This window comes from Chelonia mydas, chromosome 3, assembly GCF_015237465.2.
Source record: "Chelonia mydas isolate rCheMyd1 chromosome 3, rCheMyd1.pri.v2, whole genome shotgun sequence".
Taxonomy (NCBI): Eukaryota; Metazoa; Chordata; order Testudines; family Cheloniidae; genus Chelonia; species Chelonia mydas.
The window spans coordinates 183,138,467-183,386,422 of record NC_057851.1 but is presented as its reverse complement, the minus strand read 5'-3'; the positions used below and the strand labels follow the sequence as shown (position 1 = coordinate 183,386,422).

The 247,956-nt window shown below is 43.0% G+C and overlaps 4 protein-coding genes across 22 annotated transcripts; 1 reads left to right on the top strand and 3 right to left on the bottom strand.

Moving 5' to 3' along the window:
* Positions 1 to 4,398: 4,398 nt before the first annotated feature.
* Positions 4,399 to 17,630, bottom strand: PEX13 (peroxisomal biogenesis factor 13). 5 transcript variants are annotated; one of them, XM_043543892.1, is made up of 4 exons: positions 17,257 to 17,630; positions 15,863 to 16,554; positions 15,032 to 15,157; positions 4,399 to 11,299 (listed from the first exon to the last, which is right to left on the bottom strand). In XM_043543892.1, the coding sequence occupies exons 1-4, from the start codon at positions 17,628 to 17,630 to the stop codon at positions 10,989 to 10,991; spliced, it is 1,503 nt and encodes a 500-aa protein (XP_043399827.1). In that variant the 3' UTR covers positions 4,399 to 10,988. The 5 variants fall into 5 exon arrangements, with proteins under 5 accessions (XP_043399827.1, XP_043399828.1, XP_037751914.1 ...); XM_043543893.1 differs by having other exon boundaries at positions 4,399 to 11,287; XM_037895986.2 differs by having other exon boundaries at positions 4,399 to 11,287; positions 17,111 to 17,263.
* Positions 17,543 to 94,708, top strand: PUS10 (pseudouridine synthase 10). 7 transcript variants are annotated; one of them, XM_037895981.2, is made up of 18 exons: positions 17,543 to 17,674; positions 26,321 to 26,457; positions 42,205 to 42,471; positions 46,764 to 46,850; positions 59,489 to 59,523; positions 63,476 to 63,587; positions 65,422 to 65,483; positions 67,308 to 67,353; positions 72,329 to 72,393; positions 73,560 to 73,645; positions 79,785 to 79,859; positions 82,063 to 82,119; positions 83,088 to 83,164; positions 83,256 to 83,311; positions 83,454 to 83,571; positions 84,998 to 85,140; positions 87,525 to 87,624; positions 91,465 to 94,708. In XM_037895981.2, exons 2-18 carry the CDS (start codon positions 26,332 to 26,334, stop codon positions 91,501 to 91,503), a joined length of 1,551 nt encoding a protein of 516 aa, XP_037751909.1. In that variant the 5' UTR covers positions 17,543 to 17,674; positions 26,321 to 26,331; the 3' UTR covers positions 91,504 to 94,708. The 7 variants fall into 7 exon arrangements, with proteins under 7 accessions (XP_037751909.1, XP_037751906.1, XP_037751911.1 ...); XM_037895978.2 differs by having other exon boundaries at positions 79,734 to 79,859; XM_037895979.2 differs by having other exon boundaries at positions 17,549 to 17,681; positions 79,734 to 79,859.
* On the bottom strand, positions 92,669 to 138,210 carry REL (REL proto-oncogene, NF-kB subunit). 2 transcript variants are annotated; one of them, XM_027822322.3, is made up of 10 exons: positions 137,794 to 138,210; positions 129,507 to 129,649; positions 125,712 to 125,860; positions 121,158 to 121,249; positions 109,692 to 109,832; positions 103,610 to 103,714; positions 103,065 to 103,277; positions 102,675 to 102,749; positions 102,468 to 102,542; positions 92,669 to 99,940 (listed from the first exon to the last, which is right to left on the bottom strand). In XM_027822322.3, the coding sequence occupies exons 1-10, from the start codon at positions 137,798 to 137,800 to the stop codon at positions 99,108 to 99,110; spliced, it is 1,833 nt and encodes a 610-aa protein (XP_027678123.1). In that variant the 5' UTR covers positions 137,801 to 138,210; the 3' UTR covers positions 92,669 to 99,107. The 2 variants fall into 2 exon arrangements, with proteins under 2 accessions (XP_027678123.1, XP_043399825.1); XM_043543890.1 differs by lacking the exon at positions 137,794 to 138,210 and adding an exon at positions 137,215 to 137,348.
* A 16,026-nt stretch (positions 138,211 to 154,236) lies between these two features.
* Positions 154,237 to 235,592, bottom strand: PAPOLG (poly(A) polymerase gamma). 8 transcript variants are annotated; one of them, XR_006289919.1, is made up of 23 exons: positions 235,484 to 235,588; positions 230,370 to 230,528; positions 230,225 to 230,291; positions 228,000 to 228,081; positions 227,807 to 227,916; positions 223,620 to 223,673; positions 218,112 to 218,223; positions 216,345 to 216,434; positions 199,300 to 199,438; positions 199,053 to 199,125; positions 198,859 to 198,979; positions 198,309 to 198,393; positions 197,101 to 197,154; positions 191,894 to 192,013; positions 191,352 to 191,461; positions 187,723 to 187,844; positions 187,461 to 187,633; positions 186,918 to 187,027; positions 186,530 to 186,837; positions 176,431 to 176,490; positions 174,723 to 174,838; positions 155,419 to 155,710; positions 154,237 to 154,787 (listed from the first exon to the last, which is right to left on the bottom strand). XR_006289919.1 is itself a non-coding variant. In XM_043543884.1 (22 exons), the coding sequence occupies exons 1-21, from the start codon at positions 234,850 to 234,852 to the stop codon at positions 174,740 to 174,742; spliced, it is 2,346 nt and encodes a 781-aa protein (XP_043399819.1). In that variant the 5' UTR covers positions 234,853 to 234,873; the 3' UTR covers positions 173,172 to 174,572; positions 174,723 to 174,739. The 8 variants fall into 8 exon arrangements, 5 of the variants coding, with proteins under 5 accessions (XP_043399819.1, XP_043399820.1, XP_043399822.1 ...); XR_006289920.1 differs by having other exon boundaries at positions 186,611 to 186,837; XR_006289918.1 differs by lacking the exon at positions 235,484 to 235,588 and adding an exon at positions 234,755 to 234,860.
* Positions 235,593 to 247,956: the final 12,364 nt, after the last annotated feature.

Sequence of the window (247,956 nt, the reverse complement as noted above, 5' to 3'; positions counted from 1 at the left end):
AAGCTTTCCTGAGCTACAGCTCACTTCATCAGATGCAGAAATTGGTTAGTCTCTAAGGTGCCACAAGTACTCCTTTTCTTTTTGCAAATACAGACTAACACGGCTGCTACTCTAAAACCTTACAGAACAATGAAGCCTCTGCTAGTTGGCACTGAGCGGATCTTAGGATCACAGCTTCCCTCCATTGTAAGGCACAGAAGGAAGCAAATTAAAATAAAGAGGTGGAAAAATTGCAAAAGCAGCAGACTGAATGAGCAGAACCAACCAACATTGCTTATTTCTTCCTGCCTCCAAGCCCAGCGGGCTCTTCTGCCTAAACTCTCTGGGCTTGTGGTTTCATGAGATTTCAAGGGCAGCACTGGTGGTGAGACGGAATTAGGGAACAGTGACGCTCTGTGGCATGGGTGGGCAAAATACGGCCTGCGGGCTGGATCTGGCCCGTCTAAAATTTCTGTCTGGCCTGCCATGACTAGCATTTCTGTCCGGCCTCCGCTGCCCCCTCGCGATCTCCGAGTCCGGGCCACTAAAAGTCCCGCGGCGCAGCGGGGCGCTCAGGCAAGCTGCCTGCCTACCATGGGCCCATGCCGCTCCCAGAAGCGGCTGCTGCTGGCACGTCTCTGTGCGCCTGGCGAGGGAGGCGGCTCCGCACGCTGCCCCTGTCCCCAGCACCTTCCTCACATCTCCCATTGGCCGGAAACCGGTCAATGGGAGCTACGGGGGCGCTGCTTGCGGGCACGGGCAGTGCACAGAGACCCACCACCTCCCCTCGGGCCCCCCCCCCCCCTCCAAGGGGCGCACAGAGACATGCCAGCAGCAGCCGCTTCCAGGAGCGGCGTGGGGCCATGGTAGGCAGGCAGCTTGCCTGAGCGCCCTGCTGCGCTGCCGGCTGGGAGCTGCCTGTGGTAAGCGTTTCCCAGCCAGAGCCTGCACCTCGCACCCCCTCCTGCACCCAACCCCCTGCCCCCAGGTCAGAACCCTCTCCTGCACCCAAACTCCCTTCCACACCCTGCACCCCCTCCTACACCCTAATCTCCCGCCCCAGCCTAGAGCCCCCTCCTGCACCAAACTCCCTCCCAGAGCCCACCCCTCATCTTGTCCTGCACCCAAATCCCTCACCCCCTCCTGCACCCCAATCCTCTGCCCCAGCCCAGAGCCCCCTCCTGCACCAAACTCCCTCCCAGAGCCCATACCCCTCACCCTCTCCTGCACCCCAACACTCTGCACCAGCCCAGAGCTCCCTCCTGCGCTCAAACTCCCTCCCAGACCCTGCACCCCCTCCATGAATATACAGTAGTAGAAATGTGTGGCCTGTGACAATTTAACAAAATTTGTGGAGTGGCCCCCCTGCGAAAATTATTGCTGACCCCTGCTCTATGGCATGCTACCCTTCAGAGGCAGTAAGTAAATGATACCTTTTGCAACATTGCCTTATGCTCTGTGCTCACAACCTCTTTGGAGGAGAGAAAGGAAACCAGTGGAAACTGTGGCTCCTAAGCAAGTCATGGTACTGGGGAAAGATGGAGGGGCTGGAGGCAGAAGCCCCTACGTCAGGGGTTCTCACAACACATTTTTGGTGGCATCAGAATGCAACCACCAACTCTTGCTGTTGGCCACTCTGACACAATTTTTCCTAAAATACTTAATTAACTTTAGGAAAAACAAGTAAATACACACATATACATGTCCTTAATCACTGTAATTTATTTATGTAGGGTTTTTATTTTTTTGCATACTCAGTAATAAAAACAATGTACAGTTGTCTCTATTCTTTACTGGACCTAGAAAGAATAGAAACACAAATAAGGTACTTTGCATGTTCTTATCTTTGTTGTTGTTCCTTTTGCTTTTTGGGTGCTTTTTTTTAGATTTGCTAGCTAGTGAGTCTGCTGCCGTGAAAAGAGATACTTGTATGTTTAATATCACTTTTAAGGGCCTCCCAGCTAGCTACTAAGTCTGCTGTGAAAAGTGGCATTAACACACAAACAAATATCACTTTTCACAGCAGACTTAGTCCCAGAAAGCCCAGGGACAAATTAAGCCCTGGATGAGGAGATGGGTGGGGAGGCAGCAGGAGCCAGGGACAATGATGGGGGTGAGCCTGGGGCCCAAGCCTGCTGCCAAAGCCCAGGGCCTGAGAAGGCAGCAGGGGCCGGGGGGAGCGTCCGGAGCCCCACGGCAGGAGCCTGCCACCTGCCATCCCAGGGCTGAAGCTTGACCCTCCATGGCCCCCGGGAAGATGGGGAACCTTACTGGCTGCCTGCTCCTCCAGCGTTTGTATATCCAGAGTGGGGCAAGGCCCAACACCTGCTGGTGGCCCCAGGGGAGAGGCCACTGCTTTGCCCTCCCCCCATCATCACCCAGGAGGCTGTAACTGCAAGAAAAGCCCATGGTGGCCACATCTGAGAACCGCTGCAGTAGGTGGTTGGAACAGGAGCTTCTTTTCCTTGCATGTGTTAGCCGATGGCCAAGGATGTTTGGTGAGGTGCCAGCTATGCCCGTTTTATACCATCCGTGACTTTAACCGCTAGGACGCACTGTCCCTTCGCGGCGGGCAGCCCGGGCTAGGCTGACGGATGCCCCAAGGTCCTAAACACCCGTGACTTTAACTGCTAGAGCTCAGAGCTCCTTCGCAGTGGGCAGTCAACACTGACTGACAGGTGCCCCAATGGCAGCACTAAGAGCCTCTCCACACCCGTGACTTTAACTGCTAGAGCTCAGAGCTCCTTTGCAGTGGGCAGTCAGGATTGACTGACAAGCGCCCCAAGAGTTTGCCCCGTGGAGGCGGCACAACTCAACGCTAGGCTCTTAGTACTCTCACCTAATGGCCAGGCTTTATAGCCAAAACGGCTGAGGTTCTTTAATTGTGTTGGCTGCTTTACAGTAAACCAGAGAAACAAGTCAGGCTTATGCACAAATGGTTACCAAAATTTATTAAACTAGATTCTAATCATGTTGTTACAAAATTGCTAGTGCCTACTTATTTAAATGTAGAGATGTTACACACACAAACAAGTTACAAAACTGAAGCCACAATCCCAAAGAAAGAAAACAAAGTATAGAGCTCTATTTCAAAATATGTGTACACTAAAGATAGGAGATCAGATCAGGTGTGGGTGCTTCTTACCCTCCTTGCATCTCTCGATTCCAGCGGTGCCAAGCCAGGATCGGTCACTCAATTCCGCGGAAAGACGAATAAGGGACAAGGCTTAGGGACCCTCTTAGCTGCAGAAGCCTTGGGAGGCTGTCACTTATCTGACCAGCAGATAGATAGTGAAAAGCACTCAAAAATCATGGTGCTGTAGGTCCCATACTTATAGCTCTGTACTCCTTTATTCTCTTTCTCCTTTCTTATGCCAAACTGGGGCTGATCTGTCTGGGCGACGCCAGCTCTCGCAAGAGTAGTTTACACTTGCACGGGACAGAAACAATAAGTTTCGACTACTGGACATTCCTTTTATTAGGGTAAATATTTTCCCACCTAGGATGTTGGGGTGTGTGCATCACGCTATTTAGTAGGGGCTAAGAGCCATGTCTGTCACAGCTTCTCTGTCTGCTGTGAGCCTAATCGTTGTATATGTTCCCAGAGGCACATTGTAGCAGCACACCTGTGCTTCTCACAGCTTCAAAGGCTGTGCTGGAATTTATGTTAAGTGCCCTGTTGTTTTGGCTCCCCTTGTGTTCCCAGCAATGCTGGTCTGGGGGGGGGGGGGGGGCTGGCTGTCTGGCTACATTATGTCCCCAGAAATTCCATGGTTCTGAAGACATGCCATCTGCCTCCTCTGAGCACCAATAAATCCCTCCCTCTCAAGGTTAAGATGAATGGGGAATTCTGTAAGGTGAATTTCAATTTCAATGGGCCCCTTCTCCCATCACAGGAAGATACAATATGATCCAATGATGGGGCCTGATTTTGCAGTCTTTGACAGATGAAATCAATAGGATTTTTGCCTGCCTAAATACTCCATAACCTCACCATTAATTTTCAAGTTTCAGAGTAGCAGCCGTGTTAGTCTGTATTCGCAAAGAGAAGAGTGAGCTGTAGCTCACGAAAGCTTATGCTCAAATAAATTTGTTAATCTCTAAGGTGGCACAAGTACTCCTTTTCTTTTTATTAATTTTCAAATTATTCCCAACTTGTTTAACATTACCCCCTTGAGATTTTTCTCTGAAAATTCCAGGTGTTTTTGTGTGTGAATTGTTTGAGTATAACACATCCGCTGAACTAGAAAAAAACAATCACAAAGTGACACAGACTATTGGAGGATGGGAAGGATTATTTCCCTGCATGTGCAACATCAATGTTATTTACTAAGCTCAAATCAGTTATACATGTGCAAACTTACTGAAGAATCAAAGGTAGTTACACACGATACTGAAGGCCTAATTTGGCCTACAAAACTTTTTAAAATATTTATTTATTATTGATGTGTGAGGAAAAATGAGACAGATTCCAGGCTGAATTTGCTGAGCTATTAGAAAAAAAAAAAACATTTTAAATTATAACGTGAGTACATTTGAAACTGTATCACTGACAGGCAAATAGCAGTTGAGCTGTTCAAATTCCCCCTTTATTCCTCCACCCCACCTCAAAAAAAATTAGTTGTTTTTTTGGTCAAGATATTTTGTCATTTTTACAGAATCACGTTTTAGAGTAGAATTTTTTAAGAGTATTTTAGTTCTGTTCATCACTTTTTCTTTGGAAACAGATTGGTTACATTTTATAGGCTCTTGGGAGAGGGACTCTCTCATTCAGTATTTTTACAGCATATTCAGCATAAGACTCTTGATTCTGTTTTGGACCTTTAGGCTACCAGAATACTACTAGGGATTCTTATGGAACTGTTCCATAGTTAATTTTGAAGCAGGACTTTAGGAGTAGGAAAATTTTTCAAACTTTATTTTATTTATTTAGCCTTACATAAAATACTTTAAAAAATAAATGCCTATTTCATGCTCTATGTACCTTTTTATGAAAAATGCTTCCAAAAAACCCCAAAGGAGGTATTTACTTTACTTTTTGAATATTTTCTGTAAGAGCTTCTAATTTCACACGAGCATATTGAGAAGTCTACATATTTAAAGTGCAGATGGAGTAATGAATGTTTTAGAACTGCAGTGATGCACAACACACATTTGAAATTACAATCTGTCCCTAAGGGTAGCTGGCTATTTTATTATTTTTTCCTTTCTTGCAGAGAACATCAGCAGCAGATGGACGAACTAAGAAATGAGTTAAAGTGAATGTCAGAGAAGGCTTGCATTCTTAAAATAAAATTAGAAAAAGAAAACGTTTTCAAACAGGTGAGAGCACTGAAACTGCATGGATTCCTAGAAATAGGAAATCTATTCATTCATCTAATCTATTAGTCATTGCAGGTTTGTTCCCTACGGTGCATTTCTCTTTTCAATCAACTTTTAGCGTGTCCAGATGAGGGTATCCCACCACTTCGCTTGGGAGACTAGCCTACTTTATTAAAAATGTCTGAATTTTTCTTCTCATTTACCTTATTTTCCTTTTCTTAATTTCATCCTACTGCTGTAAACCTATAGACTATACTAAATTCCTGTCCTTTTCTCACTCCCTTGATCATCATTGAGTGCTGTATTAGGCTGTGAAAAGTGTACACAAGCATACAAAAAACGGAATCAGTATATTAAGGTCCTGATCTTGCATCCTTTGAAGTCAGTGACAAAACTCCCTTTGATTTCTATAGACATAGAATCAAATACATAATGAGATAAATAGCATAATTCCCCATTTTCCTGACAGCAATTCCCGGATTCAGTTAATGCTGACTTTGACAGCAAAATGAGGAAAAGTTGATGATTAACAGTCAGGAAGACTGTAGCTGAATGGTTCTGCTAAACCAATACAGCTTGTTTCATGCACGGGGGTTGGTTTTGCGATACTGATACAAAGGACAGCTTTGATAGTGTAGCTGAGTCCACACTATGATATACTGATATAGGATACTAGTATTCCCATACCGGTAAAGTGCGTCTAGTGAGGCCAAACATATTAAAATAATCTTGCTGGCTCAGAGGCTTTTTTGTTCCATAAGAAGAGTAGTCTTTTGAGCCTATGCAAGGAAAACAGACTAATATTTTTCCATTTTTTATTTTATTCTTTATTCTGCTGGACAAAAAGTAATGCCTTTCAATTTGCAATACTATTCAAAAACCTGAATGAGTCTTCTGAATTTGTATGTACTATTTAGTATTCTAGTAGCACCCTGAAGCCCCCATCAAGACTGGGGTCTCATTGTGCTAGGTACTGTACAAATATATATATGAAGATACAGTTCATGTCACAAAGAGCCTATTATTTTAAGATTAAAATTCAGAGGTAATCTAAATGAAGTACATACAACTAAATGTCCCAAGAGGGATTTCAAGTTCTGTTGCTTAGGTGTACTTTCCCAAAAATAATATGGATGTGTTATCTTTAGTAGCGCTCTGAGAATAGGAAAGTCAGTTGCCTAATGCATAAATCAAGCAGTCCTCACCTACATTTTTTTTCTGATCTCCTACACCTTCCTCCATACACTGAATCCATGACTACTCCCGTAATCTTCACTTCTTTCTACTACCATTTAAGCCCTGAACAGCCTCCTAGTCAATGCTGGCAAAGCACTCTTCCTTCCAAAACCTTAAGATACACACACATAATATTTGTGAAGCTTTCTAGTCATTGAGACCACATCCCACCTTTTTATTACACAGACTTCTACTTTTACATTAAAATTCTCAGGAAAAAACCTCATTTGTTCAGAATAGTTTAGCCACTGTACAGTGCTGAATACATCTGTACTGTATCAGTCCCCTTATAAAATATTTAATCCTTATGCAAACTTCATAAAACCATAACCACAGAGTTATGGAAAAGATCAGTTAAAGTAATTTAAGTATTCCAGTACTCTGACAGTTTGTACATGCAGTTAATGACACTATTGTCATTTAAAAATGTACTGTATGCATTTCACAAGCCACCTTGTCTGACAAACAGTAGGTACAAACTCAGCATATCCATCACTATTCATGCATTCAAAATTCTATACATATTGATAATGGATATGCTAAAAGATCCTTAGCAAGTTTTGTATATCAGAGTCAAGGATGTCTGTAAAATGTGGAAGGTGAATTTTTACATGTCACTTTTACAGTTTAAACTAATTGCTTGTTGTTTGTAGGTAATTTTAACTGAGTTTTCCCCTACAGTTTCACAACACTGAAAGTCAATAAGACTTAGGCTCCTTTGTGCCTGTGTCACTACTGAAAATGGGATTTATGCACTATTGAGAATTTTACCCTGGCTCTTATTAAAGACTAAAATATTAATATTCTTTCCCAAGGAAAACTCCCATCTCTAATGCAGTTTTAAAAAATATATTTAACACTTTCTGTTCTTACATATTTGCACAATTAGTTTACTATGGGAAATAATTAGCTCACAGGATTCCATTTTAAACTCATTCTTGTACTGATGTTAATTTATATCCAACAAAGCCAAAATCTCAATTTTAATACATTTATAGTCTATACAATTTCAGAATTTTTAAAATAAAATATAACTTACTACACCATTTTCTCAACCCTCTTTTCCATTAAAGTGAGTAAACATGATTGAAAGGTCAGAATTCTAAGCATAGTTATAACATTTACAGTGATTTGATAGACTAAGTCAAGCTACTACAAAGTAAGACAGGTTAGTCAATGTCCAATTATTTATAAGCTACCCCTTTTCTACCAGGAGAATACTTTCAAAGAACATGACCAAAAAAACTCAGATGTGAAATTTAACTATGTCTTTATTACAAATTAATGAGATTTAAAAGTTCTAATTAATGTTCAACTGAAAGTGTTTTCCAATCTAGTCTTGATTAGGAAAGTAGATGCCTGATTTAACAGACATTTTAAAAAAAGCTTTATTCTTTTAAGAGACTACTGCTCCAGTTAAAATTCTTTATTGATACAAGAAAGATTGATGCTCCAATAGTAAAATAATTAAACCCATCAGGAACAAAGAATGTGGGCAGAAACTGAACATTTGATGTAAAGTTTTCTAACAATCTTAATGTACATCCTAGTCCTCAGTTTCCTTTCTGTAGCAGAGGGAGTCCCATCCAAATTTTAGTTAATCCCTCATCTGGTGCATTGGCATGTTGAGAAAAGTTTCTCAGAAATGTGTACTGGTTCAAGTGTAGCTCAAAGAGTTTTTCATTCACCCCTTCACTGTGGGCTGTTTTTTCCTTTCCCTCTCCCAGAGCAGCTACATATAATCTTACTGAGCAAGCAGTAGCAAAAATGCTTCACTACAATGTCCCGCAGGAGCCAGGGTCCTATCTCCTATGCTCCTAACCTTGCCATTGTACACAGCAAGAGTCCAGCGGTTATTCTAAAATCCAGGGCTCCAGTATACCAGCCACTTAGACTACTAACCAAACTGAGGTTAGCAATAGCTTGTTGTAACGGTTTTATCTAAATATTAGCAATTCTGTTCACCACAAGTTGCCTAAGTACTAACTCTAGCAAATGCACTAAAAAATATAAACATATTAATGAAGCTTGCAATGGAAACTGATGTTGAAGATCTCTATAGAAACATGAATTAAAACTACCAAAAATCCATTATGCTACTTATTCCTACACACGGAGAATTCATCTGCCACACACATTTTTTTTTCTCAGCTGAAAATACATTCTGCTGAAAAATCCTGCACGTACACCTTTCGCCTACCCGGAGCCACTGTGCGCCAGGACAGAGAGCATCTGCTCCTGGGCGGGAGCAGCCCCAGCTGCGGATACGGAAGAGAAGCAGCTGCATTCCTCACAGTGCCCTCTCCATGGGACCAGCTCAGGAGGCACAGGATATGGGGACCAGACAATGTGGGGCATAAGGGGCTGTTGTGGGGAGTCACAGACTGAATGAGTGAAGCTAGGCGTTAGCCAGTATCTGCATGGGGGAGGCTCCCTAACAATCCCTCCCTGACCAGAAAACCTCCATTCCATACTTTTCCCACCCACACCCAACAACCCTCCGAGTTCACACCCAAGCTCCTTCCCAGCAATTACTTTCCCCTCCCTCAGCTCCTCCATTACCCCGACTCCTCCCAAACCTTTGCACCGCTTCTGAGGGGGGTGGGAAATACATTTCTGTAGGTTAAATGAATTACTGAAAGTTATGTATTCATATGCCTGGTAAGGAATCTATTTGTCAAAAAGTATTTCCTGAATCTTTGCTGTTGTCTGTATTGTTACAAACATATTTGCTGACAGGTCTTTTGAAAGAAATTACCAAAATAATTGAAACCGGCGTGATTGTGTTATTGCAATATTGTGCACAGAATTTTTAATTTTTTGGCACAGAATTCCCCCAGGAACAGCTAGTATAAGTATGCAAGTTTAACTAGCTTGGGTGCTGCTGTGGGTTTTTGTTTTTAAGAAACAGGCTACTTAATTGAAATGATTTATTAATACACAGCTATCAGTATTTTTCCTTTTCTCTAGTACATTAGAATTGTATGATCTGTTCTAACATTGAAGGGTTCAACACAGCATATAAGAGCATTCCAAAAGAACTGAACTACAGCCTGAACTGAAAATGATTCTGTGTTAATCAAATCTAATATTAATGTGAGTGAGTCCCGAAAGAGGAATCTGAAGCTTTACTTAACTTTACTTCCCAGAAAAGTATGACTTTAGTACAGAGCTCACAAAAGTAAATAGATTTGAACACAAAATGTATTTTGTTAATAGTCTTTATGCAATTGTGGTTCTCAATGTACCTCAGATTTTATGGGGAAATGCCAGATTTAACGCCTGAAGTGCAGCAGGAACAATCAAGTTAGCAGTTAACTCATCCATCTCCGTGATGATACAATGAAATGGGCAGCTTTTTTCTTGTTTCCTACTTTGTGGGATTATCAATAGAAAACCCCATCCATTTAATGGCAACACAGATGTTTCCTATCCACTCTGTGATGCAGTGCTGCTGTGTTAAAATCAGGCTGAATTTTCTCACAAAAGTTCAAAAAGAAATTGCACTGAAACACGGGAAGTTTAGATGTAGCTGTTAAAATACATAATTACTAAAATTTGATACGCTATTATACCTGGCTGGAAGTGTGGCTGTGCTAATTTAGCTCACTAGGCCCTAGAGAGATGTTGATAAAAAATGAGCATCCTTAACCGTGCTTGGCTGGAAGATACATAGGGCCTAAAGCATGTGCACTATAAATCAGAATAAAACATGTGGTCCTCCGGCCTCTGATGAGGAAAAGCTCCCAGAATGGTGGTGGGGAAAACGGCTTATACTTTCTTGAAAACAACATTAGAATAAAGGACAAATAAACACTGGTAACAGCATTTATCTGCTTACAACTCCAGTTGAATGTACCTTCCTTCACAGTGCTAATCTTGTTTCTTAAGATAGTCACCTTTTTATAACAAAGGCCTGAAGTCTTTCATTTTTCTTTGCGGTAGCGGAAGCACTAATTTTACCAAAAAGCAGCCAAAAAATGAAGTATTTTAAGGGCTCTTCAATATACAATTTTTGGAGGCCTCTGCTAGAAATGCTTCCGTTTTCCTTCTCAACACCCCCTCTCAAAGGCCTCATATCAAGCCAATTCTTTCTCCAGTAAGGAGGACTGGACACTGCTACCTGTAGAATTCATCAGCACTATTCCTTCAAGTGACCAAAGTGAGCTGCTAGAAATGCAACACATTGGCTTACCCAGTTGCCTCTACAGAACTGCCCCCAGCCTGAGATCTCACAATTGCCAATAGTTTGCTGGGCAGGGCCACAAATGTACAACTTTAAGTGAATCAAGCATGCTATTAAAGTTTGGGTAAATTATTTCGTTATCTGTTCACCCGTTACCAGCAGCGAGATACCTGATACAGTCCTAACAGTGTTCTTCTGCAATTTTCAGAATATCAAAAGGATTATTGATAAGTATAGTTCAATCACTAAATTTTATCCAGGTGCATCACAGATCCTGTTTATCTCCACCTATCACAGTGGAGTCAGAGGTAACGGGAACCTTATTCATTTCAACGAAAACGGATTCAAAGGCAGCTTCTTGCTCCTCTAAAGTATCCGCATCAGTGGCTCCTCTAACAGGTGTTGTGTTGGTAAAAGCCGGCTGCTGCTCTGTAATAATTTCCAGCTCCACTGTTTTCCGACCTCTTCTTTTACCCAATATTTTGATGTAATTAGCTGGCACAAGTCCTGTTGTTTGACCATCACGACTAGCCAAAAGCCAGCCACGTACTTTGGGTTGTTGTTCTGATAAGAAAACTAAGCCATAGTTACAAAGTAATTCAAAACGTGTAACAGTTATACCATTAAAACACTTTCCTAGAGTTTGAGATCCCAGCAGACATCAGACATTATACAGCCATCTAATTCAAAGCTCAGCAGAAACATGGAGAATACTTGAAACCTACAATTAGTGCTATTAAGTCAACAACTAGTCACATGACAAGCCAGATAACTGTTCATGTGGTGTTTAAAGTGCTAATGTTTATATATTAAAATTAGGGCCCTACCAAATTCACTGTCCATTTTGGTCAATTTCACGGTCATATGATTTTAAAAATTGTAAAATGTCGTGATTTCAGCTATTTAAATCTGAAATGTCAGTGTTGTAATTGTAGGGGTCCTGACTCAAAAAGGAGGTGTGTGTGTGTGAGTGGGGTTGCAAGGTTATTGGAGGGAGGATTGCGGTTCCGCTAACCCTTACTTCTGCAATGCTGCTGGCGGCAGCGCTGCCTTCAGAGCTGGGTGGCTGCTGGCCGGGAGCCCAGCTCTGAAGGCAGAGCCACCACCAGTGCAGAAGTAAGGATGGCATGGTATTGCCACCTTTACTTCTGCGCTGCTGCTGGTGGAGTGCTGCCTTCAAGACTGGGTGCCCAGCCAACAGCCACTTCTCTCTGGCTGCCCAGCTCTGAAGGCAGCACAGAAGTAAGGGTGGCAATACTGCAACCCCCCCTAAAATAACCCTGAAGCAACCCCCTGCAACTCCCTTTTGGTTCAAGACCCCCAATTTGAGAAACACTGATCTCCCCCATGAAATCTGTATAATATAGGGTAAAAGCACGCAAAAGACCAAATTTCATTGGGGGGGGGGGGGGGGGGGGGGGGAACAGATTTTACAGTCCATGATGCGTTTTTCATGGCCGAGAATTTGGTAGGGCCCTAATTAAAATATATCCAAAAAAAGTAGGGCTGTCAATAGCAGATAACTCAAGTGATTAAAAAATAAATCACGATTAATCGCAGTTTTAATTGCACTGTTAAACAATAATAGAATGCCAACTGAAAATTTATTAAAATATTTCTGGATGTTTTTCTACTTTTTCAAATATATTGATTTCAATTACAACAGAATACAAATTGCACAGTGCCCACTTTATATTATTTTTTATTACAAATATTTGCACAGTAAAAAAGAAAAAATAGTATTTTTCAATTCACCTCATACAAGCATTGTAGTGCAATCTCTTTATTATGAAAGTTCAACTTACAAATGTAGTTTTTTTTTTGTTGTTGTTGTTGTTACGTAACTGTACTCAAAAACAAAATAATGTAAAACTTCAGAGCTTACAAGTCCACTCAGTCCTACTTCTTTTTTAGCCAACTGTGAAGACAAACAAGATTGTTTACGTAAGGGCAGGTCTTCACTACCTGCCGCATCGGTGGGCAGCGATCGATCTATCGGGGATCAATTTATCACGTCTCGTCTAGATGCGATAAATCGACGGGGGAGCAGTAGCGGTCGACTCAGTGCCATCCTCACGGCCAGGTAAGTCGACCTAAGATACGCCGACTTCAGCTACGCTATTGGTGGAGCTGAAGTTGCATAGATTAGGTCAACCCTCCCCACCCAGTGTAGACCAGGGCTACATTTATGGGAGATAATGTTGCCTGCTTATTTACAATGTCACCTTAATATGAGAACAGGCATTCGCATGGCACCGTAGCAGCCGGCATTGCAAGGTATTTATGTGCCAGATATGCTAAACATTTGTATGCCCCTTCATACTTCGGCCACCATTCCATGGGACATGCTTCCGTGCTGACAATGCTCGTTAAAATAATAATGCGTTAAAGTTGTGACTGAACTCCTTGGGGGAGAATTGTATGTCTCCTGCTCTGTGGTTTTATCTGCATCTGCCATATATTTCATGTGATGGCAGTCTCAGATGATGACCCAGCACATGTTGTTCAATTTAAGAACACTTTCACTGCAAGTTTCACAAAAAGCGAAGAAGGTACCAATGTGAAATTTCTAAAGTTAGTTATAGCACATGAACCAAGGTTTAAGAATCTGAAGTGCTTCCAAAGTCTGAGAGGGATGAGGTGTGTAACATGTCAAAAGTCTTAAATATGCAAAACTCCGATGCAGAAACTACAGAACCTGAACCACCAAAAAAGAAAATGAACCTTCTGTTGCTGGCATCTGACTCAGACTGAAAATGAATGTGCATCAGTCCGCACTGCTTTGGATCATTATAGAGCAATACCAGTCATCAGCATGGAAGCATGTCCTCTGCAATGATGGTCGAAGCATGAAGGCACATACGAATGTTTAGCATATCTGGCACGTAAATATCTTGCAATCCTGGCTACCAATAGTGCCATATGAGTGCCTGTTCTCACTTTCAGGTGACACTGTAAATAAGAAGCAGGCAGCATTATCTCCTGTAAATGTAAATAAACTTGTTTGTCTTAGCGATTGGCTGTATAAGAAGTAGGACTGAATGGACCTGTAGGCTCTAAAGTTTTATATTTGAGTGCAGTTATGAAAAAAAAATTCTACATTTGTAAGTTGCACTTTCACAATGAAGAGATTGAATTACAGTACTTATATGAGGTGACCTGAAAGATACTATTTCTTATGTTTATCTTTTTTACAGTGCAAATATTTATGATAAATAATATAAAGCAAGCACTGTTCATTTGGATTCTGTTGTAATTGAAATCAATATTTGAAAATGTAGAAAACATCCAAAAATATTTAAATATTTTTTCTATTAACAGTGCAATTAAATCTCATGATTAATCATGATTATTTTTTTAAATAGCATGATTAATCACAATTTAAAAAAAATCTCATGATTAATCAAAATTTTTAAAAATCATTTGACAGACATAAAAAAAAAGACAACGGGATTTGTCAATTCTTGTTATAGCAGTCCAATTAGAGGCTAAAAAAGGTACACCCCTTTTCCAAAGGATACAAGATATTTACTGTAGAGGAAAAAAGTTCTTTGAAAGTCTGTTTGAAGATTACACCCTTCACTGTAATTAACTACATGCAATTGATTACACAAAGTATAAATACAAAATGTTCTAAGAAATTACTGTTAGTATACTTCTATGTATATCTTTTTTTGGCCTACACATACTCAAAAGATTGGAATATTTGCATTTATCTACAGGATTCAGTGTGCTGTATGTGACAACTATCCTCTTCTGAATAGCACAGTTTCCTCAGTGATTATTACAGTGGCCACATTCTGCCTTCAGATGCACGTGTGTTGATTTCACTACAATCAAGTGGGAGTCAGGTAGAATGCATACCAGCTTAGAGAAACTGACTTTGTAATAAGACAGAAATGCAAACAATTAACCTGTCTCCGAAGGACACCAAGAGGATTAATGTTTGAAGTTTTCTGAAAATAAAAGTGCTGCACTGAGCTAACTTTTGTCACAGCACTGTTGCATGGCCCATGAGGAAACATGAGGAGTACCGTGGTTGGTGAAGATGCATTGTGTAAGTGATCCTTGGGCATGCGTCAAAATGCGTTACTGTACTGGCCAACATTTTAGGGAAATTAAGCAAAACCCACTCAAAGAGATTGGGCATGTTGCTTCTCTAGAGCATCCACACAATCACTGGCCTGTTGAGTTGGGCCAACTAAAATACATCTCTTGATCTCAAAGGGCTGTCAATAGGACTCCATTCACAAGCATTAAAAAGTCATTGGAAGTTAGAAAGTAAATCCACAATAAATCATATCTTACCTTTGGGTGCTAATTTTAGCATGTCACCAGCACGAAAAGAAATTTCTTCTTCTGAAACAGCAGTGAAGTCATATTCTGCTCTTCCAATTACATGATCATCATCTCCGTTTGCCCAGTTACTAGAGGCTATTTCACAGAAGAGTTAAAAAGCAGCATAATCATCTGGATCTTTAAAGTAATTTATAACAGAAACTGAATTTTTCCACAAGTATGCATATACTAAATATAACGGGTCACAGAAACATTTATGTAACACTTTAAATCTTAAAAGTGTTGCACAAACATTTATTCCAGGGCCATACATATATGGCACTATATAACTACCAACATTTTCAGGTGCTTCAAGTTATGCTTCTGAATCCACATTTCAGCCTCTGCATATAAGTGTCCTGGTTTGCAGAATTTTCTATTCCAAGTCACCAGATTGATGGATCGACTGAATAAAGCAAGCAAGCGCCCCAAGTTTTTCCCCCCAGTTCAATAAAGAACATGTTATTAGTATAGTGCTATACTGTAATACCTAGTTGAATCTTGCTGCTAAAGAAGACTTTGTTTCACATAAGAAACCTGATTCTGCAGCTGTATACATATGAAGCAGCTGCAGAACTCAGCCCTAAAATCTTACCTTCCCTAGAAGTAGAACCTCTTTGATAGAGAACTGAATGGATCAATTAACATAGCATCGAAGAGTAGGCTATTTTAATACCTTAATCCCCATCTCCCTGTTTAATTCAGCATTTTTAGGCTATGATTTACTAATTTCTTTGTGGCAAAAACATGAATAGTTTGTTCTCTAACCTACACTCTCCTCACTTTGCTGATCTCCTTTACCTGTTTCGTCATCACTGTATGTGGAGAGCAGCTTCCAGATGAGGTAGGGACCCCCAAGAATAACAGCAAAGAACAAGAAAATGGGCCAGGATTTTGCTGAGTTAGCTGCCCGGTCCTCTGAGCCAATGCGAGCCACAGTTCCTTCACTTTCAGCCCACAAATCCTCATTCTCAGAGCTCTTCCGCAGACCCAGCAGCCGCTGCAGCCGTTTGTAGAGGTATCTTATAGTTCTGACTAATGCAAAAGCTGAAAACACTTTTGTGAAGTGTATTTTGAGTCGGGAGAAGTGATTGGCTACATCCAACACAGCCCTGAAACTGTTATAAACAGCTGAAAAGGTCGCATCCATCATCATACTGACTGAGGCAAATGCATGCACAATACTTTCAATGGACTGAAATGCACCTCTGCTGCTCTCTTCAGCCTGCTGAACAAATCTGCTGGGAGGTAGATCGTCTGTACGAAACCGGTTATAGCCCATACCACCATATCCATAACTGTAAGGGCTGTAGTTTCCATAAAAGGAGTTTCCATATGTGCCATAGCCTGGAGAAAAGGAACTGCTGTATGCAGGTCTGAAATTGCTCAGGCTACTGTTCCCTGCCTGCTGTGATGGTCGTGGCAAAATAGGTGGAGGTACTCGTGTGGGTTGTCCAGGCCTGGTCAGCAGGCTGGCACCCAAATCAGCAGACCTAAATAAATTCAGAGGTTCAAGATCAGTACCCATCATCATTTTATATTAACATTATCCCCAAATCTTCACGAACTGTGGGGGACAGGGGAGCAAAGTCCATGTGACAGAGTCTCTCTCCTCCTAGGGGCCGGGGGGGGGGGGGGGGGTGTCTCTCTCCCCCTGCATAGGGGGGCGGGGCAGGGTCCGTGGGGGGGGGTCTCTCTCCCCCTGCATAGGGGGGCGGGGCAGGGTCCGTGGGGGGGGGGTCTCTCTCCCCCTGCATAGGGGGGCGGGGCAGGGTCCGTGGGGGGGGGGTCTCTCTCCCCCGGCATAGGGGGGCGGGGCAGGGTCCGTGGGGGGGGGTCTCTCTCCCCCTGCATAGGGGGGCGGGGCAGGGTCCGTGGGGGGGGTCTCTCTCCCCCTGCATAGGGGGGCGGGGCAGGGTCCGTGGGGGGGGGTCTCTCTCCCCCTGCATAGGGGGGCGGGGCAGGGTCCGGGGGGGGTTTCTCTCCCCCCACGTGGGCGGGGCAGGTCTCTGAGGGTGTATCCCCGGGAAGGCGGGGGGGTGCACTCACTGGAAGGCTGGGGCCGCGGTTCCCGCCAGGCGCCGGTTCTCCCAGGGCTTGGGAGGCGGCGGCTGAGACGCCATCTCCCCCGTTCCGGCTCCGCTGCGCCCGCCCGAGCCGCCCCAGCTCAGCCTGCTCCCTCCCTCCCTCCCCACCTGATCGCAGCCTTGCCAGGCCTGACGGGGGGAGCGCCGAGCCGCTCATCCGCCGGCGGGTGCGGCGGCTCCGGGCCAGGCCGGGCGTGCGGATCGACGTCTCTGGCTGCCGTTGCTCCGGCCTCCCCCAGCTCGGCGGCTCGGCTGTCTTCGCGGTCCGGAGACCTTCCCTCCCCCGGAGGAGGGCTGAGGGCCTCCGGCACGATTGTCACCGGCGGGTGGAAACGGACACGCGATGCGGAAGAAGCGGCCGCTGCCTCCGCGGAGCCCGGCTGAGCGATGGCGGCGGGCCCGGAACCTTCCTGCCGGGACTCCTGTTTCCGGGGGGACGGGAATGCGCGCGCACGCTGCGCTCTCGGCGGCACGGAGTTCATGGTTCCCGCGGCTTCAAGAAAGGCTCCCGCTCCTCGTGCCGGAGGTAGGAGGCGCCCCTGGCCCCGGCGTAGGGTCCCCCGCCATGGGGAGAGGGAGGGTCTGTCGCTCCCGTGGCCGGCGCTCAGCCCTGTGCTGCTGAACGGGGAGATCCTGCCTTGCCCTGCGCGGTGCGGGGCCCCGGGGTGCGCTCCCGCTGGCGAGGGGCGCTGCGGGGCGCCCCTTGTGTGCCGCCAGCAGCGCTTCCGGGCGGGGGCCTGCAGCCCTGCCCGTAGGCTTGTCCTTCAGCGCCCGCCCCGGGATGGGCACGGCTTGCACTGCCTTCTGGTTGCGCGTACCGATCTTGTGCAGGGCGGGGTCGGGTTAATTCCCTATCGATACACTTATACGTGTGGTCACCCCCCCCCCCCCCATACCTACATACACATTGGATGTTTAATTGTTAGGGTTTCCCCTTAATGTCTCCTCTTCGCAGGAAAGAACTCCTAGTGTTTCCTCAAACGGGCGTGCAAATGTCCCCATATGCAGTTGAATGGGATGGATGCTGTCATAGATTCATAGACTTTAAGGTCAGAAGGGATACTCCTGGGGGAATTCTGCACCACGTATATGTGCAGCTCTCCTCTCCCCCCGATTATTTTGTTTCCCTGCAAAATAATAGATTTTCATAGGGAAGCAAAGGGAAGCCGCCACAGGGTGCCACTCCCTGGTAGCAGGCCTGAGCAGGCATGTAGGTTTGGGTGGGAACAACCAGGAGAGAGTAAATCACCGCTGGTGGGGGAAAGCGGGACTGGGCGTGCATGTGAGACTCTCTCTCTCTTGCTCACTATCCTGGTGCAGAGGAGCAGGGCCCCAGAGTGTTTCTGGGGCAGGCCCAGCCCTTGCATTCTCCCGTTGGTTCGCCTGCCCTGCAGAGGTGTGAGGCTGACACAAGCAGCTGTGGGGAGCCTGTGGGGGGGGGGGGCGGGGCATCTGTGCTCTCTGAGTTTTGGACCGTAGCTGCTTGCCATGCATGCTCCAGCCCCAGGCATAACTCTTATCTGCAGCATGATGCTGTCAGTTTCCCTTCTCCAGGAGCTAGCGTTTTCTGGCTCTGGCTCCCATGGTCAGGGCCTCTGAGGGTGGGGCAGGTAAGAAAGGGGTCAATCATGGTTGGAGAGGGGAGCACAGGGTCCCCAGTTATGATGAGGGGGAAGAAGCAGAGGGTCCATGGGGGTGGATGGGAAGAAGTAGAGGGTCCCCAGTGGCGGGGGCGGGTGTGTGTGTTGGAGCCTTGCGGGGACCAGTGGGGTGGGGAAGAGGAGTCAGTCTCCAGGGTAAGGGAGCAGTGATGGTATAGTGCTGTACCCTGACAGAAGAGGCAGTGAATGTGTGAGGAGCAGCTGAGGAGAGCAATTCCTGGGGCAAGGATCCTGAAGGAGAGGGAACTGAAGAAGGAAGGGGGGTTAGGAGCAGCTAAGTGGGTCTTGGGGTCCATTTGTCCTCAGAGAAGCAAGGAGCACCCTCTCCTTTTCCTAGGAAGAGACTGGGGACAGATCCCACTAAACTAATGCATTCTCTCAACTGATTCATCTGCTCTCTGCCTTCCTCCCCATTTCTCCTACTTTACAGTAACTTGTACCTTGATCCTGTAGTGAGGATCCATGTGGGCACAGGGGTTTCTTTAACTCTCTACTCCTGGGTGAATCTTTATCGTTGTCTGTATTGTTACGGATATACTTGCTGACAGGTATTTTGAAATAAATTACCAAAGTAATTGAAACTAGCATGATTATATTGTGTTATTTTGACAAATAAAATATGCAGAATTTTTAATTTTTTGGCGCACAATTCCCCCAGGCGTAAAGGGACCATTGTGATAATCTAGTTTGACCCTCCTGCACATTGGAGGCCACAGAACCTCACCCACCCACTCTTGTAATAGACCTGTGACCTCTGGCTGAGTCACTGATGTCCTCAAATCATGATTTAAAGACTTCAAGTTACAGAGATTTGACCATTTATTCTAGCTTAAACCTGTAAGCGACCCAGGCCCCATGCTGCAGAGAAAGGCGAAACCCTCCCAGGATCTCTGCCAATCTGAGCTGAGGGAAAATTCCCTCCTGACCCCAAATATGGCGATTAGTTAGACCCTGAGCATGGCAGCAAGACTTATCAGCCCGACACCTGGGAAAGAATTCTCTGTAGTAACTTAGGGCTTGTCTTCACTACTACACTAAATGGGTATTGCTGCAGTGCATCTGGTGAAGACGCATTATGTTGACAAGATAGCGCTCTCCCATCAACCTTATTACTCCACCTTAACAAAAGGCGGAAGCTGTGTCAGTGGGAGAGTGTCTCCTGCTGTTATAGCATGGTGTAGACCAGGGGCGGGCAAACTTTTTGGCCCGAGAGCCACATCGGATTTTCAAAATTGTATGGAGGGCCGGTTAGGGGAGGCTGTGTCTCCCCAAACAGCCAGGCATGGCCTGGCCCTCACCTCCTAGCCGCCCCCCCACCCCCCAGTTTCTTGCCCCCTGACAGCTCCCCCTGGATTCCTGCCCCATCCAACCCCTCCTGTCCCCTGCCGGCCCCCCGGGACTCCTGCCCCATCCATCATCCCCTGCTCCCCGCCCTCTGACCACCCTGACTCCATCCATACCCCTGACCACAGCCCCCGAACTCCCCTGCCCTGTATCCAACCCCTCCCGCCCCCTTCCTGTGCCGCCCAGAGCACTGGGTCAGGCCGCAGCTCTGCAACTGTGTTGCCCGTCCGCCCAGAGTGGCGGTGCGCTGAGGCAGCGGGGGAGGGGGAACAGCAGGGGAAGGGCCGGAGACTAACCTCCTGGGCCAGGAGCTCGGGGGCCGGGCAGGAGGGTCTCGCGGGCCGTAGTTTGCCCACCTCTGGTGTAGACACTGCTTTAAGCCGATGTAAGTTATGTGGCTCAGGGTGTGGTTTTTTTCACACCCCTTAGGGACATCGCTTACATCGACTTAAGCGGTAGTATAGACAAGCCCTTAGAGCCCTCTTTATCTAGTGTCTCATCTCCAGCCATTGGGGATATTTGCTAATAGCAGTCACAGATGAACCATCTGCCAGTCTAGGCAGTCTCATCTTACCGTCCTCTCCATAAATTTACCAATCTCAGTCTTGAAGCCAGTTAAGTTTTTCGCCCCCACTGCTTCCCCTGGAAGAACTGTTCCCCTGGAAGAACAGGGGGAACTGTTCCAGAACTTCACTCCTCTGATGATTAGAAACCTTCATCTAATTTGAAACCTACACTTGTTGATGGCCAGTTAGTATCCATTTGTTCTAGTGCCAGCATTGGCCCTTAACTTAAATAAATACCAGGGAGGGAGAGGAATTATCCCTCTGATGTGTATATATAGAGAGCAATCGTATCTCCCCTCAGCCTTTGTCTCATTAGGCTAAACAAGCTAAGCTCCTTGAGTCTTCTCTCGTAAGGTAGGTTTTACATTCCTCTGATTGTCCTATTAGCCCTTCTCTGCACTTGTTCCGGTTTGAATTCATGTTTCTTAAACATGGCAGATCAGAACTGCACATAGTATTTCAGATGAGGGCTCACTAGTGCCTGGTAGAATTGTAATAGCACTTCCTTATCTTTAGTGGAAATACGTTGCCTGATGCATCTAGGACTGCGTTAGCCTTTTTCATGGCCACATCGTACTGGAGGCACACAGTCATTCTGTGATTAAGCAATACCCCCAGGTCTGTCTTTCTCTTCTGTCGGTTCCAACTGATACGTCCCCAAGCTTATAGAAAACATTCTTTTGGATAGTCCCTAAATGCATGATCTTACACTTTGCATTTTTTTAATTGCATCCCATTTTTATTGCTCAAGGTCATCTAAATCTTCTTGTATGATATTCCGGTCCTCCTCCATATTGTCAATACCTCCCAACTCTGCGTCATCTGCAAATTTTATTAGCACATTCCCACTTTTTGTCTCTAGTCATTAATGAACATGTTAAATAAGATTGGTCTCAAGACCGATCCCTGAGGAACTCCACTAGTAACTTCCCTCCAGCCTGATAGTTCACCTTTCAGTATCACCCGTTGTTGTTGCCTCTTTAACCAGTTCCTTATTAACTTTCAATTCTCATATTAATCCCCATCTTCTCCAATTTCACTAATAATTTCACAAGTGGAACAGTTTCAAATGCCTTACTGAAATCCAGGTAGATTAGGTCTACTGCACTGCTTTTGTCTAAAAAATCAGTTATCTTCTCAAAGATAGATATAAAGGTTGGACTAGCACGACCTATCTTTTGTAAAGCCGTGTTGTATTTTACCCTGATTACTGTTTACCTTTACTACTTTCTCTTTTAAAATTTGTTCTAAACCTTATGTATAACTGAGGTCAAACTAACGGGCCTGTAGTTTCCTAGATCACTTTTTTTTCTTTCTTAAAAATAGTTACTATATTAGCAGTTCATTAAGCTGTTTGAGTTTGACTTCCACCTTGGATGTGATAATTTCGACTTCCATATCCTCATTTTCATTAACCAGCCTGCCACTACCCCTAAGCTCCTTGTTTTCTTTATAAAAAATTAAGGCAAAGTATTCATTTAAGTCAGTGATATTCAGGTCTCAGTGATTCAGGAGCCAAATTAGGGATCGACATTACCCCGAATTAATTGTTTCATTTGCTATACTACTATTCATATTCAAACAGTATTCTCCCAGCAAATAAGTTAATACTGTAGTGCAAGTTGATAACTTAATTGGTTAATAACATAGTAAAAGCATCTTGATTGGTTAATAGCTTAGATTGGTTAATTAAATCCTACTGCAAAGAGCCACAGGAGACACATTAAAGAGCCACGTGCGAGCTGTGAGCCACAGTCTGAGTATCATTGGTTTAAATGTTGGGCCATGCCTAGATTATCTTTAATCTCCACTCCATCCTCAATATTTAGCAGTCCCACTTCTTCTTTCCTTGTTTTCTTTTTATTTATATGGGTACAGAACCTTTTACTATGGATTTTAATTTCCTTTGCAAGGTCCAACTCTTTTTGACAGTTCTCACTTTTTCCCTATACGATCTGACCTCCAAGAGGTAGCTTTTCTTGCTGATCCATCCCATCTTCCATTCCATGTAGGCTTTCTGCTGTCTCTTAATAATCTGTTTGAGAGTTAGGTCATCCAGTTTGGTCTACAACCCTTCCCTACAAATTTTTTCTCCTTGGTTGGGATGGAGACTTCACATAGATTCTTGAACTTTGACTTACAGTAACTCCAAGCCTCCTCCACCTTCAGATCGTTGAGTTCTTCAGTCCAGTCCACTTCCCTACCTAATTCCCTTAATTTTTTAAAGTTTGCCCTTTTGCAGTTAAGGACCCTAGTTGCAGATCTAGTTTTGTGTATTCCTCAATTTAGTTTAAACTGAACTAGCTCATGATTGTTTGAACTAAAACGGCATCACTTCTTGTTGTTTCGGTGACTATTTGGTGAAGAAGTCTGCCAGCTATTACAGCCAGGATATCTGGGTCCTACCATTAATACTAGCACTTGTCCTTCAGCCTCTATTTCAGCTGTTACAGTAAGCACAATAATCCCAGGGATGGGTGGATTGAGGAAGAACCTTTCAAGTGTGGGCGGATTTCTGTGAGCCTTATGAATTAGTGATTTGGAAAGAGGCCTATTTAGTCATTAAAATTTATTCATGTGCTGCTGTCACAGTCCTGCCCCAAGTCTCTCACACGTGTGTGCGTGTTTGAAAGATATCCTCTCGGTGAATTAAATGTAAATCTACTCTCTGGGAATGGAATTTTGTATGTCTTTCAGTTATTCATTTTTACCATCTTCCTCATCATTTGTTGTTTTTTAAATCCCTCATTTGAAATATTACAGCCTGAGACAGATGTTACCCTGACGAGTTGACTGAAGTTTCATAAAACAGAATTAAGTTAATAAATTAGATACTAAAAACTTTTATATACAAAAAAGACTAGGATCAAACTTAAAATTTGTAATTCTAGTTTTCTTTCAGACTGTATACTCTTTGCAGCAGGTACTGTATTTCCCTATGTGTCTGTACGCAGTGGTAAAAGTGCCACAGAAATGAAAGCAACATCATACCTGTCTGTCCCTGACCCTCATCTGTTAAGCCTCTTCAACCCCTCATTAATTCTATCCCTGGACCTGTTCTGCCCCAAGCTCTGCCAGTCCCCACATCAGTTCTGCGCCACCAGCCTCATCTCTGCTCTTCCTGCAGCTCCTCGTGTTCTTCACCCTGCTCTCCTGGCCTGGGAGAGCTGCAGCAGGGAGGACTCTGCTTCCCATGCCAGGTGTTGCAGGGGGGAAGGAGCAGAGGAGCCCTATCCCATTGCTCACAGGAGTGGAAGAGCAAGCAAAGCCACCCTGAGCCGCTGGGCTCTTTCTTACTGGAAGGTGCAGTGTTCTTTTTGTTTCCTGCAGCAGCTCCTATTGGCTGCTCTGCCCCCAGATGTGCCCCTCAGCGACTGAGCAAGAATTGTAGAAAATTTCTTTGTTGGGTCTGTGACACCTTTTAAACGGGCACATTCCAAACACTGTTTGTACAGCACCTAACACATTGGGGCCCTGACCATTACTGGGATATCCGGATGCCATTGTAATATAAATAGTTACTCAAAGTTGATTGGGAGGCTTAGTACAATGACTTGGGGGAGCTCTAAAACTTAATGCATTTTTAAAGAAGAGTGATGAGAATTTCTTTTTCTTCCTTAGTGCCTCCTTTCTTCCTCAGGGCAGCTGCGGGCGGGTGGAGGCCTACTGTTGGTGATGGGTGGGAAGACTCAGTCTGGTGGTGTATCCCTACCTTATTTTGCTTGCATCCGTTGTGGGTGGAGGCCACACTGGCAGCTCAAAGAGAAGTGGCTGAGCTGGAGGCAGACAGCTTGTCGCTGGAATCTAAAACTTATGCTTCCTTAGTAGCATAAGTGGACTCCTGGGTGCTCCTCTTCTATCAGGAATCTGACACTCCTCCCAAGTCCCTCAAAAACAGGGTTGGAGGGGGCACATACATTATTTTAGGGAAAAAAAATAATTGAGACTTCCAGTTGTAGCCAGTTGGTTTAAGTTTTGAAGGCCAGCTCTGTGACTGGAAGTGCTAGAAAATGTCTTATAGTATTTAAAAAAAAAAAATCTGGGGTGAGCAGTGATACTCAAGGAGTCCTAAAAACTGGGAAGGGGGTGGTAGGTGGCGAAGAACTACTGTTGGCTTTGTAGGCTTTAAAGGATAGAGAAACATATACTTGGCTCTCACTTTATGACCTCTGCCATTGTTGGGATTTGAACATGTGTAGGATTTCTTTTAATATGAATTTGTCCTTTGGGACACATTGTTCAAAGAAGTCTGCTTGTTCCTTGTCTCCACCCACAAGTATGTCAGCTAGTGTAATGCACCATATATATAAGATGCGATAGGACTGGGTAGAAGTTTAGCATGTTCAGTCAGAGGTTAGGGATCTTTTACAGGAGTGGGTGGGTGAGGTTCTGTGGCCTGCAATGTGCAGTAGGTCAGACTCAAACTTTAGCAACCCAAGGACCCCCATTTTGATTTAAAAATTTTCAGGGACCTCCGAACCCCCTGTTCAGCCCCAGGCCCTGCCCCCACTCCACCCCTTCCCCCAAACTCCACCCTGCCCAACCTCTTCCCACCCCCCTCACTCCATCCCCCCTCCCTTCATGCTCGCTCTCCCCTAACCTATTTCACTTTCGCCAGGTTGGGGCAGGGGGTTGGGGTGCAGGAGGGGGTGCAGGCTCTGGGAGGGAGTTTGGGTGTGGGAGTGGGTGTGGGCTCTGGGAGGGAGTGCAGGCTCTGGGAAGGGGGTGTGGGCTCTGGGAGGGAGTTTGGGTGTGAGAGGGGGTGCGGCTTGTGAAAGTGACTGGCACATCTCTCTTGTAGCGGCTCCTAGGCAAGGGGGTCTCTGCAGGTACTGCCCCTGCAGCTCCCATTGGCTGCAGTTCCCAGCCAATGAGAGCTGCGGAGTCAGAGCTAGGGGTGGGGCAGAGCGCGGAGACCTGCTTCGCCAGGGGCCACAGGGACGTGCTGGTGGCTTCCGGGAGCAGTGCAGAGCAAGGGCAGGCAGGGAGCCTGCCTTAGCCCCACTGCAACGCCAGACTAAAATCTACCAGTTTAGCTTCAGTAGCCTCCAGGAGATGAAGGGAGGGAGGAGGAGGAGTTGATCAGCGGGGTCCGCGGACTCCCTGGAATACCCTTGGGGACCACCAGGGGTCTGCGGACCCCAGTTTGAAAAACGTTGAACTAGATGATCACGATGGACTCTTCTGACCTTAATGTCTGTGCGTCTGTGTATTTTCCCCCGAACAGCTATGACTACTGGCCTTCAGCAGCAGAGCTATTTTCTCTTGGGTCAATAATCCTGTGACTACAAATAATGAACAAGTGTAATGTGCAGAAATGGTCACTAGGAATAGGTTGACCTCACCAAGCAAATGATGCTTCTGACCTAAGCCAAAACTTCATTCAAGCATTATGAGAATTATAAACTGGTGCAATGACCCCCAATACTGTTCTGGTGTGTGAATACTTGTACTGTTTGCACCAAACGATGTTTATTCCAGGGAGGGTTGGTTGGGGTATGATGCAGACACCTCTAACTTTGTTTTCTTCTGTGCAGATTAGGTTTAGATGTGAAACATGAAAATCACTTACTAACCCTGTTTTATTTTATTTTTAATTAGGATGATCCAGAATGTTTGCACTGACAGAAAAGAACAGATCCATTGCTCAGCTATTACTGAATACTGGCACTTGCCCGCGATGTGTTTTCAGATTCTGCTGTGTGGGGTTAGAGGCATCTTACAGGCACCCATACAAGGTTTCCTCTTTTATTTTTAATTAAAACATATGAACATGAAAGTGTATTTAAAAAACAACACCAACAAAAAGCTTTCTTTGGGATAGTTCCGATTTATTGAATCAATAGGTAGATCCTTACACAAGACACAAGATACTTACATGCCTGTGAGGAAGAGGCTTAGTGGAATAAATTATGAAAAATTAATACTACTAATCTTCTGATACTATGTAACTTTATTGATAGGCTATTCATCAGAATACTGTTGATATATTGTATAGTCAATTGCTTGACCACACTTTAGTATGTTATGAAATATACGCAAGAGACCAAATAACCAATATGAGTCAAGTTTATTGCTAAAAGTCAATAATAGTATAGTACAGGGAAAAAGGTTCAATACGATACCAGTTTCCAGGAAGTCATCTCATGCAGCCTTGGTAAATTCACTTTACATAAGTATTTCTCCATTACTAATCAAGAAAACCTATTAAATATTCTTTTAGTGATTTAAAGTATTATTTTTTACACTTAAATTGGGTACAAAACATTTCGTTGTAAATCATTCTCTGTATGCATATATGTAAATTCGAGCTTATTGTCAAAGTCAGTAGATGGAAAAGTTCTTAAATGGAAATAGACTTAATGATATAGTGGTGTTCCCCAGGGGTCTGTTCTGGGACCAGTCCTATTCAACAGATTCAGAAATGATCTGGAAAAAGGGGTAAACAGTGAGGTGGCAAAATTTGCAGACGATACAAAATTACTAAAGATAGTTAAGACCCAGGCAGACTGTGAAGAGCTGCAAAAAGATCTCTCAAAACTGGGTGACTGGGCAACAAAATGGCAGATGAAATTTAATGTTGATAAATGCAAAGTAATGCACATTGGAAAGCATAATCCCTACTATACATATAAAATGATGGGGTCTAAATTAGCTGTTACCCCTCAAGAAAGAGATCTTGAAATCATTGTGGATAGTTCTCTGAAAACATCCACTCAATGTGCAGCGGCAATCAAAAAAGCGAACAGAATGCTGGGAATAATTAAGAAAGGGATAGATAATAGGACAGAAGATATCACGTTGCCTCTATATAAATCCCTGGTATGCCCACATCTTGAATACTGTGTGCAGATGTGGTCACCCCATCTCAAAAAAGATATACTGGAATTGGAAAAGGTTCAGAATAGGGCAACAAAAATGATTAGGGGTATGGAACGTATGAGGAGAGATTATTAAGACCGGGACTTTTCAGCTTGGAAAAGAGACAGCTAAGGGGAGATCTGATTGAGGTCTATAAAATCATGACTGGTGTAGAGAAAGTTGATATGAGAAGTAGTAAAGAACATTACCTTAACACAAAAACTAGGGTTCACCAAATGAAATTAATAGTCAGCAGGTTTAAAACAAACAAAAGGAAGTATTTCTTCACACAGTGCACAGTCAACCTGTGGACCTCCTTGCTAGAAGATGTTGTGAAGGCCAAGACCATAAGAGGGTTCAAAAAAGAACTATATAAATTCATGGAGGATAGGTCCATCAATGGCTATTAGCCAGGATGGGCAGGAATGGTGTCCCCAGCCTCTGTTTGCCGGAAGCTGGGAATGAGTGACAGGGGATGGATCACTTGATGATTACCTGTTCATTCCCTCTGGGGCACCTGGCACTGGCACTGTCGGAAAACAGGATACTGGGCTAGATGGACCTTTGGTCTGACCCAGTTGGGCCATTCTTATGACATATTAAATGACACAGCTGTTCCCATACCCACACCACTAAAATGCAGCCACCTCTTGGGTGGAAGGGGACCATTAACTGGCACACATCTTTTCTGTTCACAAAGACTAAAAGGATTTCAGTTTTTTTAAGTCTCACAAATGATCCCCTATATAATAACATGTATGGAACTCAGTTATCAAATTCAGAGGGATGATGGGCCTAGCTGACTTTAGAGGATTTGAATTTGTAGTCCATGGGATTATTGGGATTTCAGTATGATGCTTCAAACTCTAAACCAATGGTCTCCATCTTTTTAGCTTGAGGGCCAAATATTTTATTTCAAAAAGGTCAGTGGGCCATAATCAGTACTTTGGCACAAACAGAGTAGAACAGGCCAGAGGATCTGCCCCACTTAGGTAGCACAGAAAGAGCTTAGGTCTCCTGCTGAAGATACCACAAAGTAGTGCAGGGGCAGAGAATCAGGGAGCTGTAACTAACTGTTAGTTCTCAGCTTCTCATTTCCACCTTCCTTGTGGGCTGCGCTGGGTGGCCGCATGTGGGCAGGGTGCTTATCCTTTGCAACACGCTCTCCTAGGCTCCTGCAGAACCAGTCAAACTCCTATGTTGCTCTTGCAGGGGTTCCTGTACGAAAGCAGGCAATGGAGTAGCTAGAAGTGCTCTCTCCTATTTTCTTGGCAATGCCATAGGTGGCCAGTTTGGGTGCTGCTGAGTACCTGCAGCAGGGAAGGGACAGCAACTGGTCAGAATACCACTGGCTCATATCAGAGCTGCTGCAGGGGAAGCGATAGGAGGCAGCGCCCCTTACACACTCCTTTAATGATCGGGCTGATTGAGGAACTGTAGTTTCTTCTTTGAGAGATGTCCCTGGGGGTGCTCCACTTCAGGTCAAGGTGCCTCTCAGCGCCTTCGATCGGAGATTCTACAGCAGTACCCCTACCGGCTGTGCGCGCGCTGTGCCTGCCTCTCGAGCTGTCAGTGTTCTAATAGCGCGTATACAGTCCGGGCTTCTCAGTTCCTTCTCTACCATCCCCGGCTAGAAACAGAGTTCAGCATTGCTCTTTGAGACCAGCTAGTTAGTTTGTTTCTCAGTTTAGTTAGATAAGTTACATTAGCTGTTACTTTTATTTCTTTAAAAAAAAACAACACCTCCGCAGTTTCGGACATGCCTGGCTCCCCAGGCTTCAAGAGATGCACCTCCTGTAAGGATGCCATCCCCATCTTGGACGGGCATTCACAGTGCGTACGCTGTTTGGGGGAGTCTCTTGTACCCCAAAAATGCGTCTGCTGTAACAAATTGAAAGCGCAGACCCGCAAGGACAGGGAGCTCAGGCTTAAAATGCTGTTCCTGGAAAACTGCCTCAGACCTGCCTCTGACCCTGGCCAGCAAACCTCTGTGACACCCTCCAGAGGCAAAGGAAAAGAAAAAAAACGGACAGCTTCCTCTCCCCTCAGGAGTTGTTCCTTGGGAAAAAAGTTAAAACCGGTTCTCCAGTCTCCGCTGACTCCGGCTCTGCGGTTCAGCACCTTCCACAAGGCAGGCACCTCGGGCACTGACCGTGAGTCGGCTGCCCCACTACACTGTACCAAGGCTCAGGGCTTCCAGTTGCCCACCTCTTTCAGCTCTTCTACAGCCACCTTTGCCAGTACAGTGCTGAGAGCTACTACGGTGCCGAAAGCACAAGTGATGGCTGTAGCACCGTCCTTTGATCATGTGGTGCCACTTTTACAGCCGCCACTCTCAGCGCCGAGCCTTCTGAGGTCTCCTGCCTCCCTTGCAGTGCCTACTTCAGGGGCTCCTGCTCTGTGGAGCCAGCTTGTGCCCCCGGGACACCCTTCGGTGCGCCAGTAGACGGCCTTCACCAGCTACACCGGCTCCGACTCCTGGTCACTCAGCTCCACCGCAGCTTTTACAGCCAGAGGATTTAAGGGTGTCCCATGCCCCTGACTCTCCTCTTCTCAGCACCAGCCTATCACTGAGACCTTTAGCACCCTAACTTCAGTACTCCCCTACCACTTCAAGCCCCTCCAATGAAGTGTGGGAGGATGAGGAAGAGGAATACGATGACCAGATGTTTTCTCTCAATACTCCCCCCAGAGTCAGTTACCTACATCTGGGAGATGCATTTCAGCACGATCTCCATATCCTCAAGGCTATCCACACTGGTATGGCAATCCCTGGATGGGACCACCTATGCTCCCCACCCTGGGGCAATGGCCACCCTGGGGTCCATGGACCTACACCGGACCACACTCAAGTCTTTCGCGGGCTGCCTGGAGGAAAGCTGTCAGACCCTCCCCACTGCCTGCTTACACTGAAACCTAGATAAGACCTAAAGTGGCCGCCACCCCTACAGAGGACACTGCCCCACACACCTCTTCTATAGTGATAACATCACAAGACACCATGATACCGCCACCACCTCCTGCTACTGATGAACTCGCTCACTTTCAAGAATTGTGTCACAGAGTAGCAGAAGAGCTCAGTATTACCCTGGAGGAGGTACCTGAAACACACCATGAGCTTACCGACATCCTGCAAGCTACGACCTCCTCCAAAATAGCCCAACCAATAAATGGGGCCATTATGGAACCTGCTAAAACTATTTGGCAGATCCCAGCTACAATAACACCCACTAGCAAGAGATTAGACCTAAAATATTTTGTTCCATCTAAGGGTTCTGAGTTTCCATTTACGCACCCCTCACCTAATTCTCTTGTGGTTGACAGTTCCAATCAGAAAAACAAATACCCAACACTTCCGCTCCACTCCATCAGACAAAGATAACAAGAGACTGGACTCCTTTGGCCGCAAAGTGTATTCTTCTTCCACTTTGCAATTAAGAGTAGCGAACTATGCGGCGCTGTCGTAAGTATAAAGGGAAGGGTAACCTCCTTTCTGTATACAGTGCTATAAAATCCCTCCTGGCCAGAGGCAACATCCTGTTACCTGTAAAGGGTTAAGAAGCTCAGCTAACCTGGCTGGAACCTGACCCAAAGGACCAATAAGGGAACAAGATACTTTCAAATCTTGGCGGGGAGGAAAGGCTTTTGTTTGTGCTCTTTGTTTACGTGTTTGTTCTCTCTTGGGACTGAGAGAGGCCAGACAGAAATCCATCTTCTCCAACCCAGCCTAATCCAAGTCTCCAATATTGCAACCAGTATAGGTAAGCCAGGCAAGGCGGATTAGTTTGTTTTGTTTTATGTGAATTTTCCCTGTGTTAAGAGGGAGGTTTATTCCTGTTTCCTGTAACTTTAAGGTTTTTCCCAGAGGGGGATCCTCTGTGTTTTGAATCTGAATACCCTGTAAAGTATTTTTCATCCTGATTTTACGGAGGTGATTCTTTTACCTTTTCTTTAATTAAAATTCTTTTAAGAACCTGATTGCTTTTTCATTGTTCTTAAGATCCAAGGGTTTGGGTCTGTGTTCACCTGTTCAAATTGGTGAGGATTATTATCAAGCCTTCCCAAGGAAAGGGGGTGTAGGGCTGGGGGGGATATTTTGGGGAAAGACGTCTCCAAGTAGGCTCTTTCCCTGTTCTTTGTTTAAAACGGTTGGTGGTGGCAGCATATTGTTCAAGGCCAAGGCAAAGTTTGTACCTTGGGGAAATTTTTAACCTAAGCTGGTAAGAATAAGCTTAGGGGGTCTTTCATTCAGGTCCCCACATCTGTACCCTAGAGTTCAGAGTGGGGAAGGAACCCTGACAGGCGCTCTTAGCAAAATATGACCACAAAAATTATGCTAAGGTAATGCAATTTATTGATGATGTCTCGGAGGATAAACGACAACAATTTAAAGCAGTGGTGTCTGAGGGCCAATTGATCCCCCACACAGCTCTTCAAGCTGCCCTCGATGCTGCGGACGCAGCGGCCAGATCCACAGCCACGGCTGTCGTCATGCAGTGGTCCTCATGGCTTGCTTCTTCCTCCTTTCCGAAGGAGATACAGAATACAGTCGAAGATCTCCCTTTCGATGGAGACAAGCTCTTCGCCGCTACAACCAATGGGGTCCTTCACTCCATGAAGGATTCCCGTGCCATGCTCTGATCTTAGGCATCCAAACACCTGCCACAAAGAAGAGACAATATAGATATCAGCCATACCAATGACCATGTTACCATACCTTTGCGCAGCATATTTCAGACAATAAGATACACAACAACAATGACATAGGCCCAGGAACCAATGACGTCGCCCTCCGCAAACAATGGTGACCCACCCTCCTAACCCAAATAAACAAATTTGAAGTCTTGGTTGAGGGTTTAGAAAACCTCGCACCCTCTCCAGCACCAACTCCAACCAACCATTTTTTTGGACACCGTTTGCTTCCATTCCTGGCCAACTGGCAAATCATCACTACGGACAGATAGATCCTGGAAATCATTAGATTGCGTTATGCCATCCCCTTCCTCTCCTTACCTCCCACCCACCTTCCCACCCCGTTGCTCTTCAGGGGCCCTTCTCGTGAACAGGAGGTACAACATCTCATACCTCTTTGTCAGGAGGTACAACATCTCATACATCTCAGAGCAATAGAGGAGATACCCCCTCAACACAGAGGGAAAGTGTTTTGCTCCCACTACTTCTTGACGGAAAACAAAAGCTGCAGTTGGCGTCCTATCCTCGATCTTCTATGTTTAGACAAGTTCATCAAGAAACAGAAATTCCGGATGGTTACTCTCCCAATGATAATTCTGGATTGGTTTTCAACCCTCCACCTCCAAGATGCATATTTCCATGTCTCTAGCCACCCTGCCCATTAATGTTTCCTCAGGTTTGCTGTGGGAGCGCAACACTACCGTACAGCGTCCTCCCTTTTGGCCTTTCCACTGCACCACGTGTCTTCTCCAAGGTGCTAGCAGTTGTAATGGCACATCTCAGGAAAAAAGGAATCCTCATATTTCCTTACCTGGATGATTGTCTCCTCAAGTCTCCCACTCAGATAGAAGCGAACCATGCAACTCTTGCAACCCTTCACTGCTTCCGCACCTTGGGCCTGCAAATAAACAAAAACAAATCTACCGTACAACCTACCCAACAAATCGCCTTCATCGGCCCCCACCTCGATTCCACAACCAGTCTTGCATCTCTCCCTCAGGACAGATTCCACACAGTGAGCATCCTGATTACCCAGATACGTGCCAGACCACAGACTACAGTCCGAGGCTCTCTACAGCTCTTAGGACATATGGCCGCTTGCACATTTATGGTCGCAAATGCTCGCCTGTACATGCGATGCCTTCAGGGTTGGCTAGCCACAGTGTACAAACCAAACAAGCATAGGCTAAACAGGTTACTAACTATGCCCCAGAAAGTCAATGACGCACTCCTCTGGTGGACCTCTCCCATCAACCTCTGCACCGGGATTCCCTTCCGACAAGATCCCCCTTCAATCACCATCACCACAGATGCATCCCTCACAGGATGGGGAACACACATCGGCCACCTCACCACTCAGGGTCTCTGGGCCACTTCAGAAACCAGGCTTCACATAAATTTGCTAGAGGTCCAGGCTGTACACAATGCCTGCCTCCTTTCCTTCCATCATCCAAAATCACGGAATTTGAATAATGACCGACAACATCGCTTGCATGTTTTACGTCAACAGACGGTGGAGCCCGATCACGCTCCTTTTGCACAGAGGCAGTAAAACTTGGGAACCGGTGCCTTCAACACAACATCCATATTTCTGCCTCATACCTGCCGGGTTCGCAGAATACCACCGCAGACAAGCTCAGCCGATCATTCCCCTTACAGCACGAGTGGGAACTCAACGACACCATTCTTTCCAACATTTTCCAGACCTGGGGTTATCCCCAACTGGATCTATTCACCACAGCAACAAACAAAAAATGCCCGACATTCTGCTCCAGAACAGGCCTGGGGAAACAGTCACGATGGAATACCTTTATGCTCCCTTGGACCAAGACTCTCATGTACGTGTTCCCACCAATGCCTCTATTGCACAGAGTAATTCTGAAGATACGAACAGACAGAGCCAACATCATTTTCATAGCCACAGCGTGGCCGAGACAACCGTGGTACCCCTTTCTCCTGCACGTCGGTCAAGCCACCCATTCTCCTTCCACCACTCGGCAACCTCCTATCACAATGCAGGGGACAACTATTTCACCCTGATGTACAAACTCTCCACCTGAGGGCCTGGCTGATCAATGGTTCTTCAATGCGGAATTAACATGTTCGGACCAAGTACGCACTGTCTAGCTACAAGGAAGAACACACAACACGCGCACTACCTTCCTACATAAATGGAAACGGTTCACATCTTGGTGCGCTGGCAAACAGACCTCTCCAGTTTCTGCTTCACTTCCACTGATACTGGATTACCTGTTACACCTTAAAACATTTGACCTCTCTATGAGCTCACTCAAGGTCCACCTCGCGGCAGTCACCGCCTTCCACCATAAGGTTGACAACGTAACCGTCTTTGTCCATCCAGTCACCAAAAGGTTCCTGAAGGGCATGCAGACGTTATACCCGGATGTGAAACTGCCTGCTGCACCTTGGGATTTACACCTAGTGCTCAAAGCCTTGATGGATATACCCTTTGAACTGATGGCTACCTGCTCCCTTGTTCACCTATCCATGAAGACCGCCTTCCTCATAGCAATCACGTCTGCCAGACGAGTAGGAGAAATGGGGGCGCTTATGGTGGACCCTCTGTATACCACGTTCTTCCACAATAAGGTCATACTCCGCATGCATCCAAGGTTCTTACCTAAGATACACTCTTCCTTTCACCTCAGTGAACCTATATACCTTTCAACATTTTTCCCAAAACCTCATGCTAATGCCTTTAAAACGACAATGCACACTCTTGATGTACGCAGAGCATTATCCTTTTACCTGGATAGAACGAAACCATTTAGGAAAACCCCTAGACTTTTTGTCTCTACTACTCCGCACTCACAAGGAAATGCTATCTCTACACAGAGACTTTCCAAATGGATTGTTGACTGCATACGCCTTTGTTACCAACTCAGGCAAATACAACCTCCTACATCAATTAGAACACACTCTACCAAAGCTGTCTCCACCTCCATGGCCTTTCTCCATAATGTCCCACTGTCTGACATATGCAAGGCAGCTACCTGGGCATCAAAACTTACCTTCGCTAATCACTATGCTCTCATTCACACTGTAGCATCTGACACCAGATTAGATAGAGCTGTCTTGTCAACAGCCTTCGTGCCTCCTCCGAAGTCCCAACCATCCTAAGGGATACTGCTTTTCAGTCACCTGAAGTGGAGCACCCACAGGGACATCTCTTTCTCGAAGAGGTTACTCACCCTGTGCAGTAACTGATGTTCTTCGAGATGAGTGTCCCTGTGGGTGCTCCAGTACCCGCCCTCCTCCCCTCTACTTTGGAATTTGTAACACACTCCGTTGTAGAGACGGAACTGAGGAGCCCGGGCTGTGCATGCGCTATTAGAACACTGACCGCTCGAGAGGCAGGCACAGCGTGTGCACAGCCCGTAGGGGTACTGCTGTAGAAATCTCCAATTGAAGGCGCTGGGACGCACCTTGACCTGAAGTGGAACACCCACAGGGACACACATCTCGAAGAACGTCAGTTACTGTACAGGGTGAGTAACCTCCTCTTAAATATCACAGGGCCTGGCTTGGGGACATACTTTCAGTTTGTCATCAAACACACATTCTTCGAATGGCTGCATGCCAGGCCCACAATTTAGAGTCAATTTATGGCCACAAGCTGGACACCACTGCTCTAAACTACCCTCTTTGATGTTATCTGTTTTCTTCTGATTTTCCTCAGTTCTTACTGGCTACTCCATTAGCCTTTTCTCTTATGTCTCTCCATCTGCATCTCTGTTCCTGTTCGTTGGCATCCCTCTGGTTCTGTGTTTGGCCCTGTTCTTTCTTTCTCTATACTGTTTGTCTCAGAAAGGTCATCCCCTTCCCTTGTAGCTTCCATATGCAGGTGATTTCCAAATCTACCTCTCCACCCTCATACACTCCTCCTTCTTCCAGATTTCTCTAACTGTTCCTCTAGGACGGTGGTTCTCAACCAGGTACGTGTACCGCTGGGCATACGCAGAGATCTTCCAGGGGCGTACATCAACTCATCTAAACATTTGCCTAGGTTTGCAACAGGTTACATTAAAAGCACTAGCGAAGTCAGTACAAACTAAAATTTCATACAGACAACAACTTGTTTATATTGCTCTATGTACTATACACTGAAATGTAAGTACAATATTTATGTTTCAGTTGATTTATTTTATAATTATATGGTAAAAATGAGAAAGTAAGCAATTTTTCCGAAATAGTGTGCTATAACACTTTTGTATTTTACGTCTCATTTTGTAAGCAAGTAGTTTTTAAGTGAGGTGTAACTTGGGGCTACACAAGACAAATCAGACTCCTGAAAAAAAAGTACAGTAGTCTGTAGTCTGGAAAGTAGTCTGGAAAGGTTGAGAGCCACTGCTCCAGGATGTCTCACCACTCAAACTCTCCAAAACTGAACTTGCTTATCTTTGCTTCAGATCCGTCTCCCTTCTGTTTCCATTGACAACTCCAGGATCCTTTACTTCAGAGACTCAGAATGTTGGTGTCGTCTTTGAGTTTTCCCTCTCCTCTTCTCCCCGCATCCAGTCGCTCACTGAGTTCCAACACTTCTTCCCTGTCTCTGCTCCTGCAAAATTTGTCCATGCATTAGTCAACTTGATAACTAATCTCTCTCTGTACTACCCACCCTCTCTTCCCACATCCCAATCCAAAATCTAAAGTCATCTTCCACTTCTATTGCTCTGACCCTGTCATCATCACACACTTGAATCCCTTCCTTGGCCACCTTTCTCTTATATCAAATCCAAACTCCTCCTCCCAAGATGGTTTGATTTAAATCAAAGCAATTTAAATCACTGATTTGACTCATGATTTAAATCAGCAAGCAGGAAAACTTGACTTAAATCATCAATTTTAATCATTTTGCATTTGTACTTTTAGTTATTTTCCAAAAGAAAGGTATGATTCTCATTAGTATCCATTAAAATGTGGATTTGCAACTAAATAAAGACTTTACGCTAAATTTGGTGCTTCTCCTTGCTAACTTGGAGGAAACACTATATCTGTACATATTTACTTAAGCAATTATATAGCTGTCAAGCTTCCTTCCCCACTCTGAACTCTAGGGTACAGATGTGGGGACCTGAATGAAAGACCCCCTAAGCTTATTCTTACCAGCTTAGGTTAAAACTTCCCCAAGGTACAAACTTTGCCTTGGCCTTGAACAGTATGCTGCCACAACCAAGCGTTTTAAACAAAGAACAGAGAAAGAGCCCACTTGGAGATGTCTTCCCCAAAATATCTCCTCCAAGCCCTACACCCCCTTTCCTTGGGAAGGCTTGATAATAATCCTCACCAATTTGTACAGGTGAACACAGACCCAAACCCTTGGAACTTAAGAACAATGAAAAAGCAATCAGGTTCTTAAAAGAAGAATTTTAATTAAAGAAAAGGTAAAAGAATCACCTCTGTAAAATCAGGATGGTAAATACCTTACAGGGTAGTCAGATTCAAAACATAGAGAATCCCTCTAGGCAAAACCTTAAGTTACAAAAAGACACAAAACAGGAATATAAATTCCCTCCGGCACAGCTTATTTAACAAGCCATTAAACAAAAGAAAATCTAACGCATTTTCTAGCTAGATTACTTACTAACTTTACAGGAGTTGTAAGGCTTGCATTCCTGATCTGTTCCCGGCAAAAGCATCACACAGACAGCCCAAACCCTTTGTTCCCCCCACTCAGGATTGGAAAGAATCTTGTCCCCTCATTGCCCATTTTGGGTCAGTGGGGTTACCTTAGCTTCTTAACCCTTTACAGGTGAAAAGATTTTGCCTCTGGCTAGGAGGTATTTTATAGCACTGTATACAGAAAGGTGGTTACCCTTTCCTTTATATTTATGACAATAGCTATTCAGATTCTTAATTTTTACATTTTTATTATGTTAGAAAATGGTGAATGATGCATTTCTTATTTACTAGATGATAAATCACAAATAAAAAATTAATGTCAAGCTGTATTTGGATAGAAATTAAGATGAAATTAAAATGTCCCAAACCAACATTTTAATTTTTTTATTAAATAAAACTACCTTAAATGTGCTGTATATATAAGAAAAGTTTTATTAAAAAATTATCATAATATATTTTGCATTTAAAACTAGCTTATTAAACAAAGAAAATATTATCTGTAGTTAGTGAACTGAACTGATTGTTTCTGGTCACCATGTCCTTCAAGATTTTAGAACTAGTAGATCTCATCCTCTCACACCTCATTTTTATTCATAGATTGGAAGAAGAAAACAAGCTTTCCAGCTTTTTCATCTTCTAATTGGCTTCTTAACTTTGAATGAATTAATCATTGAATTGTACTAGTTGAATAAACTGAAATGAAAAAAAAATACTCTCTGCATCCGCATAAGAAGTTATGGCTGTCAAAATCTAGTTTAGCGCTTCAGCAAACTCTGGTTCCAGGTGATCAGCCAGGGGCTTCCATCAGTTCAATGGTTAGACTTTCTTTAAAATTTGACAGCAAACATGTACTACTTAATATTGTTTCTGTATTTAATTTAAATGATTTTAACATATTATAAAAAGTTTAGGCCTTAACTCAGGTTGTCAATTTCAAATTTAATTGTAACTAGGTTTACTTCTAAAAAATAAACTTTTATTTCATTTAAATTTAAAAAATTGATTTAAATAAAATAGGATATTTTTGATTTTAAAAAATCATTGATTTTTATCCACCCTGCCTCCTCCTTGTCTACAAAGTCTTATCTCATTTGCCCACCGCCTACATCTGTGTTAATTTCCTTCTTCTCCTCTAATTGTTCTACCCATCTCTCCTCATAATCATCTTTCCTTACCACTCCCGTGTATTCTCCCACTCCCAGGTTAATTCATGCTTCCCCTCTGCTTGAAATAGTTTTTCACTTCTTGTCTGTCAGTCTTCTCATCTCTCTCTCTCTTTACTTTTTCAAATTCCTCTTTAAAACCCAATTTGTCAAGGAATCCTCTACTCCCCAGTGCTGTCCACACCCTCCATATTTATGCTATTGTCCTGTGTTATGTCTGTCTTAAACACTATTGTGGCTCTCAATACCTAGCTCCTAACATCAGTAGATCTCAAAGTGCTTTACAAAGGAATTCAGTGTCATTATCCCCGTTTTACACATAGGGAAGCTGAGGCAGGGAGCATTGAAGTGATTTGTTCATAGTCACCCAGTAGGCTAGCTGTAGAGCCAGGAGTTAGATCCCACGTCTCCTGAGTTCTGTACAGTGCCCAGTCCTCTGGGCCACATTGACTAGGTGAACTATTGTGCCTGCACACTATCAGTTGCAGGATCAGGTCCTTAGAAAATTAAACTGGTTGGGACAAGGAACATGCCTCAGTCTTTGAAGTCCCATGTAAGTTTATTTCACTGTCTTAAGCGATTAATGATAATAGTTTGAGTTAATGACCTTGCTGAGAGAATGATCCTAAACCTTTAAATTGAAAATGTTATTGTTCCAAGAGAAAGTTGTTTATAGAACTTAAAGCCACCAGTTTGTCTGTCCTAAGGTAGCATTGTGGAGGCAGGACTCTCCGCCCCTTGACAAAAGTCTGAGCTCTGGGGAAGATAAGATGAGTCTGGGTCACATGTGTGTATTTATAAAATTTAACCTATAGGGCTAGCCTGCTTGATTGCCTATATATTTTTTCTTATGGATTTCTTATTTTCTTGTGGGTTTGATTATTTGTTTTATTATAATAGATTTATAGGTTTATATTAAAGTATTTTGGCTGTAACCACAAGAAACCTACAGGCCACATCCTACAGGTTGAGCTTAAGCAAAGTTAGCATACACATGTTTGGGACCTTTCACCTATATAGGTGATGATGAGAGAAAGCATAAGGTCCATATATGGATGCGACCTTTAACATAGATAGGTAAAGGATACGTAGAGGTAGGTTGGCATGGGGGGCTTCCTAAATTCATACCCTCTGTAAATTTAACAGGAACACCACAAGGAAAGAACCAAAATAACCGGGTAGGACAGAAATAACAAATGTGAGAATGATCTGATGTCATTAATATGTATGTATATGTCATCAATATGTACAAACATACCAGCCTGTGGTAGCCTAACATTTTGTGGTTGAGGAAACTAAGTTTGGACATAGAAGGAGGGCCTGAGTGCTTGAGCTCTATAAGAGCGGTGACCCACCATGCCAAGGAAGCTTCTAAGGTTCTAAGCTTCAGGGGTTATAAGCTTCAAGTTTCAAGCCTTCTTTGTTTATTAGTCCATTAGTCTGTTAGTTCTTAACTGTAAGTTTTAGGTCAGTTAGTTAAGTAAAACTCTAAGTTAGCTTCAATAGCTTTTAGCTCTTTAGCTTCTCCTAAGCTTTGCACCTCCCACGCAAGAATTGAGGAACCTGGACCAGAAGTCCCTTGGCATGCCAGAGGCGAGGCTAGTTCTTTGTCTCTTACAACCAGGTTATCAATGAAGAGTGTGAGTATATTAATCAAAAGCGTTATAGTATATAATAGCACATGTATCTCTAGAATAATATTATTGCCTTTGTAACTCTGATTATTTTACTATTTGATTATTATTCCATTTATCTCAATAAAAGTCTTTAAGGCTACATTTATCTCAGTGTGTGTGTCCTTTCATACATCCCAACGGTCCTTGCAAACTCTGTATCCTGATTCTGGGACAAGAACCTTATTATCTTCTGATCAGATTAATTGGTGAGCCTATAACCCATATTTTCCAAATTAATAATATTAACATCCTAAAATCAGGCAACAAAAAACATGCACAGGAAATATGGTAGGTATGCCAGAAAATGTATATCAATCAAGATTTCCAAGTGCTTAAAATAATTAAGCCTCACAAATCCACTGAGTTAGGACTCTCTGTTTGCTAGTATTTATAACTCATTGCAAATGGAGATGTTGTGACACAGGGGAAGTTAAGTGACTTGCCCAAGGTCACACAGCAAGTCTGGTTGAACCAGAAATAGAATGCAGACCCTCTGACTCCCAATCCCATGATCTAGCTACTAGACAAAATTGCATTTCTTCATCCTGAAAGATATGGCAAAACCTTACTAATTCATTACCAATGTAAATTATTAAATTTTGGGAATTAGTGGGTAAGCCAAACTAATGTGATTTTTTAAAAAATAAATTAATTATACTGCATCTCAAAATATAATTTTATTGCAAGGGTTGTTTAGTTGTAACTATGTATGTAGTAGTGTATTAGTTATTGCACATAAATTTTATTTATGTGCAATAACTAATACACTACTACATACATAGTAGTGTATTAGTGTAGACTTTAAATTTTTTGAAGTCTGTGTGATATGAGACCTCATTGCTGTACATATTATTTCACCTTCATTGAGAAGTTGCATGAGTCTGCTAATTTTTTCAGAGGGAATTATTAGGTCTGTAGATTAACGAACTGAGAATTAATGAGGTTCTACTGTAATTATTGGACAATAAAATGGATATGTTAAATGGCAACATAATCTAAGTTACACAGGACTTAATTTTCAGAAGTGGTGAGCACCTGCAGCTTCCGCTGAGTTTAGCTGGAGTTATGGATACGCAGGACTTCTGAAAATCAGAGCCATAGTAAAGAACTTCTACTGTTATTTACATAATATAAAGAAATCTGTTGTCTGTTCAGCAAAATTTAATTTATCTGTGTATCATTTACAGTTGTAATATTTTAACTTGGAGTTTTTGAATTCTGCAAATAAATCTTTCAACACAGATTATGAAAAACTAGTAATTATATGCACTATTTAAAGCTAAACTAGAACAGTTAATATCACCTTTTGGAACTGGAGTTATTGGTGCTTGTTGTAGGACCGCCTGCATAAATGACTCTTACACATAGGAGGGAGAAGCTGTATGTTAGCTGTGAAGACAGTAACACATTTTACTGAACACATTTTACTGTTCATTTCTTTGTTGTTTAGGATTTGCTTAGAGAGCTGCATGAATTCCTGGAGTACAATAAAGAAAAAGAGGACAGATTTTGTTGTGAAATAGCTGACCCCCCATGTAAGAGAATCAGACTTGAGAACATGGGAGAAGGGGCTGAGGATTTGAATCAAAATGGGGCCCTCCAGCAGACCCCTGTGGCAGATGATGTAAATGTTGCTATGGCGAACTCTACTCTGAAGGTTTGCAATGTGTGCTTGGGAATTCTTCAGGAGTTCTGCGAGACAGATTTTGTTAAGAAGGTAAGTGATCTTTTCCTGCTCTGTAGACACATTTTTCTATGAGCTGTTAAATGTGTGTTTGGTAGAATCCTGCATTGCAAACCCTGTGATCTAGTTGTTGTTGTTTTTTTAAATCATTAATCAGTTTCAGTCCCATATGTAGTTGAGTGGCTCCATCTAGATTTAAAATACTCTGTGTAACTTAAATCAAGAGCAGATGGGAAAATGCTTCAGCTTCTTTCATCATCTGCAATTACTGATTTAACTACTTAAATAACACTATTGGTGTGGTGTCTGGGTACCTCATATACAGTCAACAAAGGGGAACTACCCTTGCGTTGCTCAAGATCATATTTTACCCTGGCCTTGCTATAATTTAACTAAAAAAGCCTGAGAAAACAGGTGAACCTTCAACTGTCTCCTGAAGCTAATCTAACTCAGACAGACCTCCATGATCATGTTTCAAAAGCAAAGGGCTGACAGCAGTTCCATGGTACTTGCATACAGTTGCATGGTACTTGCATGCATATAGTACAATGTGGTTGTAGATGGTGAGCCCATCTTTACTTAAGCTTTGTGACTGGAGAATAAATAAGGCATGAAATGCAGTTGATGGTGCTGTGCTGTTCAGCATTTCTCTTAGGTGCATATTTTTAATGGATAGAGGAGTTGTAAAGCAGCATGAATCGCCCTTATAATGTATTCTTATCTTTAGGAAGCCACAGACTAAGGGAAAATGTTAAGTAATTTGGTGGTACAAAAGACTATAAGCATAAAAGTTATAAGAGAGAATATGATTGTGAATTAGGGAAAAAGATAGAGTGAAGAGCATTGTAAACACCATAAATGAAGGATAAAATTGCTTGGGTAACAGAGTGAAATGTGCAAGGGGGTTTTCAAAACTTAGTGGAAGCTTTGACGTTAATGCTGATAAATAAGACTAGTTGATTTAGTAGAATGAACATTGGATTCAGCATAGCCAATAAACTGGGACCAGTTAGAATTGTGCAGTTTCTATTGTTACAGTGCATGAGTTTGTTCCTTAGGCAAAATACCTTCTACGTTATGGACCAGATTTTTAGTGTTGGCTTTTTAAAGTTATGCCATTGAGTGGCAATAGAAAACCTGACAGCAATTGGTTAAAAAACAGCCAAGACTGATTCTTTCCTAAGAGAAACTCATTATCCTAACAGTGCAATTGACATACAGTATTGATTTTAATTGGAATGCTACCACTTGTTTTTAGAGAGATATGGTGGGGGAGGTAATATCTGTTATCGGATCAGCTTCTGCTGGTGAGAGAGACAAGTTTTCGATCTACACAGAGCTCTTCAGCAGAAGTTGGTCCAATAAAAGATATTACCTCCACCGCTTTGTTTCTCTAATATCCTGGGACCAACATGGCTACAACACTGCAAGCAACCATGTGTTTTTAACAGTTACCAAAATAAGTGGATTTTGGGACAATGCCCCCAAATATATCTGTGTAACTCCAGCAGAGGTGTGTAGCTAACAGCTCTGGTATTACACCAGCCAGTGCTTAATTGGAGTTAGTTAAATATCTGATGCTGTATATTTAAGTAGCAGATACAGACTGAAGTTCTCAAGATTCTGAATTAGGGGTTCAGCTTAGATTCTGGAAAGACTTTGAGTATCAAAATAACTCATTTTGTTTGCTCAGTGTGTCTCTCTGTCTACCCCTTTTACTCATTCATTCCTTCTCTTTCCTCCCGCTCCTTGGACTTACCTTCCCTCCTCATTCATTCTGAGCTCCATGTTCATTATTGCCTCCTTTTCACCACCTATCTGCTCCCTTTCACTCTTCATTTCTCCAGAGGGAGGGACAGGTAGGGACAGCCCAGAGAAGAGCAGCTCCCTTCTCCAACAGGCACATGGTTATGTACAATGTCTGCCAGCAGGTTGCATGGCCATATAACCGTGCAGCTTACGGGGACCCTTGCTCCTCATTCTCCCTTCACCTCATCCCATCTCTATCCCCCATCACCTGTTCCCCATCCCCAAATTGTTACTACTTCTCTCCCAATAATCAGATACTCACCTCCCTGCAGCCAAAGTCAGTTATAGCCCTGCTCCCAAAAATCAGTTGCTGCCATCCTTCTTCCTTCCCTATGTCAACTAGTCCTTGTCACACGCACCTCTGCATGGGGCTCTGTTGCTAGTGCTCTCCCATTCCTGCTGCTCTCCTAGACACCAGGCAACCTTTGCACAGATGGGTGGATAGGGTGGCGGAGAGGCAGCAGCAACCCTGATGGCTCCAGCAGCAGAAGGATAAGAAAAAGAACTGAAAATGTATTATTTTTAAGACTCTCTCATGACTTGTTGGGAGCAGACTCATCGTTTTCTAGTACTTAGGATTGGCAGTATTTGAGGGGAGAGAGGAAGGGTGGTAGGGGCCGTGACAGTAACATGTGGGGGGATGGGTAGGAGATGTGCCGAGCGAGAGAGGAGAAGCAGCAGCAGCATTTACTTTTGATTGCTGTTGGGATTTTCACTACCCTTCCTCAGGCCTGGGCATTGGGGAGCAATGCTGGGATATTAGTTTCCCAATTTGCGGGTGGGATACCACTGGGATTTCACTCTTCCTAGCAAGGAGAAGCAACAGTGGTAGTTGAGAGGAGAGGGAGCCCACAGGAGGTGAATGGTTGCCTCCTAAGGAAGGAGCTCATCTGTGCAACAGGCTACGCTCAATGTATGGGGCCTGCCAAAGGAGGTAATGGCCGTGTATTCTGTACCTATGGTCATACTGGGTAAAAGAGAGAAAGATAGGAAAGACAAAGTCTGCCTGCTAGTTTTTTGTGTGACAAATTTAGTTGTTTAGTATTAAATAGAACAGAAATCTGGGCTCTGATGCTGCCTCTTATATTTGTCAAAAATTATACACTAATCTTGAGATAATGTAGGCATTTGCTTTTAAAATAAAAGATAAAGTATTTTATCTTGGGTAATTCATAATCTTCAAAGTAATGAAGTAATATGTTTGTGAGTGTACTATCCTAAGGACTTCTGCATTTGTGTTATTGTAGAATTGCAACAGCGAGAGATGGAATTAGACTATATTTGTTTCATTCCTCTACCACTGTGGGATTGTTCCCTTCAATAACTGTTATTTAGGCTTGCAAGGATTAGATTTTTTTTTTTGATAAATGTCAATTTCACTGTATATGCACAAACCAATGAAAAAATATATCCATTAATAATCATCTAAATTTACAGATAGGCAAAGTAAGAAAAATGTTGCTTGAGAACTTATTAGAGTTTAATTTAAGGCTATTAACTGTATATTTGTGATGTGATATTGACAATTTGTGTTTTAATAGTTACAGAGTTTTAACTTTTTGAATTGCAGTGTCTGCTGCCATTAAATAATTACCAAGTGTTGCTCTGAAATATTCCTCTTAATGAATATTCTTTCTTAATGAATAGTAATATAAAAATAATGTACTGTAAGCAGTCACAGTAGCAAATTGGGCCAGACTTTAGGCAAACCTAATTTAATGCATCAGAATTTTTTAAAATTAATCATAGCCTGTACATTAAAGTAGACCTAGTTAAAGTTCTAGAAGATTACCATGTTTTTGCTATTCCTTTCCAAAACTGGGTGTTTAAACAAGGTGGCCATTAGTGAAAAGTGAATGAAGTTCAAATAATTTAAAAGTCTGTTTTACTAGGGTGCCTTGTGTGGGGCAACATAGATTCAGATCATATAAGCTCCTTCACTGGAGGTTTTCAAAAGGAAGCGGCTGGATAGCTATCTGTTTTGGATGGTTTAGACCCAACAAATCCTGCACCTTGACAGGGGGTTAGACTAGATGACCCTTGCGATCTCTTCTAACCCTGTGATTCTATGATTATCTGACTCCCTCTTCCCTCTAGCATTGCAATTTTGCATAGCGCTGAAAAATTTAGATCACTAAAAATTGAAAAAAAATGTTTAAACATAAACATCTATATTATCCATTGAAATTATTTAAAAAAATCTAATTCTGCCAAGCCTAGTCTTATTTTTATGATCAGCGTCAACATAAAATATTGAGTTGGGTTTCTTTTATAGTGGCGTAACAATGAGGGTATACAGTGACAATAATATAAAATCTGCCTGGAAGTTACAGTCCTTAAAGAAACCTAAAAAAACCCTGTCTCTAACTGGGTAGGATTTAGTGAGCTTATGGTCATTTTATATATGAATGTATACCAAAAAGTAATGTTATAGAAGATTTGCACTAGAATAAAGAATATTGTAAAAGACTATCAGTTTAACCCCCTTACTGAGGATTCATATCCTTCTCTTTTAGGTGTGCCAAAAGGTTAATTCTGCTGAGTACCAGTTTACTAGCTTTGTATTTTCTGTGTCGCTCCCACCACAGTTGTCTGTTAGAGAGGTAAGTGTTTACAGATATGTCTATTGACCATTGTAACTTAAACGTGTAAGAAGAAAGAATGTGTCCTGGGAAGTGGAGAAGGCTTGCATTTCATTGATTTTGCTTCAGAATAAAATAGTACCTTTAAATATGCACTAAAAATAAAGAATAAATTAAGCAATGTTATTTTTAACCAGGAAGTGTTCTTCAGAAATGATTAGAGAATGACTGTAGTCCTGCCAACTATTATTTTAATTAAAAAGATATTTGAATGACTCCAATATTCAGTGGATGAGTTTCTTTAAATCTGAAAACTAAAAGGAGTTTCTTCAAAACCTTTGTGTATAGTTCCCTTTGGTGAAGACATGAGCACTGCAGTGTGGATTTCTCGGGGAAGGAACAGCACAGCTGGTACCTTTCCTGAAATAGATGGTAATTGGTAGTGCAGAATACAAGTGAAAGAATTTGAAGATGAACTCTAGCTGTGTAGCATTGTAAAAGAGGTAAAAGTACATATTTTATTTTAGTAGACTTCCTGGCTACTTGACTTATGTTTTGTGGGAAATCTAGATGAACGCAGCTGTGAAGTACTAAAATTTGTGAACAGTCTAGTCAGATTTGAACTGTTTACATTCCTATCCTCGTGTTTAGAAAATAGCAGAAAATGGACAGATGTGACACCCCAATAATTTTGGGCAAATCAACAGATTACAATATATAGTGGTAATTAAAACTATTGCTGTATTAAGTATATTAGTTACAACATGTTTTATGGTGTCCATCTGCCTTCTATTCTAAACTGGCGTTGAGATTAACTGTTGTGAATGGCAACCTACAAATACTTAAGATAAATCTCTTCTTATCTAAGATAGAGTAAAATTTTTCAGTAAACATAGTGGGATGAAGGTCCTGGACATTAGTGATCATTAGAGAACCTGTGGCATTTTTACTAAGATTAAGGGTATTATTTCTTGTATCTTGGGCAAATTCCAGTGTAGGTAAATACATAGGTCCAGATCCACAAAGGTACTTAGGTGCCTAAACCCCAGATTTAAGCACTTAGGTATTGAGTTTAGGCAGCTAAATCCCAGTTATGGCTCCACTGCCTCCCACAAAACTCCTGCCAAACCCAGTAGGCATCTAAACTCATTCAGCACCTAAGTTTTCAGGGTAAAAGTTTCCTAATTTCTTCTTTGAGTAGATGCAGCAGTGTATTCCACTCAGTTGTGTGTGCGCCCAGCTCACCAGAGCTGGAAAATTTTTCCTAGCAGTACACATAGTAGGCGGTGCTCGTGCCTCATACTCAATACCTGGCTATATGAGATGGTACCACCTTTGCACCCCGCAGTTCCTTTTTACCATCCATGACTGGAGTCTGAGCTCTGTGTGGTTCTTAACATCACAATCTCTCACTATTTTAGTGTTTTTTCCTAGTTGTGTACAGTTAGCTAGCACCCTTAGTGTTAGATTTAGTGTTAGAGTTAGTTAAGTTTTTACCTGTTGATTCCCTCACCAGGGTTTAGACATTATCCATCCTGTGGCGAGTCAATCCCCACACTTAGTGCTTGCTGTGCTTGGGTGAGGCCCATGTCAAGGAATGGTGTTCAATCTATAGATTGTTCATAAGATGGACTTGGGTGGCTAGGGATATTCACCTAAAACAGCACCTACTCGAACAGGTCATGTGGCCTGCTTCAGCACCGAGGCCCTTACAGGATCAGAGGTCGCCCTTGGGTTCTTAGAGTGCCACGTTTCAAGCTCTGAAGCCGGCATCTCTCCAAAGAGATGGAGGAGCCATTCCCTGTCAAGTGCACTGAGGAAAAGTTTGCATGAGACCACTCCAGGCCTCATGGAGACTCTTCCTCCTCCATCTCCAGGAAGAGTGTGGACTGGTATGGTATTACTGCCCGCATACGCAATGGAGCAGGTCCTCCCAGCTGTTCCCCAGTACCACGCAGGAGTATGGGAGATCCCGTATTGTTGGCTTCAGTTCCAGCCCCAGAGCTTCTTCATCTCCATCCTCTGGTCTGAGAGACGGTTCTTCTGTGGCACCTTAACACGGTCCTAGTGGCTTTGATGGGACCTCTGTTTGAGCCCCTGGCATCTTATCCCTTTCCACTTTTGTGTCAGAAGACTGCGTTCCTGATAGCGATAACATCTGTAAGGAGAGTCTGAGTTGCACAATTCTCCAAAGACAATGTAAATTTATGGCCACACCCCACATTTTTGTCTAAGGTGGTGTCAAGGTTCCTTCCCCACTCTGAACTCTAGGGTACAGATGTGGGGACCTGCATGAAAACCTCCTAAAAGCTTACTTTTACCAGCTTAGGTTAAAACTTCCCCAAGGTACAAAATTATTTTACCCTTGGATTTCCATTGCCACCACCAAACTTTATCTGGGTTTACTGGGAAACGTAGTTTGGACACGTCTTTCCCCCCAAAATCCTCCCAACCCTTGCACCCCACTTCCTGGGGAAGGTTTGGTAAAAATCCTCACCAATTTGCATAGGTGACCACAGACCCAAACCCTTGGATCTTAGAACAATGAAAAAGCATTCAGTTTTCTTACAAGAAGACTTTTAATAGACATAAAGGAATCACCTCTGTAAAATCAGGATGGTAGATACCTTACAAGGTAATTAGATTCAAAACACAGAGAATCCCTCTAGGCAAAACCTTAAGTTACACAAAAGACACACAGACAGGAATATTCATTCTATTCAGCACAGCTATTTTCTCAGCCATTTAAAGAAATCATAATCTAACACACACCTAGCTAGATTACTTACTAAGTTCTAAAACTCCATTCCTGTTCTGTCCCTGGCCAAAGCATCATACAGACAGACACAAACCCTTTGTTTTTCTCCCTCCTCCCAGCTTTTGAAAGTATCTTGGCTCCTCATTGGTCATTTTGGTCAGGTGCCACCGAGGTTACCTTTAGCTTCTTAACCCTTTACAGGTAAGAGGATTTTTCCTCTGGCCAGGAGGGATTTTAAAGGGGTTTACCCTTCCCTTTATATTTATGTCAGGTGGTTTCTCAGTTTCATTTGAACCAGGTGATATATTTTCCTATGTTCTTTCCTAAGCTGCATTCATCTCTGGAGGAGCAGCATCTCCATATGTTAGATGTCAAATGTTGTCTGACCTTCTACTTGGATATGACTAAACCGTTTCATGCTTTGCCTTGCTTGTTTGTTTCATATGCGAATTATATGAAGGGGCAAGAGGTCTCTTCACAAATTATCTCTACATGGATAACATCCTGTATCAAGACTGTATATGGAATAGCTTTGGCTACACCTCCTCAGTGAGTGTGAGCTCATTCTACGAGAGTGGAATCTACATCAATAGTGTTCTTCCGTGACGTCTCCATATTTGGACATTTGCAGGGCTGCCATGTGGTCATCCATACATATGTTTATGAACCATTATGCCAGGGGTGGCCAACCTGATCCTGAGAAGGAGCCAGAATTTACCAATGTACATTGCCAAAGAGCCACAGTAATATGTCAGCAGCCCCCCATCAGCTCCCCACCCCACTCCCAACCCCTCCCACTGGCAGCTCCGCCGATCAGTGCCTCCCCCTCCGTCGCGATCAGCTGTTTCGTGGCATGCAGGAGGCTCTGGGGAAGAGGGGGAGAAGCAAGGGCACTGCAGGCTCAGGGGAGGGGGCAGGAAGGGGTGGAGTGGGGGTGGGGCCTGTGGCAGAGCCAGGGGCTGAGCAGTGAGCACCCCCCGGCACATTGGAAAGTTGGTGCATGTAGCTCCAGCCCTGGGGTCGGTGCCTATACAAGGAGCCTCATGTTAACTTCTGAAGAGCTGCATGTGGCTATGGAGCCACAGGTTGGCCACCCCTGACTAGGCCATTACTGCATCATCCAGGTGAATGCTAGCTTGGGTAGAGCGGTCCTGCAGTCCTTTCTTAGATAGACTCTGAGCCCCACCTTCTAGAATGGGTAGTTCTTGTGAGTCACCTAAGTGGAATACATGTCTGCATTTACTCAAAGAAGAAAAAATGGTTACTTATCTGTATTGTTACTATTGTTCTTCAAGATGTGATGCAGAGGCATATTCCATGACCCACCCTCCATCCCCTCTGCATCGGAGTCCAGTCTCTGGGCATTCAGTGAGGGGGAGTTGAGGCTGTGATGCTGCTTATAGCCTGGGGAGGGGCTATGAGCACAAGGCGTGAGCACCAGCTCCCATGGGTACTGATAGGCAAAATTCTCTAGCTCTGGTATGCTGGGCACACACACACCTAAGTGGAATACATGTCTGCATCACATCTCGAAGAATAACAGTTACAGTACAAGTAAATAATCTTTTTTTCCTGTGTTTCTACCTCTTAGCGTGTGCTCTCTCTGAGCTGCCTCCTTCTAGGCTTCTGGATACCTGTCTCCCACTTAAGACCGCAAGTAATTCATGAGCGAGGGAAGATAGTTATTCATCCGCATGCAGGACCAATCCGGTGGGTGTGGTCAGAAGCTGCTTACTGGATTGGGTCTCATTCAAAATCTGGCCAGATGAGATAGAGGTGGTGCTGGTGCCGGTGCGCACTTCATAACTTCTCATTGTTAGAGCACTCTTCTGGCAGTGAGGAGAGAATTGAACCTGGGTCACATCCTAGGTCAATGCTCTAACCACTGGGCTGAAAGTTAAGGTGGGCAGCACCTAAGTTCCCTCGAAGCTGCGCGGCCACGCAGTTGCCTATTAAGCCCTGCACAGGGGCTCTGGGCGGCGGCAGGGAAAGGTGCTCTTTCCCTCTGGCCCCAGCACAGACCTGCTGAGGCTGGGGAAGAGGTGCCCCTCCCCGCCGGCCCCACCGTGGACCTGCTGCAGCTGGGGGAGAGGTGCTCCTCCCTTCACCCCAACACAGACCTGTCCTGTACTTGCCGCGACCCCAGTGCGGATTTGACACGGTGCTCCTCCCCTGGCCCCAACATGGACCTGCTCCAGACTTGCTGCGATCAGGGGAGAGGAGTCCTCTCTCCCCTCTGCAGCCCTGGGGCAGCCTGCACCCCAAACCCCTCATACCCAGCCCCACCCCAGAGCCCGCATCCTAACTCTCTGCCCCAGCCCTGAGCCCCCTCCCGCACCCTGAACCCTTCATCCCCAGCCCCACACCAGAGTCTTCACCCCTAACCGGAGCCCTCACCCCCTGCACCCAGCCCTGATCCCTGTCCTGCACCCCAAACCCCTCATCCCTGGCCCCACTCCAGAGCCCTCATCTCCCCCACCCCAACCCTCTGCCCCAGCCCTGAGTCTCCTCCCACACTCCGAACCTCTCGGCCCCATCCCACCACATGAATTTTGTTATGTGCACCAATATGAAGGTGATGTGTCACACATCATTTCCATATTGGTGCACATAACAAAATTCATTCTGCACATGGACGTAAAAATTAGAGGGAACACTGGGCAGCACCATCTTCATCTCCTCCTCCTGCTGTTTTGTGTGGAGCAAGGTAGGCGCCTAACTCATTCCCATGGGAAACACTGTAGGTACTTAAGCCATCTGACTTGAGATGGTAGGTTCTTGTTCGTGGACTGCTAAATTAATATAGGCTCCTCCTTGCAGCCAAGACATTGGTACCTATCTCTGAGAGAGAAGAGAGGCTTCACAATCCCCCATCTAGGCGGCATCTCCCATTGGCTAGCTTAGGTGGCTCTCCACCTAGCGTGCTGGCTTTTGTGGATCCCATTCTGAGGTGCCTGTCTCTCCCCATGCATTGCCTAGGTGCTTAACTCAGGCTTTGTGGGTTGGAGCGTTGTTCCTGTGATTTTCTTGGCACCTAAAAATTAGGTACTTTGACGCTTAGTGTTGCAACACCTAAGTCCCTTTGTGGATCCCACCCATTCTGCCTACCTAAAATCTCTCTGCAACTCCAGTTGGCTATAGGATTCTTTTTCACTTCCCATTCTAAATGACTGAGTTAGGGACAGTGTGTACTGGCCAACAGCTGCTGTACCTGGTAGACTAACACAAAAACAAGTTGTCTTGTAATCTTGTTGGCTTGATTTCTTCCTCTGACCTCCTCGTAGTCCTGTTATTATCCAAAAAGGAGATTAATCAACAAGCATTCTACAAGATGGCTGAACATGGGAGCACACTAGTATCCAAGCAGATTCTTTGGACATCTGTAAAATGTCAGGCACCTTGGCTAAGATTTCTGAAAAATGGATGCCTGCAGGTTGGCTCCTAAGTCCAAATTTAGGCACTTAAATAAGGAGCCTGATTTTCAGAGGTGTGATGTACCCCGTAATTTCCATTAACTCAGTCATTTCCCTCTCCCTCATCTGCCTTCCATGCCCCATTGCTCCTCACTCCAGTAATTGTCTTATCCTCATTGGGATAAAAATAAAGTAATGGGCTGAACTGGAGGTTAAAATCACAACTGTTGCTGTTATGTCATCAGATCCCTGCATCATCCACTAAAATATATTATTCAAAGAGCTACACACCGCGTGGCAGCTCTAGTTGAGCTGGGTTTGTCATGTAATTCAAAATGTTATTTAATGGCTCAACTATATAGAAGAGCAAGGAAATGATGCTGCTGTTTTTTTTCTTATGGGTCCTTGCAATAATGCCTCAGTAGAGGGCATCATTGCATTGCAATTCTGTCTCAATGATGCTTTAACATTAGTTTAAGCAAGTAGAGTAATTGTTGCAAAGCAGATGGAAACAAGCTTGGCTGCAAATGGGAAAAAAATAGTTTGTACTCACATGGGTTCCCTTTGCTGACTTGAAGTGCTGCATGCTGTCTAGTCCCCAGTACACCAGGCTTACAGTCGGATGTGAGCTGGGGAGATTGAGTTGGCAAATCAAGAATTCAGACCAACAAATGTGTATCTTTCCTTTTATGATGTTATAGTATTTTGTAAGTAATATTTCCATTAAAGATGATGTATTTTAGGATTATTTTATTTATATTGCATTAGCACGTATTATTCTGGAGAGCAGCAAATACCATAACATTGTCCATACCAGAATACTTTGTGCTGTAAAGATGCAATTCCTCTCTCAATTCTTCTTTCATTCTTTACTACACAAGAACATAAACTGTTTTAGGATAGAAAGACACCTAGAGACATCCTCTCTTTTGTTAACCATTTGTGTGGCACATAATGTTTCCAACATGTAAAGACAACTGCTAAAGAAGTTTTCAGATGCTGCCTTTTGATAATATACTAACTGTAATTAACCTCCCTAGTGCTCATCCTGCCAAGGATAAAACACAGGACAAAGGCCCAAAATGAAGGACATAAAGCATTGCAACAAATTTGAAATTACATAGGATTAGTATCTTTATATTAAAAAGTCTTCTCTACCCTCAGTTTCATGAATCAGCATTCCTGGTGCAAATAAATCTGGAGTAAGAGTGCCAGGATTGTGTGGAACAAATATGTTTGAATAGGAAATGAATCATGCCTTTTCATAAGGGAGAAAGTTAAAGTATTAATTGCTGCTTGTGTAAAGAATTCTAGAGAAATTATTATCTGGCCCTCCTTTAGCTTAAGTTGTGATCCACCATCCTGGCACATGACATTCATGCAAATAGGCTTGTCATATCTGTAGTCATTACTCCCTACAGAACTGGGTATACCGCATGGAATTTCCCCGCTTCATCTTTTTTCTAATAAAGTGGCTGGGACTGGGCACAGTATATCAAATCTGGCTCCCATGGTCCCTCAGACAGTATTAAAATAAAAATATTCATGTTGTAATCAATACAATAAACTTTTGGCTCCCAGTCATGTGCTCACACCACACACCCTTGTCTCTCCATCTTCCTGAATCTCTTGACTAGTGGTACCTCTTAATTGGAACAGGCCAGCAGCAGAGAAGTTGGTAACTCCTAATTCTGGTGCAATTTATTTAAGGCTTTCACTTTTGAAGTCAGGAGAGAAGATATGAAATTTGACTCATGGTAGCACTTAACATAGTTAACTCCCTGGGGAAACTTTTTTAGAAACCACTAGCTTGTAATTTTTTACATTTTCTCCCCTATTTTGGAGGTGCAACTACAATTATGTGAATGAACAAAACCCCAGAAATACTATCTCAAATGAGGATGTGCAAATGAGGGTGTGTAAATCTGTATCTGACAAGTGCTGCAGTCAAGAATGATATTCTGCAGTCAACATATTCTCTCATTCAAATGTAATTCTTCATTACTATTGTAGACTGTTTTAATTTATGATTTAACATGGGTCATTATGCAAACAATATTAAGATATACTTCATGTATCTTGTGAGGTACTCTTAATCATATACTATATATATACACACGGTATAATGAATCAGACAGTGTGTGTTCAGGTAAACAATATTCCATCAGTACAACTACATTTTTCTTCAGTACTGATATAGTGGGTGCATCAGTTTGTATATTGTGTATCTAACAAAGCCTTAAGCATTCTTATTCCCCACTCCAATATTTCTTGCATTGGTTTAAAGATCCCTATTTCTTGACAGGCCAAACTGTCTTGTTCTTTCAGAAAGGCTGAGGGTAGGCCTAATAAAGGATGTAAAGGGCCTATTAGATTATTGAGTCCAGCCACCACTGTGTGGGTGAAAGTGACCTATGAAATCATTCTTTCCATCACTGAGGGAAGGATTCAGGCTTGTGATACATCCAGGCTTGTGATACATCGTCTGGCAAATATTATACTGACATGACGCTTGATCTTAGCCAAAAGGCCAACCAGTCCTGACCATGTCCCTTTAAGTTTGATATACCTTCTCAAATCCCTTTATTAGATTTTTCATAGAGATTTTTTTCCAGTAGGGACTGGTTAGTTTATTTTACAAAGATTTTTTAAAAACACCATATCCAGATATTAAGTCAGGAGAGCCCAGGAGAGTGACGGGAATGAGACAGCTACAGAACTGACTTTAGATTTTCCCCTTCCCAGCAGAATTTGTCAACAAAATTCTCATTGAGTTTGGTTGGAGCTATGCCCATGAAAGGACTACAAGATTGGGCCTCCAGAATTTGTATTGTTACAGTGAATACTCTTAGGTTGAACAGCTCTTTGCTTAAATCCACTTTCTTCTCTTCCCCACTAACAAAAAAAAAAAAAGTATGGCTTATTAAAATTGACCACCAGATATTGTGGTAAGTCATTGGTAGCTTTTCTTTTTATATTTACTGCTTTCACAGTGATCCTCTGCAAACTTGGCATTGGGATGCACATGTACTGCAGGTTCTCTCAGATCTATACCATTTTCCAAAGATGGACTGACTTCCTGCTAGAAGCCTTGTCAGTAGAACTCAGTCTTTACAAGACTGTTTTTGGAGAGTCTTGTATCTTCTTGTGACTGTAGGCCTAATCCAAAAGCCCAGTGGAAAGACTCCAATTGATTTCACTGGGTTTTTGGATCAAGTCATTAGTGATGTGGTCATTTACCTATGGTGTAGAAAATGGGATTCACTGTGAATGGGAGCATAGGCAAGATTGAAGGTATAATGTGTTAAACAATTATTGCAATCTAATAATTGTTTAGTTTATCCAGTAGAAAGACATGTCAGGCCAATAAAGGAAATGGAGTCCTAGGGGAATGCACCTTGAAGAGTGATCAGCTTATTTTACTGATGTTTAGGAAAGGCATGCTTTTAAAAGTTTGAGAAGATTGTGGCATAAGCAGCTTTGTTCTGCTTTGAAGTCCTTCAGCTGATGTATCCCTTTCAATCAGATTGTAGGCACATGTATTTTATAGATGCTCCACTGATTTCATTAGTGGTTGATCTTAATGGTAGTCTCTTAATGATGGAGAGTGGTCAAGTGCCCATGCTTATTCTTTTATCTCTTTTGTTGACCTTTCATACCATTGACTATGAGGTCATGCTGACTCTACCTTGGACTGTGACTTCTTAGCTGGAAAACACAAGGTGGTGGTTTTGGATCATCTGCCCTGAGAAGTGACTCTCTGATCCAGGGAACGGCTAAATTATCCTAGTCAGCGTATGTGAGATTGATGGGGGAGGGGGCCTGGGACTGTTAGCAGCAGCATACAGATGCCGTGCAGTGTGCTCTCATTTTGGGGAAAGATTACTTACTGCAACTTCTCAGTAGGTGGGTACTTGCAGAGCAGCAGAACCTAGTATCCACAGATCTGTATGGAGCAACTGAAGAGTTATGGTGAGCAGATAAAGGAGGGGTCCTACTCAAATCTTCCCAACATCTGCATGCCTCAACACTCAAGGTGCAGATCTGTGGGGAATAAGTGAAACATTTGTGTGAACCCTGAAATATTCTGTATAGCAAAGGGACCTGTGGCATCTAACCAGCATCACTTGCTCCACTCCCCAGCCCTCTTCTATCTTGACCCCATCCCCGTCCCCCAAACCAGCAGACTCAGCAGAAAGTATATGTGGTTTGACAAAAGGAGGCGTGGCTTGGTGGGAGGAATAGGGTTTGGTGTCTGGCTAGGTATGTGGTTTATATCACATTTGTACACTTAGATGGGGTATTATTTGATTTTTTTAAAATGTAATGTGTATATATAGAATTAGGTTTAATATTCTATCAATAAAATTTTAGATATATTTGATGATTTTTGGATGTTAAGTTTCTTGTGATTTGCATTTGACTTGGATAGTTTAGGTACACTTCTAATTACAATAGCAATAACAAGATTTAAAGTGTGTGCAGTCAATAGATGTAGCCTAAATTTCAAAAGTAACAAGACCTCAGCTAGGTATCCAACTTTATACTTAAAGGGATATGAGTTTCAGAGAACTAAATGCAATTCCATATTGGTTGCTTTTGAGTCCCCCCTAGTCTACTACTAGATAGATTTGGAATAAAGCTAAATAATACTAGTTTATTTTTAGTTCAATCAATCCCCTACCACCTATTCACTGACATCTACAGAATTTTTGTTCTATCTCTCTGGAAATGTTTGAAATGGAGAACTTCATTTTAACTCTTTATCCTAGAGCCAGCATGATCAGATGAGAAATCTAATTTGCTTTTCTCAAACTGAGAGGAGTGAGATAGTCATTCAGAAGCTTGTGTGTGTTCAGGACGTCAGAATTTTCAAATGAGATAAGCAAAAAATCATTATAGTCAGAACTCCTGTTTTGTTTTTGGCCCCTCTTTCCCAGTTATTACTTCTGAAATGTCTTTGCAGACAGCATTTACAACAAAGTAATTTTTACTGGTCTTTTTATTCAGATCAATAAATCCAAATTTCCCTTTATGGGCCAGTGTACCATGGCATTTAACCATAAGCAAAGCCTATACACACAAACCTACTTTATTCAATCAAGTTAAAGGCATTTTCTTCTTAGGCAGAGTTACAGCATCCTCATCACTTTACTAATTTTATTAGTTAGGATTTAACGGTTGAGGGCTTTATGCCCTTTTTGTTGCCCAGCTAACCTTGGGCTAGCAGATGATGGCACAGTATTAAGGGGTGAAAATTGAGGCTGCCAGAAACTCTCCCCACTGAAAGTCTGCATAATCCTTCAGATTTTACTGCTCTTTGTGGTAAATGCAGATTTTTAATTTTGACAGAGGTGTCTGAAATCAGAGAGGGCTAGGCTCTTGCCCTGAATTATACAGCACACCAAAATGTGCTAGGTTCTTTATAAAAGACATAGTGAAATTTCAGATGCAACACAACAAGTGAGGAGAACAAAGTAGAGGGGTTTGGGATATCAGGAATAGGGTTAAGATATGCACACATTGGTGACAGATTATTTTGATAATCTAAAATGTTAGAGATAAGGATAAAAATGTTATTGACGTAATTATTGACTAGCTCAGGAAGTGTCATATTGGTTATTTAAAATAGCAGGGACAAAGAGCAAATGGAGGGGAATATCAAGGCATTAGAGAAACAATAGAAGGTTAGATTAATAGGAAAGCAAATGTTCATTTTCTAGTGTTTCTTCTTTTAATACCAGGCTGTTGTGAGCCACCTGGATTTTGGTTTTCATCATTAGTTTTCCCACTGCCAGATTGTCCTGGAACATTATGTGCTCTGCATACTACTCACGTGTCTAAAAATGCCTGCTTGACTGCCATAAAATCACTTGTTTCATTGTTATGAGGAAAAAAAAGATGTGCTCTCTTTTTTTAAGAAATATATTTTGAGTGAAAGATTTGAGAAGTGTGTACAGTTTTCACACATACTTTATTTAAAAAATCGGGATAAAAGCTCAGAGCAGCATTTTTTAAAATTCCCCCAATAGCTTTCCAGTAGCCATAGTGAAAATTGATCCAACTAAAAAAAAAAAAATTACCTTAGCTTCTGAGTGCCTGCCCTAGGAGAGGTAAGAGCTCTTTATTGGATATGTTTTTGGGACAGTAAGCAGGGGAGAGCTCATACTTAGATAACAGGGGACTACTCCTGCAAAGAGGGAATACTTTAAAAAAAATGGATAATCTTCTCTTTAAAAAAATCACCTGTGGGATTGAGGGTTTACTCCTGTCTTATTCTTTCAGTTCCAAAGCAAAATGAAAGTATAGTTTAAACTCCTAATAAGTAGCTGGAAATTCTTGGCTTTGCAAACATTCGTTTCCCTTTTAGAACAAAGTGGTTTATATTAACAGCACTGTCAGATAGTTTGATGACTGAATGTTGTTGAGGCTTGATTTCACTTGCATTTTTTTTTCTCTTCTTCCTGTGTGTGGCTGATGGCCCATAGCATGCTGCCTGGCTGCTGGTAAAAGAGGAAATGGGGTGAGTACGTTTTATAGCATTTATACTAGAGAGTACTGGATTTAGTGAATTAAGAGATACTTCTATAACTTTTTTCAGAGTAGGAGCAATGAGGAACTTTCTCTGAAATATTGGGCCTCTGATAGAGAAATTCATGACTAAATGATAAATACTGTATTTTTCATGTGTATGAAAACAAAGTGGTTCACTTGATAGGTGCTCTCCTCCCCCCCTTACTTATAGTGAACTCAAAATAAATATGAAGCCAGGGAGCAAATGATCTGACCTTGTAAACAAGGGTATTCAGCTGCTTCATTTGCTTTCATTCTTTGGCTGGGAAGCACCTTTCAGCATCCAGGTACTTGAGCAATAGAGCAAGCAAGCAGTTGCCTTTATAAGTTTGATATGAAGGCTACTACTTAGCTGAATGCCAAGCACCTGAAAAGATTATAGTTTCAGCTTTGGGATGTGCACATTCTACATTTGCGCCTAAATTGGATGTTTCTTGTTCAGTATGTTCATTGTGACTGCAGCATCTCTAGGACAATGCTTCTGAGTTTGGGGTGTGGGCTATCCATTCAATGTAGTGTTTTGAAATTAATGTAGTGCTCATGAAAATTGCCAAAATGACATCACTGGAATCAGAAGTTCTCAGTCTGTCAAATAGATACAGTGATGGTACATTTATAATAGGATAACAGAGCCTTTGACAGATCAGTAGTGTCCAAACTGTTACTGTTAGCTAATGGTAAAGAGTCAATCGTTTGTTTGGTTCCCAGTAGACAGAAGCCATCATCACAGTTGATTAGGCAGCTGAGGATTGAATGATCAGAGACTGAACTATCCTATCACTCTTAGAACTGTTCTTTCTAGAGAAGAGCAGAAACAGATTGGTGGGGCTGTGAAGGGAAGCATGCATAGTTGTCTGTACTATACCTGTTCTGTGACTAAATAGAACTAATTTAATCTCCAACCCCGTCATGCCAGTTCTTTTCATGAGCATTACATTCACTTTAAAAGAAGGAGCACAGCACAAGCGGTTTAAGCTTTCCTTCACAGCCTCACTACTATGGCTTAGGGCTTGTCTACATGGGGAGTTATTCCAGAATAGCTGTTCTTGATTAACTCCATATGTGGATGTTCTTATTCTGGAGTGTCTTCCATGTCCAAAATGGACTAAACTAATTCGGAATATGCACTCTTATTCCAGAATAAGAGCAACCACATGTGGAGTTAATCAAGAATAGGTATTCTGGAGCAACTTCCCATATAGACAGGCCCTTAAACTGCCAACCAAAGTACCAATAAATATAATGGGGTATTCTGTTTTAATAACATGAGGTAACTACAGATTGGACTAAGTCCATCAATTCATTTTATATCAGTCAATGAATTACCGTCAGATGGTAATGTCTTTGTTACTACTGACCTGGGTAGGGACAGGGTATAAAATGATCATCTAGGTTAAAAGTTCTGTATGTCTTAAGGAATCCAGGAGTCCTATATTTCTCAGCAATCGCAATTTTTGAAGTTAGAGTTGCATTTAGTGCACACTTAGTTTGAAGGTACACAATTTCATCTGTGTTTTTAATGATTCTTCCATTTAACTTTTATTATTGGGGTAGCTACTAATGAGGTTATTAACATGTGGCTTTTCATATACTTTGGGTCAATATACAATATTTTAATTGTATGGTTCTCAAGAACATATGGTTTAAGTTGATGAATTTACCTTCAATGACTAGCTGATTCACAGGCTGTTTTCCACTTATGGTGAAAAAAGTATGATTAACATGTATAGTTTGATGACACTGATTATTTGGATTCAGATATGACTGATGTATAAGTCTACACCTTGTGTGAGACATCAGTTTTAAATATTCTAAAATTCTCCCAATATGTAACTAAATGGGGACATGAACAATTTGTATTAATGGCTAAAGTACCTTCGGTAAGTAATATCTTATAATTTTGAGTAAAGTCTTTGAATCTTATAAGGATCACATTAATTGTGAATAAACTTATAAGATACTCAGCTCTCTCCAGCAAAAGGATTATTAAGTGAATAGGGTACAGAGACTGTGGATACTGGCTGTAATAGATATTAAAATATATAACCAGAAATATGAATGCAGTGATTAGGTTAGTATTGAGACCTTTTGTTTATACATCAGTGATTTGAAGGAGTATCTATCCAGTACATAAGGAAGAGAGTGTGTGCAACCTCTGTGATGTATCTTCTTGTCCCAGACCAGTCGGAGGGTACTTCACAATATGGGGGAGAGACAGGGAAATAATGTCCTCCACTCACCAACCAATGGGGAATCCACCCAGAAGGCTATACAGTCTCAGGCTGGGAGAAGAAGAAATTAGTGGCCGTTTGGGAGGCATTGTTGGAGCGGAGGTGACTCTGGTCTCCAGCAAGTTTCCTATGATCTGGGAGCTCTGAGGGCCAAACTCCATGCCCATTCCCAGACCTTCCCCCGTAAAATGATCTGTTAGAAGCATCATGAGAGGAACACTTCGGAGATTCTTACTCCTTGTGTGGGTTTATCAGCATAGGGGAACAATTTGGCTCAAAGTTCATTGTTATTGAGCTATCTTCTGATGGAGGCCATCGTGCTAGGAAATGCTATGTGAAATATTGGCAGTATAGGAACTCAGACTTAGAGGTGGGAAAGCAATTTCTATCCTACTTTAATACTATCTTAAAAAGTAAATTATTAATCTTTAAAAGCATATTTTTATTGTTAAATCAGCATTAAAGAAGCTTTCACAGTGAGCTCCTGTAAGGAAGGTGTGAGTTCTTAGCAAGCTGGCCTCTCATTGGTGCTTGGATCAAGAGTGGTAATGCTGTATTTTTTTTGATGAAATGTGCTACTTGTGTGGCAAAGGGTTCTCACCATGTAAGCTTCCAGGTTGCTGGGCTGAAAAAAGTGTGTACTTCTTTCTCTTAATATTTTTGGCATCTTTGGTTAGGTACACTTTCCACTGCCCTTAATTATTTGGTGTACTGCCTACATACTCTTGTAACTTGATCAAGTATATGCCCTGTCTCACAGTTAGAAGGCTAACTGCCCCTCTGCCTTCACCCCCACAGATCACAGTCCTCATGCTTTCGCCTCCCCTGGGGTGGGTGATTCTCCTGCTCTTAGGCTAGTTCTGGGGCTATGTTACCTCACAGATTCAGTGCTCACACCAGCAGGTTTGACTAAGTTTGGCACCTTCAGTTCTCCCCTTTAGGAGTTTGTGGCCAGCAGACCAGATGGCCTTCTTAAACCAAAGTTACTATTTAACAGCAGAAATAAAGCATAATATAAAAGAATTTTAAAACAACAAAAGGTCACGTCTACACTCATGTATTTTACCTCAGTCCTCACCCCCTATCCTCCGTGAGAGGAGTATAGGAAGGCCTAATTTCTTCATACCCACCAGCCAGGGTCCCCGTGAGAGAGTCTGTTCCCACAAACAGCTCCTCAACACACTCTGACCTTTGGACAGAGAGAGTCCTCATACCTGTTTTGTAGTCCTTTTGACATATTGGTAACACAAGCATTGGCAATTGAAACCCAGGCTAAACAAGCTATGTAATTTGGCTGGAGCTGATATGGTAGGATCTTCGGAGTTAATAGCTCAGGCAATATCTCAAACACACTGAAGTGTTTCCCTGAAGGGTTTTCTCCAGTCATTCTTTTGCCTTCCTTTTTATTTCCTCACAGCCTTGTTGATTTAACCCAATATAGACATAGTAAGCATCCCTTACAACACTCAGACAGGTTTATAGTATTCATAAATTATTAAAGAGCAGCCCCATGTACTTCACACCATGTTCTGTATACTTTATAGTTTTGTCCTGTTTATACCCAAATTTTATGTTAGTGACTGGTCACTTATTTTTAGCATGAAATGTCAGAGGTATGATTGTTTGACTGACTCATATGCAAGTTTTCATTGTTTATTTTTTATGATTCAGAAAACAGGGCCTGTCACTGGCAAAAGAGGACATTGTTCAGCTGAAAGAAACATACAAATGGATTATTCATCCCCTATTCTCAGAGGAGCTGGGTGTTCCTGCCGATGGAAAGGTGTTGTATGAATAATAAAGTTGTTGTTTTCCTGAATTTGTATAAATTACTCATAACATTGATGGGTTCTAATTAGACAGACAAGTCTGTCACTGGTTTTGTCTTGTAAAAAAAAAAAAGCTCTTTTACCTCAAATTAGCTATCTCAAGTAAATCCTAGTGGAGACAAGGCAAGCAGTAGTTTTTATACAAATTAGGTGGTAGAGTTAAAGACTAAGGAATCTTTTCTTTGTCATGACATACAGAAACAAACTTCTTTAAATGTTAAAGATAGCAAGAGACCTTCTAGAGCCCACAAACACTAAGTCCCTCTAGTCATAAGTGTACCATAAAAATAATGACAAGTTTTAGAGTAGCAGCTGTGTTAGTCTGTATCCACAAAAAAGAAAAGGAGTACTTGTGGCACCTTAGAAACTAACATTTATTTGAGCATAAGCTTTTGTGAACTACAGCTTACTTCATCGGATGTATTCAGTGGAAAATACAGTGGGGAAATTTTATACACAGAGAACATGAAACAATGGGTAAGTTATCTAAGGCCTTGTCCACACTACACAGTTCTGTCAACAAAAGTCAACAAAATAGTGGAGGTGTACACACGTCAATGCTCTTCCCGCTGATGTAATTCCCCTGCTACGCCGACAAAATAAAATCACCTTGATGAGAGGCGTAGAGCTTTTTACGGCAAAGTTAGATCAACGCAGTGTCAGTGTGGACACTGCGCTTGCTTATTTCGCCATAAATGGCCTCCAGGAGGTGTCCCACAATGCCTATCCTGACTGCTCTGGATACTCCATTGGCCTGGAGCGGCGAACCGCGAACAGTGGGAGCCGTGATCAGCCCAACCTGTGGACGCGGCAGGTAAACAAACCGGTCCGGCCCACCAGGGGCTTTCCCTGAACAAGCGGTGGACCGGCTTTGAGAACCACTGCTCTAAAGTTCCAGGTTCTGTTATCAATCCACTAAATCGCATTGCCTTTCTTTTATGGCTTAAAGGCATCCAGTCACTGCAGACTAAATCCTGGAATGAACTGTTTTCAAGGTTGACTGGTTTGGTTTTGTCCCATGATTTGCTAGGCTTAGTGACCATAATAGGTAGGCTTGGCAGAATTTGATTTTTTAAATATAATTTTGACGGATAATATTAATGTTTATTTTAAGCATTTTTTTAAACTTTTATCAATTTAAATTTTTCACAGTTGCAGGAAGTTATGGGGGAGGTCAGACAGAAAGGGGAACAGACAATCATTTAATGACAGACTCAACGAAATTTAAGCTTTGTAACTGTTAAAACACCAATTGTCAATATCACATGTCAAAATATGCAAAGTTAATATCCTTAAATCAAACTCTAATATGTTCTCAAGCAGCATATTTCTTACTTTGCCTGTCTAAATTTCTATTACTGACTGAAATAGTTTTTTCATTGTTTTGTGTGTGTACGGTGAAATCAATGTTTACTGACATTTACCAATAAAGATCTAATCATTCTAAGCCTAATAGGCTTTGGGCTGTTATTCTCTCTCTCTGCTAGTTCCCCCATGTGCAAAATGGGGCTAATACTTATTATGTGACTTGGGTCACATAATAGGTTGTAAAATGGCTTGAGGTGGTTGAGTGCTATAGAAGTCTTATGATATATTTCTGAAATGGCTTCTCGGTGACCCATTTAAAAGTTTCCCATTATGCTGCAATTCTGTCTTCCTCTTCTCCTCCTTCTTTACTGTTTTTCTATAATATATCAATAAGGATCCTTAAACCGTTTGTTATATACTTGGTTAATAAATTGCTAGCACTTTGTAAAAGGAAATTGTTACTGTTCTTTTTTGTCTTAGAGCTTGTTCGAAGTGAGTGTGGTCTTTGCTCACCCGGAAACTGATGAGGATTGCCATTTCCTGTAAGTTGCAATACCAACAACAAGATCTTTATCTTAATATTGTGCAACATTGTTAGAGTTTGTCTGTAGCAAATACAATGTTTCCAGTATTTGTGATCTAGAGTTGGACCTGAATCCAAACTCCAAATCCAGGTTCCTCTTTGCAGCTTAAATCTATGGTATCTCTAAGGGGCCGAATCTGCCCACCAAATCCAAACAGCCTAAAGTTTGGGAATGTTTGGATCTGGATTGTCAATGTCAGGGAGTGCGTGGATCTAGAATTTTGATTTGGTCCATTACAGAGATATGTAGTCAGGTCAGGCATTTGATTTAGGCCTGTTTGTACTGTTCATATTAGAATAAATAGTGACTTTACATGGTGTGTGAAGTGCTTTTGATAACCTATCCGTATATGTAAAAAAACCATCAGTTTATATAATACTGAGGTTTTCTGCTTATTTCAGGGATTTGGGTACGGAGGGAGGGATCAGAAATGAGTTAGTTCTACTTAAAGACAAGACTTTTTAAAAAAAACCCTAACAAAGTGCTACATAATCACTTTTGGTCTTGCTCTGCAGAGGGGCTGCCATAGAAATCCTTTTCCCACTGGCAAAGAAATCCAGCATTTCTGGAAATCTGGCTACCACCTAGTTAGATCCCTCAACAGCAAGAGGGAGCATGTTCTGAGAAAATGGTCTGATTGGGAACACCCTTTTGAGAAGTGTTTAAAAAACAGCCACGACTGTCTCTTCTGTCCCCTCTCAAACTGCTCCTGTGCTAACACCTGCAGAAGGTGTGTGAGAGAATGATCTGTTTTGTGTGTAGTGCTCTGTGGTTTGAAGTGGAACATTTAACTTGTTTTTGTTATTTTAATCTAGTTTCCAAGTATAAGTTAAGAATGATTATTTAAATTCTGGAAAAAAGAAGTCCGTGTACTCTGTATTATCTCCCACAAATAGCCTGTGTAGAAAGTCACAAGGAGTCTGCTGTTAGCACCAGTTTCGTTTTACCCGGATGCAGTCTTAGAGGTGCTGCTGTCATAAGCTGAAGAGCAGCAGCAGCAGGAGAGAATAAAAAAATGTGTGGCAAGGACAAAAGAAATTATGTTGTCTAACTGCATAGAGAGCAATCCACTGATTTGTAAACTTCCTTGGCAAACATCCAATTCTCAGAAAAGCCTCTAGTGCTAAATGTTTTATTGATCAGAATTTTCACTTCTGTGAAACAGAAAATAAATAGTTTCCTTTTAGGTATGTTAGAAAGAATCTCAAAGATCTGGCTGACCTGATGTTACCTTTTTTTATATTTGACTGATTTTTCCTGTTCAGTAATAACACTGGTCAGAGGTGTGCTGGGACACCGCGAATCAGGGTGTTGCATTTTAAGCCATGATGCATGGGTTAGGAACAGGAAAAGAACTAACAGAGAGCTAGGGAAGTCAGTGCACCTTGCAAAGGTGCACAGTGTTGTCAGTCATCTTTGTTGGCAGTCTCAGAAGAAAGGTCAAAGGAGACTGATTTTCCCACCCACCTCCTCATTCCAGCTCAAAACTGAGGGACGTGGGTGGGAGTCAAGATCGGAAAGGTTTGCACAGCCACTACCTAGACTGTACATGTTCTGTGGATAATCAGAGGATTTTAGTTTATGTAGGTCAAATAGACTGGCACCTTCTGGCATCAATTTAAGATTGAAAAATCTTAACTCCATCCCAGACTGGAGAGTGATAGAGACACAAAGTGTGGGGCATTGCTGCTCAAAAATTAGATCTGGTACCTGGGTATTTTCATTTTGATAAGAGTCTTTTATTTAAATGATTATATCAATTAATTTTCTATTTCTATTTAGAGCCAGAGTGTGTCCAGACTGTTTCAAGCCAGCGAAGAATAAACAGGTAAGAATCCCATATCTGTCACCAGCATCATTCTTCTGGGATCAGAATTCTCATGTCAATGGTTAAAATAAAGGCAGGTTTCTTGAAATTCAGTCATTACTTTAATGCCTTTTTTTTCCTTTGCCCCCTCTCTAAAAGGTTCTCCAGTTGTTTCGTATGCCTCCTTTTATTCACTCAACTCTCAACTTTTCTTCTGTTTAGGATGGTTTAGGACTCCATTCCCAGACCTTGAGCAAGAGAGCTATCATTTCAAAAACGTTCCCAATATGTATAGGCATTTGGTTTGGATACACTAAAAATATCAGTATAGTAGGACCACTACCTACTGTCCATAGGGGATATGGCTGAAATAAGGCTTTGAAAAAAAAAGAGAGCGAATCTAGTCTTTGCAAAAGGAAAAAAAATCAAATCATCCTAGAGCATTTTCCCCTGGCCACCATTCCAAACAAAACAAAACAAAACATATGCAGAATGGTTTCCTTTCATCTAGTCCAATAGGTGAAAGAAACAAAAAGAGATCTTACCATAATTACAGTCTCTGAGAATTGGTATAGTCCTCAGTGCAAGACAGGCAACTATTTCTCCTGATTTTCCTTTCTCCCCTCACCAAGGTCTAGTTCAGGAGCCCTGTGGGTTATGAGAAGACTAAACAGCAGCCCTCTGCTCCCTTTTTATGCTTTCTCCTTTATAGGAAGCACAGCTCTCAAATCTGCCTCCCAGCAGCGGCAGGTAAACAAACTGGCCCGGCCCGCCAGGGGCTTTCCCTGCACAAGCGGTGAAACAAGTTTGGGAACCCCTGCTCTAAGGACTAGCTTTTTCCTTAGTGCCCAGAGAAGGCATTTAATGCCTTCCTGGTTCACACAGAGATGAGGTACACAATTACTTTACCCTCGCTAATGAAATCCTCTGATGAAATGTCACTTTCTTCATGAAAAGGGTTGATTTCATCTCCTTATGCCACAATTGTTCAGTAAATGGTTTTATGGTATTTAGGATTGTTGACTTGTCCCAACTTCTTATGCTCGAGTTGTCTGTATCACAATGGTGGGCTTTAGCCCAACCATGAGTTCAAGTCTTACATACACATGACATGACATAATGCTCTCTTTGGGATACAGCCCAAGTTAAATGTGCTATGTGCTGGATGGCAGAGCTGCTTCCTGTTTACTATGGGACCACCAGGGCTGCAGTAGTACCCACAACTGTTGTACGCCACCCAACAGAGGGTGTCACCACTGAATCCATCTTTCCTCAGCTCATTCTTAAACTCATCCCTGTAGTGGTATGAAAGGAGCACCCGTGAAGCACAGGGAAGGCAGACCCTGTGTGGGTTTTCGATATCCCCCTCCTCTTCTCCCCATGACATGCAATGAAGCGCACAGAGTCCACTTTGTTTTCAGAGCTCTGTGCCTGCAGAGAGCAGGACTTGCCTTTTAGTGCCAAAGATGTAATGTAGCCATACATGATTTAGGAGATGCAGGAATGGGCATCAGTCTGTGTAACACTGTGTTCCATATGAAACTGTAAACATTACTCTGTACAAGTCACTTTCATGTGTGGAGCTGAGTTATTGTCAGTGGCTGAAAATATTTAGAGCTGGAAAAAAAATTCTGTCCAGACTTTTTCTAATGTAAAAAAGCTTTTCAATTAAATGGAAATTTTTGTGGGCAAAACTTACATTTTTCAGCAACCAAAAACTAAAATAAATTAATTTTGTGATTAGACTTGAAAAATGTTGAAGGAAAATTTTGATAAAAACAGAAGAATAATTGGTTTGAGTCAAAAAATTTCAGAAGAAAAAAATATTTTCCTGACCAGCTCTGGTAATGATAGCGCTGCTTGTGTAACACAATGAAAGAAATATAGTGCAGTGAGACTGTTTGAACTGAAAATAATAATTTTTAAAATACCACCCAGAAGGCTTTTGCTTAGAGACATTATATCTTTGAGATAGGAAATAACAAAGAAACTCTTTATCCAATGATAACAATAACTTACTTGAGCCCCTATAGGCCAGCCACATATTCTACCCTACTGGTCTTCTTGGGTAGCTGTGACATCCCAGAATGATACATTCTGGCTGTCACAGTATAGCTGACAGCATGATTTTGGAGAAGCCTAGAAACAGTGGAAACTCCCTATCTGTGGCCCCACAAAGCCATGGGACCTCCTGGTCAACCTCCTTCTGGCCCTGGCTAAAATGGTCATCTATAAAACCAGGGAGAGGAGGTTGGCCGATGGAGACTCCTGTGACTGTGGGGCCTATTTCCAATCCTCCATCTGTTCACGCATCCGGACAGAGTTCCCTTGATTCCCTTGACGCGTTCGAGGAGCAGTGGGCGTTGTCTGGGATTCTCTGCTCGGTGTCTCCGTCAGGTTCCCTTTGTTTGACCCTTTGACCGCACTCCTGTTCTTGTTATTTTATTAGTTGTCCCCCGAAATCACTTGGCTTCCAGGTCTTGTGGATCCCCCCCCCTTAGGCTGGGGGGACCCTTTAGCAGTGGGCGGGCTTCTGCCCGCCTACTTCCTGGATCCCAATAGGAACATTGGGAAAGTTTCATTTTTATGTAGTTGTTTATGCGCTGACTGAGCCTAGATACCATGGAGATGAGCACATTGAAAGTACATAGGCAGATGACTACTATGCACCTGGAGAGAAGGGGATTCAGCATACATTTCTGAAGTAAATTAAATTTGCCAGTCTTATTTGTTCATCACCTTTAACTGTACACTTTTACAGAATATATTAAGATGTCTGTTAAGTACAAATCTATCTAAGATACTTATATGCTTTCCATCACCCTACTATGTGAGTGCCTCACAAGCTTTAATGCATTTATCCTCACAGCACCTCTGTGAGGTAGAGGAGTGTTGTTATCCTCACTTTACACACAGAGAACTGAGATGTAGGCTATGTCTATACTTACCGTGGTGTGTAGAGTACATACACTGCATAACCCCCTGCACACGTATAAATAGCAGTGCAGACAGAGAGGCACAGCTTAGGTGAGTAAAGACACACCGGAACCTTAGGCTGTGTACCCTACGTGGTTCTCCACAGGCCCATGCAGTGCCTCCCATATCTCTGCTGCTATTTTTAGCAGTGTGGTGTCCCACTGCCTCCCTGCTCCCGGAGCCTTTCCCACTGCAGTGAAAGATTCCAGTAGTGGGGAAAGGCTCTGTCAGAGAGAAGGCAGTATGGAAAGGTTTCAGCAGCTTCCTGCTTTTTGAAGCTTTTCTCCACTGCTTCCCCCCATCAGAGTCTTTCACTGCCACATATAGCTACATACCACAGTGTGAACACAGCCAGCTTTTCACTGCAGCAGGTAGCTACCCGTATCTTAAATGCCACCACCAGCGTATACAAGGCCATAGAGAGAATAAGTGACTTATCCAAGATCAGACAGGAAACCTTTGGCAGAGCAGGGAATTGAACCCAGGCTAGCACCCTATCTGCTGGATATCTTTCCTCACTACCAGATGTGTGCACAAATCCCCAGTAGGCACATGTGCATGGCTAACGAGTCGCCTACCTTGTCTTGTGCTGTGCACATCTGATGGTGTTCAGAGCAGGCACCCAGGAATATCACTTTGTTGGTGGTAAATCCATGTGGAGTTCTGTTTTCAAAGAAATTAAACTGAGGAATGTGTCCTAGTCATGTACTTAAATGGCACGTTATATATTTTTTCTTAGCAGAAAATTGTAATTGTTTCATAAGGGTTTCTTTCTCTTTCAAAAGTCCTTTCCTCCATGGAAAATCTGAGACATACGTTAGCCCAGTCATATTTAGTCTTCCATACATAACATCACTTTCTACTATCTATTGTCAATAGTACATAATCTATAACATTTGTTACTATTATTAAGTGTACATTGGGGCCAAGATTTTCAAAAGTTGGAGCCTAAAAATAGACTCCAAAGCCCATATATAGGTGCCTAAATTTGTAGCCTTATTTACAGAAGTGTTGAGCACCCAGCAGCTCCCAGTGAGATAAATGGGTGCGGGGGGATTGGTGCTCAGCCTTTTTGAAAACGACCTCATTAATTTAGGTGCCTAAAGATGGCCTTACAAGTCTGATTTTAGACTCCTACTATTGAAAATCTTGGCCTGAACCCTCCAGTCCCACTGAGCTTTTTTCTTGCTTTTACATATTTTTTCATATAATCTTATGGAGGGACCGAACTAGCGATTATGTGTCCCTGAACCTTTGAAGGATCTGGGGCGGGATTTTTCAAAAGCATCTAAATGACTTAAGACCACAAGTCCCATTGAAAGTCATGAGACTTGTTCTCCTAAGTCAGTTTCTCCTTTTGAAAATCCCATCCCAGATTTATAAAAACAAACATTAAATATTTTGGGGGAAAAGTTATGTTTTGTTGTGAAACGATTTGTGGGAGGGAACATATTTTGTAGTGATATTTTCCATGCTAGCTCTCCCAAACTCCAGTATTTCAATTTATAGGAAGTTGGATAGAAACCATAGAATGAGATAGAATAAGTAATTATATTTTTTGAATATCTTCTAGAATCAAAGAGATGGGGTAAAAGAAAAGAGCCTAAGTCCCATTAGTTTTATTATGAGTTTTCAGTGCTTACTTACACATACACTTTAAAAATGTTTAGGCCTCAATCCTGCAGATGCCAATGTTGAGTAGCTTTACATACGCAAGTCAGGTTACTCATATGCGTAAGTATTGGCAAAATCAGAGACATACTGACTAGCGTGTATTGTTAAAGAGCGAAGACCATGATTATTAGGGTGTCAGCACATGCTGATATTGGAAACATTTTCAGGCATAGGAAAATAGGATACTTAAACTTTAAGTATAAAAAAACAATCTATATTGGTAAGAGTATTTGTGTTCTTTTTTTTTCTGATTAGGCAAAATGATGTAACTACCCTACCCACATCCTTTCTTCAGCCTCTCATATTTCCTTGACTCAGATATTTTATTTTTCATTTCACTGTGCAGTCTGTTTTCACAAGAATGGCAATTATAAAGGCTTTGGATAAGATAAAAGAAGAGGATTTCCGTGAGTAAGTATACATTAAAATTGTGTGTTTCTTATGTTGGGCTGCTTCTGTACAGAATTAAGATGGGGAAGAAAATATCAGAGGGAAATACACAAGCATCATTAATTGTTAAAAATCTACTGATATATGTAATCTTATGTATGTATTGGTCAGGAAATGTTGCATTTGCATGTCTTTTGTTGACATTAGAATGTGTCATCGTTATCTTTTAAGAAATAATCACAATGCTTCAGTTAGGTCACAAAGAATTGAAAAGTGAACATGCTGAAAACAGTACCTCCCTCCCCCAGATTATTTTATGATTGGAAAATTTAGGGCTAGATTGTACCGCAAGGGCACAACCTTAGATTATTACTGCATGGTCAAACTGCTACAATTCCATCACTGCTCCCCTGTTGTACCCGCAGTAAATTACTATGTGCTCTGTGCTTGGAATGCTTAAAACTGAAAATATAGTACAGTAGCAATATTGCCAATGCCAGCTATTCAAAAATCATGAGTCAGGTCCCAAAAAATCAAGAGATTTAAAAAAATACATTTTAGGTTTTTTATTTGCCTTCTGGCTTTTGAGCCTCAGAGTTCGTTCTTTCAAGCTTTTCTCTGAAACAGTGAAGATTACTTATTTTAAAAATGATGCTAAGATTCTCACATAATTCCATGACTCTGGGAGCTGAGACTTTAAGAAAAATACCAAATATTTTGAGACTCACAATAAAATTATGAGGTGGCAACATGGTAGCAGAAACTTTCTAATATGCACTTTGCTGAACTGCACATAAATCATTGGTCTTTTCCCCACCTCCCAGCAAAGATTTAATAGCAGATGATGCAGCTAGGTTCTGTACAGTATTAAGAATTTCTTTATTTCTGTAAAACGTACTACAATACTTTTTGCTAGTATAGTTTGAAGAATATATAAAATTATAGCATCAGTTGACAAAATAAATTAACAAAGTACATTTTGCAACGTAATCTGCTCAATGTGTTTCATGTTTGGTCACTTAAAGATTCGCAAGGGGTCTCACTGTTTTTAATATGAATAGGGAGGCTATATTGTAGTCATACTTTGCTTACATGGAAACAACTGCTGGATTAATTTTTGCTACAATGATTCAGCATTATGTTTTGAAATTGCTTGTCTTTTGAATCTCTCTTTTTTTTTAATTCAGGCATTTTCCATGTCCCCCAAGTTCACCAAAGAATATCTGTGCTGCTCTGGAAATTCAGTGCACTAATGGTGCAATTTTTGTGGCTGGTAAAATATTTCTCTTGCTGTTATTTTCTTTAAAATATGCTGTATGGTACCTACCATGTAACCAAATGGACTCCTGCTATTTATTATTACTCTTGTTATTAAGAACAGGGAAAAAGAAAACAGATATGCAAGAGTGAAGTTCTAATGAACTTCTCTAGAGAGGAAAAGAGATTACTTTTAACTTGCCTTTCATAGTTTCATAGTGTTTAAGGCCAGAAGAGACCATTAGATCATCTAGTCCAGTGGCTTTCAAACTGTTTTTCTGGTGACCCAGTTGAAGAAAGTTATTGATGCCCGTGACCCAACAGAGCTGGGGATGAGGGGTTCAGGGTATGGGAGGGGGCTCTGGGCTGGGGCAGGGGGTTGGGGAGCGGGAGGGGGTCAGGGTTCTGGGCTGGGGGTGCAGGCTCTGGGCTGGGGCCAGGGATGAGGGGTTTGGGGGCCTCAGGGCCGGGACAGAGGGTTGGGGTGCAGGAGGGGGTCAGGGCTCTGGGCTGGTGATGCAGGCTCTGGGTGGGGGTGGGGATAAGGGGTTTGAGGTGCAGGGCTGGGCCAGGGTATTGGGGTGCGGGGTTATCTTGGGTGGCTCCCGGTCAGCGGCGCAGCGGGGGTGTTAAGGCAGGCTTCCTGCCTGTCCTGGCACCGCGGACTGTGCTGCGCCCTGGAAACAGCTGGCAGCAGGTCCAGCTCATAAGCTCTTGCCCTCAGGCACCAGCCCTCCGAGCTCCCACTGGCAATGTGGAGCCGGTGCCTGGGGTGGGGGCAGCGTGCAGAGCCCTGTGGCCCCCCCTGCCTATGAGCCGAATCTGCTGCTGGCCTCTTCTGGGGTGCAGTGTGGTGTCAGAACAGGTAGGAACTAGCCTGCCTTAGCTGGGCAGCACCGCCGACAGGACTTTTAATGGCCTGGTCGGTGGTGCTGACCAGAACTACCGCGTCCCAGTGTCTTACATTCCGCGACCTAGTACTGGGTCATGACTCGCAGTTTGAAAACCACTGATCTAGTCTGACCTTCTTCATATCATAGGCCAGTAAACTTCACCCAGATACCCCTATGTTGAGCCCAATGACTTTAGTTAAACAAAAGCATTTTAGTCCTCAGGAGACTAATGACAGAACTGGAGAGATTGAGGTGCCGCCAATGACTGAGGCCCCTGCAATGGCGAGATATATCCAGATGATTCTAGCAGGTGATCCATATACCCCCTTCCTTCCTGAGCCCCACAGGCGACCAGTTGAAGCCTTGAAGCATGAGATTGTATTATAATCATTATCAGAATACAGAGCTAAAAGTATTATAGTTTGAACATTTAAAGGGGAAAAAAAGGATATAAAATAAAATATTAAAATGGAAAAGTTAACATTCCATGGCCAGCTAGCTCTTCCATACTGCATATATGTAATATTTTAATTTACTAATTGGGCTGTGAAATATTTATTTTAATGGGACCAAAATAGCCCAAGTCTGTTGGCCTTCAAAGCATGCTGCAAAACACATACCTCTGTTTTCACTGGCTGCTGCAAAGGTGGGCCTTTGAGAAAATTCATGTGTGGAGTGTGATAGACTGTCAGTTTCCTGCAAGGAGAGGTATGCATATGCTGGTTCAAACTGGATTCTCCAGGGACTAAGAGACAGACAAAGGATTTTTGGATAAATAGCCTGGTTTTAAACTGACTCAGGGCCTTCTTCCTGATCCAGCAAATGGACAGGAGACCCTGGTACATGAAGGGCCCCAATCCTTAGGTTAGGCTTGGAAAGACTGGGTCTAATTGAGGCTCCATAGCATTGGGTGCTTAGTCTTAGCTGAAGCTATAATGAATTTATAACCACAAGGAATCCCCTTGGATGGGGATTTGAAGGACTGCTCCTGGCAGAATCCATGTTAGGATTAGGGTGTTGTTTGTAAGCTTATTAGCAAGCATGTAGGTTCTTTTATTGTTTTTAATATGTTTTCTCTGTAGTGCTTTTACCTTAAGAATAATACAGTCTTGCGTAGAAACCTGTGTGGTACCTTATAATTGCAGCAGTTACACCGGTTTAAGCAACTCTGAAGAGAAAACAAGCAGATTCTGCTTGGGCAGCCTGTCTCTGCTGGGGATAACACAGTGAAAGCAGGGAACTGTGCAGGCTGGAAATACCCCAGTCAGAAGGGACTGAGACGCGGGTCTCCACCTGAGAAAGGCTACGACTGGGCAGCTGGGAACCTGAGAGTGGGTGGCTTTGCTGGACCAGTGAGGGGAAATACAGGTGCAGTTGCCCTGAACTATGACATGGAGGAAAGAGGGGCTTGGTGTTCTACAGGTGATCTCATATTGTTTTTATAACTTATGGCAGGGGCACCTACAGCCTTGAATAGGCATCCCTGTTTATTTGTTATATAAATCCAGGTATATACAATGTGCAGGATTCTGTTCTCAGTTTAGGGTAGTGTAAATCCAGCGTAGAGCAAAGAAACCTGTCATTTATAGTGGTGTTACTCTTGTTTTACAGCAGTATAAATGACAATCAGAATCTGACCCAGTGAGTGGAGTATATGAGAGTTGATGGTGTTTTCATGACCTTCACTTTTGCATTTCCTGACTCTTAGAAAAAATTTGCAATATTAAAAGGAAACTGTCAAACTGAAAATCATGTCTTTCTGGCTTGGTTTTAGCCTGCTATTGTTACAAGTAACACCTAAGTTTATTAAAATTGAGAGAGATGTAGTATTTTTCTCTCTTAACATTTTGATTACTTTGTGCATTTGACAATGCTTTGTGCATATTCATTTCACTTTTTGCCCCACAGAAGCTGTATTAGTCAGTTTCCTCATTTGTTTGTGTGGGGTTTTTCACAGAGCAAGGCGGGGAGGGAGAAACACTTTTAAAAACAGGAAAATGTGATAGTAAAATCATAAAAGCTGACCAGGGGGGTGAGAGGAAGGTGTTGTACCTGTAACTGTTTTGAACTCTTACGCTTTTAATAAACTAGATTTCAGTTTGAAGGAGTCTCTCTAACTTTATATTAAAATAGGGTTTTTGCACCCTGCAATTCTACATAAATCAGTTCTTGCCATGACACACACTCTTATTTTTCATAGAAGTGAGAGATGGAAAAGACCTTTTAGATAACTCAGTTCCATCTCCCAGCCAGTTCAGGAGTGTTCCTTGATTGAAGCATTCCTTCTGTTCTGTGGGAGGTGTTGTATTAACATGCGATAACATGAGGCTGTGACTAGAGCAGATCAGAGGAAGACAATTTTGTTTTATGGCAGCTTTTGAGGTTCCTAAATTCAGGCTTGTTCCACATTGAAACAAAACTAAAATCTTCCGAATGTTTTCATGAAAATGGAATTGTGTTGAAATGTATGTTTTCTGATTGAAACCTGAGCTTTGTGATTTGGGAAGTGACATGTGGGTAGCTGTTTAGAGTATTGGGAAGTGAGAGACCCAGGTTCAAGTCCCTGATCTTCCTGATTCAGGGCAAAGTTTTTCATCCCAAATCACTCTGAATGAGGCACAGGGATTTGAAAATGGGGGCTTGTCTCACTTAAAACGGTACAAACTATGCCAATATAGCGCTTCAGTGTGGACACTACCTGTCGTGCCAGGAGGGATTCTCCCATTGATGTAGTTAATCCATCTCCCCGAGAGGTGGTACATCGGTCAACAGAAGAATTCTTCTGTCGACCTAGCATTGTCTACTTGGAGATTTAGGTCAGTGTAACTATGCTGCTCAGGAGGGTGGATTTTTCACAGTTCTGACCATTGTATTTAAACTGACCTAATTCTCTAGTGTAGACCAGGCTTGAGTTTCCTGTTGACCTAATCATCAGGCACTACACCTCTCTATCTCCTTCCCTTGGCCCTCCCAGATATGTCTCTGTGACATTGCACTCCATATATTTATGGAAGTATGCTTTTGAGTGTGAATATAATGTAACTGGAATATGCTTTGTGCAAAAGGTCTCTTGTAAGGTATCATTACAAAGCTTATAATCTATTGAGTGTGTTCATCCTATTTGTTTCAGAGTAGCAGCCGTGTTAGTCTGTATTCGCAAAAAGAAAAGGAGGACTTGTGGCACCTTAGAGACTAACAAATTTATTTGAGCATAAACTTTCGTGAGCTACAGCACACTTCATCGAATGCATTCGTATGAATTTGTATGAATGTATCATTCTTGTATCTGAAGCTAGTAATATGAAGTATTACTCTGAAGTCCTTTCGTAATTAAGCAAAGTGTGGGCCATTAATGATGTCTTTGAATCTTGATGGCTTCCATTGACCAGGACAATTGGTTGTAAATCGCTCTGTTTACTTGTAAGCCTTCCTGTGTTCCTGTGAGTCAGGCCGGGAAGAATGGAGGCTTGGGATCTCCCAGGGCATGTGATCATGTCACCTGGTACTGGAATCCATCTTAAACCTTGTGCTTTTCCATTTAGAAGAAGGGGTGGGGACCCAGAGGGACAAAGGATTCCTGCCTTGTGCCAAAGCTATAAAAGGGGGTGGAGCAGGACATAGAGGTTGCCAGTCATGAGAAATCCCCTAGTTACTACCTGAGCTGGAACTAACAAGAACTGTACCGGGGAAAGGATTGGGCCCAGACTAAAAAGGGGTCTAGTTTGTGAAAGAGGCTTATTGGAACATCTCTGAGGGTGAGATTTACCTGTATTCAGTTTCTTAAAGGTATTAGGCTTAGACTTGCGTGTTTTTGTTTTATTTTGCTTGGTAACTTACTTTGTTCTGTCTGTTGTTACTTGAAACCACTTAAATCCTACTTTTTATACTTAATAAAATCACTTTTGTTTATTAGTAAACCCAGAGTAAGTGATTAATACCCGGGGGAGCAAACACCTGTGCATATCTATCAGTGTTATAGAGCGCGGACAATTTATGAGTTTACCCTGTATAAGCTTTATACAGAGTAAAACGGATTTATTTGGGGGTTAGATCCCATTGGGAGCTGGGTGCTGGAGATAGGTGATTTGTTGAGCGGTTTTTGGTTAAAGTCTGCAGCTCTGGGGGCATGGACCAGACCTGGGTCTGTGTTGCAGCAGACTAGTGTGTCTGATTCAACAAGGCAGGGTTCTGGAGTCCCAAGGGGGTCTCTGTGACCGAACTCGTCACAGTCTCCCTGAAACATTCTGACTTTAATGAAATGATGTTCTAACCAGCTCTAACTGTGACCTCTCTGGCACATATCAGCTATCAGAATGGAGAGAATAGCTCTGATAGCGTTTTCCTATCTCTATTTTAGTTATGCACAGAAATCAGAAATTCAAAATTGAGATCCCTTGTGCCTGTGTAGTATTTAGTACATGGTGTTAATTTTAATGATTTAAAATAGGTGTGCAATATTGCTGAGTTACAGTTGCTGGAAATTTGAATTTCCTATCCGTAAGATGCAAAGTATCAGCTGTAACAATGCATTAGCATTGGTTTTTGTATTTAATTTAATTTAAAAAAAAGAAAAAGGAAGAGAAATGTGATATGATGCAGTAATAAATACACTAATTACATCCAAGAAATTATGTTAAAAAGAACAATAAGGTGACAAAGTTAAGTACTCAAAAATTCCAGAATTAAGATCGCTGTGGAGCCTTAATTTGGCTCCCTGGAGCAGGTGTATTATCATACAACCTTTAATTACATAATTATATACTATTTTTAACATAGGGCCTCTGCCTCATTCGGTGAATGAGAAGTTATTTGATATTTCCTTTTACCTTCCTTTTTCAGTTGTGGACCCCCCCTTTATTTAACATACACCATCCAAACCCTGCACTGAATACAACACTTTTAATTTCCTCCTGAGCCTTCCTGTTTTGCTCTCCCCATATTATGTAAATTATTATTAACAAACATGAAAATTTATCTTTCCAACACACCTGTAACTCAAAGCGCCTGTCCATTAGGGTGAGAGCTCAGTGGTTCTTACCCTATTTACCATTATGGGCCCCATATGCAGCACTCTGAGTGGTATGTGGGCCACATCCACACAATATATATACTACCTGTATGGCACTGGGGATGTCACGTGGGCTGCGGCTGTGTGCTGATTGGGCCGTGTGGGTTGAGAACCACTGTGTTACAAACTTGTTTTATTGACAGGAAGGTACAACAAATATTCAAGGAATTTACCACAAACTCCCTGGATTATAGATGGAGAGCGAAAGCTGGAGTCTTCAGTGGAAGAGCTGATTTCAGAGCACCTAATGACAGCGTTTAAAGCAGATAGTGAGTGTCCAGCATTGTATATCTAATTCATAGTACTTGGGTTAATTTTTCTTACACATCCTGAAAACAACTCCCACAACTGGCCCATTGGTTACCAGCCTCAATAGACAGGCAAATTGAATGCACATGGAGCGAGAACTACTCTCTCATCCTTCTCAGCTGTCCCTGCAAGCCAAGGCTGGTCCTTCCATAGCCTATGTTATGCCTGATCATTAAATAATTCAATGCTTGCTTTATTTTGTATAGTATTATTACCCTTTTAAAATCGTTCTGCAGCTGAGCCTGATAGTGCCAGTGGGTCCAGCATGCATGGTAGTCTGTTTTAACTCCTACACCTCTTTCTTAACAATTTATAAATGAATGCTCATTACAGAAGACACTATTTAACAATTAAGAAATGCTAAAAAGATTAATAATGTATTGGTTTATTATCTTATCCTTTGACTAGTGCAGTGTGAAAGTGAAGTAAGTGTGAATGTACTCATCCAGAGGTGAGTGGGGCTTAACTCCCAGGCAGGGTTGGGGCATAAGCGGTCAAGCCTAGTGTGTGGAGTCAGATCTTGCGGGTTGATCTGGAGCCAAGGGTCGGAGCTGGGTGTCAGAAGCCAGGAATTAGAGGAAGATGAAGGAGCAGGGTCTGTCGTAGCAGCTGGCTGGGGATCCACCTAGTTGCACAGACAGATTCTTGGTGTCTCCTCCAGGCTTAATTATTGCACCTGGACCCATCAGGGACCCTGGAAGCACTGCCAGTCAGACCCTCTGTGGGCAACACATCCTGTGGTGCTTGGGCCTGCAAGGCTCGCAGCCTGTTGACAGCTGCTCTGCCAGAGCTGCTGGGAGGTGGTGTGCATGCAGCAGGTTCTAGAGCTGCGGATCCTCATACTCCCAGCTGGAAAGCCTTGTTTATTAATTGCTTCTGTCTCAAGTGTTCCGGAATATTTACCTTGACCCTTTTCTCTTGGTCTTGTTTCACTGCCTTTCTGATGTGCATAGAGATCAACTGTCTAAACATGAATCAATTAAATAGGAATTTATCTGTAGGGGAGGGGTGCTTATTGTCCATTTCTTGGCCACCAGACTCGGGGTTAGTGACCATTAGGTACAAGGACAAATTTAATTCGAAATTAGCAAAATTCCTTTTCCCCCGCAGTTGTATGTGTCAGAATGGACACTGGGAAAATCCCAAAGTAGTAATCACAGCATTCTATTAGGGCAGGTACTGAGGGGCACCTGATTTCAGCATGCAGAACTCCCACAGCTGCTGTCTACACTGGCCTGTACATTAATGGTGAGAAAAGGTATGAAGGGCTGCTCCAACTGGTAGCTTGCAGAACTCAAGCAAGGGATTACCTTCCCCTTTCTGCTGCTGATGTGGTTAGTGACCTGATAGAACTAGTAAGTGCCCTGATGGTTGATGGAGATGGCTGGGTAGGCCTCACTGCTTCTGTCCCTCACTCACCTGGCAGTGGAAGCCGAGGAAACCCCATACACAATGAAGAGAGATGTCCAGTTTATGTGGCCTCCAGGGTTCTCTGGAGACAGTTCCACAAAGCTACTGTCATATCCAGAGTGTGATCTTTTAACATGTTCTTCCTAGGAGGGATGGAGGTGTGACTGCTCCTGGGCCAGGTTAACTAGGGAAGGGGTCAGAGGTAGGAAGTTAAGTACCAATCTAATCCTTACCATACCTTGAGAGAGAAAAAATAAGTCTATTCCTGCAGGTGACACCTGAAGTTCCCTTCCCCTTCTGGCCAAGTGTATGGCTAACAGACTCAGAGGTGAGGAATCTTGCTGAAATCTTGGGAAGCTCATGAGTGTGTTTAGGATAAGAGTCACGGCATGAGGGGACAACAAAAGGCTGGAGTCTCAGATTGAGTTTAATCACAACCTTTAGGTATTTAACTCCATCTGGGTAAGAAAAGGAGTAGAGATTAGCAGCGAGTGGGATTCCTTTTAGGATTAAATTGCTCTTTTAAACTTTCTCAAGGTTGTGATGTCCCTCACTCAGGCAGAGGAACTAGGAAGTCTCTGTTTGAGGGATGAGACAGTGACTCTCTCCAGTTTTATTAAAATAGAGTGCAGGCTACATTTTAAAATCAAATTAAACAGCTTTTCTTCTTTTTCTACAAACAAGCTGAGAAAGCTTTGATTAAAAAATTTAAAGGTAAAATCTCTCATTCTCTGTTCATATTTGTTTTTAAAGGTTTTAATTTTTCATCCTCGGGAAGAGAAGATGTGGATGTGAGAACGCTAGGCAGTGGTAAGGTTGGAATGTCCCTTGATTAAAGTCATAAACCGAACAAAATGGTGTCTTGGAGCTACTCAGACACATTTTGCTGTTTGTAAATGGAAAACTAGCTTGCGACACAAGTGCTACTTTGAAACATTCTCTCAATAACTTCATTGACGTATTTACTTAGACACACAGACTGACATTATTTCATAAAAATAATTCTGTGTGAGAATTATAATCTTCACCATAATCTTCTTGGCTGCACAAATACAAACATTTAGAAATCCATAGCTTGTTATAAATGTTCTATCTTGCATTTCCTCATTTGAATCCATTTATGTCACATTAATAAATATATTGTTTTCTATTATATAATTCGCTTTTGCATCTTTTAGTTAGAAAAATGCCTGTTGCTCTTTCAAGATGATCATTTCACTTTCTGGATGTAGCTCCTTTAATCAGCTGTGCTAATACTACCAATAGCTTTCAGCTACGCTGAAACAACTGTAGCAAAAAGAGTAAAAATCAATAATGAGGTGTACCAGACGCTGGCTAATTTGTGGTATAATTCCAGGCATTGCGTATCCTGGGATCAGCGCTGGCCCAGAGCACAGAAAGTGCAGCCATTTCAACAGATGTTTAGTTGAGGGAGCTGGATTTAACATCATCTTGCACCTGGGCATTGCTGTAGGTGACAGAAAATAAGCTAATTAACTTTTTTCTTATTTTATTTTTTAATTAGAACAGACTTGTACAAGATGTCTTCTGGGAAGCAGTAATTTGCACTTACTGATAATACTTAGGTTTAGAAGCCAAAAAACGTCCCTTGTTACTTTCCTTCCATCTGATGGCCATGTCTCTGAAAGCCTCAAACCTCATATGTGTGTGCATAAGAGGAGACACATTTTTTACACCTTCCGACCTTAATGCATAAATCCAAACATTAATTTAGAACAACATGTTTTTATGTTTTATGACTCTGTGCATGTTGCCAGGAAGGCCCTTTGCAATTGAGCTTGTGAATCCTCATAGAATACATTTTACTGCCATGGAAATGAAGGAACTTCAGCAGGTAAATCATTTGCACTTCATGAAAATCATAAAGCACATGTACTTTTGTAACAGGACAGCTTTGCTAACTAACTCCTTTTCTGACATCACAGAAAATTAATAACTCTTCAGACAAAATAAAAGTTCGAGATTTACAGCTTGTCACCAGGTCAGTATTTACTGTCTCTGGCAAGGGATTTCAAAATGATGCTTTGGGAATTCTGCAAACATCCTCATTTATACAGCTCTAAACATCCTCATTTATACAGCTCTGTAGTTATGCTTATGTGTGATTCATTTCTTTTGTTTAGAGAGGCCATTGGACATATGAAAGAAGGAGAGGAGGAAAAGACAAAGACCTACAGTGCCTTAATATGGACAGATAAAGCAATACAGAAGGAAGATATTGCACTTCTAGATGATATGAAGGTATCTGTATTTTTTTTTGCTTTTATAGAGCACCTGTCTCTTGGTAGGTAGTGCACGTGTCTCTCTTTTTCTCTCTCATCGTGTTTTATTGATCATGGGTTCCTCGCACCCTTTTATTCTAGGGCTTATTGTATCCACTCTCCCATTTGCCATTCCTCTTATGCTGTTAAGTCTACTCTTTCCTACCACACAGTCACTGTTGCTGTGCGTCTCCTTCACCCAGGATGACCAGTTATTAGCCTACTCAGAGACAGATGATGTGCCAATTAACAGACAGCACAAAGTGCTTCTGGAGGTGGAAATCTCTCTACCCAAGTGCCCTTCGTGCCATCTCAACATTGCTAAGGGTAGACAAGCAAAACAGAGGAGGAGGTTAAAACAGAACTAGCAGCTACAGCTTATCATAGAATCTCAGGGTTGGAAGGGACCTCAGGAGGTCATCTAGTCCAACCCCCTGGTCAAAGCAGGACCAATTCCTAAATGGCCCCCTCAAGGATTGAACTCACAACCCTGAGTTTAGCAGGCCAATGCTCAAACCACTGAGCTATCCCTCTTCCCCTTGTTTTGTCCAGCCCCAGTCAAAGTCACTTTGGTGACAGTCACAGCAAATAAATCCATGTTCAGATGGCAGTGCAAAATCATGCAACCCAAAGGTCTGACACAAGTATCTGAAGTAAAGAGAATGTAGTGGTGGAATATGGACCAAGTGTCGGTTGGTGAGACACATTGTGTTGAGATACATTGGCTGGTAGAATGCCCATTTCTATGTTCAGGTTTTGTAGTGTTGGAACATTGGCCTAAGAGTCTGGTAGCAAGAGCATTCTCAAGTAGAGACGACTGTTACTTAGTTTTTACTCCAAAATTTGTGTGTTTCGGCTTGAAGTATTAAAATGCATGAGGACAATTGGTGCTCAACATTTTTTTTATCACACTAGAAAAAGATGCTTCCCAAATCAATGCCTCTTTTTGTAGAGGAAAGCTCTTTAAAGAAATGTGATGAAATCTTTGGTCGTCTCAGCTCTGTTTTCTAAGTCTTATTTGTGGAGGGTTGGATGCAGTTTCCACAAAAGCCTTTAATTTTTTTGAGAGTGCCCTGAGGCTCTCATTGAGTTTGTAAATCCTGGAGTTATTCCAGCAAGAGACTATGGAGATTTCAAGGTTATTATGCCTCTGCATTTGTGGTTCCTCTAGCTCGTATCCACCTGAGGCCTTCCCAATAAGACTTTAAAAGATAGCTGCCTCCTTTTTTCTTTGATATACTTGGAGGAAGACTGAAAAAAGAAGAAACACTTCTCAGAAGATCCTTCAACTACCAGAATATATTGTTAAAAAGTTGTCTTATATGAAAAGAAGAAGCTATATATGTGTTAATTTTGTTTGTGCACTGTGTTGGACAATTCTTTATTTGTTTTAAATTCTCCAAAAGGAATTAAAGATTGATCAAAAAACACCTCTGCGGGTTCTTCACAGAAGGCCTTTAGCTGTAAGATCTCGTGTCATTCATACCATGAAATCCGAGTACATAGATGACCATCACTTTCGCCTGCATCTGAAAACTCAGGCAGGGACGTATCCTTTAGACCTACTGCATGATAAATTTTAGAAATAGTGTATTGTTACCATGGACATACAGGCGGTGTTTTCTTTTGCAAGTGCTAGTGTAGTCTGTGTATTATAAACCCCTGATTTTTCAGCAGGTTCATATATTGGGTTTTAAGGGTTTTTTTTTTTAAGTTTGCTTTGAGCTGAAACGTACAAGTTACAAGCTCAGAAATGCAATTGGTATACGTTGTTTTGCTTCATAACAACAAAAAGCCCCTCATTATTTTCAAGATACAGGAGAGCAACAAATGTATAGCTATATACAGATTTCAGGCCCGTTATCTGTAATTTAAAAATGGAGTGTTGCAAGCCTTTGGCATATTCTAGACTGGGATAAAGATTTGTGCATGTTATATGCCAATTGCTGAGTTTTTTTGCCTGTATTTTCACTGAAGTCTTCAGTGGTGATTTGAGGGCAGCATTTGGCTCTACATCCATAGTATACCCTAAGCACTCAGCTTTTTTTGTTTACTTTTAAGTAAAATCTCTCAGTATTGAAGTTAAGTATCAGACATGGCCAATAGTACTTTTCAGATTGATTTGGGTAGTAGCATTATAAATATGCTGTGTGTTCTGAATGGATGTGTTAAGAAATTCTCAGTTTTGCCTGAAAAACACTTTTTAATCCATCCTCTTGGTTCTAGTTCGTATATTGGCCTCCAAACACTGTGTGAATACCAAGAGTCCTATTCCAGCTTCCATTGAATCAGCAGAAATGTGTTTCATCCCCTAGACGGGGTGGGCAAATTTTTTGGCCCGAGGGCCACATCGGGGTTGCAAAACTGTATGGAGGGCCGGGTAGGGAAGGTTGTGTCTCCCCAAACAGCCTGGCCCCCGCCCCCTGTCGGCCGCCTCCTACTTCCCACTACCTGACTGACCCCTCAGAACCCTCAGCCCATCCAACCCCCCCTGCTCCTTGTCCCCTGACAGCCCCTTCCTGGAATCCCCCGGGACCCTACCCCGTATCCAACCCCCCTATCCTCTGACTGGCCCAACCCCTATCCACACCGCCGCCCCCTGACAGGCCCCCCGGGACTCCCACGTCCTATCCAACCCCCCTCACCCCCGTTCCCCGTCCCCTGACTGCCCCCCCAAGAACCTCCACCCCATCCAACTGCCCCCTGTCCCCTGACTGCCCCCCGGGACACCCTGCCCCTTATCCAACCCCCCTGCCCCCTTACTGTGCCACTCAGAACAGCATGTCTGGCAGCCGCGCCACTCGGACGGAGCCAGACACGCTGCTGCGCTACCCTGCAGGAGTGCGCAGCCCCGCTGCCCAGAGCGCTGCTCGCGCAGCAGTGCCACTGAGGGGGAAGGGGGGCAGCGGGAGAGGGACCGGGGTGAGCCTCCCAAGCCGGGAGCTCAGGGGCCGTGTAGGACTGTCCCACCTCTGCCCTAGATGCAATGGAGGGCATGGGGGAGGTTCAAGATATGTAATTAATTTGTATTTGTGAGTTTGTTAGATCCTGGGTTAAATGTATTTGTTTTTGTTTTAATATTTGCCTAACACTTAGGTTCTAAGAGTCTGTTTAAGGAAAGTTATCAGTATGACTCACTCATTTATTATCTGAGAAATAGTTATATAACATTTTAAAAATGAAACATAGATTCGTAGATATTTAGGTCAGAAGGGACCATTATGATCATCTAGTCTGACCTCCTGCACAACACAGGCCACAGAATTTCACCCACCACTCCTACAAAAAAAACCTCTCACCTATATCTGTGCTATTGAAGTCCTCAAATTGTAGTTTAAAGACTTCAGGGAGCAGAGAATCCTCCAGCAAGTGACCCGTGCCCCATGCTACAGAGGAAGGCGAAAAACCTCCAGGGCCTCTTCCAATCTGCCCTGGAGGAAAATTCCTTCCCGACCCCAAATATGGCGATCAGCTAACCCCTGAGCATATGGGCAAGATTCATCAGCCAGATACTACGGAAAATTCTTTCCTGGGTAACTTGGATCTCACCCCATCTAATAGCCCATCACAGGCCATTAGGCCTATATATCATGAAACTGTTCTAATGACTAAATATCGGTATGTAGTATCGGTTGCTACTTACTGTAACGGGTTTAGAATTTAGCAAAATGTCACTACCCAGTTTAAAACAAACAAAAGGATGGACTGTGAGGTATGGTAGCTTTCAACTTTAGAGCTAGATCCCAAAAGCTAAAGATGGCAACAGCTCCCACAACTGATTTTGCAAACACTTACATTGTATCTTGGATCAGGAACAGAAATAGATTTTGGTATTTCTGCTTTGTGTTTTTTGCCATATCCTTTTCACCTTTCTATATTAATCAGCTCCGGTCACGCAAGGCCCAAACTCACTTTTCCTTAAGCAAGATCTAGTTACATTAAAGAGTTTGTACACGGAGATTTTGGAAGAACAAAACCCAATATTGGCTTCCTACTTAAGAGAACTGCTGACATTCTGGAGCTGGATGTAGAGGTAAACGGTTCATAATATATCAGGGTGGCCAAACGGCGGTTTGCGAGCCACATGTGGGTCTTTCACAGTTAAAGTGTGGCTCGTGGAGCCCCCCCCCCCCCCCATGCACCCCCTTCTCCACCTACCAGACTGGTGTGGGGGCGGGAGAGCTTAGGGCTACTGCTCTGCGGCACAGTGGTGGGGCTAGGGGCTTTTTCCAGAGATGACTGGTGCCTGCTGAGAGTGTGGGGGCACAATTTAAAGGTTGGCCCCCCCTTGAATCATGCCCCCCAGGTATGACCCCCTTACCCTCAGTGACCCCTCCCTGCAGCTCCCAAGTGTTAGCTCTGCTTGGAGAGGCAGTGGCAAACAGCTAGGAGCTGCAGGGAGAGGCCGCTGCCTCTCCCCACAGCCGGCCGTAGCTCCCAGCTTGCTGGCTCCAGCAGTTGCTGTGCAAAAATCGGGGTGGGAGGAGGACATGACCCCACATCCCGTCCCCCCACATTGCTTCTGGCTTTTGCCCAGCAAAGAGGGAGGTCTTGGGGATTCAGCCTGGCGGGGCATGTGTGCCGGGGTTCGGGACTTCCAGGGCTCGGGGCTGCCCCACTCCTGCTGAAGGCACCTCCCAGGGTGCTGAAGCCCTGAGACAGTCCTGCAGGGAGTGGGGAAGCCCAGAGCCCGAGCAGGTGCACCCCGGCTCTTGAACTTCTGAAGACTGTCATGTGGAGCTCGGAGGGTCAGTAAGTTTGGCCTCCCCTATAATATATCCTATCTTCAGGTCAGCAAAGCAATTGCATTTGTAAGGGTTTGTCTACACATGAAAAATAATCCAAAAGAAGGTACGGTATGAATTTAAAGCAGATTAACTATTGCAAAATGGATTAGGCTCCTTTGAATAAGGCAGTCTTATTCCAAAATAAGAGCATCCACACATGGAGTTGATCAGGATAGCTATTCTGGAATTATGCCTTGTGTAGACAAGCCCATAAGCCGTATGTATAAACTTTCTTGCTTTGGCCTAATTAACAATCCTTACTGCCATTAATGCAAAATATGATGTTAATACAAAATAATCGTTAAAATTTTAAACACGTCATTGAGCCATATGCTCCAATGATGTCATAGATGTGCTTCACTGACGTCTTCAGGGCTCACCACGGGAGCAGGAATCTGCTTACCTGGAGAAGGGTCTCCTGGATATATCGTGCTTATTTAAACTCTGGCTTTATAATGTTCATCAGTGCATGGTGGAGTGTAGTTTAGCAATAGGGAGTTTTGCTCTGTGTGTTAAGTGTGCCATACCCTCTCCCTTTAACAGAACTTCTGAGAAGTGGGGCTGCATCAGAAATAAGAGAAATGTCACCCTTCGTATCAATGCCACTGATTCAAATGCAACACTGGATAACATCTGACTCCTTGCTGGTAGCCTCAGCTTGGTTTCTAATTGACACCTATCCATATTACAGTCTCATTACCCCGATAGCAAATGGGCATGAAGACTAAATTTTTCTTGTACCAAAAGATGGTCCCTGCAAATCAGGAGTTAGACATATTGGTAGGGCAGAGTATGGGAGGAAGCCAGGGCTGTACCAGATCTTAAGATGAAGGGAAGATTTTGCAAGTATTAAAAACCAGGCATGATCACTAATTTCACATTAAAGAAGGAAATAGAAAATGATTTAAGTTATCTGATCCTAAATTCTTAAGCCTGTGTCACAGAATAAACACACACAGTTGTCTGTCTGGAATCCTGATAACAAATCTTTTAAATTATAAATGAATTCCTGGTGTCACTGAAATCGGTAGGAGTTTGGCTTCTGCACGCAGTGCGGCCAGGATTTCACCCAGACATGTTTGAGGAACTGCACGCGTGCTACAAATTTGTAATTCTAGTGTCATAATCAGTATTGTCATCTGACTACATATATTGTAAAATGTAGTGATTTACTTAAGAAAACGATGGACTAAAATAAGTTATTTGGTTTCTGGAATTTTCAAATGGAATTACTGAAATATAATTGTAAAAAGTTACTGATACTGTGGGGATTCTGCTTTCCTAACATTTTTAACTGCAGAGAACAGCATAGGCTTGGACTTAATATTTAAACAAATGGCTGCAGTTTAATACTTTTTTTAATGTGAAACAGCCAGCATCAGGATTTTATCTTTGCTAACTGTATCCCCGTAAAGGGGAGTGGGTGAGAAGGAGCCTACAAAGACAACTGCTGAACATGAGCAACTAATGCTAGACTGCAGTTGATAAGCGTTGCACTCTCGCTGAATGGTGTCAGTGCAATTATTGCACACAACTAGGAAAGATGTCTAGGGACTTGGAAAATAATTAGTCATTTTACTAATAATGGATTTTAGCCTAGCCCAAGAACCTAATCTTTTTATGAAGATGTAGATTAGGTAAGGAATAGGTATGATTAATTTAGGCAATCTTGAAGCCAGGGTGTTTAATGTGCCGTCATTGTGACCCCTACTTGACAAATGCCTGATGCTTCATTAGTGACGGATGTGCTGCCTCGGGAGCAGAGCTGGCAACAAGTTTACGCCCAAAGGGAATTGGCCGTGAGGCCAGGGGAGAAGGATAATCCCGATTCCATTACTTGTTAGACTTGCTGCTAATACAGTATGTGTCAAATATGATTTGTGCATTTTGACCAGAAGTAATGATGACTTAATCATCTGACCTACATAAAATCAGCCACCTTATTTTTTGAATGAACTATACATGTCGAGGAGTCGTATTTGGGGAGTGATCAGACTTTACTCAAACACTGCCCACAGTTCCAAACTCCATCCTCAATCCTGTAATAGCTGGATCTTTCTGCTGTATTGATCAGCAATAACAATAGTTATTAATTACATTTAACTCACCCTAATCAGCCTGAAATACTGTTTAGAGCTGGCTGGCTGCAGCCTCAGATCAACATTACTGCATTAGGTCACACTTAGAAAAGCCTAGTGTAAACTGTAAAGGTTAAAAGCTTTTTGGCTTTTTCAAAATGCAAGCGTACACTCTGCCAGAAGCATATGGGCCACCAAAGAAATGCAGAAACCCCATGACCCTGTGTACTAGCTCACTCCATCTTCTTCTTGTTTCAGAGGAGCAGCCGTGTTAGTCTGTATCCGCAAAAAGAACAGGCGTACTTATGGCGCCTTAGAGACTAACACATTTATTAGAGCATAAGCTTTCGTGGGCTACAGCTCACTTCTTCGGACACATAAAATGGAACATATAGTAAGAAGATTATATATATATACATACAGAGAAGGTGGAAGTTGCAACACAAACTGTAAGAAGCTAATTAATTAAGATGAGCTATTATCAGCAGGAGAAAAAACTTCTGTAGTGATAATCAAGATGGCCCATTTAGACAGTTGACAAGAAGGTGTGAGGATACTTAACATGGGGAAATAGATTCAATATGTGTAATGACCCAGCCACTCCCAGTCTCTATTCAAACCCAAGTTAATGGTATCTAGTTTGAATATTAATTCAAGCTCAGCAGTTTCTCATTGGAGTCTGTTTTTGAAGCTTTTCTGTTGCAAAATTGCCACCCTTAAGATCTTTTTACTATATGTTCCATTCTATGTGTCCGAAGAAGTGAGCTGTAGCCCACGAAAGCTTATGCTCTAATAAATGTGTTAGTCTCTAAGGTGCCACAAGTACTCCTGTTCTTCTTCTTGTGTTATGCTGCTTTGCCATGTCTTTTTAAGAATTTGTTCCCCTTTTGTATTAAAGTTAGTCTTTTGTTAATATGCAGAAAGTGCTAGTGGCAAGTCTTTTCTAAAACACCAGGTCTCCTGATCTAGTGATTTTGCTTTCCACCCCCAACCCTCTTTCTTTTTTAGTCTGTTGATGTTGATTGGCCTCCAACCCTGAATGATTAGAGTCTTTCATTCAGAAGAAGAGTGGGAAGAGGAAGAGTGACTTGACTCTCTTATCAGGAGCTAACAACAAATTGAACTGTGTACTGTATGATAACTTGTTTATCCCCTGCAAAATATTTCTGTTGAACATTTGGATCATGTTGATCTGTCAGGTTTTTTTAATTGGCTTAAAAACTCAGGATCAGTTGATGCTTGTTCAATTAATTTGCAGCCTTATTGTAAATAAATTACCATCCCGTGTAAAGGGGTCTCTGACAGGCTGTATTAATGATGTATTAATAGCAGTAAGTGGTTTCTTTTAAAAAAAATTATTTAGAGAGATGTCCAAACCCTGATCTTTGCAAGCTATACCAAATATGCTTTCCTGAATATTGTTTGAAACCCTTTGATTGAAAGGAGAAGTTCCCCTCCCTGCAACCACACATACCCATATATCATCTAATTTTATTCCTAACCAGAAAAAAAAAGTAGACACGTTTGTATCAGATACCATAAGCATAATCTTATCTAGATGTTTGTACCACTTCCCAGATCAGCAGTCTAAAAGCCTGTTCCTAAGTACGCCAAAGACTATTCATATAAAGGATTTGTTATAGTCTGATCCTGACAATTCTCAGTTAATATGGAATTCTGAAATCAGTGGGACTACTCCTGGAGTGAGGAGTACTCAACATGCGTAGGGGCAGCAGAATCGGGCCTACAATATTTCCCCGATATATGTACTGGTGCTGGTTGGATTTTGACTATTGTAGGGGGGAGGGGGTGGCTAAAAACTTTATACCCAAAAATTCAGTTCAGAAATTCAGGAGGTGCCTCATGGGATTTGTAGTTCAAGTACCTCATACTCCTATTCTCTTCTGTAGGCCAGGGTCCCTGACCAGCCTACATCTCCCATGTCTCCCCTCTTGCTGAGCCCCTGTGTGCAGCATGAGAGATGTAGTCTGGCTGGGGAAGCCACCACATGAAGGAGAGTGGGGACATGAGGTGCCCAAACTACAACTCTTTCAGGGACCGTAGTGGCATTACTGAACAGAAATATTTGGGGTTTTGGCTGACAAACATGTTGCGGTTTTTCTGACATAAGCTGAAAATTCCCACAGAAAGTAGCCAATTTTTTTGAAAAATTTCATCTAGTTGAAAACTCCATTTTCCATCAGAAAAACAGTTTTAATTGATTTTTTTTTTTTAATCATCCCTAGGGTATACTTACTATGTTCATTGATTAATTTTATTTTATTGTGCTACTTCTTTAGCATAATAGTGGCAGGTCCAAGTTCCTCTGCAAAAGAGCCGTAAAAGTAGCCATCTGTTTGTGTTACATTTTGTGTGCAGGTTTACACCACATCCCACTTCCTGTACAAAAAGTGAAAGACAGATAAAAAGTTCAAGTCATGATAGAATTTTAGCATGAAGTACAGAAAAGGCCTAATCTAAAGAAAGCAAGCTAATTCACTACCCATATGGCTCTACCTGCAGTAGGAACGGTGAGGCTGTAGTATATGTGGTTTTCTGGCATTTTTATGTCAGCAAAAACATTTGAGTCCAGTCTGCGCTACCAGTGGTGAATCACAAGGCCCCGATTTGCCACTGTAGCTGAAGCTAAGGTATATAGAAGCGTATGAAAACTTGTGTATAAATTAACAAGTCCCCACTTTAATATGTGAGTGTGAAATGGCCTCACAGGTTGTAACCCAAATGAGAAATTAAGAGGACTGCCTTACAACACGTCTTGCTATATTTGATGAAATCAAGACTGAGTGAGTGCATCATAGAGCTATTTCTGCTCCTATGAAGCACAAAAAGATGAATACAGATTCAGGAAGAAATTGAGGGGATTTGGAATTATTAAAGAGGCTTTTTCTTAAAATGTTTCAGAAATATGTCAGGTATTCTGCAAGACACACTGCTATTTATGTGGTGGTGGGGGGAGGAACTGTTGGGTGGACTGTACCCACTGCTAGGGTCAGGAAAGACTCATTAAATTAGTTCCTCTTCTCCACTATCTCCAACATGTAAACATGGATGTAGGAGTTCAAAAGTACATTTCTGTTTCTTTCTAGAATCAGGAGCATAATTTAGACTACAGGTTTTGTTTCTAATATAAAAGTTACTATGAGCAAACGCTTCCAGCAGTAGTTGACTTAGATAATCATCTGTGTGAACAGTTACAAACACTAAGAAAGGAGACTATGTGAATGATGGAAAACATAAGAAATTGAATGCACAAAAGAGAAACCCAGCATAATTGTCTTGATTTCTTGAACCTATTAATAATGATTTCTAAATTCCAAAATCTATAGGGAAAAATCAGCAGGAATAGACATAGCAGATATCACACAACAGCCCCTCCTGTCTGCTACAAAGCTAACAAGGCAAAAAAAGAGAGAGAGCACGCTGCTAGTGCTGTCTTAGTACAAAAAAACACTCTGGTCACCATTCTCTCTAATATAGCGTGTGCTATGGGAGCAATGAAGACACCATTTAGAGCTAGAGTGTAGCTGGATGATGAGATTGTAAGGGCTATTTTAAAATATAGGGTCTAATCTCCCTTCCTTGCATCTGCAGAGCTCCCAAAGATCCTGAATCACAACAGGCTTTCCCTAATATATCTGCATTGGGGGTGAAAGTAACTTAACTGACTTACTGGTACAAGAGTAGCAGGGGTCCTGGGCAGGGGGGGTGCCTCTGGGCCCCCAGAAGGGGTGGGGCTGAGGCCAGGGCCAGACTTCCCCAGTCAGTACTGCCCGGCCCGCGCCAGCGATTGAAAGGGCCTGGGGTTCCCGGCTGTTGCTACCATGCCAGTGGAGGCCAGGAGCCCCGGGCCCTTTAAATTGCTGCTGGGCTCCTGGCAACTACCACGCCAGCAGCTGGAGCCCTGGGCCCTTTTAAATCGCCGGGCTCCGGGGCAGCTGCCTCTTTTGCCCCCCCCATCAGCGGCCCTGCCCATACAGTCAGCTGTGTACCAGCAGCCACTTTCTTACCGGTATGCCGTACTGGCTTACTTTCACCTCTGGGTATAATGCACATGAAACTAAGGTGGTAGCTAAGGTGCCTATACACATAACCATCCAATTATGTTCATTGGCTACGTAGTGAAAGTGATCACATAAAATATAAAGAAAATTTTGAAAAGCTAATATAATTTGTTTTGCAACTTTGTTAAAATCTGCAGGTTTAACAAGAAAATAAACCCTTCTCTCCTTCAGCCTGTGTGTTTGTTTGTAATTTACATTGCAGAACTGGAACTAAAATAAATTATACTTTTATTTTAAAAACAACATCAGGGCAAAACTTACCCTTTCAAGTAGCCTCACTGAATTAAGGTGATGGCTTGTGTGAATAAAGGGAGCAGGATTTAGTCTATTATAGAAACTTATCAGATCAGAAATGTAACACACTGAAAGGAACTATGCAAAGAATGAAAACAAAAGTTGTTTCATACATTGCAACATTTCAGCCCAAAGACAGACAGCTTAGTGTGTGTAAAAAGTTATTAACATTGACTCAGAAGGAACTCTAGGCATCACTAAAAGTACGCATTTCCCCCATGTGTCCTAAACTTATCTTTCCTAACAAAAGATATAGCTTTTTAGAATTGGCTATTCTGTTCAGAATCTAATGTGGGGCACTGTTGTCCCTCAAAGGTCATAGGAACTGGGGCAGCCAATAAGAAAACTGACATTTAGCCCAGCATTGAACATCCTTACACTTGCGTGATGGTTCATTTAACTCAACTGGACTTGGTGTGGGAAGAAGGATTTGTAGGATCAACTCCCATAAAGCAGAAGAAAAAGGTATGTTAAAATAACTAGAGTGGGTGATGTGTGGTAAATCTAGAGAGCATCATCCCTACTATTCACTACTCCAAGGAAAACATCCCCTGGACCTTACATTTCAAACAATAGCTGTGCAGAGCTGCCCTCTGAAACGCAGGCTTCTTGAAGGTGTCAAGGACACCCAACAGCTGAGCCCCTGCAAAAATATCAGGAGTCATTTTTCAGAAAGTAGGCTTTAGGCCTACACAGAGATTTTGCATGGCTCTAACTAAACTGGTAGGTTTAGTAAAGGTATTCATAGTTGTAGCTATACCAATAAACACATCTTTACATTGTAACTGCCTATACACTATGGTGGCGTGCTGATTTAACTAAATTTGTTTTTCTACCAATTTAGGCAATCAATGCAAAAAACTACACAGAGACGCTCTTAGTGTACTAGTCACTTTAGGCTTCCCAGTAGCCAACGATACTCAGTAGCCATGGAAAATGCCTTAAAAACAGATTTCCTAATATGAACAAAACAAAAGCAGAGTCTCTCAAGCTGATTTAAGCTTTTGGGGCCTCACATGAGTAGCCTCATTTAAGTCAAGGAGTATTAGAGGGGCTGAATAACTGTTAGGATCCGATTTTCTTTTTCAATCTAATGTTCTTGAATGGTCTATGGGGACAGAGTATAAACACAAAACCAGCTCATCTTGGAGCCAAAAAGGAAAACACAGAGGTGAATTAAAATATTTAATTATACACAATAAAAAATTGTAGCAAAGAATTTTTGAAATAAAAAAATTACTAAAATGTTAATTGAGAACTTTAAAGAAACTGATTGACCACATATTTCAAGCTTTATATTTCCTCAGTCATGCTCTGTTGGGTTATTACACCTACAAATCACATGAAAAATGCTGCTTGGTCCCTTTCATTCATTTTAAAAGTATTACGAAAATGCTGACGAGTAGCACGTTGCAGCTCCTCTCACCTTAGATTTATAGGAAGCACCTGTCCAAGCTCCAGCTGCATATATAATACACAGGGCCATCCTTAGGATTTATGGGGCCCTATACAGTATTATTAGACTAGAGCCCCTATGCTCCACTGAAGGCGGTCCCCAGCCAGCACCGCTGACCCCAGTGTGTTGAGGTGGCCCAGCCACCACTCCTGCCTGCGGACCCCCAGAACCCCCCCCCCCCCCCCATTGCTGACACACACCATGCTTTGTACGCAGCAAATGCTGCGGCAATGGCTCAAGGCAGGCTTCGTGCTGTCACATGGGGGCTGCATCTTGCCAGAGCCCATGGCCCTCCTGCAGCCACTCACCACGAGCCTTTTGACAGGATGTACCAAGCAGTAATAACAATAATACGTGTGTGTGTGTGTATGTATGTGACTGTGTGTGTAAGAGAAAAATCTGTATTGAGAGATTGACTCGTGAGAGGCAGAGTGTATGGGGGTGTGAGAGCCAGACTGTGTGTGTGTTAGGGAAGTGTGAGAGACAGTGAGCACACTGTCACTTTAAGTCCCAGCCCCCCCATGTGGAAGTTTCACTCCTCCCATCCTGGCCCCAACCCAGCCCCCCCGGACACCAAGCAGTGCAGGTAGGCAGGGTCCAGGGAAGGACTCCACTCTGAGCAGCGGTGCACCGGCAGAGCCGGAGGCTGGAGCCTCAGCTGGCCAGCTGAGGAGCAAGGGAGGGGGTGGGGAGAAGCCTGCTGGCCCAGCACAGGCAAGGGGCTGGAGAACAGAGGATTCCAGCCACAGCCAGCGAGGGTGGTGCCCCACATTTTCCAGTGCCCTACGTAGCCGCATATGCCTAGGGACAGCCCCGATAATACAATCTAAAAATATCTGCAGAAATTCATACACACACCTGCCCTGTATTGAGCATTACGACGGGAGGTGCATAATCACCTACACCAGTGGTTTTCAACCTTTTTTCATTTGTGGGACCCCTAAAAAATTTCAAATAGAGGTGCGGACCCCTTTGGAAATCTTAGCACTTGTCTTCACTACCGGGGTAAGTCAACCTCAGTTACGCTACTCCAGCTACGTGAACAAAGCTGGAGTCGACATAGCTTTGGTCGACTTACCCCAGTGTCTTCACTGAGCTGCGCTGATCATAGACGCTCTCCAGTCGACTTCCCGTACTCTTCTCCCAGAGGTGGAGTGCCAGGGTTGACCAGAGAGTGCTCTGTCATCGATTTAGCGGGTTTTTACTAGATCTGCTAAATCGATGCCTGCTGCATCAATTGCAGCAGTGTTGATCTCCCCGTATTGAAGACCAGCCCTTTGACCTAGTTTGCAGGTCCGCAGACCACAGGTTGAAAACTCCTGACCTACGCCCTTCAAATTATTGCTCTGAATGAGATTTATTTATTATTGCATCTGGGAGTCAGTGAGATCTGTTCTCCAGTCAATAAATAGACTTATACGAGTTTTAAAAGTTTAGTGATGCCTTTGGCAGTGGAGCAGACTGTTTAAATAGCTTTAAAAAAAGTGAATGTGTCTGATTAGAGAACTTGAAGCTATAGAAACCAAAACAAGATAACCCCAAAACCCCACAAAGAAATATCATTTATGGGCTAGATCCTCACAGGTGCCCGAGTTATGCTTGACAACCTATGGGGCTAAAGGGGTAGGGCACAGCCCCTCATTCCGGGTGCAGATGGGGATCCTAATTAGCAGCGTGGAATCATTCTGGGTGTCCAGAGCACAGCATGTTTTGGCCACACCTTCCCTTTGCCCATGATGCCAGGAGCCAGAAGTAGGTGGTGCAGAGGTTGCAATGCTAGCTTTATGGCACCCAGGACTCTCCTCGGCAAGGGGACTCTCAGCTGCTTGTGTTTGGGTAGCCAGCTTCTCGACTAGCCCAAAGTCACCAGAAAGGAGGTGCCATGTAAGAGGATCTAACCCAGTATATTTTATGAAATTCAAAAACAAACACATGCAACCCCAAAAAGTGTATTCCTTACAGTACCAATCCCCTGCTACTATTCATAAAGCATCCAGTACGTTAGAGTAAAAAAAAAAAAAAAAAACACTGAGAGAACAGTGCAAAGTAGTTTTGCTTCTTTGTTCAACAATTCATGCCACACCATAGCTGCACTATTTAAGAATTCCAGGGAACATTCTAATATTTTTAAATAGACTTAACAATGACATAGTCATTACCATTTTTAAGAATAATTTGCTTTCTAAGCAAATGGAGTGAACATATAAATGTAAAAAAGATCAGTGCATAAGCTAAGTTTAGCAATAAAAACGTATATATAAAAATGTTGAGACAGCACTGTCAGGTAAGAAGAAAATATTAAGGGGACTAAATAGGCCACTGCTGTGCACCAGCAGGACAATTCCTGGGTTTGTCTAGTTTCTTATTTAGCAAGTTTATATTAATTTTGTACGGAGCAACACCTGTTTTTGTTTCCAGCTAGTTCTTTCCCTTAAATTATATAAACTTGGCCCCTCTGAAGATACCTGTTTCCAGGGGTGAGCTTCTGCTGAGTGCAGGAGGTCTTTAGCACCTAGCAGCCCCCTTCACTATCCCTTTCCAACACTGTAAAAAAATTATGTGGGGTTCTTTGGATGTACAAATTCCCAAACCCTATTCCCTAATGTCGCCTTTAATGTGGCATCAACCCTTGATCAGCCACCCTAATTATAGTCTGAAATGTGCATAATAAGTTGCCCTGATAAACATTCCAAGAGGAAAAGCCAGGCTCCCACAGCAGTAACTATGAATAGGAATATTCAATTACATATCAATTGTCTGTCTCTGGCCACGAGAGAAACTTTGGATACTGGTTTTCAGATTGACAACAAAACAGAGACTCAGTGGTTGTAGCTCCCCAATAGATCCTCTAAAGTGGTTCCAAAGGAGTTCAAAAACTCTTCTTCACCTTGGGTCCCACCCATGTAGTACTGGCTATTGGAAGCACTATTTTGATTATTCTGAATAAGAGTGCTGGGTGGCCTTGATTCGTTCACAACTTGAGGGTCTGCGAAATTGTACGCAGCTGAATGAAATGCGTTGGACTGTGAACTAAAAGATGAGCTACAAGAAGCTGCTAGAGATGTACTGGTAGAAGGCACCTGATGGATTTGCCTCCTGTGATCACTTGGATTTAAAACTTGATTAAATGATGCCTTTTCTACGTTCATGCTCATGCATCCCATTTCATCAGTCTCCATGTTAACAATGCTGGGTGCTGTGACGTTTATGGTGTGAGCCTGATGCATGATGCTGCTATCAGAGACATTCTGCATGTCTTGCTGTGACATCGCTGATGCTCCTATACCATTTGTGCTGGCAAAATCTCGATAGTAGTTTAGATCCTTCTGATCAGTCCAGTTCAGAACATTTTCAGGAAGAGCTGAGAGAGAACTGCTGTTTTGTGGGTTAGGGTTAAGTGCATCCATCACAAAACAGTTCTGTGTCTGTGTATTAACTGTGTTGCCCGATGAAGAAGAGGAGCACAGGGAATGCCAACATGAAGAAAGAGCTTCATCATGCTTAACCGGTCCCATGGCCTGCACATTTGTATGGTGATGTGGGATTGGATTTGAATTGCATGTGGGTGCGGAATAATAAGACGGAATTTGACTGGTGCTTACAGGAGTTCTCTGCAGTGGCATAATTGCAGTTTGAGAAAACATATTTGGTTCTGTGAAAAGGAAACAAATATCTTAATTAATGCCTAGAAATTATAAGAATGAAAAACATGGCAGGGAGTTCAAATGGTCAAGCCGGCCAAAGTGGTACAGCAAAAGCACTAAACACAGGCTTAACTTTAGGCACATGTGCAATCCTAATGACATCAGTGAGATGATTCATGGGCTTGCAGTTAAGCACCTACTTTGCTGGATCAGGCCACAGTGCTTAGCACCTTGGAGGACAAACCCTAAATGTCCAACTTGCAGTTAGACTAGCTGTAAACATCACCCTTCTTTACTTGAAACGTGGAAGCTAGAGAAGCTTACAATAAAAAATATGGATGGCTTTGAGGCTGTATAGTAAGTACTCTCAATATCTTAGGACATGTCTATTCTGCATCTGGGAGCAAACCTCCAGCCCCAGTCCACAGACTTGTACTAGCAAGGCTCATGCTAGCACTCTAAAACTAGCTGTCTAGATCGGGGCGGGCAAACTTTTTGGCCTGAGGGCCACATCACGTTTCCAAAATTGTATGGAGGGCTGGTTAGGGGAGGCTGAGTCTCCCCAAACATTCAGGCATGGCCTGGCCCCCACCTCCTATCCAACCCCCCTGCTTCTCGCCCTCTGAGGGCTCCCGGGGACTCCTGCCCCATCCAACCCCCTATCGGTCCCCTGGGACTCCTGCCCCATCCACCCACCCCCTGCTCTCTGTCCCTGACCACCCCTGGACCCCTCACCCCTAACTGCCTCTTGCCACCCATCCAACACCCCCTGTCATTCCTGACTGCCCCCCCCCCGGAACCCCTGCCCCATCCAACCCCCCCGTTCCCCACCCTCTGACTGCCCTGACCCCTATCCACACCCCCAATCCCTGACCACAGGCCCCAAACTCCCCTGCCCTCTATCCAGCCCCCCCCGCCCCCTTACCGCGCTGCCTAGAGCACTGGTGCCTGGTGGCGCTACAGCCGTGCCGCCCAGAGCACCAGGTCAGGCTGCGGCTCTGCAGCTGCGCTGCCCGGCTGTCCAGAGCATTGTGCCGGTGGCGCAGCGCACTGAGGCTGCGGGGGAGGGGCCGAGGGCTAGCCTCCTGGGCCAGGAGCTCAGGGGCTGGGCAGGAGGGTCCCACGGGCCATAGTTTGCCCACTTCTGGTCTAGATGCTGCTTTGACATTGGAGCTTGGGCTGGAGCTCAGGATCCCAAGCCTGTCCTGCTCCCACTCCCCACAGGCTTCAGAACCCAAGCTCGAGCCTGAGCTGCACTGTCTACACAGCTGTTTTTAGTGCAAGAGAAAGTCTGTGGCCCCGGGCTAAAAGGCTTGCTCCCAGATGCAGTGTAGACATGGCCTCACCTGCGGAGGGGGAACCATAAAAAAACATTTAAACAAACGATGAGGAAAGCCCGGAAATGTAAAGTTAAGACTTCACTGAAAAGAACCAAATGTCTGAAAGCTCAGAGATATGCAGAGATAACAGATAGAATTTTCAAAAGGGCCTAAATAAGTTGGGAACCTAAGTCCCAATGACTTTGAGACTTAGGCTCCCAAGGTCGAAATCCTCAAAGGTATTTAGGTGCCTAACACTTTGACTCCTAAAACATTTAGGTGCTTTGGAAAACTTTACTCAGTGTTTAGCATTTGTCCAAACAACTTCACCTCTGACCCAATCTCCTGCTGCTCTCCCTGGCACCAGCCCCTTACCCCTCTCTCTCATTGAAAAGGGGCAGCACATGCTTGCTTGCTCCCTCCCTCCCTGCTGGCTGTCAGGGGCTCCTTCCCCACATGGGTGCTGGACTTTGGGGGTGGGGCCCATTGCAGACCGCTGGTGTTTGTTCCCCTCTTGCCCCCTGCTACTGAAGAGCTTCTCTCTCCTGCAGTGAGCTGCCCCCTTACTGCTGCTGTCATGAGGGAGCATTAGGGGCTGGCCTCTCATAATCTCAGCAGGGGGCAGACTCCAGAGACCCCTCATTGCTAGGGGAGAGTGCTCTTGCTGAGAGGGGAAAGGACCCCTCAAATCTTCCTCAACCATTTGTTTTAGACAGATTCACGTTGGGTATTAGAGAGCCCCCCTTTTCTTCCACCTGAGGAGCAGGCCTACAGCAGCACTTTCAGGATGGAGTGCTGAGTCACCTCATGAGGGTGACAGTTTACTGTGGCCCTTCGGGAGACCATGAATGAACTGGGGGTGGGACGGGGGCAGGTGCAAATAATAGGTGTCTTCAAATAATACTAGGCCTTGAAGTTTAAGTGCTGGAGTCCCAGTGGATAGCGGGCCAGGCATGTTCCCAGTTGTGCGCCTGCATTTACATGTCAAGTTACTGCAGCTCAGTGTGCATGAACCAGAAAGTGAAAGGGCTTTTTGATTTCTCTGTATATGCATGTGTGGTAATTGTACATACAAACGTCACCCCACCAGTGCCTCTAGCCACTGAAAACTAGCCCCCAGTGCTTGAAAAGCTTAGGGCCCTTATCGGACTCTCTGCTATGGAAAATGAACACTGCAAATCAGAGAGTCTGCATTGACATGTGCAGACAAATCTACCTTTCTTAATTACCCGCCCTTCGCCAGGGATAGACCGGAATGGAGCTGCTTTGGGCCTCTCGGACACATTGGGACCTGTGATGGAAAAGGCAATTAATCCTGTTATTTAAGAATAGGATTGCTCTTTTTAAAAAAAAACAAAAAACAAAAAAAAAAAACAAAAAAAAAACCACCACATGGAAGCAAACTACCAAATGTTTTCCTTACCGTATTCCTGGATGAGCTTTTGCAAAGTCAATGTTGATATTTGCCTTTGCCTTTTTGCTTTATTACCATAAGGATCTACAAGGGGAAGGAGAAAAGAGTGTTGGAGATTAGGATGCTCTCCACTGTGTTTTGTGATGAAAGTTTCCAGTACTGATGTATGCCTTCTGGTTATAGTGGAAAGGGTCTTCCCAAATGTAGTTCTCATTAGATATGTGATCTAAAGAGCTGATACAAAAAAATCACAACCCACCACCCTTAATATTATTCTAAAGAAGGACAATGCTGGAGTGCCGTTAGTAAAACCAAACTTTTTATGGATTCAAGGTTGCTCTCTCATGTAAAAATACAGCTTTGACATACTCTTAAGAATTCTATTAGTAGGAACTGTACCTTTTTCATCTGGTAGATATCTGAAATCCATTGACTCACTGACTTCCTGGTCAGAAGGCCTTCGCAGCTGCATCTTTACCGTAACTGGTTCAGTGATGTCTTCGTAAAATGGTGGGGTTTTGAATACAATAGCGACTTGACGGTGTACATCAGCTTGTGAGAAACTACCTTTGGCTTCCCACTCATTCCAGACAAATCTGACTTCTATATCATCTAGTCCATCAGAAACAGAAGGTACCAGTTAGTACAGAGAGAAAAAACTAAAACCTCTGGCCAACATTTTCAAACTTGTGGGCCTACAGTTAGGCATTTAAGTCCTTATGTAGGCTCCTAAATAGCCTGATTTTCAGAGGAGCTGATGACCTATTGAGTTCAATGGGAGTTGAGGGTGCTCAGCAACTCTGAAATCAGGCCGCTTATTTAGGAGCTTAAGTGAAGGTTTAGGGGCCTAACTTTAGGCCTCCAAGTTTGAAAATGTTGGCCTCCGCAGCTGAATACATTTGAAATGTATTCTGGGAAGAGGGAGAGAAACTAATCACAGTTACCTTTTTGAACCTTGTCACACAGTAGAAATATTTCATCTCCTCCTTTTACACTTCCACAGTTCTTGTTCACACGACAGATTCTCAACTCTGCTGTGTTGGGAGCCCCTAGAGAGAAAACAGGAAATAGCGATAGGATATAAGGACACAAGAACAGCTGTACTGGGTCAGACCAATGGTCCATCTAGCCCAGTATCTGGTCTTTCAGCAGTGGCCAATGCCAATTATGTCAGAGGGAATGAACAGAGCAGGCAATTTGAGTGATCCATCCCATGTTGTCCAGTTCCAGATTCTGGCAGTTGAGGTTTAGGAACACCCAGAGCTTGGCGTTGCATCCCTGACCATCTTGGCTAATAAAAAAGAGAGAGGGCTTTACGAAAGTGCCCTGGGATGACTGATGGGCAGGTATTACAGCAGTGTTATCAACATGAACGGATGTGAATGTAAGAGGTGAGTTTGAATGCACTTCTGTACTGGGCCTGCTATTAAAGTCTGTACTGGAAGGGGTGCTCCATCTAGCCCTCTCCACTATGTACGTAAGGCTTGTAAAGCATTAGTGGCTGCCATAGAATGAAAGTGCAGAGGAGAAATTCTGGTACATATAAACTGAAATGAAGGTCTCCATCCTGCTTGGCCTAACAAGGCAAATAACTGGAGCAGGGACAGTGCAGTGCACACCTGGCATTCAAAATGCCCTCCACATGAAGGTAATTTGGAAACATGTTCCTAGCCCAAGATGAAATCAGTAAGCAGGTGATGAAGGCAAGAAAGATGAAGGCTCTGGTCATGTAGCCTTTTCCTGTCTTGGGCACCAAACACCAAAACTGCTACTCTTAACCACTTATCTTCCATATTTATTCCAAAGCCAGCTCACATTACTGTTGCAAATATTTCACCACTTAGCCAGTGGTTGTTAATCAACATTACAGCAACTCTGACCCATAGAACTCGAATGCAAGGGTTTAGTCAATGACCCTTACACATCACTCTGGAGTTGCTGGAAAGGGTTGGGTCAGCAATTTGTGAAAGTGAAACCCTCCCCTTCCCCCCACCTCAGCACAGCAGATTATAGTTTTTACTTAGGGACATACTTGGTCCTCAAACCGCTAAGTTTGGTCTAAAAGAGATGGGCAAATGAGGGTGGGGCGAGAGTCAATGAGTCTTCCTATACACTCACACAGCATCTACTCAGTGTGGTCCCAGTCAGGATTGGGATCGCTGGGCACTACCACTATAGAAATATTTAATAAAAATAATATTTTTAAAAAATATTTAATAAAAAATAATAAAAAATAGCAGCTAACAGGTTTTTTTTTTTTAATTTTAACATTTGGAGGCAATGGCCAATTTTTTCAAAAACAGGATCCTAAAGTTAGACTCCAAAATTTGGATTTAGGCATCTAAATAGATGGCCAGATTTCAAAAAATACCCAACAGCCCCCAATAGGGTCTACAGGAATTTCTGGGTGTTCAGTATTTCTGAAATCTAGCCACCAAGGCCCCAGTCCAGCAAAATACTTTTAAGCATGTGCTTAACTAAGCATGCGAGCAATCCCAGTAAATCAACATATGTACATATGCTTAAATTTACGCATGGGGTTAGGTGCTTTGCTCGCTCAAGGCCTCATTTGGGTGCTTAAGTATAGAAAATTCTGAAAATCTTGGTAATATTGCATATTATCATCTGTAATTCTATACAAGGGGCCAGACTGGGCTCAAAGACAACCACCACACAACTTCTACTGACTTCAGCATCTGGGTAAAGATGTGCAGACACAGAAGGCCTCTGGCATTATATCAGTGCTCACAGAGGTATTGGATCAAGAACTGCCCTATGTAAGATTACCTCTGGTAACCTCACTGTTTGTCATTACAAAATAAACCAATACAATTAGGATAGCATAACTGCTTAGCCCTGAGCAGCATAGCTGCTGGAGACCTGCAAAGCTTTGGAGTCTTCAGTGCTGAAAGTAATTATTTTATCTACCACAAGTCAGACTTTAATATATTAACAGCAGCTTTTCATGAACAAATGTGGGATAAAGATTAGGATACTGTTTCAAATTGATATACTTCATAATTAATATAATAATTCATATATATCCAAGTAATATGCTGGGCAAAAGGTGGTCCAATGAATTTATAGGCTGCATCCCAAAAACCTAAATTAAAAGAACATTAAGGTTGCAAAGTCAAGCAGCTGAAAGTTAGGAAATCTCATAGTTAACGCTGCATGTGCAACTGTAATTCAGCCCCTTTGTGCATATTCATTAGGATACAGTCTTTACATATGTGATCACATGCTGGTTTTCCCCAACTCATTCAGTGCACAGGACAGACTGTGCTCACTGAATGAGCAACTCTTCAATATTTTGTTTCATCCTCATCATTTAATATGTGACCACATGCCTCACTGCACACTTTTCAAAACCTTCTCTACATAATAGTACAGAATTAACAACTTCCTCATGACGCTCTCAGCGTCATATCTTAGTGCTTTACTAACATGAATGGAATGGTCTTCACCAGAGCCCTGTGAGGTGAGGCATAATGACTAGCCAGACACATACCCAGTAATTCTGGGTGCCCAATTTGAGATGCCTAGTGTCTGATTTTTTCAGAGCATTTGGTATTATGTAGCACTTTGGATGTACAGAGCACAGCTCCCATGGACCTCAGTTGCAGCTGAGAGCGATCAGCACTTCTGCAAATCAGACCCCAGGTGTCTCAAGTTGGGTATTCAGAAAATGAGGAACACACAGTGACCACCATGTGAAAATTCTGGTTTACATAACGTGCACTGCATCACACAGGAACTCTGCAGCAGAATCCAATACTCCAGGGCAGCATTCAGCTGCCTTTACCATGAAACCGTCCTTTCTGTCCCTGCGGTTCCCAGTCTCATTCATGTCACACTTTCCCCAAATGAGGCAGGTATCCTACAAAAGGCCTCCTTCACTACACCAGCCTGATTCATTCACTGAGCCACGACACATTGCTTTTAGCTCCATCACTCAATGAATCAGGGGTCCTGTGGAAAAACTAGCATGTGATCATGTAATTAAGGACTGTATCATAATGCATACACACAAGGGGGATGAATTAAGGGTGCATAAGTAACCTTAATTCTGGCATTGCCTAACTTTTGAGAGCATGACTTTGCAACCTTGATGTCCTTTTAACATAGGAAATTACATTCCAGAAAACTAAGTTTTTTAAAAAGCAAATAAAAAAAACAGAAATTCCACCATGTGGAACCGGGCTGACCCCCAACACAGGTCATCAGGTTGTTCAGATCTACAGTACAGACCACTGCCACTTGAACAATGCGTAACTGTTGTTTTCTATTTGGTCCAGTCACTAGAAGGAGACGAGACTCACTTTGCCAGTCTGTTTCACAACTATCTGATGACAGCAAAGGAATATTAAGACTCAGGAATACTGGGTTCAGTTCCAGGCCTGGCAGAGGAGTATTCTTCAGTGGTTACAGACCTTTCTATCCCTATTTTCGCTCTCCTGCCCCTGCTCCTGGCCCCTCCTAGGCTCTCAGTGAAATGGCTGTAAGAATGTTTTTTTTAAAAACATACACCAAAAAACCATATTTCTCCCTGATCTCATTCTCAGAAATGGCTGAACCGTTTTAGCAGAAATTTCCCAGACATGTCAGCCTGAGGTAGACACCCAACATGGGAAATTTCAGCCTAAAATAATTAAAGTTTGGCAAAGTTACAAGCAACTGAAAACGGGAGCCATCTTAGCTATAGACAGTGCCACCTGCACTATTTTATAAACTGACACTTTCTTCGGCTCCACCTGTACCCGTTTAATTGTTTCCACTTTAAGTTCATACATTTCAAAAATGAATAAGTTGATGGAGACTAAAAATGACAAAAAGTGAAGACAAATTATTACATGAATGCGTGTGGGAAGAACAAAATATATGACAATGCAGAGAGAGCTATAAATATTTGTATTGCTACTTGTTTGAACAGACTTGCAACAGCTCTGGGTGAGTAATGTAGGTATCCCAAAGCCACTGACAAAACAAACTGTATTTAGATCATCTCGGTCTATAAACCATGAGAATATACTGAGAGCCACAGTTCAGTAGGAAGAAAACGTGTGTTACCTGAACAAGTTGGCTGTTTATTGCATGTATTCAACTGCATAATTTTGGCCACTTTATAATACTCTATGAGAGAGAGTGCATACACACTACACATTTTTAACCAAGGTCAAAACTTGACCTTTCTTAATTCTGTATGTCAGAACTAGTTTGAAAAGGTCAACAAATTCACGAGATGTCACAGCAATTCTACCAATTTGTGGTTGAAGTTATGCATCATGTTTTAGTTACACTACCACTAAGCTACAATGGAGGACTCCAAACACCCATAATACAAAACAAAATCACACCTACACACATACACACACCCCATGATAAAACCAAAGAAAGCTTAGCAGGGACTGACGTCAACTGAAAGGCACTTGTATTTATGATCTAGCACGGGGGTCGGCAACCTTTCAGAAGTGTGTGCCGAGTCTTCATTTATTCACTCTAATTTAAGGTTTTGCGTGCCAGTAATACATTTTAACGTTTTTAGAAGGTCTCTTTCTATAAGTCTATAATATATTACTAAACTATTGTTGTATGTAAAGTAAATAAGGTTTTTAAAATGTTTAAGAAGCTTCATTTAAAAATTAAATTAAAATGCAGAGCGTCCCGGACTGGTGGCCAGGACCCAGGCAGTGTGACTGCCACTGAAAATCAGCTCGCATGCCACCTTTGGCATGCGTGCCATAGGTTGCCTACCCCGATCTAGCGTATTTCTAAATGGTAGTTGAGAGACATTGCTTTTAGCTCTGTTAATTTTATCCCAACCTCACCAGCTCTGCTATAAAGTCCCTGAATAAAAGATTGTGTAGCATTTCAACTGGCAAAAGTAAGAGATTTATAGCATGTTTTAAAAATAGGTAAAAATAACAAAAACCCTGGTTAGAACTGAATACTTCCATAATGGTTATGTCAATTCATAGCACAACTCTCCTCATCAACTGCACAGATGCACCTTTTTTCTAAATCAGTGGCTTCTACTAAAATAATCGGTCTCGCGATCTACAAAACTTGGCACAGAAAGACGACAAAAATAATTGCCAAAGTCTTCAACAATTATTAAAGGCTATTCTGCAAAGGCAGGATATAAATATTTATATCTCATATTTCACACTCCTTTTTCAGACGATCCAGTTACAGTATAGCGAAGTCACTCAAAAATCCTCTGAAAAAGTTAATCCTTTGCAAAACACATCTGTTTGTGGTAAAATTCCATCCTGGATAGTGAGTCAGCACAAGACCTATGCATCACTTACGGGACCAGACCCTGAGCTGCTCAAAACTGGCATCACTCCATTGAAGGCAGTGAAGCTACGCAAACTTATACCAGCTCAGGTTCTGTCCCAGGCCCTCAAAATAAGGGTTGATGGGACATAAGTAGTTTAGAGCTTTGTGCTAATTCTCTACATGGGTGAATTTCACCCATAGGGCCTGATCCAAAGCCCCAAAGAAGTCAACAGAAAGATTCCCCAGTTATTTCAAAAGGCTTTGGATCAGGTCCTTGGCGCACCGATTGAGTTTTATGGCAGCTAAGTCCAAGCTGGGACCTTTCTCAGCAATCTTTATCACTACAAAATATTTTAAACGCCTTGCCTACTGGAAACTGGGTTTCTTGTGGTTACTGCTGCAGTACGTAACCAAGGGCCATGAAAGGATCTAACGAGTAGTATGACTGATAGAGATACTGCACCTCCTACTACCCAATGTCAACATACCACTCACACCTTTGTTAGGCCCATTTGATATCCAACAGGCATATACACAACCTACAGTCCATATTCTGGCCTTGGCTCTAAGCACTAGGATCCAAAGCCAGTGCTAGGATCCTTGGCCCTGTGTTTGCATTAGATAGCGCAACAGAGCTAGAGAGCTGAGAGGGAAATGGCTGGGAAGCTGGCCTGACCTCTGGCACTTCCAATACAAGGGAAAAGTTATCACTTAAAAGTGCACCTGTCCAGTTGGGATACTCACGGTTATCATAAATAGGGTTGGAGATGACAGGAGGAAGTGGTAACGTGCAACTGCCGTGTTCATCAGGGAGGAACACCTGAAAGCAGAGTCTCACGACATTGAGGTCATACTCATCAACATTGAGCAGCTGTTCTTCGGGCACTGCAAGGTAGAGAGAAATGGCAGAGTAAGAGTTATCACACAGAAGCAGCAATCACACTTAAAGAAATTGGGGTGAATCTCTGCTGGTAGAAGCAACAATGCCACCAGTGCATGGAGGATTCACCTGTGACACTCACTAAACCCCACATATCAATCCCTTGAATGTGGAACAGTAGCCTTTAACCCTTACTCTCTTCCAAACCTATTATTAGCCTGAGAACAGTTTTATGGTCTCATCTAGCCATTCAAAGAATCACAAACCAAGTGCCTACAGTATCAGCAGACCATAATAATACTTCCAGTTCACCCATCCTCCAAAAACCTCCTACAAATTTCATTACCCCGTTAGTCAAGAGTGAAGCTTGAAACATGCTTGGACAAAAAACAAACAAAAAAAAAACCAGCAGTGACCACACTGTACTGATAAATGTCAAACACTTGCATCACCGTTTTGGTGTCCGCCCCCACACAGCGTAGGAGGTGACACCACCCACCCACGCTGGTGACTTTTGGTATTATTGAAATAGTACATGCAGCAAATTCAAATTCCTCTGCATTTTTCATTTGCAATTGTGATTTGAATATCTCAGTCCCTCCAGATCTCAGAGTTTTAAAAATAAATTTGATCTTTTTCATTTTAAACATGGGATATTTATCTATAAATGCACCAGGATTTGAAAGTTAAAAATCAGCCCCTCTACAGTTTTAAATATTTTGGATCCAAACCTGGTGTCCTAAGATCCTCTCCTGACAGAGTTTTGTCAGTGTAAAGAGTGCAGGATCAGGCCCAGCTAATTTATCAGAAAGTCTAAGGCAAAGTTTCAAAATATAATATACATTAGTAGTAGACTTTTTAATTTAACAGAACAGGGTCTTTGTGAAGCAGATTTGGTCACTGGCACCATTTCACCCTGTAATCTGCAATTTCTGTGTTCCGACTCTCTCAGATAACCTGCACCTGAACATACAGTGCTAGTACTCCCTGCCCAACTCCCCTTACCGAGAACTAGGGGCTGGATGCTGGGCCAGGAACAGATCGGAGGCAGCTCACACCTCCCTATTCAGAGGCTGCAGGGATCAGCACTGCCCCCGTCGAGGCGAGGATCTGGTAAGGCCTGACTTGCCAGTAGCAGAACTGCAACCTACCGTGTCGAAGGTACACACGACAAGGGCAGTCCTCAGGGCTCAGCTCAACTGTTAACTGCTTCAACAGCTGCAGGGGCTTTGCACAAGCACAATCTCTGCAATGTATGTCCACCCCAGCCATGTCACTCCCAAATCTTCCTCCTCCAACGCCACACTCAACTTGCCATCACTCTGCCCCAGAATGCCCCTGCAGAGCTGGGCCTGGGCATAGGGGACCCCAGCAATACAATTACACCTAGTTGGCTAACACAGGCTCAATGCTGATTTGGTCTCTCTCCAAGCTCAAACCATTAGGAGTAGGCAAGAGGACTCAGGAGACTTGGAGGTGCACCTTGTAGAGTTTCCGCCAAATGCTACCTTCATGGGAAGATATTTGTGGCCTCGGGGTGTGGCAGAAAGCATAGCCCCCCCTACCCTGCAGAGCTCAGAGATCTACAGGAAAAGGCAATGCCAAACTTGTGCACTCGGGAGAACGTGCAGTGGGGCAGGTCTCTCCTCCACCCTGGTATGGCTCTTGGAGAGTAGTGTGTGGTGCCTGTAGGGCTTATGCAGCCCTTTTTACACCGATTTGCTCTTTCTGCAGCAAGTTCTGGTAGAATACACCAGCAACAAAGATGTTTGGGAATGACTATTGGCTTGTTTCTGCTGCTAGAATTAGGCCTGAAGACAGTTTTCTGCTAGGAGGGTGCAATGTGTCACAAAGATGGGATCTCTGAGCCCAAACCCCTTTCTCTAATTGGACAGATGGCTTCTCAACCTAGCTCAGGCCTAGCAGATGCAGTCCACTCATCTTTTTGATGTCACCTGACTGATATAAATGTTTAATTTTTTCCCTCTTGACTAAGTCTTAGGGAATGGCATATTAACTGTCCCAATGTCTCTGGTAGCTCATCCACTCCCCAAAAACTTGAGGCAGTTAAGCAATGACATCTCAGTAGCATTCAGGTTCAGGGCCTGAAGTTGGTGTTTCAGCACTAGCCTTTGGTGATAACCCAGACCCTGATGTTGAGGGTTTCCCAGGCTCATTCTGTAGCTCCTGGATCATAAATTACTAAACTAAAGGTGGGCTCAAACTTTATCCAGATAACAAACCTCTCTCAGTGGATTTGAAGGTATTGGGAACTGCTATGGTTTAGCTCATTGCAGATATATGGAACCAGGCATGACAATCTGGATCTGGTTTCTGATATCATACCATCTCAAAGCTGGGATCCACAGCTGTGGATCAGGGGTCTCTACTACAAACTAAGGCCCCAATCATGCATTGTGGTTTGCACAGGTGCAGCAGTCTGCCCATGCACAAAAAGTTGCAAGATTAGTGCCTAAAGCAATTCCAGAGTTCCAAAAATGTATTAGATTATGTGGGAATTTATATGCTAATAGTAAGGTTCAAATAATATATTTTCCCAAGGTGTAAATGAGCTTTCAAACTCTCACTGCTTCCTAATCAGTCCGCTTGACCAAGCTGTTCATTACCTTGAAATACAGAAAGGGTACAATGGACTAATAATTCCAAAATATGAAATCCATTTGAAGAACAGTTTTTACTGGAGACATCAGTGTTGTGTTTCCCATATTCTTAAAAGTAGTTTAACATTTAAAAAAAAAAATCTGCCATTTGAAAGAGGAAGTGTTCAGTTAAGACTGATTCCTCGTCTATTTTTAAATTTCACTTCTTACTAGATGAACAGAATACAATGCAGCAATCATGTTCTCTTTTATTGTTTTAACTCCATCTTGTGATAAGATATTTTTAAAAAACCCCAAATATATGGGCCAAATTCCACCCTTGCATAAAAAACACACAGCTCTCATTAATGTCCACAGGAACAGCATTCACCCTTTGAGGACAGATTACAACCCAAATCCTTATTTCTGACCTGAGTGGGAATTAAGAGTCTGATCCTGCTCCCACTGAGTTTTGTCGTTGACTTCAGAGGCAGGATCAAGCTCTAAGTAAAGACTATTTAAAAATAAACCAAAATGACAGTGACTTATTCTACATGAAAAGCCAGATCCTCAGCTGCTGTAGTTTGCTGTAGCTACAGTGATTTCAGTGTTGAAGGAACCAGGCTGAGGATCCATCCCAAATATCTGAACATTCTAACATGTAGTAGAGAGGATAAAAAAAAAAATCTGATCCCACTGTGTGAGCCTCACACAAGTAGTCCCACTGAAGTAGTCAATGGGAGTACTCACATGAAGTGCTCAGAAAGCAAAGGACTGATTGCATGTTGGGGTTTGGGGAGCACAGATATGTTAAGAAAAGCTTATGCACAACTTTATATTTATAAAAGAAAGTGCCTAATCTCTTGGCTTCAGTTCTTCTTCTTACTTTTAAACTCACTGTTTTTAAATGGCACCACACCTTACTGTCATCACAGGAACCAACCAAAGGAGTTTTACAACTAGGCCTGGCCCATCATCATAAATTTCCTGTGACTGTCCATTCTAATTAAAACCTGGTCTCACTGCAGCTGAGTTCACACCTCTTAGGAGTTCACTTTCTGTGACTATTCTAGCACACAAACGTACATGAAGGAAAGATTGTGAAAACAGTGAATTTTAAGTAACTTTACGAATACTGATGGAAAGCAAATTCTGAATTCATAAAATGCAGTTATTTGCGTCAGAAACCTTACTCATGTGATCATAGAACAAAAAAGTCATCTGACCTATTACACACACAATAAAAACCAGCCAATGCTATTCAAATTCTCACCAAGAACAGCTCACAATCTACATGAAAAAAAGCTATTCAACTTTTAATTTTAAATTAATAAATTTGAAAAAAATGCAGCATCATTAACCCCAAGATTGTCTTAAATATAATGAGATTTCAAAAATAGTAAATTTGAAGGTTTTTTTTATCTGCTTTCTGGGTTTAGGGTCAAACTTTTGTCTACAATCATGAGAGCTAGAAATGTAGCTTACATTTTTAAATAAAAGATTATCTCAACTATCACTTTACTCCTGGCACTGGGGATTAAAAAAAAATTACATCAACTGTCCTGAGATTTGCAATAAAATTGTGGGAGTCACCAACACTGAAAATGGTTAGCTGCTTAAAATCAATATGCTACAAGAAAGAGGTTACACTCATTAATAAATGATTTTTCTATTAATTTGTCACTTCAGTGCTACTTACCACTGTTTCAAGAGATACTCTGATACAACTGCTGTAAAGAGATTCTTATTTATCTGTGTCAAAAACAATAAAACCTGTAACAGCTCTCCACTTCTGCATCCATGCAGCTAGGGTGGAGACTAACAAGGAACTATAACAGCTGCAAGTTCCAAAGCCATTGACTTCAGCAGGGAGCCCTAAATTCCATCTCTGTATTGTAGCTTCAGTGACAACTAGTTCCTCCAAATGTCTGTCCCTCTTTAAAAAAAAAAAAAGGGGGTGGAAAATTATGCTACCTGGAAAGAGTAAATAGGATTATGGAACCCTCAACTTGAAGAGTAGTAAGTGGACTATTAAAAAGTAACAGATCTTAAGAGAACAATTTATAAATCACTATTTAAAATCTATATGCTGCAACAGCTCCCCACATTTGAGGGCAGCATTTCCAAAAGCATTCAGTAGTGGACTAATTCTGCTCCCGCTGAAGTCAAACATTAGACCAATGCAGTTAGACCAATGCTGAGCGCTCTTTAAAATCCAATCCAAAACTCCAGTGATTTGTAGGAGTGGGGAAAATCAAATGCAACGTGATCAGATTAAAGCCAGGTCTACACTCGACCCAGCTATGTCACTCAGAGGGTGCGAAAAATCCACACTCCTGAGCAATTTAGTTAAACTGAACTAACTGCTAGTGTAGACAGCACTAGACTTCTTCCACTGATCTAGCTTCCATCTCTTGGGGTGGTGGATTAGCTACACTAATGGGAGAACCCCTCCCGTTGCTACACTGTGTGTTGCTGTGCCGCTGTAGTGTTTTAAGTGTAGACTAGACCTTAGGATAAACTTAAAATGTTTGTGACTTGAAAGAAACGTCTGGGGGCCTTTACAAATATATTAACTACCTCAAATTAATTGGCATTCAATTACCTCAAACTAACTGCCCATCAATAAACTTGACGTAAAAGAAGTCTAGTGTTTGGGTTGAGAGGCCCTAAGCGGGCAGGTGCACTCTGTATAAACTCAAGTTTCTGGGTGGTCTTCAGATGTAGCCCCAGTGTAGAGCACACAGCAGTAACCCAGTCTGGAGATGATCCACAGGCATGGATCACTGTGGCAAGGTCTGCTTCTGAGGGGAACGGTTGTCATTTCTTTTCCAAGCATAGATGAAAAATAGCACTCCTGGCTACTGCCTTCTGCTTGACCATCCAAAAATCAGGATCTATGGAACCTGGAATAATTTCCTACAGAAAAATAGTTGGGTGGTCAAGGGAAAGCTCTAAACAGATGAGAACAGCACAGTTATCCCCAAGGAGCTCCTCTGCCATCAATGGCAAGACAGACTGGAGGAAAATGGTCTGACTGAGCTAGCATGCTGAAAACAGAGTACAGTCGCAGTGCCAGGAAGGACAAGCCACCCTGAGTACATGACTATGGTCTCGGACGGCTACATACTCAGGGCAACTAGCCCATCCTGCAGCTAGAGCTGCTCTATTTTTAGTGAGCTAGTTCAATCAGAGCTAGCAGGAGTAAGTCTCCTGAACCCAAAGTTACACTTCCAGTTTGAATACCTAAGGCCTTGTCTACACTACAAATGCTTTGTTGGTACAGCTAAACTGGCAGAGTACCCGGTGGAGAGACAGCGTAAGTTGACAGGAGTTTTTCTGTCAGCATAGTAACACCATCCCTCCACAAACATTAGCTACACTGACAAAAGATCTTCTCAGCACAGCTGTATCTACACTGAGGCTTTTGCTGACAGAACTATGTAGACTGGGGGGGTATGTTTTTTATACCCCTGACTGACAAAGCTATGCTGACAAAACTTTGTAGTGCAGATCAGGCCTGGCCTGGGAGGACTTAGGGGAACTGGGTTGAGTTTCTGGTCTGCTGCAAGACTCCCTGGATGACCTTTGATAAATCCGTTAAATTACACTGGGATGTTCCTTTGAAAATCCCACTCCTAATCCTTCTACGTCTCAGTCCCCATCCTTAAATGGAGAATAATGCTTTGCTACCTCGCAAGGGTGTTGCTAGGATAAATCCACTAACTTGGGTGAAATGCCCAGATGCTACGGTGATGGGGCAAGATAAACAGACAGAAAGGAACGTTCTCTGCCATTCTCTCACTAGCAATATAGCCCCAAGAGTTGGGTTCTATGGAATTATGCATCTCTGGAGAGCTCATTTTTCTTGCTTCTGTAACATTAAACTGCAAAAATTCTGGGCCTGATTCATCACTGTGTAATTCCAAGTTCCTGGCACAAATGTGAACCAACCCACTGGTAAAATCAAGCCCTTCTTTTTATGTCTACACTAATGCAGCTGCAGCACTGTAAGATCACTCATGTAGTCACTCTACGCTGATGGATGACAGCTCTCCCGTCGACATAATAAAATCACCTCAACGAGCACCGGTAGCTATGTTGGCAGGAGAAGCGCTCCCGCCAACATAGCGCTGTTTACACGAGCACTTGTGCTAGCGAAACTTATGTTGCTCAGGTGTGTGGTTTTTTCACACCAATGAGCGACATAAGTTTTGTGAACATAAGTAGTAGTGTAGACATGGCCTTAAGCTGCCAGAAGGACCAATACACTATCAGGTGAAATTATTTTGGGATTAAAGACTGAAGTTCTCTTGTGATGAGATTGTATAGGGAAAGTGAAAGGTCATTTGGAATATTGAAAAGAAGTATAGATGAGGTAGGTGCAGCTTGTTAGAGGTCACCATACCTGATTCATAGCAGACTCCTCCCTCCCGCCCCAAGCAATAACATCAAACTGACTTGTGGAAGCCACCCACTCTAGAACTGAAAGGCGGGCAACTCAGCATCTAACCTTAACGAGCATGGAAACTTCTGAGGCAAAAGTGCCAAGCTGCCGAAAGGCCTTGTGCTGATTTTATAAAATGCAAAGCGTGCAGAAAGGGCGGTGTTAAGAATACCAGCTTAATTTACCAAGGGACACGTTGTAGCCTCAGTAACTCACACAGTAGTTGTGTGCACATATTGCTGAGCAGAATTAAGCCTCTACCTCTCTAACAAATACAACTATGACTATTGCCCTAACGATCAAAAACTGTACTTCACTCACTAGGCCACATACGTTCCCACTATGCAGCCAGCTCATACAGATTGAGGGCTAGACTCAGTGTTTACTCTCAGCCCTGTGTAAGGGATGGCATGTAGATGCACTGCCTTGGGAGTAGCTCATAAAAGACTGTGACTCGAAGATACTCCTCTGAGACACAATTCCTCCAAAACCCCTTTAGAGCAGGGGTTGAGAGTTATATTGCATCTGCCCACTACCAGATTCCGCTTACTCCAGCCCTCGCCTCCAGACTGGTGCAAAGTTGGGGAGTAGATGGCTCCAGCTACTCCCTGCACCTCACTTGCAAGAGCAAAATACCTGGCATGCAGTCCCTGCTCTCCCCACATGCCTATGTAGGTCCTGCACTGTGTGCAGGGGTGGTGAAGTGAGGATTTTACATCCCTGCAGGGCTACGTGAAGTTAAGTCACAACTGCCCCTTCGAAGAGAGATACCTTGCCTTTCTGAAGGAAGAATTTGGCTCTATACACTATCAAGGGGATTTCACTACAGCAAACCTGTGGAAGAAACATCTCACACTGTCTCATGATTTTATGTAGTGCCCATCACCATAAAAGCATCTAGGAAGCCAACTAGCCAGTAAAAACTAAAATTAATAGCAATGAGTAAGTCTGTCTCTCCTCCACACATATTAAAGTGCTTCAAAGGGTAGGAAAGCATTTTACAGACGAGGAAACTGAGGCCCAGAAAAGCTATGAGGTCACACACAAGTCAAGGGCAGAATTAGAATGGAAATAAAAATGACTGAGTCACAGTGTCCTGCTCTATGTAGCCAATTCTGTCTTTAGACAAGCTTCTCTTCCTGTTTTCAATCTAACCTAAAAACTGGAACTGAAGAATCATCTCCAAGGGAACTTATCCAGCAGCTGTCAAATGAAGCTCAGCTAGATCTCTTTTGAAGCCTCAGTTTAGCCACGTAGCGTCTCCTTTAGCAACAATAATTTTATGCTTCCAATTTTGTATACTAACTCACCCCCCCCCCCCAACTTCAAATAATTTGCAAAGCTTTCACTTTAAGCAAAAGTCCAAATTTCAGCATAAGATTAAACAGGAAGGAGTGTATGCATGGGGGTGGCGGTGGTGAAGGAATAAAGATATTCCTCAAGCAAATGTAATTGGGTGACGATTGTGTCTTGCTCTTCTCAGTGGGTTTACCTAGTACTAATCAAACAAACTGGTAGGTTGTCATTCAGTGAATTTTTCAGTTTGAGAATTTAGGCTGATTGCTTCTAGTTGTTTTTTTTAAGAACATCACTCCTTTAAATAGCTGAGACATCCACTGCAGAGACTTCTGCTGTTTTGCACCTCACAAAATGTTCTGAAAGTTCCCTCTTAAAGATCCTCTCCTGTGTTAAAGAGAACTCTTGTGTTCATTCAGTGAATTTAGTAAGCCTTAGTGTAAATCAGTCCTATCAGCAGAGGAAAGTGGTAGTGAGGGGGCAGTGCAGGGGAGGTGGTCTCGGAGAGTGTGGCTGGGGTAGGAAAGCATGGTGGAGGGGAAGGGGGTCTTGCAGAGCGTGGCTGGCAGAGGGAAGTTGTGGAGAGAGTGATGGGGGTGTGTGGGAGGGGAGCATGACGGTCATGTGTGGGTGAGTCTGTGAGAATATGACGTGTGGGTGTGAGTGGGAGTTGTGGAGACTGTGACTACTGTGAAGTGAGTGAGGGATCATCTATGAGAGAAGAAATGAAGGACGGGTAAGAAGGGGCAGCAAAGGCAGAACAAAGGAGAAAATGGGGACGACGCGGAAGTTTAATTTAGTAACTGGGGAAGGAAGTGGGTTCTCAAGACTAATCCACCACTTACTAGGCAAAACCATTAAAGTGAATGGGGGCCCTCAGCAGCATCCATTTGCCAAGTTCTAGGGGGGAAGCCCATGCACATGCCATCGCTCAGCAGCCAGGAGGGTGAAGCACTCTTGATTTCCCACACTGGACCCCTCTGGCTAACAGTGCTAATCCTCTGGGAAACTGTGCTGAGAAAGATTTTTTCACAAATTCTTCACAATACATATATAGTCTTCATTGCAAAGTTAACTTGAGAGTTATAACTTCGGTGTTGCCCTGTTGTGATAATTAGGCCTACCCTGATCATGAGCTTAACAGTAAGAAGTGAAAGTTCATAAAAATGTCACAATAACTTATAACAATCAATGAAGATGGGCAAAGGTGCAAAAGGGACACAGTAAAACTGAAGTAATCCAAACAAAAAGATCTGCTACTATAACTCAAAGACATATTAAGACCATGCTTGCTAAACAAAAGCAGCGTAGACCAGAAATCAATGGACCAAAACTGATGTGTCAGAAATCAGACCTAACTGGTAAAAAGAAATAATGAAAGGGTTAGGCTATTCCACCCATCATTTTATTTGTATTAAAAACTTCCCTCTTAGTGGCACAAAGTCTTTGTCACGTCAAAACAAAATTGCTTTAATGTTAATAAAAGTTATTTAGACTTTCAATACATTAACAACATTGTGAACTTTTTTATACATATATGGAATTTTTTTTTAAAGCTTAAAGTTAGGAATTTAAATCCTTATTTAGGTATCAAGGTTGGGATTTTCAAGAACATTTCAGCTTTTTTGACTTGTAGAAAGTTCAGTGGATCAGAAGGTGGTGTTAGCTGTGAATATAGAACAGGCTACTTGCTTTTCAATTTTGTGTTTCTGTTTGTGCTGTTTTCACAGTGAGGATATTAAAGAGGCCACAGGTGTGTCTTTTACAGCATAAGATGGGCATTTTAAATGTGAAACTTCTGAATAGAAAAGTTTGTATGTACAAATCTGAATTCTTCTAACAGTTAGAGGAAACTAATCAAAGCAACAAGTGCAAGATATCCACTCCAGCAATTTAAAACTATAAAAATGGGAAGAAAATAAAGAAATAACATGTAAATATGAACATCTGATTTAATTTCTGTAAAGTTTTTTTTTTAAATAATGGATTTTTATTCACCCTGTTTCAAACACTCTGGGCCTGATGAATGCACACTCAAAAGTAAGTATTGTTCATGTGAATAAGGTTTTGCAGGATCAGTCCCTTTAGAAATCCTTCTTCACCACCTAGTTGAGCCAGTCAGATTTCTGATATCACAAAATGCCATGGCAATGGATTCTGATGTCAAACACATCATTATGCTTTTACTGTGGGATCAAGCAGCAGCTGTAGTTGCAAGCAAGTAACCTGTTAAACCCAAATATCTCCAAAAATAGCAGTAGAGAAACAAAAATATGATTGGGAAACTTGATTGTTGTATTGACACACTTTTTTTTCAAGTTTGCCACACAGTTTTTTTTTTCAACAAGTCCTGGAATAATTGATTTAAATATTTTCCTTGCCATATTAACCCTTCACAGTTCAGCTACAAAACCTGTCATTAAAGCGGCGTGTCAGCAAGAAACTGCTAATAGTCTAACTCAATCTATGCCTGGCAGAGTTTGAGAGCCTCATACATGGGACACTTGGAGGATCTCCTGGGGAAGTTTCCTCCTGCAGCCCAATGTCCTTAAACCAGGACCCTTAAACCCTTGCTACCTGGGAAAGGAGACCAGGGCTTTGGCAGCAGGGTTCCAGTGGGGATTTAAAGGGCCGGGGCAGTAGCGGGGGCTGGAGCTCTGGGGCCCTTTAAATCCCCGCCAGAGCCCCACCGCTGCTACCCCAGGGCTTTAAATTGCCGTCTGGGAAAGCTGGTCCCGGTACTGGCTTACTTTCACCTCTGAGCAACCTACTGAATAGAATAATCACAGGATGAGAGTGAGGAAGGAGGGGGGGGGAATAAAGAAGCTAAAGGGAAGAGATTTGACAGTATCTAAAAGCCTATATTGTAAAATACATCTCCATCAAAAGAGCCAGGGCATTATAATAGAAAGTGCTCGCAAATTAAATCGCTTTGCTGTCCAAGTTCTTTAACATGCATTTCAAACTGTTTATTAACAGCTACTCACCACTGAATGGATTGATCTTTCTTGCGATTCGTGAACAGATTGATTCTTTCAGGTCTCTCTTTTTAACACACTGAATGCCCAAATTCTGAAAACTAGAGCACATGTAACAAAGTGATTAAAAACAACAACAAAAACTGTTTCACTTAATCACTGGCACAGATATTCGAAAGCTAAATTCTAACCCTCCCTGTAAAGAATCAAATTGTACATCTTTTGTCAAAAATATATCTTATTAACAAATTGTGTAGGAAATAAAGATGGCAAAAGAGCTTTTAAAAAGATGGTTTTATATTTCCAAATTAAGGGTAATGACAAAAAGAAAAGAATTTACATAAAATAAAATAAAAACAGGGGAATATTTTTTTACGTTAAAAAGAGTTATCACTGGAGTTTGAATATAGTAAACTAGCAATGCTAAAAATATATAGAGGACCAGTGTCTCAACTGGTGTAAACTGACATAGCTCCTTTGACGTCAAAGGAGCTACTTCAATTTACATCAGCTGAGGAGTTGGCCCACAGTCTCACACCAGGAAATGCAAATCTGCAACAGTATTTTGAAGTTAATTTTTATAAAGTTTGAAATCTCATCTAGTTATGGAAAAGTTCTAAAGAGCTACAGTTCCTCCTCATTTGCATATGACTACATCAAGTCAGCAAAGGAGGTGGGGGGAGTCCCCACAATTTGATTCTTTCCCACATGGAAAAACCATGACATCATCAAAGCAGGGTGGGGAAGTAGGAAGTAAGAATCTGAACACACTGTAATATCACTAGAACACAGGAGGTCAGTTATGCCACCAGGTTCCGCTGCGCCTCCAGAAGTACTGGCAATTCCCTTCCCTAGAAACCCCACAAAGACTCTTTACCTGAGCCATGCCTGGAGACTTCCTGAGACACTCCCTGATCACGTAGCACCACCGTCTGTCTCTCTCAACGATGGGCCAACATTGCCTTGAAAGTTCCTCAGTCCCATCCTGCTACTGCTGAATCCATCTCTTTCTACAGAAATCCAGTCATCTTCCTTCCCCTTCTCTCCCCCACCCCCACCCACATTCTAAGCCCATACTGCAGTTAGAGAACTAACTCACTGAAGGGCTAATATAAGCCTCATTTCATAAAATCACAAGACTGACTGGAAGAGACCTCGAGAGGTCATCTAGTCCAGTCCCCTGTACTCATGGCAGGACTAAGTATGATCATTCTAGACCATCACAGACAGGTGTTTGTCTAACTGGACTGAATTCTGATTTTTTAAAAAAATGCAGTGCTGTCTCATGATTTAATTAGATGATTTTGGTTCCAATTCTGGTTTCCAGTATTTAGGGTTTGCAGAGAATATTAGACTGCACTGTTATTGCTGTATCATTTTGTTTTGTAGGGACTGTTTTTTTTAGGCCTTGTCTACACTACAAATGCAATTGTTTTGGGGGAAACCTGGATAGAATACAGTTGTTCCCCCAAACACAGTTAAAGCATGTTTCAGTGGTACAGATGAGATCTGGATCATGTCCCCAAATTACAATTTGACAGCCCAGCACTTTCGAACAATTTGGAGAGAGGGTTAAGGTCCCCTGCATACTACAAAATAGGGGCACAACTGTGTTGTAACCGGTTGTGTTTGTAATGCAGACAGGGAGTTGGAGAAAGTAGGACGCCGACTCAGAAAGCAATCTAAGCACACAGCACTTTAGGCTCTGCCTGTTGTACTATCAGAGCATTGTAAATTATAGTTGTCAATTAAATACATAACAAAAACGTTATCTGCTACATAAAAACTGACTGCAATTATTCTACTGCTGTAGATTATTCATAACTATCGAGTACTAGTCATCTTGTGGGCCAAACTGGACTTTTAAACTAAAAGCTCCTTAACCAACGGGTACTCAAAACTTACACAGTCTCACCCTTTTCTGAAATATGCTTGGGTATCACTGTGAAAGGACTGGCTAGTGACCACATCACTGCAGCTGAGCAGCGGGCTGGAGCAGGAAAGAGAAACTGACCTAGACAAATTGGAGGATTGGGCCAAAAGAAATCTGATGAGGTTCAGAGTCCTGCACTTAGGACGGAAGAACCCAATGCACCGCTACAGACTAGGGACCGAATGGCTCGGCAGCAGTTCTGCAGAAAAGGACCTAGGGGGGACAGTGGACGAGAAGCTGGATGAGTCAACAGTGTGCCCTTGTTGCCAAGAAGGCCAATGGCATTTTGGGATGTATAAGTAGGGGTGTTGCCAGCAGATGGAGGGACGTGATCGTTCCCCTCTATTCGACACTGGCGAGGCCTCATCTGGAGTACTGTGTCCAGTTTTGGGCCCCACACTACAAGAAGGATGTGGAAAAATTGGAAAACGTCAAGCGGAGGGCAACAAAAATGATTAGGGGACTGGAACACATGAGTTATGAGGAGAGGCTGAGGGAACTGGGGATGTTTAGTCTGCGGAAGAGAAGAATGAGGGGGGATTTGATAGCTGCTTTCAACTACCGGAAAGGGGGGTCCAAAGAGGATGGCTCTAGACTGTTCTCAGTGGTAGCAGATGACAGAACAAGGAGTAATGGTCTCAAGTTGCAGTGGGGGAGATTTAGGTTGGATATTAGGAAAAACTTTTTCACTAGGAGGGTGGTGAAGCACTGGAATGGATTACCTAGGGAGGTGGTGGAATCTCCTTCCTTAGAAGTTTTTAAGGTCAGGCTTGACAAAGCCCTGGCTGGGATGATTTAATTGGGGATCGGTCCTGCTTTGAGCAGGGGGTTGGACTAGATGACCTCATGAGGTCCCTTCCAACCCTGATGTTCTATGATTCTATGAATGCACAGCAAAATTAGGCAGTCCTACTTCAGTGCCAGCTGCGTGACAAGGAGCAGGGGAAACAGAAGTGGGGGAAGGAGGGAGAGGAAAATAAAGGGAGACATATTAAAACCAGTATATTATCAAAGCAGGGTAGTACAAATCTTAACACAGCGATAGTCACATGTGCACTAGTATAGTCACTCTTGGACAAATCCTGTCCCTGCCCGGATAGCTGCAGAAGGCCCTAACCATAGTTTAACAGATCACAGTCTGGATCCTGGTGTATTAGTTTTATTTTCTCACCAGCCTCCCCACTCTGCACAGTCTAGTTTGTAAACATTTTGTTTTCTCAAGAGCAATAATCAATTTCCAAAGATTACAGACCATAAGGAGTGAACAGACACAGCTGTGAACTCTTCTATAGAAAAACGACCAAAGTCCATACCTCCTACAGTAGGTTATGCTCTTACCTTCATCTTACATTGCATAAATATGTTTGTTAGCAACTCCCTTGCATGCAGCAGTTAACTGAAATGTTCATAACACCCTAATGAGTAGCTATACCAGCATTAAATTGGAGCTGTGCCTACTTACACCAGGGCTGAATATGGCTCAAAGGGTAACTCCATTGCTGCTGAGACTCCTCTACAGAGTCTCACAGGATACAATTCTTAGCCCACTGCTCTTTTCCAGCTACTTTCTCCCTTTCAATCATCTTATTTCTATCTTTAGCTATAGCTAACCCATTTATGATGGTACATATCTTTCAACAAATTTAGGCCAAGATTTTCACAAGCAACTGGTGATTTGGGGGTGCCTAACAGGAGACACTTTGAAGAGGCCTGATTTTCAGAGGGTAGGTGGCTCAGTACTTTCTGAAAGAGGCCTGATTTTCAGAAGTCTCAGGGTGTTAATGTCCATGCTGAACAGACAGGGCCTCAGTATTTGTCTTCTCTCCAAAATCTTACACACACAATAATGTATTTTAGAATGATGAAGGGCTGAGATATCTGTGCTGGGATCCTCTAATCCACTGTCTCCAAACACCTGGCCTGCTTGATTTATTTATGGGCCTGCATGACATTTAGTGTTATAAGTGTTCATTTAAAAAATAAGGTAAGTTTCTAGGCCTTGTGGTTGCAAAGATAACCTTCCAAATGTGAATGCTGTGTTAATCAATGCAGAGTTGTCTTCCTGAGCCTACAGAAAGCCTGAAACAATTATTATGAAATTATTATTACTCTCCTAAACTCCATTAATCTCCTTAGAGAGTGTTGATTCTAATGATGACAAATTAAATATTATTACCTATTTCACGACTGACCATTTTAGTGCATAGAGTGGGAAAGGGCTGGAAGTCAAGCCCACAAGAGGTGGGCATTAGGAGCTGCCTAATAGGAAATGCAGAGGAAAGAAAAAAGAGAAATAAAGTCAAGAAAGAGAGAGAAACAGAGGCAGGAGGATGGGAAAGGAAGAGACTAAATAAGGTACTAAACAAATAGCATATTCCAAAGGCAAACAGACAGTTCTGTTCAGAAATATTTTGTAGGGTGCCAGGGATTAGGTGTGTCTGTCAGGGATGGGTTAGGAGAATACACAGAGGGGAGAGAACTCCAGCTCTGGCAAAGAAATCATTCCAACTGTCCTTTCAATCTGGTGGTGGGATTTTAACAAAGGTTTCCTGGTTGACCGCCCCCCGAGAACCTCTCCAGCACATCACTGACATTTTTAGTCTAAAACTCAACACAACACTGCTACTTACGATAGGACTCTGCGATCTCGTCCAAATTCTGCTTCATAGTAGCCATCCCTACAGTCTTTTCCAACCAGGTCATGAGGATGCGGCTTGTAGGGCTCATTCTTTGTCACTAATGTAATCCTTACTTTCACTTTATCATCAAAGTTCAGAACCTGCAAAAATTTAAGGAGAAATACACTTAAATTCTAAATCACATCGGTCTAAAAGATTGCATAGTTCTGGACAGTGGACAGGTGACACTGACAAGGTCCTATGGATAACTGGGAATACAGTTTGTCTTAATTGTTGCACTAGAAGGGAAAACCCAATCCTTTTCTCCTGAAAATTCACAGGCTGTTTCATCAAATTACCATTCATTTCACATTGAAAGCCAGAGATGGAACAATTACAAATAAAAATATAGTGTATTTCAGCCATTTGTCTGACAAAATATAGATATCTGAAATGTCCAGAAAGAATTAGGCTTTTATTTGAAAAAATAAATCACATCATTAACCAGCCTGGCTAAGTTACAAGAGGTTTGCAGTCAAGAAATTCACTGGTCATTGTCAAACTATTGATTTCTTTTACATTTTAATTCTTTCTACTCCATGTTGTTGTGAAAACAATGTCCCTCTACTCTCGACTCAGAGAACTCTCCATAGGCCTGACTCAATGCCCCACTAAGTCAGTCGGCGTATTTATGTTGGATCAATGGACTTTGCATCAGGATCTAGAAGCTAAATTTGCCCCTGTGCAGAGCGCCTAAAGTGCTGCGTAAGCTTCATGCAGGCATTCTGTGTGGGGTGCATTTTGCCCTGACATTACAAGGTATATTTTATTACCATGCCTAATTTTCATTACAAATATATCCAATTCCGCACTCAGGGCCACACAGGGACTCCCACTGAAGGGCAAGATTCAGCTCTCACTGAAATCAATGACAGTTTTTCCATTATTTCAATGGGAGTTGGATTAGACCCATTAGTTGATCCAAAAATGGTAGGAACCCTTACACAGGCGAGATTCCAATCTGTTGAAGCAACAGATTTTTCCCAACTAAAGTATGCTGTACAGGACCTATAACGTTATCATTACAGCTTTGAGCCATACGACCATTTTAAGAGAAAAGACCCTCTTGAGCCTTTGGCAAAATGATCAGCACACTGTGCATGGAGCTGCACAAAACCTCCCACTCCCACTAGGTTTTTTAGGACAGTTGTGAGCCTAACTCCCAGTGCGCTTCAGATATGTGCGCCAAATTCTGCCCTCAGGCAGACAGCTCCCAGTGGAGTCAGTGAGGGTTACGTGGGTGAATCTAAGGGCACAGTTTGGCCTAAACTGATTGAAGTGTAACAGCTTGAAAACATATCTGACAGATATGTTAAGGGGTGTACGTTAACTGTGATACTGGCTCTCCTCCTCCACTTCCCCCGCCTCAAAACTGTTCCATTCCTCCCTCAACATTTTCTTCCCGCCCCCACCCTGTCTCTGAGGATGAAGCATTCATTGTATTCTTTTTCTCCATCCCTTTGTCTGATCCTGGTCTCCATAATACTCTGAAACCTCCCTCATTCCCTCCTCATTCGTGCTCTCTCTCACTCGCTCTATCATCTGGTTCTTTTCTCTCAGCCTTCAGATATGTCACGGTCTATTCTTAACCTAAGAATAATCCCAGACTCTCTAAATACTTACTCCTTTCCCCCACCTCCTCTTCACACCTAAGCCCTTCAGCATGCAGCCAACTCTTCCTGCTTTGACTTCCTTCCCTGCTAACTCTCTCCTTTACTCTTGCAATCAGATTTTCACCTCTTCCACCCCACTGCTCTCACTAAACCCACAGGGTTCCTCTCTACCCTCGCCCTCCTGGACCTTTCCACCTATGGTGGAGGCTGGTTCTCTTTGCTGATAGTCAGTTCCGAACTCCCACCCCTGGCGTTGGAGTGGAAATCCCACCTACAGCCCTTTGGGATGCAGGAAATCACCCAGAAATCACTTCGACACTGCTATTGATAACACACACAGCTTTGTTAGCAACAGTCACCTTGAGCAGCAAACCTGCCATCTCCACCATGCTCTCTCAGACACGATCAGGGGCCTCCTTCCTTTCGGGCTCTGGCTGATCCTCAAGTGCAGCACTGTTCAGGGTCACAGGGCCACATGCTCAGCCTGCTCCCTGGACTCAGCCTGCTATGTCCCTGCGCAAGAACACGCCCTCTCTAGCAGCCCACACAGTCCCTTTCCCTTCTCCAATTGCAGGAGAGCCAACAAGACACAGACAGGGTGGGATTTCCTGCCAGCTCTTTAATCAGTCAAAGAGCGGGGGAAGCTGGCACCTCTTGTTTGTTCATTCCCTTGCCAATCAGAGCTCCAGGGACAGGGTTCCATTTCATAGCACTGCTTCTATCTGTGATGTGGAGCTACACACTGCTGTTTCAGCCCCATTGTCCACACACCATCCTTTTCAACTCTCGCTCATCTCCAGGGGCTTTTATGCAGCTGGCACACCACCTCTCTCTCAGACAGCTCCTTCAATGTCTGCCTAAAGGCTTCATCGTCTCCCCTTTTCTCCTCTTCGCTAGTATGCCATAAGATTCTGTCCTTGGGCCCCCTCTTCTCTCTATATATATTACCCCGATGGGATCTTAACCCCCCTCATGGTTTCAACTATTGATGACTCCCACATCTACCTCTCCCCTCCGCATGCCCTGATACAGTTATTCCTGGATGTCCCACCATCAACTTAAAAGCAACACAATAAAGCTGCAATTCATCTACCTCCCCAAGTCCTCCCCTCCCTTCTCCATCACAGCAGATATTTCCGTGACCCTTCCCGTTTCCCAGGCTCACAAACTCATGTTCCTTCATCCCACACATTCAGGCTGTTGCTAACTCCTGAGGCTGTTTCCTTTACAACAGCTCCGAAATCCATCCATTCCTTTTCATCTCTACTGCCCAAATCCTTGTCCAGGCCTTGATCATGTCCTGCCTAGACTACTGTGAATCTCTTCTCTCCTAACTTCCTGACATCTACCTTATTCCCATTCAATCTATCTATAATGCAGCTACCAAATCATCTTCTCCTGCTGTTCTGACCACATCACTCCCCTTTCTCGAGTGCTTTATTGACTCTGCATCCCTTTCCACCTCAACTTCAGACTCCTCATTGGGGTTTTCCAGGCTCTGTACAGCTCTACCTCCGAATCACTGGTTATATGTATCTATCTATTTGATCCCTACATTCCCCCAAATTCACCTCACCCCAGGCTCCCTTTGTTCCCATCTGCAACAAGCACCTCTGGGCCTTCTCCAGTGCTACATCCTGCAGCTGGCACACCCTTCCCAAACCCTGTATCCCAGACAACCTCCTTCAAAACCCTCCTCAGAACCTGCAATTAGTCCTCTAGTTAATTCCCCCTCAATTGTTAAAAAACATAGTTATGCAAGTACCCAGAACAAACAAAAAGCTAAGAAGAAACCCAGTCCATCCTGAACAACCCAAGCCACCAAGTAGGCATACTCTGTGTCCCTTCCTTCCATCACCCTGGCTTGCTACCTTCCTCTGCAGCTTGTCTGACTGCTGTCAATTTAGACTGTAAGCTTTGCAGAGTAGGAACCAAGAGGCTTATTCTCCACTCTGTTATGTTAGTTGTTGTAACTTCATCAGCTTCAGTGAAGTTATGATAGAGAAAGAAAAAACAAACAAAAAACCAGGATTACAGAATGGAGAATCAGGCCACTTATTTACTGTATAAAGTGCCATGCACACCTGCAGCATGGTGCAATGAAAAAAATAATTATGGATAACAACAGTATTACCTCCACAGAGGGATATGTCTTATTGCTGTCGGTACTGCGTTCTCCTGGAATGCTGCCTGCTGATCTTCCCTCACATTTGTACCTGAAACGCATGCCTCTTTGCCTGGGTTGCTCGAATATTTCTACGCAGGGTTCAGACCCACCTTTAGGAAAATGAAAATATTTAAGGTTACAACACAATACAGCTTAAAAAAGCAAAAGGAAGGATGGCTTTATGGTTAAAGCACTGGATCGGGATCTAGGTTCTACTCCTGGATCTTCTCCAGATTTTTTTTGTGACCTTGGGTAAATCATTTAGTTTATCTGTGCCTCAGTTCCCACTCTGTGAAATTGGGGGTGATGATAAATCCTCTCTCACACTCATCTGTCTTATATATTTAGACTGGTGGCTCCTCAGGGCAGGGTCTGTCTCTTACTGTGTATATGAACACAATGGGAGCCCCAGAGGAGGAGGCTTCTATGCATTGTTGTAATATAAATAATCATTAGCAGGGTTCCCTCCCCATGGAGCTCAGTTTCTCTTAGACACTGGTGAGGGCCTGTCTGCTGAAAGATTATTTCGTAATGTCAAAATGAACATATCATTAGTCAAAGGGAATGGCTGAACTTTTAAATTATAGTAATTTTTCTGAATGCGAGTCCCCTCAAAATGAAGGTGTTTCCCCTGAATCGATTGATTTAGCTCCTACTGCAGTGAAGCAATACGTTCTATGCAAATTAGGCAAAATCCCCTAATGCTTTCAGTTTCTTTCCTGTGGACCCAGAAATTGCATTGCTATACTTTGAGCTGTGCACCTCCCACAGGAGCCAGCATGAGCAGCAAGGGTTCTCACAAGATTTTAGTAAAGGCTACTGGGAAGCTGTCAAAGGGCCCAATGTGTGAGAAGGCAACTTTCAGGGAACTGGTTTCAGGAGATGGTGGGGCTGACATTAGTTAAGGCTTTGGAAAGATCCTGACTTAGCAGGAGTCTACATACTTTTTTCAGGATAATATTCACCCTCTGCTGAGGGCCAGGACAAGGCCTCGGCTCCACTTAAGTCTAACTAGAGTGAATTCTACCCTCACTAACAGCACTGAAAATGCTAGCCAGTCAAGCAGTGACATAACAGTCTAGTGGTATGTGAGCAGCAAATACTGGAGAAGCAAAAATGAATAAATAAAAGGTTTAGTTTAGAAGCTGAATTATTTTAGTTGGAACACACACATGGTCAAACTCTGCATTGACTTACACCTCATGCTCAATAAAAAACAACATTCTACACAGACAAGCTAGATGTGCATTACAAAGAAGCAGCAATGGTAATATGACACAGTTAAATACATTTGAGAGCAAAGATCCTATAGCATGTCAGCAAAACAATGTTAGAACTTCAATTGTTGTACCCAAAGTAGACATTAAAGAGACAGAAGATCCTCTCATTCCTTCCCACATATATTTTGGACAGTTCTATAGGAGTTTCTGGGGAGAGATACACTTCAGTATTAACTTCTTATTAAACCCTGTTCTTGCTGCCAATATGGCTAATATTGGGACTCACCAACTCAAAGCCTGCATGTACTGGTTCACAAGAATGTCATTTCCTACTAGATTTGTTGGGCCCAAAATGTCTTTTATTGGACTACTATAAATCACTCATCTCCTAGAACAGGAAAGTGGAGTAAGCTAAGTGACAGAACAGCTCTTGAAAGAATAATGTGTAAGAGAAAAGAAGAACTCCATCTGCATGACAGCATATTGACTTTTACTTTTATATTGATAGATAGCTCTGGAATGGTGATATGCATAGAAGTTCTTTTGCTGGCTGGGGGGGGGGGAAGTCTTTAAATCAATCTGGAGGTCTTTCTAAAAGATATGCTATAGCTCAGCCAGCAGCTATGGGTTTGATGCAGGAACCACTGGTGAGGTGCTTTGGCTTGTATTATGCAAAATGTCAGACTAGGCGATTTTAATGGTCTCTTCTGGCCTTAAAGTCTATTAATCTATGAACAAGGCTGGAGACAATTTGGGTGTTTCTAAATTGGGGAAAGGTACCAAAAAGTTCCCCAGTAATCTGAACATTTTTACATCTGTGTAACCCCATCAGCTGAACCAAAGAGAATTTTGTCTCATGTCTCTAGTTTCCAAGATTGCACTATTTCATATTTTGTTGCCGAAACCTTTTGGAATGACAAAATAAGCCTTAACATTGTTTTTAGCCAACTTCTCATAAAATGGAAGTAACCAAATATGCCAGTTTCCAGCCAGTGAATGTCCAGGTCAACATCTGACAACTTTAGAAATGACATCAGAAAATGAGTGGACATATTCAATACATGCTGGCCATCATCCTGGCTCCTGTTCTTTTAAAAGGGTTGTCCCTTTCCTAAGCTCTGCCCCTTCTTGAGGTATGCTTTTGCACATGCTGTCTTCTGGACAGAAGAAGCATGACTAGCGAGAAGAGAATACATCATAGAAACAGAGATGATAAAACAAAAACAAAACCACAGAAGCAACACAGGGAGTGACTTCAACGGCGAGATCAGGTTTCTTAGCATCTCTCAGAATTGGGCCCCATAAATTGTGTGCAAATGTCTCTCACACACTCAGAACTACTTATACTTCTCTCACAAGCATAGTCCAGTGGTTGGGGCACCATACAGAGAGTCAGGAGGCTCTACCAATGAGCAGCTATATCACCTTGGGCATTATCACTTATCTCCCTTGTGCTTTGTTTTCCTCATCTATAAATGGAGATAAAGATACACACTTTTGTGGAGCACTTTGGGATCTATAGATAGAAATTGCCATAGATGTGCTAAGCATTATTATTAAAATAAAGAAATGAGTATCTATCTAGGCAATTATAAAGTGCCTAATCATCATGTTACTTAGGAGATATAGATATACACACATGTGCGTGCAAATATACGTACATGTGCCCACAACTCCACCCACCCACTTCACCTGTCAAAGCCATATAGAGTCCTGTCAGTTATGACTGTGTTTTATAGCAATTGCTTCAAGGACTTTAATATCTCTACTTTAACCTATAATTTTACCTTCAATATACACATCTGAAAGGGTTAGTGTCTCACCCACTGATGATATCAACCTCATTTTAAAAGTCAGGCCTCAATTGTCTTTATGTAGATTTAATTTGTGGTTGAAATAAAGGTTACTTAAGTCACCCCCACTGCTTAACAGTAGGTGTGTGCTTGTGGGAAAGCAGAACCCAATGACGCAGTAACCTCCAGAGATTAGAAATTAAACTTAATTTTAATTTGATTTTCTTTCTTTAAGAACCAAATTATCATCTACAGCTTTACTAAAGGAGGCACCAGGTAGACAAGAAACACAAAAAGGTTTGTGTGAACCAAAGCTCATGGAGACTGAAAATCATCACTCTTTGTAGTAATACTAGACATCCATTCCTTGTCCCCATTTTCTGTAAATTAATGTGCTCTTGCCAAAGCAACACAGCTGAGACTATTTCACAATCCCCACTCACACAGACAAAGGGCCTCCACACAGAAACACATACTTTTTAAGAGTAGAAGAAATATAAACTACGTCTAAAGCAGACATTCATGCAATGGCAACGAGGACTAATTCTGGAAGAGTAATATGCTGCTTAATTACCTTTAGTCAACTACTGAGACATGAAACTGAAATGGAAGAAAACCTACAAATCCATATTAAAGGAACTACTAATAGTTTCATTTGTACTTATGTTTATTGGCCATAGGATTATTGTGCTCTGTATCCCAGCATGCCTATTTCTCTTTTTGTCATGGTACTGCATTTGTATTTGCATGAATGCACTGAAAACTGCAATACATAATTTAAAGAAAATGAGAGGTAAATTCTTGATGACATGAGTGGGAGAAACTAGTGAAACCATCAATGACAATGTGAGTACAGCAAGGAATGAAAGTTAAACTGATTCAAGATCTGGGACTTGATTCTGTATCAGTGACAAAGAAAGCATATCCAAACTGAGAAAGCATAGACAGTTAGATAAAGTTAGATACGCAACAAGCCAACAGAATTAAAACTAAAATATGGAAGCAAATACTGATTTCCCTGTCTACCATTAAGAAGCGGGTTCTTTACCATGATTGCTAAAGATCTCATGCAAAAGTGCAGCTGTGACTGTAAAGGGCTTTCAAGGATTGGATGGCTCTGCCTTTAACTAGAATACCTAATGCCCAAAGACGTGCAATGGAAATAGAGAAGGAGAAATATGTGCAAAATATTTGTCTTGAAGGGAGGATTTGTATTTGCAAGTGGAATTCCTGAATTATCTGGGAAGTCTGGTTGTACCTCAGTGATGAGTTCACGGAAAGGTGAAGGACGAAGGGAAGTTGGCTGTGACACACCATGCATCTTTCAATGCACTGCAGGAAAAACAACTGGATCATGGAATCAGCTAGCAGAGCCACAGATTCTTCCGCACAGAGGGGACAGGCTGCGTGAAGAGTCAAAGTCATGAGACTCCGCAATTCTGGCATTCAACTGGGGATTGTTCTATGGACATGCACTCTGATGCAGTATCTTGAGTGTGTGAATGAGGTGGAGGCGGGCCACAGAGTGGTGGGAGTTTGACTATCAACAATGCAAAGTCACTGCACAAAATCCCAGTGCAGTGGGGTACATTAGGTATGGACATTATGGTGGCGCTGGTGGGAAAATTCTGCCCTTCCAACTCACGTGTAGATACCCTGTTCAGAATCTGTGGACCAGGTGCCCCAATCTGCATACCCCAAAATCAGCGGGCACGTCTGAAAAATTAGGCCTTAAATTTTAAGCATTTGCCGCCCCCATAGCAAGCCAGGGAGGAGTACTGATCACAGATCTACTATAAAACATTCTGATGCAACCTAAAACAAGTGCAAATTCATTCTTAATTCAGAACGAGCAACCCTCTACCCAAGCATTCATGAACTGTGCACCTTCTAAACAGAGGTAGTTTAGAGGCACAACTACTTCATGTACTTCTTCTTTCTTGTCATGTGACATTACAGAATAGTAACTAGAAGAGAAGCTTGTAAATACTAGGAAGTTAAGAACTTCCCCTGCTGAAAAATTCCTTCACCAATTACTAATAAGTTGAAAATATATTAGTCGCAGATAACAGAGATAGATATCTACTGTTTCAGCCTATCTGCTCCAAAATACAATATACATTTTTTAAAAATTGTGTGTGAATTCAATAATTTGATTTATCTGATTAAGAGCCAGTATTTAGATGAGCAGATCAAACATGCACACGGGCAATGGTTGACTGAGCAGACATTCACAAATCATATATAGGTTTGGGAACACTTTTCTTCCCAGCAACCTCTCTAATTAATGCAACCAGTTCTAAAATTAAAAATTTTAAATCCCCATGAAAGATTCCAGAGGACAAACTTTTGAAAGGATGTGGAACGCAAGTGCTTCATTGAGACCAAGAGAAACTAAATTACAACTCTGGATTCCTTTGGCTACCAAATCTGTGATCACTTTCTGTGGTATTGCCTCTCATTTTCATACTAATTGATTTTGGCCATGACCTGTTCTGATGTGAACTGGATTCAGTTGAGCAATAAGCTGACATTAGCCAACTGATGTCCTCCCCAGATCTGAGACTTATACTGTAAATTTAGCCTCTATATTTGAACAATGATTCATTTCTCTTTTAGATTTCAATGAACCATTTTGAAAGTTATCAGAATCTTTTTAACATTTTGTTTAACTAATTCAAATGTTATGTTTGTTCACTAACTCGTTCCTTATGGCCACCTAAGGGCTACTCACACAAGGATTTAATATTGCTTCTAAAAATCATGACTGTCACCTTTTTAGCTATACAGTTTTAAGTGGCAGAATAAGAAAAATAGCCCAAGATTTTCAGATGTGACTAGTGATTTGGGGAGGGAGGCACTCAGATTTTAGGTGCTCAACTTGAGACAATTTATAGGAACTGTACACAACTCAGGTCCCTTTAAGGTGGACACCTAAACATTTAAGCAGCCAAAAATCATGAGTAAATTTTGACAACCTGTTCATGTGCAATATATATTGGTCCTCATAATTCACTGCAAGCATGCATGAGCCAAGACACACTACTTAAACAACTGGGGCTTTTCAGGTCACATTAACCTTTGCAATTGGAAGATTTTCTATTGTGAGAGGCAAGTTCTGAGTGATTGCTTTAAAGTGCAGCTTTCTACCCTTGACACTCAGATTGCCACAAGCCATGACGATCAAGGGCAGCAACTGTCCAATATGGCAGCCATTTTTAAAATTTAAATGCTTTGTTATATTCCTTTCAAGGGGTAAAATGACACGTTAGGATCCTTTGGGAGTACCCATCCTCACAGCAGGAAAAAATCCCATTCCCAGCTATGACAGCTGAGAAGGAGCCTAGGCTCCTGGCAGCTTGCAGAGCAGGCAGTCTCTTGGCTGCCTTGATGAGAAAGGGGAGACTCTCCTCCAAAGCTCCCTGCAGCTGGCAGGCATTTACTCTCTTCCTTCCCCCTCCCTGCCCCCTTCAAAAAAAATCTGCTTAATGGGAGGGTAAGGCAGGGTAGGAACCAGTGCCTTCCTCCCAGGTGTTAAGCATCAAAGGAGGGAAGAAACAGTGGCTCCCAGGAGGGGCTTCAACCAAGCAAAACAGCCAAAAGTTTTTGAAAAGGGGGTTAGTGCCCACCACTCCTACCCCAGATGTGAGCAGATGTCAGAGCAGTGGATGGAGCTCATTTCTATGTAAGGGACAGGTTCTCACAAGAGGCCCTAAACCGGGCCCAACCCCCATGCCACCACAATTGTTTTTTTTTTTTTGTTAAAGGATGCCCATGTTGGTCAAATAACCAGCCTTGCTCTCCCACCTTCTACCATGTGAGGGTTGAGGGGAAAGTGAATGTAACTGTCCTTTAAACAATATGCTTATTATATTTCCCTATATACGTCACCTGCAAACAAAATGGAACATTGGGGCCACATTTTCAAATGTGAGTGTTCACAATTAGACACCTAAACACCTATTTTAGGCATCTTAACAGGGATTTTGGGGCCAACTCAGATATTTAATTGCTTGAATCCAGATTTAGGTGCCTAACTTTAGGTACCCTAGTCTGAAAATGTGGCCCCATCTGTGTCAAGGAAATTACCTGGCCATATATATATTTAAACAATTTATATATAATTTATTGTTTAAATAAACTGATTTAATTTTGTTCCTCTACCAGAGAAAATCTCACATGGTGTAAAGTTTGTGACAAGCTCTCAACTAAAAGCTTCATTTAAGTCAGTTATGTGGAAGCTTCTCCCCATTACTTTAGGCAGCATATAGTCTCTCTGCCTTAATATATTATGACCATTTGTTAATAATCACTGCCTCAGGAAAGGATATTATTTTCCTGCTGCAAAAACACACCAACAGACAGGCACATTTCTGTGTATATTTTACACTTGTTCAATATTATTCTCTTCAATTTCCTAATGATTTATCCTGGAAAGAGGAATTTAAAATGTTGGGGACACAACTATAGTGAAGTCAACAGAATTGCTGCCATTTATACCCACGATGAATTTGGTCTGGTAAATTCTATAGATACTGTCACAAAAACCACACACTCGAAACTCACATGTCATGTGAATAGACTTCCCCATCAACCAGCTCTCACACTGCTACTTCCCTTCATCAACAACAACAACAAAAAATTAATTCTTTCCTTCCCCACCTCACTTCTTCCTGTGTGTCACACTAAAGTCATATTCTTACAAGGGTTTTGGCGACGCTATCTTTAGTTAGCTTGCACATACAGTAGCCCCTGGGTGAACAGCCATGTCAGACTCAGAAATCTGCCATTGGGAGAGGTCACATAACGTCAGTCAAGCCTCTGGCGGCAGCTGGTGTCTTCTCAAGGGCATGAATGGAAGGCAGGTACCTTCTGCCAAGCCCAGAGCCCTGCCCAGGCTGGGTGAGGACACGCCAGCCCAGCTCACTCCCAGTTGTATAGAAGTTAGACAGGTAGTCACAGGCTTAAAGGGTTCTTTATTTGCAGGCAGCCCTAGACAACCCAGTGTCTTTCTCTCTCTCCCCCCGTCCTTCCGGGGTTTCAGAGGCTTTTAAACGTGTAGAAGCAGAGAGAGGGGTTGCAGCCTGCACGGCAAACCCGACCCGTGTATCACGACAGCTCACCGCACTGCAGCGGCAGGGAAGCCCTGCAGGGCGGCGGGCCCCAGGCAGCGAGCGCAAGGCGCCCAGGGCGGGGGTCCGCGCGATGGAGACCGCCCGGCGGCGCACCGGGGACACTTACCAGCCATGGTGCCCGCTCCGCACGCGCGCTCAGCCCGGGACTCTCGGCGGCGGCAGCTCCGCGCCTCCTGCTGCTCCGGCTCAGCTGTTCCTGGCCCTACCTTGGCCGCTCCTCCCCGCGGCGGGGAATTTCCCGCGGGGGGGGCGGGGTGACGTAGTAGCGTACACAGCGGTTCCCCCCCCACCCGCTTCCTCCGGCCGCAGCGGTGGGAGGCGGCGGGAGGAGAAGTGCGATCTCGGCGGGGCTACACCTACAGTCGGAGCAATTTCTCCCCTCCCCCTGCGTGCTACAGAGCTACTTCGCTGTGCGCACCCCCCGCCGCCCCCGCCGCCCAGCAACAGGCTGGCTGCTCTCCGCGCCTACTTCCTCCAGCTGCGCCCCGAGCATGCCAAGCTGACCTCGCTTGGTGGCGAGGGTGTAACGCAGGCCTCCCATCCCAGCGCTGGGTGGGGCACGGTCCTCTGCGAGCATTGGCCGTACCGACTCTTCCTGATCCCCTCTCAGCTGGCGGTGCTGCGCGAGAGAGCCCTCTCTGCTGGGCAGGCACAGATTTTCCGCCTCTGTCTTTCTCACACACACGCTAACCCGTGCTCACGCCACAGGCACCCCATATATCATTACACACACGGGGGGGGCCCTCACATTTTGATACCAAGATGAGCGTTTTAGAAATATCGAAGAGAGCGAAGCAGAGAAGGGACAGTAATGTATTGGCGTGGCAACATTCACAAATGTTGCCTATGTGTAAAACAGACACAGGACCCCCAGGCAATGGCCACACGCGCATGCAATCCAACACATTCTCTCAAACACACAGCTGCAGTTTAATATAAGCAGTCACTCCATAATCATGGTTGCAACTGAATGTCCATTATGAGCCCAAGGTTGTGCTCCTTCCCAGACCATAATAGCCAAAATTGGTAGGTTAAATGTGATCTTTTTAGTAAATTGGACAATTGGTTCCTGAATAATGACACACTAAAAACAGAAGGCATGCTGGTAATTCAGAGAGTTTAACATTTTTTATGCCACTTTTACCCAATATAAAAAAAGAAAGTAGGAGAGAAATACAATTTCACTTACTAGACCAGGGGTGGGCAAACTTTTTGGCTCGAGGGCCACATCGGGGTTGCGAAACTGTATGGAGGGCCAGGTAGGGAAGGCTGTGCCTCCCCAAAAAGCCTGGCCCGCATCCCCTATCCGCCCCTCCCAGTTCCTGCCCCCCTCAGAACCCCTGACCCATCCAACCCCCCCTGCTCCTTGTCTGCTGACTGCCCCAACTCCTATCCACACCCCCACCCCCTGACAGGCCCCCCCAGGACTCCCACACCTATCCAACCCCCCCATTCCCCATTCCCTGACTGCCCCCCCAGAACCTCTGCCCCATCCAACTGCCCCCTGCTCCCTGTCCCAACTGTCCCCCAGGACCTGCTGCCCCTTATCCAACCCCCACCCCTTACCATGCTGGAGCCAGCCACACCGCCACAGTGCCCGGAAGGAGCTCACAGCTGCACTGTCCAGAGCGCTGGCAGCACAGTGAGCTGAGGCTGTGGGGAAGAGGGGACAGCAGGGGAGGAGCCGGGGGCTTGTCTCCCCTGCCAGGAGCTCAATGGCCAGGCAGGACAGTCCTGCGGGCCGGATGTGGCCCGTGGGCCGTAGTTTGCCCACCTCTGTACTAGACTCCTCTCATAGACATCTAGTGCCCAGGCCAAACTTTTAGTTGACTGAAGTCTAATTTCAAAAGTTAACAACTTTTGAATTTGACACATTGATAGGGAACGTCAGCTCCAACATTTAGGATATTGAAGGACATTTCATTTAATTAAAAAAAGTATAAGGCTCTGTCCCTTTTTCCTGCAAAGATAGAGTGCTTAGTAACTTGATTGACCAGGAGGCTTGCCAACATCAAAAGAGAAGCATTCCCTTCTGTCCCACAGTAAGACACCTGCATCCCCAATGTCTTCGTACCCCCTAATAGCAACATGCTCCTCCCCACACCCAAGGCCCACCACATGGGCCCTCCTTCGGTACACCTTTCAGAGATCCAGGCCTAGGTCCCCAGCTCTTCCTAACAGAGATGCATTGTTAGGGGATGATGCTCAGGAGCAGTCCCAGTCTCATCAGTAAGTGCCACATACCCTTGACATCATTATTTCCACAGTAACTAAAGTTGGCCAAAATAGAGATCAGCAAATTGCAACAGAGACTTTAAATCTCCCCAAACTTCAGGGAATTTGGGTTCCAGACCTAGACCTGGATCTGAACTTCTCTATTCGGTCCTATCATTATAATGAATTCAATTGGAATCCATCTTAAGAACACCCCTTGAACTCTGGGGGAATCAAGATTCAGATCCCATACTGGCTCCAATCTCCATGACTTGCTTGGAATGGGAACATAAGCTTTACTGGTTTCTTTCCCCACAAAATCAAAACCTCAGATGGGTTGTACAGCACCTTTCAAACATTTTGCATCCTAAAGCTCTACAGAGTTAGGAGCGGATTTTGTAAGATGCGGATTGAGTTAGGCATCTAAATGCTTTTGAAATCTGGGCCGTAGGCCTGGTCTACATTGGGGGGGAGGGAGCGGGGGGAGCGAGCGAAGTCGGTCTAAATTACACAACTTCAGCTACGAAAATAGTGTAGCTGAACTCGACGTACTTAGAGCTACTTACCACGGTGTCTTCACTGCCGTAGGTCGACTGCTGACGCTCCCCTGTCAACTCCGCCTATGCTTCTCACTCCGGTGGAGTACCAGAGTGGACGGGAGAGCACTCGGCGGTTGATTTATCGCATCTTTACTAGATGCGATAGATCGACCCCCGCTGGATCGATCGCTCTGGAGGTAAGTGTAGACATGCCCTTAGATACTACCAGGTGTTATATAAATAGCTAAGAATGGCAGATTTGCATTGGAGCCACTCTATAGTTTAGATTTTCTAATATAAGTCTGATTTTACACACACATACACACAAAGAAATTTTAGAGTGATGGTAGAAAATAGAATTTTGTGGTATGAAGGTAGAATTTTTCTATCAAATTTGAAGTGATTTGTATAAGGGGTTCCAGAACTTCGGCAGCTTGGAAAGAGAGGATTGCAGAATTCAAAAAGTCTGCTAATTTTTTTTTTTGTAGTAAACAAAACAAACAAAAATACCCAGAAAACAAGAGAGAATTAAAATAAAATCTGGTCTTTCCCTTGCTGAGATCCTGTGTCTAACATCAAAATTTGGTGATTAAATTCTAATGTCAAAAGTTAGTTTGAATTGGTAAGACTGCTATGGAATGTCTGCTCTGGACTGTTCTTTTTGCTCTGGACTGGTGAGCTTAATTCAGAATATGAGACAAGCTGAAAAGATGTTTTGGCATGTGAAGGGTTACCAGGTTCCTGCCTATGGTATAACTGATCTGGACAGGGTTATAAAAAGGAAAAGGAAAGGCTGCATCCTGATTCCTCCCAGTTGATGATGCTGGAAAGACCCTGGGTGGAGAGTTATTTTATGCCTGGTTTGAGTTTTGGTTTTGGAAGTAAAGCAAGCTGTGAGGAAAGAGATATGAAGTAAATTGTAACTTCCCCAGTTACTGAGCTTGCAATCAAGTTTATAATGTCACAGAATTAAGAGAGACTTATAGTTTCAATACAAATGAAAAGAGGAGGAAGCTTCTCTCCCTTTCCCTGCACAGACAGATCTCAAAGGGGAACCTGACCACTAGAGAGGCTCCTCAATGGAAAGGGAGCACAAAAGGAATTTTTCCAACCAAAGGTTCACAGAATGGGGATTGCTGGCAAACCTGTCATGGCTAGTGAGAATGTGGGGATCCTGAATCATTTGTAAGATTAACTGGTAATGTAGCAATATATAAGGTGTCTAAATGTCATGACCCAGTGATTGAAAGGCTAATCTCATCAGACTATTATTGATCAGTAACTACTCACTCAAAAGATTCCTCTGATGAGTTGTTTGTGCCTTCTCTCTCTCTGCATCTGGGTCCCTTCCCTTGGTTTTCACTCTGCTTTTGGTTGTAGAGCTGTTTCCCATATTGATGGTGAATGAGAAAATATCCAAACATAGCTGAAAGGTTAAAAAATTTCAGTTGTTTCGCTGCTCTATGTTCTCTTCTTCCAGGCTAAAAACATATCAGCCTAGAAACAACCAGCTTGGTACGTGGAGTGTTTTCTTTAATGATGTAGAGAGCAACAGATCATATGACAAGTCACTTTTTCTGCTCTGATGCACTGTCTTGAGGAAGGTGCTTATAGAGATTATTTAATCACCCTTTTCTCTTGTGACTAGTGTTCTCACTAGAAAATTTTACTTTTATACTGCTAGCTAAATTCTTATCTCATCTTCAAGGCTGCAGATTCGTTCCCCTCTGAATGACCCCTTTAAGTCATGTTTCTGTGGTGAAACTGATGTCTCTCCACAGTTGATCCTGACAGAAAAAATGAATTACACACCAAAGAGTTACCTTTTTCCTTCTCTGCTTGATATATTTTTTATTTGTAGCATTTTCTATAATGTTTTAATAACTTATGTGGATACAGCCTTTCCTGGGGGACAGACTGGGAAGGCTTCAGTGTTCCAGTGACCCTGATGGCTAGGCCAGCAAGAGTTCTAAGCCCTGGTAAAGCCACCAAAGGCAGACAGGTCAGAAGATAGGGACCAGACGCAAAACAGCGTGCTGGTTCTCCAAGTTAGGGGTTGAGTGATAGGCCAATAGCCTATTCTTGTTAAAAAAAAAAACGTAAAAAAAAAAAAAGTGTTATAGAAACGTAATGAAATACCCTGCAAAAAGGTTCATATCCAGGATGGTGGAGCCTTGTTTGTGCCCTAAGCTAGGTCTGACAGCATAGGAAGGATTGAGAGTCAGATGTGCAAAGTAACCAAGGGCCTACATCTTGAAAATAAATAATTCTTCCATCACTTACATGTGGAAATCAAATTCGGGCCCTCCATGTTCTGCATTTTACACTTGCTGCAGCTGATAATATCAATAGCACTGCAAACACCTGGAGCAGTGTAAGGAATGCAGCTCCCTGTCGAGATGCAAGTTATCAACTTTTGTAGGGAAAACAAAACAAAACAGAAATCTGAGGGCCTAAGCTCAGGTCTTGACATACATAGACTTTTTGTTGTCCCTGATGCCATAAAACACAACAGGGTGTGTATGCAAAGCTTCAATATTTGCCACACCTTAGGCCTGATCTTGAATGGTGCTGAGCACCTGCAACTCCCATTACTGTTAACAAATGGTTAGAGCCCTGTGCGGATACAAAATTTGTATCCGCATCAGATCCGCAATCTGCAAATATGGTCTGTGCATATCCATGGATATGAAGAGGATATCCACAGATTTGCAGGATTCTACATATGGTCATTGAAGTCTGTGGAAATTCGGTGTAATAAAGGCATGATACAGAAGTGCTGGTAAGAGACTGGTCTTTATTTTCTGGCCCTAGTCATAGGACATGTCATGTGGCAGCTTTAGTATCCGCTAACTCAGCACCTTACATAATAAGTAAGGTGTGCTTTTTCAAAAAAGACATTTCCATAAGGAAAACAGCAATTAAATTAGAAATGCTGTTGTCCTATGCATCCTGCCTTGCAATCTCTGCCAATTAGTTGTCATATTCCATACAGTGCTTAAACATTTATATAAGAATCTATAACTTAAAATGATGTTACAAAGGCCTCTTAGAAAGACCTGTCAAGGTTTTGTTGTCACCTGAGGGTGAACAGCCCCTCAGTGGAAGAACCAAATTCTGCAGCCATTTCACACACAAAATTCCCAGTGAAGCCACTGCTTCCAGAATATCTGAGGATTGATGATGAACCCAACAACCTTCCAGATATCTATAAGAACCATCTCAACATGGTCTTCCCATAACACACATACACTATAAATACACAGAACACAAGACAAAACTTGGCACTCTACCTCTTCTCAGGATGGGGGAGAGAGAGAGAGAGAGAGAAGAACAAGAAGAGAGAAATGAAGTCTTAACCCAAATAGAAGAATGACACTGTGGTTAAGGCACTAGATAGGACGCAAGAAATTGGGGTTCAATTCTTGGCTCTGCCAGACTTAAACTCTCTGGGCTGCAGTTTCTCAGCCATAAAATGGGAATAATATTTCCTTTCTACTAGCCTTGTCTATTATTTATTTAAGATGTAAGTATTTCAGGTCAGGAACTATGTCTGACTATGTAAGTATGTACTGTGCCTAGTACAATGGGGTTGCAAACTCAGTCAATTCCTCTAGGCATTACCAGAATATAAAGAACAATCCTACCTACTTGTTGACAGGGAAGAGAAGTAAAATATTGGGGCTCACACACCATTATGCTGTGTGCCGTATAAGTCTCACATGAATCAGCTGCAGAAATGTGCCCCTAACGCTACTGAGCGCTAGACAGAGAATACAGGAGAGACTGAGATAAAATAACACCTCTCACCCCTGCTCAGCCCTTGCCAACTGCAGGTCCCTCCTTAAAATGCAGTTCTCCCTACAGGCTTATGAACTTCAGTGAGAAATATTAAACTGTTGTTTAAAGACAAAAAACAAAAACACAGAAAACTCATGGCAGTAACAAGACAAACTAAACCTCCCTGTCAGGTCAGTTGTGTGACTTTTCATTGCAACCCGTTCCCCAGTCTCTATCTGTACATCAGCTATTTAGCATCTGTGTGGAAGACTCCCTCTGCCAGGCACCTCTCTTAGCTGGTTCTCGGTCTTCAGGAATCACCAAGGGCCTACTTCTGTGCTGAGCCTCTCAGGAGGTGCCTGCCTGCTCCTGTTCCCAGTCTACTCCTACATTAGGGGGTGAAGCATTCAGCATAGGGTCTCAAATTGGCACTACACTATTCCTGCTCTGGAGCTATTTCCATCCTCACCCCCCCCCCCATACAGATAAGCTATTGTGGCCCCGTCACATTACCAGAGCTGCATAAAAGGGCCAGAATCTGGCCCTGAGTCTTTATTCTAGGCTTTGTGCCTTTATTCAGAAGTGATTTACTTTGCATAACATCCCTCTCTGCAAGCCTGATCCTAAAGTCCATGTATTCAGCACCTTGTGGGACCAGGCTCTAACCTTTTTATACTCTGAAATTAAAGCCTGTTTAGAGTGAAGCTGTAACTGAGCCCAGCTGTCCTACCTCCTCCCTCTCCTTGGACCAGTATTAACCCTTTCTCTACTCTCATGTTGCATAGGGTCTATATAACCCACTACTGCTTGGGCATGCAAAGACTTATTACTGTGGATAGTCCCATTGAAGTCACAGTGGTAAGAGGATTGGGTCCTTAAATGATAAACTCCGAGGCAGGGACCTTGTCTCTTAATTATGTAAAGTACTAATAGACTACTGGTATTACAATGAAATATAATAGTAATTCCTATTAACAGGGAACTTTCAAAGCTGTAGTAAAGGTAAGGCTTGGGTTTTTGTTGTTTGGTCATTGTTAATTTGAATTTTCCTTATAACAGCTTTGAAAGCCCCTGCTTTGTCATGCATATGAAATATAGAAGGGTTCTGCTATTTCTCAGCCTTGCTCTGCATCATTTGACTGTCAAGATGGTAGTTTCATGAATGGCTGTTAACTTTTTTTTATTATATTTAACACATGTAGGGGAAAAAAATAAGTGTTCACTTGTCATTGTAATCTGATGTAGTGGCTGGCCTCTCTTTTATATAAACATGAACAATTTGATAAATAGCCATTTAGCTGTACATTATTTCTACTTCTAGATCCTTCTGCTCATTAATAATGCTGAAAGGAGGTAAACAATGTCCGCAGAGTTTTTAGCTTTACATATTGCTCTAAGTCACTACCTTAGGCCTAATAAAAGGTATGACGTGCCAGGAGTCTTACAGGACAACACCCTCAGATGCCTGGGAAGAATAAAGAGTTAAATTTTTCTATACAAGAAGATTAACTATACACTTTCAATCTGAGTGACTTTAATTTTAGACTAAAGAAAACAAACTAAGAAAGAATCAAAGTAAAATCTCCAGAACACTGTGTTTTTGTGTGTGTGTGTCTCTCTCTCATCTATAATACAGTATGTACCATCTCTGCCTCACAAAATAACTGCTGTCTTGTAGATTTCCTAGAGATGAAGAGGGGGGAACACGGAAAAAAAGTCATAACATTTACACAGAACACATCAACCAAAAACCTTACCCAGATTAAGACACTACTCAGAGTAGTTGATGATAGGCTGGAGCAAGTGAATACTCACACAAATGATATTGGGTTTAAAGCAGAAACCCTGGAACAAAGATACAATGTAACAAGTGCAGAATAAGAGGGGTAGCCATGTTAGTCTATCTCCACAATAACAACAAGGAGTCCGGTGGCACCTTAAAGACTAACAGATTTATTTGGGCATAGATTTTGTGGGTAAAAAACCCCACTTCTTCAGATGCATGGAGTGAAAATGGTGCAGTAAAAAATAAAGTGCAGTATAAATATAAAAGAAAATAAAGTGCACTATAAAAACTTAGAGAAAGAGCTGACATGGCTAAGGGACTGGGAGAGGCAGAAAGCAGAATGGAACATATTTATAACTGGGGCCTGGTCTACACTAGAAAATTAGGTCAATTTAACTATGTTGGTTGGGGTGTGAAAAGTCCATACCCCTGAGCAGCACTGTTAAACCCATTTTAAGTCCCCGTGCAGACAGCGCTAGGTCCACAGAAGAATTCTTCTGTCAATCTAGCTACCACCCCTTGGGGAGGTGGATTACCTATGCCGATGGGAGAATCCCTCCCATTGTAGGTCGTGTCCCTGCTGAAGTGCTACAATGGTGCAGCTGTGCTGCTGCAGCATTTTAAGCGTAGACCACACCTTACTTGGATACCTCATAAAGGTTGATAAAACAACTGTAATGTCAAAATGTGAGAGAATTAGAATCATATTTACAATCTGAAAATGGTAATACTGTCTGATATTTGGTTTGTTCAAAGCAAAATTCAGGGAGGTTCAAATCATTGCAGGTCAAAACCCAGACAATTGTCAACGTTTTACACAAATCTAACCCTTACCTCATAACAGTCTTCAAAACATGGATTCCTCAGCTGCTTAAACTAGACATAGGGAAAGATGCTCAGAGATGAAAGACCAAACCGAATGTGTCGTGCAAATCATTGATAAAAAGTCCTGCCACGCAGTGCTGAGACTCTAATATTTAAAATTATCTGCCTTAGGTAACATAGCATGTTATAGTCTTCCTTAATTTGAGCCTGACTCCCTAGGTGAAAAGAAGAGCTTTTGACCTTTAAAAAAACCTCCTTCTTAAAGAAGAATAGGGGTACATGTGGCACCTTAGAGACTAACAAATTTATTTGAGGATAAACGTTTGTGAGCTACAGCTCACTTCATCGGGCTCCACCCAAACCATCAATATCTATTCACTGCGAGAAGAGCCCCCCACATTGGGAACTAAGCACACAAGGGTACTGAAGGGGATAGGGTACCTGTAGCTTAATTCCGGTAACCAGAGACTTCTCAGCAATTAATTGGGGAAGTGGACACACCTTTCTCTCACTCAGTGTATTGTTCTTATTCAGTTATGTAGAGCTGGTATTAAACAATTGTATTATTTTTATTTGAACATTAAAAAACACAGCCATTAAGAGTCTATCATAAGCTGGAGCCTGGTACAATCCATTTTATCCCCTGTGGTTCTGAAACCCACTTTCCAAGATGGAGGCTGATACCCTCCTCCTCACATAACAATAGCAGCTGTTCCACATGCCTGTGAGCTGACTCTCTGAGATTAATAAGCAGCAAGTTGAGAGACAGGGAAAGTGAACTCTATCTTTTCTTCTGTGAGGGATTTAGCCAGGCAAAAATGTAGATCTGCATAGTTAGCCTATGATAGTGGAAAGAGAGAAGACAGAGGAAGGACAAATTACCGTTGCTAGCTTGTTTAAGCAAGTTGAGTACAGGAAGTAAAGGAAAGGGGAATACCTACCATCATGAGAGAGAGAAAAAACAGGCCAACAAAGAAAAGGCGTAATTAGACAAGACCCAGATGGATGGTGGTGGTGGTGCCTGGAAAGTTGGAGTCAAAGCAGATAGCTGCCTACTCGGAGGGCACGAATGGCAAAACAAAACAAACAAACAAACAAAGAAACCAAAAAAAAACAAAAAACCAAAACCCTGCCGAATCAGCAGAACAAATAAAACTTTTTTTTAAATGTGACACAACAGTATGGGTGCCTCCTGGAAGTTGGTGCCCACAGCCCAGAGTGACTGTCCTGCTCCCCCGGCCCTAGAACTGATCCTGTGTAAGGGGCCCTTGGAGTGCACATATAGTGAAAATTAACTACACCTAGTTAATGCCTAAGCAGCACATCCAATTAGTGTCAACGGAGACCCTGGGCTGCAAGAAGGCCAGGATTGTTGGAGACTGACTTGTTGAACTAGTTAGCAGCTTCAGCTTGTAGTGTCAGAAGATAAGCATTAAAGTTTCCAGTACTCGAGGCAAAGGGAGCAGGAACTCAAGTCGGGAGCTTGTCTCTCAGCTTGCCCTTGCCATCATAATAGCTCTTTTTCTTTATGGCTACTTGATGCAACTCCACCTAGTGCTTTCATAACAGTGTTGTGTTCCTGGCTTCTTGATACAATGTCTCCTAGTGGTCACTATCTAAAAATCTTTTTTTAAAGCATACGGGAATCTATTGTTTTCCACTGGGGTCCCATAAAATCTGTTCACTGCATCTGCTTCTGACAGCTGGTCATTCTTGGTTGGTTTCTTGCCTCTCCAAAAGGTAGAGAAAGGAATTTGTTGGGTAAAGTAGAGATGGGTGTGTCCACAAAGAGTGCCCAGGGACAACTGATGGTGCCCTCTCCAGGGGACCCCACTTAGGAAGCCTCTGGTACAATAACAGTGACCAGAAAATTAGCTGGAGACCAGGAAGTCACTGAAAGGCTGCTGAACATATGGGCTTTGGATCAGGCCCAAAGTGACTGCAAAGATGATGAAAAGGCTTGTAACACAGAAGATGATAAAGACTCCATCTAAAATTGCTAGCCCAGTTCATAGCTGTATAGTTCTTGCCTTGTGCTTATGGTAAGAGCGAAACATTTTTTAAAAAGACAAATTAACAGCTGCCCATAGCAGTACATCAACTATGGTGACTGGGATTCTAAAGTCCAGCATTTATTTTTAAAAAAAACTAAATCAGAAGTGCTTGACATCTTGTGATTCACTATTGTTAGAAGTGTGAGACATGGGGAAGTGACAACAGCAGTTTCAGTTAAGTTACCACTGATAATTATGTTTTATAACAGCCGGTTATACTTGATCAACGAGAATTTTGCCTGAGAGGACCTCAGGACTCGTCTCCTACTAACCTGGGAGGACACAGAAAGAGAGGAAATGGGAAGTAGAAGGAATAATAGACTGTGGGCTTGTCTATACGGGGTCACACCACTTTAACTAAAATTGTAATTTAAAATCAATGTAGTTAAACCGCAAAAAACTGAGTGGACACTCAGATCAACAGTAACCTGGCTGATACTGAATTAGCTTGAGTCAATTAGGAATGGGTTTAAACTAAGCACAGAATACATCACTCAAACTGAAATAAGAGTGACCAGGTGGATGAGGTAATCTCTTTTATTGGACCAACTTCTGCTGGTGAAAGAGAGAAGCTTTCAAGATCCACAGAGCTCTTTTTTCGGTCTGAAAAAGGTATTCAGAGCGTCACAGCTAAATACAAGATGGAACAGATTGTTAAGCATAAGGAGTTAACATGTTGCGAGAGACCATTTAAAGTGAAGTGGACAGTTAACATCCCTGCAGTCATAGGATAAAGGAGGGTTATTGGGTTATAGATTGAACCATGAATCCAGTGTATTTAGTGAGGCCATGATTTCTAGTGTCTAGCTAAGTTATGAATTTAAGCTCTCAGGCTTGTCTTTTGAAGGTGTTGTGCAGGTTTCTTTTGAGGACAGGACTGAGAGGTCAAATATGGAGTGATTGCTTTGTGAAAAGTGTTTGTACATAGGTGATAAGGTGTTTGTGTCTTTTATCATTTTTCTGAGAGAGTTAATTTGGGAGCATAATGATGAAGTCACACACTTGATCATTATTAAGCTTAAGATTCTGTCATGAGTTTTTTTAGTAAAAGTCAGGGACAGGTCATGAGCAATAAACAAAATTTCACAGAAGCCTGTGACCTATCCCTGACTTTTACTAAAAATACCCTGGGGGGCGGGGGGAGGATAAACAGAGCACTGCTGGGGCTTGCAGCTGTTCCAGCTGTGCCACTGCTCCTGGGGCAGGGGCTGACTGCTGCTGCTCCTGCCCCAGGGGGGCTGACTCAACCCTGGCCACTGCACTGGCAGGCCAGGGACCACTGCTCCAGCACACCCGGGGCTGGCCCCTGGTCAGCTCTCTGACAGCCCCGGGGCTAACCACCAGCCAGCTGTTCCGGGGCCACTGCTCTGGGGCTGGCCACTACTCCGGTGGCCCCGGGGCTGAATGCAGCCAGCTGTTTTGCCGGCCAGCTATTGTGGCAGCCCTAGGGCTGGTCACCATCCAGCTGTTTTGGCAGGCCCTGCCCCAGAAGAAATCAGGAAGATCCCAGAAAGTCACAGAATCCATGACCTGCGTGACAGAATCGTATCCTTAATCATTACATTGATTGCTTCAGGGGGAAAAATTGACTGTGAAATCCTTAACAAACATCACATCCACCACTATCTTTCCACCACCGAGAGCACAGCTATTCAGTCCCTGAAATCCAACCACCAGATAGTGATCAAACCAAAAGACATGGGGGGGTGCCATCATAGTCCTCAACTGTGATGACTATATCAATGAGGCCAACCATCAACTCTCCAACACCACCTACTATAAAAAACTCCAAGAAGACTACATGCCACAATTCACCTAGGAATTTAAGGGTATCATCAAGTCCTTCCCCAACAACTCCAAGAGAAACTCCACAAGCTCATTCCCCACAAACCCACCCCAGAGAATTTCTACATGTTTCCCAAGATACACAAACAAGGGAACACAGGCAGATCCATCATATCTGTCCACAGCACTCTTACTAAAGGACTATCAGGACTCAAAAACCATCCCCAAACCACTCACCACGCAAATGGCCAGTTTCCTCCATGACACAATCAACATCCTCCAGAAACTCCACAACACTAACAACCTCCCTTGGAACACCATCCTTGCCACTATGGATGTCATCTCCCTATACACCAACATCCCTCACCATGAGGGCATAACTGCCTGCCTCAAATATCTTCAAGACAATTGCCAATACTCCGGTAATCCACCCCAAACACATTGCCAAACTCATCCATTTCATCTTCACCCATAACAATTTTGCATTCAGTAACAAAGGCTTTGTCCAAATCATGGGAATAGCCATGGGTCCTAGGATGGCTCCCCAATATGCCAACCTCTTCATGGGCCACACTGAGGAAGAATTTCTGGACAAATGTATCAAAAAACCAATGATATACCTGAGTTACATCAATGATATTTTCATCCTGGATAGAAGACCTTAATTCCCTCACAGGTTTCCACCACAACTTCTACAACCACCACCCAATTCTCAAAACCTCTCTAGAACATTCCCACAGCAGCATCAACTTCCTGGACACCACAATTAGATTCAGCCCTGGAACTCTACAGACAACTATATATAATAAACCCACGGATCACCACACTTACCTTCACAGATCCAAGAAACACCCGAAACACACAAAAAAAATCTATTTTCTACAGCCAGACACTCAGATACCACATAATATGCTTTGATGTGACAGTTTGGGATACACACCTTAACACACTTAAAACCACCTTTACAAAACAAGGACACACCACCAGAGAAGTAGATAGCACCACGGAATGGGCCACCCAAATACCCCAAGAGTACCTGCTTTAATATCGGCGGGGGGGGGGGGTAGAATCCAACAACCGCATGGCCCTAGTTGTCACCTATCACTCCATGCTGGAGCCCATATAGGGTATAAGTCAACAGTAACAATCCTCAATGGGGACCGCAAACTGAAATAAATCTTTCCCAACCCCCGCCTCTTCTGGACTTCAAATAATCCCCCAAGCTCAACATCAGAAGCAAGCTCCCCACATACCAGGACACACCAACTCAAAGCAGCACCAGACCCTCCCATAACAACAGATGCAAAACCTACAACATATCTCCACTGCTCAGTACCCATCCTCCTCACCACACCTTTCAAGATCCAAGGGTCCTACACATGCCTATCACAACGTGTTGTTCCTTATCCAGTGCACTAAGTGCTCCAATAACAACTTTGTGGGTGAAACCAGTCACTATGCTCTCGAATGCAGAAAAATGCTTAAAAACAAAAACACCATACCATCCATGGGTGAACACTTTGACAAAATGATCACTCCATACCTGACCTATAAGTCCTCATCCTCAAAGGAAACTTGCACAACACTTTCAAAAGACAAGCCTGGGAGTATAAATTCATAACTTAGCTAGACATTAGAAATCATGGACTCAATAAATACACTGGATTTAAGGTTCAATACAACAATCTGTAACCCATTAACCCTCCTTTATCCTATGACTACAGAGGAGTTAACTGCCCACTTCACCTTGAATGGCCTCTTGCGATATGTGTTAACTTATTATGCTTAACAATCTGTTCCACCTTGTAGTTAGCTGTGACACTGAGTACTTTTCTCAGCCTTGGTCTACATTACAGAGTTAAGTTGACTTAAGTTTTGTTGACAATCATAAGTTGCTTTAATAACATCAGTGGAGCATGTCCATACAATGCTCCTTGTATCAGATGTGTGTGTCCACGGTCGTTGCTCTTGCATCAACAGAAAGAATGTTGCATCATGGGTAGCTATCCCACAGTGCAACTCCCCACCCTCTGTCACTTTCTGCTGCTGTGAACTCTGGGAACAGATCACAATGCATGTGCAGTTATTTCCATCCCATTCCATGAGCTTCGTAGTTCCTAATTTGTTTCATGCTGTTTTTAAACAGCCCTTGTAAAGATGGCACCTGCCATCTCTGCCTGACTGCATGGATCCTGAGCTGCTGACCACTGTGGTGATGAGAATTATGAACACAATGTGGCTGGTCCTGCAGTATTTTATGAGTTGCAAAACAGAGTGAATCAGTGATGCCTGCCCTGCTGTCTGCCATGGAAACAAATAATTCAGGATTGCTGCTGGCATTCACAGAACAGCTTGCCATGGTGAACTGTTGGTACTGGGCTTGGGAAACAAGCAGTGAGTGGTGGGATCACATTGTGATGCATGTATGGGATGAAGAGCAGTGGCTGCAGAACTTTCAGATGCGCAAAGTCACCGTCCTGGAACTGTGTGCGGAGCTCGCCCCAGAACTGCGATGCAAGGACACTAGAATGAGAGCTGCCCTCACTGTGGTAACCTGAGTAGCGATTGCTGTGTGGAAGCTGGCAACTCCAGACTGCTACCAGTCAGACACAAATCAGTTTGGAGTTGGAAAGTACACCGTGGGGGTTGTGGTGGTGCAAGTTTGCAGAGGCATTAATTGCCCCCTGCTATGAAGGATTGTGACTCTCAGTAATGTCTAGGAAATAATTGATTGCTTTTAGGCAATGGGATTCCCTAACTGTGATGGGGCGATAGATGGGATGCATATCCCAATTTTGGCCCCAGACCATCTTGTGATGGAGTACATAAACCAAAAAGGCTACTTTCTCTATGGTCTTGCAGGCTCTGGTGGATCACTGACTCCAATGCAGGGTAGTCAGGAAAGGCACATGATGCACGCATCTTTTAGAGCACTGGATTGCACAGAAAGCTGCAGGCTGGGACTTTCTTTCCAGATCAGACAATTCCATTGGGGAATGTGTAAATGCCCATAGTGATCCTGGAGATGCCACATATTCTTTACTCCTGTGGTTCATAACGCCTTACACTGGGAACCCAGACAGCAGCAAGGGGTGTTTTAACAATATGCTTAGCAGGTGCCAAATGACCACTGAATGTGCCTTTGGCCGACTAAAATGTTGCTGGTGCTATTTTTTTGACCAGTTAGACCTCAATGAGGAAAATATTTCTATGGTCATTGCGGCCTGCTGAATAATACATAATAATTGTGAATCTAAGGGGAAAAAGTTTCCCCAGGGGTGGGCTGCTAAGGCTGATCAGCTGGCTGCTGATTTTGAGCAGCCAGATACAAGGGCAATTAGAGGGGTGCAGCAGGAGGCTATTTTAATCAGGGAGGCTTTGAAGGAGCACTTTGACAATAGTTCCCAGTAATGTGTCTCTGTGTGATGCATTTGGCCAGACAATGTTTACTTGCTGCCATGAATTACCCCTGTAGTGCTTGCTTCTTGGGCATTAATTGCAAGGAGAAAATAGTCCTGCCTCTAGCCAATGTGTTTCAATGTTAGCACTGAGCGATTTATGTATGAATTTCACAAATAAAGACTCATTTAATTTCAAAGACTCAAGTTTAATAACAGGATCAAACACAAACTTTTGGTCAAACAGGTGACATGAGAAAGAAGAACAGTCTCGCAGTTAGGGATCTCACAGCTGGATGTAACTCCAGCTTCCTTGAGGAAACCTGTCGCCAGGTGTGGAGCGCATGGGTACTGTGAGGGACTGGGAACATGCGAGGAATGTGATGAGGGAGTTTGGGGAGGGCAGGGACCAGAGTTCTGTAGTGGCTGAAGGGGGAGTTGGGCACAGATTTGCTGCAATTGCAGGTTAATGAGGGACTTCAACATCTCTGTCTGGTCCTCAAGGAACTTTATTATCAGCTCCTGCCCCTGTGTCCTTTCCTGGCAATGCAGCTTCAATCTTTCATTAATTGTCTCCCTCCATGCTCTTGTTTCACTCTATGCTGTATTTGTTGACTGCAGCACTTTGTGAAACATATCCTCCTTACTCCTCTTGGGTCACTGCCTTATCTGATGGAGGCACTCCACCAGTGTGGAGGAGTGTGTTCTCAAGGGCACATCTGCAGAAGGCAAAGAAACAATGAACAGACAGTGTTGTGATTGTGCTCACAGCCGTGAATCACAAAAGTTACACACACCTCTTTCTCACTGTCCCTTGGCTAGCACAAGGTTGCTGCAAGTCCCAATTATGAGGAGTTTGTGGGGAGGGAGGGGGCAGGTAAGGGGAGGAAGGGACAAAGGGTGGTTTGTGAATGAAGTTACTATAAGTGGCTAGTGAGCCTATTCTGAATATTGGTACCCTTTTCCACAGGTTAGGGTAATCAAACTCAATATCTCACTCCTAAGGGTAACCCAGGATGCAAGGGAGCATCTCCTGCATGTGTGAAGTTTCAGATCCGTTCTGTATGCCGCTCGCCTGTGTGTTACTATGGTCCCTGCAGAAATAATTGCCTACAGTGGGGGAATATCAAGGCAGATCTCCCAAGGAACCTTTGGAAGAGGATTGCAGAATACCTACAGGAAAGTTTCCTAGAGATCACTGTGGAGGATTCTAGAGACATACCCATGTACATTAACAAACTTGTCCACCGTGGCCCCACTGAGTAGATGGACAGGCTCTGTTGTTAATTTCTGTCCTTTATCCCTCCTCTACCATATAACAAAGTACATGACAGCTCAATCTCCTCTCACCTGCAGTATCAAAGCAAAATGAGCACTTATTGGAGCTCCCCTCTCCTGCCTCTTGTGCACCAGAGCTGAAGCGCTGGGACTGGCTAGACCCTTGCAGAGTGGAAAAGAGGTCCTGACTCGCCACACCACTGGATGACCTTGCCGTGTGCTCCATATTGTCCTCCAGCTCCACCTCCGCATCCATCGCTTCACTGGGATTGAGTCCACTGGCTGCTGCCTCCAGTCTCCCCAAAATATTCACAAGGCTTTTGGCGATGGAGGTGGGGTTGCCGCTGAGGATGACATGCAGTTCCTACTCAAAGATTGTGGATGCATTAGAAAGTATAGCCGAAGACCAATCACAAAAGGGAGAAACTATACAAGAGGCAGAAAACATTGCAAACAAGACACAAGAACTAGAGTTCATATTCATGTTGACCATGTGGAATGAAATGTTACAACTCTTTTACCACACAAGTCAAGCTCTCCAAGAAAAAGAACTGGATTTGAAAACATGTGCAGACCTCTGCCAATCATTACCAGACCACTTACACACTTTGAGGAATGATTTCAAAAGATTTGAAGACATATCAAAAGATATCTTGCCTGATACTAACTGCAAAAAAATAAATGGACACAAATCTGACATCAGGAATCCTAACATTCAAAAACCGGTAGGAGAACACTTCAACCTCTCTGGCCACTCAGTAAAAGATTTAAAGGTGGCAATTTTGCAACAGAAAAGCTTCAAAAACAGACTCCAGCGAGAAACTGCTGAGCTTGAATTAATACATAAAACCATATTAAAAAGACAATATGATATTACAAAATCAAACACTCAAACATTAATAACCATTAATAATGCAACCCTCATTTGTCTCCTTGTGTGTATGCATTCTGATAAGTAATCATATGATCACATACTATTTCTTCCACATGACCATGCCTCATTCAGTGAATGAGGGGTCAGAATTAAAGTTGCACAGACAACATTAATTCTGGCATTTCCTAACTTTTTGAGTCCTTGCCTTTGTGACTTTACTAATGTTCTTTCAACAAAGATTTTTGCTATGTTATTAAAGGCAGAGCTGGCAATGCTGCCTATTGTTTAGGCTGCCCAACACTTCCCATTATACGACTATTTTCAGTTGCTCATAACTTTGACAAACTTTAATGTATGGGCTGAAATTTCCCATGCTAGGTGTCTGATTCAGTTTTAATTTTTCTGTAAAGTTAGTTATTTTTGAGAATGACATTAAGGGAAAATATATTGTTTTGCCTATATTAAAAGATTCTTATAACTTTTGTTAAGTTCTAGCACCTCCATGTTATGCAGTGGGAATTTGATATTTGACAGGGAGATCACCCTAGCATCAGAGATGTGTTTTTTGCTATTCCCATGAAAAACTACCCACAACTGGCCAATTTTTAAGCCTTTCAAAATATCTCAGTTTGTACGTGTTCAATAGACACTTGAGTTTAGTAGTTAAATTCTCTGATGTTTCTGTCTCCACTGAGTATGCTCCAGCCCAGGAACGCAGGCACTGAACAGGACATTCCCTGCAATTGCTTCTTTTGGTTGCTGTGGGGCATGATAGCACTGGAACTAAGACTGTTTCTCCTGCGCTCTTGATGCTTTCCCTGATGGCATGCAGGCAGCCTGATGGAGAAAGCCACCTAATTCAAATGTATAAAAAAAGAGATAGATAGGCGTGGATGTGACGTGCTGTTCCTCGGAGGAACACCCAACGCTCCCATGTTCATCTTTATAAAATGATTGTGTGGTATCCAATGCATGTCATGTTGGGTGTCTTTGGAAGGCTCATAATGCACTGAGCATGGTTGTTATAGTGATGTTATAGTAATTGTTACAGTAATGTTATAGTAAGGTTATAGGTTATTGTCATAAATATAAAGGGACGGGTAACCACCTTTCTGTATACAGAACTATAAAATCCCTCCTGGCCAGAGGCAAAACCCCTTCACCTGTAAAGGGTTAAGAAGCTAAGATAACCTCACTGGCACCTGACCAAAATGACCAATGAGGAGACAAGATACTTTCGAAGTTGGGGAGGGGGGAAACAAAGGGTCTGTCTGTCTGTCTGTGTGATGCTTTTGCCGGGACCAGGTCAGGAATGCTCTTCAGAACTTCTGGTAAGTTAGTAAGTAATCTAGCTAGAAATGCATTAGATTTCCTTTTGTTAAATGGTGGTAAACTGGTTGTGCTGAATGGAATGTATATTCCTGTTTTTGTGTCTTTTTGTAACTTAAGGTTTTGCCTAGAGGGATTCTCTATGTTTTGAATCTGATTATCCTGTAAGGTATTTACCATCCTGATTTTACAGAGGTGATTCTTTTACTTTTTCTTTAATTAAAATTCTTCTTTTAAGAACCTGATTGCTTTTTCATTGTTCTTAAGATCAAAGGGTTTGGGTCTGTGTTCACCTATGCAAATTGGTGAGGATTTTTACAAGCCTTCCCCAGGAAAGGGGATGTAGGGCTTGGGGGGATATTTTGGGGGGAGACGTCTCCAAGTGGGCTCTTTCCCTGTTCTTTGTTTAACATGCTTGGTGTTGGCAGCATAGGGTTCAAGGACAAGGCAAAGTTTGTACCTTGAGGAAGTTTTTAACCTAAGCTGGTAAGAATAAGCTTAGGGGGTCTTTCATGCAGGTCCCCACATCTGTACCCTAGAGTTCAGAGAGGGGAAGGAACTCTGACAGTTATAATTGTGTGTTTATAGTTATGAGCCTGAAAATGTATCTTCATGGCTTAAAGCCATGCAAAAACTCTCCAAGAACAGAGAGGTCGTTCACACCTTGTCAGGGCATGGATGGGACCAACTCAGCCCAGCCTCACAGGAACAATGGACACTGGCTTAGGCAGCAACAAAAGAATCTGTTAGACCCTCGAGGGAGTCACCCCTTTCCTTTGGGCAGTTTAGGACTGCAATGAGGTAATGCTCACCTGACTCTGAAGGTGGGGGTGGAGGTGCGGGGCAAAGCCAGGAGGAAAGAAAGGACATGATAAAAGAGAGAGACGTTTTGCCATGCTCTCTCTTTTCCACCTACATCTACAGACACCACCACCACCAAGCAACTGAAATGCTGATCAAAGGGGAGAGCCTGACTGAAAAGTAACCAGCCAGCCTGTGGTGAGAAGCATCTTAGTTTTTAAGGACACTGAAAGTGTTAAGATCAGCTTAGAATATGTTTTGCTTTTATTTCATTTGACCAAATCGGACTTGTTATGCTTTAACTTATAATCACTTAAAATTTTTCTTTATAGTTTGTTTATTCTGTCTGAAGCAGTGCATTTGATTTGAAGTGAGTCAGAGATTTCCTTTGGGATAACAAGCCTGGTACATCTCAATTTCTTTGTTAAATTGACAAACTTATATAAGCTTGCAGTGTCCATCGGGCATTACTGGACATGCAAGATGGAGGTTCCTAGGATTGCGTCTGGGACTGGAGATATTGGCTAGGGTCATTCGCTTGCAAGTAGCTGGGAGCAGTTTACATGCCAGAGGCTATGCGTGAACAGCCCAGGAGTCGGGGTTCTCACAGCAGAGCAGGGTAAGTCTGACTCCCAGGGTCAAGGATTGGAGTGGCCTAGCAGATCACTGGTCCAGACAACACCAGAGGGGAACATCACAGTGGGTAGACAAGACTGGGATCGATTGGCCAAGGAGAGTGGGAATGTGAGTCAAGGGAAAGAGGGTAATTGGTAAGGGGTTGAGACTGTGATTAAACAAGCATCTGGGAGTGGGAACAGGCGACTGGAACCCAAAGGTGTTGGGAGAGGCAAATCAAATGAGGAGCTCGGATAGGAGAAGGAGGGATGAGGAGCCAAGGGATGGAGAGACACTGGGATGAAGAGCCAGGGTGGGGTGAGAGACAGGACTGGGACAGGGCAGAAGGGGTCAGGCTTGGGGAATGGAGGTAGAGAACAAAGGCAGAAGGGCCTGTGACCACTCAGTCATATTCCTGAAGAACTGGAACAGAATCTGAGTCCCACTATCCTGCTGCTGTCAGAAAATATATATGAAACCTACTGACAAACTGTGCATCTCAATCCCCTCTAATGCCAGTCCACATTGAGGCTGACAACCTATTACTGTTATTAGTTACTCCTTTATCTAATGTGCAGAGGTCTGTGCTGCAGATCTAAAGTCTTGCTAATGGCCCATGTGGGTGTCAGTCTGAGACATCTGATGGAAAAAAAATTTCCGGTTTCCTTTTTTAGAAACCCAGGACACTACACACAAAGTTACGTTAATTTAAGGTTGCCAAGTCAAGCATTCAAAGTTAGGAATTGCCAGAATTAAAGTTGCCTGTGCCTCATTTCCCCATCGGTATAATGGGGATAATGCCCCTTCAACTTACAGAAGAGTTATGAAAAAAAAAATATTTGTGAAGCACACACAGTGATGAACACCACAGTAAAGCTCATGAGGAAATTAGTAATTCTGTATTCAGATTTTGAATAGTGTGCAGTATATAAGACAAGGGCCATAAATTGAACAGAGCAAAATATTGTTTAACTACCCATTCAGTGAGCACCGTCCTGTGCTCTAAAAGGTCCTATGGAAAAAAAACAGTATGTGATCACACAATTGAAAACCTCATCATAATGCATATGCACAAGGAGGTAGAACTAAGGTTGCTCACACAACCTCAATTCTGGCATCTGAATTTCTGAGAGCTTGACTTTGCAGTCTTAATAATGCTCTTTTAATGTAGTTTTGTGTGTGTGATGGTAATAGGTAAAACACCATACAGAGAAGTGCCTGCAGGAGAAGGCCTAGTAAAACTCCACCAGTCTGGACTGAGTTTTCCCATAAACCATTCTGTCCTGACTGGAACAGAGTCATTCCACCCTGCCAGACTTCAGTAGGCACTACAGCCCCTGGAAGCATCTGGGAATAGTTAATACAACCTCAGGCACAACTGATTTGCCACCAACTTACTCGCTGGTGTCAGGGCAATAGGCATCCTGTAGCTTGATCTCTGTTCCACCTCTCTGAGCAGAAGATCCCTGAACCTGCATTGTACCCTTCTCTGGTGAAAGCAATCAGGCCTCTGGTTAATCTGCCACACATGAATGACACACAAGGAGGAGAGTGTGTGTGTGGTGCGGGATAATTTGGCTCCAGCCCAACCTCTACAAGGTACTAAACAGTGCGGTAGTGTTGCCAACTCCACATAGCAGGAAGTCACCAGACAAACCCTGAAAAGTCACTAGATGTAGCTGTTTAAGCACTCAAAAGGAGTCAAAAATGTCATAGAACAAAATTTCCAGAGAATTTTATATATATATATATATACACACACACACACCCCCAGGCAAGTATAGTCACAAAATCATTCACAAGCAGCTCAAGAGTGTTAATAAAATGTCCATGCTCTTCTTACTACATTCTGTTGCACACCAGAAGCAACTACAACAGTACACTGTCATCATCAGAAGGGCACCCTCTGCTCATTGGGAAGGGCGTTCTGTACACTGCAGCCCAGGTTGGCTGTGGTTGGTTAATTTCAGCTAAGCCTCCCTTTCTTGCCAACCTGGATTGCCTACAGGTTAGTGAAAGGGAGAGCCCAGAACCAGGGGGAAGAGGGCATTCACCTGACCTGAGCTTGGTGCTGCAGGGAGCCAAGAAAGTAGATTTAAAAACAAAAATCTGCTACCCAGATCCCTTCCCCCTGCATCCAGGGTTTGATTTCTGAAAACAGCTGGGCAGATAACCCAAGGCCCAGCCAGGGGAAGGAGTAAAGGGGAACTGAAATCAAGCTAGCTCCATCTTTGATCCTGTAGTAAGGGTTTCATTCCTGGAAGCACAGTGCCCCTCCCCCCCACTGGGGCACATGGCCCTGTCTCATCCTTCCAGGGGTGCGGTTCTCCTCACTGGCTAACCTGCCTCCCCCACCCAGCCTGCTTCATTAGCCATCTTTCCCTGCATCACAGGGTATGCTACCGACTATGGAGCAGCGAGAAAGAACACATTTGGTTAAAAACAAGCCCTGGCTAATGTGCTGCTCTTTCCAAAGCGCCCCTTTAGCAAAGTATTTAATTAGCCTCCACAAACATCTTTTCCTCGCCTGCAGATTATAGTGATCTCAGCCCAAGAAGCCCTGGAATGTGATTCCTCCCGAGGACATGCTCAGCTGAGGGGTAATGAGAGGGACCTGGTGTGCAAAAGAATGCAATGGATTTTATTAACACTATTGAGCTGCTAGTGACTATACATACTGGTGACTTCTTTCTCTGACCATCACTGTAAGTGGCAGTGAAAGTCACTAGATTTGTCACGGGTCACTTTGCCACTTATTTTCTGGCGAGGAAAACCAAAGTCACTAAAATCTAGTGACAAAGCCGCTACGTTCCTTTAGGCCGCTGCCAGCTGCTCCAGCGGGAGACCTTCCCCCGCTGGCTCCCTGAGCACCCCCCAGCGCGACGCCTGGCTGCAGGCGGGAAGCGGGAGACCTGAGGGGGGGGGGGGGGGGCGGCTGCCGTGCGCAGCGGGCTCTCTTCCCTGCCAGGCTTCCCCACGCCACTGCCAGGGCATTTCCCGGGCTGGGAAACACCCCGCCGCCCCCGCCCTGAATTCAAGGAAACCCAGGCAGCCGTGGGACGGCCCGGGAAGCCACGGGCGAGAGCGGCGGGTCCCGCGGCCGGCAGCGCTCCCCGCGCCTGGCTCTGGGAGCGGTGCGGCCGAGCTGAGGGGAACGAAACCGCCGGGCGAGCCCGGGTGGGAGGCGAATGACGTCGGGACGGTCTGGCGCTGCTGCGGGGGGGAGCCTCGGTGCTTCCCACGCGCCTTTCCTGCGAGAGGGAAACTGCGGCAGCCGCCCCCACTCAGGCGGGCCAGGAGCCGTCATATGCGCCTGACACGTCGCGGCTCTCGCTCCCCCTGGCCCCGGGAGCCGCGCAGCTCGCCACCAGGCGCTGGGCTTCTTCCATTCAGCCCCTCCCCCGTGTCGCTTTCCCCCAAAACAGGCGGCAGGGCTGGACTCCAGAGCCCGCAAGCTCGTCCCTGCCGGCGGAGCCGCGCGGCGCTTGGCGCAGCCTGGAGCTAGAGTGAAACCACCCCGCCCCCCAGCCGCTGCGCAAGGCGCAGGACAGCCCCCGGGGCCAGGGGTGGGGTATGAGGCAGGAGAAGTGAATGCCAGTAGGGTTGTCTTATGCTCCCGCTGCAACTCTTCTATGCATGAGCATCCAGAGAGTGGAGCACCCCACCCCTGTTACAGAGCCCCCCGTCCTTACAGGTCGCTGTTGCCTCTGAAGCAAGTGGAAGGAGGAAATTGACTACAACGTAATTGACGTAGGTGCAAGGGTTCTCCTAGTTTATGACCTAAACAGCTCAAAGCATTGAATTAAGAATATGTGTTCAAGGCTATATTATAATAAAAAATGAGGCACTCAGAGATCCCTTCCTTACTCCTTTTAAGTTTTCACTTATTGGGTGCAGGCAATGTTCCTTTTTACTTGGCCACTTTTATCTGTGTCCCTAGGGTAGCAGAAACATTTCAATAGGACTAAGATGGAGATGATGTTTATTAGCTAGTCTCTTCACCCTGCATTACCCAAAAACTACAATAGAGACTTGCAAAACATGTAGACTAGCTCCTTGGTAGATAAATCGTTCTTATTTAAAAAAACAAACTCACTCCTGAACTATCTTAATGGCGGTAAGAAGCCCTTTTTAAAAAATAGTCAGAGACAAGGCCCAGTTTAAGTTTAAAGCTCTACATAGGTTTTTCAAGTAGAAGTTTCTCTTTTGACAGGTTAACTAAATTCCTTTTGCTGCCTCACTCAAACAAAAACAAAAACAAACCCACAAGAAAATCACTACACTAGAAGTGGCCAGCTAGAGAAACTGAGGGAAAGCACAGTGTTGCAAGATATTTTGCTATAAGCATACTGACATGAACTCCCACTCCTGCAGTCTTTTTACAAGGGCAATCGCCCTAGCCTTCAGTTAGTTCAACATACACAGCATTAGGTCCATATCAGAACAGAGAGCATGCGCAAAATTTACTGCAATAAACTCTATTTAAAGAACTGTTTGATCTTACCATTCCTTCTGAAGGGTAAGATCTGAGACCATAGTTCAGAGTAACTGATGAAACCACCAGATTACTGGACAACAGTAGGGTAATAACACTCTTTTACAACTTCCACGGAAACTCCACAACAGTAAAAACACACATTTGGTCCAGCATATGGAGGTGGTATTTAATTCAGGGTATAATTAAGAGACAGAGAGAAAATACAGGATCCTGTTTAGGGAGGAGCAAGTTCCAGTGAATATTTAAATTAGAAGCTTATCTCCATATAAGGCAGTCTGTTTAAAACATTTAAAAGCAGGAGAAAAAAAAACAAATGAACAAATATGTTTAAAAGGTGAACTGGAAATCAGTACTGAAAAATGAGTAAGTAGATGCCTGGACAGTAGGTGGTGTTTTTGAGGCCAACATTTTTTTTTTCTCCAATACTCATTCCATTACACTGTAGTTGTCTTGTTACTTCACACTGCAGAGGTATTTTTCTGAGATAGATGGACAACATTTATAATTTGCAGTCCTTTTACTATGTGACATCACACATTGGGATCACAGAATCATAGAAATGTAGGGCTAGAAGAGACTTCAAGAATTCATCAAGTCCAATTCCCTGCACTGAGGCAAGATCTAGTAAACCTAGACCATTCCTAATAGGTGTTTGTCCAACCTGTTCTTAAAAACCTCCAGTGATGGAGAATGCACAGCCTCCCTTGGAAGTCTATTCAGAACTTAACTACCCTTTCAGTTAGAATTTTTTTTTTTCAAATATCTAACTTTGCTCCAGATTAAGCCCATTACGTCTTCTCCTACCTTCAGTAGACATAAGAACGGCCATACAGGGTCAGACCAAAGATCCATCTAGCCCAGTATCCTGTCTTCCAACAGTGATCAAACCAGGTGCCCCAGAGGGAATGAGTAGTACAGGTAATCATCAAGTGATCCATCCCATCGTCCATTCCCAGCTTCTGGCAAACAGGTGCTAGGGCCACCATCCCTGCCATCCTGGCTAATAGAATTAATGGACCTATCCTCCATTAATGTATATAGTTCTTTTTTGAACCCTGTTATAGTCTTGGCTTTCCCCAACATCCTCTGGCAAAGAGTTCCACAGGTTGACTGTGCATTATGTGAAGAAATACTTCCTTGTGTTTGTTTTAAACCTGCCTATTAATTTCATTTGGTGATCCCTAGTTCTTGTGTTAGGAGAAGGAGTAAACAACACTTCCTTATTTACTTTTGCCACACTAGTCATGATTTTATAGACCTCTATCATATTCCCAAGTAGTCATCTCTTTTTCAAACTGAGAAGTCCCAATCTTATTAATCTCTCCTCATACAGAAGCCGTTCCATACCCCAAATAATTTTTGTTGCTCTTTTCTGAACCTTTTCCAATTCCAATATATCTTTTTGAGATGGGGCAACCACATTTGCATGCAGTATTCAAGATGTGGGCATACTATGGATTTATATAGAGGCAATATGATATTTTCTGGTTTATTATCTATCCATCCCTTTCTTAATTACTCCCAACATTCTGTTTGGCTTTTTTAGCCAGTCAAAAAAGCTGTTAGCTGCACATTGAGTGGATGTTTTCAGAGAACTATCCATAATGGCTCCAAGATCTCTTTCTTGAGTGGTAACAGCTAATTTAGACCCCATCATTTCATAGGTATAGTTAGGATTATGTTTTTCAATGTGCATTACTTTGCATCTATCAACATTGAATTTGATCTGCCATTTTGTTGCCCAGTCACCCAGTTTTGTGAGATCACGTTGTAGCTCTTCGCAATCTGCTTTGGACTTCACTATCTTGAGTAGTTTTGTATCATATCAAAATTTTGCCACCTCACTGTTTACCCCTTTTTCTAGATCATTTATGAATTGTTGAATAGAACTGGCCCAGTACAGACCCCTGGGGAACACCACTATTTACCTCTCTCCAGTCTGAAGACTGACCATTTATTCCTATGCTTTGTTTCCTGTCTTTTCACCAGTTACTGATCCACGAGAAGACCTTATTTTGCTTAAGAGCCTTTGGTGAGGAACCTTGTCAAAGGCTTTTTGAAAATTTAAGTACACTATATCCACTGGACCCCGCCACCCTTTGTCCACATGCTTGTTGACCGCCTCAAAGTATTCTTGTAAATTGGTGAGGTATGATTTCCCTTTACAAAAAACCATGTTTACTCTTCCCCCAACCAATTATGTTCGTCTATGTGTCTGACAATTCTGTTCTTTACTATAGTTTCAACCAGTTTGCCCGGTACTGAAGTCAGGCTTACTGGCCCTTTTTAAAAATTGGCGTCACATTAGCTATCCTCCAGTCATTTGTTACAGAAGCTGATTTAAATGATAGGTTACTAACCAGTTAGTAGTTCTGCAATTTCACATTTGAGTTCCTTCAGAACTCTTGGGTGAATGCCATCTCTGGTACTGGTGACTTATTACTGTTTAATTTATTGATTTGTTCGAAAACCTCCTTTAATGACACCTCAATTAATCAGGTTTGGGAATCTCCCTCACATCCTCAGCCATGAAGACCGATGCAAACAATTCATTTAGTTTCTCTGCAATGGCCTTATTGTCCTTGAGTGCTCCTTTAGCATCTCAATTGTCCAGGTGCCCCACTTGTTTAGTAGGCTTCCTGCTTTTGATGTACTTTAAAAAAAAATTGCTACTACTTTTTGAACTGTTCTTCAAATTCTTTTTCGGCCTTCCTAATTATATTTTTACACTTTACTTGCCCGAGTGTATGCTCCTTTCTATTTTCCTCACTAGAATATAAAACTTCCACTTTTTAAAAGGATGCCTTTTTGCCTCTCACTGCTTCTTTTACTTTGTTGTGTAATCAGGATGGCACTTTTTGGGTTCTCTTATTATATTTTTTAATTTTGGGTATACATTTAAGTTGAGCCTCTCTTATGTCGTCTTTAAAAAGTAAAATCCCTGCAAGCTGCAGGGAAACTTTTGGCACTGTACCTTTTAATTTCTGTTTAACTAACTTCCTCATTTTAGCGTAGTCCCCCTTTCTGAAATTAAATGCTACTGTGTTAGGCTCCTGTGGTGTTTTCCGCACCAGAGGGATGTTAAATTTAATTATATTATGGTCACTATTACCAAGCGGTCCAGCTAAATTCACCTCTTGGACCAGATCCTGTGCTGCACTTAAGACTAAATCAAGAATTGCCTCTCCTCTTGTGGGTTCCAGGAATAGCTGCTCCAAGAAGCAGTTAAAGGTATCAAGAAATTTTCATCTCTGGATCCTGTCTGAGCTGACATGTACCCAATCAATATGGGGATAGTTGAAATCCCCCTTTATTATTGAGTTTATTTTTATTGCCTCTCTAATCTCTGAGGATTTCACAGTCACTATCATCATCCTGGTCAGGTGGTCAATAGTATATCCCTACTGCTATATTCTTATTATTTGAGCATGGAATCACTATCCTTAGCAATTCTATGGTACAGTTTGGTTCAAGATTTTTACTTCATTTGGTTCTATGCTGTCTTTTACATATAGTCAGGTTTCAGAGTAACAGCCGTGTTAGTCTGTATTCGCAAAAAGAAAAGGAGTCCTTTTGGCACCTTTGAGACTAACCAATTTATTTGAGCATAAGCTTTCGTGAGCTACAGACAGTATGCATCCGATGAAGTGAGCTGTAGCTCACGAAAGCTTATGCTCAAATAAATTGGTTAGTCTCTAAGGTGCCACAAGTACTCCTTTTCTTTTTACATATAGTGCCACTCCCCCACCAGCACAACCTATTCTGTCCTTCCAATACATTTTGTACCCTGGTATTACTGTGTCCCATTGATTATCCTCATCCCAAGTTTCTGTGATGTTTATTATACCAATGTTCCCCTTTAATATGAGGCACTCTAGTTTACCCATCTTATTATTTAGACTTCTAGCATTTGTACATAAGCACTTAAAAAAACCCTGTCACTTTTTAGCTCTCTGCCATTACATGATGTAATTGAATGGGAATCTTTTTCTTTTGACTGTTTCTCATAAGATTGTACCTGTATCTTATCTTCCATCCTCTCCTTCTTCCTTGGAGATAGAGAATCTCCATTAATAGATCTTCCCCTAAGGGATGTCTCTGTCTGAGCCACATGCTCTTCCGCACCTGTCTGCTTTCCCCGAGCCCGTAGTTTAAAAACTGCTCTTTGACCTTTTTAATATTAACTGCCAGCAATCTGGTTCCATTCTGGTTTAGGTGGAGCCCATCTTCCTGTATAGGCTCCCCCTGTCCCCAAAGTTTCCTGAGTTCCTAATAAAGCTAAACCCCTGCTCCCTACACCATTGTCTTATCCACTCATTGAGACCCTGCAGTTCTGGCGGTCTAACTGGCCCTGCACATGGAACTGGGCGCATTTCAAAGAATGCTACCATGGAGGTCCTGGACTTCAATCTCTTACCTAGCAGCCTAAATTTGGCTTCCAGGTCCTCTCTCCTATCCTTCCCTATGTCATTGGTACCTACATACACCACGACCACTGGCTCCTCCCCTGCATGACACACAAGTCTATCTAGATGTCTTGAAAGATCTGCAACCTTCACACCAGGCAGGCAAGTCACCATGCGGTTCTCCTGGTCATTGCAAACCCAGCTCTTTTTAATGATCAAATCCCCCATAACTATTATTTATTTCTTCCTAATAACTGGAGTTCCTTCCCCTGGAGAAGCATCCTCAGTATGAGAGGATAGCACATCTGGGAGGGTCCCAACTATGGATCGTTTACCCCTGCTCCAGTTTGATGCTCTCCTTCCCTGAGACTTTCATCCTCCTGAACAGCACAGATGCTGTCAGACCAGGGGTGGGACTGTTCTACTGCATCCCAGAAAGTCTCATCTATGCACCTCTCTATCTCCCTTAGGTCCTCCAGCTCAGCCCCTCTGGTCTCCAAAACCCGTACATGGGCTTTGAGGGCCAGGAGCTCCTTCCACCGAATGCACACATATGCCATCTGCCCAGAGGGCAGGTAATCATACATGCTGCATTGGGTGCAATAAACTGGATATCCCCCTCTCTGTTGCTGGACTTATGCCTGCATTCTCTTTACTCCTGCAGCTCATTCCTTTGTTGATGTTTTGTTTTCATCAGGGAGTGTTTTTGGCCTTAAGTTTAAAGACTTATGTGCATCTAGCCCCCCACTCTCCCGCTCTCCCTCTAACGGGAGTTTTGTGAGCGAGTTTAGTGGTCCTGTTCGCCAGCTCGTCATGAAGAATTGATCTCCATCCTCTTTATAACAGCCCTTAACATAGTTGAAGACTTATAAGGTCCCCCCTCAATCTTCTTTTTAAGACTAAACACCCATTTTTAAACCTTTCCTCACAGGGTTTCTAAATCTTATAATTTTTGAAGCTCTCCTCTGGACCCTCTCCAATTTACCCAGGTTTCCTAAAGCATGGCTCCCTTGGACTCAGTAGTTCAGGTGAGGCTTCACTAGTGCCTAGTAGAGTGGGACAATTATCTCCCATGTCTTTACATATCACGCTCCCATTAATATATCCCAGAATGACATTAGTCCTTTTCACAACTGCATCATATTGTTGACTCATTCAATTTGTGCTCCACTATAACCCTCACATCCTTTTCAGCAGTATGACTACCTAGCCAGCTATTCCCCATTCATAGAATATCAGGGTTGGAAGAGACCTCAGGAGGTCATCTAGTCCAACCCTCTGCTCAAAGCAGGACCAACACCAACTGAATCATCCCAGCCAGGGCTTTGTCAAGCCAGGCCTTAAAAACCTCTAAGGATGGAGATTCCACCACCTTCCTAGGTAACCCATTCCAGTGCTTCACCACCCTCCTAGTGAAATAGTATTTCTTAATATCTAACCTAGACCTCCCCCACTGCAACTTGAGACCATTGCTCCTTGTTTTGTCATCTGCCACCATAGGCACTGACTTCCCCTCTTTCTCATGGGTACTTGGCCTCCCCTCTGCCCCTGGCCCTACCCCTTCCATGAGGCCCTTCCCCGTCCCTATTCCAACCCCTTCCCCGAAGTCCCCAACCCAACTCTGCCCCCTCCCTGCCAATATTCCAACTCCTTCCTCAAATCCCCACCCCAGCCCCGCATCTTCCCCTGAGTGTGCCACATTCCCACTCCTCCCCCGCCCTCCTCCCCAGAGCATGCTAACGCTGCCAAACAGCTGTTTGGCAGTGGCCGGGCAGGAAACACTTGGAAGTAGGCAGAGGAGTGGGGACACAGCACACTTAGGGGAGAAGCAGGAGGTGGTGGTAGTGGGGAGCTTGGCTGCTGGTGGGTGCAGAGCACTCACTAATTTTTCCCCATGGGTGCTTCAGCCCTGGAGCATTCATGGAGTCGGTGCCTGTGTCTGCCACCACTGAGAACAGCCAAGCTCCGTCCTCTTTGGAACCCCCCCTTCAGGTAGTTGCTATCAAATCCCCCCTCACTCTTCTTTTCTGCAGCCTAAACAAGCCCAGTTCCCTCAGCCTATTCTCGTAAGTCATGTGCCCCAGCCCCCTGATCATATTCATTGCCCTCCTTTGGACACTCTCCAATTTGTCCACATCCTTTCTGTAGTGGGGGGCCCAAAACTGGACACAATACTCCGAATAATCACTTTCCTCAATCTGCTGGCAATGCTCCTGCTAATGCAGCCTAATATGCTGTTAGCCTTCTTGGCAACAAGGGCACACTGCTGACTCATATCCAGCTTCTCATCCACTGTAATTCCCAGGTCCTTTGCAGCAGAACTGCTGGTTAGCCATTCTGTAGCTGTGCATTTGATTTTTCCCCTCATATGTGTAGTGCTTTGCACTTGTTTTTACTTAATTTAATCTGGATGGTTTCAGATCAATTCTCTAATTGGTCAAGGTCATTTTGAATTTTAATCCTGACCTCTAAAGTATATGCAACCCCTCCAAGCCTGCTATCATCTGCAAATTTTATGAGCATACTCTCTGCTACATTATCCAAGTCCAAGACTAACCCCCTGCATGACACCATTATAGATGGCTCCTGCCTCATTCAAGATATCAAGATGACTTCACAGGGAAACTGTCTTTTTACATTGACATATTTCTGTTATTATTCTACATGCTGGTGTGATGTAATACACCCCTGTATTCACACTCTACACACTATTATAATAATCTTTGTACAAAGTATACCTTGTAAGGGGGTATTTACAAACTCAATTGGCTGGTCAGTATTGTTCTGGTAAAATGTGTGGCAACCCTGTACATGCAGTTAAAAGATTCCCCTAGACTATGTTACCAACACGTATTCCAAACCCCCCAGCACAGTCCAGGCAGAAGTCAGGTCTATCCTAAACAAAAGAAGGAATCTGTGCTTGCCTTAATTTTGCATTTAACCAGCAAACAGTCATCATACAGGAAGGGAAAACAAGGAAAATTCAAACAGGTGAAAAAACCAGCAGGGATATCCTTCCACAACAGACTGTCTCCTGGTTCTCAGCTGGAAATATTTTTCAAAAGGGGGTAAAGCTATAAAGAGAGGGACCAACATGCCAAGGCATCTCTTTCTCTCTCTACCCATCTCATTCTGCACCCCTGAGAAGACAAAAGAAAACAGCCATTGGACTCTAGGGGAGGAGTCCTGACCTGAAGGGTTTGGTCAGTAAGCTTACTGGAAACATGGTGACAAAGTCTGCTTTACAACTAAAATAGTTTAAGTAGATACTAGTAAGCCTTTTGTTTTTATTTTTCTTGTAACCAGTTCTGACTTAAGCTTCATTATTTTTACTCAGTTAAAATATCTTTTTGTAGTTAATAAACTTGTTTTACTGTTTTATCTCAGGCAGTGTGTTTAAACTGAAGTGTCTGGGTAACTATTTATGGTAATAAACAGGCATATTAGTCCCTCAAACTGACTTAATATATTTCTACTGTTCAGGAGACAGCTGGGAGGTATAGGACATAAAATTTCTGGAGGGATGTTCTGGGACTCGTGGTATGTTGGGGTCACCATGTAGTATAACCTAGGCTGGTGAAAACCAGGGTGGAGCTGGCAGGCTGCAGTTACACACAGCCACTTAGGGTGGGGCATGCATGCTGTAAGGCTGTTTGTGAGCAGCCGAGGTGGGAGCTACTACAGCAAGGCACTGTAAGGCACCCAAGGCTGCGAGGCATGGGTGACAGCCCACCACTAGTCTGTATTGTGCTCTGGTATGTCATATGATGGTAGATGTTAAAAACTGGACTAGTTTTCATATTTGTTTTGCAGTTTGTCACTTTGATCACCTTTAAATCAATTCTCTAATATCTTTAAATTCATGAATCTTCAGATACAATATACAGATGTTTAGGTTTTACACACACACACACACTTTTCATACAAAGATCTGACAATTTAAATCAGGCTATTTAAATTATAGCATTACAAAAGTGAGCGGTAGCCACATTTATGAATTTTAAATTGTACTTCTATTCCAAGAAGCCACTAAAATAGCATGAGTCTGTTTCTCTTTCCACATTAAATTCCCATTTCAACTTTTCTTAAACAGAGCCCTGCAAACCTGCCATGATGCGTGAACATCATGTTGCATTGATGAGTGGGCTGGGGGGGGGGGGGGGAGGAGAAGAGAAAATACCTCCAAACAACTTAGATTCAGATACCAGAGAGCTTGCAGTTGAAAAGGACACTCAACTGATTAAGTAACCTTTGAGATACATATGGAATCCCAATGTCATTTTTACAGTAATTTCTCAGATCAGACCTGCACAGTGAGGCACACTTGAGAACCAAATCTATAGGTTAGAGATTTAAGTAAATTATGCCAAAAAAAGACACGCTGAAACTTTGCTATGCTGACCATTAGTTTCCATATCTGTATGGAAATAATAAGCAAAGGAAGGAAGGCCTGGCAAGACATGTATTTCTCTCCCTTATGTCTTAGTTATTTTAAAATGAGATGAATTGAAGTATAGAGCTGTGATCTATTTCAAGCAGCTTATTCTTGAAAAAAATCCAGGTACACTATTATCAGGATGCTAAACTGGTACCTCAGCCATCAACTCAGCTGTCAGATGCAAAATGCAGGGATTGTAGTACAGGAAAAGCTGTGTTATCTGGCACTTTAATCCAGACTTTCAATGAAGATCAGAAATGCCAGTTTATAGAGCTTTCTGGTTGGTATAGTCCGGTTGGCATGGGGCCAGCAGGCTCTCTATCTGGCTCCCTGCTGCTCCTAGGTGGAGGAATGACCACAAGGGGTTTGAAGTGCAGACGGGGGTGCGGGAGGAGGCTCAGGGCAGGAGGTTGTGGTGCAGGAGGGGTTTCAGGGTGCAGGATCCAGGCGGTGCTCATCTCTGGTGGCTTCCTGCGAGTGGCAACATGTCCCTGCTGCTCCTAGGCAGAGGCGCAGCTAGGTGGCTCTGTGTGTTGCCCCCGCCCTGCCCTGAGCACTGGCTCCTCAGCTCCCATTTGCTGGGAACCGTGGCCAATGGTAGCAACAGGGGTGGTGCCTGCAGGCAGAGGCAATGCACAGAACTGCGTAGCCGCACCTCCGTCTAGGAGCAGCAGGGATATGTTGCTACTTGCGTGCAGCTGCCCGAGGTGACCACCACCTGGATCTGGCACCCTGCACCACCTCACGTGCCGCAACCCCGTGCTCTAAGCCCCCTCCCAAACCCAAACTCCCTCCCTCTTATTTAACCGGAATTTTTGACTTACCAGCAACCCCCCCCGGCCATTCCCCCAACACGCCAGATAAAGCTTTTCCTGTATATACTTTTACTACTTTCTAATGAAGGCACACATTGCATGGTAAAATTTTATTTAATGTTAGTCTCAAAACTGTTAGTGTTCCTGGTTGCCTCAGACAGCTGACTAATGACAGCTGTGGTACTGAAGGAAAACTACAATTAAGGAATATCTGCAAATTAGAATTCTATTCAAAACACAGAGGTATTGTATATATTCATATGTTCTTCAAAATGCTTTTGCGTTAAGGGCTTTTAGAAGATTTGACCTATGTTAAAAAAGTAGACTGAAGAAGAAACAGTAAAGTTTTTAAACTTTTCTTTTTGAAAAGATGTTCTTATAGTACATACAAAAATACATATGACCATTTACAAAACATTGAATTAAATAAATTACAAGAGGAAATTATGTAGTCTAGGATTTGCTTTGTAGAAAATGCATTTTTCTCCTGAAACTTCACTCTATTTAACTGGGTAAGCTGTATTATGACGATTATGTTTGTTTACATGAAGACTGCAATGGTCCTAAGCCAGAGTTCCGTAACCATTGTTATTCAAAAGGAAATATTTTCAGGCATTGTATTGAAAGTAATATCTGTTTCTGCATGCCTAATCAGTGAAGAATTGTTCTGCATAACTGCAGAATGAGTAGATCGTAATGTCACAATAGGTTTTTCCTAGTTTCAATATTTAGCTATGTCTTAAGTATTTTGGATAAGAAATTTGTTGCTGTGGGGAAATTCGTTTAATTAACCAGTGAAAACTGGAAGAAGTCCTAAGCCTGTTTCAGAACAAGATTTACAAGAATCAGATTTCATAGCATAAGACATTCCTATCATTTCAGTATCTTGGCAGATATCCTTAATTGTTGAAATTTTATTTTTAAATTAAGATTTGATTTCTTGGGCCTCCATGGGAGGCAGTCTGTATAACTTGGGTAGTGCCTGGCTACGTGTTAAATACCATAAAGCTATTGGCTATAGATGCTGAGCACCAGCGTGACAGATGTAGAAAAGAACGTGTGCTAAACCAGAAAAAAAAATAATTGAAGTCCACAAAATAATGTATATCTACACTATTAGGAAAGCAGAAACAATACCAGGACTTTCATACACACACTTCTAACCAGAATGTGGCTCCAGTGACTGAAGTAAACATGTTTACATACATTCAGAAAAATGGTATCACAGGACTTTTTTTTGTATTTTTCAGAACAATTTTTTTCAGCTCAAGACAATGATTATAACACAAGACTTTTAAAAAAAACAAGGACTGCTGTTGGAAGGGTGTTCAAAATAAGTAGATCAGTCAGAAGTAGCAAATATTTAAACTAAAGGCAATGTTTTTTAAAAAAGGACTCAAAAGCCACGATTTTGTAGACAGTGGCTTGTCAGCAGGCGATCTTACAGCATCTGCAGGTCAAAATGCGGACAAAAATTAATAACTGGAAAAATCCCTCCAATTTGGTGACAGTAACTCCATATTTTATGTGGGATAGCAACTGCAGTATAAAAGTAAAAATTGCTTATGTGCACCACTAAACAAGTGCATATTATCTTTACCTGAAAAGGCCCTGTAGTTACCGGTTAAGGGTCAGTCTGATGGAATGTTTAATGACACGAATGTTATTTGTTGGAACAGGAGAAGATGAATCTGGTAGCTCTTTACTGGCAAGTCTCTGCAGTAGAAAAATGGAAACCAAGGGGGAAGGGGAAATTATTTTTAAATATGCATAATGTAAACAGAAGTTGGGTAGAAAGTGAAACTGTTTCAGCAGTAAACAAGACCTACAGATTAACTTCATGACCTACCACACCAAACCAAGCAGTCTAGAATATGCTATTCCCCCCACCATAGTGATTATCTGCCAATTCTCTACTAGAAGTTAGACACTTGCAGGCAAAGTGTCTGCTTTTCACCGTGAAGGCATTTATTCACTAAAATAGTACAGGGGAAGGGGCATTCCCCCCCACCCCCGCCTAGTTTTCCCTCAAGAGTTCAACTGAATTAGGCAAAAACCAGCATCAAGTGGCATGTTGCTAGGGTTGCCAGGTGTCAGGTCGAAAAAAAACCCTGGCAGCTCTGGGGCTGGCAGGCTCCCTAGTGGGAAGCTATGCAGAGCCAGGAAGTAGTGACATGTCCCTCGGCTCCTAAGCAGAGGAATGGCCAGGGGAGCTCCACATGTTGCCGCCACCCCGAGTTCCAGTTCCACAGCTCCCATTGGCCAGAAACCATGGCCAATGGGAGCTGCAGAGGCAGCATGGCTGCTTGAGGTAAGCACCACCCTGAGCTCACACCACTCACCCCCTCCCACACCTTAGCCCCAGCCCCAGCCTTGAGCCCCCTCCAGCACCCATATTCCTTTCTGGAGCCCGCATCCTGTACCCCAATCCCTTGCCCCAGCCCTGAGCCCCCTCCTGCACCCATATTACACCCTCCCAGAGCCTGCACCTCCTCCCGTGCCCCAACCGCCTCAGGCCCAGATTGGAACCCCCTCCCACACTCCAAACCCCTTGGCCCCAGCCCAGAGCCCCCTTCTGCACCCTGAACTCCTCATTTCTGGCCCCAGCCTAGAGTCACACCCCCACCCACACGTCCCAGCCCGGTGAAAACGAACAAATGTGGTAAGAGTCTTAATATTAAATTTCAGACTGCATATCTTGATTGGCCTAGCTTTAGATCAAGAGAGCCTGAAAAAAATCAGGTTTCAAAATCTGAAGTGTAATTGCTATAATTGGCTGATATTTTTGAGCATATCCAATTTTTGACATTGAAGTCTTGTATGTGATATGGAGGTTGACTAACTGCTCAGAGCACTCAGTGAAGAATGTGATTGAAGCAGAGCAAAGATTCTAGTGACACTAAGAAGTCTGTTTGGAAAGAAAGGGCCTTTGTCTAGTTTTTTGAAGGGGTTGTGAAGTTTGAATACCTGAGATGGTAGGAGAAAGATGCTTGTGTGTCCAAATGAAGTGTTTTTCAATCTTTGGCTGGATGCCTAAACCTTTTTAAGTAAACATGGCAGTTTGGGACTTCTGTCTGTTTGAGAGCTGCTAAAGCAGCTCTCCAAAATACTACTGCACAGTGTGTAAGTGAGAATCACAGTTACCATATGTTGCCACAAGAGTTAAAGAATTATAGTAAATCAACAGAAAAGTACTTGACACTGTCAAATTGCTAGCTTTGTGTGTAAACAAATATTACCTTAATATATGCTGGAAATATTCACTAGTTTTGCTTTATCTGTGAACATAAAGACTGGGTAGACCATACCTGTGATCTTGATGTGTCAATAGTTGGAACAGGCATGGATTCCCCTCCTCCAAGGCTATCCTAAAAACCCAAAGTATTTAAGAATAGTGTACTGAATGCATTGCAATTAAGTTCCTTTATATGAAAAGCACAAATATCAGCTCACAAACAAATGCTTATTAAATGCTGGTTAGATCTATATTTCTAGTTCCAACTAACAAGAAAGCATTTATGAAACTTTAAAAGCCTCATGACATCTATTCTTTATGTGGAAGGCATTTTGGGTCATTTTATTCTTCTGTAAAGGAGGGCCTACATATGTACCCAACGATATGAATCACAAGGTGTGCCCCCTCAAGATAACAGTTTTTAGCTAGACTTTTCTTACGTGAGACATATTCAGACCTTTTTCACAGGAAAAGGGAAGTGTGCTCAAAATCTGAATTTACATAAAACAGACCATTATTTGACATGGTTATTTTACATATAAATCCAGGCTCTGTGAACTTACCTAAGCAGCACCCAGCTTCTGCCTATAGGTTGGGCTGCCTTTTCTTTAAAGAAGTTGATAGAAAAAATTTATGTTTGAAGGAGGCAAGATTTAAATTGTTTATTACAGAAGAGTTAGAAGAGCTGAGCAAGTAACTGCTTTTTTGGTTTACTGGCATTTCTGAAAAAAATATTTGGTTTGAGTCGACTGAAATTCAAAGAAGTTTTTGCCAACTGAAAGAAAGTCAATAAAAACTTTAGGTGAAACAAAATGTTTAATTTGATCCAAAACAAAAATATTTAATTTCATGGCACTTTTAAAATAAAGCAGCAAAGGAAATGATTCACAAGATGGCCACAGGTAGTGGTGGTACCTCCCTTATACCTTTTATCCCACTGGTCAAGGCACTCAGCTGGGATGTGGGAGACTGGGGTTCAATACCCGCCTCCCCAGACTTGAGTTTCCCACATTGCAGGAAAGTGCTCAAACAACCGGACCATTGCATAATCTGGGTTGGCCATCTCAATCTCTCCTATTGAAGCTGTTCCCCTTGGTATACAAAAATGTTTGAATAGTCATTGGGAGAGACTGACTACAGCCAGGTGATTAGGGTACTCATCTGGAAGGGGAAGACCCAAGTTCAAGTCCCTGCTCCAATGACTATAAGAGATTGAGAGACCTGTCACATAATATTCCATAGCCCAGTGGTATAATGCAACATGGTCATATAAAAAGGAGGCACCACCTCCTCCCACCATTTTGTGAATGGTGCCTAAGCTAAAAATTTGGCTGAAATCATTGGGCAAATTAGTGTCAAAATTCAAATAGTTTAGAGTTCACCAAAACTGAAATTTTCATCCAATAAGCTATTTGTCCAAAAAATTTCAGCCAGTTCTAGTTTTAAGTCTAGAAATAATTCAAATGCTCGGAGAGAACTAAAGTACCAGATTACACTTTAGCTTCCCAGCAAATAATTTCTGGGTGTGATGTGTGGAGAAACAGGAAAATGGATAAAGCTTGATAAGAGCTGTAAGTAAAACGTTTTTCTGTCTAACCGTGATTTTAACTGAAATTTATTCTTAGTCATGTCAAGTGGAATATCTAAGGAATTTTACTTAGTTAAGAGTTAAAGTAGTTTACTCAGGATTTAAAAAAATTAAGACAAATGCCTCAAATTTTTTTTTTCCTGTAGATTTTCTCTTTACATCATCTTGGATGCTACAATCTTTGAATGCTGAATCCAATCCAATTTACTAGAGTAGGATACATAGTATCAAAGCCATTTATATGGTTAGAGCTCAGGGACCAAACTATCCTCAGATACAAGTGCAACTTTCATTCAAATCAACAGGAGTTGTGAGAGCATATCTGAGTCTGAACTTGACCTAGCACGAACAGTCCTTACGGAAGAAAGCACTGCTGTTTGACTACAAAACACAAGCAAGAACCAGATGAGTTGGCCTATTCTGAGACCCAGTAGGAACTTTCAATTACTTGAGAATTAAAGTTTAAATTTTTGGAAATGTATAAACAAATTCCAAAATGTAGTGTTTTCTAATTGTTTCTTGCCTTTCCACAAAAATGGAGGTAAAATTAGCAAAAGCTATGTTTTTTCCAGAGAAATGGAATTTATAAAAACAAGTTAGTGCTCTGTCAATGTCAGCTGCTGATTACCTGTCCAGCAGGTTAAGTATCTGCTCCTAAAGGCCACCTGCACCTGAGATATTGTACAAAAAAATACTACACGACTAACACAAGATTAATCGTAGTACAAAGACATCCTACAGCCATTTTTTCCAGTGTATTACCCCTTTAAGTATATCAGAAGGCACATACTGCGTCTGTCAACTGCGTAACATTGGACGAATTAACTAAATTTTCTACCATTAAACCACAAAAGATGGGTTAAAATCATTAACATTTTGTAAGGAAGATTCTGTAGTTTTCTTGGTCTATTACCTGACACTGCAAATTACACAGATTAACCAGACCTCACACTCCACAGAATTTTAGCTAATGAAAGCAGCTGATGAACCTTCTAAACAATCAGTTTTATCTATATTTTGCTGTAGTACTTCCAACACCTGTACCTACTAGAAGTGGTGGGGAAGGGATTATTCACTTCAGCCAAGATGTGTAATTAATGCTTCCTGCAATGTCAAGATTTCTCCCATCATTAATTCTATAATCCATATTTAAGATACTTAATAGCAATTATGGAGTGGAAAAGTGTGGGTTTATGCAACTAGACTGCAGAAATGGAATTACTTCCTTACATCACTGCTGCTTGGACCAATGAGGTTTTAAGTTTTGAAGATGACCAGCAAAACATTTGGCTTGTGTTTTTTGATAATTTGACATAGAAAAAGCCCTTTCAGGCCTTTATTTTTTTTTCCATGAAAATTAATGTTTTGCTTAGAAACTTGACATAACTAGTTATGTTTATATATTTCCAAAGTTTATACATTTCAAAAGTTGGGGAAAGCTGAGCAATTGAAAGTGGAGGTTACTTACCTGTAACTGGAAGTTTTGAGATATGTAGTCATTATCTGTATTCCACTGTGGATGGTGCATACATACTATATGTCCAGAGCCAGAGAAAAATAGCGTCTGTTGGTGCACGCATGCGGCCTGGTTCACCTCACTGCCTCCATCTGAAGGGATGTAGGGTTGGGTGGACAGACTGCCTCTTCAGTTCCTTCTCTACAGCGAATCAGATAAGATCCAAAGCAGAGGGGAAAGAGGACAGGTAGTGGAATATAGATAGTGACCACACATCTAAAAGAACCTCTAGTTACAGGTAAATAACCTCCTTCTCCTCTTTGAATGATGATCCCTATTGTATTCCACTGGGGGTGATCGACAAACAGGACTTACGTAGGAAAAGGGTGTGAGGATGTAGACAGAGGGCTGAGAGGAGTACTATAGTCCTAAAGGAGGCATAAACAGAAGAGTTCTGCACCAGGGCAAAATGTCTTGCAAACGTCTGAATGGAGGCCCATGTGCCCACTTTACAGATGTCTAGGAGGAGGACTACCTTCTGAAGAGATGCCATAGTTGTTACTTATGCTCTGGTGGAATGAGCTCTTATTCCATCATTGGGGAGAAGGGGGAGGTGGTTTGATAGCAACAGAATTGAATGCTGCTAGAGATCCATTTAGAAATTCTCTGGGTGGAGACTGACTTTCTGCTGTAGTGATGAATAGTCTCAGGGATTTCTTGAGTGGTTTTGTTCTGTGCGGGTAAAAGGGAGTAGAGTTTTCGTTCCTCTGCGGAAGCGTGTGGTTTTGGGAAGAACACAGGTAAGTGAATCAATTGGCTACGGTGAAGTTTCAAAACTACTTTAGGGGTGGATTTGGGGTGTAGACACAAAGAAACCTTATCCTTATGGAATATAGTGTAAGGAGAATCTGTCATCATCGCTCCAAGTTCACCAACTTTTCTAGCTGAGGTGATGGCTCCATGGAGAGTGACCGTCATGGAAAGGAGACACATTGTGCAAGAAGCGAAAGGTTCAAAAGGGGGGCCTTTGAGTACCAAGAGAACAAATTTTAGGTGCCACTGGGGAGTAGGCTTCTGAATACCTGGGAAGGTTTTCATTAGGGTTTTCCAGAATCTATTGGTCAGAGGATGCGCAGAGACCAGGCAGCCCTGAGAAGGTGGCAGGTATGCCCCGATTACCCCATGTGCACTTTCCAGGAGCTGATGGACAAACCTGATGTTTTCAAAGATAGGATATAGTCCAAGATAAGAGAAATATCTGTAGTTTCTGGGAGAATGCCTCTTCTGATGTGCCCAAGAAAAGTTCTTCCATTTAGCTTGGTAACATTTTCTAGTAGAGTCCTTTCTATTATTTGAGAGGAGGTCTCTTATGGTTGTGGAGCATGAACGTTATAATGATGATGCCCATCCAAATACCAAATCCTGAGGAGGAGTGGACGTGAATCAGGGTGTCTGATCTTGCTGTTCCACTGGGTCAGGAGCTCAGGAAATGTTGGGAGGATGATTGGTGGTCAAGATAACATGTGTAGGAGGTTGGGAAACCAGAACTGTGTGGAACAGAAGATGGCAATCAGGATAACCCTTTGACATCCCAATATTCACCACTGTCATGTAATTAGGATATGTTTTGTATAAAGTAGGTCTTGTGAGGTATTCGAAAAGTCTTGATCTGCCAGATATTAATATCTTGTTGGATTGTGTGTGCTATCATTGTATGTGAAGTTTGGCTATATATGTGTTACTGAAACATGTTGTGAGGTTAAAAACACCCACAAGCAGCCTTTCAGGCCTTTTTACTGTTGTACCTAGCAATGTTAATGACTTATTGAGGAAGGGCACATAAGCCCAAGGATTACCCCAGGAACGGTGTACAAGAAAAACCTCTCAGAGACAGCACTACACCATGGGGACTGTTTGACCCAAGTCACAGCAAAAGAGCTTTCCAGCAAGTGGGAAGAAGATGTAAAAGGAGGATAATGACATCATGAGGGTACCTCACTCTCCCTGCAACAACACTCCTGGAAACACCTGAGGGGCAAGTACTGAATGGTAGGAAGTGATGGTCCCAGGCTAGAAAGATCTTCAGCCTGTGTATGAAACCTGGGAAAGCCAAGGAAACTTGTGCCTTAAGAATCTGCCAGCCTATTTATCACTCAGGGTGAGAATTTGCTAATTTATATCCTACCTATCTGTGTTAAGCTCAGTTTGCGTTTTTTGTTTATTTGCTAAGGTGATCTGCTTTGATCTGTTTGCTATCCCTTATAATCACTTAAAAATCTAACTTGTTTTTGTTCATTCTGAAACTAGTTTGTGGAATTCATAATTGGGGGGAGGGAAGCAAAAAGCTGTGCATATCTTCCTCCACATTGAGGGAGGGGGTGGGTTCATGAGCTTCTGCTGTACAGATTTCTGTGCAGCGCAAGGCAAAACAATTTTGGGTTTACACTCCAGAGGGGACATGCACTTGAGTGCTGGGCAATTCCTGAGCTGAGTCTTCCTACACAGAGCTGATCTCAGTGGGTGTCTTTCTGCAGCTGGGTGTGGCCCTACCTGTTTGTGTGCTGGAGAAGGCTTGAGGGCCTGGCTCAGCAGGGTAGTGTAAGGGAACCCAGACTGGTGGAACCGGAGGGCTGAGTGGTACCCTAGTACATGAGGTGGCACCCCAGAAAGGGGGGGGGGCGCGCAAGCTGACAAACCCATTCTCCATCCTACTGGATTTTGCATAGAACTTGTGGAAGGACCAGTAAAAGAGGACAGTCATAGTTGAGCTGATCCAACCAAGGAAGAAGCAGAGTGTCTTGGATGACAACCAAGATCTTCTCTGGAGCAATATGTGGTGCATTTCCTGTTTTCTTGAGAGGTGAACAGGTCTCTGGTTGGGGTTCCTCAGAGTGAAAATTCACACAGTACTGCGTTGTGGAGCTCCCACTTGTGGTTGACTGAAATGTCTGCTAAGGGAGTCTGCAAGCACATTTTGCTTTCCTAGAATGTAGGCTTCCGACAGGATGATTTGATTGGTGATACACCAGTTCCAGAGGTTGACTGCTTCTGTGCACAGGGAGGCGGAACCCACTCCTCATTGCTTGTTGATGAAGAAGACAGTGTAATGTTGTCTGACATTACAGGGACCTGGTGAGCGTGGATGAATGAAAGAAGGGACCCTCATGCCTTTCAGACTGTTCAAATTCCAGAATATTGATGGACATCCTGGACTCTTGAGATGTCCAGGTACCTTGAGCTATGTGGTTGTTCATGTGGGCTCCCCAACTCAACAGGGATGCATATGTAGTAGTGGTCCTCTCTGGAGAGGAAGGGAGAAAGAGGAGCCCATGCATACCTGACAAGGATTTGGATTTGTGCACCATAGCAGGGTAGACACTGAGCAGAATTGTCATAGAATCATAGAATCACAGAATATCAGGGTTGGAAGGGACCCCAGAAGGTCATCTAGTCCAACCCCCTGCTCGAAGCAGGACCAATTCCCAGTTAAATCATCCCAGCCAGGGCTTTGTCAAGCCTGACCTTAAAAACCTCTAAGGAAGGAGATTCTACCACCTCCCTAGGTAACGCATTCCAGTGTTTCACCCTCCTCTTAGTGAAAAAGTTTTTCCTAATATCCAATCTAAACCTCCCCCATTGCAACTTGAGACCATTACTCCTCGTTCTGTCATCTGCTACCATTGAGAACAGTCTAGAGCCATCCTCTTTGGAACCCCCTTTCAGGTAGTTGAAAGCAGCTATCAAATCCCCCCTCATTCTTCTCTTCTGCAGACTAAACAATCCCAGCTCCCTCAGCCTCTCCTCATAAGTCATGTGCTCTAGACCCCTAATCATTTTTGTTGCCCTTCGCTGGACTCTCTCCAATTTATCCACATCCTTCTTGTAGTGTGGGGCCCAAAACTGGACACAGTACTCCAGATGAGGCCTCACCAGTGTCGAATAGAGGGGAACGATCACGTCCCTCGATCTGCTCGCTATGCCCCTACTTATACATCCCAAAATGCCATTGGCCTTCTTGGCAACAAGGGCACACTGCTGACTCATATCCAGCTTCTCGTCCACTGTCACCCCTAGGTCCTTTTCCGCAGAACTGCTGCCTAGCCATTCGGTCCCTAGTCTGTAGCGGTGCATTGGATTCTTCCATCCTAAGGGCAGGACCCTGCACTTATCCTTATTGAACCTCATCAGATTTCTTTTGGCCCAATCCTCCAATTTGTCTAGGTCCTTCTGTATCCTATCCCTCCCCTCCAGCGTATCTACCACTCCTCCCAGTTTAGTATCATCCGCAAATTTGCTGAGTGTGCAATCCACACCATCCTCCAGATCATTTATGAAGATATTGAACAAAACCGGCCCCAGGACTGACCCCTGGGGCACTCCACTTGACACCGGCTGCCAACTAGACATGGAGCCATTGATCACTACCCGTTGAGCCCGACAATCTAGCCAGCTTTCTACCCACCTTATAGTGCATTCATCCAGCCCATACTTCCTTAACTTGCTGACAAGAATACTGTGGGAGACAGCGTCAAAAGCTTTGCTAAAGTCAAGAAACAATACATCCACTGCTTTCCCTTCATCCACAGAACCAGTAATCTCATCATAAAAGGCGATTAGATTAGTCAGGCATGACCTTCCCTTGGTGAATCCATGCTGACTGTTCCTGATCACTTTCCTCTCATGTAAGTGCTTCAGGATTGATTCTTTGAGGACCTGCTCCATGATTTTTCCAGGGACTGAGGTGAGGCTGACTGGCCTGTAGTTCCCAGGATCCTCCTTCTTCCCTTTTTCATCATGGGGTTCACTGACTAACATTTTGGGGAGTACACTGATTGCCGTGTTTGAAGGCAACGAAAGTGGAGTCTTGCAAGTGGAGTGCTGTAGTTGCATGAGACCATATGACTTAGCAGATACACACGACTTGACCAATACTCGAGGCTTGTTTGTGATGTAAACGGAGGGTAGCCCTGGAGTCCAGGGACCGTGATCAGTTTGCCTTCATCTATCAGGAGCTTGAAAATGAGCTCTGTCCTACTGCAGAAGGCAGTCAGTAAACTCTGCAAACTTGGCATAAGTCAGGAAATCGTATTTAGCCATTAGTGACTATCCTGAACTGGAGGCTGGATGATGAGAAGACCGTTCTCCCCAGCAGATCCAGGCATTTGCCCTCTTTATCAGCAAGGATAGACCAGGGATGTGACTGTGTAGCCCTTTCAGAAGCGGGATGGACCACCACGGAGTTGAGAGTGGGGTGAGAAAATAGATTTGTTCCTTCAGCTGGCATGTAATAACGCTATTCTGCCCTTTTCAGGGTAGGAGCGCAGCTGGCAGAGGAGCACCAAACTGTTCTAAATGGCTCCAGTATGGCTTCATTAGCAGGGAGAGCTAATATGTTGGGGTCTAGATGCATGGATGATGTTTAAGAGTTTGTCCTGAGAGTCCTGGATCTCCTGGAGAGGAATCAAACTCTCCAGCAACTCTGTGGAGATGATCTGGGAACTTCCTGAAGTCACTGGGGGAAGAGAGGTGGATGGAGATGTAGGAGTCACCACTTCTTCCGGGAATGAAGATGGCAGTCTTACTAGTTCCAGTGGAACCACCTGATCCATAGCATAATGTTCCTCCTATGCCAGATCCAGGGGCAGATCTGAGTGTTCCCTTAGAGGGGAGGCAAGAGGTGACTCCCTGGCAGATCAGACAGACTCCGCATGGGACTACTGGTCCCAAGGCACCCAGTAGGAAGGGTCAGTAGGTGGTCATGGGGGCCCCATGCCAGCAGCTCTAAGTTAGATGAAGGAGAGGTTGGTCCCAAACTGGTGCAGGTCTCCTGGGTGGTGGTGAACACACAAGGTAGGGGAAGAAAAGTTCATGGGGTGATTCACACTCTCCTGAAGAAGAGAAGTCAGATTCCAGTTCCAGTGGTGGTACTGTCAGTGCCGTTGGAAGGGAGAAGTTTTCTGTGTATGGGATGGGTGATAAACTCCTTCCCGCGGTCAGTTCCCTCAGAGGTGGATCCGACTGGGGCTTCATGGCCTTCTTCATGAGGTATTTGCGGAGACGAAGTTCCTGCCTTTCTCGGGTATGGCTGGGGAACAATTGACAGATACTGCACCGCATCATGATGTGGGCTTTCCCAAGGCAGTACAGACTGAGGTGGTTGTCGCTGACCGAGAAAGATCGTGGGAAGGAAGCATGGCGTTTGATGCCTGGAGTCCTGGGCATAGTCCTGGACCTAAATGGGGTGGTTTTACCCAGGAAACTGATTTATAAAAACACTAAACTGTTAAAGCTGTTTACAAACTAGTTAATTCTTATTTTGTAGGATGTAGCCAAAGCTGTAGACACTGAAGATTCCAACCTGGACCATGCAGTAGTGAGAAGAAACTGGAGAGGTGATCAGTCTGCCCTGCTTTCTATCCCCTCAGACAGAGGCACAGGTGAATCAGAGTGCATGTGTGGACCAACGGACACTACTTTCAAATTCTCCAGCTCTGGATGTATGGTGCGCATGCATAACCCACCATGGAATACAATAGGGACCATTACTCAAAGTAGTAGAAGAAATGTAGACTCTTTAGTCAAACTTCAATGACTAATGAACATTTTGGAGAAAGGCAGGCTTTGGTAAAGATTTCAATACCACCCCTATAATGAAAGGCACTAACAATAGGCATCTAGGTCATTCAGCAAAAAGAAGATAGTCCAGAATTAACAATACTGATTTCTATGGTTAAAGCAAGCATAACAGTAGGAACTTTTGGGCCCTCTTTATAAAATCACTAAGCAACAAATAAAGGGCACAAGCCTAGCTTTTTTAAAAAATCCTTTCCAGGTTATTTTTAAATGTTTCATAGAGCTTCAGATTAGATGTTGTTCCTATGAGACAGTTTCTCTCTCTTCCTAGAGCATCTAATGGTAGGTGTGGTATAGCAATTGTTTCAAACTTTCCAAGAGCCTATAATCAAAGTTTAGGATTTAGTCACTGGATTGCTGGAATGAAACTGTCATGTCAGATCTGAACACTGCATTCTACATACACGAACTTTGAACATTGAACACTAGGCTAATTCTGACAGCCAGTATTTTCTTTTTAAACAACAGTATTAAAAATTGAAGTTATAACATTACCTGCAGAGTCTTTTGGAGTTTATCTATATACATCTCTCCAACTCTTTCTCCCTTTGATTCCATATTGAAGTGTGTTTTTACCTTTTCTATATCTTTTAGTCTTTTAGTGCATTCTTCTGAGGAAGGTGAATGAGGTCTTTTAGGTGCAGCATTTTTAGAGTTTAGAGTTGAAATTCCATTTAGGAGCTGTTGTCCCTGTGCAGGAGGAGGTGTAATAAGTCGAGAAATCACATTTCGTCCTACTACTGTAGGTATGGTGCATCCAGTTGGAGGTAGCACTGCTTTTGTTGTACCTGCAATCTCGGTCTCTGCACAAAGAAAACAGCCTTTAAAGTGTAGTTACATAGAGTTAAGGGTTACATTTTCCTTACTATGTTTGGATACATACTTGAACCAATAACTGGAATGGGCAGTCTTTTAACAGGCACTGATGGCATAGTGACATTCAATGACTTCTCTCTACTGGTAGCAGCACTGGTTCTCTGAAGTACAGTGTTCCTGTTAAATAAACATTGTATATGCTCTTTCACATTTTCGGTTACACAGCTAGTCTATCAACTGTACACTTGTTACCGATCTCCTTGATCTATCCACTGGCCGAAGAAAATGCATACACTGTATATTGAAGACAGTTGATTTCTGACATAACGTCCCTTTAAATTTTTGCTGCCATTCTATTTATTCATGGTCATTATCCTTCAAAAGTTTGTAGATATACAAGACACTACAATTATTCCATATATTTATTTTGCAAGACCCCAAGAATCAACTTAATTATTGATTAAAAAAATTTAGTATGCATGCCACAGCGATTTATATAAAGACTGAAATAAGTAAGAACTGCCAAATAAACTTGTCCATGTTAAAAGTAAAAGTTACCCTTTGCAAGCACTTCACATTGCTACAAGGCACAAGCTTACAAACTACTAACCTTTCTGTTTCTATCAGAGAGTTGTCCAATTTAGAGATCCTGTTTAACAAGGGAGGGGAGCTATATCGTGTTCCTGTGTCTGTGTTCATTGAACCATCCAAAGAGCTTACATCCACTGAAGCCCTTTTGGATGAAAGTCCACTAATGTTTCGACCAATGTCTGGTATGCTTTGCTGAAAACAAAGGTTACAAGATATAATCTTTTTTTAAAAAGATATGCACACATGCAAATATTATGTGAAGGATCAAAACTTCAACGTACCTTCTTTCTTTTCTGTAAAATTTCAGCAGGCAAATAATAATGCAGTTGCTTTTTCTTCACATGAGTTGCTTCAATCTTCATGCCGTCTTTTAGCATATTGATGTTATTTGCCTGCCTATGAACTGTAATATGCAATTACCCAATTTAAAGCCAGAATACATGCAGATTCCAATTCCCTCAACTTAGATTATATTTTTGTAAAATTATGTTTCTGAATGAAGAAGCCAACAGCAGGCCTTCATTAAGTGTTTTTACTCTGAACATATCATATTGGAATATTGTCAATAATATGTTGAAGCTCATTTAAACTAAAGCTACAACAACAGAAGGTCACCAGGAGAGTTTCCAAATTCATGCCAGTTGATAAAAATGGGAGAACTGTATGCTGGGAAGCCCATTTTACTTTACATTTCATAACCAACTCGGTCCATTTGATGTTTGCAGTCTGTCACCATCCTGTAGTCATTTTAACTTTGTTTAAAGATACCTCTTTAAAACAACTGATTACAGGTATCTGTGCTGCTTAAAAAGGTTGCAAACAATGTTGGTGAGTAAGAGGAATGTAGGGTTTTTGTCTGTTTTTTTTTAATCTTAAATTTAATTCCCTCTTTGATCCACTGGACTGAGAAAGTTCAGTTAACTTTAGGCTCTACAAACAGTGTTGGGTAATTGATGGATTCAAATACATGTAATTTGCAGATCAAATAACTCAGCTCCTTAAATACTTAAATCTAAAAATGCAGGCAAAAAAGCTTGAGGCAGTTTATTTCGTTTCACTAGCATGACTGCCCAGAAATCAAGGAGACAGGCAAAGCAGAGGTAGAGACAAAATAGGACTGATAATGTAAGTTAAAATTTGGCACTTTTTTTTTATGGTGTCCCTTTAAGAGAGCCTTTTCCGTTTCCATCTCCTATAAACCAAATGCAGCAGTATCACTCTTACTGATTCGAAGTTTAATACTGGGCATCACATTAGTGGATATTCAGTCTTAAGGGTTTACTTAGTGGACTTTATATTCTGCATTTGTTTAAGTTAGTTGTTCAGTAGGTTGCCAAGAGCATTGGGGATACTAGAATTAGTTAAAAGATCCCGAGCTTCCATTGATCTTTCACTAAAACCATTTAAATCTAAAAGCAGTGGGACTTGTCTATGCAACATTTATGTACCAATTTAACTATGTACTATTAGGATAAAGGTGTTAATATTGGTACGTTTACATATAGCTTATTTACCAACATAAGCCCATTTTCATGAGTATAACTGCATCCACACTAGTGGGCTGCACCAATTTAGCTATATCGATTTCAAATCAATAGAAAAGACTAAGGGCTTATTTAAACACAGGGTTTCTGTATCTCCCCTCCCCACTGCCAATCTGATTAGGAAAGCCTGTGCCTCAAGGCAGAGCTTGGGTAAGCAAGGAACAAGCTGTATCATATAAAGCAAATTTCTACTGCGGATGCAGTTATACCCATTTAGGTGTTGAATGATTAATTATACTAGTTATAGTTAAAATGGTACAGTTTGTTTAGCAAGGCCAAACATTTGACTTCAAACTAAATGACTTCAAAGAGGGGTCTGGTAACAGTTTGAGCCACAGAGTTGCACACAAAAACATCCCTAACAGCGTAGGTGGCGACTGGGTGCTCTGCACCAACTGGTAGCCAAGCTCCTGCCTCCTTGCCTCTTTCTCTCCCCCCCCCCCCCCCCGAGCGCACCACGTCTCTTTCTCCCAGCGCTTCCTGCTCCCCTGCCGCCTAACAGTTGTTTGGCAGAGCTTAGGACTTTCCAGGAGGGAGAGGGAGGAGCAGGGATGTGGTGCACTCAGGGGAGGAGGCGGGGACTTGGGGGAAGAGATGGAATGGGGGCAGGGTGAGGGCAGTGCAGGGGTGTCAAGAACCCACCCGGCAGAGAGGAAGTCAGCGCCCATGCAGAACGCCATCCATAAATGCACTGATATGGGCCAATCGTTATAACAACTTAAATGCAAGAAAAAATATATAAGTGCACTATTAAAGTTTTAAAGGTTAAAGACGACAGTTGACATTCAAATAAATACATACACTGCAAAGACTTTGTGCAAGTATCAGACAGTCCACTCCTAAGTCTAACAAACTAGCATACTGGGCTTCCACACTAACATTTTCAAATGCTTACACATTTGTATGCCAGATTTCTGCAGGCTTCTCAATTGCTTTAGCCCTCAATGACTTTTGCCCAAGGAACTGTTAGAAGTTACCATATTATCCAAGCACCACTGCCACCTCACCTCACCACTGAAGTTTAACAAGCACATTTTCATTACCCATCAGATGCCCACATGGAATTTGACTGAACTTCTCAGATAGAATCATAGAACTGGAAGGGACCTCAAGAGGTCATCTAGTCCAGTCGCCTGCACTCAAGGCAATAAGCTCACCATAGCTCCAACAACATACTGAGAAACTGTAAGCCAAAGAGCAATGAACCAGATTGCTGCATATACACAAAATGCTGTCAAACTAAAGAAAAAACAAACAAAAAAAATCTTATTTTTCAGTTATCGTAGCCTTGGGAATTACTTGTAACAATACTAAGTAAAATATCATGGAATTAAATTAAATTAACGTTGTCCCTTCAGACCTGCACTTCAGTGGTTCCAACACATCACAAATGAAAGGGAAGGGAAGAGTTTATAACCTGATTCTCAAGGTAGCTAGTAATAAAGGTTGTGTGTTTGTAACATTAGAATAACTCCATGCTCAAATCTGGAGAAGAGCATTCATGCCCCTACCAATGTAGAAGTGTCCATGACAATAGGTTTTCAGATGTTCAATCTAGTTTTCAGACTCAGATGGGAGTTAGTTCAGAACTATCAATAGTATAGAAATTTTGGGTTCTAAGTTCTTGGTTGCTACTCTTGCCAATTCCTATTACAAGTTACATACAACAAGACTGTTCTCATGGTCTTAAGTATGGGTTCCCGAACTTCATGCCCCTTTTTGACTTCCATACATATGATGCCTTCAGAGGCACCTATTTCAAGTCACTGGCACCAGCTTTGCTGCCTTTGGCCTAGCAAGTGCATAGTTAACTTCACTGAGCCAGCTGTGCCCACTATGCCAGAGAAGAGGTTCACACATCTACTGTGCTGCTTGAGTTTTAGGTCTTCCCTCATTACCCATTCTGCTACATGGACAGAATGTGTATTTTAATTGTTTTACAGGTAGCGCCGATATTACTGATTTTTCTGCCACTAAAAAAATAAAATAAAATATGATGGATGTAAATAGTGTCATTTTTACAAGTCTAGCAGAACTCTTTAGTGTAAGAGGCTATAGAGTGCTTCAATTCAGGTCTTCACCATGTTCCTCATATGGTTTGTGTATCTGACAAGGAATGTGCCTTCTCACTTATTGTATGCCTATAGCAGGTATACATCCAAGATAGATATCTGTTTTGTGGTCAACATAGAAAGTTTACTATTTTAAAATTAAGCCTCCACATGCTCTGCGCCTAGACCTTCACCATAACTATCCTGGAGGAGGCAGAGTTCGGGAAAAGTTTATTGATTATATTAGCTATTTAGATAATCTCGTAAGAGTCAAACTAAAAACCATACCAAGACTAAAGTGAAATATAAGCTTACCTGTATCTGTGAATGATTGTATATCATACGTTAAGTCAATGTTAACACTTTCTGCATTTTCCATTTTCCTAAAAATTATTCCAAGGAACCACATGGATACATAGTTGCTCCTTTAATAATAATAAAAAAAATCACTGATGTGTCTCATTTGTGTGTCAATGTCAGTTCTATTTGGATGTTCCCAATTTAACTTCAGGAACTGGATTAAACAAAATAATCTCCATCATTTACCTGTTCATTATTATAGAGTTGCAGATTAAATCTGCATTTTAGTACTTGTGTGTTTTGGTATACTAGTCAGAGGTACAATATTTCACTCATTCTTAAATGTTATGACATGTTCAGATTGCCTTTTCTTGAAGATACACAGCTGTGAAACAATGTTTGATTAGCTTGAAATACCTCCACATGCATTCTTGCAAGATATCTACAATGACTGAAGACTAGCAGATTTCAATTTAATTTTAACAGGGACCAACCTACCACATTCTTAAACTTTAAAAAAAAAGAAAGAAAGAAAAGAAAAGAAAAACTTAACTTACTCTTTGCAATGTTCCTTGTTGCCAGGGAAAGACTGAGGATTAACGTGTGCAAGGTTTATAAATTCATTTCTCTCCAAGTTCCCAACGAGTACACGAATTTTAGATTCAACTAGACCAACCCTAATAAAAACATCAGGTGTTAGGTTAGTTTGGTTTTAATGAATCACAATACAATATAGTTTGAACTACCAGTTAGAATTTAAAAAGCGTAAAATACCAGTCCAATCAACCCAACATGACAGGGAGCTCAGTAGGATTTAAATATAGCAACCCAAGGCTGGATCTCTCAAAATGTATGTTCACTTTAATTAGGACTGGAGGAAGTTCCCTTTAGACAAATATTGCTTTACACGATTGAAAACCTTGTGACAAGTTCATGATAACCATTATCCTCTAAAGGAGTTAAATACGGCCCTTACCATACTAGCCATCAAGGGGTTGTAGGATCAAGATCCTACGTTGCAAGTTTAACACTGTTTGGTTGGACCGTAGGTAGGCAGAAAAGTCAGTTTGAAGCAAACTGTGCTTGGAAAGGTACCTTAGTTTGTAGCTCGAGATGTCACGGGAGGATTGTGTTTTGAGAACTGCACTTCAGAGCTTTTTAGCTGGAAGAGCAGAGTTCTTGCTAGAGCTAAATAGAGAAAGATAGTTCTGCTTCTGCAGTATTTAGACATTTTGAAATTTGATCTTGTTCTGATTTGGAAGGTAAGCAAAAAATGCAGAATTCCCTGTAAAAGGGAAAGAAGTGGTGTACTTGGGTTCTGTTGGAGCCTCTCCTGGGTCCCATCAGAACCTTGCCCAAATCTAACCAAAATGTTTAGATTTCACCAACAAACTGTTTTGTTGGCATTTTCCCAATTCTCTCCAGCTGTCTGTCCTTGTGAAAGTGTAGGAAGAATGTCTTCCTATCCAAACCAAGAGGAAAGTCTGTAAGCAGGATAAGGGCAGAATAACCCAAGTTATTCTGGAACACACTTAACATTATGTTGAAGACCTGAACAGTAGCAGTTTTCCTCAGTTACTTAAAGGAATACTGTTAACTTGAAGCCAGTTTAAAAAAAAAAATTTCTAGTCAATTCCATACATTTCAAAGAATTCAGGTACTGTATTGACCCCTGAACCCACCTGAAAATTGTTTGACTAGGAAAATAAAATTTAAAAACTCTTATGGCAGTGTGGAACAAACAAAAAGAAAAAGCCTGTACAGAAAGTGATGTCAAATGACAAACTGACTAATTTCCCCTTTCAGCATAACTATTGCATGAACCAGTAAGTTTAAAAAGTCACAAACTGAATTAAATTCATGGTATCAGGTAAAGTGTTAAGGACAAGTTTGGTCTTTTTCTTGTCCTTATGTTCCTTTATTACATAAAGAGTGATTTTAAAGTATATTTATTTCCGTGTTAGAATTTGTTATTGTACATAAATTGTTTCATCATACATTAGAACTGTAACATAAATTAGATATCAATCATGCTATAATTAAAAAGATACATAGATCATGTCAAAAGAAACTCCCTAAGTGTATGGTAATAGTTGTTAGCCAACACATATATGTTAGGCACAGTATACATTACATTAATTGGTATTATATACAGTGTTAATAGAATATGTATAGGCATTGGGAAGTTATATTAATTGGATGTATTATACTCTTCCCACAATTCTATTCACCCATGTCAAATATCCCACAACACTGCAAAGCTGAAGTCAGCTTTGGCATTAGAAAATAAGAAGCCTGTCAAAGCCAAAATACACCAATGGTGTGTCCTAGAGGTAAATCCTAATCTGTTCTAAATCCAACTGGTTTGGAATGTGGTTTCCAAAACAGAGATAATGAAAGGTACAGAACAACATGTTAAGGAACTGGTGGGCTAGATTGTAGGTGACATATAAAGTGCTTTTAAAAAACTTGTAAACAGTCATGATATAAATGGAGGTAATTTTGGAGGTGCTTCTTCAACTCACACTTATTGCATAAGGTGAACATGCTTCAAGGTAAGAATTGCTTCCTGAAAGGTGGGTATGTAATGTCTCCTTTTTATATTGCATTCTTTGGCTATAGGCTATACATTTTTGGTTAGATTTGGTTATTTGGGCTTGAACATTTTTCAAATTGAACCAAAAATACAGTGAAACAATCAGTTATATTGTTAATCAACACAGCACAAGTTATATCCTCAGAACAGCCACGTTTTACAGATGGATTTTGCCCTTGAGTAGCCACCTGAGACAACTATTAGTTCAGTTAAAACAATATTTTATTGAAACTGTGACAAACATATGTTAACTGCATTTATACAGCGTGTTGTAGGTTACTCCTGCCTGCATTAATACACACACACACAAAATGTGCAACAGTTAGGGTTGCTACACTCAGACTTGACTCAAATCCACAAAAACAGAGAAATGGATAAGCCAACTCAACAGTACACGTCCTCTTTTATACCCAGACACCTTATTACCACAACTACTTACGCTACAAACTTAACTCTGTCCCCTACAGATGCCAGCCTTTCATCACCTCCGAGTTATCCCCTCCCAGTGCACCACAACACACAACTAGGACAGGGACATTTGGTAGAGGAGGAGCGTGTGAAGGGAAGGTTGGGGGAGCAGCATCTGTGAGTGAGTGAGTGAATGGTGGTACGTACTGTACTGTTTCGCCGTGTGTGCATGCGAACATACATACATTTTATAAAGAGAAAGCTCCTGTTCTTTTTTAGTGGATGATCAAACTGCCAAGGAAAACAAGACCCAAATTTCAAATCCTTCCTATTAAAATGAGAAAAAGCCAAGGCTGCACAGAAAAATCAAAGGGCCTAAAAAGCAGTTTTGTATCAAAAAGCCACTTATTTTAGAGCAGCAGCAGAGATTTATGCTCCATTTTAAAACAGAACCCTAACTATGGAGTTTCTAGCAGGGTGCTCCCATTAACTGTTACATGCAGCCTTAACACAGTTAAGCACTTCATTTCAGAAACAAACAAAAATTAATGCTTAACAGGCTATTGTGACATAATACATAGTTTTGGCCTTAAAAATGTTTGATATTTAATATGATATTGTTTGATTGAAATGAGCACATTTGGGTTGTTAGTTACAGAACAAAGAGGAGGATATTCTGAAATATGTACCCTATTACCTGGTGTTGCTACACATAAGGTAAATAAACGATCATAACCACACTTCATTAGAACAAATAGAAATAGGTTAGAATATAGCAAATGGTGCCAACCACTTTTTTCTTGAATTGCTATTCTGATATAGTGCTCTCACAAGGAGTCCTGCAGATTAGTTTAAAGCTGCTAGTATTCTGCAGCCTATTAAAAGCTTATTGCTGTACAACTGTTTTTGAATCCTAATTGCCTTCAGATCAAGCTCCTTTCCAGTCAGTGCTAAAAGCAAAGCTGTTGGCTTATGGCTAATATAGGAAAAAGTCTTTATGACCATGTCTAAATTCTCAGCCTCAGAAGTGTGATCCCACATCTAGATTTCAGAGAAATGGTTGATTATTGAAATACAAGTCTCTATAAGAACAAATCATGTAATGTGTTGATACTATAACTACTGAAAAATTATTTTTGAAACTGAAGCTTACTTGTAAACCGCAGCATACACTTACAATTCAGAAGAAAGTAATAAGGAGAAATCTTGCATTTGGAAAGATATGATTTGAAGAACCAATTTCATAGTAGTGACCATACAGCTGCATAACATAAGAGGACACCACCACCAAACACCCCCCACTTACTTCAGTCACCATACCAATGAAGATTTTCAGACAGGAGCAAGGTTTACCAAAAAAAACAAAAACAGAAAAACACTCAAGAACATTTTTGCTTGTATGCTTTCACATATCACTTATGTCCCAATCCTTTATCATCTTGCAAATCCCTCAAACTTCTGCACAGGCCACCAATACTAATCAGCCAAAATTTACCACACCTATATTAAAAATGGTTAGTTTTATGATTAAATTGGTCACTTGATGCATTATTGCTCTCAACTGTGTGCTTTAATTGCAAGTTACCTGGTGCTGATAGCATGTCTTCCTCTTGCATACTGCCAAACAGTCAGGCAGCACTTAAACTGCAGATATTGTTTAATCTTACTAGTGCTTATCATTGCTTGTGATGTTTTGAGAAACCACCCCAGAAGGTTGGAGGTTTAACACTTATCTAACTTTTCCAAGAGAATTATAGAAAGCTGTCATAAATATAAAGGGAAGGGTAAACACCTTTAAATCCCTCCTGGCCAGAGGAAAAATCCTTTCACCTGTAAAGGGTTAAGAAGCTAGGATAACCTCGCTGTCACCTGACCAAAATGACCAATGAGGAGACAAGATACTTTCAAAGCTGGGGGGGGGGGGGGGGAAGAGAAACAAAGGTTCTCTCTGTCTGTGTGATGCTTTTTCCAGGACCAGAGCAGGAATGCAGGTCAGAACTCCTGAAAAGGGTTAATAAGCAATCTAGTTAGATATGCGTTAGATTCTGTTTTGTTTAAATGGCTGATAAAATAAGTTGTGCTGAACGGAATGTATATTCCTGTTTGTGTGTCTTTTTGTAACTTAAGGTTTTGCCTAGAGGGATTCTCTATGTTTTGAATCTGATTATCCTGTAAGGTATTTACCATCCTGATTTTACAGAGGTGATTCTTTTACTTTTTCTTCAATTAAAATTCTTCTTTTAAGAATCTGATTGCTTTTTCATTGTTCTTAAGATCCACGGGTTTGGGTCTGTGTTCACCTATGCAAATTGGTGAGGATTTTTATCAAGCCTTCCCCAGGAAAGGGGGTGTAGGGTTTGGGAGGATGGAAAGACGTTTCTAAACGGGCTCTTTCCCTGTTAAATATTTGTTAGACGCTTGGTGGTGGCAGCAATAAAGTCCAGGGGCAAAAGGTAAAATAGTTTGTACCTTGGGGAAGTTTTAACCTAAGCTGGTAAAAATAAGCTTAGGGGCGGTTTCATGCAGGTCCCCACATCTGTACCCTAGAGTTCAGAGTGGGGAAGGAACCTTGACAAAAGCTTTTCCACATTTAGCACCTACACCTTTGTGTTCAAATACACTACAGTAGTTAATTCCAAGTTGCATAGTTTTAAACACAGAAGAGTTTAGTGCTCCACCATTTTCTCCAATACATGAAGAAATCCAACTCTAAACCATGTTTCAAGTGAAAGAATAAACCCATATTTAAGAATGACTTACCATTCTAAATGATTCTCTTCAGTAGAGGCACTAGCAGTCAACACAATATAATGCCTGGAAAACATTAAAATATTTAGCCTGTCTCTGGGATCAGAAAGTTTAGTTGCCAAACTCAGAATAGAAAACTCACTGCAACAATTCCAAGACTTCTTGACATGAAAGAAGTCATGGATCATACTTTCCCAGAACTATGAAGAATAAATCTACGCTGGGTAGCTGTGTAACTGAAAACAGACTGAAAGACCACATTCCACTGAACCAAAAACATATACATGCAATTTACTCTATTAGTTCATTAATGTATTATTATATCTTACTGCTTAACCACCCATCATCTAGCATTATACTATATTTTAATAAAGGAGCAATCCTAAAACATTAATGCAGTTTGAAAGTTTAAGCTCTCCAAACCAATGGAACATTTTAACTCTTCTAGGATGGCTCTTAAAAGAACTCTAGTTACGTACAACCAATGCTTTCTTCCTTTGGGATCGGCACTAATGTGTCTAGGGGTATATCTACACACTTACGGAGATATGTAAAGACATACATACCTGTACATATGTACAGGTACTGCATGCCCTGCTGGCATGGGTATGGCTTAGTAGAGTAAGTGTTCTATATACCTGAAGCCCCAGGGTATACACCCTACATGGCTCCCACACCCACGCAGTGTTTCCCACATCTACACTACTATTTTTAGCTGCGTAGTGTCCCCACTGCTGGAGCCCTTCACTGCCACATGTAGCTACACGTGTAGTGCCTGTACTCTACATGCCACCATAAGACTAGACAAACTAGGAATTATGCTCTTTAGGGTGAGCTAAGTATGCTTCTTCATATGTTTAGGATAAATTTGGGGTAATGGTTCAGCTATTTCAGCCTAAATGGAAATAAGCCTCTTCCAATTCCCTTTTCTTCAAACTATTTTCAAGCCACATTTAGAGGTACTGAAAACATTTCTGCATAGTATAAAAGTTACAGGTTTCCTTACTGAAGAGTAGTGTGCATTTTACTTTTACTGCATTTTAATTCACTAGGTAGAATAGGGATGGGAGAAAATGAAGTCCCTATAAGCAAACAGCAAGTTATGGTAGTTGTACTAACCTGAAATTTTTTTCTCTTTTTAAAATCAGAGAGCAAAAAATTTATTCCAATTGCATTGTAGTTCAAAATATTTCACAGACAGACAATGGATTCATACATACTTGTACTTCTGAAAAAAGATTGGGGGTTCAAGGAGTTTTGGCCAGTCTGATTTTCCTTGGAGAATTTCATCTGTGACAGCAAGACCTATGTTTAAAAAAAAAAGTTTGCTACGTTTTATTTTTGTAGACAGTTAACCTGACCAGGTAAGCACATTAAATTTCTACCCAGATCTTGGATACCAAGTCCTTTGAGATCTATGTATGAAAAAAGCTATATGAAAGCTAGGAATCATCATCTTGCGCAGTTAACTAAAGGATAGAACAAATGGGAATTCCTGCCACTACACAGAACTGGGTCACCTACTACTGTAATCTCAATACACTTTGGAAAGTTGATCCTGCATCACCATGGTAGTCCAAACTGATTCCTAGAAATGAGAAACAGAAGAGACGTAGCTCATCTGTTCCATCCTCCTGCCAGTGCCGGATTGGTCCTCACAGCATATAAATGTGTTTTCTTCTAAAGGAAGAAAATTTTTACTTGGCTTCTATTTATTTTGGCTCATTTTTAGATCATGTAAAAAGTATGGAGAGGTCCGAAATGCGTTACCTTGCTTGAACTCCTCTACCATTACTGCTCGTGTTGAAGTAGACACATTATACGTAGAGTTCTGCTGCGGATAGGCTGGTGTGATTATGGGCATTAGATGATATCGGTCAGATGGGTTTACCTATGGCATTAGAATGGTTTCATTAGTGTGTTTAAAGTGATTATAAATTAAGAAAGAAAAGAAATCTACATACCCTAGGGTCCCAGACTGGCAAATTTAGATTGCTATCTTCAGGTTGTTTGAGCAACACAGGATTTGGCCATTCCCTGTACAAGAGTCCAAAGAATGACTATCATGTATAGTTTTGTCCATGTAAAGTAATTTTTCTTTAAAAATACACAGAATGAAGACAATTTAGCTTAAGTCTAGTACTAGTTTGACAAGACAATGCTTAGCTAATTTGGGGGGGGGGCGGCTATGAGAAGTGTTTAAAAACTTACCATTTTGAAAAAATTAGGAAGAATTTGTGAACTAGAGTAGATGCCAATGCATTTGGATAAAGCTGACATGTTCTTGCTACCAGCATCGCCCAGGAAACACCACCAAGAAATCCCAACACATTGGAATAAATACCACGTCCTAGAATATACACATTTTAAAGTTAGCCTTTATTTTTAAAGTGTGCAAGTATGGTTCTTTCCAAAAACTTAGAGCTCTAGAAAAGATTTAACAAAACTGATTACAACCCAACCTTTACAGATACTTAATTATATTACGTCTACTTATTCCCATTTAAGCACCAAAAAAGATATTTGATTCCAGTTTCCCGTCTCTCAAGGTAAGATATACTGAAGGCCCTATACACATACTTCCAATTTGCAGAACCAGAGGGCTCTTTGGCTGTGTTCATTTTGCACTGATTCTTGCACTATTCTGGCAGCTGGAGAGGGGAGCCTTTAAAATTTGCCTTCCTTTTCAAGACTTGGGGGCTGATGGGCCTGAACCACATCATATGAATACAGACAAGATATTGAGCAAAATCCACATATGAAAGTGTTGACAGTATATTTGTAGCTGCTTTAGTCAATGAGCATTTTCATCAGTGTTTTCCAGGCAGCCTTGCTCAGACCCCAGTTATGCCAGGGAAGGAAAGCATTTGTAGCCAGATTCAACAACTCATCTCCCCGACTTCACAGGATTTCAGTGCCATCCAAGTCCTGCTCAGAGACTAGAGCTGGTCAACATTTTGACAGAGGCCTACTAAGAATTTTCTCATTAAATTTTTGAAAGTTTTGCCAGTTTTGGATCAGCACTATCTGAGATCCCTCCTATCAAGGCAGACTGCAATTCTTTCCCATCTCAAAGATGTTTCTCAAGTTAACAGTTTGGTGCACATGATTACCCATGGACTTTTCCATCCTAATCTTGTCATATTTCAGACTAACCAAGATCACGGGCTAGAGATTGTAATTTTCATTCAAAGACCAAAAGCGGATCTCAGAACACTTCACATTGTCCATAGGCAAGATAAAATAATTAATAACCATTACTATCACAAAGCAGCAACAAGTCTAGAACAGTAACAGTTCTCAGTCATCCATTTAAACATTAGCCAGATTCAATGGTTTACTTTTAGAAGTCAGACAAGATAAAGCCTGTTCAGGTCAGTAGAGTCATCTGTCAAACATCCAGTTTACTGCTCCCCAGATTGCAATTTATTTCAATTCCCATAACATTTATTCTGAAGGCACTTACTTTGTGTCTTTTTGTTGTTGTTATACATGAAGGTTACTCACTTGTAACCCAATTTCTCTGACACTAACTCTGCATATTCACTTTCGTGATGTGCCATCTGATGGAACTTTCTGGTAATACGGCCAGTGAGTGCCCACATGCCCCTCCTCCTAGTCCCCTCAGTGTTCAAGCATGTTGTAAGGGCATGGCCATAAAAAGGAGCATGGTGTGAGCACTTGCTCAGTTCCCCCCCACAGCTAGTGCTGAGTACAGTGGTGTTACTTAGGACTCTACGGAAGAGGGGAAGGCGTGTGGACAGCATGAAAATGCAGCGTCCATCTGGAAGAACTCCGGTTACCTTCATTCCTTCTTTGAAGGTCCTCTGCATATCCTCACTCTTGGGGTAGTTTGACAAGCAATATTCAGCAAAGGATGGAGGGACACAAGGTCCTAATTAAATAGAGATTGAAACATCGCCCTGCCAAACTGAGCATCAGATCTACCAGAGAAATCTAAAAGCATAAAATTTAGTGAAACTATGAACTGAACCCCAAAGTGGCAGCTTTACATATCTCAATAAGGGCATCATATCTAAAATACATTAGAGAGGTAGGAACTGCTTTAGTAGAGATAGTTCTGAGACCCAGTGCTGGAGAGAGAAGATACCTTATAATTTTAATACTCAATTTTAATAACCAATCTAGACAATGTTGGCACAGAAAAAGCATGGTGTTTGCAATTTTCAGCACAGCAAGTGAACAGTTTTGGGGAAAATCCTAAACTCCGCAGTCAGACAGTAAAATAAGGAGCTTTTAAAATCTAAATAATGCAATCCAGATTCACTTATCAACACGAGGTTGGGGAGGGAGAGAAAGAGAGACAAATTGATTTTCATGTTAACCAATCAATTAGTTTAGAGAGAAATCTGGGGTGAGGCTTAAGTGCCTCCTTGTCTTTACAGAAAATTGTAAGAGGAGGGCCAGCCATCAAGACCTACAGTTAATTAGGGGCTTGTCTACACTTGCAAGTTTGTTGCCAAAAACTGGGGTTTTGGCGACAAAACAGCAATAGCGTACACACTGCAAGGTCACTTTTTTCGGAACCCCCCCCCCCCCAGTTTTGGCGACAAAAAACTTCCACCCCTGCGAGAGACTTTTGTCTTTCCCCCCTCCCTTTATTGTCGACAGCCAGTCTAGACACCACAGGTTTTACCTCCAATTTTATTGGCCTCCAGAAAAGTATCCCACAATTCCCATGCTGCTGCCACTCTGGTCAGCAGTTTGAACTCTGCTGCCCTGCAGCCAACGCGCCCCTTCCCCATGCAAGCACCAGGACTTTTAAATCTCATTTCCTGCTTGCTGGCTTCCCAGGTGAGCATGGCTGGCTATCGCCCCAAATGTGCTCCCGCTTGGACCAGCGCTGAGTTGTTGGATCTGATCAGTATATGGGGAGAGGAGTCTGTTCAGTCTCATCTGTGAGTGACGTGTAGGAATCAGGACACATATGGACAAATTTCTCGAGGCTTGTGCGATAACGGCTATGATCGGGACATGCAGCAGTGCAGAGCGAAGATAAAGGAGCTGAGGCAGGCGTACCATAAGGTGAGGGAGGTGAACCATCGCTCCGGTGGTGCGCCAAGACCTGCTGCTTCTATAAGGAGCTGAATGCTATCCTCGGTGGTGACCCCACCTCCACCGCCGATAGCCCCGTGGATACTTTGCAGGCAGCAGAAAGAGGGGGTAACCCTGAGGCTGTAATTGTGGATGAAGAAGTCAAGCTAGAAGAGGCTGAGGTGCTCCCAGCAGGGTCGCCCGGTGGGGCATGCAGCCAGGAACTTTCCACTCCATAAGTGCTCAGTGTGGAGCAGGAAGCAGATGAGACTCTGGGTAAGTTGCTATGGCTTGTGTAGGTAATTGAAAAGTGGGAGGCAAGTAGTGTGTAGCTAATCTGCATCGCCAAGCAGGGTGTCAATGGACATCGAGACCTGCAGGGAATCTTCCTGAGAGAAGCTCTAGAAAGTTTCCAAGAGGTATTTGTTAATCTTCTGCTGCAGATTCCAAGGGATTGCAGCCTTGTTAGGTCCCCCATTGTAGGAAACTGTACCTTGCCATTTAGCAAAGTGGCACATAGCTGAGCTGCCTATAGACCGGGGTGAAAGCCACAAGCATTCAGAAGCTGAGCCCTGGTTTCCCTAGTCACCCTCATCAGCGAGATGTCAGCCAGCAGGTTGGCTGCCTGTGAAAAATTGTGGGATAATTTTAGAATGAGTTCCCTTCAAAACTGCCCTGCAAGCCATAATCTTTTTGTCCGTACGCACAACCGCCTTCCCACTCCTGAAACTCACCATGATTGGGGTGCTCGTGGAGCTGTGTGCTCGCTCGTAGAAATCACTTTCTCGGCAGAAGGTCCGTTTTACTAAAACGTTTCAGTCGTTTGCTGGAATAAAACAATCCCTCTTCTGTTCAGCAGAGACCTTGAACACCACATCACGCACCCCCACGGACCGGCTGCGGCAGATAAGAAAAAATCCTTGGCGCAGCAAAGAAGAGATGTTCTGCGAGGTGCTGCAGCGCGATGAGCGACAGACTGGGGCATGGAAAGAGTGCTGGGAAGCCGAAAGGCAGGACAGAAAAGAGACTGCTGCTTTTGCTAGGCAAGCGACAGAGTGGATGATAAAAGTGACGGAGGATCAGACAAAGATGCTCAAGTCCTCGATACAGCTGCAGACTGAGCAGATCGAGTTCAAGCACCTCTGCAGCAGATGCACAATTCTTTGCCAACCTCCCCCCCGCCATGCCCACATATTCCTGTTCACTCCACAGCACTCCTGAGTTTCCCCATCACTCCAGCCCCTCTGACAGCTTGCACAATGATAGCTGGAGCCACACACAGTTGTGAGGCTTTACCCTTTTTAACTACAAATAAAGCCTAAGGTATTTAATGGTACAGCATTTTTATTCTGTGTTCTACAAAAGCGTATAGCAATCAATTCACTCTCGGGTACAGGCTTCTAAAGCATTTTGTTGCATGGATCTTGGGCCCCAAAATTGTACATGGATGCAACAGGAAAGCAACTCCAAAGCAGACGTGTTACTGGGGCGTCTAGCCTGCCATTTAAACACCTCCAGCGAGCTTTCAAACGGCCAAAGGCACATTCGACTACCATGCGGCACCTGCTCAGCCTGTTAAAATGCTCCTTGCTGATGTCCAGGTGCCCTCTGTAAGGTTTCATGGGCCAGGGCTGTAAGGGGTAAGAGGGGTCTACCAGGATTACTATGGGCATTTCCACATCCCCCACTTTGAACTTGTGATCTGGAAAGAAAGTCCTCGCCTGCAGCTTTCTGTACAGGCCACTGTTCCTGAAGGTACGTACGTCATGCACCTTTTCAGACCAGCCTGCACTGATGTCCATGAAACGCCCCGGTCATCCACATGCGCATCCTGCAACACCATGGAGAAGTATCCCTTCTGATTGATGTATTCAGAGGCAAGGTGGTCTGGCACTAAAATTGGAATGTGTGCACCATCAATCGCCCCGCCACAGTTAGGGAAACCCATCTCTGCAAAGCCATTCACTATGTCATGCACATTCCCAGAGTCATGGTCCTATGCAGCAGGATGCTATTTATTGCCCTTCACACTTGGAATAATACAGCCCTAACAGTGGGCTTTCCCCACTCCAAATTGATTTGCGACTGACCGGTAGCAGTCTGGATTCGCCAGCTTCCACAGTGCGACTGCAACACGCTTCTCTCAATCTGGTGTCCTTGTACCACAGGTCAGAGGCCAGCTCAGCAAATAGCTCCATGAAGGTTGCTTTACACATCCTAAAGTTCTATATCCACTGATAGTCATCCCACACCTGCATGACAATGTGATCCCACCAATCAGGGCTTGTTTCCCTAGCCCAAAAGGGATGCTCTACCATATGCAGCTGATCTGTGAATGCACAAAGCACCGATAAGTTGCTGCCATTCATATCACACTCGGGTGCCTGCAATTCATCCTCTGCTAACTTTGCGAGTAACTGTGTTGCCATGCGTGATGTCCTCACGACAGCTAACAGCGCATAGGAGAAAAGTACAGGAACCATCCTCTCACTGCAGATGCTGGTACACACTACAAAAGAATGACAGTTGGAAAAACAGTGCGAAAGAAAACCAGAAGCCATTGGAGGGGTGGGACACAAAGCGGTGCATGACCATATATTTTGCACATCCCAGGATGCGCGGCGCTTCGTTTCTGCCTTCCCACAACACCTAGCGACAGATGGTGTTGCCAGACATTGTGGGATACATACCCACAGGCCATTGCTCTCACTGTCGACAAAGGTGCTCCAAATGTGGACATGATCTGTCGACAGAGGGAGCAAATGTAGATACTTTGGCAACTTTATTTTGTCAATTTTTCCTTGTCGACATTAGCTTCATTGACAAAACTCGCTAGTGTAGAAAAGCCTTCATTCTTCTAGCTGAACAGATTGCTATTATAAAGGCTGTTTTTAATGGAGAGATAAACAATGAACAATTTGAGAGATGTCTAAATGTATATAGTCATAAAATGTATTAATGCCAAATTTAGATAACCATGGAGGAACTGGATTTCTTAATAATGGATAGAAGATCAAAAAACCTCTACAACTGTTTTTAAAACAGTCAAGTGAAAATATAGATTTTACCATCAATAGAATTATGAAAGGTGGCTATTTCCACTAGATGGACCTTAAGCAAAGAAATAGACAAACTCACACATTTTAGGTGTACTAGATATTCAAAAATGCATTGAATTGGAGCAGATACTGGATCAATAGCCTTATCAGACATATCTTCCATTTAAAATCAGAACATTTTCTAATTGACTGTTTCCTAGAATTAGGACATGCTGCACTTCTACAGAGCAAGATCTTTCTAGATCTGTTAAAGTCCTATTGCCCAAAGCAGTTAGATGTAACAATTGGAGAGCTAGATAAAGAACTCTCCCCCTCTCTGCTGGGACAATAGGGCTGGTGTTACTGGTAGAAGTTTGCATTTCCCCTTGGAATGAAGAATTAGGTGCATCTACCATTGCGGTCTCAGCCATGCCAGAGCAACTTGCATAATTTTGGCTAAGTTTGATTGATCTTTTTCACTACCTTTAACATTAGTGGGAAAGGAGGAAAGTTAACTGGTCCCCCAGCAGAGAAGAAAGGCATCTGTCACGAATATTCAAGCCTTCTCTTGAACAAAAACAAAGGAATTTTGTATTTAACCTGGTGCAAAAATATCCATGTCCAGAAAGTTGCAAAGGCTGAAAATGTCCTGAACTACTGAGTCCTTTACTAAGCACTCAAGCATCTTAGTCTAATCTCTGTTCAGCTTGCCCGTGAGCTGCTTGTGAGTTCCCACTACGTGCAGGGCAATCAGAGACTGTGTAGAATACACCAGTTCCATAGCTTTCTTGCCTCCTTGCAAAGCTGAGATGAACATGCCCCTCCCTGTTGGTTCACATAATACATTGCTGACATATTTGTGGTGACTTGAACCACCCTGTCCTGTACCTGTAGAAGGAATGACTTGACAGCCAGAAGGATGGCCTTCAGTTCTAACATTCATGTGCAAGTGTGACTCGAGGAGTCCAGAGACCTTGAATAGATTGAGATACCCCTTCCCCATCCCTTCTTGGATACATTTGATGTAGCTATTGCAGGAATGTGGGGGAGGTAGAATGATACTCCGAGAGCATTCTCTAGGCTCAACCACCACATTAGAGAGGCTAGTGGCTTTTTTGGGGAATGGTGATTACTTCGAACATACTGTCCAGCTCTAGGATTGGTCTGGGGATCTCTTTTTCTTTGGAATCAGAAAAAATTGTAAATAAACCCCTTGGTTCCAGAACTTTTCTAGGACCCCCTCTATTGCTCCTGCTTGTAACAGAGTTTGTATTTGTGTTCTTAGTACCCTCTTGTGAGATAGACCCCCTAGAAAGGGAGGAGTGGGGGGTTTGTGAGGAGGAAGGTATTCAAATTGGATAGTATAAGCCTTCCTTTATTATGTCTAACATTCGTCTGTTTGAAGTGATATTTTTACGACTCATGGAATTCTGAGACAAGGATAGAATGATCCAGGCTTGGTTCACAGATCTCAAACCTCATGTCAAACCTGCAGCCTAACATAAGGCAACAAAGACATAGCCAAAGAATTCTTCATCCTCCTCTGATGTTTAAAGGCTCTCTTCCTCTGCTAAGACAAAGGAGGACTGTTGTTGATGCTGATACTGTTTGAGTGTAGTAAGATGAAAGTGGGTAGTAATGCTTACGATATCTAAACATGGGACCAGGTAACTAAAGGATTGAAACCGTCCCAGTAATCTTGCAGAAAACAGTTTCTTTTGTCTTTTCTATAACTTCATCAGTTTTGACTACATAAATAGTCACCCTTAAAAGGAAGATCCTCTGTTCTAGGCTGTGTCCAGAGGCAGAGAGGAAGATCTTAGTCACACATCTGCAGAGATCAGTGAATGAAGGAACTGATCCGGATGCAGTGTCCGATACCTCCAATGATTCTTTAAGTGTATGCTTTATGATGTTCTGACTTTTTATGAGGGCATTAGCTAGCTAGTTTTGTTGATCTCTGGAAGATTTTTAGTGAAAAGGGAGATAGTGTCCCCAAAAATGGAATTGGTACCTTGACATGACTGCTTAATAATTGGCCACTCATGTTCAATTTTCTTCCTAGAGAATTAACTCTTACTCCTTATCAAAGAGGGGAAAATGATCCGTTTTGGATCATTTGACCATAGCTGATGCAACAAGTCAGTCACTTAAGAGGAAGGTGTAGAGGAAAACAGAAGAATCTTTCCTAAGGAATCTGATATGACTTGTCAGCTTTCTTTGAAACTGGCTGATAGGAAGAAGGGTTTGACCATATTGATTTATCTGTTTCCCAAAGTCCATCTAGTATTGGTAAAGGTACTGGATTTCTTGAAGTGGTATCTAAAATGTCAAAAACTGGGTGGGTGACCTCTTCGAAAGCCACTGAAGGTAAAAATGGTTCTCTGTTGGTCTTCAAAATGCGAGTGCAGATATGTATTCCACTCAAGTGTGTGTGTGCCCAGCACACTGAAGCTGGTGACCTTTGCTTAGTACTACCTGTCAGGGTGACGCTCTGGCCCCTCGTAGCTCTCCACTGGCTATTTAAGTACAGCACCATCCTGACCTCCCTTAGTTCCTTCGCACTGAACATCAAACTGAGACAGAGTGGGTCGTGGACTAGACATCTACACCCACATACCAGTTACAGTACAAGTAGGTAACAGTTTTTTCTTCAAGTGGTTGCAGATTTTTTTATTCCACTCACTTGACTCACAAGTCAAGAAGGACTTGGGGCTCAGTCTACTTAAAGAACAACTGCAGAACTTTCCCAAACTTCCCAAAGTTTCATGTGATCTAGATGCAGTTGTAACAGCATAGTACTTGGTAAAAATATGCACTGAAGGCCATGTAGTGGCCTTGCAAATGTCCAATATCAAAACATTGCTGAGGAATCATAGAAGATTAGGGTTGGAAGAGACCTCAGGAGGTCATCTAGTCCAACTCTAAGCAGGACCAACCCCACTAAATCACCCCAGCCAGGGCTTTGTCAATCCGGGCCTTAAAAACCTTTAAGGATGGAGATTCCACCATCTCCCTAGGTAACCCATTCCAGTGCTTCACACCCTCCTAGTGGAACAGAGTTTCCTAATATCCAACCTAGACCTCCCCCACTGCAACTTGAGACCATTGCTCCTTGTTCTGTCTGTCACCACGGAGAACAGCCGAGCTCCATCCTCTTTAGAGCCCCCCTTCAGGTAGTTGAAGGGTGCTATCAAATCCCCCCTCACTCTTCTCTTCTGCAGACTATGTGATTGTTGTAGTCTGAGTTACTCCATATGCCATGGTAAAGCAGGAAGTTATTCACCTGGAAATGGTCTGAAGACTGCCTGACACTTCATCCATCCTGCACAGGAGACAAAGAATCAATGAGATGGTCTAGCCTTCTCTACATAGAATGCCAAGCATTGTCTCACATGCAACATATGAAGCCGCTGTACATCTAGACTTGAACATAGCTTAGGAAAGAATACTAGTAAGAAAATTGCTCTGTTAATAGCTAACTGTGAAACTACTTCAGATTTTTTTTTTTTTTTTTTTTTTTTTTTTTTTTTGAGTGTGGCCTTAGGGTCACTTTATCTTTGAAATACTGCATATATGGAGGTCCTTCCATTAGCGCCTTCCATTTGTTTACTCTCCTTGCAGATGTTATGGCAGTAAAAAAAAAAAGCATTTTTTTAATAAAGGAGGGATAGAGACCAAATTGCTAGGGGCTCAAACAGAGGTTCCAGGAGGACAGCCAGTACACTGTTAAGATCCCACAATGGAAGTTTTCTTCAGAGGTGGAAAGAACTACCACGGAGTTAGCAAAAATTTACTTCCACTGAATCAGAGGATGGAATGCAGAGATTGCTGGTAAGTAGACAGTCAAACAGAAACCTGAGGACTGAAGGTGTAATCCGGTAATCCCAAGTGTCCTGAATGTGGGCTAGACTCACCTGAATTCTCTGAGCTAGTGACCAAACCAAAAAAAAATGTTTCCTCTTGGCCAAATCAATAACCACAGTGGAATGTTTATTAAGTAAAAGTCACTGGACTGCTTCTGAACAGCATCCTTCCTCTTCACCTACCCATGCAGCATCCACACTGTGAGGTGCAGATTGCCCAGTGCTGGATGCCAAATTTGACCATGGTGTTGAATCAGTAGGTTGGGATACAGCAGAAGATAGCTGGAAGACCAGATAGATTGAGGTAGTTAGAGAACCAACACTGCCTTTACCACAGTGATGCAACGAGTGTCAGTTTGGCATAATCTAACTTCAGTTTGAGAATAATTTGAGGAATGAGTGGGATTGGCTTGGGGAAGGCATACATCATTGCTAATCCCCAGTTCAGATGGAAGGCATCAGTTAAAGAGCCTGGACTGAGATCTGCTTGAGAACAAAAACTGACAGCTGTTTGCTGCCTTTTGGTCTAAACAGGTAAATCTTCAGAATACTCCATTCTTTGAAGATGGACCTCAGAACCCTGGTGATGGACTGCTTGTGATTCTGGGATAAATGCCTGCTAAGATTATCAGCCACTGATTCTGAGCACCCAGTTAGAGTGCAGCTGTGGGAATGGCGGCTTCCTTGATGCAAAAGTGCCAAAACTTCATTGCTCCACAACAGAGCTGGTTGAAGCAGGCTCCTCTCTGCTTCTTTCATAAACACGTTGTGGTGGTATTGTCTGAGAGTATATGAACCACTGTGCCCTTGATCTGAGCCCAAAAGGTCCAGCATGTGTTGTAAATGGCTCAAAGTTCCAGGACATTGACATGAAGAGAATCTTTCTGTTCTGCCCACAAACCTTGAACTTTCAATGTCTCCAAAATGTGCTTTCTATAATTAAGGTCCTGCTTGGTGCATTCATTGATCTGATGTGTTCACCACTCTACAAATGCCAGGAGGGCTGGTAGCACTTTTACTAAGCTGTCCAGTGATTGAAAATTCAGGAGATAAGTCAACTTCAACCAGCCTTGAAGAGGATGAAGACACAATCTCATATGCTGGACTATGTACGTGCAAGTGGACATATGACCAAGCAACTTCAGGCATACAGACTATAGTTGAAGGATGAGATCAGAGGGACAGACACAGGCAACACATTGCTTGAAATTTCTCATTCAGCATAAAATCCCTTTAACTCAGAGTCCAATAGGACCCCAATGAACTCAATTGTGTGTTTAATGCTGACTTTTCTTTGTTCAAATCAGACCCAGATGATCAAAGAGACATAGCATGAAATGGACATGATGTAGGACTTGGTTTCTGGACTTTCCCTTCATTAACCAATCATCCAGGTAAGGAAAAACATTAATGCCTCTTTTTCTGACATATGCTGCTACTACAGTCATGCATTTAGTAAATACATGTGGAGCTGAGAATAGGCCAAAGAGTAGCACTATGTCCTGATGTTGACCTACTACTACAAATCTCAAATTTCCTATGGCTTGGGAGAATTGTCACATGGAGGTAGGCTTTCTGAAGATCAGCACACTAGTCATATTCATCCAACTTGGTGAGAATCATCACTAGGGTGACCATGATGCTTCTTATGCGTTTGTTGTACTTGTTCAAACACAGCTCTCAACCCTCCCTTGGACTTGGGGATCAGGAAATACCATGAGTAAAACCCCTTTCCCCCTAATGCTGAAGGGAAAACTCTTCTACAGCTCCCAAAGCACACAGAGCCTGGACCTGCTGTAGGAGCAGTGACTTGAGAGGGATCCCTGAAAAGGGATGGGGTAGGGGGTAAGAAGGGGGAAAATGGACAGGAACAGGATGGCAAACCTTATCCGACAGTACTTAGGATAATTTGTCCATAGATACTGTTTCCCCAAGCCCTGTAAAAGCGAAATAGCTTGCCTGCAAATGGAGGCGATATGGTTGAGAAGTTGATAACTGGAGTGTTGCTCTTGGTAGGTGAGGAGCTGGCTGGTTATTATTGGGACCAGGAAATGACCTCTTCTGGGACTTACCAACCATCAAAAGGTAAGTCCTCTATGCTTTGTTGGACCTCAGAAGCTATGCCAGAATTCTGTAACCATGAGGCTCTTCTCACTGATACAGTAGAGACAATAATCCTGGGGAAAAAGTGTGCTCCGTGTCCTGTGTGGATTGCAGTGACTTCTTGGCCACCAGACGACCTTCCACAATGAATGCCTTAAACTCTTCCCAGGAGGATTCTAGCAATTTATATGTAAATTTGGACATATATTTTGTCAATTAGGAGGTTAACAGTACCTGCTGATTAGCAATGCGAATTTGTAAAGAGGAGGTTGAGTAAGTTTTTTCTTCCCATTAAATCTAACCATTTATATCTCCCCTGATGCAACCTCTCACTTGCTGCTGTTATGACAAGTGAGTTAGAGGCTGGATGAGAGCAGAAGCACTGAAAACCCTGCATAAGGGCACAATACCTCTTTTCAGTATGCTTCACTGTGAGCAGTAAGGAACGTAGGGTACATTTTTGCAGGCTCCAAAAAGGGCTTCATTTATAGGGAGAGCTATTCTCCTGGGAACCAATGATTGGAGAAAATATACCAACTTATTAGTACTGTCCTGAACAAACTGTCTGAATGCCCAAGCCTGTAGCCATTCACCTCAGGAGACCTTGATATGATTTAAAATCCTCAGGTACAGGACAAGAGGAAGCTGGTACCATAGAATCATCCAGTGAGGAGAAAAATGAAGTGGAACCAATGAAATCTCCTGTGGCAACACCTGCCTCTGTAACAATGGTTGAGACTGAACTAGCTCAGAGTAAGGATGAACAAAGATCAGTGACCTTGCTCTGGACTGACCTGTGCATTGGGACCTCGCAGATTGAGGAACATCCCAAGGAGGCCATTGAGGATAAGGATATGGCATTGGTGGCCAGTGGGAACTGGACTAATACCCTTAACCCTACTGTGGGACCAGTGCCAATCTCTGTACTGCTCGTGATCCCCAGGAGGTCTCAAAGAATGAGAATAGCACTTTGAAGGTGACAGAGGCAGAAGATGTTCCCAAATTCTCTCTTGAAGAAACTTCCAAGCAGTGGCAATGGAGGAACCACTCAGGTAGAGCAAGCAAACATCCAGCCTCACCTGAAGCCCAACATGCAGGCTGCATCAATGCTGATGATGGCAAAGCAGCTGGTGCCTTGAGTCATGGTAGGGGCATTGCACTCACATGACACCGGAATGGACATCAGTAATGAAGTCGAGCCCAGTACCAGTCCTGCAGACGTGGTCTGCTCCAAAATGGTCATTACTGAAGATTGTAGCTGCACTGATGACTCCTCAGTACCAATAAAGGGACTAAATTTAGCTCTGCATCCTGATTTTTAAGCAGTGCAGAAGATAGTGCTGACAACAGTGAATATTCTCTAACCAGTCTAGGAGGTATTGATAACACAGAAGAGTCCACCACAGTTGAGTGCTACTGAATTAAATAGAATGTCTGGGGCAGAGAGGCAAAGCAAGACAGATTGTGCCTGATCTGTCAACAGACCAGAAACAAATTGGTGTCAACACCAACGTCATTGGTACCAGACTTGACAGTATACTGTCAAATTGTTCTCATCTCAGTACCGGAGAGTAGATAGACAGCCTGCCTCTATCCTGTGTACCAGAGGAATCTGTCAGTCTGCACGCCTCTTAGGGGAGGAGGAGGAATCTCTAACTTTGCAAAGGTTCTCATCCATTTTGAGACTCATTTTCCTCAGAGTCTGAATCTGGCTGTGGAAAAGCCCCTACCGGCTCTGAAGTGCTCTGAGGGATTGGACAATTGGCAGAGGTCTCCAGTACAGAAGCAAGACTCATGGCCTGCTCCATAAGGTGCTGCTTCAAGCACAAAGTCTCTAGTCACCAGCATTCTTTTTTGAATGACTTACAGATGGAACACTTTCCTTTAAATGTGCCCTTCTCCAAGGCAGAGTAAAAACAGTGTGGGGGAAATCCCTATTATGGATAGCCACCCCACACAACCGGCAGTGTTTAAAACCTGGTGAGGGCATCACACCAGGCTAAATCCTAAACTAACTAAATACTAAGGGTACTTCTAAAACTATATACACAAGCTCACAGCAAAGCACAAACAGTGAAGTGTGAGGGAAGATACCACACAGAATGCACCCAATCCAGTTGCAAGTGGTGAGAAGGAACTTAGGGGGATTGGGCAGTGCTGACCTTAAATAGCATGAGGAGGGGCTACAAGGGGCCAGAGGATGTGAGTGCCACCCTGCTATGTACTACTAAGTAAAGTTCTCCAGCTTTGGTGCACTAGGAGTGCACACCTGAGTGGAGGACATGTCTGCAACCATTGGAAGAACTTCAAAACTAGCACCTTCCTGTTCACCAATTCATGAAACTGGATAGAGTCCTCAGAAGGGGATGATGCAGAAGCAACACTCACATTCTCATCAGGAAGAGAATCACTCTCCAACTCTTGTTCTTTTTGCTGAAACTTCACTTGAAGAGGTGGATCCTCCTTTTCTTCAGAAAGTATACCAGACACTAAAGTGGGAAAGTATTCCAAATGTTGAGGATCCGATTGTCTCTGGTCCGTAGAGCTAGATTTCCCTTAATCTGGAACCGGGAATCCTGGCTTTTGAGAATGGTTAAGGAAACTAGGAGTCAGGCAGGATGCCCAAGGCAGCATATGCCAATCTGACCAAAGGATGTCATTCTCAAACTGAGCAGCAGAACAGTGTTGTGAAGAAAAAGTCTACCTCTGAAATCACTTATCCAGCTCTCCTTCAAAGTGCAGATCCAATAATGAAACCTATTGATCAAAGGACTGAAAGTGGAATTTGTAAAAGGGATATAGGTGAGAATTTTTTGATGAGTCACCAGAGTGAGGAGGTCAGATATGTTTTGATTTAGCCTTCCTTTTCCTTGGAACTGAAGAACTTTGTTCTGGTATGTTATCTGGCTGTTTGGGTCCCTTATCTGGAACCGCCTCCCTACAAACCATTGTAATAATCTTTGTACAAAATATGCCTTGTGAGGTATAACTTGAAAACTAATAACTTCCTGCTGAATAATATCATGGTGAAATGTATGTAGCAACGTTATATGTTAAGTTATGAACATAAGCTGAAATTAGGTCTAAAATGTATTTACCAAATAAGTTTGGGTAAACCAACTTCTTAAAGACAAAGGACAAGCTGATGCCTCTAGCTAGATGTTGTTAAAATTGATGGGCAGTCACCTGTCAAATGGTGATTCTGTGGCAAAGAAGGGGGGGCAGGAACAGATCAATCTGCATTTTAGCAAACAGCATGGAACCCCTTTCACCACCAGACTCCTTGTCTCCATCCCCACAGTGGGATGGAACTTTATCTAGGGGTAACCCTCAGGAAAATTTATTTCAGAGTGTGACTGAACTGTAAAAGTGAGGGGCAAACACCCCAAGAAAAGGAAAGAAAGGAAAAAGAAAGAAAGAAACAGCCTTTGGACTTTGGGAGCAGGTTCTGGCCTGAGAATTCAGTCAGCAATGTTACTGGGAACACATGGTACGGGACTTCACCTTGAACCAAAGTTTAGTTTGTTAAGTTTTAGTACTAGGAAGCATTTTATTTTTGTTTCTCTTGTAACCATTTCTGCCTTATACTCACTTAAAGCCTATCTCCTTGTAGTTAAATATGTTTCATTCTTTAATCAAAACTAATCCAGTGTTTTAAACTGTGCAGGTAACTCCATTTAGGGTAGAAATATTGGATCCATTGCCCCTCTAAGGTATCTTGAGTGTCCAGGACACATTTTGGGGGAAACTTCGAGACTGGGAATGTGTTGGGGTCACCTTGAAAGTGATAACCAGGCCTGGTGGAAGCCAGAGTGTGACTGATGTGTGGCTGACAGGCTTCAGAATACACAGATACGCAGGGTCTTACCTGTGTGCTGGAAGTCTGAGTGGCCCAGGTGAGAGCTACAGCAGCAAAGCATTGTGAGGCACCTAAGTTTGCAGGGTAGTGCTGACAGCCCCCCACTGGTCTGGATTGCCCCCCAGAATGTCAGAGGGGCTCGAGTGTTTTGGAACCAGATTTGATGTCTTAGGTACAGGTGGCTCTGTTGATTTGGAACTGGAGCTTGGTGTTGAGGCAGACACCTTTACCATGGTAGTCTGCTTGGATGCAGAAGTACTCTGAGCCTATTCAGGCCTCCTATCCTTTCCTTCAGATCTCTTCAACACCTATAATCCCAGAGGTCTGGCAGTCAACGCCTCCTGCAATAAGAAGGCTTGGAGTCTGTTTAGTCTCTTTCTGGCCTGGGGAATGAACATAGTATAAATAGCACAAGGGAAAGGCATTCCCCTTTGCCAAGGCATTTAAGACATCTGGTAAGGGTGTGACTATGGCATGTCATATGTTTCTTCATCTTCAAATCTGCCGTGGTCAACTGTACCAAGTGCTGCTGAATATCTGAACTATCCTAAAACCTAACCTAACACTATTAATTGATTAATTTAAAAAAAACAAAACAAAACAAAAAACAAAAAACACACACACAACCACCCACTCTCCTTCCCACCCACCAAGGCACTTAAAAAAAAACCTATGGATCTAAGAGATCCAGAGAAGTCCATATCCACCTGTTTGCTGCAGTTGGAAGAGACTGAGGCAGCATTTGGTGCCAAAGCCTGAGAATGTACTCAAACACTGGGGTGAGGGGCAGGAAGGGTGTGGGAGCGCTCTAATGAGCACTCTTACCAGAAAATTCCATTGTACAAATTGCACCGGTTGGCACATCCCAAGAGTGAAAATATGCAGAAGACACTCAAAGAAGGTGGTTAGTTAAGTTTACATAATCCATTGTGCAATAGGCACATGAAAAGTAGAGGGTTTTTGTGTTCAGCAGTTCTCATGACAAATATATGAATGTGCTTCAAGCTACTTTGACCCCCATGGAGATATTTGCCTCACCTTCTATGTATGACTATTTACCTAGCATCATGACTACTCAATACACTATTTATGAGTGTTTACTATTTTAGCATGTCTGAATAAAATTTAGTTTTGAAATAAAGATCGCAGTTCTTATTCACGATCACATATATGGAAAGTTTGGCCTTTTTAAAAGATTCCTGAATTACCCCATGAAATATTCCTTAAGTGATTAGACATGTTACTCTGAGCCTTCAGTTATCTAGACTTTTCAGGAACTTTTCAGGAACAATTAAGCTTCTGGGTAGAGATCAAGAATGATTGTGTTTTACTCACGTTTTGCCCACAGTTTAATTGCTCTAAGGGTTAGTCTGAAGTTCTCCTTGTGTGGCACTAAATGCAGAATTTCATCAGTAACTCTGCAACCTGCAAGAGATTTAAATTGCAAATTTAATAATCTTAGCTTTTTACTAGTTTACCACTTTAGTCTTGTTGAAAGTTTCTAAAGTAAGCATTGTATAACATTTGCTTGTATAAACAAAATCCATATTTTACTACTGTAAATACGGTTAGAGGACATGTTAGTAGCCTCCAGTATGCACCCACATACCTTGTGAATATCACAGGTTTTCAGAGTTTAGGCTGCAGCTATAATCAACAATTTTTTAACAAGTGAAAGTCCATTCTGCATGAGATGGGGGGGAAAGAAGGGGGGAGAAGAGGAGATCTGAGAGCCAAGTCGGTCAGTTTTAACAGCCATACACAATTAGAACTCAGGACTGCTGAGTAGTGAGGTTAAGCTCGAAGTATCAGAAGACTTCCTTTGCTTTAAGTAATTCATAGCAATAGTTTATGTTTATAGGTATCACCTCATGTCAAGTGCTTTAGCTATTTATGACAGGTTTCAGAGTAGCAGCCATGTTAGTCTGTATCAGCAAAAAGAACGAGGAGTACTTGTGGCACCTTAGAGACTAACAAATTTATTTGAGCATAAGCTTTTGTGGGGTAAAACTCACTTCATTGGATGCATGCAGTGGAAAATACAGTAGGAAGATACACACACACGAAAAAATGGGTGTTGCCATACCAACTAGAACAAGAGTAATCAGTTAAGGTGAGCTATTATCAGCGGGGGGACGGGACTTTTGTAGTGATAATCAGGATGGCCCATTTCCAACAGTTGACAAGAAGGTGTGAGTAACAGTAGGGGGAAAAATAAGCATGGGGAAATAGTTTTACTTTGTGTAATGACCCATCCACTCCCAGTCTTTATTCAAGCCTAATTTAATGAACACCATAAAGAATAACTTTTTTCTTATTGCTTATTTTTTGCCCCCCCCCCCGTTACTCACATCTCCTTGCCAACTGTTGGAAATGGGCCATACTGATTATCACTACCCCCCCTCCCCCCCCCCCCCCCGCTGATAATAGCTCATCTTAACTGATTACTCTTGTTATAGTTGGTATGGCAACACCCATTTTTTCCATGTGTTGTGTGTGTGTGTGTGTGTGTGTGTGTGTGTGTGTGTGTGTGTGTGTGTGTGTGTGTGTGTAGTTTTCCTACTGTATTTTCCACTGCATGCATCCGATGAAGTGGGTTTTAGCCCACAAGAGCTTATGCTCAAATAAATGTGTTAGTCTCTAAGGTACCACAAGTACTCCTCGTTCTTTTAGCTATTTATATACAGCAGTACTGGCATACATCTCCCCCCGTAGTGGAAGAGGCAACCAACTGGCATAAGCACAGTGAACAAAGAATCAGGAAAATGTTAGGTATTGTCAGACATTTGCCCTACTCGTTAAACTGTCTAATACCCAGAACTGACAGAACCTTGATCTATCCAGATTTAAAAAAAAAAAAAAAAAAAAAAACACACTTACCCATCACTGTGGTATCTAAATATCTCAGATCTCATCCAATAAAGCATACAGGAGAATATTAGGAATCTATGCAATAGGAGTGATGTCTTTTTTGTACAAACTTGGAAAAGGTAATTTGTAAACAAAATACATGTCTATTTCTAATACAATTTAACATTTTACAAAATATTTTCTTATCCCACATGAATGAGTTATCAGGTTTAAGATTAAAACGGAAGTTACCATTTAAGCTTCGTATACATCTTATATCCAGGCTTCTTAGACGCGAATCATCTCGAAGTTCCAAGTTATCAGAAATAGTCTGTACAGCCAGTCTTGCAAACACAAGATCAATCTTAGGGAGAAAAATTTAAAGTGCATTATACTTTGCATTTATAGAGAAGTATAAGCTGAAGTAACAATTTTAAATTCTCCTCAATGAATGCTACAATTATGCAAATCTGGAGAGTTCACCACCAGATTATTAGGATTTAAGGCATTAGATATATCAAGAAAACAGGACATACAGCTGTCAAAAAGTATGTTTCATGGTGGGGGGGGGGGAACCATTTTTGCTTTGTTTGAAACTTCACATTTTTTCTTTTGACAGGAAAGGCCACTCCCCCCTCCCGCCCCCTTTTAAAAGGGAAAGGAGCCATTTTGCTTACAATTTAAGTTTCAAAACAAAATTAAAAAATTTTCAAGTAGTGAAGGTTTTCTAAACAAATTGACATTTCATTGAAAACCAAAAATGGAACTTTTCTATGCAAGACATCAACCCCTTTCTTTAATTAAAGAATTTGACCAGCTCTGCTATACATGACTAAAGGCTGGATAATTTTCTTTCTGCATTAATGGTTCCTGTGGTATTATAGATACTGTGTTTATTTTGTACTTTCTACAAAAACTTGTCTTTTCATGAAGAGAATAGTCTTTAAATACACAAAGTCAGCTTTAGAGTTCATATTTTGTGAGAAAGATTCAGGACCAGATTCTTCAGCCTGTTAAAGCTTCTTTGAGCCACCAGAGCATCACATTCTCCCTACATCTGGGAATCCTTGAGTGATGTAGAACCACAATAGTAACCTTATGCAACCCCCTCCTTGTGACCCAGCATGTGGGGCATGGTCAGGGTGTTTGTGGGGCTGATCCCTGCATTCAGGAAAAGCTAGCATAAGATACACAGGTCTTCAGACCCCTATTATGCAGTAGACCAGCACAACTGTAATCAGGGGAATGCAAGCGTAGCTTAAAGCAATCTTTGCCCATGCTCCTCCCATTAACTTGCACCAGGTAAAGCTTCAGCTTGAAGAATGTCGGCCTTGAACTTTATATCCTTTGCTATGGCTATGTATCCATGTGTGCTTTTTTTCCCCCACTATGTCAAGAAGTATTCTAGACTCAGACAAGGAAGATTTGCTTAAAGAAAAAAAAAAAGCAGCAACAATTACCAGATGCTGTTTTCAGCAGGAATGTAAAAGATTAACTGGTAAGCATTACGTTTACTGTTAACCGACCTTAACTGTTACCTCCGCCCCCCTGCCATGCCAGGCTGGCCGGAACAGCCGCCGGAACCCCCACTGTGCTAGCCCGGCTGGAGCGACCTCAGTTAATGATATAATTTTAATAATTTAACCAGTTAACTTTAACCGATATTTACATCTTTAGTTTTCAGTACCGTTTCTTAATCTCGTCCTCTGAATTTTTACATTTTGATTTAGTCACGTCAGCAACACTATACTATTCTGCCAACAGTTGCATTTTTCTAGGAGGCATCTGCCCATCAGAGCAGATGTACTGCTCTGAGTATTCTGACTTGTCTTGTCAATATATTAAGGCAATATAGTAATACAATTCATTGGGGGGGGGGGGAGAGAAGAGATAAATAGCAGTCTGGTCTACTTGTATGAACGTAGTGCTTAATCTCAAGGAAATAAGGACCCAAAATACAATATCTTGCTTAGATAGTGATCCATAACAGGAAAGACTCAAAAACCTCAGTCGTTACCTACGTTTTCTGAAACTCCCTCTCATTTTGCAACTCCTGTTCCTTGATGCATATTTAGTATTTAGACAGTTTAAGTTGGATTGTAAACAATAAGCTACTTTTGTGAAGAGTTAAAGTAGAATATACAATATACAGTGTCAAGACCTTCTGGTGATGTACCGTGTAGGTATTAACCATAGAACATGTATCAATAGTACCCTGATCCTCAGACACACTACTGACTTCTGACAGCATTCCCCGCAACTGGCAGATACTGTGAACCAGGACTTAAATGAGGAACTTTTAGACAGTCTTTGTTTGGCATTACTGCGTCAACTTTTGCTCCTCAAACGTTCACGTTTGTCCTATTTGGCTCTCTTGCTGTTTAAGCAAACCAGTATTTGCAAAAACCAGTTATTTTGCCTAGCTAATGTATTCAACCACCTCATGTGGCTCCCTCTGCACAGCTCCAAGAGTTGCTGGAATGTGAAGGATGACCCATCATTCACAGATCTTGGGAGACAGGCCAACCTGAAGCAAATACTCACCAGCAACCACACACCGCACAACAAAAACACTAACCCAGGAACCTATCCTTGCAACAAAGCCCGTTGCCAACTGTGTCCACATATCTATTCAGGGGACACCATCATAGGGCCTAATCACATCAGCCACACTATCAGAGGCTCGTTCACCTGCGCATCTACCAGTGGGATATATGCCATCATGTGCCAGCAATGCCCCTCTGCCATGTACATTGGCCAAACTGGACAGTCTATACATAAAAATAAATGGACACAAATCAGATGTCAAGAATTATAACATTCAAAAACCAGTCAGAGAACACTTCAATCTCTTTGGTCACTCGATTACAGCCCAAAAAGTGGCAATTCTTCAACAAAAAAACTTCAAAAACAGACTCCAGCGAGAGACTGCTGAATTGGAATTAATTTGCAAACTGGATACAATTAACTTAGGCTTGAATAGAGACTGGGAGTGGATGGGTCATTACACAAAGTAAAACTATTTCCCCATGTTTATTCTCCCCACCCCCGTTCTTGTTAACTGCTGGAAATGGCCCACCTTGATCATCACTACAAAAGGTTTTCTCCCCCCGCTCTCCTGCTGGTAATAGCTCATCTTAAGTGATCACTCTCCTTACAGTAAAAAGAAAAAGGAGTACTTGTGGCACGTTAGAGACTAACCAATTTGAGCATAAGCTTTCGTGAGCTACAGCTCACTTCATCGGATGCATCCAATGAAGTGAACTATAGCTCATGAAAGCTATGCTCAAATAAATTGGTTAGTCTCTAAGGTGCCACAAGTCCTCCTTTTCTTTTTGCGGCTACAGACTAACACGGCTGCTACTCTGAAACCTGTCTCCAGAAACTGTCCCTGAGCAAGGGGAGGGGTTTCTGTTTCTGGAGACAGGTTTCAGAGTAGCAGCCATGTTAGTCTGTATTCGCAAAAAGAAAAGGAGGACTTGTGGCACCTTAGAGACTAACAAATTTGAGCATAAGCTTTTTATTTGAGCATAAGCTTTCGTGAGCTACAGCTCACTTCATTGGATGCATCCAATGAAGTGAGCTGTAGCTCATGAAAGCTTATGCTCAAATAAATTTGTTAGTCTCTAAGGTGCCACAAGTACTCCTTTCTCTTTTTTCTGGAGACAAAATCCTGCTCTGGGTCTCTGGCAGACTGGAGCAAATGAGCCACTTACCTCCCTCTGCTGGAATATAGTAGCCAGCCAGCAGGAACCTAAGGGGCTACAGCAGAGAAGGGACAGTAGCTGCTCAGCACACATCTGGCTCCCACCAGAACTACTCCACAGAACTGCCTTCCTCTGCAACACCCTCCACTCACTGCAGTGAGAGGTAATTCAAACACTTCATTTTAAGAGAGTCTGTGGCTCAGGGAACACACTTTTAATTTAGAAGAAAAATGAATATTTAATTCAGTTTCCTTGAAGGGTCACAAGCAGCCTCATGGACAAACTGGAAACTCCTGTTCTAAAAGATGGCAAGTCTCTTCGGCTTCACTAATATGAAGTGTTCTTCCTTGAAAGTCCCACCACGTTTACTCAAGTCAATTCATGCTATACATTGCAGGGGCAGAGGGGAGAAGAAAGGGGGTCACTGAGTAGGAACGTGTGTATCCCAAAACCCTAGCTCTGATTTTCATCCTGCAGATATTTTTTTCCACTAAGGCCTAGTCTACATGACACAGTTAGGCAGCTTATGTCAACCTAATTATGTCAGTGTCTATGCTACAGCCTTGCTCCCGATGAGGTAAGTGCCCTTCCAGACCAACACCGTAACTCCACCTTCACGAGAAGCGTAGGACTCACGTCCATGTAATTAGGGCAATGCAGTGTCTGTGTTACTTACCTCAGCTGTTGGCTGTCTGTCAATTTCATGGCAGGAGCCCTGGGTGGCTAGACCCTGCTCCTGGCTGGGAGCTGGGGCAAAAAGCCCTGGGCTACCAGGCCCCGCTCCCGTTCCCTACCAGGAAATTGACAAGGCTGCTCTGCTCCCAGTGGGGAGCTGAAAAGCCTTGAGCAGCTTCTCCCCACTCTCGCTCCTGATGGGAAACAGGGATGGGGCAGCCCACTGGGACCCTGTGGGGCGAGCTTCCAGCAGAGCTGAGACACTGGCCTCTGAGTTCCCCACACTGCCTCTTAGGTCAGTGGAAGCACTCCTGGTGAGGACACGCAACATTGACTCAAGGAGGGTAGTGTGGACATGTACCACAGCAGTAATTACTGAGATGGCTGTCAATCAACCTAATATAGCTCAATTTACATTTCTGGTGTAGATATACCCTAAAATAGAAGTTTAGTGTAATGCAATCTGGGGAAAAGGCATGGCCCACATGAGAGCCTGACTAACTTTGTAGTAGTTTAAAGACTTGTCTAGGTGAACATTTAGTTTGTGGCAAGCTGGGGTGTGAATCTAGCCCACATTAGGGTTATCTGTTCAAGTACTCTGCTGACATACATTAACAGTGTTAACACGCTTTGATCTGGTCCTCTTTGAAACAAGACTGTTAATTCGTATCAGCAGGGGGCACACAAACAATGAGACTGCAGCAAACTAGTGTGTGAATCCAGTCCACCCCAGCTTGCCACAAACTAGATGTTTGTTGAGACGAGCTCTTAGGGTATGTCTACACAGCAGTATGACACCTGTGGCTGGCCTGTGCTAGCTGACTCGGGCTTAAGCTGTGGAGCGGTTTCATTGTTGTGTAAACTTCAGGGCATGGACAGGAGCCTGAGCTCTAGGACCCTGCAGGGTGGGAGAGTCTTAGTACTCGGGCGCAAGCCTGGAAGTCTACACAGTAATGTAACAGGCCAGCCGCGGGTTTTTCTTTGCAGTGTAGACATCCCTTAAGGCTGGTCTGAAATGCAGCATGCATCAAAGTGCTACACTGCAACTCCCCCATGTGGACACTGCTGGCAAGAACTAAAAGGCACCTAGCTCACGTTAACATAGTCCTAACCCAAGCTAGGTGCCTTTTAGTTCATGCCAGCAGTGTCCACATGGGGGAGTTGCAATGTAGCACTTTGGTGCATGCTGCAATTCACACCCCGTAATCTGAACTGCAGAGCTGTGTACACAAGCCCTTAGACTTTGGAGTACTAATGAATAACCTTTCAAAATAGTTTGTTGTGCCAGTGAGACCAGAACCAGCGATATATCATTCAAATTCCAAAGCAAAAAACCAATCATCTGCATTTTAACAAGACACTAAACTTTAATTCTTACCTCAATACCATCAAATTCAAACTTGATAACTGGTACATACGCATCTTCTATCGCCTGTAAAGCAGAAAGGGAAAATGCCTAATAGTTTTTGCATTTTTAAAAAGCAAGTCTTGTGTTTCACCTCCTGACCTTTTGTTCCCCCCACCCCCCTAGGGTGTAAGGCCAGAAAAAGTATTTCACCAATATTTAAAAATACTAACACAAATCAGTTAGCTAGACCACTTTGCATATATGCTATACAATACTTAGTTAAGTCTTCCCATTTCTCTTGGGAAGGTGGAAAGTCCACTTTTTTTAAAAAAGGGTGTTTACATTTGTCTACTGTAATCAGTAAGATTGCAACTGACAGCAGTTAACGCTCAGCTACCTTCAAAGTTGAGAAAAGCTTTGTTTAAAATGCGACTCCTCTAAAATTTAGATGATTACTTGCATTGCCTTGAAATTTGGAGTACATGGAGAACATAAGAATGGCCACACTAGGTCAATGGTCCATCTAGCCCAGTATCCAGTCTTCTAACATTGCCAAATGACCAAAAGGTAATGAACAGAACTGGGCAACTTCAAGTGATCTATCCCGTCATCCAGTCCCAGGTTCTGGCAGTTGGAGGGATACCCAGAGCATGGAGTTGCATTTCTGACCATCTTGTGTAATAGCCATTGATATCCTCCATGATATTATCTAAAATTATTTATTTATTTTTTAAAATTTTTAACAGTTCTACTTTTGGCCTTCACGACATCCTATGGCAATGTGTTCCACAGGTTAATTGTAAGTTGTATGAAACGCACTTCCTTCTGTTTTAAACCTGCTGTCTCTTTAGAACATCGGCTGGCCCCTGTGTTATGTGAAGGGCTCAATAACACTTCCTTATTCCCTTTCTTCACACCATTCATGATTTTATAGACCTCTCTCATATCCCTCTTAGTTGTCTCTTTTCTAAGATGACCAGTCCCACTCTTTTTAATCTCTCCTCATACAGAAGCTTCCATACCCCTAATAATTTTTGTTGCCCTTCTTTGTACTGTTTCCAATTCTAATATATCTTTTGGGAGATGGGGCAATAAGAACTGCATGCAGCATTCAAGGTGTGGGCATACCATGGATTTATATAGTAGCATTATGATATTTTCTATTTTATCATCTCTTCCCTAATGGTTCCTAACTTTATTTTGATGGCCATTGCACACTGAATGGATGTTTTCAGAGAGCTATCTACGATGACTCCAAAATCTTTCTACGGCTAATTTAGACACCACCTTTATATAGATCGGTTGGGTTGGTTTTTTTTTAAAAATGTGCATTTTGTTGCACTTAATATTGCATTTCATCTGCCATTTTCTTAGTCAAGTGAGATCCCTTCGTAACTCTTCTCAGTCAGCTTTTGATTTAACTATCTTGAATAATTCTGTATCTGCAAATTTTGCCACCTCACAAGTCCCAGTACAGGTCTTTGGGGGAACCCCACTATTTGCCTGTCTCCATTACTGAAACTATTTATTCCTTCTCTGTTTCTTATCTTTTAACCAGTTACTGATCCATCAGTAGACCTTCCCTCTTATCCCATGATGGCTTAGTTTGCTTAAGAGCCTTTGGTGAGGGACCTCAAAGGCTTTCTGAAAGTCCAAGCACACTATCATCCACTGGTTCACCCTCATCCACATGTTTGTTGACACCCTCAGCGAATTCTAATAGATTGGTAAGACATGATTTCCCTTTACAAAAGCCGTGTTGAGTCTGTAGGGATATGTTTGTAGAAGAGTGCAATTTAGAGATGCTCCCTCATGAGGGGTATTATGAGCACAAGAATTTGGAGATGTGCTCTGGAGGCAGGCATTGGGAACACCAAACTGGCTGTGTGCAGCAGCTCACTACAGAAGCTCTCCAGTTTGTTTTATTAAAGTTTTATTCCTTTCTCATTGAACGGTTTGTTATTTAATGAACCCCAAGATCGTTCCAGAGTCTTCCCCAATATATCACATTTACCTAGGTTTCTGATACTTCTGTTCTTTATTATGGGTTCCACCAATTTGCTAGGTACTGAAATTAGGATTAGCTCAGGGAGGCACTGGGCAGAGTTACTGAACCAAGTTTAGGGTCATTTTCCTAAGATACAGCTTTCCCCCCACAAAAAAAGCTTTTCTTAAGGTTGACAGAGTTAATCAACTTTTTTGCACAGGGAATCAAGCCATGGCTCTGATCATGTGCAAAATGGTCTCAGCTGCTTGACATTTACTCCAGCTAGTACAAGGCACCCACTAACCCTTTGGGGGGAGCAAAACTGAACAGTATTTCCCAGGAAGCTTAGCTCTCTAGAGATGCACATGCCTAATGCTCACGTGCCAACTGTTTACACTGTGTACGTGCAGAAAGTAGGGTGACCAGATGTTCCAATTTTATAGGGACAGTCCTGATTTTTGGGTCTCTCTCTTATATTGGCTCCTATTTCCCCCCACCCCCTCCCGATTTTTCAATACTTGCAGTCTCGTCACCCTAGTAGAAAGAGAACCCAAAAGGCGTGTTAGCCAGCCACAAGGCACAGGACCTGAGCAGCTCAAAGGAACATATTACTACCACTGAACCTGAGCAACACCCAGCACAGTAACTTCTAATCTTGCCGTTAGCCAAAAATATAAGTAAAACAGGACAAAAATGTAAGCATGTTTCTAAAAATCTGCCTCTGTCAAAGGATTTTTTTTATTTTGGAAACTTGTATTCTGAGTGCACTATCTTTGAAAAGAAAAATATTACACAAGGAAATGCTTCCTGGGAGGGGAGGAAGATACATGGGGATGGGTGGCAAGGGAGAAGGGTTGGGGACTCAGGATGAGGAGCAGGTGTAAAGGGCAAGGTGAGGGATGACATGGAGGTGGTTGGCGAGACTACAGGAAGGAATTAAGAGTGGGGTGCTTGTCAGTCCCATATTCTCCTTTCCCTTATGCATGCCAGGATCTAGGAGACACCTGCCCCATTCACCTGAGATGAATGGAGCAGTTCACACATCTGAGCGTTTGATTCAGGCTATATTATATGTTGCAGGGGATAGCGGGAGGAGAAAGACACACCAGCTTTCTCTCACATGCTTCAGTTTACTGTGACCATTATGGAATTAAAAAAAACAAAAACAAAACAACCTATCAGTTACCCAGTTAGTTCAAGTGGGCGAAAGTCTGTGTGGCAGGTTTAAAGGTTCCAGTCCTGCTGATGACCCTGTGGACATTAGTATAATGCAATATGAGGGAGTTTGTTTTTTCAGTTTGCCTTTTTTTAAAATTATTAATTATGGGAAGCTATAAAAAAACTATATTGCAACCTTAATGCTCTTTTAAAATCAAACATTCAAAACTTAGGAAATGCCAAAATTAAGGTTGCCTGTTCAACCTTAATTTGACCCCCTTGTGTGCCTGCATGATACAGTTTTAATTAGTTTTTTCTGCAGGACCCTTGCCTCATTCAGTGCACAAGATAGACATGCTCTGAGGATGAATTGGGGATGTACATTAAAGGAGGCTGTTCCTATAGGACCCCTGCCTCATGTCGCAGAAGCTGGAAGGCACGTAGTGAATGAGGCAGGGGACTGTAGGAAAAGGAAGGACGGTTTCCTGGTTAAAGCAGCTGAACGCTGTCCTAGATAACTGGATTCTATCCCTGCCTCTGCTGCACAGTTCCTATGTAATCTAGGCAAGTTACTTATAACCAAAAATTTCACTAACTGTGTATGTTCCTCATTGTCTGGATGCCCAACTTTAGACCTTAGTGCCTGATTTTGCAGAAATGCTGAGCATTCAACTGCAAGTGAAATCAATGGGAGCTGTGATTTAAACATGTTAAGCGCAGTATAATGCAAACCACGTAGGACATGCTTTTTCTCAGGGTCTCTCAAATTGGGCACAAAAAATTAGTCGAAACTTGTAGAAAGAACATACTATGTGATCATCTAGTTAACCACTATTATAATGCATATACACAAATGGGTTGATTAAAGTTGCACAGGCAACTTTAGGTAGGAAATATCAGAATACTTGACTTTGCAACCTTAGTGTTTTAACAGTGTTGTGTGTACAATACTATTTGAAGACTACTGTCAGCAACTGTAATTTTGTGAAATTGGTCAGTTTAAGAGTTCCAGTTGACAGTGTCCCTTTAACATGGACAAGTTTATTACTCTGAATACAAGTAGAAAACTTACTCTTAAGTTCCTGATTCCATCTTGAACCTTTAGCTTTTCAAAGAATGACTGAAAGAAATCTGATCTTTCCACATGTCTAGGAGCAACACAAAGAGCATCTATGTCAGCACCTGCAAAAATATCCCATATATCTTCAGTTAATCAAGCAGTTAGTCTGAAACAGTGTATGACTAGACACTTAAAAACAACATACCTTTGGTGTGTACTCCAAGCCTATAGGAGCCAAATGTGAATATTTTTCCACCAACAGTTGCTACAACTGAAGGTGGGAGGTTCTATAAATAGAGCAGAAATACGAGTTTAAAATACAGCTCTTGGTTCCCAACGTCTAAAGCCCTACAAGCTATACTAGCACTTTGAGAGAGCTTAAGTTGGCTTGTTTTGGCAGTTAGTAAGATCAACAGATAAAGTGCAGTTACTACATGTGAAATAATTTGAGAATAAGATCTCAGTAATTTCTAAACAAAAATAAAAATAGCTATATGTGGGGACATTAGCTTAGCCTTCCTTAATGAACAGCAACATACTGATTGCTCAGGTACAAAAGGTTGTCACTGGAGTAAGAACTTTTTTTTACCCATTTCCTACCAATGTTCTCTAGCCAACTGAAGTAACAGCAATATGAAATCATGGTGGCAGTCATTTCCTGAAGGATTTACAAAAATACAATGGATGCATTTATTACTATAGAAGTAACATCTCCAGTGTAGATAAGAGATACTTCCATTTATGTGAATCTGAAGAGCCATGTAATAAATTAAACACAGCCAGTGTAGGGTATAAACTGGATCATAACGGATATATTCTGAGAACTACAAGTAGTTATTTCACTGCCAGACTGAGATACAAGGCTAGAATGTCACTCTCTGCTCTATAGGGAGGCTCAGCAGGATTACATTTTAATTAATAACTGTCAGTAAATGACAATTTTGGTTGATGCTGAAATTGATGAAAAACTATCAATCCTAACAGTGGGCATGCCTGCTGGGATCAGGTGTCACTGGTCTTGCAGCCATGCAGGGAGCCCTCTGAAGCCTTGCTGTTACTGGAGCAAGTGGGTCTGCAACAGCAGTGCTGCAGAGGGCTCCCTGCACTGCCTCAGGCCTGGTGGCACCTGATCCTTGCGGGCACAAGGAGTGAGGGGAGGGAGGGAGGCAGGCAGGCAGGCCGGCTGTGGTTTTGGCAGGGCAGAGCAGAAACCCCTGGTCAGGGCTGCAAGGAGGAAGCAGTGGTAGTGGCCGCCTTGCTGCTTAACACTTCCTGCCCAGAGACAACTTCCACACTGCTGGCTGGGGACTGAGTGGGGCCAGTCACACAATCTCCACAGGAACAAGATGGAGAAAGGCTGCGGTCCTGGCCTGGCTGAGCAGAGCCCCCTGACCAGGGCTGGGAGGAAGAGGAGCCATCCCTAGCAGCAGGGTGGCCTCCTCCTCGGCTAGGGATGACTCCTCCTCACAGCCTTGGCCAGGGTTTCTCTGCTCTGACCCACCAGGATCCCAGCCTTCCAGGGGTCCAGTGTCACCAGCTCTGTGGCCATGCAGGGAGCCCTATGCAGCTGCGCTGCCACAGCCCTGCTCACCTACTCACCCGCCAGGAGCGTAGGAGCTGTCCCGAGATGGGAACAGTTGAGCAGCAGGGTGGCCTCGCCCACTGCTGGGGCTCTTCCTCCTCTTTATAGTCCTGACAGGGGGCCTCTGCTCTTCCGGGCCAGGATGGCTGCACCCATCCCCACATCTTGTGCCCCGGTGGCTATGGCCCTTTGGCCACACCAGGAGCCCACTGCAGCCCTGCTGTCAGAACTGCCCGAAACCTCGCCCAACCCCCATAATTGTAAAAATAAAAATAGTTAATAGAAAAAAAATCTTTAAAATATTGATAAGATCATGGAAGTTAGATAATAAAAAAATTCATTTCGCCAGGCCCTATACTCATTAGATAAAGTTATCTGGTTCTAATTTGTATTGATAAACACAGATGATTTAGTTATGGCCAATTTACAAATTCATTTAATTGTTAGAAAAAGGCTTACGGATCTAGGTAGGGTGACCAAATAGCAAGTGTGAAAAATCGGGACGGGGTTGGGGTGGGGTGGGGGGGGGGGGGGGGGTAATAGGAGCCTATATAAGAAAAAGCCCCGAATATCGGGACTGTCCCTATAAAATCGGGACATCTGGTCACCCTAGATCTAGGTAGTTAAAATCTTCCAAGCCTTAACTTGAGTGACAATTACTACAAGCCTATTGCCCAATATGTAGATGGAAAAATTTATTATTCCTTTGCAGAAAGTCAGAGGACAGACTCCAGAATACAAGATTGAGAATTATCACTATGAACGCAAGAAAATAAGTTGAATAGTAGAAATAACGTACTTGTTTTCTTTTAAATTGTTTCTTAAATTGGAAATTTAAAAATGTTTACCTTACTCTCACTGAGTTCCGAAATCCATTCTTTGACTAATTTATTCAATTTACCAAGAACAATCAGCCTGTAATAAGAATCATCATTAGACTTAGTTTTAAAATAGATTCAAGCAATGTGTTTCAATTATATTAAAAAGTTATACCTGTGATTTAGTTCTTCTTCATCTTCAAATACTCCAAATGGCTTCATGGCTTCAATTAATTTCTGAGTGTAAATATAATCTATTTCCTTAGGAGGAGTCAAGCTAATTGGAGATGTTATTCCATAGTGCTTCTGAGGCTGATTCTTCAGCATAGAATTTCTGTTGAAGGAAACAGTAATGTTAAATATAACCAATGCCAGAAATGGTACTCTTACTGTAGTCAATGGTTATACCACTTTAGCCTACACTTTCAAAGCCAACCTCTGCTTTTTCACCCACAGTGGCAAGAAGGTGCAAAGTCGGAAGCCAGACTTAATCCTGACTAAAGAGAAAGTAATGATTATCCATGAGCTTATCCAAATGCAAGAGGTCAAATTAATGGCACTGCAATGATAATGAAAGCATTATATTTTAGTAACCAATATAGATTTAGGAGGAAAAGAAATTTACTGCTGCCATACTCAAGACCTTAATTCAAGCAATTTACATATAGAGTCAGGTGAAACATTGCATTTAACATGTGCTAAACTGACTTGAGTTTTCAGTGGCTTTAACAGCAGGGAGCCTTGTCTATGTTAGATTTGTCAGTGATATCACACCTTTATATCCTAGTCTAGACAAAGCCTAAGTGATATTTAAAATAGATTTCAGAGTAGCAGCCGTGTTAGTCTGTATTTGCAAAAAGAAAAGGAGTACTTGTGGCACCTTAGAGACTAACCAATTTATTTGAGCATAAGCTTTCGTGAGCTACAGCTCACTTCATCAGATGCATTCAGTGGAAAATACAGTGCATCCGATGAAGTGAGCTGTAGCTCACGAAAGCTTATGCTCAAATAAATTGGTTAGTCTCTAAGGTGTCACAAGTACTCCTTTTATTTAAAATAGAGTTTGCCATCAATTTTTTAAAATTACCTTTTTCCTAACCTAGACAAGGCTGAACTCAGCAGAAGATGAATAAAAAAAATGAATGGACGGGACCCCATAGCCATCACTGAGAACAGATCTTGTTGAGTGTGACACAGGCCCAATGAGGTTTCCCACACTTCCTTAGCAGTAATGTATGGACTGGGCAGCATTCCCTCTAATTTTTTAGGTCCAAGTATGGAATGAATATTATGTGCACCAATATGGAGGTGATGTGCATCTCCTGGAAGCAGGTGCCAGGTCCCTGAAGGTCCGGGGTGCATGGGCAGCCAGGGAGGATCCGCACACTGCCCCCACCCCAGGGCCAGCTCTGCAGCTCCCATTGCTCAGGAACCGCGACCAAGGGGAGCTGTGGGGCCGGTGCCTACAGGCACAAGGGCAGCATGCAGAGCCTCCCATGTGCCTAGGGGCCGCAGGGACCTGGAGTCAGCTTCCTGGGCGCTGCGGTAAGCGCTGCCAGGACCCTGCGCCCCTAACCCCCTCCTGCACCCCAACCCACTGCCCCAGCCTGGAGTCCTCTCCTGCACGCAAACTCCCTCCCAGAACCTGCAACCTGGACCCCCCAACCCTCTGCCCCAGCCCTGAGCCGCAAACCCCTCATCCCCAGCCCCACCCCAGAGCCCACACCCGCCCCCAGACCTCAACCCCCTGCCCCAGACCAGAGCCCTCTCCCACACCTTGAACCCCTCATTTTTGGCCCCACCTAGAGCCCTCACCCCCAGCCCAGAGCCCATACCACCCTCCTGCACCCCAACCCCCTGACCCAGGCCAGAGCCCTCTCCCCAAACCTCTCATCCCCAGCCCCACCCAAGCCCACACCCCCAGTCAGAGCCCTCTCCCCCCACCCAGACCCCAATCCTCTGCCCTAGCCTGGTGAAAGTGAGTGAGGGTGGGGGAGAACGAGCAGGGGTCCAGGCCTCAGGGAAGGGGCAGGGCAGGGGTGTTTGTTTTGTGCGACTAGAAAGTTGGCACCCCTACTCAACTTGTGGAGAACAGGAAGTGCATGGTGGGGGGGAACTTAGTTGTCCAGAACTCCCCACACAGATCCTGTCCCTAGCTCCCTTCAGTCTTTGGGAGGAAATTCCCCCAGACTCTGGCCTGGCCTGCTGCCCCCTCCCAGTCCTTGGGGGATAATCACTGACCCAGTTCTACTCGTTCACTGGTGGGGAGACTCCCTCACACAGACCATGGCCCTCTGCCCCCACTCACTGGGGATTAATTTGAAACTGGTGACTCTGTCTTGTATCTGGAGGATTTTGCTTTAGAGAGGACATGACCTAGGTCTACTTGGCAGCAATACATACCAGCATGTCAGGTGTGGGATTCCCCAGTTTGGGGAAAGGGTCCTAGCCACGTGCCTCTGCACAAACACCAACCCTCCTCCTAGAGGTCAGAGTTAACCCCTGTGAAAAGTACCACACAACAATAGAACACCACTTTTATCTAACCCAGGCAAAGTCAGGAGTAAATCCAGGGTAGAATTTCTAGCAGACATAACAGCTCCAGAACAACATACACACCACAGCCCTGACCTCTAACCTAGCAAAACACACACAGACTTTCTGCCCCACATCGATGCAATCCCACCCCACCCCCCCAGGTCAGTCCAACCTGTCTACACACTCAGACATTGGTCTGCGCTGAGAGCTCAAAATGGTGGGTCTGGCTCCCCAAAAAAGGGGACCCATGTGGGCACAATCACCCATACAGCAGCTGGCTCTCCTTCAAGCAGCTCTTAGTTCTGACTTTGCACAACTCTGGGCTTCAGCATCTTTCTGTGCTGCTTAAATCCATCTGGGGCAGCTCCAGCTTCTTTTGTTCCCCCTCCAAACTCTGCTCATTGACTCAAACCCTCCCAGGTGGTCTGTTAACCACTTGTGTCCTTGTTTTGGAGTGCATTGCCCCCAGTCAATCATGTTTCATTGTCCTGTACGGGGGGTGGGGAGGAGAAGGCAGGGGGTGGGGGGAGAACAGGGGATGGAGTTCTACCGCCCTCACAGGGCACAGGCATCCCTCCCAAGAGCTGAATCACCTAAGCGTAAAGCCGTGTCTGCGGAGAGCTTGCACCATAGCTCTGACAGGCATGAGCTGCCCTACTCATCTTAGTGCTAAAACAGATGCTTGTGATACTTTGAATGTTAACTATTTCAATGTCCAACAAAACATGAAAGCAAGAAGTGGATCATACTGAAGCTCTAAGCAATCACTGAAACTCTTTTCAGTGCCATCAGCTTGGGAGAGAATATTTCTCCATTGCAGAGTTAACTTGTGCATTTACTCAGGTGTTGCTCCGACCTGTTCACACACAAATCCCTGTCACTCTAGGTAAGGGGTGCTTTAAACACAGGTTAACAGACAGCAGATGATGAGTAAAACAAATGGGCTGAAGGGACCCCATAGCCATCACTGGGGAAAGACATAGTTGAGTGCAAGACAATGAGCATTCCCACACATGCTTATCAGGAACATGTGGACTGGGCTCAATCAGTCAGTAGGAAGGTGAGACACTGGCCTCAAGCAGACACCCCCTCCCCCCATCTTCCAAAAATGGGGAGGAAGGGATGTGAAGCAGCATGATTGGATGGAGGGGAGCGAAACAAGCAGGCATTAAAGAAGGGCCATATATGGTTTTCCACAGCAGAGCTCCTCTGGGGCCTCACTTCGCCCTGTCTAAAGCTTCGTAAGTGTGACCATGACCCTGGACTGGAGGTCCCAGAAAGAGTGGCTGGGTCCAGGAACAACACCGCCAGACAACCTGGAGAAAAAGCAGAGGCTTGGGGAAAGCAGCCAAGTCCAAAGCCCTCCCCCAAACAGCCAGGAGAGGAGGGCCCTGGAGGCCACCTCCAAAGCTACCCTAAAGCTACAATAAAGCAGCCCCCAGCCCTGCCTCAGAGCTGCCTAGCAGATCCTCACCCTCACATCTCCTTCATGTCTTCTGCAGCAAGCTCCATGAGTGCAAAATGGACCAACACTCCATTCCAAAAACAACCCAGCCCCACTGCCCTACCTTTATATGGTACAGTGCAGCACCGTCTGCAACATAATGAAACCTCCACTGGTCACAGCCATCCCAGCAGCCCCTGCAGGAAGAGGCCATCACCCTCAAGCCTCTGGGGAGTGTAGACAGTCCCTGGTAGGAAGTGCACATGCAGGGAGATTGAGTGGTTATCCAGGACACCCCACACGGATTGTGACCTGGGTCCCCACTTCACTCATGACTCCTCACAAAAACCTTGACTTGCCCCCACCCCCCATTTGGGGTGGGAAAACTCCCTCACACAGACCCTGAACTGGGCACTCCCTCACACAGACCCTGACCTCAGCCATCCTCAATCATTGGCAGAGGGAAGCAAAGACTTTCTCACACAGATGCTGCTCTGGGACCCCTCACTCATTATGGGAGGAGGGGGAGGAAGGACTCCCTCACACAGAACCTGCCCCAGGTCCCCACCCCCACTCACTGGAAATTAATTTCAAATTGATGACGGTCCTTTGTAACTAGAGGATGCTGCTTTATGGAGGAGAGCATAAGCTGGGGCTCTCCTTGGCAGGAACACATACCAGCACCTCTCCCAAGAGAGGAGCAAAGAGTAAAGCCATGTCTGTGGAGAGTTTGTAGCCATAGCTCTGATAGGTGTGAGCTGCCCTAATCATCTCAGTGAGTGCCAGGGATGGGGCTTTAAGTATTAACTATTTCACTGCTCATCAAAGCACATAAAGAAGCAGATCAGGCCTAGTCTAGACCTAAAACTTAGGTTGATCTAGCTGCATCACTCAGACCTGTGAAAAAAATTTCACAGGGAAACTAGCCTCAGGTGTCCCCTCTCCCAAGAAAGGGGAGGGAAAAAGAGGATGTAAAGCAGTATGGAGTATAGGGAGAAATGGAGACAACTAGACATTAGGGAAGAGCCTGACCATATGGTTTGCTATAGCAGAGCTCCTCTAGGGGCTAATTTCACACCTCCTGAAGTCCACCACCACAACCTCAGACAGCAGGGCCCAAGGAAAACAAACAGGTCTGGGGAAACCTCCACCCCCACAACAGCCAGAGTAAAAAGAAGGACCCCAGGGAAAGTAGCCAAGTCCAAGGACACCTGATATAGCCAGAGAAGGGGGCCAGGGACCACCCCCAGAACTTCACTGCAGCTACAATAAAGTAGCCCCCCCAGGGCTGTCCAGCCAATCCTCACCCACACATCTCCTTCATAACCTCCACTTGCAAGCACCGCACAAGTGAAACCAACCAACACTCTGCTTCAAAAGCAAGCTGCTACCAGCCCCTGCCTGCCTCTATATAGTGCCACGCCTCTGAAAGTCACAGCCTTTCCAATAGGCCCAGGGGCCAAAGACTGCCCCGCCCTTCCCTCAGCCTGTGGCCTATTGGGGAGTGTAAACAATCTCTGATGGGAAATGCACGTGGAGAGAGACTGATTCTTCACACAGACCCTGTCCTGTTTCCCCCTTTGCTCCTCAGGGGGACATTCCTTCACAGAGATCCTCTCTTGGGCCTTCCTCATTCTTCAGGGGGACACATCCTCATACAGAGCCAGTCCTGAGCCCTCTTGCTCATGGGAAGGAGACTCCCTCCCACAGATGTTGCTCCAGGCTCCCCTCACTCACTAGAATTTAACTTCAAATTGGTGACTCTCCTTGTAGCTGGAGGATGTTGCTTTATGGAGGAAAGCATGAGCTGGGGCCCTCCTTGGCAGTAGTGCATACCAGCATCTCTCTCAAGAGTTGAAACAAGGGTAAAGGCATGTCTGTGGAGAGCTTGCAGCCATAGCACTGACAAGTGTGAGCTGCCCCATTCATCGCAGTGAGTGCTGACTCAGATGCCAGTGATGGTGCTTTAAGTGTTGACTATTTGATTGACCATCAAAGCATGTAATAAAGAAGTAGATCATATTCTGAAACTCTAAGCAATCTACCTGAGCAACAACTCTTTTGGTGCCATCAGCTTGGGAGAAAATGTCTTGGGGAGAGTATTACTCCATTGCAGAGTTAACTTGGATTCTTACTCAGGAGTTGCTCCTAACCCCCTTGTGTCGACACACAAATCCCTCTCACCAAAGTTCAGAGATGCTTTCAACTGAGGGTAACTGGCTTATCTGGAGTTAGAACAGAGCCAGAGTCAGGCTTTTGCTGAGGCCTTGTTTTCAATGCTAAAAAGGTGTGTTTTTTAATTTCCGGGTAACAGGCTTGGGAGCTATCCAAAGGTAAAACCACAGTGAAACAAGGCACTTTAGTTTTACCACAAAGTAAACCAGGTGAGATCTGCACAATACTCTTGCCTGGGGTTGACCTCACCTAGTTTACTTCATGTTAAAACTAAAGTGCCTTGTCTTGACAGTACTTGTACAATTGTACAATTGTACTTACTTGCACTACCAACAGCTTTTTCTAATTAAAATTAAAACTAAATAATGTATATATGGTTTATTGCGTTTCACTGGATGTATTTGGATGGGGAAACCAAACTGTCATTATCATTTCTTGATTCTCTTGCACCAGTGCAGTGCTGGGGTCACAACATGGCAGAACAATGTTATTATAATTTTGAAAATTTTCATTAAAATCTGTGAATATTTTATTGGTATTAAGTTGTTAGCCCTCTCAAGCATATAGACCATACCTTTTATAATATCTTCAGAAAATTGTTGGTCTAAAGGAAGCCGATGGTATTAATTTTTAAAAAGCCATCTGTGTGCAAACATGTAATATACTTCTTGAGTTTCATTCTGTGCCAAACAGAAAACCTGAGTGCTCATCCAAATAATAATTTTGTATATCTCTCACAAAGATGACACATAACTTTGTTAAAAGTCTTTTACTGGTTTACATGGCACCTATTAGCCTCACAGCCCTTGTCTGGGAAAACAGGTGGAAGGGACTTTTTTCGGGATTTGCACACTAATACAGCTCAGTTCAGGTAAAAGGTAAATGTAATTTTAAGGTCCATCTAGTGGTAGGGTGTCAGTAGTTCAGTTTTCTTTATTCAGTCCACTTAGGCACCAATTCTGGAAAGTGATCCACAAGAGCCGACCCTTCTGCCTGTGCAGAATCATTTCACAGGACCAGTACCTGACACAGAATCTCTCAGTACACTTTGCAAGCGTGGGTAAAGATTCTTACTTTCCATTGCTCTGCTTAAGTCATATTGTCTCTGTGTAAATTTAGTGCTTGTGAAAGTTACTGAACTGATAGCACTATTTGTCTATTGTAGAGTTTTATAAGGCATCTGTATGTATGAACCAACTTGCAGGATTGGGGCCTAAGTCTATGGGTGGTAGGTATCATAGGCTGGGGGAGACTGTGTCTCCCCAAACAGCCAGGTGTGGCCCCACCCACGCTTCACCCCCAGACTCCCTCCTGCATGCCACTACAGTTCCCCCTGTGCAGAGGCCCCGGCTTAGTGCTCCAAGGCTTGGGGGAGGGAGGCTGTGGTTGGGCCACCCGCCCTCCTGGTGTTCCGGGGCTAGTGGGGAACGCGCTGGCCACCTTCTCAGCACTCTGGGGCTGGGCGTGCCAGCCTGGGGGCATGGACCGGCAGTCACACTGGGGGGGGCTTTGGGCTCCGGTGGGGGTGGGGGTGTGTCCAGAAGGGGTGGGGCCTCAGGCAGAAGGGGTTCACGTGCCACCCACGCCTAAGTCCTTTGTACATATTCACAGAACAAGTATAGCCGTGGCAGTAAAGCTTATGCACTTTGCCTTTGTTTCAAGTCTGACCTAGGGTGACTATCTCTAGAGGTGAAAGGGTAGATCAGTCTCCATACTTATTCATTCTTGGCCTCTTTGATGAAACTGACGGTGAACACTAACCGGTGATTTTTGTGATGTGGCCACTGAGATCTGAACAGAAAGCGAACTCATTTCTCAGCAGGGCACCAAAAATCATCAGCTTGTAACAAACTTTTGGTTACTACTGACTAAGTAATGAAAGGCCCGTCTCAATTATTCAGTCCCACTTAGGAAAAATTCTTAATCTTTAACTCCACTCCATTTATAAAACTCTTGAAAAAGAATTTATTTAACATCACATTTTCCTTAAGATATAACAACTTATTAAAGAGTAGCTAATGCCTTGTGAAAAATGTTTATAACAATCTACCTAGACACAATTCTGGATCTATGTGATATTTTCATTACTTTGTTCCTCCCACCCATTTTGTAACAAATTACATGAAAACAGGATCTTTTTTGTATCTTCTCTGCAATAGTATACACAGAATTATCAATATGTTTGCAGTCATAGCTATTATGCACTGTATATTTATACACTGTGCACTGAATGCTCCTTTCTTCATTGGTGATCTTTCTCTTATTTAATAAAAATAGCTCATCTTAAAACAGTAAATGGAATAAAAAAAACAATGGTATTTTCTTACTTTGATTTTACCTTTAATATTGAAAATGACAGAATCTTATTTATACCAAATGAGTTCTCCCCTTGAGCTTGTTATTTAAATCAAAGTAAGCTTGATGCCTAAAGAAGTAAATACAAATATCAATCCCCTGGAAGAGGAAATCAAGGGGAGCTTTTCTAGACACTTACTCCAGTAAGTAACTTTACTATCTCGCGCAGTCCCATTAAAATCAATAGGACTGCTCATGGCAACATTAAAGAGCTAGGTAGAATCTTTTTTTGGGTTGCATTAAAACCCCATTGATATTGATACGTGTGAGCTCACCCTTTAATTAACATAAGTGTAAGCATAGGCCCCCGCCTAAGACTAAAAGAGCATCTGAACCAGTCCAGGAGCTGCTGACTGAGTATTGTTTTGGGCATGTGTGGTAAGGCAGAAAAGACAAAAGACAAGAACAGAGAGAGGCAGAGGGGCATAGGCACAGGAAGTAGGGGGGTAGGGGGTGCTGCAACACCCCCAGGTTTTATGCAGGGCTGCTGGCCCCACACCCTGCTCCCCAGCTGCTGGCTCGGCACATAAATCCTGGGGGTGCTTCCCATGCCTATGCCCTACTCCCAGCCCTCTGCCTGCACTCCACTCCCCAACCCCTCACCACACCTGGGGCTCGGGTCCTGGCCGCCTGCCCCACTCCCCAGCCACTGGCCCTGTGCCCAAGGCCCCACTCCCAGCCCCACACCTGGGGTTCTACTCCTGGGACCCCAGCCACCAGCCCCACTCCCTGGCCCCATGCCCAGCTCCATTCGCCGCTCCCAGGCTTCTGCACCCAGGGCCCCCCCACTCCCAGCCCTGCAGCTCAAGTCCTGGGGCCCCAGCCACCAGTCCCATGCCTGGCCCTAAACTCCCAGGGCTCCACTCCTGGGGCCCTCTGCTCTTGGCCCCGCACATGGGGTCCCGGCTGCCTGCCCCTACCCAGGGCTCCACTCCTGGCCCCACCCAAATCTGTGGCCTCAGCCCCCTAATCCCATCCAGATCCCCCACTCCCAGAGACACAGCTGTGCTCCCAGCCTTAGTGGGATGGGGGGGGGGGGCAGACAGGGGTAAGTGGGCTGGCTTTCAGCACCCCCACTACTAAAAATGTTCCAGTACTACTGCAGAGAAGAGAAAAAAGCAAGAAAGCCAAGCAGTAATGGGACAATGCAAATATCACAAACCAGGGTATGGGGGCTCTGGCCTAGTTGTTGGAGCAGGAGTCAGGAACTAAAGCCAGGGGTCACAGCCAGCATCAGGAAACCAAAGCCAAGGGCTCAGAGTTAGCATTACAAAGCCAGTGGGGAAGGGAAAGGTAGCACCAGCATTGAGTAGCCAGAGAGCACCTGTTGCTGTTGGGGTTAAGAGCAGGTTTGCTGACTTCCCCAGCCCATCAGGAGGTGGAGTCAATCAAGTAGCTGTGCTCAGAGGCTGCCTGGAGACTGGGAAGCTATAGCTGTAAGTTCTCATTCCATCCTGACAGCGACCCTAGAAAAAGACAGAGAGCTAGGGCTTGGCTGTGTTGGCAAAAAAGGCTTGAAGCTGTAAGCTAAGAAACTGCTCCTTTTGGTCTTGGTTCCTCCTGCCTTCTGAGAAGGACTTGATATGTTCCCTGTAAATAAACAGGAATGCATTAAAGAAAATACCAGATTCCATCAATCTCTACTTCCACCCTCAACTTTGACTGCTTGGTTCAAAAAGGGGCAACAGTAGTAAAATTAAACACATGCATAAGTGTTTGCGGGATTGAGGTCTTGATTTGTACTAGGGGCCTGACATTGGGGGTCTTTCCATTGACTTCAGTGGGGTTTGGATGAGGTTGAGGAGGGGGCAATAGAAGCAGAAGTGACTGGGGATTATATAAGCAGAGAGGCCCCTAGAACAGGGGGTCTCAACCCTTTTCTGTCTGAGGCCTTCCCCAACATGCTATAAAACCTCAGTGGCCCACCTGTGTCACAGCAACTGATTTTCGGCATATAAAAGCCAGGGCTGGTATCAGCGGGTAGCAAACAGGGCAACTGCTTGGGGCCCCAGGGAGCCCCATGACGCTAAGCTGCTCTGGCTTTGGCATCAGCCCAGGTGGTGGGGCTCAGGGCCTCTGGCTTCAGCCCCATGCAGGGGGGCTTTGCCTTTCAGCCTTGGGCCCCAGTGAGTCTGATGCGGGCCCTGAAACCTGCTCGTGGCCCCCCAGGGGATCCCGGACCCTGGTTGAGAACCACTGCTCTAGAGGAGCAGGATAGTAGGATGGGGAGGTGGCAGTAGCTGGCATGGGGTGTAGAATAGAATCAGAGGAGGTCAGGAATAGGGGGGAAGAGTCAACAGCAGAGGAGGGGGACAGGAGGCAGGGTGAAAGGGGATTGGATAGGAGAGGAGTGGATCGACAGGACGGAGCTTGGATATGTTGGGGGATATGAGCAGAGGGAGAGAAGGGCAAGGAGCTGGTATGGAGGAGTGGATGTGGGATAGGGACAGGAGCTGGATGGGTGGGTAGGAGCAGATGGGGAAGGAGATGGGCTAAAGGCAGAAGTATCTATAATCACTATCTCACACTCCTATGCAGAACCTGAAAGTGAGCTCAGGAGTCCTGTCAGCAAAGAGCTGTGAAACCTTTTGGCAAAGTGTTCTAGTGACTGGTTCATACAGAGGATAACAGGCTTCTACTGTTACCATTAGCTCAAGTGCTGTGGATCTAAACATTGAACCCTGCTAATGACCCAAGTTATGGGTCTGTAGGGTTCCTCATCATGGTATTTCTGTTTTTTTAATTAGGAAATTACATAAAGGTTACAAAAAAGTCAAGCACTCAAAAGTTAGGAAATGCTAGGATTAAGGTTGCCTGTCACACTACTAGGCATATGTAATATATATTCACTGACAAAAAGCTTTCTTAACACAGAGTTAAGGTTACCTGGTGATATCTTATGCCCTTCCAGAACATAAACTTCGGCAAAACTCAAATTTCTGAAAACCAGGAAATATAGAGTTAAGGTACATGGCAATGTGATCTCAACTCTGCCCTGTGAAGCTAGCAATGGCTACTAGGAATTTTCTGCTTGCACTCCAGCTGCATTCACTGTGTTATGTGTAGCTGTACTGCATGGTGAAAGGATTAGTTGGAGCAGTTTGGTAGAGCCGTGTTTGTGATATGAGGTGAGTCAGGGGGCACATGCCTTTCTGGGAGCAGGTTGAGTCCCTCTCCCAGATCCCTGTGTGTGTGATCAAAGGAAAGAGGTGCATGTGTACACTGAGAGATCCAGAATGCCTAATTTCAGCACTGCATTGTGTAGGTTGTTTCAGTAATACGGCACAGGGGTCTTCCTGTCATGGGGATTGTCAGCACCTAGGTGGGAGATGAATATGGCCTGGGGGTTTAATGAAGGATAAGTGATGTTAGATGGCACCATGTGCATAAGGGTGAAAGGATTGTAAAATTTACCATATATTCTTTCTGTGGAGCAGGCTAAGTATAAATCTGAGTGGAGGGCTGGCATAGGTAGCTCCTGTTCAGTACAGTGCAAAGGCAGAGTACAAGTGTAACCCATGTGCCTAATAGGGAGATATCTCTTTAAGAGACCCATTGAGGGGAGGTAGGAGTGAGTTGGGTCTGGGTCATTGTTGCTAGGCTGATTTAGCACTCCACATCCAGAAGCTTCTGGAATTGGGTGTGGTAGTTCTGGGTTTGCTCCAATGGGTTCCCTTGTTGCTATGGTCAGACTCCATGAGGGCAAGCAGCCAGGGCAGCTGCTTTAGTAAGAGCCATGTGTCTTGTGTGAGTTGGGAGAAGCTGAGCCGAGGAGCAGGAATGAGGCTGTTGTCCCTAACTCTGAAGCATTTTGCAGCAGGGTTTTCTTTAAATCTATACACTTGTGACTTAACCGAGTGATTGGTTAATCAGTTAGCTGACTGGCTAGCAGGGATTTCAGCAGAGGAAGAGTCTGCCTGGATTCCATCTGAAAAGCCCTACAAGCAAGTGGAGGGAAGATGTTGTTTTGGACTCAGTAGACTGTCTAGATTTGGTGATCAAAGACTCTAACTGAGACTTAGGTGAACTAAACCTAAGCTTTTGGGAACTCTCAGTTTCTTCTCATTGTGTTTGTGTAGGGAGTGAACTGTTCAGATTTTGATTTGTTTTCTTGCTTTATGTTTATCTGTGAAGACAATGTATGTGGGTTATAAAATAGCCATGTTATGCTGTAAAAATTAGATTTTATAAAGTTATTTAATTAACTTCATTTCTTTAGTTCCCTTTGGGACTTGAATGTGGGGAGGTTGACCCTGTGCAATCCTTGCTGAAAATCCTTAGAGACTAAACTCTGGCCTGAGCTACTTTTCTATGGGAGCTGTTTTTTGTTGTTTTTTTTTTTTAAGGCACTGGAGAAGGGCAGTGAAGTGAACTCTAGCCCACCCAAAGGCTACACAAGTATGTGCGTTGGGTGTATTGGGGCATTGCTTAAAGAGGGCAGAGTTAAGGTTGTGTGGGCATTTACCTTAACACTATATTTCCTGGGTTTTAGAAGTCTGAGAGTTGCTGAACTCAACATTCTGAAAGGGCATGAGATATCGGGCAACCTTAACTCTGCATCAAGTTTTTGTCCATTAATTTTTTTAAGCAGAAAGAAATGTTGTTGGTAGGAGTTAGTGGTCATTTAAGCAGTTGTAGTTGTTATGTAGGTTAGCAATTGACATGCTGTTGTGGCCAGGTAATGATAATTATACCTAGCTGCTACATAGTGCTTTTCATCAGTAGAGCTCAAGCACTTTACCAAGAGGGAAAACATAATTATCCTCATTGTACAGATGGGGAAATTGAGACACCAAATGACTTGGGAGGGGGCTCTACACATTCATCTACAGCACAGGGGGCTTGGAGAGCTGTAAAGTGGCCAGTCATCTCAATGCAATATTTTCAGATGAATGAGAACACCTTGTTAAGATGAATACAGCCTGAAAAATAGCTCTGAGACGTAAGAACTTCTCCATTCATCTCAATGGGTATCCTAGTACCCCCCCTACACACTTACCCCAAAACTAGTGCTTGAGAACCCATGATACACGTCAAGCAGGCTAGTTCTCAACTCCTCACCCCAGTCTCAGCAGTGTATTCTTGGTGCATGCTCCTGGTATGCCTCGTCTCAGCTTTCCAGAGGGGCAGGGCTTCTCTAGATGCTGGCTCACCTGGGGCCTCCAGATCTTGGCTCACCTGGGCGCAGGGAGAGGGGCTCAGACACCCTTGAGGGACAGGAGGTCCCCAAATCCTTGCACTCAAATGTGAGGCAGAGAGAGATGCTTGGACACCCACAGAGGGACAGCCTCCCACCCCCAGATCCCAGCACACACAGGATGGGAGAATGTGGAGTTGACAGGTGCCCAAGACCCCTAATGTCCCCCACTCATCCTGCTACCTGCCTACATGTCACCCCTTCCAGTATCTCACCTTTTCCCTCCCATTTCCCTAATCCCCACATCTTCCCCCCAACCAGAGTCCCGATCCCCTATCACACATCCCTATTTATCCCTCTTCCCATAATCTACCTCCGCTCGCTGCAGCCCCAAAGCCCTCTCCTCCTATTCCCCCCCCCACCACCATTTCCCTCTCCTCTCCTAGCAAGCATTCACGTATGTCATAATACTTTGGGGGCCTTCTGAATTTTCTGCTTGTAGAATTTTCTCAGCATAACCCCCCACTCCCCCCCCCACCCCCGCTAAAACCCTTTGACAGAGGCCTATGGTAGTAACATGTCTACATTTCATTTTCAGATTTCTGCCCAAGGTTGGGTTTGAATTTGCAGTGCTTGGGTGGTGTGCAGGTTCAATGGGCATAATGTGTCTCAGCCACGCAGAGCTGGTGAATAACAGATGGCTAGCCACCCCCTTGGGCACTCTGTCTGCATATGACCAGTGTAATCCTTTTGATGTGTGAGCATTAGGCATGACCCTGTCTGTAGAACCTAACTCTTTCTTGAATAATGTTTCCAGTATTGCTGCTCCAAAGGGGTAGTGGATGGTAAGCACTAGGTGGGTTAGATGTTGAGTGCCTGAGACTCTTTGGGGCCCAATCAGAACCCTGGCTTGCAAAAAATGTTCATAGAATCTGTCATGCTTAAGGAAAGATGTTTTTTGGGGGGACTGTATCTCAGGCACCCCTTGCTCAAATGGCCCCAAAATTAGCTCATTAACCCAAACCCATGCCCCCATAAGGCACACCAAATTTCAGAGCAATTTAAGTAACCATGCAGATTTTAGAGCACTTAGAAGAATCATCCATTAAACAGAAAGTGTCTCTTAAATATAGTGGAGCTGGCACTCTATTATAATACATACCCAGAAATTGTCTTCAAAGAACATGGCTCTGGATATTTAACCAAGAAAGGGACTTCACTGCTAGCCTGTGGTATGTAATTTTTCTGACCGAGCTGGTTTGCTACTACTGGTGTGAGCTATTCATGTCTGGTACTGACAGTTGTAGTTGAATCCTTGCCGATTTTCAACTGCTTGTTAAGACTTCAGCTTGAACAGTGAGGCTTCCACTTGAACCAGAGAGACAAATAGTGATTATCTTTCCTAGAGAAGTCTCTTAATGTTATGCTCTTCTTGGCACCCATGGATTTCCACAAGATTTTCTATATTTTTTCACCCCTTCAACAGAAATATCTTTGCGGGAGACTGTACATTACTTAGTCTGGATCCCAGTGGACACTAGGATTAGTGTGTTGAACAGGTCATTTTCCCCATTTCACTCCAAATTGAAGCCAAGATTAATTGTGGTATTCACCAGCTTTTAAAACAAGATAGGTTATAGAAACTCTCTGTGAGCTCACTGAAGCAGCACTAATCTCACTGTTCTCAATGAGGGTCTCTTTCTTTGATCAACTCATTCTCTCTCAGCAGGCCAAAAAATAGCCACAGGATACGAGTGGTTGGTTTACAATCATGTTAATTTTGCTTCTAGTTTGTCTTTAGTTATTGGAGATTAATGAATAAAAGTGGTATTTAAATTTACAACCAGCTCTCTTCTAATCACTTGGCAGTATTATGGCTGGTAGTTTGCTACTTTGATTACCTGAGCCAGCCTTCTGAAAGACTCCTCTGTTCCATTTAAAGCAAGACTTTTCAATAGATGGGGTGCAAACCACAGGTGGGTTGTGAGGGGCTGCTTCCTGATAGCTACCCCATGTGTTGAGAAAAAACAATTCCTAAAATTTCGTGGTCTCAGTCCCAGCAGAAAATCATGAGGGGAGGTAAGGAGCTGCTAGTTCTCTCCTGGCTATGCTCCCTCTGACCCACCTCAATTGCATACTTACCCAATTCCAAAAAGTTGTTCATTCTTCTTCTACTCTGCTCCCTCTTTCCATACACTGCTCAGCTCTGGTAAGTGGTGCTGCCCTGTAAAAGAGAAGTCTCTCTTTCTCAATACATTTCAGAGTAAGAGCAAGCTAAGACTGATTATTAGAGAATCAGGAGTTTGATGAAAATCTCTCTTTACCACCTCTCCTCCCTTTAGCATAGCTAGCTTTGGGTTTATGACACTAGGATGGATTATACAGCTCCTTTCACACATAAGGTATCTAAACAGCAATCCTCAACCCAGACTCTATCAGTTCTTGAAAATCATTGCAACGCATAGGTTATGTAGACAATCTTTAAAATCTTCTTGCCCAACAGCTCAGGAACCAGCTCTGTTCAATTGAACACCTCCAGAATAGAATGGAAAACTGATAAGAGCATAGGAAGGGGGCTTTTAATGGTTAGTTACTCAGTAAATGAGTTATTTCAGGACATGCAGAGAGAAGCTTTAGATGGGAGGGTTGGAGTTCACATTAATTTGATAATATTTGTGAAACTGGGTGGAACACTTATATGATCTTGATTACTAGAATTCTCATAACTATTCAGTGACCTTTGTATTTCTAAATATTAGAAAATGTAGGGGAAGTTTACTGGTGCATGAGATGGATTTCTATATTATGTCATTAGCATTCATTATTTCTAGAGTGCTGTAAGTTTGTTTTTTCTCCACTATTTGTCTCTTGTCATATACTAAGATTGTAACCTCTTTGGACAGGGACTGTCTTTTTATTACATGTATGGATAGTGCCTAGCACAATGGGGCCCTGATTACAGCCTCTAAGTGATAGTGCAGTATTAATAATTCATAGCATTGACTCCAGCTGCAGCTTGATTACTGTGTTTTCTGTAAAAAGGGTTGATAATTTGCTAATGGCCAGGGAAAAATAATGCAGCAGACACAAGTTAACACCGGTAGTAGAGAGGACAAACTAAATGTTGTGTAGCTATAGACAGCAAGTTATGACTTTGAATCCCTCATGGCTGGTAGCCTTAGTGTCAGAGGATATTACATTAGAAGTGGACAACCTACCAACAAAATCAGGAGAGGGACTTGTTCTTATGTTTCATTTGGAAACAATGACAATGGAAAAAGTAAATTAGAAGACAAATGTAATCCAACACAAAAATCTTTTGTTAAAATAAAGTTAAGGTTGAAGGCATTTATAATTGTTTTTAGTGTATATTACCTTTCAAAAATGTTAGAGCTAAAAAAAAAATCAATAAGAACAACAAAAATAACTTAGAAAATATGCACCACAAAACAGTCTGCAATTTTTAAACAAAATTGTGTTTGTTAATTTGCAATTCTCTGTGCACTCTTCACTGTAATTAACCCTGTTGTGTCCATGGAGCTTCTAGGATCTGAAGCAAGTCTCCGCAGTACAGTGGCCCCAAATGCATGCTTTTCACATAAGGTAGGGAAAGGAGAACATGCCAGGGGACATGCAAAATTACGGGATTTTTTGACGGCACTGTTTCAACTGTTCAACTTTTGGTCTGTGCACTGTGTTTTATAACTGGTTGTGGTGTGGGTTAATTACTGTTGTTTAGGGGTTGTAGTGGCAGCTGGCTAGCCTGGCAATGCTCTAATATTGTTAGTTTTGTAATACAAATGATGTGATCACTACATCACATCTTATCATGTGTATTTTGAATAATAAAGATAAATACAGGGTATATACAGTGGCAGATTACCTACTGGGCTAACGGGGCCTGTGCCCAGGGGCCCAAGCCAACTGGTAGGCCCTAGAAAAATGGGTGCCCCCGCACTCTGACCCACTCCATCCACTTACCCAGCGCTCCTGCCGGGGAATGGAGTCAGGGCATGGGGGCTTGCCCTGCTCTGCCTGCCCAGCACTCCTGCTAGGGAGTGGGGTTTGGGTGTGCGGGGCTTGCCCCGCTCCACCTGCCTGGCATTCCTGCCA

What these genes read in the sequence shown, in the direction of transcription:
- PUS10 (XM_037895978.2), top strand. Translation starts at nt 26,332, where the DNA reads ATGTTTGCACTGACAGAAAAGAACAGATCCATTGCTCAGCTATTACTG. An exon ending in CTGGTAAAAGAGGAAATGGG is followed by an intron (nt 59,524 to 63,475) that starts GTGAGTACGTTT and finishes TTTATGATTCAG; the next exon opens with AAAACAGGGCCTGTCACTGG. An exon ending in GATTTACAGCTTGTCACCAG is followed by an intron (nt 83,312 to 83,453) that starts GTCAGTATTTAC and finishes TCTTTTGTTTAG; the next exon opens with AGAGGCCATTGGACATATGA.
- PEX13 (XM_043543892.1), bottom strand. Translation starts at nt 17,630, where the DNA reads ATGAACTCCGTGCCGCCGAGAGCGCAGCGTGCGCGCGCATTCCCGTCC. An exon ending in CCTGGCAAGGCTGCGATCAG is followed by an intron (nt 16,555 to 17,256) that starts GTGGGGAGGGAG and finishes GAATTTATTTAG; the next exon opens with GTCTGCTGATTTGGGTGCCA. An exon ending in ATACAGTGATGACGAAACAG is followed by an intron (nt 15,158 to 15,862) that starts GTAAAGGAGATC and finishes TCTGTGAAATAG; the next exon opens with CCTCTAGTAACTGGGCAAAC.
- PAPOLG (XM_043543884.1), bottom strand. Translation starts at nt 234,852, where the DNA reads ATGTGTTCCTGCCAAGGAGAGCCCCAGCTTATGCTCTCCTCCATAAAG. An exon ending in TGCCAGTCTGGGACCCTAGG is followed by an intron (nt 198,980 to 199,052) that starts GTATGTAGATTT and finishes CTAATGCCATAG; the next exon opens with GTAAACCCATCTGACCGATA. An exon ending in AACAAGGAACATTGCAAAGA is followed by an intron (nt 191,462 to 191,893) that starts GTAAGTTAAGTT and finishes TTATTATTAAAG; the next exon opens with GAGCAACTATGTATCCATGT.
- REL (XM_027822322.3), bottom strand. An exon ending in AAAGATCAATCCATTCAGTG is followed by an intron (nt 109,833 to 121,157) that starts GTGAGTAGCTGT and finishes TCTACCTTGCAG; the next exon opens with TGCCCGAAGAACAGCTGCTC. An exon ending in CAACCCTATTTATGATAACC is followed by an intron (nt 103,715 to 109,691) that starts GTGAGTATCCCA and finishes TTTTCTCTCTAG; the next exon opens with GGGCTCCCAACACAGCAGAG.